General features: G+C 38.4%; 1 protein-coding gene across 4 annotated transcripts; it reads right to left on the reverse strand.

Annotated features, from left to right (window-relative positions):
• Positions 1–137759: 137759 nt before the first annotated feature.
• LOC136288510 (transducin-like enhancer protein 4) lies at positions 137760–236896 on the reverse strand. Of its 4 annotated transcripts, none has more exons than XM_066181779.1 (20): positions 235949–236896; positions 235435–235532; positions 234235–234298; positions 232799–232843; positions 204986–205048; positions 196960–197034; positions 180923–181124; positions 180514–180530; positions 150781–150900; positions 150183–150236; positions 149448–149600; positions 148102–148234; positions 147627–147820; positions 147361–147437; positions 144004–144253; positions 142691–142938; positions 141660–141807; positions 140878–141028; positions 140474–140550; positions 137760–138821 (listed from the first exon to the last, which is right to left on the reverse strand). In XM_066181779.1, the coding sequence occupies exons 1-20, from the start codon at positions 235991–235993 to the stop codon at positions 138714–138716; spliced, it is 2322 nt and encodes a 773-aa protein (XP_066037876.1). In that variant the 5' UTR covers positions 235994–236896; the 3' UTR covers positions 137760–138713. The 4 variants fall into 4 exon arrangements, with proteins under 4 accessions (XP_066037876.1, XP_066037875.1, XP_066037877.1 ...); XM_066181778.1 differs by having other exon boundaries at positions 180923–181127; XM_066181780.1 differs by lacking the exon at positions 196960–197034 and having other exon boundaries at positions 180923–181127.
• Between the last annotated feature and the right edge of the window lie 51462 nt (positions 236897–288358).

Genomic DNA, 288358 nt, shown 5'->3' on the forward strand with positions numbered 1-288358 from the left:
TAAAAGCAAGCCCAGACACCAGCTGGAATTTACAAAGATAATAAATGCTTTAAATTCAAAGAACATGTTATGCAAAATCACTTTCAAATTTCAATGTGCTTTATTTCTTACAAAAAAAACCCCACCAATAAACAATCAAAATCCAACCAAAGTTAATTTTTATTCCACTTTATTTTCATTGCACTTGGTAGTTTACAAAAACAGATAATTCAATGCATACAGCTAGTTATAAGAAAACATGTACTATAAAAACCTCAAACCAAAAACAAAAAGTGATTCTGAGAAAAACGAAATATTTCTCCCACATTTAGCTGACACTGCAGCATACTGCTTAACAGTTTGAGAACTTACAATGTCAGAACATATTTGCTGAGGGATAGAAGCTATCTGAGAATGAGTATTTGATGGTCTGGGTTTTTTTAATATTTCCTTCTGCCTGTAGTCAAAAGCAAGCCATTTCTCCATATGTACTCAGGAACGTGTTCATATGGAAAAAAGAAAGAGTATAAATAAGACTGCCATTTTTATTTTCGAGCACTTCTCAGACTGTGACTGATTTTTCTTGTTCTAACCTAAGCATAATCTTCATCATCACCATCCTTACCATCATCACTAGGAGAGGCGAGAGGAAGGAACTCTAAGTATAAAAAGCCATTAGAACATGAGAATCAGCATACTAATCATCATAACTAACTGTATGAAGAAATTCCCATGTTTCTCTCTCTATAATGATATATTATTATGTAAATACAGAATGACATGATGACAAGAACTTCTTCTGGAGTTTTGGAAATATTCCCCATATCCCAGGCATTTTCTTAATTTGAAACAGTTAAAAACAAAATTTATGTTCTCCATTCTGCGATTAGAACTTCATAAAAATGTGGCAAGCTGTAAGGACACAGATTGCAGCTGTCCACTGCCATTAACAAGAGAAAAGTGTGTTGTAGCCAGACCCTTTCATTAAAAGTTTCTCCATCTCTCTATGCGTGCAGAGGTTAGTGCTCTTCTGCAGCACTTATTGGCAATGAAATGGCTGTTTGGAATATGGATTTGAAACACTGTTGTCTTCCTAAAAGACAGCAGTTCAGTGGAAGGCTCTGGTCTTCTTCATCAGCTTCCTAAATGCATTTGGGGTCAGCTTAGTGTCAGTTATGATTCATCTTGTAAAGCTTTATCAGTTTACGCTTGGAACAACAAAACCGTGCACCTGATCACAGTGACACACTAAGCTTAGTGACACCTTTCAGTCAGGTCTTTGTAAAAGAGGTGAACAAATTAAAAGTTTTTCCCTATCCTCTTCTTGTCTCAGTTTGAAGTTCTTCTGGTCACTGTCAGAAATTATTTCTGCACTTTGTTTTCACTGCAGTTCTGGGACATTTTTCAATGCCGTTTGTGGGGCCTTAGTCTTTTAACAGGAAATTTGTTTCTAATGACATAACTAAGCACAGAGATATATTTTGTCTTTGTAACAGTTCAATGAAAGTTGAGGCTTCTTTTTTCTTTATTCTTTGTCTTTATTTCTTTTGTGAAAGCACTTGTGTGAAGAAGAAGCAATAAAGCAAAACAACAGCACTAAAAGGTATACAGTTTGTGGGAGACATGAAACAAAGCTTACAGCTACATTAGACAAAAAATATAATCTGCAAAAAAATCCCCCCAAAAAACCCCTTTTGATAAAATGTGTTTATCACATTTTATTGAAGTGACTAGCTTCAATAAAATACTACTGTGCCCAAAAATCAGGGTAATATAATCATTGTCAATGTAATCACCTACTACTTATTTCACTCTCTCAGACTATGCTGATGTTTTACTTTGTTTAAATTGCATCTCTGTTTAGCCAAAGCATTTGCCTTATTATTTGTTTTTCCTGTACCTATAAAATAGTTCACATCTGCTAAAAATTTTGGGTCTATTTTGGGGAAGTTTATAATTAATCAATTCATTATTGTATCAATTGTAAAAAATACCCATACTAAGGAAATTGTGTCTTTAAAAGGAAAGGATTAGACAAGTTTAATACTCACCTCACATAGATGACATCACCATAATTCCACAGGAAATGTAGAAATGAATGGATAAAAATATTTCTATGTAAAAAGTACAACAGCCAAGGCACAGTCATAATTTTGAACAATTTGTATTATAGGTAGACAAATAAGTAGATACAGCAAGCTCTAAGTGCAATTAGGTTTAGTGTGCAAATCTATTTCATGCACAATATTCTGAAAAATACCCCTATTTCTTTAAGTTATATTGATCTAGTATAACAACGTCTGTGTGATTCAGTTGGGAAACTTACTGCTTCTCTTGTTTACAGTCATCATGTATCCACGACACTTCAGCTTTAGTTCGGGTTATTCAGTCTTTCCATTAAAATATTTAGTTAGTAAGCTGGTTTTAAATTATGAGAAATAAAGCACTGAAAATAATGTTTCTGAGACAGAAACACAAATTGTAAAGAAATCAAAATTAAATAAGAAGTCCAAATTTGAATTCCCAACTCTAGATATGCAGCACTTCTTTTCCTTTAGGCATAATGGGCTACCAACCCTCTACAATGACTTTAAAATATAAAGGTATTGTTTTGCCCCCCCAGAGGGAACCCGTAATATTTCATGAATGAAAAAGGAACACAATGAAAAATGCAAATGAAAAAAATAATGAATTTTATAGGTACAGTAAATAAATGTAGACGTGTGTATATTTACACATTTGCCATGTGTTGCATAGCTTGCCTGAGATCCTAATGCTGAAGCCAGACCATCAGGAATATGTTAGACAGGAAGTGCATTTCCCTGAAACAACACCAGGGACAGATATGAACAACTAAATTTTAGAATCACAGAGTATTACTAACCTTCAGAATCACAGAATATTCTGGGTTGGAAGGGATGCACAGTGATCATAGAAGCTCAACTGTTGGACCTGCACAGAACCACTCCAAGAAATACACAATGTGCCTTCATCTTTAGAGGAAGAGGAGAGAGTGGTGTTCTGTTGAACAGAATAAAGACCAATTTGACTTCTATTTAATATCAATGTAGACTATAAATAAAATAATGTATGTATTAGAAGTTACTGAAAGAAAAGAGGAGTTGACTTTGATTTTGAACTTCCATAAAGGTGTTAGGGTCTCAGCTAAATTCCAGACTAGTTTGTTTTCTGAAAAGGTGCTACATTAATCATGTATCTGTCACTCACTTTTTCTTTCACATGAAAGACAGACAGTCCTAGAAAACTAGGACTGAGACTTGTATGTTCATAGGCAGTATCTAGTGGAGATGCGACCTCCTTACAGACAAGGTGAAACAAGAGTTTCAGTTATTTCTTACCACTCCTGTAATGTGGCAACCAAAGGCCTGAGTCAGGGGCAAAGCTAAGAAATGTTGATTGTGACACAGTGATGAATACTGACTGAGAAATCTTAATCTAATCAGTTATTCCTAATGATGTCACCATCAAAACCTATCCTTCCTCCCAAAACATTTTCTTGTCCTTGTCTGTGCCTAATATTTTCCTTACCAATGTTTTTGTATGCAGAGTAGACTAAGCAGAATTTACTCATATAAACTGGGACTAGTTTCAGATTTCTGCTTTTAGACATGCAGAGAAAAATGCTGCAATTAGTGTGATTTAGCTATTTCCAAGTACAACATTTATTTTTTTGTAATAAGAAAGTAAGATAAAAATGTTCTAGGCCTTTTATTACTTCTTAAACAGAAATTCCAACAGTTTTAAATGCCCAGCAATTTTTTATGAACACACCATCAGCACTTTGTAAAACTGACACTACTGAATTTTTTTAAAAAGATAGATTAAATGTTGTATTAACTAAAGGTTCTGATCACTGTGAAACACAGTCTTCTGCTTTTTAAATAATTAGATGTTACTATCAAATAAACACTCAGAAGATGTATTCTACAACATTTCACCACAAGATTTAAATAACACTTCTTATTCAAAAATTATTCTTATTATAACATTTTGTGATAATGGTTTGTTATGGTAACAAATTTCAGGCTTTTCATGATGCCAGCACTGCTTCTAGGCAGCATTAGATATTGTGCATTAGATATTGTTCTAATCATCAAGCTAGTACTAAACAAAGATGAAGGAGGTGTGTCTCTCAGCTTGTAAAACCTTCAAATCCAGACCCACATACAAAGTCTCCCTGTAGCTGTACTCAACTCCAATTTGTTTATCATTAAATCACTCATTTAATTTAGTAAAGCTCTAGTTAAAAACCATCATGCATCCCCTTCTTGGGCCTTGAATAATTGCCCATGTTTACTACTTCTTAATGAGCATCTCTTGCCCTTAGTATATTAAAAGGATGTCAAGATGTTTTGTACCCAAGAGCTTAATGTTTTAAAAGGCTTAAATAATGACAAATGTTTAGATAGCAGAAAATAAACAGATACTTCTTTTCTCTCTGTCAGACTGGTGACTCAAGCACCAAAATTAAAAATGGAAACTTGACATCTTGAGGATGGATGGCAAAAACTGTCTTACATGCCGCAGTGCTGAGCATCACAAAATTTCATGTGATGTGGATGGCTCCCAGACTGGATCTAATCTAATTGACTCACACCTAGACATTCCAGTTTGGTAGCTTAAAATAGGATTCATAATAGCCAGCACACTGACCTTATTATAGGGATCTCTGCTTATCATGGCAATAGGATATGCCTGGAGAGTGCTCACACTGAGACCTGATAGGAGTCATCCAGAGAAATAACTATTTCTCAGTAATGATTTGTTTTAGGTTGTTCAGTCTGTCAACAGAGAAGCAGCTCTGGATATCTAGAAAATGTATTTTTCTACATATTTTTCCAGGTAGTGGGTTATTTCTACAGAGGAAGGAAGTTTTTGAAACAAAATCTGTGCATCTGAAAGAGCACATGCAAGACCATAAATTGCCCATAAGTATCAAGTTCTACTGAAGCATAGGCTTAAATATTTAATTCTATGTTGTTCCTTTTTTTCTTTCTTTCAGGAAGGAGGGAGTTTGACATACAGACTAAAGAAAGACCAATTTGGGGTTTAGCAACTTACTTAACAATGCAAGTTCTTGCCCCACAAGGAGTTTTGGAAAGTTTTACCTAGACCAAAAAATCCATTTTACATACAGTTTTGTTCCTGAGAAAGTCTTATATAATACTTACTCTCCATTTCTGAAATGGAGTTCATTATTTGTGCATGTGTTTAGAATCATTATCCCAAAGAAACTACCTCTTTTTTTAGAGCCACATTATGATCAATTCTTGAAACCTCTGCAAGAGAAATACTCACTGAACACCAACATTTATGCCTGGGGAATATTCATTGAAATTCTGCTTACCTTCACATCAGCTATCAGCAAAAGGCTAGTCCACAGCAGGAGCAGACTGCTTTTCTAAAGGTCCCAGATAGGGAGCAGGACAAAGATCCCTGCTCTTGAGTAAGCTCCTTAATCTGGTGGGAGGTCTGAAAGGATCAAGATAGCTTGTTTGTATGAGCCATTTTGTAAACTATAGTAAATATTGCAGCTCATTTCTGTCAGTATTGTGCAAGTGGAATAGTGATCTTGGCAAACTGGTGTTTTCATCTAAAGAGCCATTTTTCTTGACACTGTCATTTGTTATCAAAGCAAGAGAAACTGCACAATAATTCTTTTGTTTAGTTGGATTTTTTTGCACACAAAGTGAAAAAGACAGAATTACTATATTGCTAGAATAAGATGCCAAGATGTGACCCATGGATATTTCATAGGTCTTCTCATAAAGCTTCACGGTTTCATCTTTGCTCAGGTACTCTACATCACACACAATAGCAGTGCTTTGTGGATTTAGAACTAGTAAATATTTTATATATTGCAGAGAGAGATACTTGCTGTAGGTAGTGGAGCACAACACTAAGATGATAGTGAAGTAGTAGCTTTGCAAAAACTCCAGGCAGCCTCATAAGCAATAGAGCCATCTCTTTGGATCACCTCAGCTGAAACTACAATTTGGGAACAAAAAACAAAATGCATCTTGAAGCCTGTTAAATTATTCTATCCCTGGACAGTGAGTCTTTTTCCAGTCTTGAGTACCTTCTTTTTCCTGTCGCAGCAGGAAAAGGCAGAGACAATTCAAGCACTCTTTGAGCTGTTGCAAAAGTGGCAAAGGGTGTCTGGCTTACATATTACATTTGCAATTCAAGAAAACTCCTGGCAAGTCTTTCTGTAAAACTTTTTAAAAAGACGAGCTTCTGGATCACATGGACCACAAGGGATGGCCCTCCAAAGAATATATGACTGCCTAAATGCTGTTAAAGAAGAGTACTAAAGAACCAACACTCACTATAGGGGACTACTACTACTAGTCCCTCACAGAGATTTTTTCTAGGACCCGTGATCAGAAATGATGAGGAAATAACAATTTGAAAAATGAATTGATAACGATGTACAGCAGTTGACGTGAAGAAATGTAAAATTACTAAGGTTTGCATAAGAATTTCCTAATAGAAAGTGACAGAGGAAACCTGATTAAATTAGGTGGTGCTAAATAAAATATAGGGAATAAAGAGAAATTGTGTGGTCTAAATTAAAATTTACTGAAAGGAAAATGGATTTCAGACCTAACATGGACAACTCTCTCAGAAATAAAAAAATAAAACCAGAATGCAAACAACCATTAGCCATAAAATAGGAATTAAAACAAATATATATAAAAGCTTATAACAACAGTTTAAGTTGTGATACCCCATCTTAAAATATATGAAACAGAACTCAAATACACAGGAAGATCACTGAAGAAGAAAGAAAAAGAATTGTTGAAGTTGTGGGACCAGAGTAGCCTATGGGAAAGACAGGGGTGGAGAAGATATTTTCCTGCAACCCACTGAGGACTTCATGGCAGAGCAGGGAACAAAGTGAGGAGGAAGGAGTGGCAGATGTAAACTCTTATGAACTGACTGCAATACCCCTTAATCCATCTCCTATTTTACTCCTAGGGCTGTGGAGTCAAAAGGGAAAGGAGTTAGGAATAAACAGAGTGAAGCTGAGACTGGAAATAAGGATGAGAAAGGTGTTTCAGGTTTTGTCCTTGTTTCACACTATGTATCTCTATTTCAATTTGTAATAAATTAAAATACTTTTCCCCAAGTTTGAGGCTGTTTTGTTCATGCCAGTAACTGGTAAGTAATCTGCCTGTCTTTGTCCTACTTGGGGTTATTTTCTTCTACTCCTCCACCTGGCTGAGGAGGAAAGGAGAGTGATGGAGTGGCTGGATTGGTGCCCTGTGACAGGACAAAGTCAACCAATCAAAAGGATCTATCAAGGTCTTTTAAAAAACACAGACTATATGCAATATTCAGCTCAAAAAGTGTCCACAGAATGCAGATTTCCAGCAAGTGGAAAGGTTAGAAGAATTAATCTTCTAAAGATTCAGAGTAATCTATGTTTCTCTGGTTCTTTTCCTTTGTCTGGAAGCAGTAAGTTTTTGTCCTGTCAGTGAGGAATGGGAAAATGGGCTAACTGAACCTCAGGTGTGACTCAGTGAGAAAATTTTTAGGCAAAGACCTCATACCTCCGCCTCACATTAGAAATGTAAAATTTACCATGCTATTTTATGAAACATAAACAGTCAAATATCTGCACGATATTGCCACAGAGAGCTTGTCCACAGACGTAACATGGATCTGAGATTTCAGAGGGGGCAGCCAGGGGACTGGCAAGCAAATCATCATGGTGGAGTACATAGACACTTTCTCCCCACTCTTAGTAAAATGTATAAGTATTAAGTCACCCTACAGTCATATATAATTCTTCCAGAACTCAAACTCATGTACTTCCAAATAAAGGAGAAAATAAATCAGTAAGGAAACAGATTTCAATGTCAAGCATTAAAGGGATAATTATAAACAATAGAAAGAACTTTTTTAATTATGAAAAATACAGTGACAGGATGCTTTTAAATTATATATAATGGAAAACAAGGTGAGTCACATAATCATACACCTTTTGACACATAACAATCCTCATCAGTGATCTTCATCCTGCCCCCATGTCAAGCCTGTATAAAGGGGACAGGCTTCCTGAAATATGTGAACATGCATCTAATCTGGCACATTGAAAATGGTTTTGCACTCACAAGAATTGCATTTTTTGAAACCACTCAACTTAGTGTAGAACAACTACTTGTTAAGATATAAAATATTCATTGAATATCTCTTGATTTTTTAAAAAAAAAAAAGCATACAAGATTGAAGACATCACAGATAGAATATTTATGATACAACCTAAAACCCCTACAGAATTTGAAAAATGTAAGACAGAGAACTGGTGTTCAGCATGGTGGTGTTCTGATTAGTTTTATACTTCGTAAAGGAAGACAAAATAGGAAGGAAGATCACTGGGGCTGAAGCCAAAATATTAACTTTCGGTTTAGCAATATTTTTTTGTTGTTGCTTGTTTGTCTGTTTTATTATTGTTACATAGTACAAATTCCATAAGGCCTCCCACACCTAAGTCCGTAATAAAGGAGTGGACTTGGTGTCTTTTTTCTTTTTAAGTTTTCTTTAGTTTTTAGATTTTCCTGATAAACCTGCGGCATAGCCCAATGTCTCAAATCTAGAAATGGAATTCACTGAAAAGCATTACTCCAAAGCAAACATATATAAAATAAATAACCACTACTTCCTTTCAAGGTACAGAGGATCTTGGCAGAACATAGCAGAAGAGCAAATGGAAATAGGTTGCTTTATATTTCTCAGAAACATTATTTATCATATAAAATAAGGAGTATAACAACATTTATCAGGCTACAACCCAGATGTCACTATTTCCTTTTTCTGACACCTAAGAATTACGTGACATATATTTTTGTAGATTATTGTCCTGTGAAAAAGTGACCAGTTCCATTTCCCTACCAACATTCCACCTGAGCAACTGAGAAAAATGAGAAAAACTCTTACTTGCTCTTTAGGCCTCTGGGCAGTAATTTTACCTATTTCGGATAAGACTTCATGTCATAGTTTCATAAAGGTAGAACTTGTGAGGAGCACAGGTGCCATGGAGAAAACCTTACATCACTGCATGCTTAGAACTTCTGTTACCATATGCCTTAATGGAGAGACAGATAAAATTAATGATTAACAACATGAATGGAATTTTTATTCTTTTCCATTTTTTCCAATAGCTTTCCATGCCTTTCTGAATCACTTGTGATTTAATTAGATTGCCAAAATTTGTTCTGAAATGTAAAATATATCATATCGGATAATGTTTGCTGCTGGTAAATGAATAATGTTTAGAGAACTGGATGGACCCAGAAAATTACAGGCACTTCATAAAAGGTTCATGTGATCAGTGATAAAAGCAGCAGAGAGCAGTTTCTTCACAAATGAGGAAAAAATTTGTCTGAGAAAAAATATGACCTGCCTCCATGAAGTATAACTTTTGGATCTTGAAAAACTGAATTTAAAGAAATATTTTCTTAAAAAGGTCACATATCTGTCAGTGTCTTCTCTTTTTTTTTCTCTTTTTTTTTCTTTTTTTTTTCTTTATTTTCTTTTTTTTTTTAAGTGTAAAATTTTATTCAACTTTTTTATCCCCTCTTTTCTGTGAGTCCGTTTTACAAACATTGTCCTCACCTTCCCTCTTCATTCTTCCCCTGCCTGCTCTAACTATGGTGGAATTTCAAACACAGCAATCAAACTCCCAGATTAGTCAGATTTGCTTATTGTATTGTACTCATATATGTAAAACAAATTATGTCATCTCTGTTCGCATTGATTATTAATGCTACGAGGTCCTACTTAGAATTCTGCACTTTACTCTTTTTCTCTGACTGTCAGAGAGGGCTTTGGGGGTTTTTGTTTTTTCTTTTTGTTTTCCTCCTACTAAACATTCTAAACACCAAGAGATAATGATTTCTCACCCTGTAGTTGTTTACTGTACTTTACCACTGTCTGTACTTTACCACTTATGTTTTCCTTTTTGATAAGAAAATATAAAGCCATCTTCTGACCACAAGCAATTCTGAGAATTACCAAGTGGTATTTCTAGGGTAAAATCATGCTGTCTAATATTGGAAACAAATTATTCCTATGCCTTTGTGTCAATTTTACTATTATAGTTTTATATATTAAATCAACATAGCTTTTACAGCATCTAAATTGCTTCAGCTCATAAATCTTACTTTTACAATTATTTTGAGGATAGGCTTACAAAGAAATTTAGGCATTGCAACAGGGATTAATTCAGAGTATTTCTATTAATACAAAAATCACAGAACATACATGTTTGTTTCATTTTCTTAATGTGAGTGAGTGAGATATACACAAACTTATGAAAAATTGTATGGATATTCAGGGTGTAGAATTAAATATGTGAAATCTAAAAGACTATGCTTTGATTTCAATGGATATAGTGTGCTGAAATATGTTCCGCTTTCAAAATTGTACAGTTCTGAAAGTTTCAAAGTGAGGAGAATAGTTCATTTTGGCAGATATGGAATAATTTTTATGAATATCTGTCCCAATCTTTTCAGCCAGATGTGCTTTTGTGCCCTCCATAATGCAGTTCTAGTACCTCCCAAAATGTTTGGCTGCAGTGATAATTAGAATTCTGAGCATTTATATTGTTCTATAACTTTTTGCAGAGATGTGGTTGCTCCAACTGTGGATGGAATTTTTCAAGGCCAGTTTGGGTGGAGAGATGAACAACATGGTTAAGTGGGTGGCATCCCACTCCATAGTGGAGAGATTGGAACTGGGGAATCTTTAAGGTCCCTTCCAACCTAATCCATTTTACGATTCTGTGAGGTTCCAAGCCGTTCCAAGAATTACACAAAATTATTGACTGAAAGGATGTTGTGTGGGATCCTGCATTCACAAATATGGATTGATGTTTCTAACTGACAGTTTTTGCTCTTTTTGAATGATCTCTTGCTCTTGAGCTTTGCAATAGGGAAAAAGGATTTTCTTTGCTATTTCTTCCATAACATTTACTATTTTTTTCAATTTTTATCCTGTTTCTTCTTCTTCATTTCCTTTCTAAGATTAAAAAATCCTTTTTCAGTCTCTCTAAAGTGTTTTTCGACTCCCTTAACAGGCTTCTCTTCATAATAATTTCCTTCATCTTTCACTGAACATTTTCAACTTCTTCAATATCCTTTTCAAGATAGGGAGACTTATATTGCCAGAAAATTGAAAATTTTAGTTGAGGGCCATACTGCTATTTTCTCCACAGTGATAACATACAATATGTATCATTACCTTTATGGGATTTAAAAGTTTTTAAAGACAAAAAGCTGAGTAACATGAGAAGTTTTTCCTTCCTAACAGCTGACTTTACTTAGCGCAATCAGATGGCTTTGAAGTTTCTCACAGACCCTTGAAACACGCAAGTAATTCCTATGGCTTGATACAGTGCTGTTTCATAAATCATGTTCAGTTTTATTTATGTGCTTAAAACATTTTATAGGACCTCAATATGGAATCCCAACAGGCTCTGCTACCTACCCTTACAGTGACCAAAAGATGTTCAGAGAGGACTCCAGTGAGTCATTCTAGTTTGTGAATCAAAGAAGCAGAACCATAAGGGTCGTAAAAGACTTCTAAGATCACCCAATACAACCAACAACCTAGCAGCAACACCATGTTTACCACTAAACCAAGCACCGTATCCAAGGTTTTTTTAACATGTCTAGGGATGGTGACTCCACCACCTCTTTTGGCAGCATGTTCCAGTGCTTCATAATCCTTTTTGTGGCATGTCCAGGAGAAAAAGTGGAAAAACCCCTCCATGCGTAAGGGACAGTCCAAAGATCCTTCATCTGCCTCACGACCATCGTCAAGGACAGAGACTGAAACCCCTAAAAGGGACTCTAAAATCTCAACACGGGAGTTTTGGCCTGGCTGTGGTGGGATTTTGGCCAAGTGCTGCCTGCAGGTGCATTCAATGGAAAAATCCAGCACGCATATCGGAACATCAGAACCTGAGCAGAAACAATGGGAAAGTCACGGTGAAGTGACTGCGCCTGCTGACTTGTACTGGTTGACACTGTACCTGCTGATGGCCGACCTGTTCTGAGTTCTCTAAATGAACACACTGCAATGATTTCCCCCACCTTTTTGGCCAACTGCCTGTCGCTTCGAAGAGGACTATAAGGACCCCTGAGTTAACCACAGATTTTGTGATCACCCCACTGGAGAAGATCTCATCTATGGGCATCTTCATGCCTTGAGGACTCGTCCCTCCACGTTGGTAGCTATAATCCCCTTCCCCTCTTTCTTTCTCTTTCTCACTATTCTTTATTTCTCTCCCCACTATCGCATTTGTTGGCACTAAATAAAGGTGCGTTTTTGATTGAGTAAACTGAGTTGCGCCCCGCTGTGTCTTTTGCACTCTGAGATCCCTAAAACGAACCATCACGAACCCCGCTTGTGTGAGCGGATCGTGACACCATGTTATACCACAACTTTCCTGCAGAACTACCTTTTCATTTACTATGCATAGTTAATAAAAATACTACTTCAGGATCTGAAAGCAGACAAGGCTGTGTGCAGGTATCCCAAGCACACAGGTATCCCAGAGTCATTTTACTATGTGAAGAATGATGATGATAATAATTAATAATTATTCATTTCCATTGGAGATTTCCACTAAGTGGTAATCTCCTGTTTTGAAAGTCCTAATATTTTGTTTCTGCATGCTGCTAACTACCAAGTAGGATGCTAATGGAAAGGTGGATGACCGATACTTTAATAATCATAATTGTAATCACATAGACTCTTATAAAGCTAACCCTTAATTACATTAGTTGATGCAGAAAACTGCTTTCAGTCAAAAATATAAATTTTGGTGGGAATTAATTTTCAGTCTAAAACCTGAGCATCCAACATTTTGAAAGGCATAGGCATAAGCAATTTTATCTTGAGCAAGTATTAACATCTTTGGGATTTTGAGAAGGATGGTGTTGTACTAATGTAAGATGTAGGGCTAATAGTGAATGAGTAACAGAGGAAGTAAATTATTGTATTTAGAGAAGTAAAGAATTCAGCAATCAAGTAAACAGCTTATTTTACAGATTAATTTAAATAGCAATGGTTAAATCAAATAGGAGCTTCCAAAAATTTTACTGAAGTAATTTAGTAAGTCAAGAATTGGAATATTAAAAAGCAAAAGTACCAGTGACCTTACAATTGAAATTTAGGCCATAAGATAAAACTGACTAGATATATGGATTAAAGTATTGCAAAGAGTGGCATCTCCACAAAAGAGCAATTAGTATAAGTCACTGAAAGACATGTGTGAGGTTTTAATGTTCTTGCTCTCCTCACTCATAGTGTCACATTTTGAGGCAGCTCTTTACTTTTACTCTCAAGATCATGCTGGAATAAACTGCCAAACATCTCTTACACCTCCATGCCATCTAATTATAGCCTGTAACACTCGAGAATGCTGACAGTGCTGAGCTATTGACTCTTGACACTCTCTAAAGCACTTAATTATCTTTTCACACAAGCCCCTTTGAGACCTGTCAACTTCTTTGTATTGTTTATAAAAAAGTTGCATATTAAGATTTCAAGATTGTGCACCTGAAGTCAAACTTGCACATACACATGGGCTATTAAAAGGAGAACTTAATAAATGACGGGAGGAGAAATAAAAGAATTTGACTTGGTAAGACTTCTCAATTAAGTAAAAGAAGAAAATGAAATGGCCCTTTACAAATATTCCTGGAAACAAATGGAAAGAATTTGAGGATTTGGATTAATTTTACCAAAGACTAAAGGAAAGCCTTTACACTAATAATAAAAAATATTTACATCAATATGTAAATAGGTTTTATTATTTGTTCTTGTTCCATGACATTAGAATTGAGAATCAAAACTTAGTCACTTTCCAATGAAAAATGCATTTAGGCATCCCAGGTAAAAAAGAAAAAAGAAACTACATTATCAAAATCTTCCATGTTCCCTAGAACTCTATGAAATACTACTAAAATGTAAAGAAAATTTTCTTAGTTGAAGGAAATATTGTAGTCAGCATAATCTGAATTTTAAAAGATATATAAGTGATTTTTAAGCATTTTGGAAGTTTTTCAATGTAAAGATGTTGAGGTTATCCCTGAACTATTGGAAAATAGGATGTCATTCATGATGTCTAAAGTCATGAAACACTAGCTGTCCCCATAAATTGGGTTATACAGTATTACAACCTTCAGCTACAACAGCTTGATAACAGGATGCATGGAACACAAGTCTTACTACATTTAGATTTTCTATCAAAATTGAAGATTTTAACTCTTTCATGTAATTTGGCACAATACTTTCTACATAACATAAAGTGTGTATTGCTTTTGCATAATATGTAGTCTTGAAAATAGTTATAACCATTGTTACATATACTCACCAAGATAGTGATTTAATTAATCTAGTAGTGACAGAATTCTGAGTCTGAACTTGAAATATACCTACCATAAGTCTTAACTATCACTTTTTGTCTTATAGTAAGATAATTTTAAATAGTCAGCATACTTGGAAAAAAAGTAACTAGCTCCCAAGCATTTTCCAAATGACAAAATCAACAACCTTCCTAAACAATCCTATTTCTAAACACATTAAGCTTTTCTGGAACATAAGCATTAATAATTAATAAATCCCCTATACTTTTAAGTTTAAAAAGAAGAACCCTTCTTTTGAACAGTTTCTGTAAGACATATTAGGTTTTCTCTGTATAAACACAAAATCAACCTACTGGAAATAGAACAAATTTCAGACACTGCAGCATATTATACCATGCACATATCAGCTTCCTTTCTTTATCACAAAGACTCAATAATCATGCCAATTATGTATGTGTGAAATATTGTATTATGCCTTAATTTGGAGCACTTAAAAGTTGTCATTGTGATGATTAACAGAAATACCAGCTGCATACATTACATTTATGAGGTGTCAGGGCAGCTAGGTTATCATGTGGCACCAAAGTGACTAAATATCTGTGCAGAAAACCAAATAATCATGTTCATTAAGATTTTTGCTACATGGCACAAAATAGTGCATTCTATAGAAGAAGAGGTGGAGGACATTAGATAAAGAGATTTTGTTTGGGCTTTTTACAACAACTTAAATTTTGAGTGTGTCAAACAATCTCTTCTACTAAGTAAATTTGGAAACCAAGCTACATGAAAACAAACTAAGTTCTTTACTTAAAATTTGGATTTCCAGGACGGGGGAAACTGATCAACTGGAAATCTCAGTACAGTTATTTCTAAGCCAAATTCTTCTCTGTGTCTTTCATACTCCTTAGTCTATTTGCACTAAACAAGAGTCAAAAAGACAGATAAGAATATAAGAAGTAGTTTTATTAGCACATTCTAATTATAAAACAAAATAGAATATGGCACCAATAGCACCATCAATAACTATAATTTCTTCTCTTAAACTATTTCAGCTGTGGTTTGATGTCATGACTTAATGGAATCACAAGTCTGTCATAAAATTTGGTCCATCTCTACATCGCAGATGCTTAGTTCTCGATTATGAGCTGTCACAGAAGATTTAAATCTTTCCAATCTATTTTACCCTTGCATTTTCTGCAATCACTCTCAAACTGCTTGGGTGAGTCATAGGGCTGCTCCTCTTACTGCTCTTTTGCACTGTTTAAGAAATTCACTTTACTGCTCCAGTGACTTTTTTTTCTCCCTAGCATCACTACTGTGATTTTACATTTATCTCCAGCAGCAGCAATTGCTTGAAACGTGCAATAGAACACCTCTAAACTATGAATTTTGTTTTATGTGTCTTTTCACACAAAAGTGAAAAGTGAGTGATATGTTGTCAATCAGAGGACCTCAATTTCTGGATATTCCATGTTATAGCAAGCAGCACCCTATAAAGAGCAAGGATGTTCATATTATATGGAATGGATGAGCTAATTCCTTTCTTCAGACCTTTATCTCACCCACCTGAACCTTTTTCCTGCCAAAGTAGACATAGAATTAGGAGGAAGAGAAAGGTTTGGGTAGATCTCAGACAGGGTACCAGGAGAGGTTTTTCTTTGCAAAAGTTTCACAGTAGTACAATTATATAGCTCCTAGAGTTCCTTATAATTAAATAGCAAGATGTCTTCTACTTTTAGTCAAGCTAGGGATGGAAAAAAAGGAAAAGCTTTATGGTTCTCCAAACATTCACTAGTCTTTATTCATAATTCAGTTATAAACAAGAACCATGGAAATGCATATCACAGATATTTATTTTAGAAGGTTATACATTCTGCATAAATATTTGCTGTGGGTCAGGCTTCTAACAGTCTGTGTAATTATTTTTCTTCAGTAATTGCCACTTAAACTCATCCTGAATGTGAGCACTAGGGGGGAAAAAGAAGATGGTTACCTGTCTTCCAGTATTTAGAAAAGATATTTAAGATATCTTCCTTCCATAATTAAATTATCCACATTAACTTTTCCATACTCTGTACATCCTAATCCTATTCGTGGAACAAGCTGAAAGAACAGTTAGTAACAACATTCCTCCTCCTTGAGAGAGAAGCACATCACATTTGAATTTATTCTGTTTTACAGTAGCCAAAATTGGACTTCACAATTTTTTTCAAAAGAACAAAAAATCTCCTTCCAACAGAATTCCACGTAAAATTTATTTAGTTAGTTCTTGTGGTTGCTTGAAAACAAAAACTAAGAGTTCTGTATGTGTTACCCAAGCCTGAAATAATTGCTACTGTATTACAGCTATCGCAGTAAGATTCTTACTATGCATTCGGTAAAATGAAGACCGAAGACACAAATTCTCATCAGCATTTCTAATGTTAATTCATAAAGAGAAATACATCCTAAGGGACATAAATTCTATCCTGTATTGAATAGCAGAAAAGAAGCAGAAGAGAAAGAATAAGGAACAATAATTGTGTACACTGTGTGTTGTATAAATGTAAAGGCATAATTATATTAGAGCAGCAACAACAAATCAGATTTATCCAGTTTTTCTCAAACTTGAAACACTACCTCATGTTCCTTTCTGGAAGTAGAGAGTCTCAACCTCATAGTCCAAATAAACAGAAAGAAAGAGGACATCCTTCCCTTATATTCAACTGAGATTTAACCAAAGTCAGAGCAAGGAAACACCTGTCTCTGCTACCATGGTCAACCCACAACAGGCACTCTATCCTACACCATGATTGCCTCAATATTGTCTGTATGTCAGGAGATATTTAGCTTCATTGTATATTTGCAGACCAGCCTGTTTTTTACTATCAGTCATCCTCTGGTAACATATTGAGCAGTTCATTCACACCACTCCCACCAAACGAGAAGAGAAGAGAAGAGAAGAGAAGAGGAGAGGAGGGGAGGGGAGGGGAGGGGAGGGGAGGGGAGGGGAGGGGAGGGGAGGGGAGGGGAGGGGAGGGGAGGGGAGGGGAGGGGAGGGGAGGGGAGGGGAGGGGAGGGGAGGGGAGGGGAGGGGAGGGGAGGGGAGGGGAGGGGAGGGGAGGGGAGGGGAGGGGAGGGGAGGGGAGGGGAGGGAAGGGAAGGGAAGGGAAGGGAAGGGAAGGGAAGGGAAGGGAAGGGAAGGGAAGGGAAGGGAAGGGAAGGGAAGGGAAGGGAAGGGAAGGGAAGGGAAGGGAAGGGAAGGGAAGGGAAGGGAAGGGAAGGGAAGGGAAGGGAAGGGAAGGGAAGGGAAGGGAAGGGAAGGGAAGGGAAGGGAAGGGAAGGGAAGGGAAGGGAAGGGAAGGGAAGGGAAGGGAAGGGAAGGGAAGGGAAGGGAAGGGAAGGGAAGGGAAGGGAAGGGAAGGGAAGGGAAGGGAAGGGAAGGGAAGGGAAGGGAAGGGAAGGGAAGGGAAGGGAAGGGAAGGGAAGAAAAGAAAAGAAAAGAAAAGAAAAGAAAAGAAAAGAAAAGAAAAGAAAAGAAAAGAAAAGAAAAGAAAAGAAAAGAAAAGAAAAGAAAAGAAAAGAAAAGAAAAGAAAAGAAAAGAAAAGAAAAGAAAAAACCAACCAAAAAAAAACCCACAAAAAACACAACAATTATTTCTTGGCAAGGTGGAAACAATTAAAAGAAATACCAGAAAGAGATGAATCTTGCAGTATCTGTCTAATGGCAAAAGACAAGAGAAGCTCAATCAACTTCACTTCAATACAAGCTGAAGTTACAATTCAACTCCGAGTAAACAAGGAGACAAAGAAAATAATTGTCAGAGGAATAGTAGGAAATGGTAACTGGGAGCTGAAAGTACTAGAGAGATATAATTTCTATAGTGGAGGTAATTAAACAGCAGAAACTTTTATGATATTTGTCACCTGATATCTTTATGTTAATTCTTGATGCTTCTTCTAAGACCCATGCTCTAGTCCAACCAGAAACTACACATTTGAAACAGAAACCAACTGAGAAAATTTTGCATTTTATCATTGTCAATATCTGGCCCTGAAATCTGTTACTTGCCATTAATTTTCCTTATCTATATTTTGTTCTGTTCTTGGGTTGGCTGAACAATACATGTTAGGAAAACATAATACTAACAATTTATCACACGCATTACACATATTTTCATATGACCACAGGAAAAATTACTTTCCTCATGGGCTTGTGAAAATCTTGAACACATATTTCATAGAGCATAAACAAGGTCCTTTCAGGTGTATAGTGGTGTGTGTGCAGTCTGACTGCACATTGAAGTTTAGCAGTGATGACAGAAGACATATCTAGAGGTTCTCAAGGTCTGTATTTAGACCACGCAGTACTTTGCATAGTTAACACACATGACCTGCAGTTTCTTCAATACCTCTATCCCACAAATAAAAAGCATGGGAAACTTCAGGTTTCCTAAACTAGTCTTTCTTTGACCACTGACAATGAGGACCTATTTTCACAGAAATTATAGAAAAGAAAATACAAATCCCTTAACATCTCTGCATGAAAAGTAACTCAACATGTCTTTTTAACATATTTATAGCATTTTTCTTCCTTGTACATTTTTTCTTTGATTCACTAAAGCACTCAAAACAGCCCAATAAAAACAAATGAAAATAAATGAATGAAAGAAGATGAAAAGCAGCCTTTAAACATAGCCTTGGTTTACAGTTTAATGACCTTATGAAGAGAGTAATTATCTATTTCATCTGGGGCCTGCTGCTTTTGTATTATATTAAATTAATATGGAAACATTGGTACTAGGCACAATTGTGACTTTCCTAAAACAAAGCTTAATAGAAACACAACCCTACTTCTCCCTCCACCATGTTTACTGAATCAGAGGAAATCACTTCTGCTCTGAAAAAACTCAGTTATGTCACCTCAAGTAATATGTAATGGGTATAGAATAGCTCTAGGTCCTGGACATGCTCCTCCTGTAATGAAAAAGGATGGTGTGAACATGTATGGCTCTATAAAGCTTTATTCTCCTCAATTTTTGTCTAATAAATCTCTTTTGTTTTGAGGGGAATTTGCATAAGGAGTGGCTGAGGTATTCATAGACTATTTTTTTATTAAAAATGTACATAGTGCAATTATGATGAAATACATTCAACAAAAATGAGATTTTTTTTTTTTTGGAGCAATGTTCTTTTAATTACATTTATTGGAGGAGTATTCAATAATTTACAACACTACAAGAATTTGTTTCACTCTTTCCTAATTGGATAATTATACATGCAAGTGCTATGGAATAAAATGGGAGAACATCATTTAATGGAAAAGTTTGCCACAAATTAGTATTACCTTTAAGAAAGCATGATTCTTATTTATGGTGTTAGCAATTAGTCTTTCACAATTTCACATTAAAACATATACATACAAAACCAATGTAAGCAAGCCTCTTCAGGAAATTTGACATAAATTTCTACAATTTCACTGTCCTGAATTAGTTACATAATATAGAGCATCCCTTGCAGACCCATCCTTTTTCAAAATGTGAAACTGAAATATTTGCACCTTTCACTTTACCATCTTGCATGCTAAGATGATAAAGACTTTCCTGCTTTTTATTACATGATGACTATCCACGGCTTATGCCAATTTTGACTTGTGCATTTACAATTATGTAATTTCTGTGGTCAACCAAACACTCTTTTTTAAAAAGATTTGCCCTGTAACTTCATGACTGTTTTACTCAGTTGTGCATCCTATTATCTTCAAAAGCCATATCCTCTCTGGTTTCTAAGACCCTGTTGCATTTAAAGCACAAACAAAGGGGCACAAAAGGTCCTGGCACTGTTACTTCCCCATATAAGATCTGTGGCTAAATACTGTTACTATGATACATTTTCTGCCTTATTTCAAAGTGTATGTAATGTTAAAAGACATGTAATACGAAATAAACAGCTCTTGGAAATTGTGATTCATAAACGAAACAATACAGTAGGGTGAATTTTGATAAATAATTTATGCCAGCTTATTCCAAATAATCTTTGTAACTCAATCATTCTATCACTTGTGAATTGTGAAGACATTAAAGCTTATGTAAATAAGACATTTTATAAGATACTGGACTTAACTGGAAACACTGGATTTAAATACAAAGGACAGGTACAAATTTCACCACTTCTATTGGCCATTAATTTCTTTGATCATAACTTTTTGCAAGGGAAATTTTTAAATTTCAGAAAACAGTTTCACACCCTGCCCATTTACTCAGGATTTTAGAAATTGAAACCTATCAACATGTATATGCTAAGATGTGTACAGAAATGTTCTCATGTCAATGTGAATTTACCATGAGTGTGTGTCATGTTAGCATATATCTTTAATTTGCATGTCTTTAAAGCAATGATTAATTTTAATTATAAATCAAAATTCAGTAAAATGTGTCAGAAAGAAGCAGAAAGTTATCCCTTAAAACAGGTCATTAATTGATTCTGCTTTGATCTTTGACAGAAAATAAAAAGAGAAAAAAAAAAAAAGAGAAAAAACCTCTCCAGAAGTCTTATATCTGTAAGTGACAAAAGTCTTTTGCTCTATAAAGTCAAGTGTAGTATCATTTAAAGCATTTTTCTATACAAAATCACATATTGAGTCATATAACTAGAAGGAAAAGTTTGAAAGGCATCCATCTACATGGAATTCTTTGAAAATATTTGTGGAAGAAGCCATGGATATATTTAATAATTTAAAGAATCACAAAAGTTGGAAAAGAAAGCAACAAAGAAAGAAATCTCATGGAAAATAGTTCTCTGGGAATTTGTTTTCTTCTTTGCAAGAGTTGGTCTTTTTGAGTGAATACAGGAAAGGAAAAGTATCCTGTTTTCTCTGGAGAATTTCAGAATGATTTTGCAGCAAGAAAAACTTACTGTCTTAATCTCCTTTGGCAGGGGAAATGTGGTTTACTGTATCTGGAAAAAAGATCCACTTCTTCCAAGACTTAATTTTTTTTAAAAAAGTAAATATGTAATAGATTAATACTTAATTAAATTAATACTTAAATTAATTTATACTTAAATAATAATCTTTATAATTTATACTTAAATTATAATTAATAATTAAGCTAATTCTGCTTTTAAAATAGTTTGTCCCCAAACATTTTTTGCCAAATAATGTCATTTAAAAACTGTGAGAAAAAATTATTTTCCAGTGCAACTCTTCCACAAAATAATTAAAGAAAGTGAAATTTCTGGAGGCTTCTCAGACTTTTTAGCAAGGCACAGGTACTATATTCTTTAAAAAGTACAGAAGTATTCAGGACAATTTCAAGATTGTTATAATAGAAAGTTAGAAAAAGATAACTTCACTGCTATAGCTCCAATTTTATTTGGTAAGCATGAGAAAATATTTTCAGTGGAAAGAAGTCCAAATGGCTCTATAATTAATTTAATCACTGTGTCTTTGCTTAAACCACCCAGATATGCCAAATAAATGGCATGGACTTAGCAGAGTAGTTAGTTCATTCCTGTACAGTTAGAGACACATTCTTGTGATCCCACTCTTGGTTTTGATTAAAAGAAAATCATATCTGAAAAATCGAAAATAAAACCAGCTTTGCTTCAAACCTCCTCAAATTTAATGCTTTCTTATTTGACCAGGAGAAAACAAGTGTTCAGTTTTGATGAATCACTGAAGTTTAAATGTATTTTGAGAACACTGCCTGAGAAGTGAACTTGATGGCACTTATTTCCTGTCCATCATAGAAATTTGGTACATATTATTTTTTCAGCTTTGTAGCTATCACTAAATACTTGGTCAGCTTGCTGTTCATGAAAAACAACAGTTATATTAGCTGCAAAAGGGTAAAGTTCCCTGGTCATTTTTTTCCTACTTGAGCCAGTCTGAGGAATTATAAGAGCTGCCTTAATAAGAGAATAGCAGTGATTATGCAGACCTGATGTGTGGAAGCAGTTCCATGTGACCTATACCACATGGAAAGCAGGTTTTGGTTTAATGAGAAAGCAATAGAGCTGAGTTAGTTCAAACTGCAGAATGCAATTTTTTACAGAACAAAATATATAGGAGTGATATCTTTCAGAGCAGCTTATACTGATCATATAATATTCTTTTTTGCCATGATCTGATGACCAACTCCTAATTCATCATCAAGTGCTCAGATTTGAAAAGCCAGGTAGAAGTAGTTAGTTGGGACTACCATGAAGCGGTCACTTGAGATTATAATGTATGAGGAACAGTCAGTTCCCAAGGAACAGAAGGGCAGAATGGGTGCTGGTTTTATGTCATTAAGAAAAAACTTTTGCTAAATGCACAAATCTAGGCTGTGATATTATAGGTAAGAGGAAAACAGGTATTTTTAAATGCTTATTCAATTAATCTGTTTAATCTTTCAAGTGTGAAAGCCTCTGAAAGATCACTGATGAATGCTGGCAATAGACAGAGTGGGAAAAAAGAAAAAAACTAAACAATGTTAATTAAGCCTTAGATCATCTTGAAACTGTCATGTTTAAATATTTTCTTCTTTTTTAAAGTATTTTATCGTTGTTTAAATAGATAAATAATACTGTATCATAAATACATACAACATAATTTATATAATTAAAAATATATGAGAGCCTGCTTACCAAGATTTTCCCATCTCTCACAGCTTTTTTTATGAGGCCTTTTTTTTGAAACATTGGATAAACCAAATAATTTCAGCACAATATTTACAAATGCCTTTCCTGCAATCATAGTCTAGAGATTTCTTTTAAAAATAATCAGGAATCAATATTTCTGTCTCATAAATTTTCACAAGTATCATTCCTTTACAAAACTTCCATAATTTTCAATAATCCAGTTGAAGGCTTTCAATATTCATGCATGGCAGCCCACAACCTACCAACAGCCCACCAGAGGTTGTAAAGAGTAACTTGATGGTTGCAAAGATTAACTTGATTTGGAGGTGCAGTTAAAAATGTCACACTTCCACATATACCCAGCCAGACCCAGTAGTTTTCCAAGAACCACCAGGCACATTCAGCATGACCATCAGCCTTACAGGTCCATTGTACTTGGAAGTTTCTCAACAGCTACTGTTAAATTAATGTATCATCCATCAGCCATTTGTTCAGTTGAGAAAGTGGATCTACATTCAAGGGATGGAAGGAAGTAAATGAATATATTTACGTGTGCATATTTATTAGTTTATGTTGTGTGAATAAACACAATACGCAGCTATTTTCTGTGAATCCACTTTTCATCCTTAAGTGCTTTTATACTTGTGTGTCTCTTCTTAATTCCAAGGCCAAATCATTCCTGTGATATACTACCCTGCAGAGGAAGACAATTAACAGTAAACATTTAAAAAAAAAAGGAAATGTAAAAAAAAAAAAGGCAGGAATTAAGGATAAAAAACCTGAAAATATTTTTCATATTGACTACATACAGATGCAAGAAAATTCTTCTAATTTATACCAGCTCAAAGATCACCTGTAACTGAGGTTTCAAAAGAACATTGTCTCCATAGTTGTCCTGATTTTATTATGAAAACTGAAAAAAGAAATATTCAAGTGGCCTCAACAGAATTATCTTGGAAGAACTGTATGTTCTAATTGTTTTCACACAATTCACTAAACTGTATAAAAATCTGCAGCAATGAATAGATGAAGATCATAGTCAAGCTTAGAGACAAGACTAAAACTCTTCTTTAATAATAAATTATTCTCAGAAAATACCATTTATTCCAATGACTTGTGACTTAACCTCTAATAATCTACTTTGAGGCATTCACCAATTCTTCAATAAATTCAAAATAATCTAAGATACGGCAGTACATAGGAAAACACATGAGAAGAGAGAAAATGAAAGTCTTTAGCTTGTTTCTCATTTCTAGACTAATATCTGATCTGTGAAAAACTGAAGCAAGTGTGATTAAGTACTGCTTAGTTACGGAACCTCAGTGCTCAGAGACAGCTAAGGCATGCTTAAAAAATAGGGAGAAGTCTAAATTAAGACAATGTACATTCACCTAACTGATTTTGAAAAAATTAGAACTCTGAAGCTGATACATGGGGTAATAAATTTCAAAGAATAAAAAAGAGGTGGAGAAGGAAAGAAATCTTCATGTGTCATGAAATGGAGACAAAACTATGTGATTCTTCCCCTACCATGTAGACCACCATGTGATTAGACCACATAGACGTAGAAATAAGCAATGCGAACCCTTTTGTCAAGAGATAAATGATTCTGCATTTTCAGGCCTGAACAGAACCTCAATTTCAGATACTATGTAACATTTTTGTGAGAAAAAAAATTATACCCTTCTATGGATTTCTATGTGTCTCTGTTCTGTCAATGATATGTCTGTATATGGAGATGCATGCTCATCTCTGCAACAGTTCTTTAATTGCTTCCTAAAAACATTTTCTGTATGTCAGGTTGACATGAAATTAGTTAATATATTGTGAGCTGAAGATTCTAGACCTTGTTGTTTTACACAGTAAAACACAAAATCTCAAAGAAATTTCCATCTTTGATGTAAAGTGGCAAACCAGAGCTGTTTTAAGTGCCTGAAGGAATTTACACTTTCTTCAGGGCAGATATTATGTGCAGAATGCTTGCATGAGTCCTACAGACACATATACTTGGATTGACTAAAATACTGGCTGAGATTTAACTTGCTAGTCAGTTTAGAAATCCAAAGCCGCCATCATGATTCTTAACAAAAATGTGTGCAAAATAATCTCAACTTCAGAGCACCAGTGAACTTCAAGGTGCTTATTTTAACTACTTTTAATGTTTTGATTTATTTATTTGATTTTTAATTGTGTCTTTTCATTTTATAGATTCACCATATATGTGTTTAATGTCTACTTGCTCTTTACTAGATTCCTGGAAAACACATGCACTTTCTTACTCCACTGAACTGCAAGCTCTGAAAGCACAAGTTCACTCAAGTATTTGTCTTCTTTTAGGCCCTGTTTCCAAATCAATTCTGACGTGCAAGTGTAACTAATTCAAGAAGAACTCAGGGGAAAGTGCTGCCAAATAAACTGGAAAGTCATCATCACATTTTCCTTCCTTAACAAGTAGAAAGAGCTGTTAAATTTTTCAGTCATACCAGCACCAGGCAACCTGAGATGACTCATCGCGCTAGAGAAAGACATGTGAGATTAGATTTACTCTTGGAGACCTTAAGTCTACTCATACAGTACTACAATGAATCTTTTCACAAGTCTGACAGCTGAACTTGGCATAGTCTTGTGAAAAAGCACTAGGTCAGGTTTGCTTTGAGGTTTAGTTATCTCTACAGACCACTGGACTTTCAAGAGGAAGGTGGGAGAAAGAGATAGATTCATTCAGTTTCCTCATCTCAGAGTACAAGCTGACATGGATGTTGAAAAAGAGTAAAGAACTCACAAATCTTCAAAAATACTTAGAAATTCCTATGTCACACAAGACAGTCACAGTAGTTCTCAACCCTACACTTCCTTAAGCTGCTGCTGCCCAGCTACTTGTGTTACAGAGGAAAGCAGTCATGCTGAGTCTCACTGGCAGCTGCTGCCTGTGACAAATACCAGACTGGGGTATCAAAAGCCTTTGACACTCTCGCAGGGCCAGCCCAGCACCTTTTCTTGTGTCTGGACAGTACTGCTGGAGAGAGCTCTTTGATTTTAAACCCATTATCAAATGTTGTCTCTGGCACATTTTGATTCTGAGCAATTGGATTACTGAATAAGGCCCAGCTACAGCCTTCACTGCCATACCAATTTATTTAAACAGATTGGAATTGACGTAGGAGGCTATGAAAGAATTTTACAGAATCTCATGTCCTTGGAAGTTATTTCTACCCTCCCTCCTTCCTGTTATTCCTAGAGTCAATGAGACACACACACAGACACAAAAATCAAACTTCCAAAAATCAAGAAAATATAATATTTAAACAAGTCAGACTCTGATCATCAAAGGTAACGGGAACAGCAGAATTTTGGAGCACTTCAGTAAGTTCTGGTACCAGGGCAGAGTAAAAGACCTGAATGTGACCAAAGAATGGCGGGCAATCGATGTAGGTGGCAAAGTCTTTGTCTTTTTCCCTTTGTCAACTGTGCCCAGCCTAAGGCTGGCTGGTCTTCAGGTATACTGGGAAGGAAGGTAATGTTGCAAAGTTCTTCCTTTCCATGGAATATTCTGTGAAACAGCAGTCACCTCTGCTAAGCTAAGTCCAGCAATATCCTCACTGTAGGCAAGTCTGAGGCAGGAGGTGTGAAGCATCTCTGATCACGATGGACTTCTAGACAATCTGCCTTTTGGCTTAAGTTTGCTTTTTTAACATTTCTTTGTCCATTTTGAAAGCTGATGGAAAACTGTCCAAGGATAGGCAAGTATATGAAGAAGTGCTGGTGTGCAACCTACTGCCACTCAACTCAAAATGGTGCTGCAAATGAGATAGTCTAAGTCTTGTTTATCTAAAATCATTAAGAGAAATTAAAATCTGCCACAATTATTACGACTACCTACAACTTCTGCCTTTTCAGATGATCTGCAGGAAATATCTAGTCAAATAAAAAGCTGAATATGGTGTACAAAATGGGAAAGTAAGGAAGAAAATCATAAATTAAAGAAGTAAGATACTGTAATTTTGTATTTTAACATATCTGGGATCAAATGTTGAAGTCATAAAGTAGCGCCTATCTTCAGAATGCTCTTCAGAGGAGAGAAAACAAGACATTCAGGATGTCTTCTAATTTTTTTTTAAGTAATATCGTGTAATATATGGGAAATTCTGCCTGATTTTGAAGATTTCAACCACCCTCCACTTGCAACACGTAAAAGGTTTCTGAGAAAGCTTTCGCATTGGAAATATATTGAAGGGTTGGGAAGGGGGCATTTCCGAACTGCAAAAGTTCCTGTGGACCAAATAATTTAGATTAATTATGCTAAGTATTTACAGACTGAAAGAAGTACCTATGAAGTTTCATCTTTCCAGACCTAGACATATCTTTAAAAAGTTATCTGTCCTCTACTTATTGTGAAAATTTGTTTGTAGATTTTCCTATGTGTTTTTCCCCCCCTGACTTACACTTATTTAAAAATAAGCTGTTACATATCATAATATTAAGAGATTTCTACATTTCTTTCATTAAAGTAGATCACTCATTAACATCTCTCAAGATAATGGAATTAAATATGTTAATGAAATGTCTGGGTTGCTTTTAATTTTTTACTTTTCAATATATTATTTCTGTTAGCTTTCATGGTTGAATATCATGAGATCAAGTTATGATATGATTAAACTAGGAAGAGGAAAAAAAAAGTTATAGTGCTCTTACATACTCAACTATGACATTTGAGGAAGACTGTGATACAAATCTTCTAATAGCGACCCTCAGTTTATTCTGTAAATATTCTCATTATTGTCCAAAAAGTATACTTCATAACTCTCGTCAATACCTAGATCTCTTTCTGTATTTTAATGTTCACAATTATTCTTTAGAAAAAATGATTCTTTAATGTATTTTGCTATTCATGCATCACATACGGAACAACCAGAGGATCATACCCAGCAGCATGGGTTAATGAAAGGCAGGTCCTGCTTCACCAACCTGATCTCAATCTGTGACCAGGTGATCCACTCACTGCATGAGGGGAAAGGCTATGGATTTTGTCTGTCTGGACTTTGGTAAAGGCTTTGACACTGTTGCCCACAGAATGCTCCTGGACAAACTGGCTACTCATGGTGCGGACAGGTGCAATGCTGGCTGTCTTAAAGACTGGCTGGATGGTCAGGCCCAGGGAGTGTTGATGAACGGAGTGACACCCAACTGGTGTCCAGTTGGCTGTCGTTCCATTCTCTGACACTAGTGGCCTTCCCCAAGGCTCTGTTCAATGGTCTAGATGAGCAAATCACAAGTGCATCATTGGTTGGTTTGCACGAGATACTAAGTTGGGTAAGTGTGCTGATCTCTTGGAGATTAGGAAGGCTCTAGGGAAGGGCCTGGACAGGCTGGATCAATGGTCCAAGCCCATCAGTGTGAAGTTCAAGAAGGTGAAGTTCCAGGTCCTGCCCTTGGGTCACAACCACCCCATTCACTGCTACAGGCTGTGGACAGAATGGCTGGAAAGCTGCCTGGGGAACAAGACCTGGGGGGGATGCTAAAAGCAGCTGAACATGAGCCAACTGTACCCAGGCGGCCAAAAAGGCCGAGGGCATCCTCGCTATTAAAAATAGTGTGGCCAGCAAGACCAGGGAAGGGATCATCCCCTTGTTTCTTGCCCCTGGTGAGGCTTCACCTTGAATCCTGTGTTCAGTTCCAGGCCCCTCACAACAAGAAAGACACTGAGATGCTGGATTGTGTCTAGAAAAGGCAGTAGAGTGGGCAAAAAATGTCTGCAGTATAAGTCCATTAGGAGAAGCTAGGGATTTTTAGCCAGGAGAAAAGGATACTCAGGGGAGATTTAACACTCTGTACATTCACCTGAAAGGACCAATTACAAGGATATCATTGAAGCAAGGTGGAGGCTGGTCTCTTCTCCCAAGTAATAAGCAATATTGATATCAAAACTGGTTGAACTTTCTAATAGAGTTTTGAGTATTAGAGAGCAGGCATTCTTTATTGTAGTTCACTGGTCACTCGGAGGATCCTTCCTCTAGTTGTGTGCACCACGCATCAGGTGAACAGAAATTTATTATGCATGTATTACATAATACATGATTATATATTCATTAGCTATCCCTGCTTACTTGATATTATTACTGAAAAAGGAATAATATTTCTTTTAATTTGCAGATAAAAATAACAGAATAAAAGTACATATATGTATTCCTTTATTTTGCATATTTGCACCTCTTACTGGAAATTGTTAATGGTCTTTTAGGGGTCTTCTTTAGTGGTCTTCAGCATCCGCTGTTGTAATATTTTAGGTGGTCATTCCTTGACCCCAGCTCTTGAGTAAGCACAATACTGGGTTTTTTGCATGACTTCTGCTTTGTCAGCCTTGCAGAGCATAGCTGCATCCTGTTTGCCTAGGTTCTATCCCTAATCTACTTCTCTCAAGCTGTTTTCTTCTGCTGTTCTGTTCTACTACCCTTGCCAATAGAAAAATAGGAAACATCATCTAGGTGTCCCAGAAGAGATTTAGATTTTATGTCAGGAAAAATCTCTTCTCTGAGAAAGGGTTTTCAAGGGTTTTCAAGGGTTTTCAATGTTTTCCCAATAATAGTTGATTACCAAAATTGTTTTGAGAAAAACTTTCTTGAGAAACTTTTCCTTAGGAGAATATTAGCAGCTGCTAAGCATGCTAAAATTCTTTCGGGCCCTCAGTCAAGCACTGGAAGAGGACATGATTAAAACACCATCCCTAGCAGTATTTAAAAGACAGGTAAGCTTGGTGCTTAAGGACATTGTTTGGTGGTGGTCTTGGCAGTACTGGATTTCCAATTGGCACTTAAATGTCTTTAGGACTTTAGAAGATCTTAAATGAAAAATATCCATATTCTATTTATTCAATTTGGTTTTGCCTTGTATTTTACTTTTCAAAATTCTCTTCTGGCATGAAATGGTTACTACATTCTTTGGTAGGTAATTACCTAGACTGTTAAAACAAAATTTGGGATGTGCTCATAATTCAAAGCAATGCAATAATCCAAGCATTTAAAAATGTTTTCTCTTTAGGGAAAAATTAAAAGCCCTGTCCATTCAGTCTTGCACAACAATTAAAACAAAACTGTTTCAAGTGAACTGGTGAGTCTAATAAATTCTAAAGAATAATTATACACTAGGATCTGAATTTGCAGTAAATCTCTGTTGTTCTCTTTCTTAATTACATGAAAAAGAATTTTTTTCTCAAAATTTTCCACATTTTTTGTGCATGAATTAATATACCCAGATTATTTTTTCTATGGCAATTCAAACCTAAACCAAAGAAGGTAGACAGAAAAATTACAGGGTCAAAGTTTCTAGATAAGAACCCTTGGATCAAAGCTCCACCTAGCCTATCATTCCATCAGTTGTCAAGCAGGAGCTGTCACAGAGGGAAAAATAAAACAAATAAAGCAATATCTTCATGGGTTTTGGTGATGACAGTATAGACTTCAACAGTTCCTGTGTTTAATGCCTGTCATGGACTTACACTCTATCAATTTCTCTGATCTTTTTTGACATGTATGTATGTTCTTAGTCACTAACAGTGTCTGGAGCATTGAATTCCACAGAATATTCCTTTTCTCCATGTTTCTAATAATTATTTAACTAAAATTTTCCAAGTTGTATTTCATTTATTTTATGTATTAATTTTATTATATTTTATTTATTTATTTATTTATTTTTATTAGTCAGAGTAGATTAAAATATTTTACATGTGTTCTTTTATGTTATTACTTTGCCATAAAATTGGTCTCCAAATACTACTCCTTCTTCCCACAAGTTTTTTATTTCATTGTACATATTTCTGGGACAAAGTTAAGGACAGACACAATATTTGGATGGAGAGACCAGTATGGAGTTTTCTTTTTTAACAATGTCAGGACTTTTCACTTGGGCTTGTCTTGACTGTCCCAATCCTTAGTTTATTACTGCAAAATACTGTCATTCCAAGTACTGGATGACTATCTTGTTCTAAAAGAGACTTTTTATCCACAATTACACAGAGGCATTGCTACTACTAACCTGTAGCCATTATTTTCTTTCAACCAAAAGGTAGGGTCATCACAGCATTTTGAGAACTCTTAGCAATCTGTAGTATCTACTGCTTGAAGTTAGATTGCACTAAGATTAATTGAGCAATAAACTATGAGACAAATGGGGTTGCTGGCCTCACTTGAAACTGCCTTAAATTTAAAATATATATTTAGCAATGTACATGAGTCATAATTAAGATTTTTTTAAGGGATAAAAGGGAAAGACTGTTCCAAAAAGTGTATTTAATAAATTGTTATCTCTTCCTGTTAAGAATTATTAACAGCTACCAAATGAATGCAGTTTAAGAGATGTTATTTTGTCTGGAAACTTTCCAAGAAATATAAGAAGAAACACCACACCTTTAGAACCACAGAAATACAATGTCTAAAAACATGTTATTACTACTTTTGAGCAATATCTCCAGACACCTTTCAGACTGCTGAATAATTAATTGTATAGGCACTGCAAAGAATCCATTTTAATATTTTTCCAAATGTCCGTAACAATGCTTACTAAGATATTTCAGCTTATTGGGTCAAGGCTTGTACTGAGAGACTTTAGCTTATGGATCAGTGATTAGGCTGACTGTAATAGCTTCAGCCTGATAAGTCAAAGTCAATGTATCATACCTTTTTATATCCACCTCCAGGAAAAAAAAATTAAAATAAAAATCCCAACAAAATACCACTATGCCCAAGAACAGACACATTGATTTTCTCTGTCTGTGTCTTTCAAGTATTTAAGCCATATTCCAGGCTGAAATTATATTGTTTTAATTCATTAGGACATGGGTAACCAGTAAGGTGTCATATAAAAGGAAAAGTCAAATATGGAATTACAGTGCCATTCTATGTACTTGCAGTGGCCATTACAAGGAGAATGACCTATTTATAGAAACTAAGCTAAACAAATATGTTGTATTTAAAATAATAGATACAAGGCTCTGCTTACTTAAAGTCACACAAATTTTCTTGTTTATTTCATTACTTACTGATGTAAGCAATATAAGTAGCCTTATAAATGACTTGGTGATAAATTACATAATTATCAGGTCTGCATCTCCATTCTCTGCTTAGACATGGTATTCCCATTTGCCAAATACAACAGTAATACAGCCAATCTTCTAGGATCATGGCAAATATTTACCCATTTAGACCGTTTGTCGTGCTATACCAGGACAGTTACCTAATGTAGATAGCAGTTATGAAACCTTTATACAACTTTCTCTTCCCTCTCTCTTAGGGTGTCACAAACTATTTGGTACAAAACTCTCTTTATAAAAAAAATTCTGATCCTTTCTGTCCATCAAATGTGGCCAACAGAGAATCACCTTTTGCAGGTTGCAGCCTTGCTCCTCAGTCCTTCAAATACCAGGATAGCGTTCATCTCGTTGTTAAACATTTTATAAATGAACTGGCCCATTATATATTTGTCCTCTAAGCACAAATATGCACGAAACAGGATGTTCTGTGAATTCCAGTGCTTTGAATTTAAGAAACGATGCCTGTATTTCTTTCCAATTTCCCTACCTATATGAGATCATTTCTCAAAATCAGTGTGTATTTAAAGAAAAAAAAATTAGCATCATAAATCATTCAGCAAACATCCCAACTCTATTCATAGCCATACATATGTTGCCAGTAATACAGATAAATATAGACTCATAGAAATACACACACAGACTTTGAGAAAATATGCCTCTAGACAGAAACATATTGTGCATATGCAAATAACTGTCTGGCACTGAAGCTTTGCCCTTTAGCATTCACTTAACTGTATCTCTTTCCTATGCCTGCTCGCTCTCGTTTTTCCATCTGTTTATTTTTTCAAAGCTTCATTTAAGAATATGGTACAACTTCTCAAAAATCAAGAAATATGGTCCTGCAAATATAACTGCCAGGTATAACATAAAATATTGCTTGAGAGAAGTAAAAAAAAAAAGATATAGAGAGGAGGCTACACTTAAGTTTTCCTACAAATGTTACAAGAAATGGGTTTTATCCATTCTGTCCCGATGATGTTCATTCCTGGTTAGTTTTCAGGTCTAGTTGCTATATTTTAAAGAAGCTGTACAATCCAGGCTTGTGATCAGCTTCCTTAATTTATTTCTCTTGAAATGACAGGGCTGGCAAAGGCAGGCTAGCTCCTCAGATGTCTAGATTACACTGTAGCTATGGAAACAGGTGTTAAAATGCTATGAATTTCAAGTTACACTGATATTCTGCACATCATTTTCTATGCTGATGACAGGCTATTTTACATGCTGACCAATACAACAGCATCAATCTTACTGATTTACATAAGACTGTCAGGTCAGAGAGTCTCCATTATGAACTTGAGGATCTTTCTTGGGTTTTTATTCTCAATGTGCACACACAGTTGAACATGTGCATATGCAGGGACAGTACCTGCTACGACCCCATTCCTGAAGTTTTAAGGACATGAAGTGCAAGTGCCAGAAGTCAAATTATAATAACTTTTCCAGCATAAGAAGTATTTATCATTTTTCTTCATTGAAGAAATTACCTCCATGTCCATACTTATCAAATTAACTGACTCAGATCTGAAGACCTGCAGTGGTTTCCTTGGTTTTGCATAAGGCTGTAGAGAAAAATCCCAAAACCTTGAATGGATGAGGGGAAATGTAACAAAATAAATATATTTTTCTTTGGTACAAAATTGTCTGATTGCTATCCCTGCCACCCACTGTGACTTCTGTAGAGGCTACAGCAGTATGAGGGTCCAGGTAGGGAGCCAGACCACATCTCATTGTCCTGTGGAGAATTCATCTCAAAATAGTGCAGCACATTGCACTACTAACCTTCCTCATCACCAACAGTGAAGTTAGAAAATACTTTTTGTATGATTTTGCAGATTTTCCAGATGAACGAGCTACAGAAATCACAGGTTTTCAAAGAAGCATTCCTGCTCTCCCCAAGACTTGCTCTCACTGTCTTTTACTTTGATACACCCACATTATCTACTCCCGCACAGTCCTGATGTTTGGGTGAGAGATTTATGTTGCTCATGTATATGGGCATTCCCCAAGCAGCTCAACATCTGCTTCCTCCTCTGTGCCCCACAGTCAGTCTAATCGTTCCTGAACATGCCTCTTCTATCAACAGGGCCTTTTCTAGTTTTCTGATATTCATTATGTTTTTGTTGCCTCTTATTCAGAGCAATTCAAACAGTGATGAATTTCAATTTGGTGTCAAACTGTATTTTTATTTCTCACAGTTGTGTAAACTGAAAAGCTTTTCCTTCCTGAAGAAACTGGAAAACCTTTTTTAAACTATGTTGAAAATGTACACTATATTTGACAAAAAATTTTATTTTGCCAAAGCTTAGACTTAAATTATTTTCTAAAGCATGATAAGCCAATAATCACCCTGAATAATTTAAAAACATGTGAAGGCTTTTCTATGCAATTATAAAATTCCTATATGATAATATCAGTGGGAAAATTTAAGATAAATTGGTCCAAGAGAAATAAAACACAATAGAAATAAGGTAGTAAAATATGTAAACTACATTACAAGTGATATGGATAATACAAGCTGGGGTCTGAAATCCCCTATCCACAGTCAGGGCTGCTGTGAATGTCCACACTGCTTCATAGCAGTTCCAAGAGTTTATTCTGCTTTCAGGCAACCCCTGCACAGCTCAGTTATCTACTTTATATAAACGTGCATGAAACAGCACAAAGATAGTTTGCTTTGTATGTTGAGAACCTCCTCACAGAAATTTGAGATAGAGCCAAAGATTTTTTTTGAGGCATAGCATCACTGTTATATAAAACATGTCCAGGAAATTGTGGATTTGAACTAATTCTGCAGTAGAATAAAACATCTCTGCACACCAATGGAGAACTTCAGAGTTATTTTGTTTTCTGAATAAAATATTCTATAAATGAAAATCCAAAAGGATTATTTCTAAAATTTTGAAATACATATGCTGGAAAGTCAAAGTTAAGATGAGGATAGTCATCATACTTCCCCTCTAGTTTCAAGGTGGTTAAGGTATGAGCTAAAAGCCGAATGAGGAAAAAGAGCTTAGTCCCTCTTGCTCATGTAGGTAACATCAGTCAAGCAAATTAAGAAAATAATTACTGAATTTCAACCCTGTTTATGTTCACATTTGCATGACTGCATGAAAGATGTTTTAAGGCCTTTCTTGCTTTAACCTCCCTTTCAAACTCCCTCTGTTTTTACACTGAAGCATTCACTTTAATATAACAGAAGTGTCATGGGTTTTGTAAGAAGCATATTATTCTATTCCATCTGGGTGGAGCAGAATTGCTTATCTTTGCCCAAATGGGTCAGTGTCACTTATCAGATGGTGGAATGCTACTTATCTCTCTTCATTGTTTCACTACTTCCATGGGAATGTCTTCTGCTAATGGACCATTAAGAGCTCATCAAAGACATTACACATTACACTGCACTATTGTAAGCTGCTCCACACAGGGAGGAGGAGCCAAACCATCTTAACGTAGATAAAAAGGAGCCACAGTCCCACTAGGTATCCAGGGTTTTTTTCCGCCGGATCCCTGGAGGAAGACCAGACCCATCCCACCATTATTGGACCCTTTTTTTGTTTTCAACAGGACCATCTCTACTCCAACAGAACCACATCTGCCACTCCAGGAGGACTTACTTTGGACTGCTTCCAACACCCTGACCAACAGGGTGTCAGGTTGTATTTCTGACTCTGTCAGGGCTTTTTTTTTTTTCCCTAGGATTTCTTGTTTGTTTGTTTGTTTGTTTGCTTATTCTTCTGTACTACAACATCTGTATTTTTATATCCCTAGTAAAGAACTGCTATACCTATTCCCAAAATCTTTGCCTAACAGCCTTTTAATTGCAAATTTATGATAATTTGGAAACGGAGGGGAGTGGCTTACATTTTAAAGGAGACTCCAACTCTCCCTGGCAAATATCTGTCTATCTAAACAAAGACAAGAAGTTGTATGCAACCCTTCCTTACTATATTAACTAAAAATGCACTGCTGAAACACAAGTTTTCAATAGTCACAGCCTTATCTGGTGACACCTGTAAACTCTAAAGTAAAAATACAACTTCTTCTCAGATATTCAAATTTCAAAAAGCATTACCCACTTGACATAGCAGAGTCTTCTTTGACTGACAGCAGCAGCATGAATTTAAAGGCCAATTCAGTTTTCAGATTCTTTTCCCTATCCAAGGCCTTAAGAGCTGATGTTTCAAAAGATTTCACTGGGCAGACAACGGATTTTTGACCCACAGCCTCTGTGGCAACTGAAGTCTTAAAAAGATTCATTTTTTCTAATCATAATTCTTATGAATTACACTTTTTGCACTATTATGTCAAGTCCCTCCCTAAGGAAAACCTGATTCTGTTATGTCCAGTCAAAATAATTACACCACAAAACACAGTTTGCTCCAATAATTCCCCATTAATCAGCCTGCATTGGTTTTAGGCATGGGTCCCAGAGGTTAATGAATGGATCATTAAATCTACTGTGCAATCAGTCCCCCAGAGTATGCCCATTTTTTCCACATCAGTTGTTTAAGCAAGCATTCTACTTAATAGAAAAGACAGAAATGATAAACTCAGAAGCAGATGATGCAAATTATACACTTTTTAAAAAAATCTTCCCTGCAAGTATTTGGCAACAAGATGAGAAGGGTGAAACTAAAGTCAGGGGAGAATGATTTTGAAAACTGTATCATAAAGAGGTTTAACTTAAAGGGAGAACAAACCCCACGAACTAACAAACAACAAAAAAAACCCTCCTCATGGAGTTATTTGATCTCCTTCAAACACTCACACCCATTCCCTGTAGGAAACTAGAGATGCCTGTTTGGGATGTGAGAGATCTAACACACACATGAAGTGTTAAGTATCACTGGCTCCTGCACAGAAAATGTCATCCTTCCCACCTCCCAATTGGTATCTTTAAATAGCTCACATTATTTATGGCATACATAGTGTTAATGTCCTTCAGTTGTTCTATTTTCAGTGATGGAAAAGCAGTTGCTAAGCATTTCTAAATGACAGCCGCAGGGTTCATTAAAAATATGGCAAACATTTGCTAAGCTCATTAAGTGCAATTTTTGTGCATGTGTGTATCAGATTCCTCCTCTGCATGTTATGCGTGACCAAACATCTATTAACCCTAATCCCATTGATGAGTCTGATACATTCAAACTAGCAATTAGACAAAACAAAAGGGATATTTACTGAGACTCCTAAATGGGCTTTCATATTGGTCTAAGCTGTTGCAAAATGACAGTTTAATTCCCTTCTGTTAATCCCCACCTACTAGAGTACACCCTTTGTTTGATTATAGGTTGTCAGATTTAGGGATTCTGATTGAATCAAAATTTTAAGTAAACCAGAAATACACAATAATTACACTTGCTAGGCACTGCTGCCTACTGTACAAGCAAAGTAAATGCAACAAAAAATTAAATGAAATTCAAATAAATAAAAAAGGATTTCAGGAATCACCTATTTATAAAACTAAATGTATGTATTTCCTCCATCTAAATGCAGAAAAAAAAATCATTTCTGTTTGTCTGTACAATAACATGTTTTGATACTATTACCTACAAAATACAATTCCTCTAGAACCAAGAGGATTTCTCCAGAGCCGCAGAGGAGACATGACACTTTTCTTAAACAGAATGACCTTTCTAGACAGCAGTCATGCCCTTCTCACACATCTTTTAAAACACTGTGAAGCACAGACATTATTAGGAATTCTGCAAAATATTTGCTACATAAATTGTCAGATAGAGAGTCCTGAATGGAAAAACTCAGAAACATTTGTTAGGAAAATATCTGCCTGCTTGTAAAGTAGTGCTTACAACACCATTGTAAGTCCTGTCAGTAACATTTAATGGTGCAAGGGTTGGTTCTGATCTATAAAGTGTGAACTGGGCTGCTGTGTGTTGGTAAGGAGGAAGCATTATTTTTGCTGCAGAAAACGAATATTATTAAGTTTTCACAGCACAATTACAGTGCTTTGCAGGTGAAAACTTCTAACATTTACATAGATTAAAGCAAACTAACAAACAAAACCCAGGAACACTCATTCAGTAGATTTTCCTCAAATTTTCTCTTAAGAAAATTTTGTTATCTACTGAAGGGATTTTTTGTTTCATACAAAAATATTATGTCCAACTTTCATGCCTACAAAAGGATCATTAACAACATGAAGTAATTTTTAACTGATAACTTCTGGTTTTCCAGGAATTCCACTTCTTACTAAACAAAGACTTCTAAAAAGTGATCATGCAGAAAACCTTCAGAAGAAATATTCAAACACAATAAAGGTTTTCAATTAATTACTATTATAAGTCATATATAATCAGGAGAAAAGCAGCTCCTCATTTCAGAACTGTAATAATTATATTCAGAGAAAATACTTGTGTACGTGTATGAATACACAAATTCTATCAGTCATTTTAAATTGTAGTTTAAATAAGACATTTCCCTAAAAAGTCTCCAATGAAAAGGATGATGCTGCTGCTTTCTTAAGATTTAATGCTATGAATTCATCCTTTCAGTCTACTAGTGTGTACTACTGACCTAAATCTTCTATTTAGTTATTCAAGAGATGTCTAACAGAAAAACACTCCCTGAAATTTCTGTCATATTCATAGATTTATTCCCTCTGTGATGGTGATATTTCTGTGATTCCAACAAATCACCAGTACAGGGACACATTCCACATAAGTTTTCAGCTTCTCTTTCCCTCAATACAAACCGTATATCACTGTTTCATCAGCATATTTTAAATAAATATGACAAAATTTTACTAAACAACAAAGGTAGTGGAAAGGTCCAGAGTGCAAAGGGACTCTCTGTGCTGAAGTGCATATGCTTGGACATATTTCAGCTTTAAAAAAATTCTAGCTTCAGATTGATCCACTTCATAACTCAACAGGAAGGAAAACACATCATCATGGATTTTTAATAACCTAAAATCTATAAGATGCAATGAGCAACTACCCCACTAAACAGTACTTTTGGCAAAAGAGGATATCTGTGTATATATACAGCCTGAAGTAGAAACATTGATAAGTAAATGGCTCATTAAAATCAAAATCAACAAACTTTTAAATCCTACATTTTTAAAACATAACATTATATTTTCCCTTAATTATGCATTTTTATTATTAATTTTCTCTCTATTTCTTGCATAAGGAATAACTGTTTAAAAACAGTTGTGTGTGCTCTGTCTTAACAGATGCTGAGTTGTATTCAAACATACTATACATTTTATAAAATGGAGAGAAAACCTGAAGATATTTGTATCTGAAAATAATGCAGTTGATCCATTGTTTTTCTGTTCCTGCATTGGTGTGTGTTACTGCTCCAAACCCATTAGTCAGAATTTTGTCTTTGACATAACTCACAGAAGAAGAGACTTATACCACTATGGAGACAGAGGTGCCAAGGTGGCCATTAAATTAATTTTCCTGGTATTTCTGCTTTTATTCCTCTTGAATTTTAAAACAACACTGGAACCAGAAACTTCACTGTATGAGCTTTACCATTCTTTACCAATTCTTGATGCTGTGTTTTACCTTATTTCAAACCAACATAAGTCATTTACTAAGTGGATTGTTGCAAAGTAATAGAAACATGTACAAGTAAGGTCATATTAGGAACACTGGAACAGTAAGCCTAAATGCAATTAATAGATTGTAAAAATTACCCTCTGCCCGCCTCCGGGGGGCTTGAGCTAACTCAGTTATTAGGAAGCTTTGGAGGGAATTTTACTGAGGACAAGATAAAGATATCAGAAGAGGCCCTTATCCCAGGACCTTTGTCCCAGGCATTTATTCTTCGAAATTCCAGGGGGAAAAGAGTGAGAACAAGGAAGGGCAAGGCATTATATAGCCCCCCGCTCAGGGAAAAGATAGTTGGACCATAGGCCAATAGGGTCAGAGAAGGAAGGAAGGGTCATTCTATGTGGTAAGGAAACTCCAGGGGTTCAGAAGGGAGAAACCATTCCCCTAGAGAATTACAATAGATCAGATTAAATATCTTCTATTTGCAAGCTTAACTAGTCTTACATACCTCTCCTTTTTGTTTTTCCACCCTGCAGTTTTGTCTTTTTGTGACTGAATGAAAGCAGGCAAAAATGAAAGAAGCCCTCAGTTATATAAAATCATTTAAGCACAAAGTATAAATCACATAGCAGCATCTGCATATGTTTAAACAGGTATATTTTATAATTGGTTACCTGTACAAGGAAGTTTTCAGTTAGTAGGCACCAAGAGGCAAACAAAGTTTCCAAATGCTACACTACTCCAGCAGTCAGCAAAGGACTTATGAGATTTTAAATGCAGAAAGAAAAGAATGCAGACAGTTGTTTAGTGCAGAACTTTCTTTTCGATTTACTCTTTGCACAGGAGCAAAATGTTCTGGTAAAAAACCTGAAAAGCAGATTCTGTGTCCATTTTTAACTTGACACATCTTACAATGTCAGTTGTCTGTCCTGCAAAAAGCATACAGAACACATAGCCAATGTAGAAAATAACTATCACACTTTATGAATGTAGTAAATAATGAATTGCCCTGAATTAATTTACCACAAGATTATCCCACAAGGAGATTATATATATAATCAAATACAATGTCAAAAAAAATTAAAATGCTTTTCATAATTTTCACTTCTTCCTAATATATACCCTTAAAATAAACTGGTAAAGATGTGAAAACACTTGATGACACTGTTGTTTTCTTCTGAAATCCAGAAAATATTCTAACATATAATCTTAAGCAAACTTATTTACAGCCACACTCACTTTCAGTTATAATATTTTAACAGGTAAAATATTTTTTGGTTGCTTTCAAAGTCAAAGTTGGTTGGAAGTCTCTCATGTCTCACTTTTTCTGGGTTTTGTTTTGGTTTTTTCTTTGTTTTTTTCTTTGCTTTACAGTATTCTTGTGAAGTATTTGCCATGGACATTGCTCACATTAGACACATTGGACATTCCTTTCCACTGAGGCTGTCCTTAGACCCTTTTTCAAGTAGTTGACACACATGGGCACTGTCAAAACACAAAGCATGAGGTTGTAACACTGCACACGAGATGGTCCAACTGGGACCAAGTGAGATTTCTGCACTGGAAGTCTGGTTTGGGAGTGTAAGTCTGGTTTAGAAGGATAGGGGAAGTATACTCATAGACATGCATAACTCACCTGTTCAGCAAGTATCAAATTTTCAGCTCTCGCTCCTACTTCCTTCTATTCCCATTTCCCCAACACAGAACAAACAAAAAAAACCCCAAACAAACAAAAAACCCAATTTCACTAGTTTACAAAAATTTCTGAAACATTCTGAGTGTGTCTGACTTTAATAATATTATAATATTTATTTTTTTGCTCCTTTTTTTTTTTATTTAAGAAAAGCATTTTAGTGGAGGAAAAAAAAGGAGAAAAAGTCTCATGAAAAATTCAGATTTAAATGTTAAATCCAAAGATAAGCAAAGCAGTTTTTCAAGAGCTAAAGTGTAACTGGAAATCCATCTTTTCATACATGATAAATTAAATAAAATCAACAAGTAAACTAAAAACCTAAACCTGACAAACCAAAAAAGCAACCAAGCAAACAAAAACCCATCAGTGCTGAGACAGATGTCCTTCAAGAAATGTTTTTTAAGTCCAAAGTTTGGAAATATCCGTCTGAAATCGCAACGGTGGAAATAGCATGTTAGAATGGAAGGAAATCTAACAGGCTTTATTTTTGTTTTACTGCAAGTGGTGTAGTAGAAACAAAATATCCACATTAAATACGCGGTGTTCTTTTTCAGCCTGTATCCTGCCTCTAAGCCCTTCAGGCCCAGCCATGCAGGCAGAGTTTTCAGATTTTCCACTGGATTACAGAAAATGATGCCAACATGAGTATCCTTTAGCTCACAGAGCTCTAATTTAAATGTATATCCTATTACAATGGCACAGCAAGTTTCTGGATCTCAACTGTGTTGGCATTTGCTCCAGAGAAAGATAGAACAAAATGGTCCACAAAGGTCCCATTCATATTAAACTGGCTCCTGCTAAAACCCTGAGTGGCTGTTTAGTCACTGAGTTATGCAGCAAGATATGTTACGTAGGCAGTCAATGAGCTTAGGCTGCACCAGCGTGTGTCAGGACCACAGCCATGAACCTTTCACCAGGTACTCTAGTAGCTGTTGGTGTTTAGCCAGAGATGTAACATTTCAGACCTACCTGTTCCAGGTAAAACTTTTCTCAAAAGCAGGCACATGGAAGGTTACACATTAACAATCAGTCCCAGTTACTCCCAATGGGATTTGCGTGTGCTGCCTTGAAAACGTAGCCCTTAAGGCCCATCTACAGTTAATATAACAAGTAGCTGCTACAAATGACCAGGAAGACTGAATATTCAATTTAATAGCTGTGTTTTCTGAATCAATATGAACTGATTGAAAAGTAAACACTTGAGCTTAATCTATTACTGTCATATAAAATTGGCCTTCCTCCTAAGTGGCTTTAAGAAATTTGGCCTGACCTTTTATGTCTATATGGAGTAGTGTCTTTGAAAGAAGGAAAAATCTGCAAAGTCTCTGTCATCCAGAGCAGAATAAAAACAGAAAATGCATCATTTGACTGAATTCAGGTCTGCATTTCTAAGTATACTGTATTCATTTGTGGACTTCAATCAACTGTGAGCTACAACACTGCTTCGCCAAAAACAGTATATCATGTCTACGAGTTCATCAGGCCCAAATCCCTCTGTGTCTGAAATTCATACAGCTCAAACATTATGCATTTGATGTCCTACATCTATAGAAACAAGATGATGACCTACCCTACAGAAACAACACGCATGCAACTATTGTCACTATAATTTTGCTTTAAATAAGAGCAATTCCACATAGTGAGGGAAAAGAGCGTCCTAGATTCACTTAAATAGAGAGCAGATTCTTGTTGAAAAAAGGAGTAGATTTGTGCTCTTAATTAAGTTCTACATTCAAAGCACAACAAAAATGAGTCATATCTTTGAGAGTGCAACAGGGACAGGGAATTAAACATATCTTCTTTCCTCAAGACTTACAAAAAAACCCCCAACTTTACTTGCACTATACACCCAAGTAACTTTCTTTTATCCATGTACAAAAGTTGAAAGGTGAAATGATAGTTACTAGATAGTCCCTAGCTTGGGTGCAATAGTAGATATCAACATCCACAAAAAAAATTCTGAAGTATAAACAATTTGAGGACAGTAAAATAATACCCACAAAGCTAAAACTTGAATCAGAGAAAAGTCCAAGACACACTAGCTTTTGGAATATGTCTAAGACTCATGGGCAAACCAGTACTAATTAGGAATTCCTTTAGCTGATAATTGTGGGCTTTTTCATGGACATATAACCTAAGGAAAGAAATGTTTTCAGACAGTGTCTGGTGACCCCAAGCCCAGCCAGAGTTCTCGTAATGGTTTACAAGAAGTACTCTGCCTCCTAAAAATTTTCTCCCTCCTATTGTCACAGGTCAGCCACTCAAAAAAAAAAAAAAAAAAAAAAAAGACTGCAAATCCGCCTTCTACGACCCATTGTACCTATGAGGCAAAAAATTTTCTTTGTGGCATAACTTGCAGAGACTTCTCCCACTTAGTCAATGAGATTTCACAAGCAGTGTAAAACAACTGCTGAATGGAATCCATGAAGTTAAAGAAAGCAAAAATTACACTGTGATTACATTTTTTATATTTCTATAAAAGCATTCCAGTGTTTTAAGCTGTTCTTAATTTGGGTGCCAGAACCTTAGGATTTCACTCCTTGAGGTTTACTAACAGAGAATTCCATTCTTATTTATTCTTTACAGAAAGGAGATCCTACAGCAAAAAATTAATGCTCAACATAATTTGTAGAACTAAACAGAACTCTTACTTACTCATCCAGTCCAGTGTTTCTGTTTAAATGAAACAAAAACATTGTTGAGACTCAAGCCTGCCTGTAACACAAAGTCTTAAATACTTCAAAGCCTGTGTAACTGGGTTGTCTGTTTTGCAACTGGATAGGAGATTCAAGCACAGCAATGACCTATAATGTTTGCTGTGCTTTACCTTTGCATGGCAGGACTTAATGTCTTTCTACATCAGCTCTTTAACTTCACAAACTTATATCTACAAAGGGAGTTTTAGAAAACAACAAATATGTATTAACATATTAACTGTATGCATACAGTTTTTATATAATATATGATTTTGGATGAATGGTTAAAATTTATAGCAATAGGAAATTTACCTACAGATAAAAGAAGAAGTTGTTTTTTAGATCTCACAATGAGATTTTCATATATTCATATATATATATTCATATACATAGGGGGGAAGAAAAGGCAGGTCATCTTAAGCCTGTAATTGAGCAAATTTCATTTTTTTGTTAAGCATCAGGCTTGAGTATCATTTTCTCTAAACTGTCCTCAACAATAACTACTTAAGGGCCATTGACAAGTTTTGCCCATATAAAGTGAGCAGGGAAAAGTACCAGCATGCATTGAAAGAAATATGACTGATGAAATTCCTGCAAACTCTTTCAGTTCTTCATAAACAAAGCTCCTGCAGTCCTTCTTCAGGCAAACTTCCATTGAAGGCCATTTTTATTTCTATCTGTAGCAGCTTGCTACAGACAGAAGCTGCTACAGACAGAAATACAATGTCCTATCCTACCAGATAGGAACTTTACCCCTAGTATAATCTTTAACACCGGTCTGTCTGATACTAGGAGGATGTAGAAGGAGTTTCTGTTCCAACTCTCCACATTGTATCTCAGACTAACTGGGAACTTGACTGCAGGAATTTGTGACTACTTTCTTTTTTTTCCAAAGTTCATAAAATTGAAGTATGCCAAGATCACATGTAATTTACTACAGATGACATTCACATCTAAAGAAATTTTTGTTGGTTAATAGAAAATGTAGAAAAGTAGTATTTCAAATAGTAGAGCAGATGTGTGAAGAAACAGCTATATTACCACTCATATGTGTGTGAATGTAAAGGAATACTTGCAAAGGTCACAGTCAGACCAGAAATTCAATGATGTAATCTCACAAAGCACATTAATTCTAAGGAACAGTAGGCCTGACTGTACTTTTGGTAGGTGAGAGAAGGCTTCAGAACAGTTCCTTGGAGCAAGGTCAAGACTTGGGACTTAGAGCAGCACTTCAGTGGTTCTTGTATAAATATGATATTGATGCCTTAAGTTTTAGCTTTCATGTTTTTCAGGCTCTGTGCTGCCTAGGGCTGTAGTTCTGAGCCTCATATTAAGTGCTAATAAGCTCTCTTCACAGAGTAGGCAGACAAAACAAATCCTTTTCCTGCTGAAGACCAAGGACAGCTTTCAGGCCAAAAAGCATAAACAGTGGACTGAAGAGAGAAACAAGAAGGATGAGAACTCACAACCTGAAGCTGCAACTGGACAATTAAACCCCAATTTGCAAACGGACCAAAACTTATGAAAGTGTAAGACCTCATGACCAGCAGTCCATTTGATTTTTTGTGACCATTTTAAGTCCACCTTGGGTGTAGCCCTGGTCAGGCTCTTGTCTTGCCCAAGGTGTATCCTAAAGGCCTTTCAATTACGCTCTAGCTCTGTCCAGTCACTGTTTCATGTCAGCCTTCCCAAGGCATTAATATTTCACAGTCATCTGCTTTGTGTCCCCGTTTGAATCAGATGCAGTGTTCTTGCCAAATGCCCTCTTCACTTTCCAAACTCTGATGCTTTGTGTTTGCCTCTCATAGAGAGTATTCCTCTGCACCCACTTCTAAACATGACAGAGTCCTCATTGTCAGGAACTTAACTGTATGTATAAATATTAATGCAAGCACAGAATAAAATATATAGGCAATGTTAAAATGGCTGCCATACCAGATAGATATTAGTATCACAGTTTTAAAAGATAAGTATTCTGAGAAGAAATTCTCTAATGTTGAAGTGACAGCAATGTGCCAGACTGTACATTCCATTTCTCTGATAGTCACCATGGGTACATAAGTAGTCTAACAGAGAGCTTATCATTAAAAAATGGGTTGAAAAATCTTTTTTGAGAATCTTAGATTTCTCCATTAGACTTCTCCCCATCTCTTCTGTCTTATTTTCCAAGAGGAAGGTACATTTCCTTCAATCTTTTTTTTTTTCTGGCCTACATACTTGTAAAACAGAATCACAGACTGGATCAGTTTGGAAGATACCATAATAGGTCATCTGATCTAACCTCCTTGCTCAAGTAGGCTTATCCCAGAGCACATGGCACAGGATTGTATCCAGATAGTTCTTGAATACCTCCAGTGAGGAAGATTCCAAAACCTCTCTGGGTGACCTGTGCAAGTGCTCAGTCACCCACACAATAAAGAAGCTGTTCCTTATGTTCAAGTGGAGCTTCATCTGCATGAGTGTGCCTATTGCCTTTTGTTCTATTGCTTGGCATCACTGAGCAGAGCCTGGCTCCACCCTCTTGACATCCTCCCTTCAGATACTCACAGACATTGATCAGGTCCCCTCTCAGTCATCTTATCTCAAGGCTGAACAGGCCCAGCTGTCTCAGCCTTTCATTAAAAGACACATTCTCCAGTCCCTTAATCATCTTTGTTATCCTCACCTAGACCTGCTCCAGGGCATCCATGTCTTTCTTGTCCTGAGGAGCCCAGAACTGGGCACAGTTCTCCACACATGGCCTCACCAGGGCAGGACAGAGTAGAGTAGAGGTGCAGCATCACCCCCCTTGTCCTGCTGGCAATGCTTTTACTGATGCACCCCAGGGCACTGCTGACCTTTTTGGCCATAAGGCCACACTGCCGGCTCATGGGCAGCTTGCTGTCCACCAAGACCCTCAGGTGCTTCTCCACAGAGCTGCTTCCCAGCAGGTCAGCCCCAGCCTCTGCTGGTGCCTGGGTTGTTCCTCCCATGTGCATGACCCCATATTTGGTCTTGCTCAAAATCAGAAGGCTCCTCTCTGCCCATCTCTCCACCCTGTCAAGGTCCATCTGAAGGTCTGCACATTTCTCTGGTTACCACTCCTCCCAGCTGTGAGGGAGTCTAAGATGATATTGTGAGTAACAGAGTCAAAAGCCTTGCTGAAGTCTAGGTAGACAATATCCATTGCTCTCCCTTTGTCCATCCAGGTGGCGGTTTTGATGCCAAACTGGTTTCTGCTTTTATGTATTCTTCATATGTATTTGTAGCTCAGTAGTTTATTATTATATAACTATACAAATTCGTAGCTAGACAGAAAGAAAAAACAGGTACCTAAGGCCCTATCCTAATCCTGCTTCTTCTGAGAATGAAGGTTGAGCCACCTTCCCAAGACACTTTCTGCCATAAAGAGCTAACATGGAAGGGGGGCTTCAGAAGAGGGTTGAACCAAGAGGGGGAATGACCTCATCACCTGTGTTTCTAATTGGGGATTCTTGTCAATTATGCAAATTTGTTAAACATATAAAACAGTACTTGCCCTATGTTACGTGTACATCTTTTTACACATTTTCAGTGTGTATTCCAGAGTGTTGTGCACCTGAAGGTATATTCATTAAAGGTAGTTGCATTTTATTACCTAATCTTTTTAGGCTCTTGGTTTTAGAGCTCAAATAGGCAATAGTTTCATCATAGAAGGTGGTTGGCCAAACATGATTTACCACTGATTAATCCACTACTCATGATCATTTTCTTGTCTTCCACGGGGATAGAAACAGCCTCCAAAATGAGGTGTTCTATCACCTTTCCAGGGATTGAGGTGAGACTGACCAGCTGATAGTTCCCTGGATCCTCTTTCTTGCCCTTTTCAGAGAGCAGGGTGATATTTTGCTTTCTTCCAGCCTTCAGACAACTTTTCTGATTCAAAGATGCTCATGAGAAGCCTGGCCATGGTGTCTGCCAGCTCTCTCAGCACTCATGTATGCATCTCATCAGGGCCCATAGACTGGTGGATGTCAAGGTTGTCTCAGCTGGATGTTCTGTAACCCAATCCTCCATGAAGGAATGAAAGCCTTCTTTCCAACATTCCTTTACCCTGGTCTCGTGTGTCAGAGATTCCTGAGGGTTGGTCCTGTCAGTGCAGACCAGCGCAAAGAAAGTGTTCAAGTAATTCATGTCTTCTTTGCTTTCTTTGTTACCAGTGTTACCTCTCCCTTCAGTAGCAGTCTCACAATATAATTTATTTCCCTTCAGTTAGTGATGTATTCAAAAAGCCCTTCGTACTGTCCTTGACACTATTGGCCAGATTCAATTCAAGATAGGCCTTGGGCTTCCTTGTCTCATTTCTCCTTACTCTGTGATTTCTTTGTATTTATTCCAGGTGCTCTGACCCTACTTCCATCTCCTGTGTGCTTTCTGCTTATACCTGAGGAATGACAGGAGTTCTTCATTCATCCATGGATGTCTCTTGCCCACAGAGCCTAACTTCTTGCTTATTGGGATGTGTTATCCTTGAGCCAGGAGGAAGCGACCCTAGAATATCAACCCTTCTTCCCTGCAGAGCCTGTTCCCAGAGAATTCCTCCAACAAAATTTCCTAAAGTGGCTAAAGTTCTCTTTCCTGAAGTCCACGTGGTTACAATCCTACTTGCTGCATTGTTCACTCCTCCCCCAATACAGAACTCCACAATGTCATGATCACTACCCAGCCAAGGCTGCCCCCAACCTTCACAGCCCCCATAAGGCCTTCCCTGCTTGTTAGTGTGAGGCCAGGCAGCACAACATTACTTGTGGGATCCCTATCCCTGACAAGAAGCTGTGATCAATGCTTTTCAGGAACCTGCTGGGCTGTTTGTGTTTCACATGATGGTTCTGCAGCAGATGTCAGGGTAGTGAAAGTCCCCCAACAGAACCAGTGTCGTTGTTTCTGAGGCTGCTTTGTGCTGTGTACAGAAGGTCTCATCCACTTCCCTCTCCTGCTTGGACGGCCTGTAGCAAACACCCAGGAAACCTCATTATTATTATATTGTTGCTGATGCTATTTATTATTATTACCATTATAATTATGATTATCATTGTTTTATTATTGTCATCACAATTTTCTAATCCCCATATTCAGGCACTCTCCCTATATTCTTTCCAGGATATTTCTATCATTGCTTCCACAGCACTGCCTGTGCATTTCCTTCTTACGCTTTCATTTGTCTAGGAGGTCCTTACTGACCAATGCTGGTCTCCTTGCTCATGCTTAAAGAACAATGTCCTTAAAGAGCTTACAGTTCCATTCATTTCCTATGTTTCTGAAAGCGGATTCCCAGGGTGCCCTGTCCACTAATTTCGTGTAAAAATGAAAGTTGTCTCTCCTACAATTTAGCACTCTGGCTGCACTCCTCCCCGACCCATTTCCCTCAAGACTGTGAATTCATCAGTATTCAATCACTGAAGTTGAGGCTATCACCAGTCTTGTTCTTTCATGTTGGTAAGAACCAGTCCAATATTGCTTCTCCTCTGATCAGACTGTGGTGAAGTCTTCAAATTTGAGGCATTCATTACTACAAATGGGAAGAAAGCACTAAAGGCATGATTTTAGACAGATTTCAAAAGAGACATGTTTTATAATGGAGGCTTTGTAACATGGAGCAGAGAAGGGCAGATTGTGCTCTTTTTGGCAAAAAATATATGTACAAATTCACTCGCAAAAGAGTTTACTGAGTCAACTACATTTTAAAGTAAATAGATTAATATTTTAATTAAAATATTCAAGTTAATGGAAATATTTAATCTAATTTTTTCAAGTTAATGGAAATCATTATTTTAAATTTTAGTATTGCAGCTTCCCCTAATCTTATAGCAGCTATTATTCATGGAAATCACAGGCCTTTTGTGCTGGCTGCCATCTGACTCTTAGAGTTACAGGGCCTTTTCCAAGAGTCTTGCTGCTGCAGAGAGCCCTCCTGGAAAGTATGGCCCCAGGACATGTACCCTAGATGTTTCACTCCCGTAAATGTTGGAAATACTACCACCTTCAAATTAACAACCTTCTGGCAATAAATCACAATAAAGGCAGACATTTCGTTCCAACAGGATTTTTTTCTGGTGGCAGTGTAACTGTTTTCATGAAAAATAAAGGTACAAAATGAAGTTCATTCAGCTTAGAAAAATAAAATATTTTAAAGTTGTGCTATGATTTTTTTATTTTTGTTACCTACAAGACTCACTTGCTGCAAAGCTGTGGTTTATGAGATTCCCTATATGTGAGAATTGGTATTGCAGGGACAGAAAGACAGAACTGTGACTGCAGAAATTATAAGAAGGGAACAGCTACAAAACAGGCTCTTGAGACAACTCCTTCTATAAGGAACATCTTTCACAAATGTTTGAAGTCCCACCTACAGGGATCACAAAGCCACTGAACTAGTACTAGTTCCTACTTATTTCGGCAGAATCCCTGGGTGACAAAAGAGTGCCAAGAGAGATGAAGACTTAGGCTAAAGGTATTAAAATTTGCTCCCTTTTGCAGTGTTTATCTTTTTCTTGTCTTAAAAAAAATCTTGATTTCATTCAGCTTGTTTTCTTCTGCAGTAAATATCCAGACACATGCTTGTCAGACATTATGAGCATATGTGTTTGGATTGAAATAAGATCAAGAGGATAAGCAAAAATATATAAAATAGAGGAGATATTTCAAGGTCTACATAATTATGTTTGCCAGTTTCCCAAGTCTGGGAGAGCTTCCCATTTCTCTGTCCCCTGGATATTGTCCAAAGAAGAGACTTCAGCATGTACTTATTTGAGAGCAGCAAGTCATTCAAAATTAGGATTATAGTAAGTCTGAAAATCACATGTATGCTGAGTCCATTAAAAAATACATCCAGAATCACTTAGTTTCCAAATGTGTTTCTCACTTCAACTCGTTTCTAGGAAAACCAATTGTAGAAACCATTGCTGTGAATCAGATGTCCTTCCTCTCTGGCTTTCTCTCCTGGTGCCATTGAGAGGTTCACTTATAGCTCTGTGCAAAGGGCAGAGAGCAGCTGCAGCTGTGGAGCAGATGTGACAGAGGGTGCTCTGCACACCTGGGACAGATGACAGCAAAAACCCTTTTAGGGAAGATCAAGAAGTTTGTGGTTCCCACTGTTGCTGTCTCTGCCTTCCTGAGATACACAGCAACTGCCAGTTTTTATGGAATAGGCAAAGGGACTTGATCACATCTCTAGAGATCAGGGTTGCCCATGTCAGTCTGAGAGAACTTTACCTTCCAAGGCAGTGGGAAAGCGCAATGTCTGCCCATGCTCACTGGTGCAGGAGGTGATGGGGAGCCAAAAAACTCATTCTGGGAAATCTGCACATTTCCTTCTTGGTCACATCACACGCAACAGTTTTCTTGGATATAATTTTTGCATGTATCCAGTTATTCTTTTTTCAGTAGGAGAAATCAGCTGTAATTTGCATCGATCCTTTAGACAAACAGAATTTATATTGAATTTTGGCCTCAGTTTAAGTAGCTTCAGAAAAAAAAAACCAAAGAAAAACTCCCTGAAGATACTGTGTTTTAGATCACCATTATTATATTTTCAAAGCAAAATGCTTTCATTTCTTAAATTTGAAACCATTTTTCAAAGTCAGATAAGGTTTATTTTTAGAAGCATTAAAATTTCAGAAACGCAAGTCCTTGATTTATTTCAGATTAAATAAAACATTCCTGTTGGGTGATTAAATTTCTCATAGAGCTTGTTTGTTTGTTTATATTTGATTCACTTCACAGCACAAATAAATACATAAATAGTTGAATTTTCATGGATGTTGAATTCACAATGACTAATATGATTGGAAAAATAACTATTTCGCAATTTTCTTGGTGAGTAGGTACACTGAATGCCACAAATTCACACACACTGCTTGTGTCTGATTTAAGAAAATATGCGTAGCATTGAATAATAGTAAAAGAACTTGTTATAGCTGCGCTGGTCTAAGTATTAAAAAAAAAGAGGAAGGGTTTATGGTGTTAATGCCATATGTTCTGGAAAAGTGGGCACAGCCCTCCTTCCTTCCTTCTCCCTTCACAGGCCAAGAAGCCCCTGGCACCGGGGTCTTGTTCCAGGAGACACAGCCGCTGGAGTGCCCTGGAGATCAGTACCCAGAGCTGGGAGGCGGGGCAGACCCCGGCCGGATGACCTGGACTCTCGGCTGAGCCGGCAGTCTGGCCCAGCCCTGCTTGAGGATCAATCCAGAGTGCACAGCCTCACCAGCACACCTTCGGCTTCAAAGTCCCCAGTACTACCAGCCCCCTACCAAGATTCTCTCATTGCAATTTTAAGTTCAGCAATAAATCTGTTTTTCATTAATGAGAGAATTAACAAGAGAGACAATCTCATTTCAGACCTATTAAAAACAAAATTAGGTATATTAAACAAGGTACATAAAGTGCTATGGGAAACTTTTTTCACCAATAATCATGACTGCAGCCGGAGTAATCCAATCTAAATTGCTATTGAAAAATTGCATCCCACAGTTTTCCTATTTCTGAAGGTCACCAGCTCCCCCAGACTAGCCACACCTTAATTTCACTTGAATTAGTTTTACAACAGCACAAGTGAAAGGCCTTTGAGAAAGTTACTTGGTTTTGTCAACTCATTTTAATAAAATCAGGATCCGGTTAAGTAGGTTTAATCACACAGATACAGTTCTGGTCTCATTAAATCTAGAAGGTTCGGGTGTAAAGCAATCCAAGAAAAATCAGAATCAGCACCTGTGGTGGAAAAGCATGTCTGAGTATGCTGAAAGCTTGTAACTTAGGTAGAAAATGCTAGATTAAGAGCAGAATATTATGTCTAAACATGACAAATAATTCATTGCACTTTCCTATATTTCGCTGACATCTATTGTCATTTCTTTCTTTTTTCCTAGTTACAACAACGAATGAAGATGTGGTAAAAGTCAAAAGGTTGAATTTTAAAGTCACAGTTCTTATGCAGATGTGCTCATTTGTTAAAGCTTAGCATTTAACCACAGGCCATGACTAGAATTTATTAACTCACTAAAAAATGATAGTATTAGGTCCTCGGACATTGTGTAGTGACTGCTTGCTTAATTATCCATATCTAAAGAGTTAAAATGGTGGCTTTTGCTGATTTAATATTCTTCCAGCTTTCTGCTGGTGTGCAGTGTACTGTCCATTAACAACACAGGTCACTGAGTATCCACTGAAAGCTTACTCTGGAAATACCTGAAGGACACATTGAACTCTTCAGAAATCAGTGTCATAATATTTCATGTGTTAACAGAATACAAGGCATAGTGATGCATAGCAAAGGATCAGCCCAGGGTGGGCATCTGAAGTGTTCTCTCTTGTCACTGAATGCTAGAGTGAAGCATTGTAATTTTATTCCAATTATACTTTTAGTGCCATGATGTCACAGCATAAATTTGTACTTTTGCATGCAGCTCATGCTGGTGTGATGACAGCTCTTAAAATATTGAGCGATTGTACACCCGTCAGCATAAAATTATTCTAACACGGTGCCTTTATTAGGGCTTCAATAAATGCCTTTCTTCTTGTGTTCCAAGGTGGCATTTGCAAATGAGCTAATTTCTCAGCAGTACAATAATTGTGTTGCATTTATTTTGTGAGGTGGGGGTGGAGGAGGGAGAAGAAAAATGCTGTTACATAAAAGGGGTTCTTTTTGCCATCAAAACTACATTCACTATCGCTAGGTAAGTTTTAAAAAGAACACATTAACTAAATGACTATACAATTATTTAAATGAACTTGGTGCTTTTTAAAGCCATGGAGGAGTATAAACACTTTTCCAAGCCATATAACAAAAGATGTGACAGCCCGCTCACAAGAAACACTTCCTGAAAGTCAAGCGCAAACTATTTTTGCTAATTGGTGACAGATATTTTGGGGTTCAGAATGCATCTGCTTCAACAAACTAAATCCAAAGCTGATGTCAGCTAACCTAATTCACAGGGCAAAATGCATAAGAATAAAGCTTAAGGAGGAAGCAGGTTTTAAAATGTACATGTTTTCTTTTGATGTCTTTGTTATCTAGAAAATAGACAAAATGATGCAAAGAAAATGATGCATAAATGGAATTCTGAAATCATAGCTAACTTAAAAGACTTGAATTCACTGTTTCCTTGATACACACATCCAACAGTCTATCTGAGAAGATTTTGTGTCATGCTGTGCTTCTCATTTCTTGTGTTACTTAGACTCAAAACAACAACTGACTTTTCAAAGTAGTGTTTAGTATGCATCATTCAATGTTCACAAATATGAAATCTGTTCAGTCACTGAAAGCATTTAATTTTAGGGATATTGCTTTAAAAATATATTTTTAAATCAATTATTCCATGAGCCAAGCTTCAGCTGTTATCAATGCCACATGTTCCTCATCCTTCCTTCCTCTATTCCCTACTATAAATAAAGATGTTATTAAACTTAAAATTTATTCAAAGTCAACAACATGTTCTACTAAATAAAAAGTAAAATGTTTTGGAAATCTTTTTTTTGCCAGAAAGAGACTCTTATCCAGCCTCTGAGATTTAAATATTTAATAAAATCTGTACAGCTGTCGTATGGGTCTGAATTTAAAGGAACTTAGTGTTTTTAAAACAAAACTACTCAGTAATATCTGCAGTTAAGGCACAAAAAGTACAAAGAGAAGTCATCATATAGAAAGAACTTAATTAAAGCACAGTGAAGTAAGTTCAGCAATTGAGATGATCTGTTTTTCTCTCAATTATGCTTAAGATCTGTGTCTTAAACCATCAGATCTTTAATGAGGTTGAATTTAACCAGAGCATTCAACAGTACATTTTGCTTAGTGAGAGTCAGTTGTGTTTAGACAGAATCAAGCACATGCATAAAAAGCAGAAAATTAAAAGGAAAAACAAACTTGCATAATCCCAAAACTGCCACAGGTATTTTGTGATAGAGCAGAGAAATCAGCTACCACATTTTAAGTTCATTTTTTAACTGCCTACCCTATCTAGCTACAGCTAGGTAAGAGAATTATTTGCAGCTTGTAAATGTCTGAATTCTGTAAATATAAAGGCAAACTGATGAGGAAATTACTGTTTAATTAAGTTGCAAAGATTTTGCTACTAAACCTGCAATAAGAGAGGATGAGAATGAAATTTTTATGAAAAATTGAGCTGTCCAGTGACTGTATCTGTTTCATAAATTAAGTATTTGCCATATACATTATATACACATAAATATCTATCTATATCTGTTTATCTATCTACACACATAGAGTAATTTTGGTTGCTAGCAACAGTAAGCTAAATGCCTATGCAGGCTGCAACAGGCCATGAATCAGTCTCACAAAACTGTTTACTTGTGACTGATGAGGCCCTAGAAAACTTTTAGAGTCTTATCTACCAGTAGCAGAAATATCAATGAAGAGTGACCTTTTCTAATATAATGAATGAAGATACATAGGTAACAGTCAGTCAGTCCAAATAAATTTATCAGAGTTGCTATAGCTAGCATTGATAAAATTCTTTAGGTAAAAAGGGTAAATCTTACTGATAGAAATGTAAGAAAATGATATTTTAGAGCTGGACTTTCATACAGGTATTTCACTATTGACATGGGTAGATTATCTATCTAGCAAGTTAATTGCATTTTCATTACCCAGTGAAAAAAAATGGAGTAGGTAGTGTTTTCTTCCATAGCCAAGGAGAAAGGAGGAACTGGAACACAGGGAGGAATTAAGAAAAGAGCATCTCTCGGAGTCACTGGGATTATGATAGAAAAACTCCTAATCACTTTATGCTGAAAACTGCTGAAAAACAAGCAAAAGATCATTAAGGTCACCAAAGAAAGATAGGGAACAACTTCAGTCAGTGGCAAATAGGGAACAAAAGGAAGAAAACAAATGCATGAAGAAAACAATTACATTATTGTCAAGGTGGAAGTATAAAAGATTAACAAAAAAAAGATCGCATGTTCTGGAAATGCAGTCATACAAAACTTAAGTGTAGTGCATAATGATGCTGCATATGACTGTATTTTCAATTAAAAATAAAAATTATCAAATTTTGTGAAGCTCAAATGAAAATGTGAAAAAATATTCTTCAGATGAGGCTATATTTTAATCAACCCATAAAGAAAGATCTCATGTAGGTTTGCTTTTTAAGTTTCCTATTCACCATTAATTTCTTTCCAAATTCTGTTTGAAAAACGATGAAGTTTTTTATTCCATAAATGCCAAAGAGAGATTTTCTGACCTTTTCAAAAGAAATTCAAGGCAATCAAATCTATTTATGCTGATTAATATACTTCTGTGAACATATTTTTGGTGCAGTTGTGTCCATGGTTTTTGGTAAATAAGTTGTCCTGCTGAAAATGTTAGTAAGATTTAGTACATAGAAAAATAAAGCTGCAGAATACATGCAAGACTGAGAGCTGGGTCTGCTCAGCCTGGGGAAGAGAAGTTTCACGGGGAATTATCAATGTGCATAGGTATCTGAACGGGGCATGTAAAGAAAACAGGCTCTTTCCTGTGAAAGAGCACAGTGGCAGAACAAGAGGCAACATGCACAGGAGGTTCTTTCCAAATGTCAGGAAACACATTTTTCCCCTGTGAAGGTGACTGCAGATCGCAGAGAGCAGTCGTGAAATCTCTGTTCCATACAGACATTATCCTGGGCAAACTCATTAAGGTTGCCCTGCATGAGCAGGGAGGTTGAATTGGTTGAATGAACACCAGATGTCCCTTACAACCTACTTCAGCCATCCTGTTGTTCTGTGTTTACATGGATTTAGGGAAAGGGAGTCCACTCCAAATCAACCAATGATGATCTTTACCAGGAAAGATTTCTGTTCCATTAACTTTTCAAATGAATACACATGGTTATGGCTTTCAAATGTTAAGATCCAAGTATGAGTGTTCCTGCAATTATAGATTATCTTCAAGCCCCAGGGTTGAAGTTTTCCTTAAGAAATTAGATGGAACTAAAGAGTCCACCCATGTACCTCTCACAGAAATCTCATGCTTTGAGAATTTCCCTTGCTTTGAAAGATGGAAGTTTCTTACTATTAAAAGAAGAGATGCTCCAACATGAGAGAAGTAAGAGGACCACCAGATACCTTAGAGATGTAATGGCGACCCTCTGAGGCTGGGTCGGCAAGCAGGCCTCCAGGAAGTAGAGGAGAGCTACAGCTATTCCTAAAAACACCAGAGAAATAGCAGGAGAGTCCTTCGGGAAAATACTGCACATGATGGAAGGCTGAAGGCCAAGCTGTTGATCTTCAGAAATGGGGGATTCCTTGTTGGGGTTTGCAACTGACTTACTACATACTAGGAATAGAGTGACTTAGCAATGCCAGTTTGTAAAAGAAATAAAATCTTCAGCTCCACAGGTGACAGTTCAAAACCAGCTGGGAGACTGGTCATAGGACACACAGCCCCAGGTTCCTTGATGTTAGTGCAAGGGTCACAGAGAGGTCCACTTTGATGACAGTGTGATAATCTCAAGATACATTTTACTCTAGTGAATATTGTGGGCCTACTTTTTTAGTAAACTATAAATTAAAATATCTCAGTAATACAGTTGGTAGGAGGACAGCAGGAAAATGATTCTCGATCATATTCTTAATTTCATCTTCCCATCTAAACTTCTTACGAATTCCCAAGCTATTACTTGTATTTAATCCTTAAGTCCCTTTTCATTTAAATGTTACTTCTTCCCTGCTAGTACAGTTATGGGGAACTGTCTTCATAGAACAATTGTGTATTTCTAACTTTTTCATCTAGCCAACAGGAAACATCTACGTTTTACAGGTAGAATATGAGGATGTCTGCCTCTTTCCTTCATGCTACAAAACCACCCACCTTTGTCTGAGCACATAAACAGAGACACCTGAATGCTGGCATCTCCTAATATTTTCCGAGAGTTTCCTTTCTACTCTTCTCCCTAGAAAAACAAATCCATTCTCCCTAAACTCACAGGGAAAGAAATACTCATAGAAGCCACTGAAGAAGATCAGATCAAACCTCCTTCTAGCCTAGTAACATGTCTCTGACAACAACCAGTACTGGAAGTTCAAGGAGAAGTATAAGAATGGAGCAAATATATCTCATCACAGTAATTCCCCAGTTCCCACTGATTGACAATCTCAAGACATCATGAACCAATGGTGTTGCCTTATTCTTTAATAACTCACATTGTATATTTTCATGTAGCTATGCAAAAGTACTCGTGGATGTACTCTATTTACCACACCAACCAAATTGATAAGGTACAGACCTCAAGATAAAACATCACCATCACAAAAACCACAAATCACCACCAAAAAGAAAATACACAAAACAAACAAGAAAAAGCCATCAAAACCAAAGGAAAAACAAAACAAAACAAAACAAAACATAAAAAAAAAAAAAACAAAAACAAAAAAAAAAAAAAAACCACCAAAAAAAATCTCCAGAAAAACCAAACCAGGAGTAAGGAGTCACAAAGAAAAATGTAATTAAGATATGTAGTTTGTTTTGTTTTTGGTAGCTGACTGCTTATTCTAACTATGAATGATAGTTATGATGACCCTTTTGGCAGACAAACAAAACAAAAAATTGTGGCATTTGAAATACAATATGGTATCTCTTCAAGGTTTGATTTTCAAAATGTGAAATGCCCATTAATGCTAACCTAAGTAGTATGAACTACAGGTGTCAGTAATTTACAGAATAAAGTGGTGAGTACCAGTCACTGATTTTACCAGTCTTTCAAACCAGATGTTAAAAAACAAGCAGACACTATGCTGACAGCAGCGTGCAGAGGCACATCTCACGAAGTGAGGATTATCAGCAGGGAGAGGAACCTGGTTATTAATTCACTAATGAAAGCTTTTGATGTGCTATCTTAGAATCCTTCCAGTCTTGTGTCTGGAGTAATTTTCATTTTCTTAGCTACCAGGTGCCCTCTGTCTTCTTTTTCAGATTTCTCATAACATGCAACTCTTTGTGCAGTCCTTTCTCCCTAATTTAAATCATGAATAATAATCCTTACCCACTGCCTTTCCTGAACTGTTGTCCTGTATTTTGCTGTGAATTTCTTCTATCTCATTTAGACCATAAGCTTTTTTGATAGGGAATGCATCTTGTAAATGTATAATGTTGCAAGTGTGTTTAATGCTAATAATGTGCAGTGACAGGGCAGGGCAGATTCATAAGCAATGCCCTGAAAAAGAGGCAGCTATTGAATTCATAATCTGACACTTCATATTCACAAGAGAGAAAAAAGGTGTCATCTCAGCATCAGGGATCTGCTATAAAAGGAATGGGTTTTTTCACTAATGGTTATCAAGAATTCATACATTCCACTTCATTATCAATTCCATATATTAGCGACAATTTCCTAATGTTACTTGTATCATATAGCTGTTGCTTAAGTCCATTTGATCACTCATATTTGCTAAAAGAAAGGTTTCACAAATAAGAAGCAAATTAGACCCAAGGTATATGAGCAAAACACCCACACACTCCTGCCCATCAAACTTCATAATGCAGGGAACAAAACAACTTCGTATGTAAAATAAGGTAGAAAGTTCCTCAGTGATACTTAAGGAACAACATCTGAGTCATAGAAGGAGGGAGAAAGGAAGCACAGTGCTGGGTGGTTTAAACAAGGGAAATGTTTGGGAGCTATAATTTCTGCTTTGGGACCTGTAGTTTCAGAAGATGAAAGACTTCATCAAACACTTGTACGAAAAGTTATTTCTTTACAAAATTGTTGGGGGTCAAAATATTATTTTTGAAGAGCCCACTTAATTACAGCTCCGATAGAGTAAACTGAGTGCTCCTGGAAAAGAACTCACATTCTTGCTCATTTTTCATCAACACCAACATTTTGGCAGCACCAGGTGACTGCCTGTTCTAAGCACATTCTAAGAATTTACTTCAGAGTAGTCGAATGACTTACTGTGTGTGCTCAGATGCTCCTTAAAAGCCATAACTAAAGGTAGCACAAAAATGAATGATTCCCAGGGAAAAAAAAATTATATATATATATATAAAATAAAATAAAATAAAATAAAATAAAATAAAATAAAATAAAATAAAATAAAATAAAATAAAATAAAATAAAATAAAATAAAATAAAATAAAATAAAATAAAATAAAATAAAATATGAAGGAAAGAGGAAAAGAGGTCTGCATTGATCCAGGATAGCTTAATCCAGAAGGAGAATATTTCTTGAGATTTCATGGCATGGAACTTGAAATTTGGCATGAAACATATCCTCAGCTACTCTGTATTTCTTGCTTCTTCAGGAGTGCCTGTAAGCCTGCTTGCTTTCACCCAGGAGGCAGAACATATAGTGATACCCACATCTGGCAGCTTGATCACCCACTTGTGAGCCCACAGGAAACCTTCCTCCAGCATCTCCACTTCTACTACCCTTACAAGCTGCTTCTTAAAGGAGGAGAAACCTGTAGGAGGTCTTCACAGACCACACTTTCCCAGCCCTTCCCCTTAATCACAGCACAACCGTGACTGAGTTTGACAGTAGACAAAGCTGTGGTATTGCACTGGACATCACATCCGCAACATTAAAATCTTTTTTTTTTTTCATTTCTTTTGATTTCTCTCCACTCTACTAACAGCTAGTCCTCTGGATCATTCAAGCCAATTGAAATTTTTGTGCTATGGGACCATGCAAACTTAGAGAAATAACTATCTTTTTTTCTTTCTTTCTTGGTAGGAGGGGTGGAGGGAGGGATGGAGGGAGTGAGGGACATGGGAAGGAGCCTCCAGCTATAAATCTAACCAAGTAAAAGCACTTCTGGAAATCACAATCAAGGTTTATTTGTTACCCCAGAACAAACTAATAATCAGAATGCTTAAAGAAGGTAAGAACAGTAACTCGAAAATGTGACAAGGTTTTTGCCTGCACCAACCTATCTAGATTAAACTGTACCTTATAGGTACCATTTTTATTCCATAGCATACCATATGTTTTATAAGAAAAAAAATGTATAAAATACAAAAAACAGCAACAGGGGAAAAGGGTATGAAAATAAGTAAGATACAGTAACAAAATAAGATACAAAATCGGGTTTAAAAGTACTGATTGCAGAAGTTGTAGAGTTAATATTCTTACTTCTCCCAATAGTTTCACCCAGCCAAAAATATCCATCAGGCTTTCTGCTGTGACTCCATTCATCAAATATCCACAGTTAAATACATAAACTATCTGTCTGTCTGTGTCTGTGTTCGGTACAAGGTGGCTCTTCTTTTTTGGCTCTTGGTTGGCTGTCATGTTAATGAATATAATAAATATTTGAGGTAGGTGAGTAGTTTGTCACCATTTATGATATATTCTTCAGAAAATATATGAAGTAAATAACTGACTGCCAGTGATATAACATGACATGATATAGAATTTAGTTTCAAATACCTTTTCAAGAGGCAGGCTCCACAATTAAACTTTAAAGAAAATAGTTTTCTAGTCCCACCTTTATGGATCAAATGCAGCATCCTACATTGGGCCTCCAAAAGTGTCTTTCTATATCCCATGGAAACATTTTCATAAATAGCAAAAATTGCAGATGCTGACCAGGTCAAAAAAAAAAAATATATATATATATATAAAAATAATAATAATAATAATAATAACCTGGGGTTTTTTTCCCCTGAACTAAGGAGTCCTTAAAAATACTTATCACAGAAGCAGAGAATTTAAATCTAAAACAAAGCTTATTAGATGGCAAAGAACCGGTTTTGTTAATACAGTCTCTAATCGAAGTTAACAAATATTTTTATGCTGAAGAATATACCTGCATGAACCAAGACTAAAAACATCTTAACAAGATTTTTTAAGTAATACTTTCTCACCAGCTAAGTTAATATTCTCATATATACACTTCTGAAGGAAATAGGGATGGAAATATTCTGCAAAAGGAATAACTCTGCCATCATCAATTTTGCACTCCTTCCTGAGTTTAAATTGTGTTATACCCTAATATTCCACTTGCTACAGTCTACCATCTTTTTGCCAATTAAGACAGAAACTATGTTTGAGAATACTCAAAGGAAAAGATTTTTATATGCAGAAGTCTAAAAATGAAGGGTTGTGCCCACACAGGACATAATCTCTTGCTGATCCAACTGTGACGCAACCAAAGCAATGCCAAGGACTAGCTTAGCCTTCATGCTGTGCTATCAACAGCTCTTGTCTTCCAGTTCAGCATAGTCAGCCTGTACTCTTGAGAATAACAGGAGCTAATTGAAAATCCAACATAAGCATAGCCAAAGAATGAAATAAAAAGAAGCAAGTCTGTTCAAGAGAAGAAAAATCATAAAAGATACTTACTTCAGAATGAACAACCAATCTTTCCTTGGCTGGGAAGGAGTTTAGAGTGGGCCAATGAAGTGCTTTGTGAGCATTAAAAATACAACAGGCAGTGGATAGAGCCTTGGACAAACCCCAGCTTGTAAGATGTGTCTCTTTAAAAGGGGGAAAGCCTAAAGACAGAGTGTGCTTAGGTACAGCACTAGGCTAAGACTGCAGCATCAGTCCGAAATATAAATCAAGTAGAAAACTCTTAGTATCCTAACTCCCTTCTTTGGAAGAATAAACGGTGATAAAATGGCTGAGGTTTAGTATATGTGACAACAACTGTAGGCATTTTTACTGCTGAAAATTCCATATGAAACTTTTATGACCCTATTCACACTGAGGGAGGGGGTTTAGGCAGTGAATAAGAAATTAGCCATGCATTTTATTAATATCAGTGGCAGCTGAGAAGTTGCTAGGAGTTTCAGCTAGTTCTCAATAAGAATCCTTCTGTAGGAGCTCCTTCCATCTGCAGAAGGTCAGAGAATAAACTAGTTCCTCCTAAACTGCAATGGAGCAGGAAGTGCTGATTTATTTTTTCCCTTCTTTTCATGGAAGGGATTTCTCACAGAAAGTTAAAAGAAAAGTGAATCTTTGTAGTGCCTTGTCCCTCTCAGTTAAGACTTGCATGTTACATAGCCTCAAAAAAACACTATTTCAGAAATATTTCTAAAAATCTAATCCAGCCCAATGCAGATTTCAGCAACAGAAAGTCTTCTTAGCAACACAAACTTAGGACAGGGAGTCGAGACCAAACCCTCTGCTGCAGCTTACCAACATGGTACAGTCTGTGCCACTCCTTCTTCCTGTCTCAGCCACCTCTTAGTGCCATTGCAACTTCCTGAGGTACTTTCCATACGGAACAGCTTTTCCAAGCTCTCCTTTTTTTGAGAAGTAGCCTTTCACTGTGACACTCTTCCCCTCCACCCTCAATGCTTCCCTCACAGAAATGTACCTCATACTTTGTTTTAAACACCGTGATAGTATAATCTAAGATCAATGCAGATACAGAAATGTTATGGACCCACTTCACTGTGACCACAATGGTCAAGTAGGAACTCACAACAGATCAATAAACAAGGCTTTCAAAAAAACCCCAAAGAAATAATAAAACAATAAAAAAGATCTCCTCCTTGCAAAAGAAATAGACAGCAAGTACAGTCAAACTGTATGGTTCTGCCATTCAGAAATGCTTGTGATATGTAAGAGCACTATATCACATTCTTTCACAGAGATACACAGATATGCAGTGTCATCACTGCCATTAGAAAATTCATGTGTGTGCTGTCAGGCTGTCCTTTTGCTGAAAACCACTTCTGGCGACTGTCCATATAGTTACAATGTTGTGCCTGAGTTTTTTGATATCTTTTTAATTTTAACCAGGTTTTCCTTTTGAGTGAGGGAAGCAGCTAAGAAATCAATGTGCAAAAATAAAATGTGTCTTTGATAGCTTTTCATTTCTCTTCTGATAGAGAAAAAATACCTGTAATGCTGCAAAATATAGTGCTTATAGTAAGCAATTGACCTAGTCAGTTTTTTCTAAACAAAATGAGAATGAATACATGCTTATAAATATATCTTAAAAAATGCAAGGAAACAGCTGAAATATTTTCTTATTCTCTGAACAAGTCTTTTTTTAGCACCATGTGAAAAAATTTGGTGTGTGCTGACCTTTTTTGCTTCAGAGTTATTTTCATGGATGATGAAATTAAAATTCTCCTTATAATGTACAGATTAGAGGTCACAATTTCACTAATTTCTCTTCCTATTAATTGCACTAAATGAACCACAGCATATGAATTTAGGGCATTACAACATAGTCTAGCATCAGGCATAGTGAAACTTTAACTATCTTTCAGGTTCAGGGGTGTTCTTTACTGGTTGGAAGTACTCTTCAAAAAATTAAAAATTTACTTTTAAACATGGTGAAAGGTAAGTATATAGTAGGTAAATCTGAGGTAGAGTGGGATGAGAAAGTGCCACTGCACTCAACAAAATAAGGATGCGCTCATATAAATATAAGCAATCAAGTAATAACATTTTCAAGAAGTTACTATCCCTTAGCAGAGATAAAGTAAATTGTTTGAGATTCTGTTATAAAAAACAGTGATGATTTAGGGTGGATGATTTTACTTTGCAGCCTCAGTAGATTAGAGGCACACATACTCATTTAATAGGTAACAGTGTAAGGGAACAAAGTTCCTAATGTAGGTGAAGAAATTATAAGATATGAACTTTGTCATTTACAACTGTATGACTCTTAATGCCCTCATAGGAGGATGAGAACCTCTACCAGTATGAGTAGAGTAGGTTAACAATGTTGTTTGTATTACTTTTCTTTCCGAGTACTTTTAGTATTTAATTTCTTTTCTGTGTAGCCCTAACTGCATCTATTTTAACCTAAGATATGCATCCCTGAGCTCATTTTTGGAATCAGATTGCACAGTTATAAATATTTGGGAATCAGCATGACTTACAAAGCTCATATTAGCAGTTATTTGAAAGCAATGTTGAATAAGTTCTAAATTTTTCTCTGTAGCCCTGACTACATCATTCCCACATGTCCCACAGGAAGTGGTAAAATATTTCTCATCTCACTAGTTTCATGTCATGCAGATTCTTCAAACTCCCAAATGCTGGTTTACTAACTTGATGATGAAGATGAACAGTGTAACAAAGGCAGTTATACTGCATCAGTTAAAGAGATGTCATTCAGTAAACTTTTGCCTGAAGGCAAGTGTGTAATTCACAAATTCTGTGCTGTCAATGAGCCTGACCCAGTGATGCTCTGCTACACAGCACAGTAAAGCTTGAGACACAGATTGTGGGTATAATCTTCAGATCATCCCTAACAAAGATCCTATTAGTTGTCAGCACAGCAAGATGGTGATTGTTACAAGAGGACTTCGTGCTGCCTTGCTGCCACTGAACGATGGGGAAAAAAAAATATTCCTTGTACAATTACCTGGAAATAAGCCTGTTTCCAGCATGGCTGAGTGGGTTGCACCCGGGATTACATCTCCACTGAAATAGTCAGAGTCAAGCTTTGACAAAGAAAAGCCTCTATTCCGTGATTTTTTACCAGCCCTTTTTTAATTCTGTGTGGCTGGAGGGGTTTGTATTGAAATGAATCTTCTCCTAATATTATCAGCTCACTGCTGGAGTTTTTCATTTAACTATTTTAATTGCTTAAAACTTGTATTTCAATTTCTCATAAATACTGCCTAAAATCAATTCAGTGTCAGACATCTGCAACATTCACTGCAACTAGTTCCCAGAAAAATAGTTAATTCTTAAAAATTTTAAGAGCTTCAGACTTCAATTGAATGATTTAATAATCAAAATTTTAACTTACTCCCCCTTCCTCTCTTCAAAAAGTTTTAAGACAGGTTAACCTGTCAAGAGCAGCATTACTACCAATCTAGCTGAGGCAGAGAACGAGGTTGTATATCCTCATTATTACCATAATTGGCATCTGGAATCTGTTCAAAAATTCTGATTTACTTTGTAGCAGAGGATTGTGGCTGAATGTGGAATACTTTGTGGTCTACAGAGGCTTGTGAAATTCAAATATATAAACTGTCAGTTAAACATTTCATGAAAAGCCCTACCTTCTACTAATCCAAAGAAACATGAACAAGTGCTTGAGGGGATGAAAATCCACAATATGTTTTGGGAGCTAACCACTTACAGAAACATTAACATTCTTGGGCAGGTTTGCCCTCTGAGCTTCTGAAGTAACTTTGGAGCCAGCAGGATTCAGTTTCTAGCAGATTTCCAATATCCTGAAAAAAAAAAATTCAGTCAGAAGCCTCTAGTATTTATGAATTATTAATGCTTTCTTTCTCTACTTTTTTACTTAGTTTTGCTTTTGTGTACCTGTTCAGCTAAGTAATTCAATAGACTGATAGAGACATGAATAGATATGCTAATTAACACCAAGGCTAACCTTTAAAGTTCCTTAAAGCTGTCAGCTTTCAATGAAATATTTTCATTTTTCTTTTTCTGAACTGGAATACAAACATTATTGTATACTTGGTGCCAGCAGGGATGCCCCCCAGGAATCACCTTTAAGATTTTTTTCTTTGTGGAAAGCAGTTTAAGAAAGGTGTCAATTTTACAATCCTCATTTATAGTCCCTGTCATGGGAACATGTTCATGTTGTGCCAGAAGCTTCCCTCACTCCTCATTAAAATTGCCATTTAACAAGTTATGGATATTTGAATACCTTCCATATTGTCCTTATGAAGTAGAAAAATCTGAAGTAAGTGAAAAAGAGAGCGAGAAAGTGAGACTTGGAGACCCAAGATGCTACACTAATATGTGTATTAAATATAGAAGGAAAATTTCTTACTTTGAAACAATTCAAAAACATTTTTGATAAACTGAATAAAGGGCAAACTCATTTTACAATCCCCACTTAACTTTTCTGATAAGTTGTTCTTTCCAAAGATTTTAATGCATGAGAAAAAGAAAAGCAATCCAGCAGTGACTATGTTATATCCTTTCTGGCCATTGCTAAACTAAAAATATAGATAGCCATAATAGCAAAGAATTTGATAAGAGAAACTAAGGAAAACCCAGTATTGTTCCTATTCGTCTGAGTCAGACCCCAAATTACAACAAGTAGAAACAATCAGAGCTTAAATTCCAGTTTCTGCTGAAAGATAACTGAACTCTTTATCTCTCTTCTATTTTTCTCCTTTCTTCTTTTTTTCACGACTGAGTAATAATAATCACCGCACCTCACCCAAGTTCAACACTGTGATTTCTTGCATTACTGTTCAAATGAATAGGTACTCTGAAGCTAAATTCACAACCTGGTTTTGAGATTTGAAGCCACTCAGTCCTGTGGCTAACTCAGGCAGAGCTGTTTTGAAAATATCAATGTTTTTAGGTATATTTCAAGTTGCAATTACAAAACTTGGATGAAAGCCTGAACTTTTGTCATAAATAAACACTTTGGTTCATGTTCACAAATATTTTTCCTAAAGCAGCTACAACTTGGATCTGTTTTACTTGATTTGGGTATAAAAATTTGATCTTTGAAATACAGAGGTTTTGCACGCAATCATTGTGATAAAAACCGTGGCTTTTTTTTTCTTTTTAAATATAAATTAATATAATCCCAACAGAGTAACTACACCAAAAAACTGATTCACTACTTCAAATGAAATAGGTATATTTTCAAAGTATACCTTAACTGAGTTTGATCATCGTTAGGCACAGCAACTAAGCTTCCTACAGCCAGGTGCTGTAAAGGCTTTTCATACCAACACATTTGCCAAGGGCTAAGGTAAAGGCCTGAAGCAGCAAGCAAATAGACTGACTGGAAAACTGTAAGGTAACAGTAAGCATTCCCTGACCCCACTACAAACTATGGGGAGTTTTTCTTCTGCAGATATTTTTATGTTGGCTTCTAAGAAAATTATTCAAAATTGAATCCAGTCCTGGCTCTCCTGTAATTTGATAAGCAATCAGCAGATTTTGCAGAAATGAAAAACCTGCTTTTACACCCTGTGTGTGACACAATGATCTCATTCAATCCATGAACTGTGCTATAACGTGAAAATGCAAAATATACACACTATATTACAAAAAGAATAAAAAATCTCAGGAATAAAATGCTTGTCATATCAGCCATTCTAAAGATAGCTTTCAAGTTCTATTTCTTCTGTACATAGGAAGATTCAGTGAGACAGACCTCAAAGAAATTAAAGGTCTTCTCATGTAATAAATTGATGTCACCTTCACTGCTATTCATAGCAGACTTACTATTGCTGTGAAATGAAGGTTTGAAAACAAAAGCTTTATAATATCCACTTAGCTTCTCTCCCACCATTATTTACAACACAGAGACTCCTCTATCTGTGCAATTTGCACTGTATCTACTGCTCAGGTCAAGTTTGTTGACTAATTTTCTCTTGACCATTCCTTCAAAATAATGAGGAAATGTTCTTTCTTAGTCAAGTATGATGTTTTGCCATGTGCTTGGCAGCTACTTCCAATGAATGACTTGTTTGTAAACAATTCCCTGTCCTTCAGCTTGCTCAACTTTATTGTAGTTTGTTGAAAAATCTGGAAAAGATACCTATCTTTCCATAAGTGATGTCCAGTAAACAGCTTATCTGTATGAATGTATGATCAGTTAGTTCAGTAGAAAGTTTTCCTCTTTGTCCTGCATATTTCCTCTACTTCAGTATGACCAGCTCAGTCCAAAACAGTAAATCCCAACCTATTTTGACTGCCAGTGACGCAGGCACCTTTTAGGAGCTAAGTCTGGGTTGCAATATCCAGTCTTTCTGGAGATACTGAGGTGTTGTGTGATCCTTTCTTAATGTTTTTTGTAATGAATATAACTTAATCCAACTTTCTGCCTTGAGTGATAATCAAAAATTTTGTAAAATATTGGATTAGGTAACTGATTAATAATATTTTCTAGGAACTTATCTCCTATTGTCTTATTTTGTATATAGAAAAGGAAATTTTTAAAAAGGCAACAAAACTAGACAGTACTTTTCAAGAAAGCAAACATAAATGTTGCCATTATTATAATATTCTTCTGAGCATCTAAGGGTTGTGGCCAATTTTGTCTCTCAACTTTATTTAATATTAACGTTACCAATAAATGACATTTTGCATTATGCTCTTTCATCTAAAGCGTCACACAGGGCTGAAAGAAAGATATTACTCTTTGAAAGATGAGAGAATCTTCAACAAATCCCACATAGTGACAAAGATTGAACGAGGTCATTAAAACACCTTCATTACCCTGGTCATAGAGAAGGAGAAGAATAAGGTTAGAACTAAAGGGACTGACCAAGGGTTTATCATAGTGCAGCTTACATTATTGCATCAGAGGAACACGAGCACATTTGAAAATAAAAGCCACACTTTTTTTTTGTTCTAATCCATACACAATATTAGAACAGACTGACAAAACTCATAAGACAAGTACAAGTTTTCTACAAAGAAAACTTGTGCAGAGACAGAAAAATCGTTTAACAAGACCACACAATAGCTAATTGGAGAGCCAGGAACATGTTGAACAGCCTTGAAAAACAAACTTCCATATTGTGACCGTTTTGAATCACTACATCAAACAGTCAGAAATAAAATACAGGACATTCATTTAAAACTCCCACACTGCTCTTCCCAATGGAAAGTGTAAAAGACTATGATTCTCCTTTACAAAACATAAGTGTAACTTTTTAATGTAAAATTATAAATTTCCAAAGTTAGAAAGCACAAACTGCTATTTTTCTAAGTTGAGTAAGACCAACACTACATCACATCCCCATTTATTATTTTAGTTTAGTTAACTACTGTGGCTTTTATGCTTATGGTTTTTATGGCAATGATCACATATGCCCCTACTTTATTTTAGAGAAAGGGTCCCACACCTATAGTCACTATAGTCAGCCAGACATTTGAAGTCACTGATAATTCTCTAATGGGACTTTAACTCTTGGCTCTCCGGAAACCAACCAAAGCTATATGAAGTAGGAAGTGGGTAATGGTGAGATGAATAAGAGTCATAAATTAATAAAATCCAGTGCTGTTGTGGAATGTTGCAAAATTACATAGAGAAAGAGAGGATTCAAGTATTCTTTCTCCCATTCTGCTGCATTTCTGCAAGTCTCTTGACTCTGGTAGTTACCAAAGATATAATGCTAAAGGACAGCAGCCCCTTGTTCATTTCTAGCCCAACAGAGAATTACTTCCTCTGTTCTATAGAATTTACACAAGACATTATCTCAGGAAAAAGAATGAATTGAGAACCAACTTGTCAAGACTGAATTACCTCATCCTACTTTCCTTTTTTCAACCCTTCCACATCTGCTCATATCTGTGAGGCTACACCACTTGTTTTGGATTTTGGGTTGCTCACCTTCTAGGGAAGCACTGAGCTTTGGGAGTTTGCTCTTCTGGCTAGAAAGAAATATTATTGAAAGAAAATTAAAGAGTCCACCTCTTTAATTTGTGAACAGGAATTTGGGTTCAATCTGAATACTTTGAAATAGAAATTACTGGTTTACTATACATAGTTATGATCAGCAATTTTCAGGCCCCACAGTAATCTTCTCTTACAAGTTCCAGATGGGCACACAGTATTGAAATAGTATGGCTCTAATAAAGAATTCACCAGGTTTGTAAATCATCATAAAACCCTACACATATTTAGTTCTATGAAAATATACTACATTGGGGGTGGCAATGTATAAATAAATATATTGCACTTAAAGTCCATCACAGCTGTGCAACTTCATATAGCAGATCACAAGAATAAGCAGAAATATTTGATTGATGAATGCTGCTGGCGTTTGAGATATTCAAGAAATTGCCCATTCACTTAATTCTCTTGTTAACTTTGACCTTCCAAATGTTCATTTCAAATCAAATTGTGTTATTCTGATCATGTTATCAACATTGACATTTCCATTAAAAGGAAAACTCATTTATTTGACAAAAATCTCAGCATTAAGATATCCAGTCCCACATGCTTTTTACCCCTCTAGTGTGTTAAATGATATGATTTGTTATCACTCACAAGATACATAAGAGTTATACTTTTGCAATTGATATGTTCATGATTGCAACAGTCAAGAAAGATGAGATTAAATGATGAAAGTGTTCAGTACCAGTAACTGAAAAAAAGTCACATTAGAAGAAACTGTACTTTCTTTTTTTTTCTCTTCCTTAAACCTACTGAGTCATCATCCTTTCCTTAATAGGACTTTGTGCCTTAGTGGACAGTCACAGAATAAGACGGAGCAAGTGTAGGAAGAGAGGAATAGGCTACCAATTAAGAAAAATTCTGATTTTTCTAAGAAGGGCTGTATTGGCAAGAAGAGTGATTTTGTACTTGTTTCTTAAATGAAAAACCTAAAGAATATTTCTGAGCATGGACCAAGAAGAAGCCAAATTTCCAGGAAACCCTGGGGGGGGGGGGGGGGGGGGGGGGAAACAAACAAAAAAAAAAAACAAACAAAAAAAAAAAAAAAAAAAAAAAAAAAAAAAAAAAAAGCAAACCACATAAGTTAGAGAAAGATATCATCAAACCAGCAAAATCTCATTGAATGAAAATCAGTGCTGAGCAGCTGAACTCTCTGTAATGAAAGGAACAACCTATGTCATTGAGGACAGGAGGACTTTCCACCTGAAATAAGCTGTGGAATTTGGGTCAAGGTCACATGTGGAGGGTTGACTTTGACTGGATGCCAGGCACCCACCAAGCCACTGTACTGCTCTCCTTCCAAGCTGGACAGGGAGAGAAAATCAGATGGAAAACAACTCATAGGTTGAGATAAGGCAGTTTGCTAAAGCAAATGAGAAGTTTGCACATGCATAATCAAAGAGAAAAAAAAATTATTGTCTATGTTCTATCAGCAAGTGATGTTCAGGATTCAGCCACTTCCTAGGAAGCAGCGCTCCAGCATGAGTAGAGGCTTCTACAGAAGGCAGACATTGTAAAAAGGAAGTGTCCCTCTTCCTCCTCCTTCCCTTCATTTTATATCTGAGTGACATTACATGGTATGGAGAGTCCCTTTGGTCAGTTTGGGTCAGCTGGCCTAGTTTTATCCCCTTCCAGGACCATCCCCAGCTTACTGATGGGGCAAAATGCTGGGAGACATGGCTGATGCTGTGCCAGTGCTGCTCAGCAGTATCCAAAACTGCTGTGTTATCAACACCTTTCCAGTCACCAATGCCATCCCAACTGTGAGGACTGCTGTGGGAAGATTAATTCCAGCTCAGCCAGAACTAACACATCACATGACATCATATCAACAACTCTGTATTTTGGTCTTCTGATGATATTTGCATTGTAGGCAGATAAATTCCAATCTGAATGATTATGTTATGAAAAAGATCTTTCTAAAAATCCTCAGATTATAGCTTCAATTAAGTATGGTAGCAATCTTCCTGCCTTGTATCCAAGAGTCGAATATGATGGTGAACAGCTACTCTGTCCAACCTAAGGAATGGTTGCATTTCACTTATCAGAAAAGTGAATTGTTAGTGATCCTTATTTTTTCCAGAATAATTTTCTAGAAGTTAGGTTGGTCTTCTAAATCACTTTAAAATTCTACCAACAAAACACACAGCTTCAATTTACAGCAATACAAAGATGTACTGGGTAAATATACAAGTAAGAACAAAAATATAATAGATGACTGTACAGATACTTTTACCTAGAAGGGTATTACACTGCATACGAAACATATTATTCAGCTTCAAATTTCTAGATGTAAAGAACAAAACCCCAACTTACTTGAGGAAAATTACATATAAACAACTTAATTGATTAAAGTTACGTATCAAATTATCCTAGTGGATATAAGTATAGAAATGTCTCAGAAGACTACTAAACTGTAACAAAATAGTACCTAACCCAAACAGCATAATTTATACATAATTCAGTTCCTATAATACCTTATCACATTCCTTTTGCATAGAGCAGCAAGAAACCTAATATACAGAGGTTAATTTAGGTAAAATTACCACAATTCACAATTACATTAGCACCTATTAAGAAAAATTTTTCATGGAAATTTTAATTATACATTCCAGAGTGAATAAAAACAGAAGATGATTAGGAATAAAATTGTTTCCATGTATGCTGACAGGATTGCTGAGCATAATTATACATTTCTAGGGCAACCTGCTTGGAGTTTACTCCTTAATTTTATGTAAATTTTGAATTACTTCATTTTTTCAGGTTAAATGCTAATATGTTATTTCATTGCTCAGCTGAGTTGAAGGAGTACTAATGGACACAGATTGCAATTGATGGAACAGGCATCAGGTAAAAGTCTAGAAGCATTTCAGAATTACAAACTTTTAATTCATTGTTTTCTACTGCCACGTTCTTGTTCCTGAACAAGTTGCCAAATTTTTCAATCAGTTACTAGACATTATCTGTATTATATTTATTGAGAGCAAAAATCCATTCCAAGGAAAATATTCTTTTGGGAAAAGTATTTTATTTTTCTTCTCCTTTTCCGCATTTATTCACTTCATGATGCAGGCTTAACTCAGCTTATACAGCTTCATGTAATACACTTTCAGTAATCTGTACAACATAAAAAGACAAGGCAACAAAAAGAAAAATCAAATACTCTGAATACAAATATGTGGGATCAGGGCTGTTGAAAAACCTGCCTGTTTAGATTTGCCTAGGTTTCAGTGAAATATACCACGGAAATCTTGTGAAAGCCAGTTGATTCTTTATTAGGTTCAAACTGGAAGACAAAATAAAGCAAACTTCAAGAAGCCTGCAGGTTATGTACATGAAAACAAAATTAAAAGAAAAAGGAAGGCAGGAAGGCAGTGTCCTGGGTTGTAGTATAGGATGTGCACAAAGTATTCTATCACCATCTTCGTGAACTGTTGAATCCAGGTGGGGCAGTGTTTTCCCAGACCCCCTCCCTCTGGGCCATTATCTTCTCTTAATGGTCCATCAGATGCCTTGCCCATGACTCATAGATAACTCCCTCCAGGACCTATCTCTGTTTAATGGGCCATCAAGGACCCCCTGCATGACTCATCATCCCATTGTGAGATGCCCCACCCAGGGGGAGGAACCAAGCATTCTCACCTGGATATAATCTGGGGTTTGGGACAGTGCATGCAGCCTTTACCCACTGGATTCGCAGAGGACTAGAGCTACCAGACCTTTCTACAGGATCACTGCTTCAGGAAGACCACCTCATCTGAACTGCTTCCATCACCCTGCTCAGGTTGTATTCTGACTCAGTCAGTGGTCTTTTGTATTATTGCATCTATTTTATTTTACTTTCTTTCCTTTCTTCCTGTTAAATTGTATCTGACTTGGAGCGTCTCATTTGTTTTGCTTTCAAACCACTACAGGCAGGAAGGCAGGCAGGTGTTAAGGCAGGAAGGCAGGCAGGAAGGTAGACAGGAAGGTAGGCAGGCAGGCAGGAAGGTAGGCAGGAAGGAAGGAGCCACTTTTCATCTTTTTTCTCCAGCTCTTTTTAATTATAAATTTAATTATATAATTATAAATTAATTAGGTATTTAATTATAAATTGTAAGTCATGACTTTTTCTTCAAACTCCTCCATCCTCTATACTGGCATTAGTTCTGTTCAAACTGAGAATGGACCACCACAATCCACAGCCTGACAGGAAGTTTTCACTCTCAGATTCCACTAGAAGAGATATGTAAGCTTTTTAAAATGATAGACATCATTCTCCTTTCTCCGTTTCTGCTTTGTTTTACTTGCCTTCTACAGTTGCTCTCAGGGATGCAGAGAGAAAGAAGAACCCGCAGCAGCAGACATGAATTTCTCCATTATTATTTGATAATAAGTTGCTCCAGACCAAGAACAACCGTATTGCTTAGATCCCTATAACCTGAATATTTTGTTGGACCTTATGAACTGACACATAAGCCTTTCAGCAACATAAATTTGATTACCATGAACAAGCTTAAGAGGTCTGAGTTACACCTTAACAAAAAGCTACTGTGAGGAAAATAAGACTTTAAGAACTGTGAAATACTAGACTACAAGAAGACACTGTGTGAAGCTTCCTGGGCAGATGCTGGGAGAAAAGATCAGTCAGATGTTCTTTAGACCTTTTTGAAGAAAGGTTTGATCAAAGCCACTGGACAAGAAGGTTTTTAGGAAGTGTCCTTGTGCTGAAATACGGATTTCTTGACTTTGCCTTACAAGCTGCATGCTTCTGATCTTTCCCAATTATGGGCTTATCTTTCTTTCCTTTCTTGCTACAAATGAATCGAAGAATCTTATCTGTCCCTGTAGCAAACAAGTGAGATTGTGGGGTTTAAAGGCTCTCTAGGTTGAATTATCTGTATTACTGGAAGAGAGATGAAATGAAGCTAGTTTGATAAATTTTAACAGTGAACAGGTAATCAAGTCTATAAGTGTAACTGTGATACCTTCTACAAAATAATCCATTTTCTCTTAGCAAATAAATTTTAAAATAAAAAAATCAGCAGCTTAGTCATTAATGGTGATAACTGGTCAATAAACAGAGAAGTGGCTTTGTTTCCCAAAATCATATTTTGTATCTTGTGGCATAGGGTGGATCTGTAGCTAAAGCTCCACATTGAAATCTAGCTTTCTCCAGAAATCAGTTTCAACAATTGTGCCACTCAAATGATCCTGGAATTTATCATCATGAGTGCACAACATGGCTAAGAGAGGGTATCTGAAAATGGAAAAAGAAAAGAAATAAGAAGAAAAATTTCTGTTCTAGCTCCTTTTTTTTTCATGTTTAATATCTGATCCTAAATTAAGGAAACTACTGTTTATATACAAAGCCTCTTTTGATGGAATTAATTTCAATTTAATCATGTTCAGTTCTGAATAATTTCCCATTAGAAAAGTTGTGTCTTCTGATATCACAACAGTCCCGTAACAGGAATTTCTACTTAAACTTCCTGCCTTTACTTCTTACTGGTATTCACATGCATCTATCCCCTTTCTTTAATACTGTCTCTACTGTACTTCACAGACTACTTTATTCTAAGCAGTAAAGAATATTTTACATTTAGTCACAAACATGGCAGCTTTATTACTATGGCAGTTATCATGGACCTTATAGATAATCAATTATTGGTGAAACTTGTTGTGGAACTGATCAAACAAAAAAGCCTCTTTACAAACAAGTAGGCAGATGATTGATTGGTTTGAGTGAAAACACATGCCAGAAGAAGATAATGTTCCTAGGACCTTAAAATCCACAAATGACATTTTGAATTATTTCACTATACTCAGTCACAGCATGGAAAAAAAAAGCCAAATACTAATTTTGTACTCTAAATTGCACATCACAAGCCTGTCAAGCATTTATTTGGGATTGGTGTAATCTATGTTGAGAGAAACTGATGTCTGTGGTTAATTTCTATATAATATGCTTATCCCCTTTTTTTCCTTTTCCTCCTCATTCCTGAATCTTTATCACAATACAAATTAAAATAAAGTTCTTGGTTACATTTTAAATTCATAAATCATTCCTCCGTATTTGCCTTTTTGCACCTTGTGTGTTTTTCAGGCAGAGAGTCACCCAACAAATAGCATGCAGATCCAAAAGATCTTCTAGTCCATCTTACTTTAGTGTCATGGAATCAACTATGCTGGTGATATCCAGATGAGAGAGATGGTCTTTAATCTATTCAACAATAATCAGAAAAACTTCACAGCTTCTACAGTATATTGGGTCTTTATGACATCCAATCTGAACTTTCCTCAGTCCAATGCTAATCTCCTCTTCCCTAGTCTGTCCTTCGTTCACTTTTGGAAGAGAACTCATCCTTAGGAGTATGAAGACCATTATCATACCTTCCCTCAGCCTTCTCTTCTTGTGAGCTTAACAATGTGCTCCAATGTCTGATCACATATAGTGGTTTGAAAGCAAAACAAGTGAGAGGCTCCAAGTCAAAAATACAATTCAATAAGAAGAAAGGAAAAAAAAAAATAAAGTAAAATAAAATAAAATAAAATAAAATAAAATAAAATAAAATAAAATAAAATAAAATAAAATAAAATAAAATAAAATAAAATAAAATAAAATAAAATAAAATAAAATAAAATAAAATAAAATAAAAGCAATAATACAAAAGACCACTGACAGAGTCAGAATACAACCTGAGCAGGGTGATGGAAGCAGTTCAGATGAGGTGGTCTTCCTGAAGCAGTGATCCTGTAGAAAGGTCTGGTAGCTCTAGTCCTCTGCGAATCCAGTGGGTAAGGGCTGCTTGCACTGTCCCAAACCCCAGATTATATCCAGGTGAGAATGCTTGGTTCCTCCCCCTGGGCAGAGCATCTCACAATGGGATGATGAGTCATGCAGGGGGTCCTTGATGGCCCATTAAACAGAGATAGGTCCTGGAGGGAGTTATCTATGAGTCATGGGCAAGGCATCTAATGGGCCATTAACAGAAGATAGCCCTGAAGGAGGGGGCCTGGGAAGAGCACTGCCCCACCTGGATTCAACAGTTCACGAAGATGGTGATAGAATACTTTGTGCACATCCTCTATTACAACCCAGGATATCACACAACAAAAACCCCACAAACTTAATCTTAAATAGAATTAGTTCTATTCAACTTTTACTTCTTGTGTGGTGTCCTCCCACTGAGCACCACTGAGAAGACCCTTGCTCCATCTTCTTTAAATGTTTCCATCAGATATTTATGCACTCTGTTAAGATTCAACTAAATTTTTATCTCCCGGCTGAAGTCACAGGTCTCTTGACTTCTCAATAGTCAGTTACTCCAAAGCTTTCACATTTGTGACCATTTACTGGATTCACTGCTGGATGTCCATATTTGGGATTGTCCATCTTGTACTTAGGAGCCAAGATCTGGACACAGCACTCAAGTGTGTCTCACCAGAAATGAGGGATTATCTCCCTCTACCTGCTGGTAAGGTTCATCCTAATGGAGCCCAGGAAGTTGTTGGCCTTCTTTGCCAAAAGGGTGCAGTGCTGGGTCACGGTCCACTTCTTGTTCACCAAGATTCTAGCGTTTTTCTCTGTTAGTTCCTTACAATTTAAGTAGCCCCTTACCATTTAAGTAGCACTCTTGTATTTGTGGATGGATTTATCTTTATGCAGGGTCAGGACTTTATATTTCCTCTCGCTGAATTTCATGAGGTTCATATCAACCCATTTTTTGAGCCTGTTGGCATCCCCCTGGATGGCAGCACAACCGGTTGTTTTATCAGCCACTTGTAGTTGTGTATCGTCTGCAGACTTTCTGAGGGTGAACTCTACAATAGCATCCAACTCCTTGTCCTGGTTTAGGGCAAAATTAGGGAGGTAACTTCCAAAGTGGACCCTCCCCCAGCTGGTTTGGGAAAAGATTTCCTTGGAGAAAAGTGGAAAAAACCTGTTTATTTACCAAGCTAAGTATTCATAAGCATAAAAAATAAATAATACTAAACAATAAAACCTCTCACTGAAGAGATGACTCATTCAAAAATTCCTGTCATGAGGGGTAGTTCAGCTTTTTCAGTCTCTTATCAGTCCCTCTAGTGCTGGAAAATGCTGTATCCTGGGCCCCAGTGGGCCAGAGGTGTGAGCTCCCCGTGTTCTGGATTTTCAGTCCAGAGCAGGGTTGGTCAGTTCTGTGAAAAAGAAAAAAATACAGTCCAGGGAATTTCTCTGCCTCAGCTAGCTAAAAACTCACTAAAAGAAAGGAGAGCTCTGTCCCACTCTCTGTGCTGCAGACAACACAGTCCAGGAGCAGAATGCAGAGGAGCGAGTAGAATTTCTGAAAACAAACTCCGCGCTTCTTTCCCCCCTTTGCTCTTGGAACCAGTCTTAAAGGTGTAGAACTTAATATCCAGCATAAAGAAAACAGACAGCTGGGGATATAAGCATGCTAAAGTCACCCCAGGAATATTCATTAATAAAAATAAGCAGTACTTTTTCCAGTATTGACAGGTATGACACAGTACGAGGGATAAGGGTTCTGATTTGTGGCCTGCAGCTGAACTTTGGACCACTGATCAGAACTCTTAGAGCCCCACAGTTCATCCACTTTTCAGTGGACCTCAAGATCCACTTACCTAGTTGATATTTCCTCAGTTTCATAACTCTCGCTGTTATGAGACAGTCTTAAATTTAAATGCCTTAATTTCCATTTGTGATTAGCTATATCTAACTGATATCCTAATCTTTCTTGTATTTAATAATTGAATTCTCCAGCTTTTCCCATCTTTTATGTGTGCAGTTGATCATTCCTGCCCACTGATTTTCACCTTACATTTTCTAGCTGTTCTTCCATGCTGCCAGAGGTGTATTGGTTTCAGGCCAACATCACAGGATAAGCTTGCCCTTCAGCTGCGATACAGCCACGAAAAAAAAAAAAAAAAGAAACTGAAACAAAAAGCCAAAGAAAACAAAAGAAAGAAACAAACAAAAAACCCAACATGCAAGAAACCTCAGAAATTTTCAGATACACTATAATAAAACCTCTACTCACAAGTGCTGTAAATCAAATAAGTACAGCTACAGCCACTGTCATTGCTGTCATTTTGAACCTGTCAGCATTTCTGCTTCCTCTGAACAGCTTGGAAGGCCCACATCTCCAGAGCTCAAATGTGACACACAAATTGCCCACCACAGCACTATTTTCTTTTAAAAGCTCCAATGGATTTGTTATAATGGACTTACCCAGGGGAAAGCTCTGTTCCCATTTCAGTAAAATGAGAGTTAAAAAGTGTTCACTCATGGATACATTTTAGGAATAAACCTCCTACCAGGCAAAACATTATGAAGGAAGACAGAGTGACAGAGGATTTCAGTGACAGAAATCTGCATGTAGAACCTCAGCATCTCCTGTGCACATTTTTGCCTTTTCTGGTGGTGTGACCCTGGCTGGATGCCAGTTGCCCACCAAAGCCTCTCTATTACTCTTCTTCTCAACTGGACAGGGGAGACAAAATATAAAAAAGCTTCATGAGCTGTGGTAAGGATGGGGAACATTCACTCACTGACTACCATCACAAGCAAAACAGACCTCACTTGAAAATATTAATTCAATAAAAACTAGAGTAGGATAATGAAAAGTAAAACAAATCTTAAAAACACCTTCCCCTCACCTCTCCCTTCTTCCTGGGCTTAACTTCATTCCTGATTCTCTACTGGAATCCCCTGCAGCAGTCTAGGAAGATAGGAAATAAGAGTTATGATAAGTTAATTACATGTTGCTTCTGTCGCTGCTTTGTCTTAAGTGAGGGAAGTCCTTCCCTTACTTCAGTGTAGGGTTCCTCAGACAGGGAACTTCCCTGACAGAAGAGAGCCCTCCACAAACTTCTCCAAAATATGTCCTATCCACAGTTCTTCTTTAACTGCTCCAGCATGGGTTCCTTTCCACAGGGTACAGTCCTCCAGGAACAGGCTGCTCCTGTGATGTCACAAGTTCTGCCAGCAAACCTGATCCAGTATGGGTTTTTTCATGGAGGCACAGGTTCTTCCAGGAGCCTGCTGTGGCATGGACTTCCCATGGGAGAACAGTCTCCCTCAGGCATCCACCTGCTCTGTCATGGTCCTCTTCCATAACTTCACCACAAGGTGCAGGGGAATCTCTGCTCCAAAACATGCACATCTCCTCCCTTTCCTTGTCCACTGACCTTTATGTCTGCAGAGCTACTTCTCTCACATATTCTCACTTCTCTCTTCTCTGGCTGCACTACTTCTGTATAATAATTTTTTCCCCCCTTAAATATATTATCATAGGGGAATTACTATGACAGCTGATATCTCAGCTTTGGCCAAAGTAGATTTGTCTTGGAGCCATTGACATTGGCATTAGCTCTGCTGAACCTGGGGGAGGCTTATAGCAGCTTCCCAGAGAAGCCAACCCTGTAGCCCAATATGAGACAAGGTTCTAGAGACAGAGGGAAGATCCATCCACAAGTATATGGCTATCATACATACCATAAAATTAGCTGATTCACAAATCAGGCTCACTTCAATACTTCCCAGAGAACAAGGGAGGAAAATTTCTCTCAAGTGTATTTTTTTGGTTTCTCAACAGAAAAAACACCACCAAATCCTTGAATTTCTTGGTTAAGTCCGTATGATAATCTGAGCAGTGAGGGAAGGTGCAGTATTTTTTCTATGGTACTTAAAGAATACATCCCTGAACACAGATCTGTTAAAAGGACTGAATAACTGTTTAATGGTGATGCCATTTATGGTAGAGGAGCAATATTCTGAATGTATTTCAGTGTATTCAGACCCACATAGCTGCAACACATCTGTGTTGTGGCTGTGTGGAAATTTCACCAAAACTAAGCCTCCAGTGGTTTAAAGTATTCCTATTGGGGGGCTTCCTCTCCTGTCTAAGTTAACCATATACACCTGAAGACTTCTGAGCAGATACTGCTGCATCTGTGATGTGAAGATAGACATTTTTCACTTTTCCCAACAAGTCTTATAATATGTCTCTGTGTTAACAGTCAGTAGACTGCCTCTGGACCAAAACTGTTGATTCTGAAAAATAACATTTCGCAGCCAGTTAGGTTGCAAAGTAAAGCAGACACCTTCTAGTTTTACAGTGCATATTTTAATAATCAATTCCTTTGCAATGGAACCGTACATAGAAACTGGTGTTTCGCAAATGTAATGCACATAAATCTGAGAGGGCTTGCAGGTCATGGCAGATACTCTATCTTCTATTAACAGTCATGTTAGTTATTTCTAGTAACTATGGAAAGAAAACCCTCCAAGACCTAAGTACTCGCCATCCAGTACTGACCGTTCATCTCATTTTTCAAAGAGGCTGAAACAATAACCCTCAAACACAAACTCCCAAGCCTGTTTCACCAAGCCTTAACACAAATATTATCTCAAGTCATCTGTGCTAACTATTCACCTATTTAAATCATGATAGTGAAAAGGGCAGTATTATCCCTTTCCCTGTCATTTATGGAAAAACTGCAATAGACTGGTTGTAGAAAAGCGTAGGATGATATAAATTATGCTGAGTACATCCTGAATGATGAGCAGTGGACTAGCAGGGTGCAATAGAAGAAAAACTTCACTTTTTATCAGCTTGAAAAGGCTAGAAATCAACTTTCAAACCTTGGGAAATATTAAAGATATAAATGAGCTAAGACCTCCTGCTGAGAGAGGACTGCATATCACCAGCGGATGTGACACTGCAGCCTGCGCTGCCACCCACAGCCTGGTAGCTAGCAGCTCCTGGTACTCAAGACAACATTTCAGGGACTTACTCTCTCATGAGTTTCTTTGTGGGAGGTGATTCAACTCCTGGCCCTTGAAGCAGAGCAACTAAGGGAGTTTAATGAAAACTGCAAACAACTGTTTAGCAGCTTGGGGATTCGAATTTTTCAGAGTGTGGAAACACTGACTGAACCACTATTTCCCTGTGAGATTTGCTGGGGGTTTTGGCAGGAATCTGGTGACATTTTCATTTCATTCTAATTCACATTCCTTGGTGACTGGGCCTTGTAAAAGCCCAAGAACTTTCAGCTTGTTCACACTGGAGGTTAGGGTGCCTAGGAAGAAAGTAAAGGCTAAGTTGGGTTACTGTAGTATGTAAATAGCCAAGGACCAGCCTCTGCCTACTGTACCCTGTGTCACTTAAGCTTTTACTTAAGAAAACATTCCTGGGAGAAATTAGGGAAATGTTAGTTCTCAGTCTTTGCAACTTTGATATTAGTCCTGAGCCTGAACAGTTCTTTTTTGGCCCATTTGGCTTGATACTGAAAGTCTTCCTTGCCTCACTCTTCAAGAGAAAGACCTGTTATCCTCAGGACAACTGGTCCCCTGAGCTGACAGAGAGAGACAGGAGCCAGATTAGGTCCCCTGTAATCCAGGAGGAAGTAATTAGTGACTTGCTCTGCCACTGAGACTCTTAAAAGTCTATAGGGCCAGATAGGGCTCACCCAAGGGTACTTACAGAGCTGGCAGAGTGGCTCACCAAGGCTCTGTCCATTATTTATCACCATTCCTGGTTATCTGGTGAGTCCCAGACAACTGGAGATGTGTCAATATAATGCCCATCTACAAGAAAGGTCAGAAGGAGGATCCAGAGAACTATGGGCCTGTCAGCCTGACCTCAGTGCCAGGGAGGTTTGTGGAACAGATCATCTTGAGTGTAATTACATAGCATGTAAACAGCAACCAGGGAATCAGGCCCAACCAGCAGAGGTTTAGGAAAGGCACATCCTGCCTGGCCAACCCGATCTCCTTTTATGACCAAGTGACCTGCCCAGTGGCTGAGGGGAGGCTGTGGATGCTGTAAAGTATATTAGTAAATTCTTTGATATTTTAATAATGTCTTCCACAGCAAACTCCAGGAAAAACAGGCAATCCAGGCAGGGCATGATTCGAAGAAGTGCTGTCTTTGCTGGGTTAAAAACTGGCTGGGATAGCTGGGGCCAGGGAGTGTTGGTGAGTGGAACTACACCCAGTTGGTCACTAGAGAGTTCTTCCAAAACTCAGGACTGGGTCTGGTTGTTAAAAGCCTTTATTAATGACCTGGATGAGGGCCTCAAGTGCATCCTCAGAATTCTGATAGATGACTGTAAGCTGGGTAGGAATACTTGTCTGCTGGGTGGGTAGGAAGGCCCCACACAGGGACCTAGACCATCTGGAGCAATGGACCAAGGCCAGCAGTGTGAGATTCAACAAGATAAAGTACCAGGTCCTGCACTTTGGCGTAAACTACCCCATGCATCCCTACAGCCTGGGGGCAGAGTGGCTGGAAGGGGGTTCAGCAGAAAAGAACCTGAGGATGCTGAAAATGAGGCACCGTGTACCCAGGTGGCCATGAAGATCAGCATCCTGGCTTCTATCAGAAATAGTGTGGCCAGTAGGACCAGGGCAGTGATTGCCCTCATGTCAAGTCAGAACTGTGTTCAGTTCTGGGCCCATCACTGCCGTAAAAAGACATTGAGTGAGGTGCTAGAGTGAGCACCCAGAGAAGGGAATAGAACTGCTGATAGGTCTGGAGTACATGTCCTTTGAGCAGTGACACCTGTGAGGTGAAAAAGAAAAGCAGGAACAGGGGAGACCCTATTGCTCTCTACAAGCACCTGAAAGGAGGGTGTTGTATTGAGGTGGGGGTCAGCCACATCTTACAAACAACCAGCAACAGGACACGAGGCAATGGCCTCAAGCTGCACCAGGGGAGTTTCAGGTTGGACATCAGGAAAAATTTTGTCACTGAAAAGGTGGGCAAATGTAAAAACAGGTTGCTCAGGGAGGTGGAGGAGTCATCACCCCAGAAGTGTTCAAGAACTATTGCACATGGCATTTAACAGTCTTGCTTAGTTGGTGTGATGGTGTCTAGTCAAAAGTCAGACTTGGGCGTCTTGGAGATTTTTTTTCACCTTGATAGGTCTGTGACTCCATGATTCTATGATTCTGTGATTTCCCATATTGTTTTCTTTACAGACAGACAAAAGGGAAAGGGCTATCCTGTGCAAAAACCAAGGGAGAATATCTCACTCCCTTTACCCTTTACCAGCATGCACAAACACTTGGCAATACAAAACTAAAAATAATAATTTAAAAAAAAAATAAAAAAAAAAAATTAGGGAGGAAAAAAAAAAAAAGTGTGACCAAATTTCTTTACCAGTTCAGGGAGGTCACATGCCTTAACACTGACTGTGGTACAGGGGTGTGATAGAAAGGACTAGCCTGACAGAGAACAGTGAAACTTTTGCTGTAGATTGTATGAGTTGTCAGAAGTTGACCACTCTTCTAGCAACAGAAAAAGGAGGAAGTGGCGTATCAGATTTCCCTTCTACGGCCTCCTTTATAAACAGCATGTCCCTGGGCAGTCAACAAGCAGTAAACATCCACTTTCTCTTCATCGTAAAGATCCTTATTATGTTAAAATGATTTAAGCAGAGAATTCAAGGAGTTTGGTTTGGTGTGGTTTGGTTTGGTTTGGTTTGAAGAAAAATGTTAAGGATTATGTTACTTTTATCCTAACCTTATACCGATGAAAAGTAAAACAATCATCCTCTTCATACAGAACTCATATACATGTGAGGAAATTTTCTATGAGAAAATTTTCTTGCGGTTAGACAGAATTCACCATTAAAAATAAATAAATAAATAATTTAAATAAATAGACATGGATGTTGTGACTTTTTTCTTGGAGATTATTCACAGAAGCAGAAAATAAACTGTTACTTACACAAGGAAAGTAAAAAACCCTCACAAAACAGATAAAGCAGAAATAGGAAACTATTATTTGAATACATCTGTATGCCTCTACAATTACCTGACCTCACTTTTGCTGTGCTTCCCTTTTCCATATTAAATCTTGTGGTTTTATTAACAATATGTTATACACAAAATATTACATGCAGTATAATTTGAGCTTCTAAATGTGTGCTTGGGTAGGATGACTGTGTCTATTGAGACTCCTAGATAACTCCTATTAGGGAGTGAATGTCATGCTATTTGTCATCCAAAAGGTAATTTTCTCTAGACTTCTATTAAGGTTTCATATTTTATGATAACCTCTATATTATGATGATCTGGGCATTTTTCATGAACCCATTCATCAGACAGGTATCTCCAGCAATACCTGCAGCCCTGCAACATTTTACTTGTTTTCAAGATGAATAAGATCTTTTGGTTTCTTTCAGCTGCATCAGTTATGCCAAAGGGGCATTTGAGTCCCTGTGATCTTGCCAGTAAAATTCCAGGACAAGCTTTGCACATATTAATAAGTATATATGTAGGAGTTAATGTATTGATTTTAGAAAATATTCTATCAGAAGGGAATCATATTTATCCTGAAGTAAATGTTATTCTCTGGCGGCTGTCTTGTAACCACCAATCTCTGTCTGGCCCAGAATCCAACACCAATACATCCAACTGGTTAAGAGGCACAGTGTCTATAATTTCTGATGCAGTTGAATATGAGGCATTTACGTGTGTGAATGGCAATTGTGTGTGAAGGGATGACCATGTCTGAATTAACTGCAAATTCTGCTTTACACCTGACACAGCATGAGGAGGAAAAGCTCTTAAAAAGAAGAGTTTGCTTGATCTAATTATAAGCATTAAAACAATTTGCAAGATGTCAGATACTGCTTAGAAATTGTACCAAAGCTTCACAGGATAAGGGTCAGGGACTGGCTCCAAGGATGGCTTACTCCGTGATAATTAACCTTTTGGATTCCTCTTAGATTTCAAAGCAACTTGTGATCTTAATTGAAATTAAATTGAGGGAGGCAGAGAGAGATGGCTCTTGCCAAACCATAAACTGCAATAAAACGCAGCAGATATAGCCATGCACGCTAATTTCTTCTTGCAGAGCACTCTGATGAGCTGATCCAGACACTAAATCAAATCCACAGGTTTATCTGACTAGGTGAGGCCTCAGCACTCCAGTCAAGAAGCAAAACAGATGCAGATCCTTTTGCCAACAGAATGCATTTCCCATGGATTAAGAGAGCAATTTCCTATTCCCTCAGGTGCTGCTCTATGCTAGTATTCAGTGAGCCTAACAAAAAATCCCAGCTGCTCTCACCTCAGATGAAGAAAACACAAACAACTCTAAAAAAATCAATCAAACATTTCCTATAGTCTCTAATGTGGAGCAGTCAATTCCTTTCTGCCTCCTCCCCCTTTTTACATAATAAAAATCTACCATCCCTGTCATCCCCAATATGTCGTAAGCCAGCAAGTGTAAATGCAGCCATTCATATAATTTGAATGATAATTGAAAATAAGCGGAAAAGGAGGATAAATTTATCAAACTTGTGAGAATATTCTAGGAAAAAAGGAATTTCCTGAGGTAACTGTCCTTGACCTGGCTCTTTAATCGAGTGAAATTTCATCACTTTATCTAATATCATGCTTCATGCTTCAGGCTCCCAGCAATTCTATTTTTGTGTGGTCTAATGGGCAGCTGACACATCCACTCAGCACCAGACTGCATAATATGTGCTGACACACTGTGTGGTGAGCACCCTATTGAGAGCTGTTTATTTGTGCCTGGCAAGGAAAAATTTCATCCAGTAAAGTTTCTTCATAACAATTTTAGTCTCAGTTTTCAGGACCTCCACAGGCTCCACATTTCGAGAGGTTCAGAAGCACTTGCAAGGCAATTCAGTCGCTTATTTAGGTGGCTGTATGTTATCTGACTTCAGGTGAGAGGTTGTGAAAGCACTGGTTATGGCTGTCTGAAACCTGAATCTAGATAGTGTAATGAATAGTGTCATTCTAACTGCTTTGGAGCCAGCTCTCCTCAGAAACCCTGATTCAATTTTATATTCTGAGGTTAACGCACTGTATTGGGACTGAAAATAGGAATGCACAAAAAAACCTTTTATACTTATTCAGTTCAGTAAGCGTGGCAAACTCATCAACAGCTATTTGTAAACTGTAGAATGGTGGGACTTATTTTGATGTACTGATTTATGCTTGCTGTTTTTTCTACAGCATTACTTTAGAGTAGAAATGGACTAAAAGAAAAAAGCAGACAACTTGCTCTCAATAATAGCAAATGACATTATCGTAAACAAAGCAACATGAGAAAATAAAGGAATGACATAATTACAGAGATTCTGGCCTCTTAACCTCATGTTGAAATGAAATCTGCTATATAGAGACCAAGGAATACATTTCCTATGCATAGATAAAGAGCTAAGCTATTAAGATAATTGTTTTATTTATTAGTTATGGAGAAATAAGTTGTCTGTAAAGCAAGTTATATATACACACAGATAAGAAAAAAAATTAAGGGCCCAAAAATACGATTGATAAAAATCAATAATTCATCAACCCATCCACACTGAAAGGTATACCCAAATTATATCTAGATATAAAATTACTGATCAGCTAAGTACTTGGAATGGAAACCAAATTTATTTCAAAAACATAGTGAGAAAATTATTCTCTAAGTCTATGAAAACCATTTCAGAACTTTCATCTAACCTCACCATAGGTATTACATAACACATGTATCTTCTACAAGGAACTACATGACATGGCAACATAGAGAATGCACATGTATTATTCACAAGCCTATCTTGCAGGAAAGGTGCTTTGACCTTGATAGTGTTAGAAAAGTAAATTCAGATTTTTCTCTTTAGAAAATTTGATGTCAGAATATTTATTAATTGGGAAAAATCACTAGAAAATTCTGCAAATAGAAAAAAAAATCAAATAATAACTTTACAAACACCAATTATATTCACTTCCAATATACATTTCTAGAATAAGAAATATATATTTTTGGATTTAAAGGTTACTTTACTAGAGAGTGTCTAGACCCTTAGTGAAGAACATATGCACTTAACACTTTAGAACTGCAGCTAGGAAGGACTTAGCTTAGGATAGGACTTTAGGAAGGACTTTACTTAGGAAGGGTAAAGGGTAAATGCTGTTTCGTTTCTTTTTTACTTTTTTAAGGAAATGAAATTCTGAGGGGCCAAAGCCAATTTTTAGTGCTTCAGATTTTGCAAATTCATGTTCGTTATTATCTGTGTCTAATTTTGTTTCTGTGTTTTGCGTAACTGATCATTTTCTTGAAAAACTTTGCCTTAAATTCTTCTTTTACTCCAAATAGAAATCAGACACCAAGAAAATGTGTACTAACAAAGTGCTTGTCTCAGTTAGCACTATCTCCCATGTTCCTACATTATTGCCATATAAGAAAAGATTCCATAACTAAAGACTGATTTTTTATTAAGACAATAGTTTATAAAAGTTTCTACCAATACAGTTAATATGTCCATGCAGTGAATATATGCTTATTTGCCTGTATTCACATATGCAGGCATGCATTTATCTTTGCACCTCTATGCAAATAGGCTAGTACATTATACAAGCATGGAAATCTCTATCGTGAAAATGTAAAATTAATGTAAAGGTAAAGTAAAATAAGAAAATATTGTAAGTGCTACAGCTTCAGTCCTTACAGGAGCATTAATTTAGCCATCTTGCACAGATGGCTAAATACATACTGGAAGCTGTATTTTCAGTGCATATACAATACTTGCCAATCTTTATCACAAAACAGAGAGAGTGCAGCGTGATCTAAATAATTTTCTCAAGAGGGACCTCAGTCACATAATTTCTTGACTTTTATTTCACCCATGCAAGTTTCTTTGCAAATTAATATAATTTCTTTTCAGTGTGATCTCTGGTTATAGAGAGGATCCTTCCGGGGGGCTGGGAGAAGGAAGACCTCTAGTTAAGAATGATGTCATAGCCATGATGTCTGTAGCAGTTTTTCAGTTTGTGCTTTGTACATGAGCCACCTCTCTTGCCACAGTCTTTGGTCTCAGTGCTGCCTCATAGTTGCTATGCACATAAAAGTGCAACATCAGTGTGGCAGTTGGTATGTGGCTGAGAAAATAGGTCAAGTAGAGAAAAAAATTAAAACTACCACCCAAAAAGAGAATGTTTCTGGGTCATTTCTGAGAACTGTCCCTTATTCCATGCAAACATCTCCTTATCTGTATAATATAGAGATGGCTTAGCTCAGCGTATGGGGTCAGATCATCCTTTCACGTTAGGGGTAACTCTCTTCCAATACATCAAATTCAGGACAGCAGCTTGGGATTTCACACACTCAAGCAGGTGTCACTTTCCAGAGACTATTCCCAAACAGTGGGATAAATGTCAGAAGCACGAGAAGCAGAGAATAAAAGTGAAGATGTAGCAGCTTAACACAGGGCAGTTATACACAGGTTTGGTGTCAAACAAGGAGATTGATATTGAGCTCTTTAAGTGGAGCCATATAGACACTGATGTTGGCTATGACCACCTAAAAGAAACAAAATACAAGAATCTGGTACTTAAGCGCAGATCACCTGCGCCAAGTAGCCAACACTAATATCAAACAAGTATCTCAACAGGTAAATTTTGCTTTTCCACCTGGTCTTGTCCAGGAGCAGTCTTATGCACTCTACTTCAGGTTCCCTGGAGTCACGAGCTACACAGGAACTATTTTTTATCTCTGAAGTGAACATTTCACGACTTTTCAGACTTTACATGAATTGAGCAAATCCTGCCAGGAGACACACAGAAAGTTTCAGATGATTCCTCAATAGCTTTCTACTAGAAGAAGGGTACATTTGTTTCAGATTTTTTCATCTGTGAAGGTGAGTCACAGCATGCTTCAGCCTTCAGATATTGTATTGATCTTTCCCATCCAGCCAGAGTTAAGTATTTAGCAGTAAATTTGAGTTTTAAGGCAGGGAACAGTAATTGGACACATATGTCGTGATCTTTGGAGAACAAGATAAAGTGGAGAGGTTTTTTAACGAGCTTGGAGAAGGAAAGAGGAACTCAGAGAAAATGAGGTTGTTACTACAGTTCAACAGTAAACCCTATTCATGCTCAGAATCCTAATAAAACCTGCATGTCATTTATCCAAATGAAAGACAAAGAAACAAGTAAACTGTGGAAAGAGGAGGGCCAAACCAACAAAACAGTTTTTAACCTTGTATGTATATTTCTACATAAGTCAGCATCCAAAAACTAACAAAGAAGAAAAATCAGAAAATTCTCTCATTCTGAGACAGGAAATTCCAAGAGTATCTTCTCGTGAAATTATATGTGAGAAAAAGTGGAAATGCTGCCTAGTATTAATATACTTAGGAGAACCAGGAAGGCTTGCATAGAAATCTGTTTTGATATATGCAAATATGTGTGTGCATATATGTTTGTCTATATTTACATATGTATAAACATATACACTTGCATTTAATTTGTTGGGCAGACCTTTTCTTAATTTTGAATTTTACCTAAATCTAGTAATTTTTTTTTTTTTTTTACATGTGGCAATTTTGGATACCTGTTAAACCTTGAAATTATATATATATATATATTTTCCCCTTTCTGGAAGTTGTAACTAGGATATAGTTTGGTCTGCATTCCTTGAATTAAAATCCTTAATAGACACAGGAGTTTTTTGCAAAACTACATCTATTTTCTCCAAGAAAATCAAACAAAGAAAAATCCTTGAATAATGCAAGACAGACCCTCCTAAAGAAGCTTAAACAAGCTTATTTAGAATATTAAACAAGGGTCAGTGAAAAATTCATTTATTTAGCATTGAAAGCATGTTTCATAGCAACCCACGCATATTTTATTGCTTCTGCTTTATGGCTAACTAATTCCATAAATAATGAATTTAAGTTAAACAATTAATTTACAAGGACTAGGGTTCAATGTGGGATCAATAACATTCTTTCCTCTGTAATGTTTTAGGTTAACATTTAATATAAATTTTCATAAGGGACTTATTGTGTATATACCAAATTATTAAATGCTTTTACAGAACAGGAGATAAACTATATAACAAATGAAACAGTTGTTAAGCTGATCCTAATTCTAATATCATTTCAAGGTATTATACTTGTTTTACAGGAATTGTATTAATATATTTTACTTTGTATGTAATTTTTAAAAATTACTGGTTTCTATTTGCATTGTGTGAGAAAGAAATGTTTTTGTGGATTTCTTTCACTTTCCCTGAAGTATCTGATACCCATTTTCCAACGTATAGCACAGGGTAGGATGGAAACAATAATCTTGCTACATATGGGCATTTTTTCTCTGCTAATTGAAATTATCTTCTAATTAAAATTCATTTCAATCCTTTACCTCTGTCTGCACACAATTTTTTCTCACCTTTACTGAAAAGTTCAATAAAGGCTAGTGCTAGATATAGAAATCTTTGTAGCATTTTGGGTAAACAAATTACTAGCAAGAATATTTCTAGCAATCTAGACTGTTATCTAACTTTGTAGAGTAGGGAGATGTATCTCATTCTTAATGTATTTTCATTTGTGGGACATAAAATCTTGATCTAGCTGAATCCAGTGTATTTCACCACTTACTTCATCACAAAATACATTTAAGATTTACCCAGGGGAAACAAACATGTACTTAGGATATAAAAGTAAGGCCATGGCAGACACACAAATGGTGGACTATTATACAAAGTCCCAGTCCAATGCCTGGAATGGCAAGGACTTATTTACTAGGGCAGCTGCTCCCTGGCTCTGGGTGAAGTCCTGGTGCTTTAGCTTCCCTCTTCTTTATCCTGAACCATCAAGATACACATAGCTTTCAAAGGCTTGATGGACTTAATTAATGGGTGCTTATAAAACACCTCAAATATCTTTGAAGGAAGACATTGGAGTAGCATGAAGAATACTGTTTCCCACGCACATTTTTGTAGAAATTGACATTTTCACACATGTACTGAATTGCTGAAAAAATATAGACAACCCAATTTCATTGTATTAAATATTTAGTAGGGATTCCCTTCCAAACCCCCCCCCCCCCACACACACACACAAATTCAGTAGACACAAGAGAACATCAGCTTCTACAAAAGCATTTCTATTGATTTCTGACAGATGCTTATCCTAATAAAAGACAATGGAAAGGGTCAAAGTTCAAGGAAAAAATTATCTCTAAGATAAGCTCTGTTATCTGTAATATTCTAATACTAAAAGGAGTTGCAATCTTTAGTGAGGCTTAGGAGTTCATCCCTATGTTACACACTGACAGGGTTTTATGAAAAACACATCTCAAATCTAAATTTAGCCACCCAAATCCTATGGGAATAAGGACTTGCAACGGTTGCGCCTTCAAATCTGTTTGCACCTATTTGCCAGTATAACAGTAAAGGCATATAAATGGTCTATAAGTTACTTCATAACATGCAAGTGCTCTTAAGACCTTTGTCTGTACTCAGATATATTGTTACTGTTTTTTTCATGCGAAATTCTGTCTTAGCCTATGGTTAACATTTGCTATATGGAAAATTTTATTTAAGTATAACTCCAGTGGGGACCTGGGGAGAGGATGGGATGAGGGTCACTGGAGTGTCTCTGATATTGAGTTCTGCTTCTAGCATGCTCTTTTTTATTCACAACATAAGTTTTCTTTGCTTTATTTTTATATTTTTATTAGATTTTTTCTCCATTCACATCTTCAGAGCAACCATGCAAATGCTACACCCTTTACACTCATGTAAAGTAACTGGGAAAAATAACTTCTTTGTACATTGTCCTTCACTGTAAGGTTTTACTTTTTGCCAGTGTTCTCAGTTACAGTCAAATACAGAGTATATACCATGAAGACATCTCAAAGCTATAAGCCGGCACAAATTTTACACTGTGGGTTGTGGGTGTTTCTTCTTCCTCTTCAGGGAGCACTTCATTTTAAGTTGTTTTCACCTTTAGCATATTTTGAGGGTTTTACTTTGGGGATGCATCTGTGTCATGAAATTACCTATGATATATCCCACAATATTAATATATATTTTATATATAGAGTAGGTAAAAAATACAGGTTAAAATCCCTTATCCCTTAGAAAATTTATATGTCCAAAATAACATTCATTGAAAGGGCAGTAGGCATCAGAAATATCTCTGGTGACATGGCTCCATTTGCATCAAATTCAGTATGGTGAGCAGAAACATTTGTGACTCAGTGGATGCTTGCTACCTTCAGGTATCATGATGCTTGAGTTTTTGTGGATATGCTATATTTTAGATGAAGGTACATAAACACCAGCAAGTTAAAAAGTTGAGTTAGGGCAATGTCCTGGGAAAAGGTAGGTAGCCAAAATATGCTTCTCTTGTCGGTTCAAAAGTTGCTGTCATCTCTTCATTCTTATTTAAATGTCCAACTTCATCTGTTTGCTAATAATGTGGGGACATCTAAGCGATCTTCTTTTTTCTTTCAACTTGGAGTATAAAAAAAAAGGGCTCTGCTAACTTTATCATACCTACAGAACCCTTCCTTAGCCACCCTCACAGTGGTTATTAAGTGTGGTTGAGAAGTTAGAGCTAATTGTAAAGGATCTGACACCCAAAAAGAGGCATGCAGAGGTGAGGGTGTGGCCACAAAGAAACCTAACTACAACAACAGCTTTCAATACTTTTGTATTCTATGGTTCTTTTACTGACTGCCTTGACAATCTGGCATGTAAAATGTAAGATATATAAATTTATTTCTTAAATAGGATAAATTTCATTCACCTAAAATTTTCTTATCCCAAATGTTTTGAAACTTCTCTTTCCAAAAAAGTGAAGCTCCACAGGCTGAGCTGGTGTTAAATCTTGGCTCATCCAGAACATCCTAACTTGTGATATGGAGAAAGATAACGTAACCTAAAAAAAAAAAAAAAAAAAAAAAAAAAAAAAAAAAAATCAAGAAAATGTGTGAAGCTTTAGAAAGTATGTTTGTGCAGAAAAGGAAGAAGAAAGTTGATGCCAAGAAATAAAAACGTGTAAATTTTTTAACATGATGAGGACAGATGTGGAGAAGACTCATGAAAGAGAATTCAAGCTTTTCTCACATGGTCACTTTAAAAAAATTTTAATAGAGGACCCAAGAGGTCACACGATGAAGACACAAGAGCTCAGCAGAAGTTTGAGAATCATTTAAAAAATTCTTGAAAATGTCATGGTATTTTAAACCACTAAATTCACCATAGGTGAGAATCTGAAATCTTTAAATCAGACAAATTACAAAGCCACCAAAGAGACCTATAATGTCCAGCAGGATGAATAAAGCAAAAGTAAGGTTCTGCTCACTACACATAAGGGACAGGATTTGATAGATACACTGTATTCCTATTATATTATTTTCTCTCATCAAAATACTTCAAGGCTCATCATAGCTCTTTTCTTGCTAAAATAATAACAATAAACAAAAAAGCATGATCAGCCGCAGTGGCATTTCACACCATCCATCACTTACAGAGCTCGAAACAAGAAGCACCGTTTTCCAAATTGAAAATGTTTGAATGGGCTGTCAAAAACCCTCTCAGTAAATGTGTTCCATCCAACAGAAACAAGCCCTCTGCAAACAAATCAAGTAGTGCAGAAATCCTTTGCACAAGATGATAGGCGAGCCCTCCATGCTGACACTGTATGCAAGCCAAGTTTTCATGAACTTTGATGGCTGACCTCCAACTCCTGACATATTCATTATATTCCAGCATGTTGGGCACAGATTGCATTGAAGTGATGACAGCTACAAGACAGGCAACAAGGAATATGGGCATTCTAGCAACAGGTGGCCTTTCATTTGTACCAGGAAAGTTAATCTAGTTTATCATCAAAGTATATTATGTTCAAGGATTGTCATGTTTTGAGAAATATAGTGACAGATCAAACAGAGGAAGCAGTCTTCCATAGACTGTGACATTTTTCGTAGACCAAACCTTTCAAGCTGCTCTATTGTTTATGCTTGATTTAGGTCAGTTAAAAATTATTCCTTTGTCTCAGGGTTTACACTGCTGGCTCCAAATTATACTTTCTGCCCTATGTCAAAGTCTGATGGAGGTATGCCAGAAAGTATGCAGCCCTGGGACCACCATCAGCCACACACTGGGGAATACTTGATTACCTTGAAAAAGGTGGTTTTAGGACGATGTTACTTCTGAAGGAAAAATATCAGATAGAAATACTTCTGGGAATGTGCGTATCTTTAGCTGTGACAACCACATTTGCTGCAAATTCAGTCCTGAAAATTCTTACTCCTTGCCCAGTTTGCTTATCTTTTTCAACAGACTGAGGAAAAATTGTGTAAAATTGAAATCATGTCAGAGTCTCATAACTCAAGTGGTTGATGTGAACTCCTTGTTTAATTTCACTCCTGCTTTTGAAGGTAGTTTAGAAAAATACTGTGGCACAGTTAAAGTAAACCGCTGATTTTTACATGTGAGAATATAGGCACAGAGATGACACCATTTTTTTTGTTGAAACTTTTTTGTGGTAACAAAATATTTTTTTAATTAAACAGATTTTTAGAAATAAATCCACTTGCTGTGGAAATGAAAATAAACATACTCAAGAGATATAAATGAGCAGAAAATACCCAAACCTTTAAAATTTAAAACTGGAAATGGATATTGGGAAATCCTGGTGCAGGCCCCAAATATTGCAGCATTAATAACGTAAATAATTTTTCTTCTTTTGTGACCACTCACTGGAATATAGACATAGTTGATGATGTTGGAAGTAAAACAGGACACTTCAAGAAAAATGTGATCTAACCAGGGAAATAAAGTCACCAACAGAACCAGCAGAATAGCAAGGCTCAGACTACAGCCTATATAGGATACCATGGCACTTCTCCAAATCAAAATATCAGGAATTCAAATGACATACTTTTGTATGAATTTCTATCAAAAAGAGATTAATAGAAAATGTAGACAAGTGGCTTCACCTCATAAAATAGAAATTGCCAAATAAAGGGACAAACAACCCCCATCTTTTTCTAGCATTTGTTACTTATGGTATAGTTAATATTAAACTGTTACTGAAGGAAGATCCAAATATATTTTGACAGAAGAGTGGTCTGAAAACTCCAGGTATGTATGTCAATATAATTTTTGTAGAGGTGAATATTGACAATCTCATAAGAATATTTGCCTTTTGTATCAATTGAACATAATATTTTTAAAATGTTGAGCTATACAGATGCATTGATGCTTTAGCAGGTGAAAAATGTATTCCCTGAAGCCCTCTTGCACCATGGCTTTCATCACAGAGTTGCCTTTGAGCACATGAACCAAATTAATTCAAGATGCAAGATAATGAAAAAAATGTCTTCCAGAAGAGCACAGGTCAATTACATCCTTTAGTCCCTTCAACCAGACCAGATTTAAACAAAAGACATTTGCAAACGGCTTCTAGCTTTCCAAGAAAAAAATTACTTTTTTATTCTTTTATTTGAAAGATGCCAAGGAGGTAATTTCTCAGGTAACAGTACATTTAAGACATCTCAAAAACGTCTAGAAACTGTGGCAAAAGTATGTAATATTTCTGACACGACCAGTAAGAAATCTAAATCATCTTCTCATACAACATTCATGCACGTACTTAAGAAAATTAAATATTACAGGATGAGTCCTGAGAAAATATTGGAGTTTAAAGAACAGAGTCCTCTTTCATTTTGGGAAAAGCAGAAACACATCATCATGAAAAATGAAGCCAGATAAGACAAAAAATAGAGTGGGAAAAAAATTACACAAGTTTTTAAAATGTGACAGATGAAACAGAGCTCTCAGCATTATCTAATAAGGAAAAGCAGATAAACAAACAAGTATATTGCTTTTCATGGATGAATATGCCCAGATCCCCACCTCCCACTGCTACAAAGGCCATTGACTCCCATTAATTGACAGCTGTGCGTACCTTCACTTCTCTAAGTCCTTTCCTGAACAGTTGCTCCTGGTTCATCATTTGTTTGCCCTAACCTGTCCAGTGGATTTACAACTTTGGATTATGATCTTCTTTATAACGTTGTGCAGTTAATTAAGATATATGAGCATTCTACTCCATGTGTGACTGAGAGCACAATTATACCCACAGGCTCTAATTTCTTTCACATTACAAAAAAACATGTTTCTATTGTTTTTCAGCAGAGATGCCTATGTTTGCCTCATGTGATTTTACAAATGACTTTTAATTAAAAATGATATTATGCCATTCCTTATGCTGCAGTCTTATCTTTTCCCCATGATCTTAGCTGTCAGAGGCAGAATGCTTTGGAATTTTAATTTAATTTTTCTGCAAAGTTCTTCCCAATGTTGTCCTTAATTCCTGAAGCCAGCATTCCTTAAGTAGCTGGAAGCTGAAAATCACATATTATTTGGATAACCAGGCAATTTTGCAAGTTTTCTGCAAAAAAAAGAACACGTGGCAGAATTACGCCATGTAGTGTTGACCAAGCTAAAAGTTAAATAATAGCCATTTGAACTAATTTTTACCTGCTGCAGTATGAAGAAACCTTCTCTTTTCAGCTCTTAAGGTGTTGCAGTTAGCCTGTGAAATCAGATTTATGGAAGATAGGCTTTGTAATGGCATCCTCACTCCAGAGTGGGTTCAGCTAGTAACTTTTAATGTCTGAAGCCCAGAGTGACACACTTCTGCTAAAGGAAAAAGATAGAAATAAACTTAATTTGAATCATTCCTTCAGATGAAATGGGGTTTGACCCAAAGTATTTTAAGAAACAACTTAAATGCTAAATTTGCTTCCTTCTTCATGGCCACTATTCATCTGAATCCCTGGATGCCAAGTGCGAGGTGAGAGAAAATTACACCAAGAAAGTTTAAACTCTTGCAAAATCTAGGAGCAGTGCTGCATGGCTTTCAGTGTTGCATATACAAGCACGTTAGCTTCCTGTGCACACCTTAGCTCTGCAGAGTACTTATTTTTGCAGGGTGTTTAGCCAGCAGAAACAAGGCTGAGAAAACCACATTTTGGTATACACATCACACAATTTTATGATTTCTAATGCTTTTATACATGGTCTAGCAGTACGGGGTTCTAATCCGCAAAGGAGGTTTATTGACACTGTTCTAATAAAACTAGTAAGCAATAGCATTAAAAGGCAGACAGACAAAATAATCAAGAAGATCTCAAGAGAAAAGAGACTCAGTATTGTTACTGTTTCTCCCACATTTGAGTGAAAACCTCTAATTTTCACTCCCATTTATAATTGCCTTAGCTTAATTCATCATTAAAATCTTTTTTCCTTAATTACAATTTCTAATAATAATTGTTAAACATGCAATAGATCAGTGCTACTCACTCAGAATACCTACAGACTGAGATAGCCTTGTAACGAGGACAGAGAGGTGTCATGGTTTTACTTATGGCAAATAACATTTAGACATGGGTTTCTAGTAAAACCTCTCAGAACTGGGAATTAGGTTCCTCAGTGGTCTTTTTTCTTTTTTTATTTTAAGAACAATTCTTGCATTTTCTTTAAAGTCACTTTTGCAGCAAACATTTCAACAAGCAATTCTTCAGAGGAAGAATTTGTAAAAGAAAACACTAAGCAAACACTAAGACTTTTTCTGTACTGACTAAAAGCTATTGGTTTTCTCTAATGAGATTTCAAAAACCGACAGTGTCATTCATTTCACTCAAAAATTCTAGCAGCAGACAAAGTATGTTCACTGTTTCTTATGAAGTATCCAGGTAAGGTCAAATCTGTACCATACCCCCGTAACTCACTTAATTTGATTGACCTTGTGCTAACTCTGGAAGTGCTCTCTTTATACTGCAGTTTTGTCTCAGTTATCAGCATATAAAACACTTCCTTTCCATGTAAGAAAAACAGAGAAAAAAGAACTTATACAACTCTTCCACTTATGAGTGCTATCAGACTGCTCCAAAAGCAAATACTGTTAGACAATTCTACTTGTCTCTCTCATTTTGCTGTTGCCATACCAATGGTGTCAACAGAACTGTAACTATTGTTGCAAGACTGTACACTGAATAAGTAAATACAAACTCCTCTGACTACACTGTACACTGACTTCAGTATGGGGAAAGGGTCCAAAGTGAATAGCCTTTCCCAGTCACGCAGACACACACAATGTGAATTACGAAGAAATTTTATGTTTCCCCTGCAGAAATTTGCAATATTTGGCTGGCAGCACCACTGATTTACATCTCACACTGCTAAACTTCCTGTCCTGCATTTGGCCTGATAGATATTCATTCTGTAGAAGAGTGTTTCCTATCCTTATGCATCTGTAGCATACATCATGAAAACTTACATGGCAGTCTTCTGCTGATGCTGTCACACATTGAAATAGTCAAGATGTTGAAGACATTAACAAAAAAATTATCATAAAATTAAAATGCATTATAGATATTGTATTTTATAGAAAAATGGTTCAGAAAAAGAAAACCAATGTTTTTTCACCCAAAGGTTTATGTAGATACTGTTTATACAAAGCAATGAAAGTATCAAAACGCATGCAAATGTGTCAAACATCTGCAGTAATTTCATGGCATGAGTTTCCAATGACCTTCTGGGACACTGCCACTAATTTTTCTTGTTAAGAAAAATTATTTCCACATTCCATCATGCTAGTTTCTGGAGGTATGCAATAAGGAAATAGTGTAGAGTAAGTCAAATTAGATACAGCATATCTCTGCTTAATTTACTTCATGCTGTTAATTACCCATCTAGAGAGATTTTAATGATGCCACATTTAATAATCTGGATCTCTCTACATATAAGCACATGTTTAAACTGAGTGGAACTTATTTTATTTGGGTGTATGGCTGGCAACCTGGCAATTTCATGCAAAAGCATGTTGAGTAAGATGATTTTTACTAGTCCTCCTGCCAATTACAGGTTGATAGTCTAGAAAGCTTCCCTAAAAGGCAATTTTCCTGACGAGACACTTCTGCGGAGAGCAAAGTCATTTAATCCCTTCCTCCTCTTTGTTTGCATTCAGAACAAAGGACCCAGCCACATAGGGTCATAGATTTAATATGTATTCTGCAAAGAGCTGTGCTGAGGAGGCAAATCCTCCACTTTTCTCATAGCCCACCCTTGACTGTAGTGGTCATAGATGTCCTTTCCTGGAAAACAACATTGACTGATCAGAATAAAATGTACCTCCTTGCAAAGAAGTACTTGTAAGTTACAAGGTATTTGGCTGTGGTGTGAATCTCTCTAAACACCAGATCAGAAATTTCAAATTTCTAACGTTTTCAAACTTTGTTTTGATGGGTTGATGAGTTTTAAGTGGACTGTTCCTTTGGATCAAGTTAAATATGTATTTTGGTACTTGCTGAATTTGAGGAATGTGCCTAGACTGTCTATAAGCTATCTCACAAATTCCCATTTTTGACAATTCAATTCATTTTTATTGTATTTATCTATACCTGGTGTTCTACTGCCAGTAATGTGGGTGCAACAAGGATTCCTGCTTCAGTCTATGCTCTCCATGCCCAAGTACTGTAGCTCATGGTCTGTGGCCCTCCAAAATTGTCCTGTAAACCAGAGACACTTGGTGAAGTAATCATCCCTGCTGCTTTCAGGAATTGCAAATGGTCACATCGCAAAACTTCAACCTATAGGGCTATTTTTAAAGAGATAAACTTTGTATCATATTTAAATGCAGAAGATATGCACCTGTGCTTTTAGAGATTTAGTCTGATGAAGGCAGAACACTTGATCTCCTTTAGAAAGTCTCGTAAGTCATGAACATGAAGTTGAAGACTGTGCAGAGAGCAGTATTTTAACTACTGTATAAGGAAGTGTGGTTAGTTTCTTATTTAAATGTAAATAAGCAAGCAGTATGCAGTAAATAAGCAAGCTTGCAAATGATTTTACAAATTTCACAAATAATACTGTTAATCTATCCCATTTCCTTCTTGTCATAGCCTTTGCTTCTTTTGAATGTTTTGAAATCCATAGGGTTAGCAAAATGCTTAAGAATGAAAAAAGGAAAAAAAAAGTTTAGAACTTTAGGATAAAATGATGCCAAAATACAAGAGGGTTGTGCAAAATACCAAGAAATCGTTGACATTTCTTTATCCTGAGTATTGACATTGCAAACACCACATAGTATAAAATGCGCACTTATTGGAATTTACTTTCAAGCTCTTATTAACTATAATGAACTGACCACAGTAATGGCGTCTCAAAAGGGATCCAACCATTTACTTAATAACATCTTACAATACTTGAAAAAAAGGATCACAGTCTTATAAGTCTCATGAACAATTACCTTTCTCAGATCCTTTACATATATGCTAGGGAAAACTGTGCCTGTATTATTAAGTAATATTCAACAGCTTTGATTTTTATTTCTAAGGTAACAATTCAACTTAAATTAGTCTGAAGGCTTTCAATTTTTCCTTTTACATGATACTTTCCACTTACTCTATTATAACCTTTTTTGTCATATGAGAACATACATATTTTTCATCGTATACTTCATCTTCTGAAAGAATTACTGTCTTCAAGTTTCTTACCTGTGAACACTCTGTAACATGTTTTTGGCAACTTGTCTCAGTCTCACATGTACCAGTAGAGTATTGCTTTGCTCTTGACCTTGCCTACTGAAATGTCACCTAAAGGTGCAAATAAAATTTAACTAGACAGAGAATAAGATTCTGTTCTGTCATTCATATTCTTTTTTAACTTAGGTTTAAATTAGGTACTCATTCCAGGACCCCTTTGGCCAGCACATTCACAAATTCTGCTTTTTCAGTTGTTCACTTGCATTTGATCAATTAGGAAGTTCTCTTATAACCTCTCTGGAGGTTAGTCAAAGTTCATTGTCTCTCATCAGTGTTTAGATGACTTTTTTTTTTTTTTTTTTTTTTTTAATCAAATGTAGACAAAAAAACCAAAGCACTATTTAGGAAATTATGTGCCAATTTTTAGACTTGGAAAAGATTAAACTGTGGGTCTTGATATTTTATAATTAGGCTTCTGCAGAGTACTGATAGAAAGTGAAGTTCCTGGAAAGACTGAAATATATCCAAACATTTCCATAATTTAATTTACAAACCAAAAATATCAAATTGTGTTTCTAATCCTTCCAGTAGCTTGCTGTTATGATTTCTTCTTAAGTACAAAGATAGGACTCAGGGATATTACAGAGTTGTAAAGATAGTGAACAGATCCAAAGTTTATTGATGTGACAGTGATGGACATATCACTTCATTCTTAAATTCATTACATTTTATTATTCACCCAAAACCACTTCTGTATCATTATTCCAGCTGGGAAACCTACTTCAGAATCTCATTCTCTGGTAAACAATTCAAATAGAGCAATCAGGGAGGGATGTTTGGTCTAAATATTTCTTCAGGAGTATCTTACACATTATTTTTTTTAACACTGTTAAGCACAACTTAGTCAAAGTTTCCTTTAAATTTGGTATGGGCACATTTTCACATAAAAGGACCACCTACAAAAAACACCTAATCCTTGCAATTGTTTGTTTTATATGCAGACTACACTTAACTAATGGGAGCAAGGCTTTCACCATGTCTCTGAAATTGTCACAGTTTTAAATGTTTATACTTCACCATCCAAAGGACTTGACTGAGACATAAACGTTCTAGACATCATGCAAAAGCATGTTTAAAGAGTCCCTGTCAAAAAGAACTTAGCCTTGTTCATTATACTTATAAAAGATCCTGCAACTTTGTATATTCTGGGATTTGTACAACCTTCAAATAAACATTTCTGATTCTGTGTGGACTATAGACCCAATGGGTTGAAGATGCCTCTGTCAAGCTGTCAGGAAATAATTTATTCTGATAAATACAGAAACATTTTCTTTTTAAGTCTTCAAGGCTATACTGCTATCAGGACATTTGCCTTTGATCCAATATAAATGAAGATACTTGTTCTGAGGAGTAGCATAGTTTCATTATTCCATTCTTCCTCGTCCCCACTAAAGGATGCTTAACAAAATATGGGATTAAAAAATACATTAAATGTAATGAGTCTTTTTGAAAAAGGGTTTACTTACTTTGAATATGGTGAAACATCATTCATGGCTCTTCTGAAAGCATTCATCTTATGAGAAAGGCAGACTGTCGCAATGAGAACCCACACCAGTAAAAATTGATAGACCACCCTGAATCATGGGAGGCTCTGAACATCTGGCAGTTTCAGGACATATGAGAAACACTTCAGAAAGGTGTCTGTGCCTAAATAAGTTGTTTGTCACAGTAGAAGAGAAAGAAAGGTGGACCAGTTCCAGCCCTGGCAATATGAGGAAGAGATCACTTCCACTTTTCTGTACTTCCTTTCACATTCTGTTCAGCTGACAGACACCACCAAACTGAGTGGTACTGATACAAAGACCAACAAAGACCAATATTTTCTAAACCATAAGTGCTTAAGAGTGAAGTTTGGTGCTTCCTCACGTAATACTTGCTATTGCATGAATTAGGGTTAGAATCCAAGCCCAAGAGTCATCAAATAAAGATTTCATCAAATGAAAGTTTCCTTGAACAGATGTTTCTCTTCTAGGCACTTGTAGTGTTTTTCTGTCAACACGGTGAGAGATTTTGACCTACTGAGTTTCTTTAACCCTTACAAAACAAACAAAAAATTCTCTCATAAAAACAAAGGTTCATTATCAAGAGATGAAACTTTTGTATTTCTATTTTTTATCCTTCCAGGTGGGGGTGGGGTTGAGTGTAAAGAATGGTATACAAAAGAACAATCTTAAAGAGACTGGTTCACAGCACACAGGAGAAACATGAAAATTACTGTGTTTCTAGCTTATTGCAAGCTCCCCAGTTGTTTCATATACAAAAGCATCTACAATGACCCATCATTTAATGCTGACATTGTAGAGATACAGCAGTTTTCTGTGAATGGGAGATGAAATGCAGCACTGGCAGATCTGGCATTCAACACTGAAGAAATCAAAGACAATGTTAGCACCAATTTTTGGGTCACAAAGCTTCTGACTTATGCCCAGTCTGATTTAAAGTCCATTACTTCTTTCATGTCAACTCCACTTACAGTTTCGATTCACCCCTGCTGTCACAGAGAATATGTCATTCACACATCTTTCCTTTTCAGTCAGATATTTGAAACAGCATGCAAAATGGGTTTTGAAAATTGATGTTATCTTTCAGTTCCAGCAGTAATCCCAGACCAGGTCACTGATTTTTACAAAATAAACAAAAATACCCCATTAGTTTTCTGGTTAGTAGAGTTGGGAATGGACATCTCAGCTGAACAAGTAAAGCAGACTGAGTGGTATTGGAGAACACAAAGAAGGTTGCTTTCCTCCCTGACTTCAAGATCACCTACCCCATTGTGTTGGTTTTGCATGGCATGATTTTTGGTGAGGCAGGAATAGGCCAGCCATGGGAGTGATTTTCTGTCAAGAGCTGCTACCAGCTTCCTCCATGCCTGGCAAAACCAATGGCTGGCTCTGAGAATAGGCATGGTGCTGAGCCAATTAGAGAAGTTGGTAACATCTCTGTGACAACATTTAAGAATGAATAAAACCCATGAGAAGCTCTCCTTCCTTCTGCTCTCTGAGGGATTGGGAGGGGGCCACCAGGCCCCATCCCAGTGTAGCTGCTGGGGTCATGCTGCCAGGAGCCATCCCAACGCTGTAAGCAGCCACACGGCTGGGACCATGTGGCCTGGACTCATATGGCCAGAAGCGGCCACATGGCCAGGATCAGTGCAGTCGGGACCTCACCATGAAGCTGCTGCTATCTCGGAATGGCTCACAATCAACTTTATTTGCTTAGCAGCTTTTAGCCAGCCATGCTGAGAGCAGAAGGGTAGAAGTGATGACAGAAGTGTCTCCTTTTCAGTGCCCCACATGAGGAGAGGCTCTCAGTGCCGCCAGAGGCCGGTGTGGCTTGCACAGTGCAGGCTGGAACCACATGACCAGCAGTGAGAGGCATGGCAAGCAATTTCCTGATGCAGAGCCTGGACAGAATCAACTTCTCAGCGCTGTGGAACTCCATAAAAATTTTCAGTAGACAGAACTTGAGGACAAAAAACCTGTGGACATCAAGTCTCTCCCGAGTCAGAGAAAAAGGAAAAGGTGAAGACACGTGAGGAGAACAATATGGCGACACTAAGGTCAATGCAAAAGAGGGGTGTTTTGGTTTACATAGACAGGTATCTGCCAGGGAAGATTGGAGTCCCCCTTGGAATGTAAGCCCTTCCCTCCCTTTCCAAATTATTATAAATTTGCAATTAAAAGGTTGTCAGGCAGAGATTTTGGGAATAGGTCTAGCAGTTCTTTACTAGGGATATAAAAATACAAATGGTGTAGTACAGAAGAATAAGCAAGCAAACAAACAAACAAGAAATCCTAGAAAAAACTCTGACAGAGTCAGAAATACAACCTGACACCCTGTTGGTCAGGGTGTTGGAAGCAGTTCAAAGTAAACCCTCCTGGAGTGGCAGATGTGGTTTTGTTGGAGTAGAGATGGTCCTGTAGAAAAAGGGTCCAGTAATGGTGAGATGGGTCCAGTCTTCCTCCAGGAATCCGGTGGAAAACTGGATGACTGGTGACACTTGTGGCTCCTTTTATCTAGCTGAAGATGGTTTGGCTCCTCCTCCCTGGGTAGAGCATCTTACAATTGTATGATGTAATGTGTCATGTCATTGGTGAGCTTTAATGGTCTATTAACAGAAGATATCCCCATGGGGGTAGTGGAATAATGAATGGAGATGAGCAACACTGCTCCATCTGATAAGCAACACTGACCCATTTGAGCAACACTGCTACACCCGGTTTTCAATAGATGTAATAGAATAAACATTTTTTTCGGTTACAAAACCCAAGACAAGGGGGAAGAGGAGCTGCTCTGAGCATCAGAACTGAGATTCTTCTGCAAGCTGTGGTGAGGACTAAATATAATACAACTGCTTCCCTGTAATTCATGAAGTACATGGGGGGATGCAAAATTCACCCACAGCCCATGAAAAAACGGTGCTCACACTGGAGTATGTGGATGCTGAGAAGCTATGATCTGGTGAGAGGCTTGAAAAAAGAGAGGGAGAACTCTTGCTTCCAGAGGTACAGGAAGAAGACCCTTGCTTTTATACTAGAATAGGTCATCCTTTAAAAACTGCACCTCATGACTTAGTGGCCCATGAAAAAGCAGTTGTGGGAAGACTGCTTTGCCCTGGGAGGGATCCACCTTGTAGCAGGTTTGGGCAGGACTGCTGCATAGAAAAATGAGGCAAAAATGTTGTTGAGCACCTCAGCCCTCTCTTCATCCATAGTTATCAATTTTCCAGCATTGTTTATCAGGGTGGTACACCTTCTTTGACCTTCCTCTTCTGGTTAGAAGCCTGTAGAAGCCCTTCCCCTTATTCTTAGCGTTGTTAGACTGAGTTCAGTTTGAAACACTCTTCTTATGATGACTCTATAAAAATCTTAAACACTTAGAAGAGGAATGATGACAAATGGGTTGTCATTTCTTTAAAGAACTCTCTAATACACTTCCTTAAACTATTTCTACAGTTTCAACAGTGCCATGCTTATTAAAAATCAACTGCAGTGTTTTGTTACTTGCAACATACACTAGGAAAAACCCTATTGTTAGTTTTTTTGGTCAGGCACAGATTGTTAAACCTGTATTTCAGCACAGCATTTTAACAGCAAGGTAGTTGTTTGTCATTCTTGCCATTTTACTTATCACTTCTTTCAAATTATTTGAATAAAAGGATGTATGATTTTTGAAGACATTTTGCAGACTTTCCCTATGTCCTTGGATCTAAAACCATCATAAATTTAGAATAGAGAATTTTATATAATTATAAATAAATTCAACAGCCTGATGAACAGGCAGGATACTGTGATTTTAAATCAAGACCCCTCTCTGGAATCCATGAAGTGTAAAGAAGCCCAACCCCTCTTTCATCATACTTAATTATAAGGAATAACTGCCTTATGTTGTAAGACCTTGTACTGAAATGTGTCTTTGCTCTCTTTTCAGTCATCTATCCCTTTGTATTCTGGAACACTCTCTGTAAGTCTACACTCTTGGAAGTTGACTTTTCTGAAAGAAAATGCAACATGCTGCTTCCCTGCATCATGGGAGAGGTTCTTCATGGCTGGGATTTGATAGATTTTTTACTCGATTAATTCCTCGACCTGGTGGTAAGCATTAAGTCTGAATATTACCATTTCTGTCAGCTCTGAGGCCTTCATTGTCAAGGCACAGACCTGTTGGAGTGATTTCAGAGAAGGGCCACCAAGATGATCAGAGGACTGAAGAACCTCTCCTGTGAGGAAAGGCTGAGAGAATTGGAACTGTTCAGCCTGAAGAAAAGAAGCTTTTGGGGTGACACAATTGCAGCCTTTCAGTACCTGAAGGATGCCTACAAGAAAGATGGAGAGAGATTGCTTACAAGAGCATGTAGTGACAGAACAAGGGGCAATGGCTTCACACTGAAAGAAAGCAGGTTTAGGTTAGGCGTTAGGAAAAGAATCTATGATATGATGGTGGTGAGGCTCTGGGGCAGGTTGCCCAGAGAAGCTGTGGATGCCCCATCCCTGGAGGTTTTTAAGGCCAGGCTGGATGGAGTTCTGAACAACCTTGTCTAGTGAAAGGTGTCCCTGTCCACAGCAGATAGGTTAATAGATGAACTTTAAGGTTCCTTCCAACCCAAACCATTCTTTGATTCTATGACTCTGACACATTTTATTAAACATCTGATAATATATAATCTTCATTATTGTTAATGCTTTCCTTTCTTTTATATAAGTATGTAACATAAAAATATTTTTTTATTTATAGGTGTAAATCACAAACACATACGCTGATGTTTCAAGATTGTTTTACACTTTTCAGTAACAAATATTTACCTTCTAAAATGAAATGACACTTTTTCAATATCAATAAGAAGGAAATTATGTTTGCAGTACTCCAATCAGGAAATCCAGATGTTAAGCTCATTTTCCTGGAAATATAGTTCTTATTTTGTTTTGTGAGAAGAAATTATAATATATATTTTTTAAAAATTAATAGATGAATATGTTTTCCCTGTGTAGTACTAGCATTTACAGCAAAATTACACAAGCCCATATTTTTCTTGATTTCTGCCTCTTCTTACAGTCTAGAAGAGATTACCTGAAAGCTTAGAAATAAAATAACTTCCACACAAACATAGAAATTATAGTGGAAAGCTAGGCAGCATGTAAAAGTACTTCATTCATACCTGAATTAAATCCAAGATTAATATTTTGATCTGATGTATAGTAATAACTCAGTTTCCTAGAAAACCCTAAAGTTTTGCTACAGAGATGGCAAATACAACCTTTGGAAGTTGTACAGGAAGTGGACAGTGTTGCCTGTTTGAGAGGCTTTGGGGGATGTATGAACAGCAGTGGGATAAGCAGTCAAAAAAGAGGAACTGCAGAGTGTACTGCTCCAGGCACACCGTGGCATCTTCAGGTGGCTCCATTAGCAGTGTTACATTGACTACCCATCTCTGAGGCCAGCTCTGGTGCAGTCATCCAGCCTCTTTCTTGCCCACTTCCCTGCACCCCTGATGGAGACCAGTGCCTTTGAACAGCAGAGTTGTGGCTGCCCTCATTCTCTCTCCACATCAGGATGCCCTGTTTGGATAGACCTGGAGAGACCATGGTCAGCACCAGGCAATGTATAGCTAGTTCTGTTTGCAGTCACAGACTGCAGTTCTGTCCGGGTTCTACAGCCCATACAACAGTGGTCCTCCCAGCCCAGCCACCTACCCTACTTCTGGTGCACAGGACCAGAAAGTAGACTTGGGTCTTACACCCCTATGAAGTCTGTAGACCGCTACTTTCAGGAGAGCCTCTAAGGATTTGTGTGTGATGAGAATTTCTGTACAAATAATATCATATAGATGAAATGCATATTCCCATGGCTGATAGAGTATTGACAACCTGATAGAAAATGGGTGTTATATATACCTGTTTAAAATTAGGATTTTTAATTCCAAAACAGAATAATATTTATCTTGCAGCAGTTTGCCTATTGAGTACAAAATCATGCAATTAGTTGTGATGTTTAAATTTATGCCTTATCTTTTGCTTTAGGGTCACCTTTATACCTAATTTATCCATAAATCCGCTTTTACTGGATGTGAATTAAAATAAAAAGATTGAAAATCTGGCAACGTTGCAAATGCTCAAAAAATCTGCTGACACTGAAACCAAATTCTTACAGCTCACAATATGAGAAAAGTCTCTAATCTTCCTGAACCAGAGGAAAAAACTCAAGCGCTTAATAGAGGGAACCAAAATGAAGGAGACTCAGTGAGCTACAGAATGCAAAACACACATTAAAAATGATTATTCATTAAATAAAGGTACTTATGGGTGTGTATTATGAACCAGATTCAATAAACACTAGGGCACACATTCAAATTTAAGCAGTGACTGCAATGTCTTAGGTGGATGCTTAGGTGCTATGCTGAACAGAGATTTTGCAAGGAAAGTTATGTTTATTTGCTTCACTGACATACAACCTGCTAAGTTTTCTATGAAGAACATCTTACTAATGCTTTAAACTGAGATAGCTTTCTCATTGAAGTCATTTCTTTTTAATATTGAAAATGAATCATTATAAAGAAAACATTCCTGAGATATTTAAAATATTGGGCCCATGCATCCCTTAAAATCATCCTCTCATGCTGTTTGGAAAAAAAATGGGGACAGTAACACTACACAGCTCTTCAATGATTAACAGGGCTAAAGGGATTAACATTGAGTAATTTTTTTATAAGGAACACAATGGTATTTTGAAAGATCACATAGAAAAATCACTTGCAAAAAATCTGGATTTTTTACAAATCTAGGTTTCTGTTAGAACTGTTTGTCATTGCAGAGCATATGGCTGCTGGCAACCATTGGAAAATGACATCATCTTTGACCCCAGAAATACGACTGATAAGAGGATTATAAACCTTTTTCCATAATGCTTTAATACTACTTCCTAGCATGTCAGAAATGACTGCCTTAGAAGTAAAGTAGTAAATATTTAAAGTCTTCGTTGTTGGCAGATTTAGCTTGTTAACTGTGAAGGCAACATTAGCATAAATATCTTCTAAATAGTACCATTATCTCTCTCTGGCTGTTCATATGACCAGACCAGAGTTGAACTGAGCTCATCACCACCCACCACTTTCAAAGGGCTTACTGTACCTTTTGGAAACTACTTCTTTTCCCTGGCCATGGCTTAGCCTTGCAGCTTCTCTTTTCTCTAGGATTCCACTCCCAGCCCTGTGTATACAAAGTTCCACAGCTATGATGCAGTTACGCTGTATGTTGTAACCAAGAACGGGCTGCTTTTCCTCTGAGGGCCATGCCCTTCCTGCCCCTGGAGGCATGATTCCATCACAGTTACCCTTTGCACACATCAGCTCGCTGGTGCGCAGGGTTTTAGATCCACAGGTAACAAGTGTTAGGGAACAGCTGAACATCTCCATAGTCTGTTTCAGAGCGTTTCAAGGGGGTAGATATTGGGTTTTATACCGTGTCCAGAATGACTTTTTGCTGACTTCCTACAAGCTGCAGTGTGCAAACACCAAGAGCACTAGAAAATAGCAGTTGTCTGTCACAGTTTGATTTTATTAGTGTATGGCAATAATATCATCACATGTACTAGTACGCTGAACTGTCTGTCAGATAGAAACTGTCAGATAGAAACACCGCAAACCATGGTTTAAAAGGCAGAAAACTTAACAGTCTATTTTTATTTAATATATTTCATATATACATATATATATATATATACATATATATATAAATGTAAAGTGTATATGCGATGTAAAGTATATATATATAGAGTGAGGTATAAAATATATGAATTAACTATGATTTTGTAATTTTCTTTTTCATAGACTGATAGAATTAAAATCAGAGATATTTTAGAAATTTAGCAGCAGGGTATTTACATTAAGGCACATTTTCTGCTGGAGAAAAGGAAAAAATATGCTAATACTTTTTTTTTTTTTCTCATGTAAACTGACTTGTTTATCTATTCTTAAATCTTATATATTTCACATATCTGATCAAGCAAGCTGGTTTCTGGTATCACACAGTGTTGAGGACTTAAAATTTCAAGTTCATAACATTTTGTGCTGCAGTCCTGCGTGCAACAGAATGACTGTAGATGAAACCTAAGGCTTCTTTACTGGTTTTGGCTACTGTATATTTCACTAGATATATGGCTGCACTAAGAAAGATATAGGGAATATGATTGAAACCAGGATATCTGTTACACATTCCAAGTATGGAGACCTAAAAATACTTACTGTTACAAGGAGCCCTTACTCATTTTTAAGGGGGCCTATAACAAAGATGAAGAGAAACTTTTTAGCAGGACCTCTCGCAATAGGAAAAGGGTTATTTCTTTTCAACTGAAGGAGGCTCAGTTTAGATTAGATGTAGGAAGAACTTGTTCAGCAGTGAGGGTGGTGAATCACTTGGTGAGGGACAAGTTGCCTCAAGGGATGGTGGAAGCCCTATGCCAGGAAAGATTCCAGGTCAGGTTGGATGAGGATCTGAACAACCTGGTCTAGTTGAAATTGTCCTTTCTCGTTGCAGCGTGGTTGGCCTAGATGATTTTTAAAGGCCTATCTGGCCCAAACTGTTCAGTGATTCTACAATGTTATGATTTGGAGCTTGAAAAAGGACTTACAGCATTGCACTACTGATATGAAAGTCACAGCAGGATCAAACTTCATATCAGGTGTGCACTTGCTCAGGCAAGCACACAGTGCCCCTCAATTCAAAACTAAAATATGACATATAAAACACTTTGGAGAACTGGAGTTGCATGCAGTGAATTCTTTCCAAACTAAAAACCTCTGTGCTGTGTCTGTTCCTGTTTAAGAATAACTCACAGAAGTTAAGGGTTCTGTTATGGGTTCACACAAGGCTGAATAGTCATAAACCCAAGAAAAATGGTACTTACCTGCACTCTACAGGAGAAGTTGAGGACCAGTGGCACCTCTGCACTCCTACCAATTCAGCTTCATATAAAAACTCACTAGCAGTAAAGGCAACTTGCCTCCACAAAGATTAATTTTAAATAGAAAACATACTGCTCAAAATTCAATTTAAGGTGAATGCAATCTGAAAGAATTAATTTTCTTACATTTCCTGCTTAAAACTGATAAGGTATTGCAGTTTTTCACTGAATTACTTTAAATAGTTGATTGTTTACCAGTGTCAGCTTACCCTTTGATGTTTGTCATATTACTTCTCTTTTAGAAAGCACTTACAGCTGCATAGTAGGATTATTTCATCATCAGTCAACTGATGTATCATAGATTATTGCTAATACAGAGCTCCAATCCTGATTTTACCAGATCACCAGGAAATATCACATTAAATTCAATAACATTGTGACGGATATTTTCATCTTCTTTCAACATCCAGCCAGAATGCATACAGGATACCTACATCCACATGTGCATAGTCCATGGAAAATCAAACATTGCATTATGACTCAAACAATTAACCATATGTCCTCCTACATGTTAAAGGGAAAAGAAATCTCACAGGGACAGAACCACCATTATAATAGAATATAAATATTATTCTATTATTTATACCTATATCAAAAGAACAGGCAACTCAGATGTCAAGTTGTTATACAACCAATTGCTTCATGCTTTCACCTTTTCTACCAAAGGAGTATGGATTAGAAACTACTTTGATAAGCAGGGGGATTTTGTGTTATTTTTTATTTTTACTTGATTTTTATGTTAACATATCTTAAACACCAGTTTCTAGTTAAAACCTCACCTTATATTAAAAAAAAAAGTAATACTTTTATGTGGGACAAGAATGTAATAAAAATTTAATAAAAATGTAATGTATAAAAAATGTATAATGTATAAAAAAATGTAATGTAATAAAAAACACAACTACTGCAATATAGAAACCAGAAAAGAAACAAAAATAAGTCATTATCAATTACTCAGCATTTAGCACATGATGTTTTGAGGTCTAGCTTATTTTATTAATCATTGAGAAAAGCAACGCACTATTTTTTATCTAAATGAAGTTCTAAATGCCTTTTTTTTTTTGTTGCCTTAATTTTAGAGAACTTTGGACTCTACCAAAGTGATAAAGAATAATTCTCCTTGGATTATGTAGTCTTTTCTTAGAAGAGAAATGATGAAATTATAGACAGGGTCCAAAACCCACTCATGCAGAAGAAGTCTCCATGCTCACCTCCCCCTGGCTGGTCATCTCTTTCTCCTACCAAAAGTTAGCATGCTTTCAAATTTACCATCTGAGCTTCCTAACATTTCATTTCCAAATTAATCAAACTAGGTCCTTTTAAGCTACTCTTTGTACTTTTTTAGCTAACCTGAAGCATTTGGATCCAAATAGTTTACAGAATATTCACATAAACAGTTTTTCTAACAGTATGGGAGACTAGAAAAACCCCAGATAGAGGGTTAAGGAAGATGCCACCCTAAGTACAGGCAAGAGGGCAACTGTGTCTCTTACTCTTAGAACTGCATATAAAGCCCTCACATTTGTCTTCCCGTGTATTTCATTCTTATTGTACTCTATGTACAATCTTTCAGAGAAATAAAATTCCGTTCTTTTTTTTTTTTTTTTTTTTTTTTTTTTTTTGGAATACCATTTCTATAAATATTAAATATAGTAAAACATTAAATTATAAGTATTTTATTTCAAGGGTCTGAAATAATATGTGGGTGAAATTAATTTGCATTGGTACCTGTCAAGTTAGTTACTAATCAGGAAAATATATACAGATACGATCCTTTAGATAACTGAAAATGATTAATTACTATTGATTCAACTATTTGAGCTGGAACAGGTCCATCTCCAGATCTGTCTGTGATGTACACAGTTCAAGACTTGAGTACACGTGAGTACATGTTTGCATCTCCATGATCAGCCACTGGGATATGAAGAATCTGCTGACTAGAGTAGGTGGGAACCAACCAGATGAAGAGAAATAGCTAAGGGACCTGAAATTTGCCTGTGGTACCCTCACAAGGTTTGGGATCTTCAAAAAGAACAACAAATGATGCAAAATATAATACACACTTGAAGAAATTAAAATAAAAATTTATTCCCTGAAAGTTAAGAAAGGCAGTGTGCATATATGTTTCAACATCAGCGTTGGGTGTAAGAAAGCCAAAAATTTTGAAAGGGAGTAAGCTACTACCAAGATCAGTTGACAAATTAATCTCAACAAAACCAAACCCCAACAGCAAAAAGTGTATTGAGACAAGTGGGAAAGATCTGATGCAGCTGTCTGATCTAAACCAAAAAACTCAACTGAAAATGTACATCAGCTATGCCTTGTCAACATTAAAACAAGGTATGGAGTAAAATGCAGAGATAATTAGAGACTTTCAATACCTGCTGCCTAAAGATGATTTTAAATTGTCAATACCAAAAATGTTGTGGTGATAGTCAACCAGGCTATGTATAGATCACCATCTGGAATGCTAAGGCTGGTGGAAAACTTGAGAGCAGATGACTAAGCTCAGATCTTACATAGTAACTTTATAAGCAAGAAGCAAGAACATTACAGACATTGTCTATTATAAGAAATCCTCAAAGCAATTCCTGCAAAGGAATGAGGGGGAGAATGAGATGGCAGACATAATGAATTAAAGAAGCCAAGAGCATAATTTTTGTTGCCCACACCTTCTAGAAATCTATCACTTAGTTTAATTTCCCATTTCAAAGGCTAATGATACAAGTAAGAATGTAAATGGAGATCTACATGAAGAGCAGATCCTAAATCCGAGCATAACTAAACAAGAACTGGTTTTATGTTGGTATCCCACATGCTGCATTCAGCTTTCTCAACTTTTGAAAATGTAATTGTGCAACCTTATGCTGCTCCCAAATATCTTTTCTGTATTAATTACATTTTTTAAATGTTGAAATAGAAAGTTAGTAAGACTGAAAATGCAGTATTACTGACTTGGCAAATGGTTTTGCAGCTTCAGTGGTGAAAATAAAATTCTAGCATTTCTGACTTTTTGCAGGGGTTCAGTTTGTTTTGATTGACTGACAAATAAATTCATATAACTTCTAAGTAGAAAATTATATGTATGCTTTTGAGCTACAAAATATTCTTGCTAAATGTTCAAAAATGGCAGGCATTCTGCTGAAGTTTCAGTTGCCTAAGTATAATCTGCACGTTAAACAAACAAACAAAAGAACCTCATCTAAATGTACGGGAAAAAATAAAAATTTCATAAATGCAACAAAAAAGGTAAGACTATTTCACTCACCTAATGACAGACTAAACATTCGAAAAGAAAGTATGACAGACATTCCTGTAGTTGTGCTATTTGCAGATCTTTTTACAAATAGCTGCACTGTGTGTGCCAAGAAATCTCAGGGAGAAGTCACGACTGCTAGAGAGCTGGTGATGAGAGTTGATAGCTTGAGCGAATTCACCTGGCAGAAATGCATTATGAAGAGGGTGTATTTCTACAGAAAAAAAATACTTGTTTTGGGAAGCTGACAATGCAAGTGCACGATGTACAAAATGAGGGATCCAAAAGGGTTGGTATTTTTCCTCAGTTTTTTAGATGAGAACTTAAGTAACAGTGGAATTTTTCTCTGTTCCATGAAACACATCTTGCAATCAGTGGGACATAAATCTGTGCTCAAACCTTTTGCCAAAATGTGACCTGAAAAATCTGGTTGAGGTCATTCCTGGCATCAGTAATAGTTGATGCTGTGTCCCAAATCTCAGTCAAGTCTCTTACTAGAAACACAGACTTCCACTCACCAAAGTAGTAGGTGAGCATGATACAAAATGTCTGTTAATTTGACTATGCATACTCAGATCCTGTTACCTACTAACAAGTCCAATACTGAACTTTATAATTCTTTAGAAATGTTGACATCCTTTAGAAATACTTATAACTGATCCACACTTGGAAAAACTAGAGGCCTATTTATTTTGGGAAAAGCATTGCAGTATTTATTACAGGATACTTCTCTCCCCTCTTCCTCAGCATCCACTTCTGGAATGGCAAAGGTTTATTTACCCTTATTCTGGAAATACTATGATTTTCACAAAACAGGAATACACTTGCCACAGGAGGAGCTATGTTCCAAAAGCTACTCTAGTACTCAGTATTTTGAGGGCAGGTTAACTGACAAGGAATATGCTTATCTGTATCTGTACTTGTCCTGGGTTGTAGTATAGGATGTGCACAAAGTATTCTATCATCATCTTCATGAACTGTTGATTCCAGGTGGGGCAGTGTTTTCCCAGACCCCCTCCCTCTGGGCCATTATCTTCTGTTAATGGCCCATCAGATGCCTTGCCCATGACTCATAGATAACTCCCTCCAGGACCTATCTCTGTTTAATGGGCCATCAAGGACCCACTGCATGACTCATCATCCCATTGTGAGATGCTCTGCCCAGGGGGAGGAACCAAGCATTCTCACCTGGATATAATCTGGGGTTTGGGGCAGTACAGGGGGCCCTTACCCACTGGATTCCCAGAGGAACAGAGCTACCAGACCTTTCTACAGGATCACTGCTTCAGGAAGACCACCTCATCTGGACTGCTTCCATCACTCTGCTCAGGTTGTATTCTGACTCAGTCAGTGGTCTTTTGTATTATTGCATCTATTTTATTTTACTTTCTTTCCTTTCTTCCTATTAAATTGTATCTCTGACTTGGAGCTTCTCATTTGTTTTGCTTTCAAACCACTACAGTACTAAGAATTACAAAGTCCGTTTATTTACCTATGTATTTTTAAGTATTTTGCCAAGATCCAATTCACAGCCTTTCCATTCAGAAACACTGCATTATCTGTGGGAATGAGACAGAGATGAATAGCCAATTCCTGGCCTGGCATGTTAAAGTGATACCTGTTTCATGCCTTAACTTCTCATTTTTATTTTAACTGTTGTGAACACTTATGAAAATGAAAAAGAACGGAGCTTCAGTTCCAATAATCTAAGATTTCTGATCTCTGAAAAGGCACTTATAATTATTCACCAAATCAGAAGAGAATTGATTTAGTTCATGAGATGTCACACCCAGTACAAGCACTATACAAAGTTTTCAGCAGTTCTGCTGATTCAGTTGCTTTTGAGTTTTGCAATCCCAAGAACACCAGAGATGGCAAGCATTGAGAACCACAAAGTTCAATCACCTCTGATGTCTGTGCCCCATAAATACTCCCAAAATGTTGAAAACCAAGAAGTCTTCATAGTAAGAAAACCAACAACAGTAATTTGATGATATCTTGAGAGTAGAGCACCTTTGGGAAATAAATCTACTCCTGAATACATCTTCACTTCATACTCACACTGTGGAATATCATAAATTAATAGATTTCCAAATACAAAGGAACTGAGAACAATCTTTCTTTTCAGTTTCAGGGGATTATTTACATCTCATGTTCTCCTACTTTGAGAAAGAAATTACATAAATATTTACATGGAGTATGCAAGTGCTAAAATACACTAACAAGAAACAAATACAAATGCCATGCAAATAAAGTGTTATATAAAAGGATGAGTTCTCTAGACAATATAAAACCATCCTTCACATATAAATACAGATTTTCCCTGGACAGAAACCAAAGGTAAAAAAAAGATGGGAAAAAAAACCAAGACAAATTCTAAAATTTTTCAATATAAAGAAATTTCCTCTGTCCTTTATCCAAGATAACACAAAAATTCTGATACTCTGAAAATTCTCTTTAAGATCAGACTTTGGTTTTAAGAGCTGTAATCACTTCAGACTCACTTTTAGTGCCACTGTATTTCAGGACTTAAGATATCTAAGAAACAATGCTCAAACAGATGTGACCGAAGAGTGCACCAGAGAATGAGGCAAAAGTCCTAGGAAATCTGCAAGTTTTCAAAGACACACACAAATACACAGGTTTGCATGCACAAGCGAAAACACACTCTTTCAGTCAGAAACACTAGCTAAACTGCCTCATACAAACAATAGCAAGGAAAACAATAGCAAAATGAAAAGGGAAAGCAATACATTTGCTGAATAAAACTAACACAGACTAGATATCTGCCAGTCTAGAATGCATCCTGTAGCGGACCACTTTAGGCAACTAAAGGTTTCAGGTGGTAGCTAGATTGGAAACTGCAGTCTGAATGCGAGGGAAAAACAGAAATCCATCACAGTTCCATCTCCATCTTCACAAGGCTCCAGTTTACCTGCTGTAATAAAGATTAATCTAAGTCTCAAACTTGAATCAGACTTCTTTTATATAGTGCTTACAAAATTCATCTACCATCACCATTCCTAGTTCTATCTAAGAAACATAACCAGTTTGAATATCAGATGTTATGAGCTATTGAAAACATTCATCAAGGAGTCAGGAGTAATCTGAAGTTATTTCACTGCTACATTAGACTCATAGAATGGTTTGGGTTAGAAGGAACCTTAAAGTTCATCTATTAACCTATCTGCTGTGGACAGGGACACCTTTCACTAGACAAGGTTATTCAGAGCTCCATCCAGCCTGGCCTTAAAAACCTCCAGGGATGGGGCATCCACAGCTTCTCTGGGCAACCTGCCCCAGAGCCTCACCACCCACATACCATAGATTCTTTTCCTAACGCCTAACCTAAACCTGCTTTCTTTCAGTGTGAAGCCATTGCCCCTTGTTCTGTCACTACATGCTCTTGTAAGCAATCTCTCTCCATCTTTCTTGTAGGCATCCTTCAGGTACTGGAAGGCTGCAATTGTGTCACCCCAAAAGCTTCTTTTCTTCAGGCTGAACAGTTCCAATTCTCTCAGCCTTTCCTCACAGGAGAGGTTCTTCAGTCCTCTGATCATCTTGGTGGCCCTTCTCTGAAATCACTCCAACAGGTCTGTGCCTTGACAATGAGGGCCTCAGAGCTGGACACAGAACTCCAGGCGGGGTCTCACCAGAGCAGAGCAGAGGGGCAGAATCCCCTCCCTGGCCCTGCTGCCCACGGTGCTCTGGATGCAGCCCAGGACATGTTTGGCTGTCTGGGCTGTGAGCGCACATTGCTGGGTCATGTCCAGCCTCTCATCCACCAGCACCCACAAGTTCTTCTCTCCAGGACTGCTCTGATCTGTTCATTTTACAGCCTTTATTGATGCAAAAAGTTGCCCCACTTCAGGTGCAGCACCATGCATTTGGTCTTGTTAAACCTTGTGAAATTTCCATGGGCCCAGTTCTTGAGGTTGTCCTGATCCCTCTGGATAGCATCCTGCCCTTCAGGTGTGGCTAGTGCATCACCCATCTTGGTGTCATCAGCAAATTCATTGAAGGAGTACTTGGTTCCTTTATCTGTGTCATTAATGAAGATATTAAATAACACTGGTCTGAATGCAGACCCGTGAGAGACACCACTTGTCACTGATGTCTTTCAGGACTCTGAGCCATTGACCACTACCCTTTGGATGTAACTGCCTTATGCATTTAAGTCTACATAACAGTTCTGTCTTTTCCAGTTTAAAGAGAAGGATGTTGTAGGGGACTAACTGTGTTAAAGACTTAACAGAAGTCTAGATATTCTCTACTCAGTCATGCCAGTCTCTTGCCTTTCTTGCATGATTTCTTGCTTCTGGGGATTGCTAACTCTTGTTCAATCTATCAGGTCCCACTCTCATCCCACAGGGCAGTCTGTCAGGGGATACCACTGACTATTTCCCTGAAGATCTGGAAGCTTTCTGAACTTTCTTGAAGTTCAGACGCCTATGTTTAGGCCCTTCTTACCTGACCCATACCCCTCAGGAGTTCAAACTCCACCAATGCAGGGTCACTGCAGCCTGGGCTGCCTCTAGTGTCCAATGAGCTCACCTGTGTCAATGACCAACAGATCCAGTATCACATTCCTCTGATAGAGCTGTCAATTACCTGCATCCTGAATCATCAGATCATAGAATCTTCAAGGTTGGAAGAGACCTTCAGGATCATTGAGTACAACTATCCACCCAGTATTACCACAGCAACCCCTTAACCACTAAACCACATCACCCAGCAACAGATCCAGATTTCTCTTGAGCACCTCCAGGGATGGTGACTTCACCACCTCCCTGGGCAACCTATTCCAATGCAAGACAAACCTATCAATAAAAAATGTTTTCTAATATCTAATCTGAATCTCACCTTAGTTTCAGCCTAAGGCCATTTCCTCTGATCCTCTCACTGCAGGCACAGTAGAGGAGACCAGCCCCCACCTCACTGCACCCTCCTTTCAGGGAGTTGTGGAGAGCGATGAGGTCACCCCTGAGCCTCCTCCTCTCCAGACTAAACAAACCCAGATCCTTCAGCCATTCCTCATATGACATACTTTCTAGTCCTTTCACAAGCCTTGTTCCCCTTCTCTGGACACTCTCCAGCACCTCAAAGCCCTGTTCAAATTGAGGGGCCCAGAACTGAACACAGGATACTCATCAGTTCTGAGTAGAGAAGAATGACTTCCCTTCCTGATACACACCAGGATGCCATTGGCCTTCTTGGGTACATGGGAACACAGCTGGCCTGTGTTCGGTCTGCTGTCAAACTGTACCCCCAGGTACGCACAATAGAATTGCTCACCACCTGCTCAATGATGTCAGACCTGGGTAACTTCTCAGAGTTACTGGGCATGATGCTCTGTGGTGTCGAATAACCCTTTGGTCAGTTCACACGGTTCTCATTCAAAACACAGCTGTTGAGAAGAAATTAACTCCACCCTAAAAGAAACTAGGACAATGTCCTAGAGGAGCACCCCTCAGTTCCTTTCATGTATTTTCCTGGTGTTTTTCTGTTGGCTTCTCTTCCCTCAGGAGTCCCTGGTCCATCTCCATAAGACTGAAGGTCTGCAGCAATGTGGCCTGTTCAGCTCAGAGTCACCAGCTGAGGGCCCTTGCCAGCAGCCTGTTCCTCCAACCTTTGCCTCTTATCCCAGAGCTGGGATAAGAGGCAAAGCAGACAAGCCTTTCCCCCATCTCATCTAATTTAAAGGTCTGCCAGTGAGCCCCACTAGCTCCCAGCAGACTCTCCTCCTTTGCTGAGAACGGTGGGTCCCATCTGACACCAGCACACCAAGCGCTGCCTAGGCCTTTCCGTTGTCAAAACACCACAGATTTTGGCAGTCACACCTGCCACAGAGCCTTAAAGTCTCAGAAGATTCAAAAGGAGAAATGGGATGGAGGGGGATAAATAGGCAGTCGTTTCATAAACACAGCATATGGCTCGCATGGTAAAGAGATCTCACAAGGCAACAAAACTATACCAATTGCATACACAAGCTGGGCGAACAAGATCAAGATGGTAGAGATGATTCACATTAGCAAATTCATGTCTTTAAAAAACCTTTGATGACTTTTACAAATGGCTGAAAAAACCACAAAGCAGCCATTAGAAAGATTGAAAAAAAATATGTAATCTGAAAGAAAAAAAAAATAGAATCTAAATCTTTTAGTCAATCACAGCAAACTGGGGATATGCCGGGCATGAGGTGCCCCCAAAACACACTCATCCTTCTATGGTGTGAGAAGTCCATGCTATTTAAACTGGAGTATCACAGCCATGAAGGATAGCAGACAGCTGTATTTATCTACATACAGCCTGTATCTGTAATACATCCAGTTTGACAGCCCTGCTAAACATTTAAAAACACTTACAAACTTTTAATGAAAACAAAGTTTCAGATTACACAACTAGCCTGGTGCAGTTCAGCTTTCCAAAGAAAAAAATGTCAGTGTCTCTCAATTTCATGCAAATGTCTAATAATCCTCTTCTAAACTGCAAGAAAATTTCAACAATGTTAAAAACAGTAATGCAGCAATGCAGCATACAGCTCTGGGAAAAACAAACAAACAAACAAACAAACCCACCAAACAACCACCAAAACAAATCCCAACCTTACTCAATACAGAAATCTATTCCCTGAACAGAGACAACCCCTTAAGGCACACTGGAAGTCTGTCCGTCCTAGGTTGTTTCAGTTCTTTAAAGCCCAAAAGGTTTGACATGCTCAAGCTAAGCCATCCATTCTGTCGCTTTTACTCTGGTATGGAAAAGGAACAAGGGAGAGGATCTCACAGTATAATTTAGCAAGCTAAAATCTATCTGCCAAATTTTTCATTTTAAGCAGATGAAACTGAGGAGGCTGGGTGTTTTGAAAGTATCCCCTCTAATTTCTTTCTTTCGATTTAATCTTATAGTGAGTAATATTTTTTATATCTTATAAGTGATTACTACTCATAATTAAGCTCTTAATTATCTAAGCTCAGGTAAAGGACTGCTTTCTTTATTTCACTTTCAGAGAATATTGTAAATAATTTTACCCAATGTGAAGTGCATAAAATAGTATGTGACATACACTAAGTCCGAAGAATCTCATTATTTCATACTAGCAAAAATAAAGTTTCTACACTTTGAAATGCTGTTAATGTAATCCATGCAAATAAAATAAAATAAAGCAAAACACTAAAAGGATTCAATGACTGTATTTAATTAGTTTTCCACAAATCAGGATATATTTTCAGAGGCAGGTCTTTCTTGTGGCAACAGACTTTCTTTTGTGGATCCTTTTCATGAGCTGCCAAAAATATTTGTCCCTTGGCAGACAGCCAGCACTGATTTTAAGCCCATAGCAGGAGCTATTCTCTAACATGGTTGCTTTCACTGAGAGGAGCTTTCTCAGCGTTGTTCTGGTGGTTTCTGCAACAGTCAGCGCATTCTTGGAAACATGCTCTAGCTCTAAATTAGGGATGAAATGCAGTAATACATTGCTCTAAATTTTGCACACCTGTCAGCAGCAGCGTTTGAAGCTTCAAAGTGCTGCAAGATGATCCTCCTTCTCCAATGCGTTCCTACAATTCAAGGTCTCCTTGAAATCAGCAGCAAATGGTATGAGGGTTAGGTACTGACTCACCCAGTCCATCTTCTTGGTGGAATGACTCTTTCTGCTCTCACGCTGAATTTTCCCTAACAGTCTCTACAGGCAGGAATACCGGGAGAGATTTTCTCAAACACATTAAGAAATAGACTTCAGTTTTTTTTTTTTTTTTAATGGAGAAAACATGTAGCATATGAGCTGGGTAAAAGATTCTTTTGCTGGTGATTAAGAGCAATTTGAGGTAGAAAACAGATTTTGCATATTTTTATTACTCTTACCATGGGCAGATTTCTGCTACAACACATAACTCAGTGCTTGGTAGCATCTGGTGAGAGTCATAACTTGAGGTTTTGAGAAGAGAGATTCCCAGGATTCCAAATAATTTCTTAATAGAAAGTTTAGTTTGGATTTTTGTTTAGTTTGGGATTTTTGATGGTTCACATTGGAATTCAAAGAAGGCACTTTTCAAAAGCATTTTCATACCTGAGGTACTAGTTGCAAAGACATATAAACAAAGTTTTTAAAAGGTGCAATTACAAAGCCTAACTGTATACCCTACCCCAAGTTCTAAACATGAGGCTTTCTCCCAAAGCAAATAGACATAGAAGTAAAAGGTAATTTGCCTCAGTGAGACTAGATGAAAATCAAAAGACTGTCCCTTCAAGAAAAATATATCATCCTTTATCACTCTGAATGGTTGCATTATTCCTCTGCTGTTTTTGTGCTTCAGTTGAGCAAGTTAAGGTATTAAACAGAATTGCACATCACAATAGGATATCAAATGAATTGTATCATAATGGGTGAACACATCTACTGTATTCTTATGCACAGTCACCTTTTATATATTATGTAAAAGATTCCAACTTGAGAGATCTAGCTAATTTCTCATTTTAAAAATGTGTTATAGAGAATAGTTGTAGTGTCAGTTACTTCAGTATTAAATACCAGATCTTTTGAAAACTGGGGATTTTCAAAGGTGGGGAAAGGCCAAGCAGATTTAAGTATAGTCATATATGTATATACATAGATAGATAGATAGATAGATAGATAGATAGATAGATAGATATAGATATATCAGTCACTAGGATAGCACTGATCTTACCATTTCAGCAATGAAAAGCAGCAAGAACAAATTTCAATCTTGTTTTGCTATTCAGCACATAAATGCTCTGCTTGGGATAAATCTCAGGCACATGGTGGAACTCTTGGGGGTGTACTGTGCAGGGCCAGGAGCTGGACTCAATGATCTTCATGGGTCCCTTCCAACTCAGCTTATTCTGGGATTCTGTGATTGTGTAAAATGACAGCGCAATGTCAGGACACTGACAGGCTACACAGAGGTCCTAATAGTGTCTTGGGCAGACCTTCACAGTTATGCCCACCATCCTATTTTACAGGTAGCTGCCTATACTGCTGAGTGATTTTATTCAGTAAAACTAATGCCCTGTGGAAAATTAAGAAAAATAAAGTGGAACAAAAAACATTCCTTTTCAGGAGAAGTACATTCCCAGCAGTAGATTGCAAAAATAAAGTTCCCTGCAGCAAAGAGAGAGGCAGGTAAAAATTGATTGCATCTTTAAAAAGATATGACCATTTTCAGGGTTTTATTGCTTCTTCTCAGAACAAAGGAGCATCATATCTTTGGCTGTGGGACACATCCTCAAGCTAATGACTAAGCCACACATATACATTCTTGAACCAGCTTGATTCCAAATTTTGATGTCTATCAAAACTTCAGATGCTTATACAGAAGAAAATATTTTACCTTAATCACTTGAATGGCAATGTCTTATGACCTAGTGATGCTTCTGCTACCAAAAAAAAAAAAAAAAAAGCCATAAAAAAGCCATCAGAAGAATGTAACAAAAAATGGAACCTGTATATGATATATGGTATTTCCAAGTAAAACTGATAGCTTTTGTCTTGTTTAAGATAAAATATTTGGCTAATGCATACCATTCTCTTGTAGCTTATCTGTATGTGACCAAAAGGACCATTGGATAGGTGAAACACTTAAACAGGCTAACCACTTTTATACAGCTCATAGTGGTTTACCAACTTCAAGAAACACAATTCTCTTCAGAGGAATAATCTTTTATCTACTGAGAGCTAAAAAGATTTTTAAAAAACTTATAAATATTTTTTTATCTTACCATGATAAAGAGGTTTACTCTAAACAATAACATACCTAGTCACCACACATTATTTATAACAGAAGAGGAAGAGTTTTAAATGCTTTTATATAAACAATCTTAGGTTTTCCTAAAAGGCTGTTTGAAACTCTTTAATAATAGGGGACTTTGGAAAAAACACTGTTTCTAGCAAATCTCCATGTTTTCCTTTAGTTTTTGCACAATATTTACCCTGATGACACCATTTTTGTCTCAAATCCTTATAAAAACAATGTCTGTAATAAAAGCAAATATATTTTTATCAGTCTCATGTAAAGTAGACCTTGAAATAGAAATGCAAAGATACTAGTGTAAAGTAATGGAAGCATCTTATCAAATAACTTCAAGAATCTCCACTCACATAAAATGCCACATTTATCATAACTGACAGAACAGAAAATATACAGGATTCCAAATATTAAACAACCAGACTTCCATAACTACTACCACCTGTTGTTATAACTGATGAGCAACGATGGACTCAAAAGGGAGACACAGTTACACACTTGCTCTGTGCCCCTTATTTACATAACAATGCCTGGAGAAGGCTTTCAACTGCAATGCAGTCTTTTGTCAAAGTTCACCCATCCAGAATCTGGGCTCAGGAAAGGAGAAATGAGACTTCAGTTGTGATAATCTATTCATTAGCAAGATATTTAGAGGCTCAGAGTAAGCTTACTGCTTTGAAATTCTGGTCTGTCTGGGAAAACACTACAACCAACCCCCACCCCTCAACACGAAGTCCTCATAAGGGACTCATAAGAGCAACATCACAGTGCTCAGCAAACACCAACTGGCAGTCATTACGATATCCCTCAGGAGGTACCTCATTTTATACATGATTCTGCATAATGAGACACAACACGCAAGCATTCTGGGTTTTTGAATATCTACAGGTGTGTCAGGTTTTCACACTAGACTGTGTTTTGATCTCAAATTTCCTGAAGCAGCATGTTAAAAATATGTTTCTGTCCTTTATGTAATCTTTCATGGAATAAATATTAAGTAGGTTATAAATGAATCCCTAAGTAAAACATACTAGTTACACTCCCACTTCTAATCCACAGATAACAAAATATCTCCCAGAGAAGCATGCTTATCAGCTACGTTTTACAGGCGATAAAAGCTAAGTTAGAGCAGCATCATGCAGTAATTTCCATGGATATCAACGGAGTACACTATCAAAATATTGGACTAGGAGCCACTGTGAAAAAATAGATCTGCTACTCATTATAGAAAAGAAGAAACATGATTTACATCTGAGTCTAATATCCGAAATGATGTTTTCTGTTACTTTATGGATGCCTACAACACTGACTCAAAATGGAGTCAGTGTTGTAGGCATCCATAAAGTAACAGAAAACAACAGCAAACAGCTTTTCAGCTTGGTCAGAAAAGGATTTTAGGAGTTATTATACCTCCTAACCCCAAAGACCGCAAAAAAAGAATCCGAGACTCACCACAATGAATTGATGTTTATTAAAAATATTAACTGCTAAACAGATTAAAAATTGGCAATTTGTTCAGAGAAACCTTTGGGCCCACAGTTCAGCCTACATCCCTAGAACCAGCAACAAGGACACAACTTAATTTGTGTTTCAGAAGTGCACAAAGATCTCAGAGAGGCTCAGTCACTGTACACACAAAAGAGAAGGCAATCCTGTATCCAAATAGGCTGCAACCAAGGAAACAAGATAGGAGACACAGACACACAGCTATGCATCCAATGGCTAGGGTGAATAGCCTGCAATATTGGCAACAGCCAACACACAAGCATTTCCACTGAGTCCGGAAGAGCAGGGGACTGAACATGAGCTCCCCACTTCACCTGTAGCTATGCCCAGGGTGTTCTCATGCATGAAGGGAGCTCATCATTTTGGCAGAACCAGAGTTCTAAGTCATGAGAGAGCTTCCAGATAAAAAGTAATCTGAAATGTAAATCTCAACTTGAAAAGTTAATTAGTATCAATTATCTTAGACTTTTCATGAAAGAACGTATTTTTTATTAACTTTTGGGTTGTTTGGAGGCTTTCTTTTTTTATTTGACTTTTTTTTTAGATTTTTAACAGTCTGTAATTCATAATAAGAGAATCTCATGGGTTGGAAGGAACCTGTGGGGTTCTCCAAGTTCAATTCTTGACTCCTCATAAGACAACATAAAAGTTAAACCTTGTATCTAAGAGTGTTGTCCAAAAACTTCATGAACACTTACAGGCTTGGGCAAATGACAACTTCCCTAGGGAGCTTGCTCTCAGTGCTCAACCACCCTCTCAGTGAAAAACTGTTTCCTAATATCCAATCTGAACTTCACTTGATTAGATTTAAGCCATTCCCTTGCATCCTGTCAACAAACAACAGGGGGAGATCAGTCCCTACCACTCTACTTCCCGAGAAGAAGGAGAAGTTGTGAGAGCATTGAGGACATTCCTCAGTATCCTTTCCTAGTATCCTCAGCCACTCCTCCTAAGGCATGCCCTTTCACCCTCTTGGATACTCTCCTTTGGACACAAAACCTCCCGTTAATCAAGGAAGGGTTGCAAAATGAAGCAAAAGACCAACAGAAAAGCAATGATTTATGCAGTCAGGCTAGTAAATGGGACTATACAGCATACACAGTGGGACTGAGCAAGTCAAATAGCTAATCTGGAACAAAAATGCTTTTTCTTTTCCTAAGAAATATCTTGCCACAAATCAACACTGAGCACCAAGCAGAGATGCAGAGTAAAAGGCAGAAAAATTAAATTTTTTCCTTTAGCTTCAAACTCATATTTTTTGAACAAATTCAGTAACATTCTTAAGGAAATTAACTGTCTAATACTTTGCTGTTTAATTATACCACAGAAAGAAAAAAACAATAATGAAGGATTTCAACCTTTTACTGAGCTTTAAGTACAGGAAAACCAGAAATTGTAAATCTGCAAGGAGAACTTTGCACAGAACAGAGAGAGTTGCCCCAAGAAGATGAAGAGCCTACATCACACATTTTTTGTGGTTTTTTTTTTCATAGGAAAATGATTGTCAAGAAGCACTGTAAAAGACAAAATTCTTTTCTGAAAGATTCATTGAGACTCATAAAAATTGTCAATTGTCATTGACTCATAAAATCATAGAATGCTTTGGGTTGGAGCAGATCTTGAAGATCATCCAGTTCAAACTCCCTTCCCCTAGATACCTTCCCCTAGAGCTGCTCCATCCAGCCTGGCCTCAGACTGAAATGTTAATGACTCAAAAAAACCCCAGCCATTTGCAAAAGCACCAGGTGCTCTGTTGAGGCCACTTTTGTGACCCCAGCTGAAGGGGAGAAGGAGTTTTTGGGTGTGTGGGGGTGAAATCTCTGGTCTACAACAGAACAGACCCAGTGCAGAAGGTGCACACCCACCACCAGCGGATGAGCAGGACAAACTGAACTCTGTTTATCAGTAAGCTGGGGTTTGAGTCAGATAGGGAAGAAAGCCGGTGAGAAGCAGATCCTGCAAGATGAGATAGTACTTTTATCATGCTAATTTCTTTCTTTACACAATTGGCTCACGTGTAAAAATCTCCAGGGTGTCAGGTCATTCACATTCACACACAGGCCTGAGGGTATTCATCCCTTCTGAGGGGCACAATGGCTTAACTATGAGGCAGAGACAGCAGTAATGTCTTAGGAGGGGGTCACTGGCCACCAAGGACCCCAGAAGCATTCCCAGAGTAGTTCATGCGGCCTTTGACCAGAGGACTGCTCATGATGAACAGTGTAACATCAGAGAGTGTACCTGTCTGGCCTCAGGAGGTGGTACCAGGATGTTCCCACCTGAACCTAGTACCTGAACCTGGTATATAACCCATCACACACATGATCTTCCCCCACCCCCAACAGATCTACACTGTGACCATCACTTTGACCAGTCTAATTTGCAACAATCAAGTCTCATCCTTGGGCCCACAGGTGCTGATATCTTTCCTCCCTGTGACCTACTCTTAGCCTTTCATTTTTTCTTTTCCTTATAAATTTTCTTAAGTGATATGTTTCTACTTTTTTTGTTATTTCACTTCTATGGATAATAACCAAAAAGGATACATACCTCCTTTCACTGGCAACCAAATTGTTCTAAAATAAACATGCCATGTATAATTCCCTCTCTCTCACTCTATCTCTCTCTCTAAAAGCAATAGTTACTCAGTGTTTTCTCATGCTACTCTGCCCCAAAAGATCTATTAACAAGAACCTCAGTTATCCTAGCATTTGTGGAGGACTGTAATGTGGACACTCTTCCAAGGCTTAAACATTTCCAGAGGTGGGACATCCACAGCTTCTCTGGGCAATCTGTGTCAGTGCATGCATCAGCACCCTCATGATAAAGGATTTTTTCCAAGTATCTAAAACTACCCTCTTTCAGTTTGAGACCACTGCTCCTTTTCCTGACACCACATGCTCTTCTAAAGAGTCTCTCTCCATCTTTCTTGCAAGCTGCCTTCAGGTACTGAGAGGCTGCTATATGATCTCCCCAGTCTTCTTTCAAGGCTGAATAAACTTTATTCTCCTAGTCATCAGAGGAGAGTTGTTCAATTGCTCTAATCATTTTGGTGGCCTCCTCTGGAGTTGCTCCAACAGGTTGATGTCCTCCCTTGCTGAGGACCCCAGAGCTGGATACAGCATTACAGCTCAGAGAAAGGGCACATATTTAGATGATGTGGAGGTGTCTGAGAAAAAACCGTTGCAAGGACTCAAAATTGCTCCCATTTAACAACCTACTCAGGATATTTTAGATTCTTAAGGGTGAAGATAGATTTTCTTGCTTCTCATGCCATTACCACAGTCATGGGAATGCCTCTTTAAATCATAAAACTACAGGAGAGATGCAGTGAGAATAGATAATCAGATTATATGAAAACCATAGTTATGTCCTGTAGTTACAGTTCCTCTGTACCCAGACAGTTAGGACTGCCCGCCAGGAAAGAAGTATGCTCCATAAGTCTCAAATATTTAAATGCCACAAAGTGGCTCAGTATTTCAGTAAGAGATAACAAGAGAACCTAAAATGCTCCATGATAATTTCATGTGTTTTCTTCTCAAGAAATCTTACTTCCACAATGTGAACAAGGGGCTTGGGAAATAGACTACAATCATGATTAATTCAAAGTGTAGGAAAACAGAAGATTATCTTTTGAATTGCTGAGGGATTGTTTGGGGTTTTTTTAATGTGACAGGTAAACTCAGCCTTTTCAGAGTTTTCTACAGACAAAATTCAGCCAGTCATTTGTTGCATTCCTTCTGCATGTTCCTTTACCAACCTGCTACAATCCAGCTGGGTACCATTTTGGGTACCTAACTTTAATTGCATCAGACTTTTTTCCTTCCTGCTTGAAACTGACATGAAGCCAGGGAAAACTAAGTTCACAATCTCTTCACATTGTTAAAATTGCATGTTGATACTTGAAACAAGTTCTTAGAAAAGGTGTGCAGGATGGTCAACAACGATTTCTCTGATGGACTGAAATCCAGCTTCAGAAAATACAACATTTGAGAAGAGGAAAGAAGTGGAAAAAAATTAAAAGAAAGTAAGGTAGTTGATACGAAATAACTCTCACGGTGGTCCATCAAGCCTGTACATCCATGTTCACATTCTTCCAGCTGCAGACATACCCAGGATGAAATATACAAACACTTGTTTCAGGATCAGAAATTTTCCTTTTACTAGGCATTGAGAAAAGAAATGCCTGGTCTAGAGGCCAAGGCTAGTAAAATCCAGCCTGATGAGAGAAGGCTGCCCATGTCTCACGCAGAACAATTTAGTTTTTGATACCATTTCCCCCATGCTTCCTGACAGGTAAGTGAAGGAACCCTCAGCAATCCTTGTCCTCAAGCCACATCTCTCACAGCAGTGCACAGTAGCAGTCAGTACAACTGAATACACAGAGCTGTAATTATCTTGCCTCCCTCCTGTGTAGCCAAGATCATCTTCCCTCTCTTCCCCTTGAGGTTATTCTGAGCAGCTTACAGCTATCAGTCTGCACAGCTGCAGTCTGGAACACTCCACTGAACCCAAGTGCTATGGACATGACCAGCAACAGACAGGCAGGAAAAGCACCTGCTGAATCTCCAAGCTCAAAATCCCAACACTTTCGACTTATAAGAAAAAGCAGATCATCTGTCTGGGCTGATGGAGTACAGACCAGTGAGTCTAAGTAGGCCACAGCACACTGCATTGTTATGCTTGCATTATGTGCAGTTCTCTTTTCTACTATTGTTTTCAGAGAAGCAGTGTCATAATAAATAGACCTAGGGAGAACTGTGCATTTTTCAGCTGCACGTAAACACTCCGAAGAGCTTGTTTTCTGTTTGACAGCCCTTCTCTTCAGCTCTCTTCACTCATCAAGCTTCTTTCCAAAAGAAACCCCCCTTCATTCCATTACGATAATACATTATTTTTATACGCAGATCAAGCATGTAAGGAGGACTGGGAGAGACTCATGAGCTATGGACACCAATATCCTCCAGTCACACACACATCTTCATAAATGTATCATTCTCTGTCTTAAAAGCAGTCTGCTTTTTCCTGGTCATCTTTTCTATTGGAAAGCCATTGTAGTCTCCTTTTAACAGACCCTCTTTAATTCTATGTTACGCTGTTTTCTTCACTTGTTTGGTTTTTGGTTTTTTGGGGTTTTTTTTTTGGGGGGGGGGGGTTGTTGGGGTTTTTTCTTGTTTTTGTTTGTTTGTTTGTTTGTTGGATTTTTTGGTGGATTTTGGGGGGGGGTTTTTTGTTTGTTTGTTTTTTGGTTTTTGTGCTAGATTTATCTTTCAGTGGTAATACCATCACCCTTGATGAACAGACATTTGAGGTATTTTTAGATGCCATTTATATCTGCTCTTAGTCTGCCACCCTGAAAGATTAAAAGGACATAGGCTTTCCTTACATGACACGTTCTCCATCCTCTTGTTTTTCCAGTCTGCCTGGTAAAGTACACTCTTCTCCCTATCAGTCCCATATTCAATTAAGATCTTTGAACACTGGTGACCAGGTTTGTACTCACTATTCTAGGCAAGGTCTCACCAGTGCCTTGTATAATGAATGGCAGCAATACTTCCTTGTTTCTGCAACAAATGCCTCTCCAGACACATCCTATATAACATTTGTCTTTTTCATGGCTGTCTCCCACTGGCACATTGAGCCTACGTAGAACTCCTAGCTGCTTCTCCTCCTCTGTCATTTCCAGATGATGAGCACCTGTGAAAGAACTTGGTAAAGCAAAAGGGTCAGCTGCACAGAGGATTGCTCTTACTGCATCTCTTTATTTAAGACTGCTCAGAGAAAGGAGGAGGCATAAGTGAGTCTGTAACAGCTGCCACAGCAGTTGTTACAGTCAGCAAAATCCTGTGAATGCTTCCCATTCCCATTCACAGAGTAACCCCTGAGAGCAAGACCAAGCCACAGGCAAGAGCATCTTTGGAGCACTGAACGCCGGCTTCAGGAAGGTTCTCAACAGGGGAGGAAAAAGTGAGAAAATATCATTGGAGTCACACACAACCTGCAAGAAACCCTAAAACTGATATGATGTAGAAATACTATTCTAATTATTCTTAAAAGCTTGGATGAAATAAGGTAATTTGCAATGGAGGTGGGAATTTTTTTATTCAGGCAAAGACATGTGCATAGGTAAATGGGAGAATAGCATAAACACTACTTTAAAAATATATTTTCATTGAAATATTAACATCGCTGCTCACATGAGGTTATAAAATGCACAGATTTTTTTTCAGTAATATTACTTCATGTGCTGGAGACGAGAAAGCTGGTAACCTCATTCTTTCAGCCACTGTTTTTTTATTAGGTGGCCAGACAAACCATCATTAATATCACAAGAGGATTCATGCTTATTTATTCTAAAATGAGTGCAAATTGGACTTCACACCTAATACCATAAAGCCATGCTGAAACACAAGACAGGCTATTATCTTTGTATCATATATTTTAGGGGTTTTTTGACCCCACTCTAGCAGAAGACTGACAGTTTATAACACAGCAGTGTGACTGCCTCATTTGCACATTTACAGTGCTTGATAAGGAGTTGAAATGCTTGATTCCCCAGAGGCCCTCCTTGTTCTTTTCCCAACAGAAAATGTCTCCCTATATTTCAATACAGCTGTGATAAATTTTTCAAAATAATGGATAGCTAGCCTTTAGATAATGCCTTTCGTGAAGAAGAACATAAAAACACTTTACACAGGGCTCATGCAAATCATTTCACTAGGTGTCAGGCAGCACAGAGCATAGGCTGGAATCAGAAGCAGAGCAACCCATTCCACATACCACCTCTTGCCCATAGTCCTGGGACGAGTTGTCCTTAATTACTGTTTTTTCATCAAATGTGTCCTAAATTACAATAAAAAAAATCAAGACAGACTTGCTGAAACCCCTTTAAGTTGAACCCCCAAGCCATACTGGACAGACAGCACATTAAAACATGCAGCTAAAATTCCATATTGCTTTTGCTCGGAAATGAGGCAACACCTTCGTCCAGCAAATCAAACTGTTTTCCCCCATTCACTAAATCCAAACCAATAGCAGCTGTATCACCTATTCTCATTTATAGCATTACTGTGGACTGTACTACAGGACATTTGTTATAAAATTCTTCAAGTATAATGACAATAAACCCAAGAAAATGACTTCTTCAAGCACTAGCATTGGGTATTTTTTAGACAGATAAAATGAAAGGTAAAGATTAGCTCAAAATTCTTCCACCCCTTCTTTTATTTGAATATGAAGAGAAAGTGGAATACAGATGCTTACCTTGATACGACAATAAAAGACTTTTTGGGTCAATATAATTACTGTAGAACAGCAGCATTTTATTTTTTTTTTAATCCTTAAATACTTGTACTTACTGATTTTAACCTCCAGATGCATTTTAGCATTCTGGGGTAATCACCTAGGTCCAAATCACAGACACGAAGTAACTACTAGGCAGTTCCTCCCCTTAATTTGCACACTGTGCATATGATATCACCGGTTAATCTCTCCCAAAACAAGGATAAATTTATTTCTGCAATGTTTTAGAACATAACCATGTGAATCAAAGTGACCCCACAGAAGAGCTTCTTTGCACTCCATGGCAGGTTTATGGACATGTTGTAAATGTCAGACTACACCATTTTAATAAAAGAAGACACTATAATACTGTTTCCTTGTAACTGGGACAGAAAATCATTTGGTAAGAGTAAGAACATTTATTGGTTTTGACATAAAAATTTCTTGCTGTGCAGTGGAAATGCTGTAGTCCAAATACTGGAAGAAATGTGAAATCTCAAAGGCTATGTTCAGTAACTCTTGGTTCAAAAGCAGATGTGGCAGGTGCATTATTTAAGAGCTTGTCAGAGATGATCTTCTACAGCACACCACTCCACGATTCATCTCCTGGTATGTCTGGGAAGGGGATTCTCATGTAAGTGTATGGCAGAACTGGCTGGCTACACATCAAACCCAAACTGCTCAACCCTCATCAACACCACTGTGGTCACTGCAAAACGTTAGTATCAGAAAAGCTCTCCAGTACTGAAGGCAACTACCCTCCTACACACCATGTGAGAACAGCTCTTTAGATGAGCTATTCAGAGTGCATTTGCCCTGAAAAATTCAAAGTGGCATTTTTCTCACTAGCCACACTTGATATTCTAAAGTGTTTTCGTATTGCTGTATGCAGTGTAAATTTGGTGCCACAAATACACAGTATATTCAACATAAATGAAAAACAGTGCAGCACAAGTTCTGCTTTGAATTTGACTTCCGCACATACAGAAACTGTAATTAATTTAATTTTATTCTATTGTATTATATTTTATACTTTTATTTTATTTTGCTTTAATTTTCTTTCACAACACAAGTCCTTGAGTAGAAGCTATCACATCAGGATTTCAGTTGGCATGATCAGAAATAAATAGGGTAGTAACAGAAGAAGCATTTATTTGTGCCAAGGACATGTTTTTGAAGAATACAGTCCAGGAATACATAGACCTGCATAGCTACTTTCCTGTTTCTCACACACACACCGATCAACATTTCAGGAAGAAGAAATTTTATATTTTCTTCACGTGCCAGAGTTCAATGCAATACACAAAATCCAATTTGAACTATCCCAGTACAGACTTAAAATCCCTCACACATGAAAATCATGGCTAGTAAAGTAAATCTTATTTTCTTTTTATGTAATGGAGGTTCTTAAGAAACAGAGAGAGAAATCACTTTTGGCTAAAATCAGAGAAATATAATTAAAAATTGCGGATCTTTAGAAAACACTAGTTTGATAGGCAGTGTTCCCTTCAAATGTCCCTATACTGGCCAGTCAGAAAAGATAAAAAAATAAAAAGAAATGTCTTTTTTAATCAATCACTGTACTAAATAAGATTTGAGAAGGAAAGAATACAGAGAAAGAGATGGTTGCACCTTGAATTTGGGGTATGTTTGCCACACGTTTGTGTGGCAAACACATCATCATCAAAACACTTTAAAAAAAATAGTGCTGTGCAGTTGCAAACAAAACTAATGAATGAAAAAGGATGTATGCATAACTGAAAAACATAAAGTAGCTTTGTACAATCTCTCACTTGCACTCAGCCCTGACGGGGAAAAAATCAGGATGACTACACATTTAACTGCAGTAATCCTGGATTAAAACATTTGATTCCTACAGTGCTTACAAGCCATCAATACAAACATTAATGAGCAGATATATGGCAGGCTGCTTCAGAAGTATATTACCTTGCTGTCAAAACTAGCTCTGTTACAAAATTCAGCTGTATGCAACATTTTATTCTTTTTCAAGGAATGCTTTATAACAGATGTTTTAAGTAATCTCATGCCTGAACTACTATATAAAAATACAACATCCTCTACAAGTGCTAAGCAGGTGGTTTCTCTTTTTTTTAGCAAATGGTGTACACTGTAGCCTTTTATATTTTTTAATGGCTTTGAAAAGATAAGGTTTCTCCAGTATGTTTTAATCAGTAAATTCTATTTCTTCAGACAAGAATAAATATTAACACAAGGTATCTGTACCATGTTTACTTTTATGGAGCATTATTGTATTAAGCAGCACAGAACCTTAGTACAAGTGAAACCTTACATTATTCTGGGGGACATCTGGAAAGCTCTTCACTATTAACTCTAAGGAACTGATAGCTCTGAGAGAAACATGCCTCTACACTCTCCTTCATCAAGCATCAACAATCACTCAGAGTACAAGTGAATGACTTCAACTTATGCCTTGTTTTGACATTTCAAGAAAACCCAAAATATTTCTAAGTTTGGGTTCATGTACCAGCAGTCACCACAGGCTGCCATATCATGACAGACTTGCATGGTCGGGGTGGGGATTTCCACAGCATCATTTCAGAAATGGGTTACAGAACAACAAAATTCAAATTTTCCCTTGGATTTTTTTCATTTCCTTTTTTCTCTATTACAGACAGCATAACTCCTCCCTCTGCCACCCTTCCCAGCAGTGCATTAATTAATTTTCCCTAGCTTACTGTAACTGGTGTGCCTTAACTTCATGGAAGCTGGGCTAAATCCTCTATCTAAACGCAAACGTCAGTGAGAGATGTCTGCTTGTGAGTGCAAACAGACTTTAGGCCCGGATGAGGAACCCTGGTGTAATGCTGCAGTGCAATAGCCCTCCCAAATCCTGCTGAGCTCTACATACTCACTAGGTATGTAAGCAGTAATGGTCCTCAACTTCACTCTCTTCCAAGGTATGGGATAACCCAGGTATGTCAGATGAGAAACCACAAAACTGGGAAGTGGCAAACTCTTAGGTGACAGGCAGTATGATGCCTCCACGTGTTCAGAATCAGTGCAGTCAGGTAACTTGAGAAACTATAAATTCATAGGTTCCACTATCTCATCTGAAACTCTACATATTATGTTTCAGTGGCAAAAACACAAGTATCTGTAGTGGTAAGTTCCGTGACTGAACAGCTGCACATGTGACTGAGATTATCGCACGCAATGAGGGACAGGGAAAAAAAAAAGAAAAATGCATCTTAGAAGTTACTTATGTTTAATGCTTAAAAGTCTGAATGAACAAACAATAATCTACCATTATAGAAGTACTGGTGGTCAATACAATGCATTAGAACTATGTACAATGACACAGTTTAGTATCAAAATCTTTCTACAATGTAGAGTATTACGAAACTGTTAATGACATCAAACACTAAGCACTTAAGACACCATTTTTTGCTACCACATTTGGAACTTCAATAAACAGTCCATTTTAACTTGCAGCATCAATCCATTTCTAGTATGAAATTAAGTAATTTTCTACTTATACAATAAGATTTATCTACACGGGTCTCTTGATTTTCATCCATAGCAGCAAAGGCACTGTACATCAGCAGATCCACAGACTTAAAGTTTTTGTTTAAAGCATTCAAAAAAAAAAAAAGTCACAGATCATAGTTTAACAGCAACAACAACAACATAAAAAGATAACACGTTGTCTCTGGCACAATGGCTCAGTCTGCGTCCGTTTTAGGGACGTCCAATCAAGACTTGGATTGAACTGCTGGCGAACAAAGCAAGTCCTTATCCCAGTGAGAATCCATTCCTTTTCGTATGTCGGAATGAGTATTCTTGTAAATCCTACCTCAGAGGTCATTGCTTTTGTAGTTTGTATATTGGTAGGCATCCATTCTTATTTCAGTGCAGTTTCCAAAGAACATATCAAATATTTTTCATAATCTTTTGTAATTGAAAAATTGCCCAAAGACACATATCCCCATTTTCAAGGAAACATTGCAAAAGTTTCCAGAAGTAACAAAGGTGATTCTTTGAGGCAACTTATTGTACTCTCTACAATATAACAAAGAGAGGTGTTTATATTAAAAAACCTAGCTTGACACCTAAAATGCTTTATGTTTATCAACAGAAAAGCATTGAGAACAAATCTGTTCACAAGATGCTATATTAACATTGCAAATATATAAATTAGCACATTCTTACTTAAAGTGAATTTAATTTAGATGTGAACTGAATTTGCCATTCATCACAGGCATGTAGATCACTGGCTACAGTTTGCAATTTCCTAAGTTTCCAAGACTGTCTAAAATAGTTAAGATACAGCATCTTCCCACCAAATAATTATACTGTAATAACACTTAGAGGTCTCATCCAAGAACAGGACTAAAAAATATAACAAAGTTTATTTTTTTAATAGAAACTACAAGTCAATTTAGTGTAATTTTAACTATCTCCTGAACATCCTTCTCCAAGATCCCCAATTTATCCACCTGCAAAAACACAAGTATATGATGAAACTTTCAAACTAATGCCGGGCCAGACAGCTTTATTTAGTCAGTTCATTGTTAGAAAGCCTTCTTTAAACAAAAATAAATACATTACAGCTATAATACATAATTAAAGAGTCAAGGTCGCCATTAAGTTTGCTTATTCTATCTTCTTCCAAGTAGATATCTGACAATTTGGTATCATAAGTTCTTAATGAACATTCACAAATCAAAAGGTAAAAATAAATCCTACAACTGTGATGAGCATTTAACTTTTCAGTTTAGAACGAAAAGAGAAGGAAAAAAAGGAATATACAGCAAAGTGCTAGGAGAAGGAGTTCTGTCTGCATTCAGATTTGTCTCTAATAAATAACTTCATAGACTGTAGCTTTCTTGTCCCCAGAGCCAGTGACAATGTATTTGTCATCCACAGAGATATCACAGCTAAGCACAGATGAGGATTCTTTGGACTACAAGAAAAAAGAAAAGGAAAGAGAAAATTACATCTTTCCAATCCTTCAATCCTGAAGGGCTTGAAAATTAATTGGAAGAATTTATAGATAGGGAATACATGGAAAGCTCATTATAGTATCAGTACCATAGCGGCAACTTTTTTTAAAAATACTTTTGTTCCACAGAAAGATCTATTGTAAAATAAAGCAGTGGTAGAAAGGGAAGTGCATATTATGGACCTAGAGGTAATCTATCAATCTAACAAACAGAAGTAGTCCTTTCTATATACTTTACAAGGAATGAGCATTTATTAATGTTTTCTGCATTTGATTTGCATAAAAATGAATAAAAAGCCATCTTCTTCCCACTTCTTTTGTTGTAAACAAAAAATTCACACAGGGAAACACTTCAAAGCCCTACCTAACCACAGGTATGAAACAAAGAGACTCCACTGAAATAACTGTATCTCATCTCACTACTTCCCCAACAAAAGACAAAAGCTTTGCACAAAGGAATTTACATTATCACAGAGGATGCAAGCAGGAAAAGACACCTTGGTGGAGCACGGGAACAGGATAACCAACAAGTGCGTAGGGGCTGGATGAGACACAGGATACAGCAGGTTGAAGTAGCTCTGTCTCTTCTGGTTTTGCTGCCTGTTCTAAGATGAAGTGTATGCACTGTCACACTTACCTTGCTGTTTCAGCACATATTTTCTTTATATAATATATGTCCACATAATTTTCTGCCTGTTACTACAAGAGCTAAACACTTCCCAGTCACGCTGTGTTTTGGCAAAGACATCTCTATTCACTGCACTAGAAATTTCCTTATCTACCCCTCCATAAGAAAACTGAACTGGAGTTTTAAACATCACTTTTAAGGGGGATCTGCTCCTGTCAGGATGATTTGGGCTTTCTGTGGGGGTTGGCTCTAGAAATAATAGTCTCTACTAGGAAAACTTAGACCCTACCTTTCTCAAGGTAATATATCCCTACCATATCAAGGTAAACTGCACTGTCTCCAAGAGTGGAGACATGGCAGGCATCAGTACACATGAGACTGGTAATTTAAACTAGAGCCAGTTAAACAGTTTAATTTAATTAAAAAATTCCCTATCTAGAGGTGCCTGCAGGTGAAAGAACAGAAAGACATGCCAAAAATCTGACTCTTCTATAGTGGAACCAAATGCCATTAAAACTGGGCACAGAGGGACTATAGATAGGTTACAGCTTCCAGTTACACTTCAGTGGGCCCCTCCATATGGCCTCAGTTCTCAGCTCAGGAGCGTGCTGGTCCAATCCCTCAATACATCTCATCCAAGAAAAATATACATGTTGAATATGACTTTCACTGGTTTAACTACATTTTGGAACTTCAGTGACTGACATGACTTGGGTATTGTATTTCACCAATATGCAGAAGGTTAGAAAGAAGGGTATTAAGAACAACCTTGGAGTAAAGGGCTACTTTACTGTTAGAGCTAAATTATTGAAATAGTAGAAAGGACTAAAGCATTTCTTTCTCTAATTACAGACAAACTCTTTAAGGACTACAGTAATTAGCTGCATTTCCACCTGAAAACTCCTTAGGCTACTGACAGACCCTAAGATGTGCAGCTCTACTGCACTGTAATGTATGTGGAAAATAGCTTTTAGGAGATTATTACCTGGAATATACTGGCTCCATAAGGTGTTCTCCAAGCATTAAGAAGATTATCTTTTCCAGTGCTTACAAACCATTTGCCTGAAACAGATTGTTTAAATGTTATTGCTCCATTTTGTTTTCAAGGAGGAATTCACCTCAAGAAACAGATGATCATAACAACAAAACATTCACACATATCCAAAGAACAGTAACATTTTCATCCAGTTGCACTATGATGTTCCACCACAAAATAAGCAGTAGACAGAAAAAATGCAGTCAGGTTTTAAATAACCTTAATACTTAAATTTAATACCTAATATTTAACTATACTTCTGTAGTTTAATAACTACATTGCATTTCCATTTAAAGGTAACCTTAAAAGAATTTTTTGTGAAGGAAAACACTGATACAGAAAGATTTGCTTACCACAGTGAGCAAACTTGAGTGACAACACACAGCTCTCATGAAGATGCAGCTGATACTTGTCTGGTTTAGTAACATGCAGCACCTCGACATTGCTGTTCTCCATTCCTACTGCCAACCACTCACCAGTTGGACAATAGCCCAGTGAGAAGATCTGTAATTAGCACAGCACATGCTTCAATCAGTAAAGGAATGAGCTCGAGATATTGAAAACTGACCCTTGCTACACTGTTAGCACTATGCAAACTCACATTTTTGGTCTACTGCAGTTTTAAAAACATGATAATCCAATTACTACAGTAATCAAGATAAATTAGTTCATGCAAACACAGCTGCAAAACCATGCTATTAAATGCTATTAAAACTTCAATAGTGAAGTACTGAATCAAACTATAAAAGTTAATGCCCAAGCTTATCTGACAGCATTTAAAAATATTTTCATAAAATATTTTTGAACTTGAATCTACAGAAATGGGAACAGATTGCAGAGAGGAACATTTTAATCTGGCACTTGTTTTATAAAACAAATTCTCCCGTATCACATGGGAGAGGTACAAATCTGTCAAACAGTCATAATCCAGATAGACATTTAGCTGCCACAAGAGAAAAAAAAAACAAAACAAAAACAAAAATGAGAGTATGGAAGAGGAGACTAAGTGAGGAATTCTTTGGAGTTCTCTTTGAGACTGCTCTTTTTGCTTCTAAAGGAGAAAAAAAATTAAAAGTGCTTTTCTAAAAAACTGTAAGAAAATTTTGTTAGCATGCCAAAGGTTTTGAGATTGAACCTGTGATGTGAAGTCATGTTGCTGTAGCTGTCTCCCTTCTCTGAGATCCCAGGATCTGACTGTATTGTCCAGACCTCCTGTCCATAATTTGGTGCCATCATTAGAAATATCAATACAGCTTGCTCCATCTGTGTGGCCCTGAAATTGCCTGAAAATATTAAAAGAAGATCAGCACATTGTGAGCAAAAATACAAAGTAACTTCTTTCAGGCCCTGAGTTGTAACTTAGATTCTAACAGCAACCCCAGATTAACACACACTCTGGGACAATCATTTGAATTTTGTGATGAATGGATGATGCAATCAGGACAGGCAGCTAATTTGATTTCAAAAAGAACACTTTATGAGTCAGGCACTCTGGAAATCTTTGCTACTGGCTATGTGATACCCACTACTCAACTTAAAATAGTAATTTCCCCCTGAAGACTGTACCATGATAAGCAAAATTACCTTCGTTTAAGAAAAATGTGCAGGTCACTGAAGTTAAAAAAAAAAAAAAAAAAGTCTAAATGGTAACATCAGGTAGTAAATGCTTTACTTTACATGCAACATTGATATCATACGTAACAACATATACACAGTGCAGTGCACAGAGAAGCTCTGTGTGACCACCTCTTAACTTACTGTATATCAGTGTTGAGCATACTCATGAAAGCTTAAGTCTGCAATGCAATAATTTACACATATCTTTACCCAAGACATATTTGCTGGCTCTCTGATTAAAGAGATTAGAGTGAGAGCAGTGTATTGCATGGAAACAAAGAAAAGCATCTGTTCAAGGAATCTACACCAGTACTGACATCAGCTGATATTTAGGGAACTATAGCTATGGGCTGATCAAAAGGCCTGGAACTTTGAAACTCTCAAAAACTATAAAAATACCTTTTGTCAAGGTATTACCATGGCTATGCTGAATAACAAAATACTAGAAGCTTCTATATGTAGAGAAAATAGAATATATATGCAAAAGGACATTTATGGTTGTCCCTAAATAATTCTTCACTACCGGATGATCCAATTTGGTCAACCTACCTTACTAAAGTCTGGTTATGCAGATCCCACACTGCAATGTTGCCATCGCTACAGCAAGAGAAGCAGACCTTGGAATCAGGGCTGATAGCTAGGGCATAGCAAGCTGGAGCAGAAGATGTCAGCTCTGCCTTGATGCGAGGAGTTGGAGCTGCCAGGTCCCAAATGGATAATGTGCTGGCTTCCCCACCAACAATCAGGGTGCGGCCGTCAGGGAGCAATCTGCAGGAACGGATGTAGTTGTCTCTGTTCTGTGGAGACAGAAGCCATCAAGAGATTAGTCATGAGGAAAGAAAACAGCATTAACATGAGTGCAGAAATCCATAAAAGTATTGTATTCCCTCCTGGTTTTAATGAGCCATTTATACATATGACAATGATAAAGTGTATTAATGCCAGAAAATTACATGACATTAGGGAAGTACTTCAACTTGATCTACAAAATTCAGTAGTGAGAGATATTTAATCTTAATTAGCATCAAAACACAAAGACCTGAACCCAGCCCAAAACAATTCAAGATGGTTGAATTTGACAGCTGGTGTAGAAAGTTGTATTTTCATACTCTGTTTATTTCAGCACATTACCCTCTCAGCAGGGGAGGAGTACCAATTTCCCTGCACACTTTCCCCCTTCCCATTCCAGTGAGACTTGCTGCCACCATCTAGGAGATGTCAGAGGAAAATATTTGGGAAATTTCCCTCATTTGTGTAGCAACTTGTGCAGCAATTCATTATAGTCTACACGTGTTGCACAGCTCTCATTTTACTGCCTCTGTAACAAGCAGCAACATCTCAACAAGAACTGGTAAATGACAAGAGAAAAGCTGCTAACAATAGTTCATCTTGTTAGCACATTCAAATAATTTGTGAATAACACTCAGGGATATTTTTAATTGCCACATTAAGACAGGTCAGTGCATTCATACACATACACAGACACAAAATACGTGACACAATCCCCAAACATTCTCAGAGAATACAGCCTCAAGACAGCAATCTTTAGCATGATAGGGTATCAACAAGCTGTAAAATTGCCAGCAAATGTCAAAGTTTATAAACAATATTTGCTGTGCTGTCTTTGATCTTTCCTCCTACCACAATCTAAGGATATTAAAAACGTTTTGACTCATTGTGGGGGAAAAAACCCAGAAGTACCGTGAGGAACATACTTAAACCTCAGTTCTAATAGAAACAACAAAATTACAAATGCAATACCAACCTGTGATACCACACCAGAAATCAAATACCTGCTTGCCCTTTACACCTTAGTGGAATCACTGCAATCTTAACACAACATCCTATCTTCTTTCACCTACCAGGCAGTCCAGCTGAGAGACAGGGCTCTTGTTGCCAGGGTGGCTAATGTCCCAGACCTTGACACAGCCCTTCCCACCCGTGTACACGTGTCTCGTGGGGTTGCTGATGGTAACAGCACACACAACTTCCCCATGGTTCAGGGTGTTGATCTGACGGGCATGGCGAGGGATTCCTGGACCAATGAGGGCATCCGGTGGGAAAGGAACTGGCTGCATCTGACCATCTGCACTTACATGAAATGAGTAAGCTCTGAGGGGAAAGAAATTAAGAGGGTGATTTAAAGAGTTTTACTTCAAGCCTGTTTAGAAAAACAGAATCAAAGATGTGCTTCCACTGTAGGCATTCAGGTTGTACCCTCAGCTCAATTTTTTCACAGATATTTCACAGAATATTCTGAGCTGGAAGGGACCCTCAAGGATCGTAGGGTCTGACCCTTAAATGAATGGCCATATGGGGACTGAACACATGACCTTGGTATTATTGGCACCATGCTCTACTCAATTGAGCTAATATCAGGTATTTTAATCACATAAGGAAACAATATTTATTTATCTATAGCATGGTCCTCAAAGCACAAACATGCTCAGCTTTTAATGTGAAAAGTCAAGCACCAATCAGATGAGCTTTTACAACCCACATTATGATGATTACTGGCATGAGTGAGGCTATATGACACCACCCTTAATTTTGGATGGGGATATCACTGCATGAAGAGAAGGGAAAGAAGGTTGGGTCAGGGCCTTCTGGAAGGCAGAAATCTTTGGCTGGTGGCTGCCAGAGTTTGGTGGGTAGCTATGTGCCAGGGGACATTTGGCTGCTCGCTTTACTGACTCTTATGTCCAGCTTCAGCTGGACTGTTGCCAGTCTGTCCCAAGTGTGCTGTGGGTCCCAGGCCCCTTGAGCAAAACTGCTCCGCACTGTATCTATGGATGCAGTGAAACTTCCACCAACACTGAGGAGTTAAATCCTCAAGGCACAGTTTTTGACAGCTGACATGACAGACCAGCAAAAATGCACTGCAATGGAATTTTTTTGTTTCATGGGTTGTTTTGGGTTTGATTTTTTTTTTTTTAATTTATTTTTTTTTTTGTGGACTTGACACAACTGCTACAGATCCCAATTTCTCTTGCCAAAAGCAGGCCTCTCACTGAGAAGGAATCTGTTCTGTGATTGCCACTTATGCCACCTGTGAATAACCTATCAACAGCTTTATCTCAAAGTATTTTCCAGGGAGAACAGTTAGGTTGTAAAATTGCCTTGTTCTGAGATGCTACCTGATACATCACATCTATTACAAGAGCACAACATTTTTAAGAGAGTTTACCTATACATACCAAGGTATGCTTAATGGAAGGCTTTAATTTTCTTAGACCTAAAAAATCATCATAGTGCTCACGAAAAATCCATTGTCACAATGGTGGGATGAGAAGAGCTCACAATAAAATTGTTTCATGAGAATACTTTATAAGTTCACTTCCTTAACTGATACTTTGAAGTGACTAAAGAAAGAAATCACAATTAAACTACTGAATTTGTCATTTAAGATTCATAATGCATTAACACTGGATCAGTAATTTTCAGTGGGACAAAATGCATTAGCTATCTTTCCTATTTATATACCATCTTTCAGTATCTATATATTGTACAATACTCAAGAGTTGATACAATACCAAAGTGAAAAGAGAGTTATTAGGGGCCAGATCCTGAATGTACCACATGCTGCCCACTGCATTTCAGGACACTCAATAGTGCTGAGAATTTACACAAATTTCCCGCTAAGATAAAAAAAAGGAGCATATGAGAAAATAACAATCCTGGAAGATATAACAAGTATCACACTCAAGACAAAGTCATTATAATCATGCAAAAAGAACTACAGATTTTAAAAGTTTTAAGCCCTCTGGTAGACAAACAACAATTCTATTTAAATGTTTAAAACAGACATCAACAGAGCAACAATATTTTAAAATCTTGGAAATATACCGGAATTGAAGTGATTGGATTGCAGTCTGCCTCATGTTTTATTCCTCTGAATTTTAACGGAAGTAAGATGTGAGTAGGGAAGCCTCTGAATCCCCGCAATTGCTATTTTTCTCACCACAGCAAGCAAAGCCTAGTAGACCCAGAGAGACTTCTTTCCAGGTGACTGACTCCATCAGGGATGAACTTAAATCCAATGAGCATTTAAATATTACATCAAGACATTTCTCAGAGCCCACTGTATATAATGGATGAAGATCTGTGCCACACAGAGTTTTTAATGCAAGCAGCTGGTCTACAAGCTGCTGTACATCAATTTCCATACCTGCCTTATGCATTCACCTAACAGGGTGGCACAACTAGCAGAAAAGTAAATTCAGGTGGTTACCAGCGTGCAACACCTGAGAGATCTGGACCTGGCTCATGATCTGTGTGACGTGTGTACATGAGAAGTTACAGACACTAGGCCTGATTCCTTGTCACCATATGTTATTAATCCTGTGTGTCTGCAAGCTCACTGGCAGGTAAGCGTATGCATTTACTCACACAAATCCAAATGCGTGACTAACCCAAACAACCCAAACAACTCCTACACAAACATGTTCACACATAAAAGAGCTTGAGAAGGACTGACACAAACACCTCTTGACCGTCAAACTCTCCAGTATGAACTGGTCACAATCTCCCGGAAGTGTCACAAGGAAGCGGAATTGGATGAACCTTAAAGAAAATCTGGATCAATATGGTTTGTACAGTTGCTTTAGTTTTTCTCCTCTCTACCTCAAGAGGAATGTGAGCAGAGAATTCTTCATCTCTGTAACTCTTCCAAGGCTCACAACATGAAAAGCCTGGTAAAGCAGGTCACATTATACAGGTCAGTTCCATCAAGGATGAATCTGAATATTACCATAAAATAATTCTTTCCAGTATTTTCAATCAAACAAAACATTTCAGTATTCGTTTTTCTGCACAGAGCTGCTAAGCTTGCAAATAATTGCAAGGCTTTTGTGAACAAAGAAATAATTTTTTTAAACTGAGAGGCAGAGTACAGTGGAGACGAAGAGCTGAGATCCCATTCCAGCGTGTATTTCCATAAACAACTAAGTTCATCTCCTTTTGAAGTTCATCTCCTTTTTCCATTTATTTCCGTCTCCTTTACTTCATATCACCCAGTCCATGTCAACTGCTATTAGTCTTCGAAACAAATTTACAAGTGCAACTTTAAGATTACACAGTGATTCTCCTGCTCTTGCTGAATATCTATACTTATTTCTATTCACACCATAGTTTTCAGTAGCTAAGGGGAATTCCAACCAGCAAGGGAACATGACTTCCAACAGATGATTGACTTTTAAAGCTGAATGTTCGATACTCACGGTTTTCCTCCTGGGATGCCTGTGAGATTGGGTGGGATGCCTGGGACTCGCATGTGATGATGTGGATCAAAACCAACCTATAGTTTTCCCCAAGCAAAATAAAACGCGTATTAAATTAAGAGTTAGGCAAAGGAAGACTGTTTAACGCACGTTCTCCACAGCATACTCCCCAAACCACAAAGTGAGTGAACTAGAGTTAACCCCACAGGCCTTATATTTAATATAAACAGCTCTCAAAACTAAATGTACAAATGGCAAACACTTACCACTGGAGATCGCCCATAAGCTGCTGCTGCCGCTGCTGCTGCAGCTGCTGCACTCATCTGAGGGGAAATATTGTGCAGACCAGCATAGGCGGCTCCAGGGCTGGTCAGCTCCCCGTTCATACCAGCATGGGGCACGATACCAAATGGAGTAGGGTAAGGACATGGTACTGCCATAGGTGTCCTTAAACCTGAAGCTATAAGAAGATGGGGGGAAAGTGATTAGTCACAGGGGTATTCTAGAGCTATCAGATGAAACATGACTTTGGAAAACTGCAAAAAACCCCACAAATAGTCCAAACCAACCAGCCAGCCAGGCATGGAAAGCCACACAACACTGTACTACAGTGTTGAAAAAACAGCTCAGCACCCAGTTTAAGCATCTGTAACGTACTGACTTGTCATTACAGACTTAAAGGGAGCCTGACAAGAGACAAACACTCACTGTTTCACACCACCAAAATATATGGACACTAACCTATTGGATCCACACCTGGGGGTTTGCCGGGCACTGGCCTCAATCCGGGAGTGGAGTTGCTGCCTGGAGTTGGGGCATCAGTCCGTGGAGTTGGGGTATTTGATTTAGACACAGGCGTGGTAGATTTCTCATTCTAATTACCAAGAAGTAAAAAGATAAAGATAAAAGACTATTTTATTTTAAAGATAAAAAAAAATTATCTTTATAACTAGGGATTAGTGATATTAGTGATATTTAGCTTCTAGGTTTGCATTTCAACAGTCCCTGGCAATGAAGAGAAGATGCAAAGACACCGAAAAACATAGAATGGCTTTGGTAATTAACTACAGCCTTCACAGCTTTTCTCATCAGGAGAATTTGTATGATTCAGAATGAGGTAAACGACTGAAAATCATTGCCATCTGACAACTGGTAGCATATGTGAAATCTGTCAGTGGTCTCACTATGCTCATGGACCTGCTCCCATTATAATTTTCTGTGATGGATGGACAAGAACAGCAGAAAAAAAATCCCCAAACTACTCATACCCAAGTGTGATGCTAGGAACTCAGGATGAAGACAGTGACAGGTATAGAGTCAGGAACTGTGCAGTGCTGCTCTTGTGACAGGCTTGCTCATCAGACACACCACAGATTCCCAGGTCTGAACCCATCATTACATCACCTTTCCTGAGCACTACATTCACTTTAAGCTTTCTTTTTGTTTATTTTATTTCTTTAAATAATTGCATACCCTACCCTGTAAAGAATCGAGAGGGGAATTACTGTGCAGCACAGGTAGGTGATTAACTGTGGCCACAAACAGGAAAGTAAAGAACACCCCTTGCAGGCAGCTCTTTTCTTTTGCATTATGATTTACGATGCAAGTCAAGGAAGGCTCTTGTAAATGACAGATTACTTTTTAGATAGAAAATAAAAATTATTGTTGTTGTATATAGCCTGGTAATTCAAACAAAGCTAACAACCAAATCACATCCAAGCAGGGAACTGAATTTGCTATAAACCACAACACAGGAAAACAGCTCAAGAAACCTCAGTGTACTTTTATTTATTCTCAGAATAACAGTTCTTCATATGGGGGAGGAGAAAAATATCTCTCAGAACACCACATCTATCATCTACTCACACCACCAGTGAAAATAACCTCTTCCTATCCCAAAAAAAGACTGTGGACTTTCTACTATTCGATTAGACTCCCTTGAAAAGATAAATTAAACTAATATTAAATTAAATGCTTTACAATGCTTTATTGACAGCTGTGGAAATACAAATTGTGTCCAGACAGAAACTCCATAAGCATGTATTTCAGCCTATGATTAGGGGTCAGAAGCATTTTGTAGCACTTACAAGGCTAAGTTCTTTGGATTTGGAGGAAGGAGTACTGCTAGAAGATGCAATAGATGCGGGACTAATTGGTGCATCTTTTTTCAGCAGTCGAGTCTTGTCCAAGCCATTTTCCCGTGGAGAGTGTGCTGGGCTCCCACGGGGAGAAGAAGGATCCTAAATATCAGGAATATGGGTTAGCATAAAAACTTCATACTAGCCACTAGTCCTTGTCTTGAGCAGTCCTCAATTTGGAATTAAACTCTGTCATAGCAGGTGACATATTCCTTCCATTTTTAATTGATTTAGCTGATACAATTGTAAAATTGAGAGGGATAGTGACGGACAACTTGTTTTTCTTTTTAAACTCTTAAAATTTGATGCCATTAAACTATGAAAAATAATGCCAAAAAAAATAGGGATATTGAAATAGGCAAGGTTCACACATCAAGTCATGGTCAAAGTGAAAGAAAAGACAAACACTCTTACAAACTGCACCCCCTCTGTTGTGCTGGGCTGGCTTCAAATATCTCAAGAGAACTTTTTGTTCATAGGAGAAACAAGAAGTACTTTGTAGAAGTAAGTGTTTCAGATCTGATTTGCATTCTAAAGAAAGAGGACATGACCGGACTCCCTCAGGCATTTCAAGTTCCTTTTTGAAGGCAAATGCCATAATCTTATTCATAAAATCAATATGCACAGAAACCACTGAAGATGCCCTCACTACCATTTCTGTAGAAAAAACACCATTGTGTATACCTCATTGGAAACATCAACTACCAAGTTGTCATCACTCTTTTCACCATCACTGTCCTGCAATGACAAATCGCAATGTGTTAAAAAATGTCTATTTAATATCCCAATGTCTCTTAATAACTATGAAAACAGCGGAAAGCTGCTCACAAATTTGCAGTGTACCATTCACTTTTACCAAACTTTATGGGGTAATACAATAAAGTCTTTCGGCCACCTACAGGGCTTCCGCTTAGCAGGTTGCCACAACTATAGCATTTTTCCCAGTTTTCACACCAGTGGAGGAGGATATGGGATGAAAATCTTCATCTGAAGTGGCATTGTACTATGAAGAAGAGTCAAAATAGACTTCACTAACAAATCCCAGCCTAACTAAAACTCAGCACTGTAATCACACGACTTCCAGGTGCTTTGCATTTATATTGTTAAAAACAGTATCAATCACATGCACCAAAACATTTGCTCCAGCAGAGACACTAGAGGTAGGCAGCAAAAACCAGCAAAATTTGACCCTCATTTTAAAATTAGTTATGCAGCAGAAATCAGGTGAAATTACAGAGGAACACCGAAGTTCAACAATGCACAAGGCAGACAATCTACTCACGTAACGAGCTGCTATTTCCTTCTCTTCTGTTTTCTGTTTTTTACTATCTGAAGAATAATCTGTTGAATTTCTGTGCTTTTCTGCAGTTCTGAAACTGGCTGAGGGAGATACAGAAGAGCTCTGTAGTCCAAAAAGAGAAGAAAGCATCATCAGGCCCTCATTCACAACAGTGGTTCATTTGTCACTACACCCCAACACATCTTATGCTGATGGTGATCTGGAGCTGTTCCCACAGACAGCACGTTGAGTTTTAACCAGTGACAGCTACCCAGCAAGCGTCTCATATTAAAAACTGCACTATGTATTGCAAGAGAAAGAAACAGGTGATCAACTGACAGATCATAGGGGCTATCTGCACTACCAATGGGATGAATTCTATGAATACTGTGCACTGGTCTTGTTTTGGTTTGTTTCCTCTACCAATATGCAGGTTAAGTCAATAGTCCCAGAAGAGGGGTGTGTGTTTGCCTGTGTAAATTAAAAGGAACAAAGAGGCTCAAGGCAAGTCACACTTCAGCAAACATTTGAATGAAGATTTCTACCAAACAAAGAAGTAAGCTTCTAAACACTTTTGAAGCAGGCAAGAACAGGAGAAAACACCTAAACTCATTTTATTTTGCTGCCTTTTACAATTACAGGCTATGCCTGCAGCAGACAGAAACAATACACAGACTTGCTCAGTGATTCCCTTTATATTCTACAGTTCTCACCTAGTAATGATTGCTAACGAGCACACCAATGGACAGGAGAGAAAGTAAGATAATGTGTACTTTATACACTATCATCCAACAACTCCACTCTACTCCTTTAAACAAGGCAGGCAACATTTATCAAGTTCTACCATATTTCCAAAGTTTTGTGGAGCCGGTATCTTTGTATACAAAAAAGGGAAGCAATGAAAGATACAATGTTCCCTCTGGGACCAATTTTAGTAGCAGCAGCAGCTTTTGGCCCTAGTTCAAGAAAGCATTTAAGCATGCACTAAACTTTATCTCACTCTGAAGTCAGAAGTTGAATGTACATAAGTCGGGATGTGTTCAGGCTTTTTGCAGAATTGAAAATGACAGCAATGGAGACAAAAATAATTGTCAGTTGAAATCCTGCTGACTGTTTCCATGTCTGTCCTTTTTTACTGAGGTGGTGAGGAACAACCACAGAATTCCTGACTGATGGATTTTAGTTCCTCCTGTTCCTCCAGAAAAACTTGTTTGAGGTTTTTTCCTCCATGCATGATGGACAAGTTAAGTTCCACATAAAACTGTACAACGTAGCAATTTGGTTTTGGGGTTTTCAGTGAAGCTATTAACACTAATACAAACCAAGAAATTAGCATTTATGCTGAGTAACTTCTGTTCCATCACTATTACAGAATTTCTTCTTTTCCTTATTATATTCACTAGCTTCTGGTAAGGATTAACAACACTTAACCACAGAAATTAAGCTGTGGTTATTATCCAAGTCACATAAGAGAATATTATTTTCTACTGGGACACAGGTCCTCCTCTCCTATTTGCTAAAATTTCCAGTTCTGAGAATAGCAGCTCAGATTAATGAGTAGTAGAATTTGCAAATATTTTCCATATTTTTGACTGGTAATTGTTAATTACCCTCTAAGAACACTGAGTGGAAATAAAAATTTTAGAACAAAGCTGGTGTTGAAGGCACAGCCTGTGCCTTTCCTATACTGTGCAAATACATCCTAAAATACTAATTTAGTTTTAAAGTAGGTCATTAATCAACGATTATAGCAAATAATGCAAACTAACAAAGTTATTTTTTGCTCTGAAGCAACAACACATGTTAAGACATTTGGAGACAGCAGTGCCAGGGTACAGAAGCCCTTAAAATAAAGGCCAAGTAGAAACACAACATTAAATAAACTGATGACTTGAAAAATGTATTTGTTTCTGCAATGATATAGCATAGCCTTTTGCAAAAGATTTTTATACTAAGCTCCTACTACATTTATATTCATTTACAATTTGGAAAGCAGTAGCTTGTAATGTGAATTCAATTCATTATTTCTCAACTTCACCCTACAGAAAGCAATTTGCTTTAAAACGAAGAAAAATAATCACCAATAAACTACAAATTAAAATGGTGTCTAAGGAATTAAACTACTGCACTTATTTAAATAGAAGTATTTATTTTCATAAATTTGAAACCATACGGTTCCATTTTTCACAATCTGGTTAGCTATGTGCTATAGATACTGTTTTAATCTTTGATTTCACTACTTAATAAAGTAATAAATTGAAGGTCCCTACTAGAAAGATAAAGTAGCTAATTATCACTAGCACATTAAAGGATGAGCACCACATTGGGCATTGAGGCAATGCACACGGCTTAATGCTCTTACTGCATGATGGATCTGACCTTATACCAATATGAAAAGATCCTCCTGCAGTATTCTCACCTGACATTAGCAGAAAAAATGGAGACAACTCACCTACTGACAGCAGGCAGAATCTTATTTCCCAATCTGAAATTAGGCCAGTGTACTAGGACTGACATTATTTTGCCTCACGAGTCAATTATTACAGAACAAATCTAAACACTCCCACTTTCAACTGTCACATCCATTTCCTTGCACGGAGCCAGCCTACCAATACCCCTGCAGAACTGCCTTCTTTTCCCTTCAACTTGAAATGCACCTGCCACATAAAGATCAGTGACTTCATGGGATGGATCTCTGGTATTTTGCTGACAGATCTAAATTTATCTCTTATGCTAAGTAACATAGATATGTCGCATATAAAAACAATGAGCTATGGTCTAGATCTTCCTATGGACCTAATGCCCACTATGTTCACTGTGTGAGAGACTATACTATTACTCATACTGAGTTCCCTCTATTGCTTGTAACAGCTTTTCAGTCTATAAACACTGGTAAGGACCTACCCTCATTGAGAAATACTGGGGTGTAACAATGTCCTCATGGTTTCCACTGACTTCAGATTCCCGCAAATAATCCTGTACCCACCCAAACCTTGGTTCCTGAGAGTGCAAGCCCACAAACTTACATTTGCAGACTGTGAAAGAAAAGCCATTAAAACACACTGTTCAGCTGACAGACCGCCCTGTTCCTTGATTAAAACATCAGTGCTCTCCTAACAGCTGCCTTTAAGAAGTTGGAATAGGATAATTACTCAGAGAAATTAAGTGATTCAGCACCATGACTTGGCAGGCCGTAACTTAATGGGCTAGAGTCCTTGTTTCACCGACTATTAAAATTTATAGAGATATAAAGTCTTTTTACACTGCTATTTTCTTCAATAAAATGCATTAATCTACTAGAAGAGAAGCATTTTCGTGCTGCACAATGCTGAGTTTGTTCACATTTAATAATTGTATCAGACATGGGAAAAAATACTCTTTGGTGAAAGTAGGTTTTACTTCATTTGTGTTTGAGCAAAACATACCAGTTTTTCATTTTCTGCTTTGGTAGAACATTGTTATTCATGGCAAATACATCACAAAATGCTGACAAAAACAATAAACATACACATTTATAGAAAGGCTGAGCACATTGCCATGTTCACAAAATTGGCTTAAGAAGTGGAACAGTGTATTTCTCGTGCTGGACCCACAGTAATTTTCGCACTAGGCTACAGAGCATAGCATGCTATGATTCAGTCTCTGTTTTGGGCAGTGCTGAACACAGTGCTATCTGAAATGGTCTTCCACCAGAAGAACCATGCCATCTTCTCTCCAACATCATCAGGGTACTACTCCTGGTAGAGTATCAGTGCCAAACAGGAGCAAATTAAATCAGTATCAAGAGAGACATGCAAGCCTCCCATGCAGCCATAAAACTCTCACCAGCATACTCACTGTCTATTTAAGATAATTAATAGTTCCAATTTCTACGGGGGGGGGGTGGGGGGTGTGTGGAAAAAAAGCACACTGTTTTACCCCCACCTTCCATTGAAATTTAGCTGTATCAACATAGCTGACATTGTAACGTGGCAGAAATCAGTGTGGAAATCATAAATCAAATTTTACAGCTATCCAGCTGTGGGCCCCAGCTCCCCATATGCTGACTTCTCCAGATAAGAACTGGCCTGAGCACAATAAGTGATAATTAAATGAAATCAGTGTTAAAGGTAATGACTAGAGATGACAAGACGAAAAGCCTTCCTACATGCTGAAACTGATAACTCTTTAAAGGGTTCACAAGTATGACCATTCCCCAGTGTACCCTTACTACTATGCCAAAATGATGTATTTGGAGTGGAATAATTAAAACAGTAATTCCCAACAAAGTGGGAATTACAAGGTAATTGACCATACTGAAGTATTAAGCAAACTGCAGTAAAAACCAAGGATGCTCAACACTAAGGTCAATTACAGTATAATTATCTGAATTACATTATTGCATTATAAAGACTGTTGAAAGTATAAAAGAAACTATAAAAATGGATAAGCCTGCAACGCAGGAAACAACCAGGCAGTAATGCTGCTTTGTTGGCTGCAGCACTGAGCATGGACTCGGGCACTGCCCTAGGTTTGGGCTTGGAGAACTAAGCTGCCTAATACTGTAAACTTAAATCAGAAATGGGAAAAAAAAAATAGGGTTAAGTAGCATTAAGACTTCTGACACCGTAAGGATGAGATGACAACTGCTCTTGCATGAGGTGGGAAGATGTCCCACCAGACAGGTGAGAGGCCAGGGCAGAAGAAAAAGAGGCAGCGCAAAAACAGCTCAGAGAGCATGTGTTCAGGGAGGAAACTGCAGCCAAGGGCTCCCACAAAGCAAGCCTAAGGGCTCCAAGGTAATACCAATCTACCTGTCAAAAAAATTAATTCACTTACATATATCTGTATGCACAGATACATTATATTGATAAAACTCAGGAAGATGGCATGAAATGCTGTGGGTTGATCTACAGATACCATAATGGAGCACTGGCATAGAGACTCTGCCTCCTGAAGTCACCCACGCTCACATGGCCTTTTTGTTGCTGGCATTTTATTATTATTATTATTATTAAATTACTATTATTGTTATTACTGCATCTCAGTATCTGCATGCATGGACATGGATTTTGTCCTCTTTGCTTTAATTATTCAACACACACTCTTTGCAGCCCTTAGGCAAGCAGATTTTCTTCACCATGCCCTTACCTTAAGGTTTACACAGTAGATCATCAACACTCTTTGCAGCCCTTAGGCAAGCAGATTTTCTTCACCATGCCCTTACCTTAAGGTTTACACAGTAGATCATCATCAGGCTGACACAGTCAGGCACTACAACCTGAACCACAGCTCTTCCAAAACGGTTCATCAGAGGAGGCTGGTAGTCAAGTGTTAATCCCACAGGTATCACTCACTGGGCATGGTGGACTTCTTTAACATTTTCATGATCCCCTTTTCCAACTTGTTTCTCTATTCACCCAAACTAAAACCCAACTTCCACTCAACCATACCACGATTTTTTTTTGTCTTATTCACTGCCTTTTCCCTATTTTCAGACACCTGGAAAAACCTCAGTAACTGTCAGTGGAGAACGCAACTAACTAGTTAGGAAAGACACAGAACAAAGCCAGTTTTAATACCACATGACCCAGTGTGAGCTAACTGCACTGAGTTTTGTAATCAAGCGTGTGATAATTATTTCAAATACAAACTATGATTAAAATGCAAACTTTGAAGTTTTATATAGCATTTTTAACCACTAATTAACTTCACTAATTGCAAAATTAATGAAGTTAATTAGAGGATAAGAGTGCTATAAAAAACTTCAAAGTCTAGACGTGCAGTGCTGCCTGCAAGAGCAACGAGAAGGCCATAAAAAAAGTCCAGAATAAAGAGAATATGTAGAGTCAGCAGTCTTCAAAAAATCCAAGTGTTCTTGTGTTATGTCAAGAGAAGTACAGATATATGTGTATACTATGTATATCTTTGTGTAACTTCATAAAAAATGTCCATGTAACTGCTTACACTTGTGATCTGTTTGCCATTGGTGGTACCACTGGAGTATTTAATCTGAGCTAAGTAAAAGCATCAAAGTCTAGATGCTATGAAATGGGTGATAAAACAAAGCAATAAACTATACGATTGCACATATTAATTCCAGTTGTATTTCAACATATACTTATCAATTTGCTGGAAAAGCTGAGAGGGCCACACAGTAACAGCTGAAGACACCTAGCAATTTTGATGTATGATCCTATCAGTGTGTGATGATCCTTCTCTGGCTCCTCCTGGTGTACAGGTTCATGTTGGTGACAAGAAAAGTAGATGTTTAAAGCAATGGTGAGCTCTGCTGGCTAGTCTTTCGCAGACGGATTTTTGCAATAAACCCTTTTAAAATACAGCCCCTGCACTAATCACTGGCTGAAGGACATAACACACATAAGGCCTAATCACTACTTGACACTGTGAGGGTCAAAGGATGAGGAGAACTAACACAGCTTTGGGACAAACAGTGGAGCAGTAGAAGAACACAGATGAAAATGAAAAAAAGGAAGGCCAGGTTTAGGCTAAAGTATATCCTAGCACAGGCACATGAAGAAAGCGAATCAAATGTGCCAAGAGTAACAAGCACCCTTTGGTAAAGCAGAATCTGGTTTCAGCAGGGAACAAAAGAAAAAGAAACAGATGGCAGGAAAAGGAGTTAAACTTTTCTGATAGGTTTACAGAAGCCTCAAAGTTCACATATTACATTTACTAGGAAGTCTGTTCTCACCCACATTTTGCTACTTGTTAACATTGAATTTAATTGACAGTATGACAACCCGGGCACTGTCAAACATCCTCTGCCATTCAATCTATAGAGCATTTCACTTGATCCATTCTCTTCATTCACCATCCTGTGATTCTATCTCCTCCCTTGATCAGAGCCCAAAATAAGAAAACATGCTTCAGAACACAGCAGATTAGGTAATTTGGATGAAGTGAAAAGATCTGCAAGAAGGTGTTAAGGCACAAATTGCAACTGGAATACACAATAGCGCAAGTGAGGCCCAGGGCGTATGCAGGCTGCAAAGGAATATCAACCCTAATGATCCCAGAAAGGAGAAGTCTTCCAACACCACAAGCCTCGAGATGCTACCAGAGAAAAATGTCCTGCTGGCATTTTAGAAAGTAAGTGTGAGAATCCAAGATACACCTGCATGTTGGTTATCAAAGACTGCAAGCCTCTAAATGTTAAAGCCAAAATCAGAGTCACTTAAAGGGAAGGGTCAAAGGTCATCAAGTTACAGAAATTCATAAGAATTCAGGGTAAATATCTTTGGAAACCCAAGGAACTGAGCAGTGCCAAGGAAATAGGAAACTATATGTTGTGGGTTTTATCTAAACCAAGACACTATAGTCCTCCTCTCCTCAAATATTTATTTGGGGTTCCAGTTACTGATCTTTCATGTTATTTCCTTCAGCAGAGACTTGAAACAATTTGAGCAGTTCTAACAAAACAGAAACACAAACACAGACTAGAGAGCATGGGCAGTTAACTAGGGAGAAAGAGCAAGGGAAAGCATGTACTCAGAGAGTAAGAAAAAAAGCTCAACTAGCTGGAGCATTCAACACAGCAATTTAATTGTGAGCTCACCACCACGAAAGAGAAGAATAGCCACCAGCCTGCATTGCAGGTTTTGAGTCACTGACATGCCATGAGGCAAGGAAAAGCAGTAGTACCCCATGAGTGTTCTTCAAAAGCCAATGGTGGACATGCATAAATATTCCAAACATCCAACATAGCTCCAGAATATCAATACTAATTATGTTTTCACAACAACTGCATTTAAACAGAATACACAAGGATGCTTGGTTAGTTTTCAGAATTCTAAAGAAACACTACAGAGGGAATGTTTCATGATAGCCATTAAAGGCTTCTGTCAGTATGCTTTATTTATGTGTCTGTTCCTGCAAGAATCAGGAAATCCCTCTGAAGAATAACCGGGTTTTGCTCAGAGTTCTCTTTTCAGACCAAGCACTGTAGTAGAACTGTTATCCTTCCACTTCGCAAAGTGATTAAAATGGACTGTAAGGCACAGAGCCAAGCTGAATGCAAACACTTTTCTGTAGCGTCTCAAGGCACAAGGGTTATAAAACTCCCTTCAGTACTGGCAATTGAATTTAGGAGGTAAAAAATACACACATCTACACCCTCTAGATTTTCCATGTTCAAGCAGCAATGATCAGGCTTTAAATGTTGCCTTCTCCAGGGATATTTAAGTGGATTCAGTTTTCATGTGACAGGTCCTAACAACTTTCTCCTGGGATTTACATTCCCTGTCTATTCTACATTTTGACCAGAAGGATCTAACTTAGTGCTAATGAGCCTTTTTTGTTGTTGTCGTTGCGTTAAAATCACAGAGACCACATCTGAAGACAGTCCCAAAAGACACCCAATTTAGCTTCCCTCCATCAGGTACTGTGCCCTAGTATCCTACATTTCCAGTTTTGGTTATATCTAACAAAGGCTATATTTATGGCAAAGGCATAAGTTTTGAGTTTTCACATTTCTGCTCCCTTCCAATATATCCATATGTATCAACCCTCCAGGGAAAAACACTTCCATTTTCTTCCCTTCTGTTTGTCTCTAAAGGATTCTAGTTGTTTTGCTGCGGAGACGACATAGGAGATGATAAGAAGACAAAGCAAATTATTGTTTTAACTGAATAATTCACAAAAAGAGCTGATGATCTCTTTCAACACGTTCTGACTAGTTATCTCCCTTACCTCTATTATTAATCTTATTTGTTTCTGACTTGATCAGTAGAAAACTGATGGAAAAAATAACAGCCTTCAAAATGCCACCATGATTACAAAAAGCCCTCTAAAATTCAATAGAAATACTCACTCCACATCCTGACTGTTTCTGTCAGCAGAAACATGTTCACATGTTTTTCTCAGGTATTAAGCAAATATTAATTAAGGAATTGGACCACCAATTTGGTCGTCTCTTCTCCATTAGATTTTTTGTGGTTTCTGAAGACTTTTTTAGTACCCTACATAATTTAGGAAGCCACAGCCACTGGTAAGCATCCACTGAAAACAGAATTTTATTATCCAACCAAATTCTTAACTGGGCAGGTGAATAAAACATAACTGAGTGCTATTAAATGTTTGTACATTGCCGGTCATGCTGATTCTGAAACCAAACATTCTCTTAACTATCTATTAAAAATATCTTCCTTAAAAAATCTTTGAGAGCTACTATTCTTCTCTCTGCCCAAATAATATCCCAGCCCATTAAATCTCCCTCACTTCATCTACCCCCACTTACTTGTGTTCCCAAGACCCTTGTTCAGGAAATTATTGCATTTCCTATTCAGGAAAGCACTTGAGCAGATGCCAGATTTGAGGCACACACTTTGATCTTACGGAAGTCACAAAGCAGAAAAAGAAATCAGAGGTATGTACGTATGTGTTGAACTTTAGATACCTACTGTGCACTACTCTGAATCTGGACCTCAGCCTGCTGCAAAAATAATGGTCCCCAGTTTCATTCTTCAAATCACTGACTCTGCCAAGTGGAATGGATGGAGGAGCGGTGGGAACACAGATTCTGCAGACAGCCTTAAAGCAGTTACATCAGTATATAATAGCACATCACAAGCATAACACCTACTTTGAGGACTGAAAAAAATGAAACACATGGTCCTTTCTGTCAGATTTTTAGATGCATTACAGCTCCTCAACATTGTAGAGCTTTGCCAAGAGAAGCAGCAGTAGCTTTTACTTCTCTGAGCCTTCCATTATTTATATTAGATAGGTCACACTGTTAATGTTTGAAATGTTAAAAGCAGAAACAAATAGTCACTTCAGGCTAGCTGGAAATGTTTTTCTGTTAGCAATGAGTAGCCAATACATTTTTAATTCAGGTTAGAGAAAAGAAAAAGCAAGAATCTGCCTCTTGTACTCCCCCTGCACTCTGCCAAGTAGTTAAAAGTGATTAACTTGGCATGCACGCACATGACCTTCTATTCTTTTCAAATTAGTTATTTTAGGCAATTTCTGAAGACTCTTGTCTCTCATTGAAGTATTTTATAATATGATTCATCTTTCCACTTGCTTTTAAGGGAAGACTACAGTAATATCCCTAAAACAGCATTCTGGAAAATGCTACTGAATTATGTAATTCGCTAGGTTCAACTCTACTGTTAGAATCATTTTCAAGCAAGAGATATAATAAATTATTATTACATCTACACAATCCTGAGTTGAATTTTCCTTTGCTGAATTACTAACACTCTAATGCTGAAATTGATAATGTTTTAAAAACTTCACATGAAAGGTTTTTTAAATACCATACATGCTCAGGCTCTTTATTTTAAATAGTTTGGAAATGAGCTGCTGGAAACGAGGGACTAAAAAAAAGTCTTATGTTCTCTAATCCAACCTTAAGTACATGTTAAAGGACATCAAACATGTTTCCAAGCAATACCTATGATGTGGATTTAGATCTGCAAAGACCTTGTATTTCATCTAGGTTCCAGGAAACTATTTTAAAAATTTATTTATAAAATAAAATGAAAGATGTTTATTTCCATGTGGAATGCCTCTAGAGAAGCTGGCAAGCAACAAGTTTATTAAAATGACAAGTTCAAGGTACTTTTCTTGTTAACTGTAAATAATCTCCCTGTGAGCCAATTAAGGGTGTGGAGATCAAAGGCCCAAGAAGCACTATAAAAGCTGGAATTACAGGGTTAAGGGAAAGCCTCCACAGGCTTCTTCAATACATATAATTTCCTCTAGGCATTCACTGACTGGGTGAAACAGTGGAGACAAGCATTTTTTTACTTGCTTTGGAGTACACCAAAACCAACACCCATACTTTAGAGGACACCTAAATAGGCAGCTTGATCTTATGCACAGCCAGGAATGAATTTAGTTGTAAAGACTGATCCAGGTGAAAAGGCTAAAAGGTAGTTGGGAAGAATGCACAGGACGACTTATAGAATGGGCTTCTCTGTTGGGCAGTTATTAAATCTCAAATTACAACAGTTTGTCAGTGCATTTCTTCTCTGTAACAGCTTGCCAAGATCGCTCCTTTTCAAAGCACTAGTCAGAATAGCTAGCAAAGTGTTTCCTAATGCAAGGCTTGACTACAATGATGATCTCTGCACACACCACCTTCAAATCTGAAGAGTGAGTGGGGCTTTACATTGAGTACACAGAGCACTGCCAGCATGTCTTTAGCCAGAACTTCAGAGGTTGAGTTGGAAGTCACACCATCATCTACTGTCCAGCATCTGGGTTGCCTGAGTTTCCATGCGCTGCTACCTTGCTTACTCTCAGTAATGAGCTAAGTCCTGTTTTAAGATAGAAAATCTTGAATTTTAAAGTGGGTCTTCACTGCTGTTTCCTGCTAACATGGGGACAGATTCTGAACCTGTCCAGTCTGTCCCCCCTTAACTCACTGCCTTTCCTTGCCTCTTTTATATTACAGGGCTTGAGGGCAGGACAAGCTTTCATTATTTGTTGTGACAGATAAGACCACCAGAATGCTCACTGTGCATAGCCTTTAGTTCTGACATTAAATGAAAATTTTCATTTAAAGACACCTAGAGCACCAGATAGAGCCCTTACAGTAAAAAAGTGTAACAAATTCTTTCACAGCAGGTACGATTGTACCCAAAGCTCCAGCCCACATATGGAAATCCTTCTTCCCTGCCCGCATATACTCCCCACTGGGAACTTTCACTACCAGCAAAAATCACATTCCCACATCCACTGCAAGGGCTGACCCCCCATAGCAGCCTTGCAGAAAGTCTGGAAGAGTCCTCCAGCTGTGCAGCAGCCCTTGCTGGGTACCTGGCTAACAGTCAGTGGAGCACTGTGCCCAAAATCCTTATCTGTGGCTGAACAATCTTGCTTCACGTATAGGAAGTGGCAGAGCCTTGCCTGTGCAGCCCTGGGCCGGAAGTTACACAATGAAGAACAGCTGAGGCACAGTGCTGGGATCTGTAGAGTCACTGCTGCTGGTGGGTGGCGTGGTCCTAAGGTGGGCTAACATCAACCCCGGGGCTTCACCATTGTGCTTTGTGGCACAGTGTATTTATTTATGTTGTGTGACAGCTAGTTAGCTCAGGATAAGCAACACAATCAAACACAAAATCCCCTTGCCATGACTCTCCCAAAGGTGCTGTGGCTTCCACTGATTCTGCTACATATCACAGAATCACAGAATATGCTGAGCTGGAAGGAACCCACAAGGATCACTGGGTCCAACTCCTGGCCCTGCACAGGACATCCGCAAGAGTCACCCCGTGTGCCTGAGAGCATTGTCTGAATGCTTCTTGAACTCTGTCAGACTGGTGCTGTGGCTTTTGTGGAAAGTTGTTCCAGCACCCAACTGGAACAGCTCCCACTGGGAGAAGAACCTCTTTCTAACAGCCAACATAAATCTCTCTCGTCACAGCTGCAGGCCATTCCCTCAGGTTCTGTCACTGGTCAGTCCCTGGCCCTCCTCTTCCTCTCATGAGGAAGTTGTAACTGCAATGAGGTCTCCCCTCAGTCTCCTCCAGGCTGAACAGACTGAGTGACCTCAGTCATTTCTCATACAGCTTCCCCTCAAGGCCCTTCACCATCCTCATTGGCCTCCTTTAAATGCTCTCTTAACAGTTTCATGTCTTTCTCATATTGTGGCTCGCAAAACTGCCCCCAGCACTCGAGGTGAGGCTGTCCCAGCTCAGAGCAGAGCAGGACAATCCCCTCCCTTGCCTGGCTGGTGATGCTGTGCCTGATGCCCCCCAGGACGGGGTTGGCCCTCCTGGCTGCCAGGGCACTGCTGCCTCATGTTCAGCTTGCCAGGACTACCAGGTGCCTTTCCACAACACCACTTACAGCAATCTCATTCCCTGGTCTGTCCATACATCCAGGGTTGCCCCATCCCAGATGCAGGATCTGGCACTTGCCCTTGTTGAACTTCATATGGTTGGTGATTGCCCAGTCCTCTGGTTTGTCGAGGTCTCTCTGCAGGGTCTCCCTGCCCTTGGGGGAGTCAACAGCTCCTCCCAGTTTTGTATCAACTGCAAACATGCTTAGTACCCCTTTTGGTCCTGTGTCCAACAACCTGGTGTGGAAGGAGCCACAGAAACACAAGAGCAATGAATTGAGCCTGAAGGAAGGATGAAAATTCAACCAAAGCTTGTCACCTGCAAAGACATGCAGAGATTAGTCAAATGAAACTGGAATTAGCTCAAAAGGACTGAGTGGTCAAACTAAAAGCATGCATGCACTTGTCAAGCACAGGACTCAAAACCACTGTGAGGTTTCAAAAGGAGGAATTAGATACAGAAGGATCACAAGGTAACTTTGATGCTTGAGCTAAAAACTAGAAGTGGGGAGATTGGAAAACTGTATGTATTTTGGAAATGTAGGTTTAGTAGTCTGCACTTTTGCCTGATCACATGAAGTCAATTGAGCCTCTTCATGCCTTCAGTTCAATATCTATAAAAGCAGGATAATTTCAGAAGTATAGAGTGTTTCTTTCCCTTACAGGGTCGTTGTGAGGATTCATGGATTGAAGATTTGGAGGTACTCCGGTATCACCAAAATGGATCTATTACATAAGCTAGACTGAAATTTAAAAATGAGGAAGAAATAATCAGTATTCCTTGTATCATTAAAAACACAACTAGAAAATTAGAACAATCCAATTACTGTAACAGAATACCTGCACTAAACTCCAGAAACTACACAAACATAGAACTTTAGCCAATTCTCAGTTTGTATAAATCTGTACAACACAGACATGAGAAATGTAAAAGAGGAAACATTTCTGCATTGTATGTAACACCCATCAGCCAAACTATGAGAACCTAAAGCCACTACATCTGAGATACAACTAAATACTCTGAACACAGTTCCAGGAAGAACAAGCTACGGGTGGTTAACGCTGTTGTTTTTTGAATTACCCATGGGTAACAGAATTAATCAGGAAATGTGCTATCTGCAAGTCTGTCTTTGAAATTATTTTTTTCTCAAATTAACCTTATGTATTCAAGACGTATACAAAGCCAAGCCTGAAGCTACCTAATAAACTCAAACCTGTACTTCAGAATGAGTAAGACCTTCTCAAAGACAGTCAGATGTCAGATGAACCTCCATGATTTCTGCAGAAATGCAGAGCCAGTCTTTCCGTCATCACTTCTTTTACTATAACCCACCAGGTACAATGTCCTTTATTGCTTTTTGCTATGCACTGTTTGCACTTAAAGCACTACATAAGTATGAAAAACAAACACGGTCTGTGCTTATCTGAATAAAATCCAATATAAATTATATGCAATATAGGTGCAGCCCACTGGTTCATGGCAAGCTTGCCAGTAAAGACCTTCTGTGGCTGAAGGAAGTGCACCACTGATTTAGGGCTTCATCTATCTGCTATTACTGTTACTTCTGTCTTATTTTACTATTTCATATTACTGAATGTTCTTTCCCATATCCACTCTTCTTCCTAACTGGCCAGCTTAGAACTCCAGTTGCATACTGACACCAGACAGCACAAAAAAAATGTTGCCCCACAATGCACAATCACTTTGTGACTTCAGTGAGTCCAATTCAATCTCAGCCTACGTAGTACACCAGTTCTCTCCCTCCTTGCTTCATTCAAAAGTACTGTTACTTCAATGCAAATTCATTTCAGAAGCACTTTCTTGCTTCCTGGTCTCAGCTCTCTGAAACTCCAGGTAAAGCAAAAAAGCCTCCAGGTGCAGCCCTTCTGCAGGCAAAGGAGATTACCCTAAGGAGCTCTGTGCAGCTAAGTACATGGAAAAGTACATTTCACATGAAAACACAAAACTATCCAAGCCCGTCTAAAAAGTAAGGCAATGCCACAGAACATTCGCAAGTTAGTTTTTCTGAATTCTCACACAATTTAGATGATCCAAAACTGGGTTTCCCAAATGCTGTTCAAACATGATTACAGAATACATTTGTTTTGATTGTGCTTTAAGTCCCTGCATTTCAAAAAGTTCTCACTTTACCTTCAATCAAGGTTGAAATTTGCTATCATAATACCTTCAGCTCCCTTTAGAATTGTTATGCATATTTCCCAAAGAGAAAAGAATTGGGGATTCATCATGCACAAACTGATAAGTACAGTAACACCACTCCTAGCACATTTACTAGAACTAGCTTGGTACTTTGTCTTGGTTTAGGAAGACAGGTATCTGCTAGGTAAAATTACAATCAGAGGCTCTTTGGCAAAGATTTGGGAAATAGGAATAGCAGTTCTTTACTAGTATGTAATACAAAGCAAACAAACACAAAAAAACCTCCCCCCCCACCAAACAACTACAGCATTAATGACAAACGACAACAGTACCAAGAACCTTGAGGGCTTTGTTTCACAAAACCCAGGGCAGTTTGGTTTCGGTGTCCCTGCAGGATCCTCAGAGCACCAAGCTGGAACAGTGGAAAAGTCCCGGGCTGGTAGCTGGGATGGCAGGGTGTCCCGGCAGGCAGGGGCAGGATGTCCCGGCAGCGCAGGGGGTGCAGGGTCACGCTGCAGCAAGAGGAGCAGCGCCGAAGAAGCTCGAAGGCGAGGCAGAAAAGCGGCCCAGCTTCTGCTCGGCGTGCTTTGCGGCGGCTGAGATCCTCAAGGAGCGGCCGACACGCGTCTCCCGAACGCCGGAAGCAGAAAAGCACGCAGCTGCCTCAAGCTGTGTCTTTTACCTGCGTTATCTTCCCCTTCCACCTTTTGTCCATCTCTTTGTTTCAGCCAAGCACTCTCAAGTATCCAACACCCGGTCCCCTTGGCAACCCGTGGGGAAAAAATTCCCCAGAGAAAGAAGGAACAAACCCAACCCCCAACATACTTCCACCCTTTCTTTGATATTTGTAGGATTAACCACAAATTCAGGCCTGATCTCACAGTATTTAACATCTGGGCAAAACACTAGCTGATGTCAACAAGGCTATGGTTTGACACAACCAACATCCTGCATGTTACAAGAAACTTCAGCAGTGACAGCAGTAAAAGGCAATTTCTTATCTCTTTTTGTGCTTCCCTTCTTTTCTTATCATGATAAGAGCAGGAACAATATGGCAACCATAACAAAGGGGAATAATGAAAACATTCACAGATGATTACTCAAAATGGGTCTATAAATACCACCATTACCTGGGGTTTGATTTCAGGACAACCTGAAGATCCATAAAGGCAGGGGTATATCACAACTTCGGTATGCCAAAACCCCGTGGCAATCTCAGATACCAGCAGGTGCACAAGTTACAGCAGAGGCAAGGAATACCTTTGCATGCCTTCCAACAGCAATACTGAACAGCACCTTCTTCTTTCACTGCAGTGGTGTCTTCACCACTGTGAACTTTATTTGCCACTTTCCAGCTGACCTGCACAACACCCTGAAGTTGATTGCTTCAAGAACACTACAGTCAGAATAACAAACACAAAGCACCTCTTCTGCCAAGCAGCAAGACCTTCCAGATCATATGCTAACTTCCTCCAAAACCAGCCAGCATAACCATATTTCACAACACATTAGATACATTACAGGTCCCAAGCAAACAAGACTCAGGCACAGAACTCAAGTGCCAGAGATGACTGGAGTAAACTTGCAGCTCCTCCAGGGCCAAAACTGCTTTTTCAGTGAAGATATCCTAATCTGATGGTATTCTTCTGCATCTATTCTCTACCATCCCTCAAGACAGACTTGAAAAGAAGGACAGCCAGAAAACTATGAGTCAGAGAGAGGTAGAAAGATTACTCCCTGGGACCTGGAAACCACAAGGATAGGTATCTCAGTCATGTTTTTTAAATGCTTTCTTTCTGTCTCCTTCTTCTCTTCCTGAAGGACTAAATGTAAAATGAAATCGTCTTACAGAAGGACAGCTGCTTCCCCCCTGTGCTCAATCATTCCAGTCACACTATGTTGTCCAGTAACCTGCATTGATAATTCCTCATGAATAAAATGCCAACATTATCATCCACAGCTATGCTGTTGACATGCGTTTGCTATTTCACTAAAAATACCATTAATTTTCTGGCTTCACAACAGCTGAGCGACTTCCCAATTTGAATATACAGAAGAGTATTTTGTTTAAACCAAATTAAAAGCGTTCCAGTAAATGACTTCAATTTTGCTGGCTATACTACTTAGTGTATACCGTCCTATTTAAGCCTCTCTTTTCTCATCTCTAGCCCTTCTACACCCCTGTCCTTTTCTCTCTGTTTGTTTTTTTCTCCCCTTCCCTTTATATACCTAATCCTTTCATTTCAGGAACTGGATTTGCCCAGCAAGACATCCACAGTCACAGAGAGCTTCAAAAACGTAGTGCCAAGGAGTTAAGGCAATAGCAAAATTGCCTCTGCTCTCTTTTTATTCACCGGTTTGCCAAAACATATTTAGCAGTAAGGAAAGAAAGTTAAAGGGGAGGGAAAAGCACATACATGCTGAATACACCTTCCCTTACCCATCCAGACAAGTGCCGACATTGCCCATTTAAGCAGGAATGAAAACCACCATTTCTGCCAAGCCCTCCTGGCATCTCACCACTTTATTTGTTCCTATTTGTATCTAATGCTTCCGTCAACAGTTCAAAGTCAAAGCAAACAACCCACTACAAACACTGAGGGTAACAGCAACAAGCACGAATCCTTCACAATTATCCAGCCCAGCTGCTCAATGCCTGTCCAGACTGCTTTCATTTACAACAGTGTCAACAAAAGGCTGAAACCCAATAACTAGGTGGGTCAATACTAGCCCTGTAAAGCCTCCAGAGAAGAAAATGCTGTTCTGCTGCTTAACTGCTTCAGCAAACATGCAGAATAATTCAGTTAGAGAGACAAGTGCTTGCCTAATCATTTCTTGTGTGAATTATTCAAGGCTTTCCCTTCAAACTGCTAAATGAAGGCTCTTCAAATATTTCCAAGGATCCACCAGATGTCCTACAGGAAAAGACGGAACATAAGGCACATTCTGATGTAAGAGGGCAATGGTAACCTGTGATCTTGAAAAACATTAATGTTTGGAGGATTAATGCCTTCTTACACCTTGCTTCTGATGTAAAGAACACACACCTTTTAACATGAATGTGTTGGGCACACATTCAATTTACTAGCTGCGTCATCTCTATACAGCATAATCAAGGCTGTTGCATACAATTTTTCTTCCTTTTTTTATGTGAATTGTTAAAGAGTTCTCTCCAGAGAATATGTGAAGTGTAGGTAAAAATAAGCACAGTAGTTGGTCAGGTGGATGTAGACAGGAAACATGCATTTATTCCCACATATCTTTCTCTTCCTCCACTGGTCCCCATGTATATTTGACACAAGCCAAATGTTCACTCGTCTTACTCCAGAGCTTTCACACAGGTTCGTGTTTAGTTTCAAAGAGCAGGACAATGTAGTCTTACTGCACAGAACCCAGTGCTAAGCATTACACATTTTACTTCAACTGCCATTTTAGTATGGGAAACAGCCACCTCCAGATGTCTGCTTCCCTGATTTTGTTGGCTTTTGTCACAATCACTCCACTACATTAACATATTATTTCTAAACTTTTAGCAAACTTAAAGAAAGTGGGCAAATTAGGTAACAAATGGTGCTTGTTTTGATTTAATCACATTACTGGCAAGAACACCCCTGGATATGAACAAATGTTTTTCCTAGGACCGGTTTACATATACATCACAGTGCAGTGTTGGACCGATATGTATCTTGAGCCAGAATACAATATCAAACACACTTATGAATATTTTATTTTTTGACATCTAAAGTAACAGTTGCACACGCTGAGTAACTAGTATTCCAGAGAGGATTCCTGGCAGTTTTAAGACTTAGAGAAGGAGTAAGAGAAATTCTCTCTGTATGTCAAATTAAAGAACATATTTTTGTTTTTATAATTAGAACCTGCAACATATTTTGTTTGTAAAACATTCAGCTTTGCAGCGATTGCACTGTAGCAATCTCTGGTGTTGTGTGTTGTCAACGTGAGAGACTTCTATCAAATAAAGTTTTCATCCTCCTTCTGTCCAAAACGATCATGAAACATTTGTCTACTAGACAGCAGCAGCTCCATCACGCTGTGATCACTGCAGCTGTTAGTATCCACTACAGCCCTACACTACTTGGTGGGAAACTTCTGTGAGATTAACTATTAAAAATCAGGTTATTGCTATTAGCAACACTAAGTTTGTTTATTAGTATTAGCAGGATTTTTATAGTCATTAGCAGGACTTGTAAAATCACTTAAGGTCCATGGAGAGCAAAGACACAACAGAGGTACTGTACAACAGAAAACATCTGGTATCAAGAGTTGCAACTTGCGCTGACTAAATGGGAAAAACCTCTGATGCTAGATATACTAGAAGCAGTCTGATGATAGATACTCTTGAAAGAATATGGAAGAGAGATATCATCAAAATTTTTGATGGTGTCTCCTCTTCATCATCCATCAGAACAGGAAGAAGCGCCAAAAAATGGTACCCCCAGCCTTTGCCACAGCTGAAGGTAACACTGTTAACCAGAAAACCTTCATAAAGCACATCAGAGTCCTACAGGTCTGCTAAATTACTGCTTTCAAACACCTTCAGTGTGATACAAAGCTTTTAGGCTACCTAGATGGTGAGCACACATTGCTTTTTCTGAGGGCAACAAACCGATCCTGGAGAGATGCCTTTATGCTTAAGGTGGGGTACCTTTGCTACTCTCATGTCAATTATGCATACTGACATGGCACTCAGAAAAACACTATACTGCAAGGGAATGGCAAAAAAAAAGGTTTTTCTAACCCCACAAGGTTTACTGTAATTGATTTTAAAGCGATTATTTCTAAATTATTCAGACCCTGAATTCTTCTCATAAATTGCAGTATGGGACAGTAAGGCTCATTACAAAATAGTAGTTAGAGGTCATGGCACAAAGCTTCTCAAAGCAGGAAAGGAAAGCAAAACATAATTTCTTCCAGGGCTAAAATAAATTGCGGTTTGATATTTTTAAAAGAGATGGAGAGGTGAGACAGAACTATAACATCAACAGATATGGCTCCAACAAATATATATCACGGAAAGGAGAAATAGAAACACACAGGTACAATTGCTACAAGCTAGATACAATGATTTCCTAAATGCCTGGTACTGGAAGATCATAAGGAAAAGGTTTATGTTATTTAGGTCAGCACTGGCTTTTCAACTCAACGCAACCAGTGATTTCTATACAGTCTGTCCACTTTGTTAATATAATAAAAAGAGCAAAGGACTCAAAAATACATTGCCACAGCTGAAGAACTTTATGCTGTGTGTGGTCTGTGCCAAACACAAACAAACACAAACACAACTGCAAAAAACCCTTCTGGGGTCACTGTAATTGGGAGACACCTCTCCTGGCCTTTTTCTATATTCCCGCACTGCACCTCTGCAGAACATGCCAGTCTGACAAAGCAGGACCCTGCCAGCAAAATCAGTGTTATTGTTTATTTTGATCTGTCAAGATTAATATAGCAAAGAAAATACAGTATGCGCTCTTTCAAACAATATAGAGGCTTGAAATATGCCAGCTCCTCTATATGGAGAATATATGATAGACAGCTCAGCCAGTTAATGGAAAAAGGAACAAACCATGTTGAATCTTTTCCTTCACCCACCCCTCCACCTCACTTACTCATAAGAACACTCCCACAGCTGCATTCACTACCTCTTGAGTGGCAGAAAAACAGAGGTGCAGCTGTGCCTGCTAATATTCGTATGCAAACAAGTAGCACTGGACTGGCTGCTGTACCTCACTTAAAAGCTCCTCAGTACTCTTTGATAAGTTTGCAGATCAAAAAGAAATTATACAAAGTAATCTGCTGTCCTTTTAATGCAATTAGCAGATTAAAGTGGCATTTCACTTCCAATACTTCATTAAAACACTGATAGTATCCAGCAATTGCTGATGATACAACATTCATAGTGTTCCCCCTACAGTCCTCCCTGAGACTTGGTGGAGAGTTGGGGCAAGCTCTGAGCTGGCAGCCGGCAGTCAGAGCCAGCAGCCAGTACAGCCAGACATGAAACCTGTACCCTGGTGCACTGCATCAGGAGTGAGGGTGGCAGAAGGCAAGGGAAGAGAGGCACCTTCCAGGGAACTGACAGGAAGTAAAAAAACCCCTGCACTAGTGGTCTCCATAATTCCTTCAGGAGGCAATGGAAAATACCATCCGTACGATTTGCATCTCTTATGTGTGGTTGTGGCTGGGCCTCTTGCTGGGTCTGCTGTCACAACGCTGATTTTTTCTACACATCTCGATTTTATGATTTGTGTGAGACTTTCTACCCCCTCAAGTTCTGTTCCTTCTACAGTCTTGTGAGAGTGAAGCATGTGAGCAGTGAAGTCCAGTAAAAATGCCACGTGGACATAAGAGCTTATTTAAATTTTCCTCTTAGATTATTTTTTCATGTAAAAGTGACAAGCCAAATGATACGTCAGCTTAGGAAAATATTTTTCAAATTTCTTCCCCCCACGCACCCAAAAGCAAGTTAAAAGCATCCCAGCAAAAGTGTCATCAAGCTAAATTCCTTCAACCCCTTCACTGTGGGAAGCACTGCAGGGGAAGGACCTGGCTTCACCCTCTCTGCCAGAAGCTTGGGGTATCCCTGGGGTACCCTCCAGCTCTGGCCCTGTTGCTACCAGCCAGCACAGCTCCACTGGTGCCAAAGAAAGAACAAACTAAAAAAGATTAATTCGCAGATGTTCATGCATTTCACACACAGGGTGCCCTGTAGTCCGTTGCCAGGGTAACGGGAGACCACCAGCGCGCGCTTTATTGGCTTTATGAAGTGCGTCTCGGGGGCTATAGTCCAAGAAATGCTGCATGATAATCTTCAGGCTTTTCAGAAGCCTTGTTTTGTGTTTATCCATATTTAACCCTCGGAGTGTTATTAAGAGCACCACTATGTCTGGCATGACAAGGAATGTAGAGACAAGACATGAGGAAACAAACACATCGTCTCTGTTTCCAGCCTAGAGACTCTGGAAAGCTCATCCTCAGCACCTGCTCCCACTTGCCCTGCACTGAAGTTTTCACCCACAGCCTGCAGGCTAGCTGTTGTAGGGCAGACCTCAGCACAGCCATGTCTGGGAACAAAACCGACATCAGAAAGTGCAAACGCAACAAAAGTGTCACACTAGACTAATAGATGAGCGATGGCAAGCACATTTTCTCAGCAACTTCAAAAGAAGATTAAAAATAATCAAGAGCATTCTATCAACTTTTTAGACACATGATGCAAAAAACCACACTTTTATATGGAACTGCAACACCAGCAAACCGGCATGCCAAAACCTTTACCAAAATTTGTAAATTCACACAGAGAACTTCCCTTTCTCTCCTCACACCAGGCCAGTGTCAGGCGTCTCCCCTAGCTTTCCTCTCACCAGCCAAGGCAGGGCTGCAGATGGGGGGCAGGAGGGAACAAGGGTTAAAATCATAAATGACACAACATCCCAAGCAGCAGCAGCAGCCGCCACTGACATCACGCACTAATCCAGCAGGAGAAGAGAGGGAGAAAGCAAGTGTGGCAGAAGGGATCAGTAGAAGAAATGGCTTGCATTCAGACTTGCAGGAAAAAGAGCATGTAGAGACAATAATTTCCTGGGAAAAGCTAAAGCCTAATGAGAATTTACTCTGCTTCCTTTATTCAGACAACCAACCCCTTTGTGGCAGGGGCTTCCTGACTGACAGGAACCCAGGGCTCTTTAATAGGATTTCCATTTTATTTCCAACACCTGCCTATAAGTTATTTGTTTATATTGAAGAAGGCAAGATTCGTAAATCACGCATCTGCTTCTGGTTCAGGCATATTTTAGGAAATGATCTAGGAAGAAGCTTTGTTGCTATGGAGACATTTTTATTTTCTTCCCTTAGCTGGATGAAAAACATTAACATTTCCAATTTTTGTTCTTCAAAAGGCCAAATGTCGCTTAAGAAAAGACAGAAGTTTTCAAATTGCTATGCAGAATAGGCTAATTGAGCTTTAGATAAATAATTAATTATTCAACTCAATTAGAGCTGAATCAAGGAGAGGCAGGAAATAGTGCAACTTTACTGCAAACGTCCCTCAATGGCCAATTCCTGCTGGCTAGTCTAATTGCTTCTTCCCTCAAAGCACAGCTAAAACTTTATAATTCATGTTGCACTCAATAATCTTGTGTAACAACTTGCATATATGTCAACTATCCATTTCCCTAAACTTATTCTAAATCAACCTAATCATCTTGGACTAGGAATGTGATCCTTTCCCACTGACAGAAAAGAAACAAGAAGAGCAATACTAATACAAATATACTATTAGCAATCAGTTACTTTACCGACATGACAGAAACTTCCAATGCATGTCATACATGCTGCTGAATCCAGAAAGTGCACCTCTTCCCTGCCTTTAGCAGATAATCTGCATGCCCAAGGAATCCCTTGATTCATGTAAAAATAAGGGATGTTTCAGGTTACTTTGGACCTAAGAGTTTTAAAGGCAAAATCAAAATATTACATGTTCAAAAAAAAAAAAAATATCACAGTGTCAAGAACAAAAACCTAGCCTGTGTCCCTCTTCTGACAAAAATTGAACCGTGTTATTTTCTCCCATTACACTGACAAACATCTATGTAATTTGACCTGCAAATGTGTTCTTCATTCCAATTCATCCACCATGTGTAAACTAGAGTAAGACATGAATTCCAGCAGCTAAAGTATGACTTTAATTGCATGCTTACATCGAGGAGAACTTGAAGAGATAGAACAAACAATTAATTTCCTCCCTTTACTTCTTTTCCCCCAGCTATTATATTGTCAAAGCCTTTGCACTGGAGACCTTTCCACCCACCTCCTCATTCCAGCAAACTTCCTCTTCCTACTCTATGATGTGAAATCATAATCCTGTGTTATCAACATCACAGTCTGTTGCCATGGAAATAATTAGACATGACTGCTCAGGTTAGAAATTACAGCCCATGTATGTATTTGCCTTCTGGGTGAAGGGAGCATCTGGAGAGAGAATATTTGAGTTACCCTAAATCACCAAGTGGCAATATAAAAGTTTGACAGTGGGACTCACTATGATATTTGACCAAATGTGAGCACACCACTGAGTAAGAATCACCCTGGGGTAAAGTGCAAAAAGATGTAAGATAAGAGGACAGTGTGCCATTAATAGACAGAAGTGGGTACAAAGCCACTGGGTAAAAGAGGTAAAGCCATCAAATCCGGCAGAAGCAGCTAATTCTTTGATAGCAGAGTATACTGTTACTTTTGAGTATGAGTACTCTACACTCAATTAAACTTCCCAGATGACCTCCTGAAAAAGACTAACATTGTGATACTGCATGAATGAAAGAAATTTAAAACTCAGTTTGGGTGGGGGGAGAAAGAAAAAACACAGCAGGGAGATATACACCTGAAGTTTAGTTTCATGTTCCGGAAGTTTTTTTAAAAACCACAACGAATGACATACTACAAGTTCAGACATGAAAAGGTTATTAAATAAAAAAAGCAGTGCCAAAAAATCAGCTCTATAAGATAGACTGAGACAACAAACAGGACCTTGCTAATTAGTATTTGCTCTGCTTCAGCAGACAGTTACTGGACGAGACTGTAACAAACAAGCATGTCTCACCCGATCACATCAATAATCCACTCACGTTCACCACCTGAGGACCAGCTATACCCCACAGATATTTATTCATCTGTTCCACAAACAAACAATTACAACACATTTTCTGGAATTAGGGCACCTGTTACATTCGGCACAGCTTACACGCCCAGAGGCAGACATCAATTAATACTGAAAAAATTACTGTATCAGAAGCCAACAGAAGTTACTCATTATTATTTGGTAATGCTACTCCCAGAACACCCATGAAGATCAAAAACACAGCTCTGGTAGAGCAGTGGTTCAGATCCGCTCTTTTTAAAACTACCGCTTCGTCATAATCAAAAGTAAAATACATGCAGTGTATTGAATGGCAAAATGTACAAACTGGATCCACGACATGAGCCTGAAATGTCTGGATTTTAAGAAGCCTGTGAAGTGCTTTTTAGCTGAATGGTGATTAATTGGCCAAGTAACAAAATGATCAGGAAACAAACTTTGCAAATTTCCTTAAGTTTGTAACAGGTAACCAATTTTTTTTTTAGTTGTTTAATACACAGTGAATGCAGAGACATTTGGCAAGACACTCACACCTCTAGAGGAAGTCCCTTTTAAAAGGAACCTGACAATAAGAACAAAGTCCACAGAATACATAGCAGCAGCTTATGTGGTGTGCCTCTATCATCAGAAGAGCTAAGCTGGCAACAAAATTCCATCTGGTAATATCCAGAAGTCTTACATGTTGGGGCATTTTTATTTTAAAGTATCTTGTACCCTCTAGAAGAGCATTCACACAACTTCTCCAAGCATCAAGTTACTCACAGATTTGGGAGTAAGCAGCCTACTCTTACTTACAATTAAATGAAAAGTGGCCTAAATACTTAATAGTGGCTAACAGCTTGAGAAGCACCAGAGCACTTGCTACCACAAATGTAAATGGAAAGTGGGAATTGCATCCATCCTCTTTCCCTGTATCGCCCACATGTGTAACTATTAGCTTTCATATAGATTAAGGCAAAAGAAATTTTATTTCTAAATTCACCTCAATTTGCCCTGACAGACTTCTCCCAGTTCACCAGCATGTTGGCCGAAAATTCACCCTAAAGCTGAACTTGATGCATTATTTCAGATCTTTTCTTTTAAAATTCTTTTTTCCCCCAGAGGTATCTCAAACCAGCTGTTTTATTCCTGTCACAAGACTCTAATTTTCAATTATTGGCACCTGTTGCTGCTGAAATACATCAAAATTAAAAAAGGTTTCATCATCTTGGCAAGCCTTACTATAGGCACAGTCTCTGCCCCAAATAATTTAAAAATCAGACGAAGGAAAAAACCCCAACAACCAAAAAAGAATCCAAAGAAACAAACTAACCAACCCCAAAAGAAAGGCAATGCAAAACAGGCACATGAAGAACAAGAGATCTATATTAGAAGTGATAAAAAGTTACACATGTTGGATCCTGTGCTTGAATTCACATGTTTCAGAAGCCTCTGAGGTTCTTGAACAATCTGCTCAGGGATATCCAGGCTACCTCTGGCAGGCCCAGCCAGCATCTGGGAGCTCCTTCCTTCCATTTGCTGCACTGAGAGTCATGGGAAGAGAGTGCTAGCACTACACTACTTTCCATCAGGTGGAGCTTTTTTACACAAGATGTTCCCATAGCTTCTCCAAATGGAATGCATTAGAAAAGGAACATTGTTAGGCACGAGAGAAACTTTTGCCACATTCGTCCCAGAGATGATACCAGGGCTGGAAAGAAGGACATGCCTTCCTGCACCAAGAGTTCTCACAGGTGATGGAAAAAATCTTGTGCATGGAATTAGCAAGGAAGAATCCACTTAAAATAATTATCCTTTTTCTTTTTTTCCTCTTTAAAAAAAAAAAAAAAAGTTTTACAGCTTAGAAAACAAGACACACCAAGTCCTCTGTGAAAAGCCGTTCAGCTAACTGCACAGCTGTTTGTCTTTCTGTCTAAATACATTATTTTCCCTCAGAGCCCTTAAGCCAGGGCTGCACTCTGAGCACAGCCCTGGCGCATGCCACCCTTCCCTTCCTTTTGTCCGCTCTACAGCCTTGCGACTGCACAAAAAGCACTCCCATAACCCAGTTTACTGCATTTACAATTTTCCCACACTTCAAACTTTTCAAAGAATTTGGATGACTGGATTCAAGAAGAAATCAAAGAGCTCCCAAAGCTGCCCTTCTCCACAGAGCTTGCCGTGTTAATGCTGATCTATTATTTAGGAATAGATCCTGGACAATCTCATGTTACCTGAAGGTGACTACTCAGTTTCAGCAATGAACTACTCACTCCAGGGAGGTGCTGGGGAGGATCAGGCATAATACATCATGTTTGGTAGAGTGATGCAAACTGCCTTTCCCCTGGCCAGAACTAAGAGAAGAGTAAGGACCAGTACAGCTAGAGACAGCAAGTTTCAGTAAGAAAACTGCCCAGCAAATCCAAAGCGCTGTAAGTAGTGGCAAGAAATGGGTCATTTCAGCCAAATTCGTTTCTTTGTAGAAAAGGGTACTGTACCTTTGTTATCTGAATTGCAGACTAAAGCGTAAATTTACACTTCATGAGCTATTTTAAAATCCACTCTGCTTAGTAATCTGTATCAGCAAGAAAACATTTTAAAGTGTCTCTCACAATTAAACACAGGCACAACCTTATATAAATCAAAATTTTGCTACCATATCAAAACGTTACACTGGGGCTGTATAACATCGCCCATATCCTCATTACATGCTACACTAATTACTACCAGCAGATTCAGAATTTTCTGCACATTAGAGGCTTTTAGAGGAGCTATAAAAAATTTCAGGCATCATTAATTTAAATTTGTATTGAAATTTCCTTTTGACAGATGGCCAATAATTACTTACTGTTTAGAGTACCAGAGTCTGCCTGTTTGCACATTGGAAGAGGAAAGGGAAAAAATAAAAGGAAGAAGGAAATTTATGTCACGTTCATTACCTGTTAAATGTTAAGGAGCATTATCTTGCATGAATAAATTATTTCATACAAGCACACAGAATCCAGCTAGTTCTGACTGACAAAAACTGTCTCAAGTGACACAGCAGACAATCATAAAAAGCCTCTCTTAACCAGGAACCACTTAAGGGAGGAGGGATCGATTGAACAAGCGACTAACTGCTACTCTGGGCATCACTGAAAACATTTAAGGAAATTAGCAAACTATTTCACCTTGCAAAGCTGTTAGTAAGTCCCATAACCCTGACACATAAGCCAATTCACAACCTGGGGACCGTGCAAGACACACAACCACTTATCTTTTCAAAGTAAACTGCACAAAGTAGATGCCCTTCTTTCCTTCTGGAAGCTTTATGAGTAACAGCACTTTTGAATCAATCCCAGACAAAATCAGCCTTTTCAGTACAAATGCTCCCCCCCTAACACCCATGCAAGCAGAAACACCCCAACACCTCACAAATGTTACAGGAACATGACTAGCATACATTGTTTAGAAACAGTGAAGGGTATATATTAGCAGTTCTCCTCAGTCACTTTCTTGAATGAAATCATCGTGGTTCCAACTGTATAGGTAAGCATACTCAAGAAACCACGTGGGTTTGTGCTCTCACAGTTAGGTATCTGCCCCACTTGCATTTGTTAGTTTGAGTGCAGGAAAAAGGAAAACAGACTAAACTTACCTCTTCACAGTGAAGAGTGGGTGTTCTAGGGAAATTGTCATTAATCTGCGCTACCACCTTGTCACGTAAAGCAGTTATAGCAGTTTCCAGACCTCATGACAAAGACGCTGAAGTGAAGTCCAACACGCTGTTGTCTTATGTCAGCAGATAGACAGCTTCAGTGCCTTTGCTGCTCACAGTGAAAACTGACAGTTCCTGTCAGCTCCTGGTTGTTATGCAGAGCCATGTGTGTAACAGCAAAACTGACAACTATTGGCTCAGTTGTGCTTGGCTGGGACATGTCAGGAGTGCCAGTGGCAGAATGGATGTGCTGGGATAGGCTGTGGGACATGCCCCCACCCATAGCTGCCAAAGAACCAAGGTGTCAGCCCTCGTGTCAGCCCTGGATGGGCAGGTCTCTGGCGGGGGCAAAGCTCGTGCCCAGAATCATGCTTCTCCCAACACCATCAAGAGCACACTAGTAATATCTGCCTGACACGTTCCTGCTAATCTTGTCTAATGCACACCAGACTCATGCTGTGAACATCTCTTCCTTCACTTCCCCAATCCCAAGAATGTATTATATTTTCATAAAAAATGCATCACTAAAAACCTGACAAACTGTTTCTAAGTGCTCAGTAAGGTTGGTAAAGGTCTTGCCATTTCTAAGATAAGTGTATCTCTTTTTCACACTCAGAAGAACCTAATAGGGCTTGATCTTGTGTTTCTGAAAACCACGTAAACTAGGAGAGCAGACCCACCAAGGAAGAGGACAGGGCTAACACACATCACTCCATCTGCAGTACTAAAACCCCAGGAGTCTCTAAGAGACTCTGGTGGCTATCAGTATGGAAAAGCATGGAAAAGCACCACATGTCACTGAATCATACTTGTATCTATTACTGAATGCTCAAAATTATACAAGCTGCAAGGTATGTTATTACAGCTACTTATGAATACCACCTTACACATGATACAGGTATGCTGCAGAGTCACTTAGAACCTGAAAATTAATTTTTGGAATAGGAAGGCAGAATCCTTAGTGCAAGCTTCAGTACCACATTTATCAGGGTAGAGGGAAGGGCAGCCCACTCCTCTCCACCTACAGGACAGTAGGCAGTATCCCTCATCTCCCCCTGAGAGCAACAGAGCACTTCTTTCTCAACTTCATTATAAGGAAATATCAGAATTACAATTTACAGCCTCCAAATTCCTCAAGACTACTGGCTTATTCTTTCTGTCTCAAAAGCTTGGAGAGAGACCCTGGGCAGACCCTTTCTTTCCATCCAAGAACAGCTTCAGTGCTGTTCCAGTAAACTCACTGACTGGCATGTTGCTTGCAATCCTAGCTGCCCCACTACCAGCCATCACCTAAATGTGACACAGGCTATGCAGGGTGCTGCCAACCAACAGAAGCATTACAACCCAGTTCCATTCTGTGACTTTTTCTACCACTCTGTGCCACACCTCAGATAAATGCAGCCTTCACACAGCTCTATCGAGCTACCCTTTACACCCACGAAATGGAATCCTACCTTGATGGAGTCTCTGTCTGCATGTAGAGCAGCCCCCATGCATAAGGAGGGGGAAATATGGTATCAGGGAATGGGCATGTGGAGGAAGAGAGAAAGAGAAAAGTACTAGTTAGTTTACATTAAATTATACATTTATCATGCTCTGAAGAAAGAATCCTGATGTCTGTTAAATAATAAATTGCACAGATGTTAACTTTTCTGTACAGTTAATTATTAATGCTCTAGAGCCAGATTTATAAAACTGGATTTCTAGCATTTGAACACAATTTCTGGCCACTGCTAGATAACAAACACTAAAGTAATTAGCTAGGAACCCTTCTGAAAACTCCTCCCCCTTGCTTGCTTTAAACAGGAGGATTTAAAAGAAAAGAAGGGAAATGAAGCCACACACTCCTCTGGCAGCACCTACCTCTTTGGTGATCATTATCATGGTGCTTCTTCTCATCTTTAATTGGGAGGTGGGACTGCCCCCCCAGGGCACTGGAAAGTGCCAGGAGACCAGCACTGCTGCCAATGGGAGGGATGGATGGAGGCTGCAAGCCCGAGGGGTGAGGAGTGAGTGGCACAGGGAGACCATGTCCGTGTGACAAGTGCTGGGCCTGGAGTTGTTGCTGCTGTGAAAAACAAAACACAGATATTGAATTTGTTCAGGGAGCTGGGGGTTGTCTGATTGACCACCTATGTCAACCATGACTGATCAGATCAATCAATGCATCTGATCGATCCAAGATATCAATGCTCACAAATATCCCGGTGCCTTAAAAATGTCCAGATGTTTGGACACAACATATTTGGTAAAACTCAGACTAAGCTGGAAAACAGCAATGACAAAAATTAAAAAATAAAATAAGAAAGCAAACGAATGTTACCATTTTGGGTGATTTTTTTGTTTTTTGACAGAGGAATTATGCTTTTCTCTTTCTAGTAAAAACGCACCATGTACACATCTAATCAAAACATATGTAACTGTAAAAGCAGTTATATAATGAAAAGAAAAAGCTGAAAATTGAGAAAATTAGTGTTAAACAGTTCTCCCAGCGCTACTGCACAGCATGCAGTGAAAGTTAATTTGAAAGAGAAAACCTGAATTAACAGTCCAGAAAAGGAAACTGGTTGCAGCCACCGTTTTAAGCCCTTTAAGTGTCCTCAGCGGTACTTGAGCAAATTACTAAAGAAAATCTAATGTAGCAAGGCTTGGATCCTCCTGTAGGCTTGCTCAATAATGCTGAAATAATTGGGCACTCTGTGCACGTTTAGTGATGCTCGAATGAAAAGCTAGAGGCCTGCCCTTGTACTCTTCTCTAGCTGCTGACTCTGTGTTGTGACAGGTTTATTTGAGTGGGACTGTGATGCATGCACCAGTAACTGCACTGACAAGAGTTTAAAGTCATTTTTACCAGTACACTGGCAACACATAGAGAAAGCCCTTGAGAGGTTCGAATTGGAGTGCTTGACCTCAACCAGGGCTGCATCAAGCTCTGTGCTATATTAACCACTGTGGGTTAGATAGACTGTTGATATTCATTGGGAAGGCAGGGGGAAAAGCCCTGACAAATCAACAACAAAAACCAAACAGGAGAAAAAGTTTAGTTAAATATATCACAAAAGAGATCTGGTCAGGCATAAGGCTTACACACTAACTAACCAGCCAACTAATTTCTGTTCACAGAATAACCAAATTACCCCTGAAATGTTCTCATTTTCAAGCAGCTCAGGATAAGTCAAACCCTCAGCCCTCTAGGATTGTTCCCTCCAACCTGCCTATCTGTACACAGGACTTAGAAGAAATAAAAATTTAACTTGCTTTGCATGAAACCATTTCACTTTAAACTTCCAAGATTTAAGACCTTAGTTACATAAGGGTGAACTGAAAGTAAAAGGCTGCAAGTCACAACACAATAGATAACCCTTGCAGCATACTGCACACATACCTCCCTTGACACCCTACCCTGAAAGTACAGACCCTTCTCTTCTGCTTGGAAAAAAAGCTCATGCAGTGGAATCAGACTGGCCGAGGCATGCACACATCATCTAATCCAGATCAGTGCCAGGGAAAGGAGGACAAGGATCTACAAGAAAGTTATGGGGGAATGAAAGTACAAAAGAGGGCGGGGGGCAGACACCAAAACCGAAAGCAACCAAACAAAAACCCAGAAAGAACATTCCTCCAAGAGGAAGAACGAAAGGCTAAATCCTTTTCCTGCTTGCAAACCCAGCAGGTGTTCCTTCTTGTAGAACGTATAAAACCCATTTTGCTTGCTTGATGCTCTTATGGCAGTATGCTTCATTCTTCAGAATATTAAATTAACTACAATGAAACAAAGCAAGAGAAAATAGTGTATTGTTTAGCTTCAGGGTTTGAACAGGGCTGCCTTTCAACAATCTGCCATGCCTGACTTGCAGAGGGACGAGAAGAATGAGCAAAGGAAAAGGGATGAACAAAATATTCTGTGTTCTGCTGCCTGGTTTTGAACAAGGAATTTCCTATTCCTATTTGAGAATGTGCTATAAACCACTGCATGATGATCTCTGTCTGAATCTGCCAGTGGCTTAAAACAAAGACTTTGAGAAGAGCTGAGAATATCAAGAGTGAGCTTTCCCCTTGTTAACTATTACACTGTCAACCGAAGAGCAATATCATTACACACTACTGTACACTCCAAACAGATCTGCCTACTGACCTATCCAATTTGCATTATATGACCTCCTCTATTGATATAAGATGGTTTCCAAAGAGCTGGAAGAAAACTGCACTGTGAATGTAATACCCTTTTTTATTGCTCTTTGTTGGGAATCTCTGTACATAGCTCAGCAAGACAACATCAAAGACTGAAGCCTGGATGTACAGAACATCATTAATGACTCTCAGACATAATATGGTCTTTAAGAGCAGTAGCCTAGCAGCTTGAGATCACCCTGAACAGCTGGGCTGCCCAGTCCCTCCTGGCCAAGAATCGATGTGTTTTCACTGCAAGTTGAATTGCAGAGAGCTCTGAAAGTAACTGCAGAGAGTGGGGAGCTACAAAATCAAACCCAGAGCCTTCCTGCCATACAGAACTTTTCTGAAGAGAAAGTTCTTCCACTAAAAGTAATGGGAACCTAAAATACGGTAAAAACATGGCCTCAGAAGTGACAAAGTGTCATTCACTGATGCAGCAGAATTTTGGTGCCATTAAGTCACCTTGTAATAGCAGAAAGAAAATGCTTTGGTATGAAAACTAGACTGTTAAATAAAGCTAACACCCAAAAGTCCAGCATATCCCCACATGCCTGTGCCACACAAGGATAATATTGTTGCATGCTGTCGGATGGGGTGGGAGTAAAATTTCAACACCAGAAGGAGGGTCGTGGATTAGGACTGCATTGGTATGGGAAAGACTATGACCTCCTTCCAATACAAGGAGAAATGCTGAACACCAAAAATGAGGCACTGGTCCAAAACCAGAAAGGAAGCAAATGCAAGTGAAACACTGGGTAGACTTTTGCTTTCAAAATATAGAAGCAGAAAAGGAAATTAAAGGATATAATCACATAATTAGTGCTAGTTGCTAAAGTAGGCTTAGTCAAGAAGGTAAAGACAAAGTGACATCTCTGACAGCCATTTCCAAACTTTTCAAAATTATTACTCTATTCAATACCCACACAATGACAGCTTGACTTTGTTTTTCCATTTCTTATGGGCATCACTGGTGGCCTACATGCAGCTATTTCTTTCAATGGAAAGTTCTATAAAAATGGGCAATTCCAGAGCCCACTGGGCATCAGAGTAGTGCAACAAAGTGGTAAAAAAGGTAATCTCCTCTAGTCATCAAAACGCCAAAGTTATGGAGGAGTTAGAGAACTGATACACAACTCTCCACACAAAGAAATATTCCAATACAGAAGAAAGTTCACACTTGTTTCTGCAATCTGACACAATTTAAAAACTTGTAAGGAAAGCCTGAAAATGAGCCAACTGAGCAACCACATAATTTTTTTGAAGTTGCTGTAATGTCTTCTTTTTCCCTTCTTCATCTTCTCTTTAATTTGTTATCTTTGGACATGTTATTTATGAACTCTTAGCATGTGTAGCATGTAGTTGACTTCAGACAATCGCATCACAGTTGACTACAGTATACGTAAAGTCAAGCATACATCTTCAGCATTAATGCATAATAGGTGAAAACTTGGAAAGGCAGACTTTATGGTGCTGTAAATTTTCCAGAATTACTCGAAAATAAAACCAGCAACAGTTAGGCTACTGAGAAATACACCCGATGGAATTACAAAATAGACTGCAATGTTTTTAAGGGGCATTCAACACACACAAAATATAAGAGCACAGGGTAAACACAGCAATCAGAAAGAAGCCAAAAAATAAGACTGCATTCTTTTCAGTAGTAAGTTTAGGAAGATGATAATTTAAATCAGCTGAGTAGTAAAAACTGAAGTAAAGTTTTCAAAACACACTAACACATGTCAAATAAAGATAACATCTGGCTGCTACTAATGGTATCTTTCTTTTCTGTATATTCTTCTAGGCTGTCTAGAGTAAGGAATAAAATAATTCCAAAGTCACATCTACACAAATAGGTAGAAAGGATTTGCTGAACATTTTTATCTGAGTAACACTAATTTTTAGAACCACCATTCTAAATGTTGATGCTTAGCTTAATTCTTTTCCCAACACATCTTAAGAGATCAACTTTTAAGTAAAATGTGATAACAAACCCACTAACAAATTAGCTTTGAATGCTCTCTTATTATAGTCAGCACATTCAAAGCCTATTTTCCTGGAAGAGGTTCAAGTTTTTACTGGAAACTTTCCAAGTAGCTCTGTGTTGCAGCAATCTACCACTTTCCTTCTTACAGACCCTGAAAAATGAGAGCCATTACTCAAAAAACCTGAACATACTACTCTAACCTGACGACATCTCTAACGTCAACAAACTAATGTCCCAAAAAGATATTTTCTCTTTTACATTTTTACACATGTTCACTACACATACCTGCAACAATGCTGGGAAAGGACTTCAAAAAATCTCAACCAAATAGCTTCACTATCTGTTTGAAATGAGTTAAGTGATGTGGTTGGTTGCACAGAGTGAATCATTAGTAAGATAGCTACAGACAAAACAGAACCCAAGATGAAGAGGAAAGAAAGACATAAAAACAATGGCTCAAGAGTAAACAATATCAATGTCAGTGGTTTGAAAACCTGCAAAGGCAATTCTCTGGCACACACAGTTATAAGTGTACTTAAGATGATATGAATTTTTATCTATCATGCCTGTTCACACCCTTGATGTGATCTGCACTGTTTGTACTTCCTTTGTACTGTTCTCTCTCTGCTGATACATATTAAAAAAAAAGTTTTTTTGATGTTATGATATAAGACAGCGAAACAGCCTACAGAGAGAGTCATATAAGAGTTCCTCCAGCGAAATGTTTCTGGAGCTATATGGATATATACCATTTAATAGAGTTGCGTAAAGAAACAGTAGTACTGATGTAGAGCAGAACAAAATACTACTCTACTACTACTCTTCCAGGGGAGAGTGAGCATTTTGAAAATTATTACAGTGCTCAGAGTAAAAGGAAATATCCAGGTGGGAGTCTCACTATAGACCACCAAGATGAAGAGGCAGATCAAATATTCTATAAGCAGCTCATAGTATTTTCACAGTCACAGGCCCTTTCTCTCATAAGGGATTTTAACTTACAAGATGTCTGCTGGAAATAAAACACAGGAGAGAAGTAATAGTCCAGAAAGTTCCTGGAGGACAAATACCTGACACAGTAGGTATGATGGAGACAATAAGGGCTGGCGCCCCACTGGACCTGCTGTTTGGGAACAGACAAGGATTAGTGAGAGAGGTGGTGGTGGTCAGAGGCCATCTTGGCCCAGCCAGTATGGGTTTATGAAAGGCATATCCTCCACATCCTGTGGATGTCGTCTACCTGGACTTCAGCAAAGCTTTTGACACTTTTTATCATAGCATTCTCTTGGAGAAACTGATTTCCCATGGTATGGGTAAGTGCATTCTTTACTGGATATAAACTGACTGGATGGTTGGGCCTGCAGTGTTGGTGAATAGAGTTACACCAGCTGGCAGCCCAGGGCTCAGTGTTGAAGACAGCTCTACTGAACATCGTTATTGACAGTCTGGACACGGCGATTGAGTGTCCCCATAGTCAGCTTGCAGATGTTGGATAGGAGGGCAGGAAGGCTCTACTGAGGGCTCTTGACCAGATCAATGAGCCAAGGCTAACAGTATAAGGTTCAACAAGACCAAGTCACAACAGCCCCATAAAGACTGGAGGCAGAGTGGCTAAGAGCTGACTGGTGGAAAAAGACCTGGGAGTGCTGGTTGACAGCAGTTGAACATGACCTAGCATGTGCCCAGGTGGCCAGAAAGGCCAATGGCATCCTGGCCTGTATCAGCAATAGTGTGACCAGTAGGAGCAGGGCAGTGATCATTGCCCTGTAATCCCACTGGCGAGGCCATGCCTGGCATGCTGTGCTCAGTTCTGGGCCCCTCAGTTCAGGAAAGACATTGAGGTGCTGGGGCATGTCCACTGAAGGGCAAAAAGAGCAGGTGAAGGATCTGGAACACAAGTCCAGTGAGGAGTGGCTAAGGCAGCTGGGGCTGTTTGGACTGGAGAAAAGGAGGCCCAGGAGACGTTATCACTGTCTACAACAGCCTGAGAGGAGGTTCTAGTGCAGTGGGAGTCAGTCTCTTCTCCCAGGCAACCAGCTATTAGATGAGAGGAAATGGCCTCAAGTTGTGCCAGGGGAGGTTTAGATTGGGTATTAGGAAAAACCTCTTCACTGAAACACAGTCAAGCATTGGAACAGGCTGCTCAGGGAGGTGGTGGAACCACCATACCTGGAAGCACTTAGAAAAACTTCTGGATGTGGCACCTGGGAACATGGTTTAATTGTGAACACAGTGGTGCTGGTTGGATTCAATGAGCTTAGAAGTCTTCCAACACAAAAAAATCCTGTGATTCTATGAAATGTACCAGCAATTTGTGGGAACTCTAAATGCTCAGATGCAACTGATCTGGTACTAGAAAATTTGGATGTGTCTGTCCACAAAGGTAAATGAATACAGACCTTAAAAATCTAGGAATAAGAATGAAAATGGATGAAAAAGGAGAGAGAACAAGGAGCAGACTAGTGATGATAATAATAATGATTACAATACTGCCTTTTCTTTTTTTTTTTAGGAATCAAATGCCACACCACTTACTCTCTAAGATTCAGCAATTTCTGTCTGTGAGGATGCTGATTCCACAGAAGGAAAGCAAGCTCTACTGAGTAAACTATGTGGGGAAGGAAAAAAATCAATAGCTGTCATTAATCAGAAGAGAAGCATTTAGAGCTCCTACATAAATAACAAAGAAACCATCAGAATCATATCTCTACAAATTGCTTCAAAGATCTTTTAAGTGATCTAGAAACAAAAAGTCATCTCCCAAATCATATTGTGGGATGAAAGGCAACATATGCAGAGCACATTTCCGTTCTTAATCATACATATGGGAACATCTGTCAGGATACATGTTTCACCATTTGTCCTCCCTTCCACTCTTACGACTATTTTTCATTCAGTGAAACAGCATAGACAAATTAATACAACTTACTAACAAATAAAAGATTCATGGCCAAAAATTGGACAGAATCTTAAAAAGGGAAAAAACAAGTGCTCTACAAAAGGCTAAGTTCACTTTCCCAGAGAATATTAAGAGTTCAGAAGTTCCTCCTTCTGATTGCAGGACTTCCTCCATTTCACGCTGGAAGTGGAGGGAAAAAGAATTAAACTCTTCAGAATCACTTTTGATTATCATTTAATAAAGGGCAGAATTTCCTACATAAATCATGCAACTTAAAACACTTTTCTTCCTTCTCCCCCACCAATTTCTATCTAAGGTAAAGAAAATCCCCATCTGCCAGAGAAGGCAGAAAGCACAAAGGCAGTAAGCTAAAGGTCTTGCCATGAGGAGTGCCAGTGGTGTGATGTGTGCCTTGACATACCAAACCTCTACTTCAAAATATTTTCACACAGACCAGTGCAAAAAGTAACAATGGCAGCAAATGGGTCTTTTCTGCTACATATAAACAGATGGCAAAATTAATCTCTGGCAAAGTAGGTGCACACTGGTTCAGGTACCTTGTTTACCAAATGCTCCATTTATTTCCCACCCATAGACACTGGGAAGAGATTTTTTTTTTCTCCTTTGGATTAACAGTAAAAAGACAGCTCCTCTGTTAGGACCTTGTAAATTTTGATCCTTTCCTTTAGAAATGAGAGTAATGTCTGTGCTTCTCCCAGCAGAGTTCTAAATAATCTTCTAGGATCACCAGAGTAAGAAGTTTCTGAAACCCTTGGCTAAAAAGTGAAAAAGTTACCATCTGAGATGTATCACAAATCAAACAATAAAAACTAGAAGTTAAGCAATGGCTCTGGTCACAGAGAGATTCAAGAGGCTAAATCTATAAGCAATTCTATTACCAGAGCTTTTAAATGTGGCAACTATAATTCACTTCTAAGATTCCTCATACGGTATGGTTTTAAAGCCATGTAATACCAGCATAAAATAGATGCATGTTATGCATCTCACAGATCTATTTCTCTAATGCATCTTATCAAGTCAATCCTTAACAAGCCAATTTTCTACACAGCAATTACTGAGAAGCAGAGGTTCCTTAACTCATGGCTAACACCCTATTTCATCATGCATACAGTACACAAGTACACACTGTGTTGGTTTTCAGCAAGTTGTCTTTCCTTGGGACAAAAATCTGGGCTGCACATACTGATTCATTCTTTCCAACCCATCCTGTGTCCTTAAAAATGGTGCAGCTGTGGTCCATTGCAAAGGACTGCAGTATCTGCTCTTCTCAGAGGCAAGTAGACTCTTCCCACAAGTGTTAGGACACATGGACACCAAGCAGATTTCACTGTGAGATGTGGTGTTCTGTCTCTTTAACGCAGTGCCCCATTAGCCAGGTAACTGAAACTTAAAGTGAATTCTTTTGCTTTCGTGCAAAGCCCAGTTACAGCAACTTTGATAAAGGAAGGTCTTGACAAGGATCAAATCTCCTGGATTTAAGTTGCAGCCCCAAGACTGTGGAAGGACCACCTGTTCTTTTTGCCTGAGCCTCTTTAAAAACTGTAATAGGGAAAGCAGTACTCCCCTGTTCCACAAACACTCCTTGAGTTAGTTCATTAGTGTTTGTGATGCATTCATGTAACAAAGGACATGACTGAAGAATTCATCAAGAATTCACCAAGCAATAAGCAAGTAACTGTCTTGCTAACAAAAATCAAACATTCTTGAAATATCAGACAATGTAAGAATTTAAGACCTCCTAAATTCCTTCTTCATTAATGGATTTAGTATGTCAAAATAGTCTACTTAAGCAGTACTTTAGTGTCCATCCCAGTTAAGCACTAGAGCCCTTGCTCTGGTCCTACATTTAAGACTGAAGACATGAAAAGTACTATCCACCCACCTGAAGCAATGCAAACACTTAAGTGATCCACTCTATAATACACTCCTGGTCCTCATTCATTGCTGTAGCTAGCAGCCTACAAAGTGTGGCTGGGTAGAAGGCAAATATATGACCTTGTTTAGAGGTGGTATCAGGACACTTGTAGTATGAAAGCATGATAAAATAGCACCTGTCTTTAGGCCATACAGTACAGGTAAGGTTAAGGGTAGGTACAGTACACAGGAACAGTAAGGGTACCCATTTAAATAGACAACATTGTCACTGAGTACATAAACATTGCTGATTTTACAGTCAAGAGGGTTTGGAAAATCCTGGCCTTCACAATACTTTAAAACCAAACAGACAGACCTTTTTTTTTTTTTTTTTTTTTTTTTTTTTTTTTTTTTTTTTTTTTTTTTTCCTCCAGAGAACTGGTATAAGGCTATCACTGAAGGCAATATACAGCATATAATAGACCAAGATGTATTTGGTTATCAACAGCTTCCACTTACTGGAGTACAGACTCCGCTGGCAACAGAATTATCTGCTTTCTACAGTATGTGAAATGAAACCATACAAATGTAAGCCATAAATAAAATGTTGCATATATTCATGCTACAGAATATCACAAAAATTCTCCACAGGAGTCTTCATATCTGTGCTGATTAACCCTAATTTAAAAAACAAAGAAGATACAGTGGTCACATAGCTTTGATACCAGGGTGTAAGAGACGGTCTGAAGATCCCTCATCTGCCTCACGACCATCGTCAAGGACAGAGACTGAAACCCCTAAAAGGGACTTCAAAATCTCAATGCAGGAGTTATGGCCTGGCTGAGGTGGGATGTTGGCCAAGTGCTGCCTGCAGGTGTGTGTGATGGAAAAACCCAGCACCCGTATTGGAACATCAGAACCTGAGCAGAAACAAAGAGTAAGTCACGGCGAAGTGACTGCGCCTGCTGACTTGTACTGGTTGACACTGCACCTGCTGACGACCTACTTGTTCTGAGTTCTCTAAATGAACACACTGCAATGGTTTCCCCCACCTGTTTGGCCAACTGCCTGTCGCTTCGGAGAGGACTATAAGGACCCCTGAGTTAACCACAGACTTTGTGATCACCCCACTGGAGAAACTCGCGTCTATAGGCATCTTCAAAAGCCTTGAGGACTCGATCCTCCATGTTGGTAGCTATAATCCCCTTCCCCTCTTTTTCCGTCTTTCTTACTATTCTCTTTTCTCTCCCCACTATCGCATTTGTTGGCACTAAATAAATGTGCATTTGTGATTGAATAAATTGAGTTTGTCTCCCGCTGTGTCTTTTGCACTCTGAGATCCCTAAAACGAACCATCACGAACCCCGCTTGTGTGAGCAGATCGTGACACAGCGTTAGTAAAACCTTGAGGAATATGGAAGCCAAAGTCAGCTCTTCTGTCTGATGAGATCAAGTGTGCGAGCCACAACATTCATGTCATATGCATTTACTTAAGCATAACAAGCAAAGGCCTCTGGCACCAGCATATTGGCAGTGAAATGCCCTAAGTGGTCAGCACTTCACACTGCAACACTACTGACTGCTCATACAGTGATAGACCAATATAAATTCAAGTAGCTACTACAGCTACTGAAAATAGGATAAAGCAGAAGACAGTGGCAGCCCACTCCAAGTGTAGCAACAGTATTTAAAATCCATCCTCGGAAATATGGAACCTGGAAATTATTTACATTCCAATTATTTCCCTCAAAAAATCCCTAAAAAGATTATTTTCAATTTCTTTAAATGAAGACACAGCATACAGAAGAGATTTATTTAAACTAGACCTCACCTTCAAGGTCCTCTCTGAGGCTGGTACATGGGAATAAGGGAACATGATGAAAAATTCCTCAAAAACAGCTCTTTGCAACCAAAAAACAGGGTGTCTTTAACTTAGCCAGACGTCAGGTGAATAATTCAAAACCAAAAGTGCTCATCCAAAAGCCTTCTCCAAATCCATTTCAGGCACTGGACAAGACCAAAATATTTGCAGGACCATTATTACCACTCAATAAAAAAATCAGCAAAAAACAGTAATTAAATGGGGAGCAGTGAATTTCAGTGTTTCTTCAGGGTACACAAAAAAATATAACTCGAAGCACCTCTAAGTCAACCTCTGCCATCCCACTTTAACGACCTTTGTACAATACACAGCAGACCACCAATTTGTTTTACAGAACCTAAGCTTCAACCACTGCTTAACACACCTTGAATGAGCAGTACAGGAGGGCTGGAGTAACAAGTGACTGTTGTCCCCATGCTACAACACACTTGCTCTAACTGCCCTTGCCCATCCTGCCTGACATCACCATTTCTGAAACCACACACATGAGCAGGAACTTTTCCATCCAAACTGAGTGTACTGGTTCAAGTAGAAAACCCTCACTCCTCACAAGCACCCACACAGAGGAGCCAGAAACAAGCCACCATCTGAGAGGAGCACAGGAGATGCCTCTGCATGTTAAGCAGCATTTGTCATCTGCAACCCTGGACAAGGCACCATAGCCATGATAGCAGGCACTGAGGCCAACTCTTCATTTCAAGTTGTGTGTACTTATCTGCACCACACTGCTTTCAAAGGCTTCCGTGCCTATTTTCTAAACAGCTGTGTCCTCCACAGCTGTATAACAACCATGCTCTTGAAGGCAAACAAAAATTACGGACCTTTGGAGTCGGGTCAAACGAGAACCTTGGCCTCAAACACAGGGTAGAAATTGTGACAAACAGTGCATTTAAGAAGAAACATCTTAACATAGTAATTACATGTGACAAGACAGAAGGAATCCTTTCTTCCAGCAACTGCCATCTGCTTATTTTTTAAGAAGATAATAAAAGTGGCATAAGAAAACAAAATGCTAAAAAATTAAACCAAAGCCATTCTTTTTTCACTCAGATGCATAGAATGGTAAAGAAAAAGAATTATTTCAATCATTTCCTTAGTAATACATGTAATATTTAAATATATTCAATAGTGCTGCTCCAAACCAATGAATTATGAGTTTAAAACCTATTAAAATGTAATGTTTTTTTCTTTAGCTGAGGGGAGAGAGATTTAAATTCACTGAATTTTAATATTTCAGCTTGAGCTGCAGGAGGTAGAGAAAGTCCAAATGAACTATTCCATCAGCACCATTCAAGCATGAACATTTTAATCAGTTTTACTTCCTTGGAGTTCTCCAACACAGTTTACGCTGTCATTCTGAAAGCACTTAACACAGAGGGTGTGAAAAACCACCAAGGCTTGTTATTGCCTTCACAATTGATGGCAAATAATTTTGCAGACTTCCTATCATTAAAATGTCACTGCTAAAAATTGAGGTTCAGCATTTCTTGTGCTAAACTGCATTTTCCTTGAACACCATCACATACCTGTTTTTAAGTTTTTGGTACATTTATCTCTCTCCATGTGATAAGCAGGCACATAAGTCTTCATTTCTGCCTTACTGCAGTTGAAAAATGACTATTTTAAACAGATAAAATTCTTTAAAAGTTACAAGTTAATTCCCTGGTTCCTTTATTAAAATGTAACCACACTCGCATGTTCCATTTGTATAGTATACTGGACTAAAGAAAACAAACCCCAACACTTTAAGAAACTTAGACTACTCAATTTACTAATACAGGAAATGAAAACACCATTCCCAATTAGATTATATTACTGATTTAAGGCTACGATTTGTGTGCCATTCCAACAGTGAAATCTTGCAGGTTCTAATCTAAAACTACAGCAGCACGACACATAGCAAAATCAACTGAATATATCACACCGCTCAGCCCGGAAAGTTGCTCTGGATGTGAACTACAGACTGCCCTGAGCAAGAATGTTGCACCACACTGCCCATGACAAACACCAGAAGTAGACTCTGGCTGCCTGCAGATTTATAGTCCTCCTGCAGCATCCTTATGATATACCCAGTTTTGGTTTAGTTTATCTCACTGCATCTCCCCAGAAGATGACAGATGATATTTAACTTGTTTGAGCCCATCAACAGTTTTAAACTGAACATGACCTGTGAAAGAAGTCATTATAACTGTTTCATTCCATTAAACATAACTAGTTTATTGTCAGTAGAACAGGCATTCTGTCTGGGTTCCGGGCTCACTTCAGTATTTTGCATTTAAACTGCACGGATCAGTGATTTGGTTCATTTACCAATGAAGAGAGAATAATATTGCAAAGTTAAAAGGTGCTTCATCAGATTCCATTAAATCAGAGCACATTCATACAAAAATACATACATGTGAAACACAAAGAGAGAGATGATCGGTGCACCTTCAGTTCTTTTCTTGTGCCACAGTCCATTCTGGTAGCACGCACTTTTAACTCAAAGCCAGAGTTACTCTGCTCAAACCAAGGGAGTTTAGCATGAGTGAGGTGAACCAAATACGATGCCCACAAAACAAAGAGACTTATGCTACAATTTTATTTCAAAAACACAAATACTGCTTCTGTTTTTGTCTGATACACAGTTCAATGGGTTAAACAAACATTGGAAGTTTTTAAAATACCACAGGATTAAAAGAACACAAACCCTGTCAGATTTACTAGACAGAAATATAACGCAGGACAACATAATCAGATACATTAAAAAGCCATGATTTCCAATTATGTTCTTTATTTTTCACTTTACAAAGTATGACTGGCCTTTTCCTGCCCCATGTTACATTTTCAGACTTTAAATCTCTCTAAGTGCGGACCTAACACTGTTGTGGGATTCTTGCAACATAATCTTAAGCTTATTAGATGACTTGCATTCCTGTTTATTCCATTTAAAAAAAATAATCTCTAAAAGACTGCATGAGATTACTTCTCTTTAAACCTAATGAGTACTCAATTTCAGTCTGTATTGCTCCTGTTTTTCTAAAATTAAAAAGGAATACACAGTATTTCCTAAGTCAACATAAAGCAGCTGAGTGAAGGCAAGAGCAAGGTAAAAATCAGGCTTGTGAGGGAGGCAAGGACTGGCCAGCTTCAATGCACAAACCCGAAGTCTGACAGTTTAGAGAAGTTTGAGACAAGAGAATTTCAGTTCACATGAAAAGACAAACTCAGACAGGAAGAGAAAAGAAAATTTACTTCTGTCTGGTGGGGGGAAGACCAACAGAATTTCTGCCAGGCTCCCAGACAAGTGTCTCATCTGTTTTTTTAATTCAGTGTGGTTTAGTGGTTGATGAAAGCAGGATAAATTTAAATAACTAGCACAATGGCCAGTTTCTGTAGCCTCACACACTTTACACTTGCTTCCTTTGCTAGAAATCAAATTCCTTTGGTAGTCTCTCTAATGCAAACAAAGGTGAATGGAAAAAATGTGCACAGGCAGAAAAATATACAAAACCACACATGCATGTACACATACACGCCACAAATGCACATGCAGCACACATGAATAAAAGCTTTAACAAAGAAGCCAACCTTTAGCTACTTTCTTTATGCAAAGAATGTTAATAAAAGGCAGTATTTTTGGTTAGGTAATGAAAACTAATTGGGAAATTATTCATTTCCCACTCTCCCCACTGGAGCGTAAAAGATATACAACAAATGTTATTCATGATTCTACAGGATGCGCTCTGATTCACCCCCTTCCTTCTAACAGGCACTTCAGAGGAAATATGGGTTACTCTTTTCCATTTATAATTTCTAATTGCCTACCAGTGCTTTCTTGTGGTCAGAGGTATACAAAATAGAGTTAGAAACAGCCTATTAAAAACAAGCTACAATCAGACTGCTGCTCTAAACTACTGTCAGCAATGATCAGAAAGTCCTGATTTCCTTATTAAAAGACAGAGCCATAATTGAAGCAATATCTTCACTCCAGATTGATTATTCGGCGACCCTTATCCACATCTTCATTCAGCAATTTGAATTTTAATGAAAGTAAATGGAATAATTAGCATTTCAAAGTGTGTTTGATACACTGAATAAAAAAAGAAAAATACTTTTATGTATAATCTATACACAAAAGAAATAGCATTTGGGAGGATGCAGAAGATACGAAGTACAGTTTTAGTGTCTTCATTAAAATAACTAAAACAACTGCTTGCTTCAGCTGCACAATTATACAAGAGAATAATGTATTATTAAGCTATGACTTCTCACCTTTATTTTATGTAGTGTGAACAGCCAGGGCTTTCACTGTTACGTCTATCTCCTCCAGTTATAAAATATAAACACTGTGGCTGCCCACACCTATAAAATCTCTGTACAGGGCTAATACCACGGCCAGTAAAGGTTTTACAAGAGGGGCTCCACACACCTGTATTTATAGGTGACTAAGAGCAGGACAGCTACAAGCACAGTGGGGATGAGTTTTTCTGCTGTCGATTTTGGTTGTATGTTTGGGTATTTTGGTATCAGAGGGCACGTTTTGGTTCATTGGTTCTGCGGTGGGTGGTTTTTTGTTGTTTTGTTTTGTTTTTTTTTTTTTTTACAGCAACAACTATTTTTTAATGTAAAAATAAGAAGTGTGGTTAATATTGAATTTAAGAGTCTTGAACCAACATGCAGAAAAAGATGTGGGCAGCAGGGATGGGAAAGGAAGTCCATCATATCAAGGGTGCCTGTTACCATGACTGCAGAAGCAGACTGGCAGGTGGTATGCAAAGGAAACAATGTCAATTAAATAGAAAAACAAAACAAAACCAAACCAAAACAAAAAAAAAAACACACAAACAAAAAAAAACCCCACAAACCAAATACTGAGCCTGCTTTGGGGAATAGATACAACACAGACATTAATTACCCCATTAGTCTTCTTGGTACAGTGCAAGCAAAAGTCTTCAGGTAGTAACCAGCTTTTATGATGATCAAGCTACTGAACTTCACCACTGCCCACAACTTTTGCCCACCTGATGGAAATGAGTTCATACAAGACAGAAAGAAAAAGAAAAGCTATTTACAAACACTATCAGAGCTAAAATGGAAAGACCACATACCCCAATGATTGCGTTCAGTTCTGCCATGGTCACTTGTTTGGCACGCTCCACAGCCTGCACCACTTGTTGCTGGTGCTATAAATGAAGATCAGAAACAGAACAAAATTACTTGTTTTCTAAATTATTAAGCACAGATTCTTACTTTTACTGTTTTCACTTGTTTTTATTAGACATGCAGGATCTGAAATAACTACTCTCTAATAAACAGTCACATTGCGTGTTGATAAGCAAGAATATATAGGCAAGGGGAGGATTTTTGTTTTTATGCCATTTCATGCTGGGAATTATACCTTTGCTTCCCAAAGAGCTCTTTCACGACCTGGCTAAATGGGAAACTGTCTTCCTTTTGTTCATCAGCACAGTGTGCTTTTGAATTTAAATGCCATCTTCAAATGTAAACCTCTTTCCTTACAGCCATGGAAACTTTATGAATAAACCCCACCCAGTATTCTGAAAAGAAGGGTATGTATTTTCAACAAGCACATGGCAAACACATCACTGAAGAATACACATATTCTCCTCCTAGCAAAGGAGCTCAACCATAAGAAAAAAATTTAAAATGACATTCACAAATCTGTCAAACATGTGAAAAAGAACTAATTATTTCAATCCTCAACAAGTAAATTTTAATAGCTTTATAATGTCCATCAAAAACACATGGTCTAATTAACAGCACAGTTTACAAGCTTCAGTGGTTGTATCAGTTTGAGTAATACTGTATTCCTGCAGTAAATTCAAAATTGCTGTATTTGAAAGCTGACTGGTATTTATCTGAACACATGAACTACAAACGTAATAAGGTTCTCATCTTGCAACCAGATCCATGCCTATTCAGACGTCCACCAGTGGCAAATTAATCTCCACAGGCAGCCTCCCAGAATCAGCATGACACAGAACAAAGGGGTGCAAGGAGGAGTCATGGAGAACTTCGAGTAGGTTGTGTGATCTGCACTGAGACATTGTTGATTTGCAGCTACAGGTTGAACAGAAAAAGGAGTCCCTTGAGTACCTGGAGAGGTGCAAAAACCGTAACAATGAAACATCAGTTTTGCATAAAAATCAACATCCAGATGTTTTCTGGCAAAAAAGTTTAAGGGAAAGGTTGAGAAGGTCCCTTTAAAGAGTCAAGTTTGCCTTTCCATAGCTGTGTATATGGGCAGAGTCAAGCAAAGATACAGACCATCTTGTACAGCAACTCCTCCTGTGCATCCTTAGCAGAAGCAAGAAGTTGCATAAAATAAAATGAGGACCCAAATCCTGAAGACCACCTCCAACACAGAAGTTAGTTGAAAGGAATCTGGACTCCCCTGGGAGAACCCTAAGCCCCACTCCAGGAAGGGCTTAAAAGAGAGGGGCTGTAAAAAAGGATGCTGCTATTTCAGGGGCTTGGCAGGCTCAGATTTCACAATTCTCAGTGCAACACACAAACAAAAAAGGCATTTTCACTGACAAGCTCTTTTGGGTAAAAGTTCTCAGGGCAAAGAAAAACAAACCTAAAAATCCACTCATAATCCACTCCCGGTTTTGGCCTGTACAGAGTTAATTTTTATGCAGCAGCCATGAGATTTGTGTGCGTCTGGGCTGTTCTACACCACCCCACCTCATTACTTCAGGGCAAAAACAAGGGATTCTTGGACTTCCAGAAGAAATGGCTTTTGGCCCAGGAAAGCATAGCAGCTAGAAGATCTGTCTTTCCTTGGCTTTTGGTCCTGGGTTTGGTGAACAATTTTGCTTGAACATCAGCCTCTCTCCACACATTTTTGTTACTAGCATTGTTGCTATTACTGTCTGTTTCCTTACCTCATAGCTGTTTCCAGTAATTTGTTCTTATCTCAACCCATAATCTGACTTTTTTCTCCCATGGAAGAAGGTGGTGGGGGAAGAGGCTGCATGGTTCTCTTTTTAGTGGGAACACTAAACTGGGGAGTGCCATTCCTAACCTAAGAAATTCCGATCCCAACTAATAAAAAGAGATAAATGAAAGTAATGAAGGTCACAATATAGAAACACTCCCAGAAGGAAGAAAACGGTTTTAGAGTTTGTTTGCTTTTGAGCAAAGAATTACATGAAGGAAATGACTGGAAACCACCTAGAATAGTGCTACTTTGTGGCTGTAAACAGAATCACAGCAGTCCCATTCGAAATTTTGTAGAACTACAGCGCCAATATAAACCAATCTGCCACTTATAAGACGACAATGTAAAGACTAAAAAGCAGGCTGAACATCAGTAAACATGTTCTTGGTAGTCAAGAAAAAAAACCCACCTAAAATTCAAAGTCCAGTGTATCCCTGCCACAGATACCAGAAAAAAAGGAAATCATGGTATGGAAGCACCAAGTTCCTGATAATATGTTATCAGCTCCAGGTTGTCACTTGTTAAAGATAGGTACAGCTTTCATAGGATATATAGCTGAAAGCCTAGAGACACACAACTTTATGTCAACAGGGTGATTATAAAAATTACACCACTATTTTCTGGTAGAAGTCATTCACATCATGGAAATTTTCATCAAGTCATTAAAAAAAAAACCAAAAGAACAAAGCAGAGTTTTTAAAAATTTTGCTTTTTTAAATAAGAGTATTTACAAAGAAGTTTACAGTCATCTTCTCCTTACCATTTCAAAGGCAATGCTTTTTGCACTGAGGTAAGGAAAGCTCTTATGAATATATGAATGTTCTATTCCAACATCAATTTACTTAAATCCTGCTCCCAGGAGAAGAAAAAATTTCTAAGGCATCTACAAAGCTGGCCCAAACCTATCAAAATTATTGTAGAAATTACTTCAATTTGCATCCAAGGTTTGGAAAATAAGTCAACTCCACAAAAGCTAGAGTGTTTTCTGATCCCTTACAGTAAACACATAAAGAATAGCTCTCAGAAGAATTTGGGAAAATTCATTCTTAGGTCACAGGAAGAGAAGGTGAGGGGATGGACTACCAAAACCCCACTTTCAGATTTTTGCCAGAGCAGCCACACAATCCATCTTTCACTGATTTTAATAGGTTTGGGATCAAGACTTCAAAGAGGAGAAAACCCAAGGGCCTAGTAACATTGAACCTAAATTAGGTACAGGAGAGATGATTAAAACTCTCCTAATGCTAGCTGCTTTTACACTGATTTAATCTTCACTGGCTTTGAATGCAAAAGACTCAGAATAAATGGTCTGTAATTAGCCTTTTCATCACTTCCAGCGCATTACAGCAAGTGAGGAGGCTCCTCCTCAGCTCCCAAAAAACTCATGGAGGCCATGCCTTGAGTGACCCTGGAAGCTACTTCAAGTTACATACAAAACCACACACTTGAGTGAAAAAAGGCACAGGAAAGACATGCAGGGTTTGAAGACCTATCTACTCACAGCCCTTCTGAAGCTGGGGCAGGCTGGGGGTTCCATGTTACCACCCATGGCTCTGGGAACAGGTGGGGATCTTTGCACATAGAGAAGCAGCCCAGATGGGTCTGGGAACCCCTGGAACTCAAAACCATGGTGTGGGGCAGGGAGCCCAGGGGCCTGCTGAGCAGGATGGCAGCTGGCTAGCCCAGCCTGAATTGGTACTCCAGAATGGATGGTTCCAATACCTGCCATGTGCCTGAACACCTCCTGGGCCAGCAGACCAGCAACAAGCAGCACTATGTTAAAACCAAGCAGTACACATCCGCCTGTCCATCCAGTGACCATAGATTTATAGCCAAGTAAAAACTGCTACAACAAAAAAGGGTTACTTTTTCCCCTAACCAAATATAGACACAGTGTTGCAACTTTCATACACATTTAATTCTGGCCTTTCTCTGGGCACACAAGCAAATGAGAGATCTGGGGTTTTTTCAGCTATGGGAAAACAGTATTTTGTAGTGCATTTAACATGCTAGAGCAATGAGCTCAATAACCTGACCCACCTGTCACGGCCGACTAGTTTCTCCTTTCTAACTTCTTTTCTTGCTTCTTCTCCCCTTTATGCATTCTGCAATGAATGTTTGTACTTGCCTCAATTTGGAAAATCACTTCTTGTAAGTCAGTGGGTAGCAACAGCTACAGAGACCACAAGAAGAATCTAGGCTCTTTCACCATCGAATTGGCTCACTACACAATTGTCACCTAGCCCTGGCTTATGCACAGGCACTACAACATGGTGGAAAATTCCCAGGCTTTTTATACCATGTCAAAGCTTTCCACAACTCCCAATGACAGTGGCGCTGTGCTGACAGAAGTGGCCAAAATTCCCCCAGGCACAGACACAATTACACTGGTGTTAAAAACCCCTAATTACAGCCTCTCTTCAGCATCACCACCAACACCCAAAGCAAAACTCACTGAAAAATTTGCTGTGAAGAAGGAAGCAGCCTCTGCTATTCCTCACTTGCGTAATTTTGTTGTTATATGCTTAGAGGAAGTACAGGTCTTGTTTAAGAACTGCAGCACTGCCCTTCTTGGAAGCCCTATCTAGAGACAGCATAATGAGACAAAGCCCTGCCAAAAATTCTAGTGAGAATTGGAAAGCAAATACACATTTACTGTGAAGTACAGCACACACTGTAAAAGCTAGAAGGGACAAGTTGGGTCACTGCATCCAGGCACCATAACTCAGACAAGATATAATAACTACTTCAGAAAAATATAAGAGCATTATTAGCAATATATGCATAAATTGCTAATGAGATGCATTCCTTGGCAGAAGGATTACAGACCTCTCTTGAGAGTCTGTAATACAGTCTCCTTGTATTTACTGTTAAGCTCTAGTCTGGGGCAAGTCTTAAGATGGAGGCAAATAATTGTCTTCTCAACCTCACATCCCAGACCAAAAGCTAGCTTCTCTTGATGAGTATGTAAGAACTCCTGCCCTACTTCTACATAATGGATCTCACACTTCTCATTCAAATTTACCAGACTTTAGAAACACCTCTAGGGAAAGTATGTGCAAAGAAGAGCAAGCATACTATGGCCCACATCAATCTCTTAAAACGAAAACCATCAGCTGACATCAAAATGTCTGAAAAGAGAAGACTCCAAGCAGAATTTCCTTTTGATGTTTGTTTACATATATGCATGCCAGTGCTTGACATTTTATCACACTAGTAAGTATATCTGACCACCTTAACATGCACAGGGAATTGAAGATGCCTGTTAAAAAAAAAAATAATAATCTGGCTTGTTATTAGCTAGCTCACTGGCAGTTACAGCCTCCCTCAGCCTTACAAAATGCTTACACTGAGAGGTGTAAGTTCACAGGGATCAATACTGGCTTATCAAGCAGCTTTTGCAAGTAGTGCTGAGCTCCATGTTGCCACAACTACAGCATTTGCTGTACATCAGCCAGCTTACATGTGTTTCATGAATATGAACACAGACAGTATTTACTCAAGGTAAGTGTGATATCTCCAGACACACTGAAGAAATGCCACTATGCAGTACTTGAGGTCATTCAAAACTTAGCCCACAATGACAGCCAAAGGTTGCAACCAGCCATACACACCACCTTGAGCAGACAGGAACCAGACCCAACTTGAAAGCCACAGCATTGTGAAAGTGCCATACTCTGCTGAAGCTGGTAAATTCAGTTGAGAAGTGTCAACTAGCAGAGGCACTGTCTATGGCTATAGACACAAAATTAATTGCACTGTACTGGCTAGATCATTCAAGCACGGGAACATTGAACTATCTACCAACTGCAGCAGATCAAAACTAAATTAACTGAATGACCACAACCTACACCCTTGCAAGGCACCCCTTTCATCTTATGCAACACAAACTACTTTGAGTACACTGGTATCTCACAATATCACATAGAGGTGGAAAATGACTGTTGCAACACAGGAAGCCCAAAGCCACAGCAGAAATCAAAAAACACATTGCCCCTGAGGTCCATCTCACATTTTTGACCAAAGAATCACTCTCACCTACAAAAATGGGAAGCTTGTATTCCTTTGTGCTGTTTTTTACTGTCTGCCTAAACTGGAATAAATGTAAAAACAAGGTACCAGCTGACTCTGTGTTTAGGCAGGTTAGAAACTTTGTTTTAAATACACGATTAGATGATGTACAGCACAATAAAACTGACTGAGGCCTGGAGAATTTACTGAATACTTTACCGGACTTCCCCCAGAAACAAGCCAGTATTACACAGTAAGCTGATGTATTATAAATGCATCCTTTTCACAAGATCTCTAATGATTTTGCCTGCAATTCCTTACTTCTAAGTGAGTTATCACAAGCCATTGATTCCTTACAAAGTTAACAAGCAATAAGACAAGTTAACCTGGTGCTATTATGAGGCAATAATGTTGCCATCAGTGCATGCAACCACTGCATTTTCTTCATTTTTCCCTCAGGCACAATATAAAGAAGCCTGATCACATTTTTCAGCCACTATTCCACAATTAGACTGTATGTAAAATGCATAAACAGCAAAAGCATGCTGCAATTCAATTCTCTATTAATCTGGATGATGAAATAAAGACTTCCATTAAGACATTAACTTTTTAAAGACATAAATTAGAGAGAAACGAAGACAATCAGTATACTCAAACATGAAGCTCAGTTCTGTTTTGACACATCAGTGTACGCCAATATAGACTGATTTAAATATGTATCCTTGCTAGAAGAGGTCAAACAATCAAGATTTTCCTAAACCCATTACAAAAGCAGTCACTGGCACCTGCACTGTCAAGATACATGAAAAGCTTCCCCTCTCAATCTTTCCCTGCTGTCTATATAATGGTATGCTATCTCTGCACAGCAAATAAAAATGTGTAACTACACCTATAGAGACACTGAAGCAGTCAAAGTACAAAACAGTTACTTGTTTTAGATCTGTGCAGGACTTGAATTCTAGTCCTCCAGCAATGGAGCAAGAACATTACACATCGTTTAGGTTCTACAAATCCATCTTAATAAGCAGAGAGTAGAGCGGCACTCACAAACACTGTAGGTTCTAGTTTTGACAGCATTATTCTTGTTTCAAACACACACAGATACACACATATGTGGCACGCATAAAGCTTATTAGCTGAACAACATGGAGCACACAGCCACTCATTTGCAGTGGGCTGAGCAGCTCTCCTGAAAAGCATTGGCATTCTATGTAACAACTGAAAAGCCAGGAGAAGGTCACATCTTGTTCTCAGGCATGATGTTTTACAGATGCAATACACAAATATACACCTTCCAGTTCTGTCTTCACAGCTACGTATTGTATTGAAATGAAACCACGTGCTAAACTGATGCACATTAACCTGCATCAACAGATCCCAGTCTCCAGTCCCTTTCGTTCAGAGGGGAGGACAAGTGAAATGATTATGCACCCAAGGTTTCCTTTCATGAACCACACTTCCTATTTATTTCACACACTCCAGTTGCTCAGAAGTTTCGTCATTAGCTCCCATCAACTCCCCCAAATTCCAGTGCCTCTTAAATTATCTATGTATCATGTTCGCACAGTAATACTAGCAAATCATAATTTGGAGAAAATTAATGCTTAGAGAAATTAGCTCACAGTGAGTTTCAATTTTCTGTTTATATTCCCCAAATACAAAAAAACATAAAAAGATTTAAGGTAGTAAATAATCGAGGATAGAGAGAGAAAAAAGTCAACATAAAAACTGTGTTTCTATACCTGCTGTGTTGAACATCATTATTCACGTATCAAAACAGAAGTTTCTGCTGAACTTGTATGTTCATTGCCAAGGATGTAGCACAAATTACACCTTTCTAGCATTTTTGCAAGCTGTTTTTGATTTCAGACCCACAAAATCATAATTGCAAGAAAAACTATATTGTACGTTAAAGAAAAATATTTAAACTAAAATTCTGCTTTGATGTTACAACACATTCCATCTCATAAATATATTTAAATGATATTTTAATAGTCTTGAAGAAGATAATAAAAATAAAGTGATAACAGCACAATGGAAAAGTCATCTACAAGCACCAAGAGATTCATAAGGAAACAGTCTCAACACAAAGTCCCACTTTTGTAATAGATAGAATGATGCAATCATTCAGATCAGAAGCAGTACAAATGACTACCTACCTCTTGGGACAGGAAGGGAATGACTTGGGCACATATAGCATTCAGCCTCTTGACAATTTCTGCCTGCAAGTCACAACAAAAAAAGTTCAATTACATTAATTCTCAAATACGACTGTCACCCTTGAACCCTAAAGAGACATTTGTTTGTTTTTTTTTTCAACTCTGGCCATCCTCTGGTCAAGAGATGTTCTCAAAATAATAAAAGTGTTTGCACACAGATCCAAATGTACTTAGGAAGCTAGTAATTTCTGGCTAAAATCTTTTCCTTAAAAAACCACTATTTAGAACTGATACAAAGAGTAGTTTATTTTGATTACACAATCACAGGAATTTAAAGAACAGAATCTTCAGGAGATGTAACAAAAAAGATTTACAAAATTAAGTGTATCAAACTGAACTCTCTCCTACGACACAAAAGGAAGGATCATTTCAAATAATAGCAATACCATTGTAAGCAAAGGGAGCAAATACACCACTTACTTGTAACAGTATCATGAGAACACTAGCACTGTAACATACAGCATATCATGAGAACGTTAGTATTTAATATACAATCATACTGATAATCATTCTACCATGTATTTCAGAAAGGAATACTACAGTCTAATAACACTTCTGCTGTTATCTATTCTCCTGTTTAGTAGTTGTTACTTTCATGTGGCAACTGTAACCATAAATTAATAATACACATTTCATTTTCATACAAAAGATGAATTATTACTCTCTGCATTTAATTTAAATATTTCAGTAGAGACAGAGGAGATCTGTTTAGATAACACAAGAATTACAGCTCCAGAAGCAGAATATCCAAAGCCACACAGACTTTCCTACCATAAACCATAATTTTCTTACAATAAATTCTAACCAGGATCAGTTCCTCATTTTACAATCAGACTGAATGCTCTTCCTCTTGCAAAATTACAAATGACGTGATGAACACGTACTAACATGCCATTTAGCATTCCTTCTTCTAAAAGCAAACCTTCCAGCCTTTTTGCTATGCTCTCTTTTAAATGGAAAACACTTGGAAAAGAATCTATAGATCAGAAAGTCTCACAAAAAAGTAGCAGTAAAAACTGTTATTTTATATTTTCATACAAAATAAATCTGTGTTCTAGGAATATTACAGTTAGAGAGCTATGTAACCAGCAGACATGGTTTGCAAGAGGTAAGAGCACATGTGAAACTAACTCTGCCCCCTTGTGCATATTGTGTGATACACACGAGTTAATACAGGCTATTCTGGAATACTTCCTCCTTTCTCTGAAACCATCTAGATTCCCATATACTATTTATATAGCAATTTCTACGTTAAGCTGTCCTTGTATCTCCCCACTGGTCTTCAATCTTTATGCCAGTTCTCATCTCACTAAATTTATGTGTTTTAGTAATTTTTTTTGTATTTGTCTACTACATCTTTTCTATTTATTCAGCAGCACAGGTACTTTATAGGATATTTATATTATGTTCTGTTCAGCAAAAAATCTAAATTATCCACAAATTTCGAATGCACCTATAATATCAGATATCCCACAAGGCAAAACTTAAATATTCCTTTAAACAGACAGCATTCACTATACTAGTTGACAAGGAAATGTATTAACTGCTTGTTACACAGAGCAGCACAGGAAGCAACAAGCTGTGTGCACCTAAGCTTCAGCCAGGAAGGCTGCATAATCCAATACAGCATTACTTGAATAACAGCATTACTTGACTACGAAAATGTAGACCTTAATACAAGGCACAGCTGTAAAGTGTCTTTTCTTAGTGGTTTGAGCATCACTAATCTAGTAATTTCCAAATTTTGAGTTCCAGCCACACTGCTATTTTTTTTTTTTTTTTGGAGAAACCTCCGAAATGCCCTAAAGCCAGAGAGAAACCACACATTCCGTTCTTCAAGGCTTTTCCACATGAGCAGAAAATTCCCAAGCTGCTCCTGCCTTGGCATAAGCTGAAGCCACTCTGACCTGCCATTTAACACACACATGTGCCTTCATAAAAAATAAGGCATATCATGCTTTCTTCTGCTGCAAAACAACTCCTCATCCTTAAAATGCCTATCACAGCCTTGCCCTGCAACAGCTCCATGGGGGTAGCCTTTGGAAAACCACTCTTCTGCCTCAGCCACATTAGCTAGATACCTTTACTGCACTGCCAGTGAACAAAACCAGCTCCAAGTGCCATGCAGGAGCTCAGCATCTAATTTTAAAAAGCTTGTAGATTCATAGATTTTAAGGCCAGAAGGGACTGTTACAATTGTCTTATCTGACCTCCTGGATAACACAGGCTGTAAAACTTCACTGGCTTCCCCATCAAACCCGTAAATTACCGTTCAGCTAGGATATAGCTTAGTTAACAAAATTATTTTATTCAATTCACTTTAAGGCATTTCTTCTCAATTAAGGTACTCAACCATAGATATTTCAAGTTATTTCATTGTTTAATTTTGATGACTTCTCTCCCCCCTCCCCAGCGGAAATATGTCTCTCTTCTACTGCTCCTCTGGCCAAAATGTGGCTGAAATATATTTGCTTGGTATTTATATAAAAATTCACGTCTGGCAGATTCTGAACCTCGGAAATGAACAACTAAAAAGAGTTTTCTAAAAAGCTGTAAGTAACTGAAAAGAGGTGGCTGAATATGCAAAGTTACATGACTGTAATAAATCTCTTGCAATCAATCCCACTGGAGTGCAGAATGAGTCCTTTCAAGCTGTATGCAGGGAAGCAAGCTGATGGAGACAGCACCCAGCTCAGCCTATGGAGAAGAGCTAAAACATCTTCATGTGATGTCAAAAAATTCCTCAGCAGCATTTTTCTGCTAGGCCGGTCAAAACAAAGCCAAAAAGCCCTTGCTACGTCAAAGTGTTAGCATTTTTTCCTTATTAGAACAGCCTTCACTCCCCCTAACACAGAGCATTCCCAGTTGCTTGGTTGTGCATACAGTTACCTTTTATCATCCTCCAAACTCAGGCAGTAAGGAAATAGCCCAGCTGAGCAGCAGCAGACTGCAGAGACACAGCATGACTGAGACACGGCCTGCCTGCTTTTGGAGACCGCATGCAGTCTGAAGGCATGCAGGAAAACACCATGTACATGCACAAATGATAGGAAGGTACACATTCTGTACCAAGGAAAGTCTCACGCCAGACATTTTCACACGGTAAATATGAAGTACATTCTGTCTCAATACTGCAACTGTTTCGACAATTAACTGCAGGAGATAATGCCACAGCAACAGGCTTGATTGTCTTCCACAAAACATACAAGAGAAAGGAGTTAGCTGCCAGAAGCCAGTTGAGTGAGTTTCTTGAGATCCTGCCCTAAAGCTTGTTGGTGTAGGTACTGATGACATAGATTAGCATCTCAATAGACCTATTCCTAGTACCCCTGGAGGAAACTCATTCTTCTTTGCCTAAGGTACAAATTCTGACACAAGGTAAAGCACAACTCCACATTTCTACTCACACACATATTAAACCCTGCATTGGAACAACAGTTTTGGGGGGGTTTTTTGGTTTTTTGGGGGTTTCTTGGTTGTTTTTTTTCCTGTTAGCCACCAGGTCGATGGGTCTTTCATGATCAGTCTAACTGCCAGGAGAAGGAAAAAGTATGATTTCATAAAACCAGCCATCCAATTCCTCACATGGAAAGTCAAAGTTGCCTCAGAAACACGGCTGCTTCCACAGTCATCTAATTTTACTTCTTTTGTCCCACAGGACCAGGCTTTAGAGAGGCTTCATTTATTTACAGGCCCTTCCACTGGGCTGCAGTTATCAGGCAGCAATGTTATGGACAAACACACTTTCCAATGGCCTATGTTTTGAAACCAAGTCTAATCTGATGGCGCAGTGCCCAAACTCCTTTTCCAGCACAGCCATTAAAGGATGTAGGTTATTGCTGTTGTCACCATTGATATTTGTCATTGTAATGTAATTAGGGCCCTAAAGTGATGCATTACAGCCCTTGGCACAGCTTCTATTAAAATCTTTTCTTCTATCTTTTCGCTCACTGAACTGCGACCTGCTTTCTGATGAATAACAGACAGACAGCTTTAGGGTAAGGAACAGATTCATCAAAGTAGTATTTTTCAGCTCTGGAAATAAAATAAATAAATAAATGAGTAAGAGGGCAACCTAAAAAGAAAAACACGTGGTGGGGTGAGGAGGAAGGAAAGCAAACAGCACACTTGAATTTCATCCGACCACTTGAAATTCTGATTGCATCTAATGAATCTTTCTTAGGACAATATATTCCCAGCCTGTGAATCACATGGTTAATCAGGGCTCTAATCTGCTATCCATCAGCCGATGCCAGCACTGTAAATTCCAATTACATTTATAGGTTATGTGGGTCATGCATTCCTGAACAACTACATTTACGGATATCCCATGCAAACTGGCACATTTTCTGAAATGCTGTTGTTAGTGCTACTGAATGTTATAATACTATTCAAAGCTTTATGAAAGCTCCTGATAAACAACTGCTAAATTATTGCCTGTGGATACAGCGTGACGTTCTGAAAGAGCATTAATGGCCCAATAAAAGGGCGACTGTTCATGCCAAAACATAAAAAAGATAGCTTTTGCTGCCACAGTTTGTCAAATCTGTTAACAAACACAGAGACTTCTATTACTCCTTTCCCTGAACACAAAAGATGCTTGGTTTTGCCTAAAAACACACCAGCATGGAACGAGAAAAGATGAAGGAAAGGCAGAAAGGAAAGGCTAGGGCTTGAATCGCCTTTTTCCTTATGTAATGCAAGCTTGTATTGTTTGCATCCTTTGGGAGACACCTACAAGACACTGTTTTAAAAATTTTGATCTCTTTTCATAGCCACTTACGTGACATCATTTTTTAAAAAGATATTAAACATTTATTAACTGCATGTTTACTTTTTTCTGCATATCAAGAGATGATAATAAAATCACTGTGCCAGAATCTGATTCCAGTAAAGTTATGAAGAATCATTTAAGAGTCCCTTCAGCATTTTGCAGGGATTCAACACAAGAGCAAAAGCTTAGGTTTCTGATTCAGACAATGAAATCTTTTTGACCTGATGTTTAAATGATACTTTATTTCCTAAATACACTCAAAAACCTGACACCTTTAGCTCACAAGTGCCTATAAAGTGTTCTGAAAAATGTTGAAAGATGTCTGTGTACAAGACTATAACTTGGGCCACATGTAGTGACCCAGACTATGAAGGGGGCTCAGTAAACCTGGTTCTTGGACTACAACCATGGCTTCACCACTATCAGTTGTAGGAACAGAGGAGCATGTGGTGGACCATTAGACTCCTAAATCCCTTTCAGGATGGCAACGTAGTGGTTTAATTCAATTTACCCTTGCCACACACAGCTAAAATAGGACAGAAGTACTCGGTTAAATATGTTCAAATGCCTTAATTAGCATTTTAGCTTATGTCCAAATTCTTAGCACTGATGGGGATTAAAAAAGAAGCAAGAGTCATATAAACTCCCGATATTAAAGTATTCAGAAATGTTCTAACAGATAGGGAGTTCAGAATAAATCTGTTGCTCAAAAATATCTATTTGCAGTCCCTTTTTTCTGGGAAAAAATCATAAATGATCGTGTGGAAAAAAAAAAGGGATTTTATTTATAGCACATAAACTTTGGGAAAATATTTCCACTATATTTCACAAAGTTCCACGGTTATTACAATTACAAAAAATTGCTTGCAAAGAATTACCACTGGAGGTTCTAGGTTTGTCAGTGGAATGGAAACAAAACTACTGTATATGTACTGTTGAAATAAACCATAATAATAAAACATTATTGGGAAACCCATTTCAGCAGCCAGTAGGAAGAAGAATATATGCAATTACACGTTCAGAAAAATAATCTGAAACAACTGTTATTTCAGGTTTAATTTCTTCTACACAATGCAGCCTTTGCCAAAAAGATCAATCTAGTTTATTAAGTGCTTACCAAGTACACATGCGCACACCCATAACAAGCATTTCACAAATTAGTGAGAACAAAAAAATATTATTACACTGTATGAAACATATCATGATTTTGAATAAAGCAAGCAAAAAAGCTAATCTTAGTATTTCACAGAAAATTAACTCATCATTCATAAAGAAGAATGTGTTTTGTTTTAATCACAGACTTTTGTCTGGAAGTGCTTACTACAGTTCTACAGAACTGGAGGGAAATACTACAAGCCTTGAATATGAAATTTCTCTTTAGCCCTAAAGGAATGGTGTTTGGAAACCAAGACAAAAAGAGGCTAGCCTTGCAGTTAGAACAAGTGGAGGGAAAAGACCTTATCTTCTCTGGTAAGAAGGACATTAAACAAAAAAGACCTTCTTCACTAAGCCAGTTGCTGATGTTTAGGAGATACAATCTGAGTAATGCACATACAAACTGAATTGTAATCACCAGCACCAGACTGCCAAATAACCACAGGTACCATTCTCCATCTCACTTTCCTACCAACTTTTTTACAAACATCCCAGCAAAGCTTATAAAGTGATTTAACTTTCCCTTCTCAAGTTAATTTAGTGTTTTTAAGTTAATTTAGTGGGCCATTTTGCAAAAAATACTACAAACAGCAGCATAAGCAATAAACAGGAGTGGCAGACTTCTCAAAATCAATTTTCTAATGTACACACACTCCGTAGGCTGCTGAAGTGAATTGATAAGACACAGCTTTTATTTAATGTCTCAAGAATCACATAGAGCAGAACTGAGCAAAAAAAGGATACATCCTGAATCATTCATGATTAGGACAACAAAAAGCAAGTCAAGAAGGGCAACATATAAACATGCATCAAGCCTGTCACCTGATGAAGTCGATGGTTTTTTGTTAATATCAACTTACATCAGCAAGTAGGGGAACAGAAACGCACAGCCTGGAGATTACCAAAGTTCTTCAGTTGCTCAGACAGCCACGATGCTGCATCCTGCCCTGCCCTGACATATGTACCTGCAGAGCATACAGAAAAAAGGCTGCAAGTAGAACTTGAAATGACAATGACTGGCTTCAATTTCAGTTCCTCAAAGGCAGCAGGAAACACTTGCTGAAAAATCAGACAGAAATGAGTAAAAGGACACTGCCAAAAGGAAATGTTGTTTCTGTCAGTAGAGCTTTGAAGTCCTCTTTAAGGTACTATGCCTTCACCTACAAGCAATCCTCAGCATTTCCCAGCAATACTTTTTTTGAAATATGTCTCCATTACATAGGGATGAGAAGTTTCTACCACACTCTACCAATTTTTAAACTGCGACTTCACAGTTTAAAAAAAATACAGGAAAAAAACATTTTAAGCTTATAGACCCATGGCACCACACTAAGCAGCTTCAGCTCGAAGTTCAGTACTTTGCATCTGACCCCCAGCTGCAATTAAGTCAGAATTTCCCATTTTAATCCTTCCCACAACTGCTGAAAGACAGCAGCACATGCACAATCTCTTACTATTCAATTTCTGCCCTCATGCACTCTGCCAAAGAGTGTGACCACAGTTCTGCAGCTGCTGCAAATGGCACAAACCAGTCTGAGCCTGTCCTTGCAGCTATATGCATACATTGGTTTTAGACTCCAGTTTTAATCTAGTTGGGGGAAGAAAAGTCTCTTATGTATTTATTTATGTGACAAGTTTTTTTATACTTTGTTTCACAGGGGTGACAGGAAAACTAGTCAGAAAGGAATACTGCAGATCAGTAGTTTTAATGTTACACCATGAAAAATTAAACAAAGAAAAAAAAGGATTGAGAGAGTAAAAACCTGTTCTCTTAAAATCTGTGTTTAACTTGAGGTGGTGGCCTTAACTGCTCTGAAAAAATATTAAAGGGGCAAGATTTCATAGAAAAGGTGAAAATATCTAGCATTTTCATCTAAAAGAATCCATGCTTTTAAAATTTACATATACTGTGCATACAAAAGAGGGGTCTGATTTAAAAAAAAAAAAAAGAAGTTACCGTAAAATAAACACTGCAATAATTTTCCCACTACAAGATAGAACTGTCAATGTCCGCTTCTGACCCTTGCCAAAACTTCACTTCCGACTGCAAATACATCTAAAGGAAGACTCAGAAATAGCTCTAAGTACCTGTTATCCTACATCCACTCTCTGTATTATAACTACACTGCTTACGCTGGAGCAGCGCGCTTCAAAAGTTATTCACTCAGAAGCTGATGTGCTACCGGAGTTGAGAACTGCAAAGATTGTGACAGATTTCCAGCTACACCTAAGAGGTATACTTTACAGTCTTGATACTTTCAGAAAGCGCTGCAACCAGTGACAACAGACAACAGTCTGCCAAGAAAGAAAATTTAGTTCCTCCAGCAAGTATTGTGCTCTTACAGGTTTTAACGAACTACATAAAACCAAACAACAAACTGATAAAAACAGCAAACAGAAGTCACCCATAAAATCAAGAAATACAATGTGACTGCTGGACTCAAGTTTATTTTCTTTCAAACTCATCGGGAAGTCAGGAATCAATCCTTCTGCATCAGGAACAAGACTGTTTCTCTTCCACCTTTGGTTTCCTTTGTTTAACTGCCTCAGCCCTGCAGGTTATAAAAGGAGGAGCCCATAGTTGGCCTGATTCACTCATAGTCACACTTGATTGTGTTTGCTTCCAGAAAAGAAAATACTAGGAATAAACAGTGATCTATGTGGTGGACTTGTTAATTCCATTTACAAGAATTCCCGAAGTGCTCAGAAACTTTGTTGTGTAGTACCTTCAACCATTCATCTCTTCTTCCTACCCAGGCATTTCACAATACATCACAAACAGCAATCAACTAGCTCAATAAATAAAATACAAAAAGTATTTATTCAAAGGAAACAACCTTTTAACTCATTTTCCATTACCATGAAAATGAGAAATAGTCAGATGTAATTTCTGCAGATTAACACAACAGATTTTAGTATTTGAAACAACAGACAAAAAAATTGCCCCTTTTAAGTCAATACAGAACAGCACGATTTTAACATCCCTGAAAGAGATGAAAAAACAGTGGACTCTGTGGCAATGATATCATCAAGTTTCAATTTTAAATCCTTGCAAAGACAGAAATTCAAATAAAGTCTTTTACTCTCTCACATTTAAAACCAAGTGAAGTATGATACCTGTTAATTCTTTCTCAGGATAAAGAAATATTCCACACTCTATCAAATCCCACTTGCTGGAACAGAGCAATCATCTGAGAAGCAGAGTACATTTAAAACACCTTTCTCCCTTTCTGATCTAAAGAATTTTTTGTTTGTTAAATCAACACGCTACAAGTGAAACTTTACTAAAATACTGGGAGTGTATAAGTAGTACACATTTTCTTTTACTCCAACTTTAAATGCATGTTTCAGCTGCAGGTGTTGGCTCATGGTTTCCACATGGTTGAGATAGCAATGCCACAGACCAATAGAAGCACCAACTGAAAAATTCCAGTACCCTGCAGGTAAGGGCAGCTTGTCCCTAGGAGCTTACACCATGGATGACAGAGCCAGGGAGGATCCCAATTCCTTTTCTCTGGAGCATGTCGCCCTCAAGAGTACAAGGGACAGTGCCATGGAGCCGAGCAGAATATCCAACAGGCAAAGACTGGACATTCCACACTTCACATGTCTCTGCCACCACAGACATGATACTGATTCCTATTTGTACTTTTTAAGAAAAAGACTTGGTACAGCAACCAACTCTACAGGAAGGGATTCCTGATGCGGCAGAATACTGCCTTCCGAATAGGAAGAACAAAAAAGAGAGAGAAAGAAATACTATAGTTCCAAATCCTATTGATCCTATTGAGGAGAAAATATTGATATAAATTGTCATTGCTCATAATTTCAATCATCGTTCATCATAACTACCTCTGTTGAAAATTACTATTCCAATTTCAGCATTTCTGCAATTAGGATTTCTTGCTATTTTTCCTCCTAAGAAAAGGACAATGAAAGAATAGGTAATTTAAGTCTTTAACATGTGAATATCTAAGAAGTGGTAGTTTCACTAGGGAAATACATCTAAAATAATCAGGTAGTTTACAATTCTCTTTTTAGCCTATCCAAGAAGACACATTTGCAAAGCAAATGCCAAGACGTTTGTAAGACATGCATGCTTAATATGTTCACAAAAATTCCCTTGTCCAGGGCAGTTGGATACACTAAGTGTATCTTGATGTTCAATTCATTTGAATGGCATTCCCCCAGTAAAACTCCTACCAGAACAGACAGAATCTGAGCCAAGCAACACCTAATTGCACTTATCTTTAAATTACATCAGCATTATTGAAGTTTTCACACACTCTTCATCTAAAAGGGATTTCAACATAAAACAACTTTTTGTAGAAAAGCAAAGTTTAAGACAATGCCATAAAAAAAGCAGAACAGGAGGAATGGAGCAAGAAGAACTCTCTGGTTAGGAAATGTAGTTTTCATGGAATATTTTCCAGTGTGTAACTTCTGTGGGATCACCCTTTGTGGAGAGGTACTATGAACTGCCTTAATTTCAGACAAATGCTCAAGACACACCATCTGTCAAATGTGCTTTTCATGATACTATACCTACAAGCTCTAATAGGAACATCCAGAACATGGAAAACACATCAAATGTAAGCAAATAGAGAGAGTAAATAACTCTCTAAACAGATTAACCATGCAATCAAAGCAGTTCTCCTTAAACATGCTCTTATCAAAAGAGGCATCAGTCAGAACAAGATTCCTTCACAAAGGAGGGAACAGTTTCACACCCATGATCCTCTACAATAAATATGTCTGGGCCAGAAACGTGGATTACACACTCACCAATTATGATGTACTAGGCACAGAAGAGGCTCCCTCTTTACTGAGCTACTCTTTCTTGCCCCATCCTTCTATTGGTAACATTTTTAGGGCAGGTGATAAACAAAGCTATGAAATTATCCTCATTAAAGCAGAGCCCACTTCCAAATGAAACTATTATTCTTTTGAAATACAAACACCATCCCAAACACAGTTTACCACAGGGTTGACCCAAAAGCAGGATCACCCCTTTCATTACCACTGCCATCTTCTGCCTGCTCAATGTGCACAGAAGCCTCCAGTCCTAGACATACAAAATCGTCACAATGAGACTTTTTCTGAACAGTCCTTCAAGTCAGAAAACAAAAGCACAGTTAAGGGAGTAAACCACACAGCAGCATTTCTGTCAAGCTGTTTATCTTATTAGAGATACCAGTAGTTCTCTGGGTAAGATAAGGCACCCTGTTTCACTTTCTCCATTACACTACCACCAAGTCATATTGGTATCAATCATATCCTAAATTTTCACTTCTCAGGTTAGTACTATGATTGGTTTAGCTTGAAGTTTCAACTAGCCTTTAGAGCCACCTGTTAGATATCTGGTAAATCAAATCACCAATACCCAACATCCCAGTGAATTCAAAACAATCAATAAACATAAACTAGTGCAAATTGTTGGCGTGCATACCAAGTCAGTACTGGTCAAATGAAGAAATTAAATACTGTGGTCAAAACTGTGAGGAAAAAAAACACATTCACAAAACAATGTATTTTTTTTCAGTTATAGCAGACAGAATGATAGAAAGCAAAACCCCATTTCTGTGCCCAGTTTCCTCTGGATTTAATGTATTTCTGGCTTTTTGACATCGAATAATTCTATGGCTTACCAAAATGCAGTCTCTGGGCTTGTTAATTTCATATTTAGCTTGCTAGGTCTGTGATCTTGCTACTCTTTTAAACAAAAAGGTTTCAGGCAAGCATTTACATGAAGAATACTCATTCAAATCCTAATATTTTTACCTACAAAAATACACAGAGGTTGGATATATTCCGGTTTATGAAAATCTGTTTTGCACAAACTATGATAATTATTCCTTTATGTAATAGCAGCTTCCCATGACAATTCGAGACTTGGATGTGCTATTCTGTTTGCATTAGAAATTTGCCAGAAATACAAGAAAGGAAACCTTAAAATTACTGAGCTACCTACCAACGGTTTGCAAAGCTGCTTGTGTAAAATCATTATCTGTTTTCCACATAAGCAGAAAATGCTGGGAGGAGTCGGATGGAAAAGAGGTTTGATGACAAGCAGCTTCCTTTGTGTGAGCTTCAGTGAAGATGAGAAAGTTGGAAAAATAGTATACTTCAATATAAACTGAAATCAGTTTAAAATTACTGATTTATTTATTGAAATATATCCATTTTCACTATTATAACACACCAAGTGTGGGTGAAGGCAAGGGAAAGAGAAATGAGAAAACATTTCTTTTTTTATGTCATCAACAAGGGATACAATTACATTTAATATCACAAGTATAACTTCTGCTCCTGAACACAAAACCAAAGTTGCCTTAAACTAGCTACAAAATAACCCAAGGAGCTGCATAAATAATCAGCACAGTAAAGCCTTGCCAACTCCATTATTAGGACCTGAGCAAGTCAGTTCAACAGCAGTTAAAGCATACCTGTGTGTACTTCAGTCGTACTCTTAAATACCATCCACATGCAACAAACACCACTTTATCTTAACTTGTACCTGTAAACCACATCTTCAAAATAGATGCCATTTTTCTGCAGTCTAAAGCAATAAAAAATTACTCTCAATATCCTCCGCAGAACCCATGTAGGGCTCATGAGATATGCTTGTAAATCAGACTTTCTCCAGCTCTACTAACTAACCTAGACTGTACACAGAGAGACTTTATAGTTTTGTTAAATTCATAGCTGTTCTGCATCCAAAGTTGACTCCCTTCTGAGGGAGGGTAACCACAACAGGTAGAAGCTCAATATATAATGCTCAAATACAGAATGTGACCTGCTTTACCACTTAAAATCTACTGCTTCACCGAAGTGGAAAAGCAGAGCAGCTTTCCACTGGAGAGAACAAGATATCAAACGTTTCTTTTATATTGTGTTGAAGAGAGTCCTTAGACTAGTACTTCTTTTCAAAAGTTCAACTCGCATTTATGCTCCAATTACATTTGCAGCTTCTCTCATGTAAGGTATTCATACACTGAGGAGTGATGATGATCCAGTCAAAGCTGCGATCCTCACTATTGAATATGAAGCTGGTTTGCCTAATCTTTTGACATCTCACATTGTCATTGCCTTCCTTCCTTCAACCTCTGCAACAAATAAATCAAGAGAGAGCCTTGAGAAATTCATTGTCTAGTGGGCAGGTAAAAATACAATCGTGGTTAAAGAGTTTAGGAAACTAGCTATTTGAGGGCTACACCAAGTTCCTGCCTCAGATTGATTCTGCCTGGTTCCACACAAACCACCCAGCACAGAAAAGTGTATCAAAACCCCTATTTTCCCTAACTTTACAATGTAATTGCTTATACCAAAGAACTAAGACCTCACAGTGCTCCAGCCACTGTATGTATAGCTATACATGCACTGTAAGGGTTTGGGCACACAGGTGGCATGAATACTACCGCAAGGTAAGAAATTTTGTTCTGGTTTTCCCCAAAAAATCCCACCCTAAAAAAGCAATATTACCCCACTGCCCAAATGGAGGATGTAGGCTGAGAAGATAGACTACCACAGGCAAACTTCCTCAATACAAATGAAAGCATTGACTGCATTACCACCACTGAAAGGTACATTTCGGGAAGCTGTTAACTGCAGCTGGGATAGGAGACAGCAAAGTTCTTATGGGAAAAAAAAAGGACAAACCTGTACTGGGAAAAAGCAGTCTGCCCCAAACATACTACTCTATTAGACAAACACAGCTACTTCTAAGTGACTCCCATGCAATAACATCTCACCTCCCATTTCTCAACACACTACTCTCCAAAGAATCCCCTGTGGTAAGGGCAATGCTTCAGGAAACAATATTACTTGCACTTCCCAGACAGAGATCTGAAGCCGTGAAAACCACAGGCGAAGTCTCCAGAAGATATGTAATGGGACTTTTAAAAAGTCTTAGCAGACTAGACAGGTAATTCTGCAGAAAGTTAGCAAGAGACAAAAACTCAAGAGGATTTTTTAGAATACCTAAGTACATCGGGCTTCTACCCTTACTTATAGCTATGTAAATGTAGCTTTGCACCCTAAAAACCACAGTACGTTCCTAGAAAAATCCTAAACTATAGTCTTCAGCCCCCAGTCTCTCCACTCAGGCATGACACGGTGATGAAGTCACCAAAAGGGCATACAACTTTCCATCTTCAGCACTGAAGCTACCAACTAACCCTGCTGGAGTCTTTGGCTTGATCAAGTTCTTTTGTCACAGCTCACAACTCAGCCCTGCAAAAACCTTAACCCTGCAACTCCCACAACTCAGTGCTTCTCCAGCCATGCTCCCCAGAGAGCTGAGAATCTCTGCATTATTCACACATAAAATACAGCAGAAACACATTTAAAAAAAGAGACTTCAGACAGACTTCTGTGTAACAGCTTAGTGGTGAAAGAGTTTAGTCAGACCAATATATAATTACTTATATTCTTTCTTTACTTTCCCTGTGTAATAGGTTTCTGTGAAAAGTGGAAATATTCCTAATTCCTCCCCTGGAGAGGGAAAATCTCATTTCCAGAAATTTACATTATAATGTAAATTTCTCATTTACATTAGAACCAATGTAAATGAAAAAACACCACAGGTTAAACCATGTAAATAGGTTTCAGGCAGGGAGTGTAACCAAGTACAACTCATCCAGCTGACCAGAGTCTTTCCACTGGGGACAGCACAGCAGGCAATTCTCCTCTATCAGCTTTGCTGGGCCATTAAGAATCTCACACAAACCAGAGTGTTTTTTGCTGGGTACACCAATCATTTTCCTGGGAGAGATGAAACATGGGTCTTGCTAGTAGAAAAAAAAAAAAACAGCTGAATTAAGATGAACCAAGAGTCCTGCCTTCTGCAGCTTTTTTGTTTAAGAAAAATCCATACTATGCTTATACTTTGATATAAACATCAGGTGCCACTCTTCAAAAAGTGATTCTGAAACTAACTAAACCAAGGCAGTGAGTAGTGACAGGACCAACTTAGGTGACTTCAAGCAATGAGAGATTTCAAACACTCCTGCAACTTCAACATTCCCCTTTGAAGTACCCTCCATATGTGCTACATTTCTCTGGTACCATGCTGAGTCCCTTAACTTACATCACATCCATCCACCATTTGTCTACCCTCGTTCTGCAACCCACTGGTGCAAAAGTGCTCACAGCATTGCACCCATCTTGCTGCAGAGAGCAGTCGAAGTAGTTTATCCAAGGTCTCACAGGAATCCCTTGACAGTATGGTACAGAAACTTGCACTAGCTTCCCTCCAAGCCCCAGATCCTGGCAGCTGCATCTCTCCACTTGAGAGCTTTCTGCCTTGCTTTACGTTAATACAGAGAGGCATTTCCTGTGTCTACAAATTTACAGGCCCTCCAGGACTGTAACAGGCTTAAAAAAACCCCTCTTGACCCTTAATGCAGTGCATACTTACAGCTGCAATTTTCTTTCAGAATGTGTAAACTAAGATTATCCCAGGATTCGTTCACCTACACAAAGAGATGTTAAAAATCAAGGCTCCAGACAAAACACACCTCTGAGTTCCAAGCACAAAGAGAGAGCTAACAGCAACTAAACAAAGGATGAAAGATAATTCCCTACATTCATAAGGCCTTTATGTCCATTTGACTGAAAGAATATTAAAAAAAAAAGAAAAAAAGTTGCATATGCAAAGAAATTAGACATTTATATCTGCAAAGAAAAGTCTTATGTGTTTCCAGGGAAGACGGTTCCTTAGGTTCACCTAAATTGCATTAATAGCAAGGATGCTAATGTTAGTTTTAAAAGCATCTTGTATACATGCTAGAAAACCCGTCCTCAAAGAGAAATCGACAACCTCAGAAAGAAAAAAGCAACCACATGTATGCTCATGGGAGCCCTCTTCTTGTACAGTCTTGTGGTGTTGTTGCTTTTTACATGATCAAACCCAAGAACAAGAACAATTTTCATCCTTGGTAGATTGTGGGTTTAAAAAAAATGTCAGAAAGAAACCATGACCCAGAAATTTCTAGGATGTCACAGGCACACAATTGTAAGACCTTTTCTTATGCTGCCGACAACTGAAAAAGGATGCATTTTTTGGTGTCACTAGTCTGTAAAGATAAACCAGGGAACTTTGTGGGGGTAAGAAAACTAACTGCCTTGTAGACGTCAATGGAAAATGTTCTGTTTATGTTCTTCACATTCAAGACACATTATCAGCTTTGTCTTCCACCTCTACAAAAAAATGAAAACAGAGAGATGCAAAGGAAGCAGGGTATCACTCTTGGAATTAATTAAACCAAGAACTTCTACACAATTTACTTTTCAAGAATAAATACATAAAACATAACTCTGACATAAAAAGTCCTTTGACGTCTGGATGAAGTTGGCAAGGATATTTCTTTAATATAGTAAATAAGCAGGAAAGCCTCATCAATGCTCGATTTTGCTGCTGTTGTAGATACTGTTCAGGACGAACCAAAAAGAAAACATGCATCTTGCCACCAGAAATTAGGATGTACTGATAAAAACTGTAAATAAGCAACATGTTCAAACCGCAACAGCAGTCTGCAATTAGGACAGAAAGTCTACTGGTCAAATTGAGTATAAGAATAGACAATCTATCCTTTGTTAACACACTGACACAAGCACACAGGGACTGTTTTATGCCCTTAGAGTCTTTCAAACCTTGTGTTATTCAAGACTGTGGATGTGCATTTCAAGAAGAGGCACCTACTTTGTATCTAGTCACATGCTCTACAAAATTACAGAAACCTGACATTAGTGTGGTGTTGCAGCTGACTCTCTTTTACACATCAGCACAGTGCTATCTTTCAAAGAGGACACTAAGAAATTGGATGGTTCTCATACGGAGTGAATGGTACTGCAGGAAGGCAGGAGATGTGAGAAGAAAACCAATTAAACAGTTTCCTCCAAATACTCCTTTTTCTTTGCCTTCTCCCTGAAATGGAAAAATGTAAAGTGTTTTGGCCAGGTTTGGCCTTACTCTCTTTTTTTTTCCTTCTCCTTCTTCAAGACCTGGCTCCACTATTTCCAACTTCTATCTCCAAATACAATTAACAGAATAGCAGACAGGAGGACAGCTCAAGTATGAGTGGTGTTATATCTCCTGGTAACCTCTGAAGCATAAGGACAAATGAAACTCCATAGCAGTTATGGCACTGCGGCACCTCGTTACACAGAAAACACGGGTTTAGAAGGAGTCATCTTCCTTCCACAGCAAACACATATTCATTCAATATTCAGTAATTCTCTAGAATCTTTCATTTAATAACGGATATTATCCAGCTAAATCTTACATCATGCCCCATCACGTACATATCACCACCATTACAGCGAGAGACAGAGGCACAGAAATGTTACGAGACTTTTGCAAAGGGCTGCAGAGCTCACAAACTTGCCGTCAGAGAAACCCCAGCCCATAACATGTCACATGCCCTAAATTAAAAATGGCCTCTTCCCCAAATCTGAGACAAGCAAGCCCCTAGATAAACATCAGCAGGTATTTAGAGCATGAAACAGAACAAACAGCAACACTGACTTTTCTCTGCAGATCCACAGTGCTTCATGAAGGTCAAGTACCGAACTTTTGCCTCCTGCAGCCGCCACAAAAATCTAGTGGAGACCCACATCCCTCTTAACCAAAAACACAACACAGTTTGGCTCAGCTGCTGGGCTCAAACGTCTACACAGAGTCCATGCTGCCATGGACTGGAGTCCATACTAGCTTCTTGGCTGCCAAGTAGGAAGATGGTGTCTTGTCCACTTCCAACCCAACACAGGATCTCTCTCTGGGCAGTCATGTGAAAACACATAAACAAGCACTGTCCGTCAAGTGTGCTCCCTACCCCAAGCCTTAGCTATGCTGCACTAGCTATTTTTGCACCTATTAATAGGAAAGTGTATGGAAAACAGTAGTGTGTCTTCAAAAAGAAGTCAAGAATCATTTCACATATAAGGCATGGCTACAAACATCTTGTTTACCCCTGGAAAAGGGCAGAAAAGGAGAAAACTGGCTATCCAAGATAAAAACTTTTTTCAAAGACTTCTCTGTTTTCCCGCTCATTTTAAAAAATAACATTTGAACTGCATGATAAATAGGAGAAATTGGTTTACCAGCACATAAAAGTTACCAAGAAAGAGAGATTAACCAGATTTCCAAATATTTTAATCTGGAAGCCCCACTGTCTAGCTCATTATAAGAAATGTGCAAAAATGAAGATCCACCTCTCCTGCTAAGAAGCAAACAGACTTGAGAAAGAAAAAGTGTGATCAAAATTATTTCTCTTCCTTAACTCCCAGCTAAAAGCTCACTCAAGTTTGCCTTATGAATTATTTTAAACAATACTGTCAAGTTAACATGGTAAACGACAGCTTCAGCCATGGAGCAAATGTCAGTAACATCCTCTAATCCTGACTTTGCCAACTCTGAGATCTGTGCACCATCACTCAAGCATTCTCCCAACCTCTACAAGGATCTCAACACTGTACCAGTTCAATGGGTTTCAGGTTACCTGCTCCTCCCTCATGCCCAGTGGAGCCTGTTGCTGTAATCCCAAGTGTAACCCTGAGTTCTGAGGAAACCTGCCTTGAGGATGCAACAGACCCAGGATATGCCTTTTTGCTGGTTTACCTTTAGTTCCCGATTTTAAAATTGTCAGTGTTAAATTTCAAAGCATTTGCTGTCACTGCCTACAAGAACCACAATACTTTATTAAGTTTTGCAGAGAAACATGTATTAACCCAGCTCTGATTTGTTGATTTAGGGTTCAAAGTCGGAAAAGACAAGGGGCAAAGATCCCATTTGCTCTCTGAAGCACTCTTCTGCTATAGTATACGTGCACACCTGTAACTGAATAATATGGGCTACACCTGCAACTGAAAGGCAGGTGATGTCTCAGCAGCAGCTTTGTCATGCCCTCTCTGTGGTGTTACTCCATCACTGGCTCCTCAGTCCTAGGGCAATCACTTCTTTCTGGGGTAAGCTAGAATGGGGTCAGAGGGGGGTTTTCTCATCTGCAAAGTCTCCAAACAGCCAAGCCACATCTGTAAGCGGACAGAATAACATAAAAGAGGCTTACTATACTTTAGATGGAGGAAAGAACAGCATCTTTAAAAATTAAATGCTCTCAGTAATCATACAGAACATGTGCACAGTATGTAATACATACCAAACAAAATCTAGCAGCAGCAGGGCCTAGTATTATGAAGACTCTTTATAACGTGAAGGGGACAAACTTTTACTTCTGCTCAATTGTGAGTTGTTCCACCAAGAATTTTTAAGCAAACACAAGAAAAAAAAAAAGCACGTGTTCTTACTGCCAATGTTACACATCCCAAACATAAAGTGAAAGTTTTTCTCCTTTGAAGAATTTGAATCTCATGCAGCAAATGTCAAAAACCTCTGGCTGTGTAAGATTCTGCAGAGAAGCTATTTAAATAGACCAAAAGAGAGGCCAACTTACAAGATCACCACTATAAACTATATTCTCTGTTTTCTTCTAACACACGAAGAACTGTCACCACCATATCTCTGCCACCTTATAACATAAAAACTTAACAAGCAGTTCCAGAAAGATTCTTAAATATATCTTCAGTTTGGTACCATTTTTCCTTAGAAGAGTACACCTCACACATTTTATGAGAGCAGGAAATTATGACAAAAATTGTCAGCTGTACCTCATACCCAGCTCCATTGACTTTATCTTGAATCTTGGTATGTTTTACTCCTTGCAAAAAAAAACAATTACAGAAGAAGGAAAAGAGAAATCTAAGCACGAAACACGAACATTCTGGCAGATTAAAATTAGAATGGAAGTAAAAAGAACTCTAAACTTATTTTGTTTATCCCATGATTAATTTTTAGCCAATCTCATGATATTCCAGTGACTGGCACAATGTAACATTTGGAGCTGGCAATAGAGCATGCCATACAACTACGTAACTATAGAGGCCAATTCAAGTTTACTATAGGGACTATAACTTTGAGTTGCCTGACATGCGCACATTTAAGTGTCTTAGCCATAACACCACAGTGTTCAACACCATTATGTACCTGTCCTGGGCTAAGAAAGATGATTTTTATGTCTAAAATCCTACCCACACAGGCAAAAAATAACTATTTAGAGTTCTATTTGTAATTTGTGAAATACTTCAGTTATATTTAAAAGCTATAACTTAAACGAAAGAAATATGGACACATGCTGTTGACATCACGCCACCACCATTTCTGCTACACTGAACTACAGAGTTTGTGTCATCACTAAGATAAACAGTTATCAGGGGAAAATATTCAGAGAAGTACTTAAAGTAGAATCAGAGAACAGACTGGGTTAGAAGAGACCTTTAAGTTCATCTAGTTCCACGTCCCCTGCCATAGAGGCAGAGACATCTTTCACTAGGTACCACTGGAACTGTAAAACTATTACCTTGAGCCAAGACAAAATCTGTAAGAATACAGAAAAACAGAAAGACAAATAGGTATTCTTAAAATCAATCCATATTTTTGCATTTTAAAATAAAGATTATTTTTTAACTTGAGCATTCAATTTCTGACAGAACAGCATTTCTTGACTATAGATAGGTTAGGCTTCCCGATACACTTTTGTCACAAGCTAGTTAATGCAAGTATCAGTTTATATAGTCCACATTTCACATTATCATCTTTGTTCTGCTACCGCTGCACCTTGTGGCTAAACAGGTTTTCTGAAAGGCAGTGACAAGATGTACACAATCTGCAGACCACAAAGGTAACTTTTTTAACAATTATAACTGCACTATTCACAAACAGACCCACATTTTTGATAAGCCAAATTCTCTATTACATTCATAAACAGTACTCTACAATTATCCATAAAAGAAAGAAAGCAAGACCAAATTGATAATTTTGAATTCTCCATGTCTGACAGCCCTGATATTAAATTTTTTTCACCAGTTTTAATGCACCAAGTCTACGATATTCAGTGTGACTGACCGGTGTAAGCACCCCCTTAACATTTTGTAACATAAATCAAAATCAGAATCTTAAGGAGCTTACTTACAATGGCAATTATTTCACACGCCTGAATCCTTATGTTTGAAGTTATTTCCTTAACTGAGACAAGCAGCCAAACGTTTTTAAACCAGCTGTACAATCAGGTTTGCAGTCTCAATTCTACTTTCCTAATGTTATTTTGCGCAATGAAAGAGCTCCTCTAGGAAAACTGGTAATGAGTTCAGCAAGTGTATAACTAAAACCTGCACCACAATGCACATACACAATAGAGCAGGATCAAGTTTACACAAATGCTGTAAAGCCTGGGCATCCCAGCAAAGCAATACTTCACTCTGAAACCTATCTGCTAATTAATGTTTTTTTCCTGTGCTGAATGACCTCAGCACTTCTTTTTTGCCCCCAGGACAGCAAATCTCACTACACAAAATGGTGCAAAAGCTATGTACAAAATGGTGACACAGTTTGTCTCTCTCTTGGTGGATATTAAGTCCTGATTGCTCAGAAGGAGCTTCATGCCTGTGTCATATTTCCAGCCACACTGGACAACCCAAAGAGCAGTGGTGTCAGGCAGGAGGGGAGCTTCTCACTGCAAAAGGTGCACATCACCTTTCTCCCTCCCTCTGTCTGACCTCACCTCCACTAGAGAGGAAACCCCCAAAGGGGCTGGGGGTTCTCACTGGAACAGTCCCCCTTACTGCAAGCTCCTTTCATTTAAAAAAATACATTAAAAAATGCAAGGATTTTTTAGGTTGCTATAATCACAGGGTCACCACTGGCCTCCACTGTAATTGCAAGTCAGCCCATAAACTAATACAGGCAGTGAGGCAGCATCATAGCAATTAGTATCTTTCAAAGACAGAAAAATGCTTTTATGTTTAAGCACTGTGGAGCACAGCCTTTTGCCAGTCAAAACAGAGCATATGTCTTAATTTAAACATTTGCTCAGCATGTTTTGTGCTACTTCCCGTGTCTTAAGCATCTGTCTGAATTTGCCTAAAAAGTGGGAGCAAACAACACTTCACTCATGAAAAGCAAAACCTGGATGATATGGAAGTTCATGTCTTCACACATGCTATTCTGCTCTTGCAAGGGGAAAGGTAATTTCAACAGTAACTCATGGAGCAGCAGCAACAACAAACCTCCCAGTAATTACCAGGACCTCTCCACAGAACAGCTGCCTAACAGCTGTGAGGAAAAGAAAGCAAAGAACCTTGTTACAGAACTTACCAGTTATTACCAAGTAAAAGGTTTCTGGTTTAACTCCAGAATAATAGATTTTCTAACTTTTCATAAGCTTCTAAGCTTTTCTGCTGGCTTCAGAGGCTAAATAACCTAAAACTGGGACAAACAAGCCTCAGCTGTCAAACTGATTTGACAGCCTATTTTTTACATTTTGTGATTTTAATCAAAATGCCACTTGTTTTTCTCTTCCTCCTTAACAGTATTGTGTGAGCTGCAGTCTTCAAACTTTCTCTTCTAATCTCTGTTATTTTGAAGTTTTTCCGTTTAGTTCTGACTACCCACTGCCTGTATCTCTATTAAATCTTTCCCACTGTTTACAATAGAGAACAAATTCAGCCAGTATAATTTTAGTTGGCTTTCCAGCTATTTTTCAAATGCAAGACAATGTACACTCAGCTACTAAATGTGTCAAAAAAAAGGTCCACACATGCATGCGCACGTTTTCATGATAAGCCCAGGTTGTCACCAAAAAACAGAGGAAAAAGAAGAGCGTATTTTTCTGTTGCACAGGTACAGTTTATAAAAACATTTCTCTGTGATGTATGTGTTTTATCACCATAAAGATGAAAAACAGTCAAAATTCTGCCCTAAATTAAACAAATTGATTCCCATCTCTAGCCCTGTAGGAAAATAATTCACTAAGTCTTAAGAAGCAAGTGGAGTAAAGGCTGGGATGTCATAGAACCCATAAATTAACTCAGTCAGCAATAAATCTCCCCTTACTCTCCATACTACTTTCTTATATAGCTCACTATAAAGCCCTAACCTAATTAAAAACAGCTTTCTCTGCAACAGTGGCCTTGATTTCACTTATTTACACATTAACTGCAGTCTCCATTTGGCCAATCCAGTCTATTCCCTGTACCACACAGGGCCTTTTATCTGCCCTGGACAGCATTTTCTCCAGCAGATGAAGTAGATGCCAATTGATTTGCTGTCGAGCATGGTAAATTAATAGCAACAAATTGCTGAGGGCCCCATCTCACTGCTCCACTATGCTTCGGCAGTTTTGCTTTATTTGGTCCATGATGGGCAGCAGTCAGGCCTCTTCAAGTCAATTTCTTCTTAACAACCTGCAATACTTTTCAATGGTGAAAATAGAGCTATTCCTTGTAAGACAGAAATCAATATCCTATTGCCCTTAGAAAATGCTAAACAAGCAGTATTGGCAATCCACTTGGTACTAGAGGGTATCAGATATAATGCAAATCCATACTACTTCCCTCCTCATAGTTATTACAGCTTGCTAAAAGGTTCCTAATGCCATTTATCATCATTTACAATCGACTACTGCAGCTACGATTGTGATATCCTATCAGCTACCAGAACCCTTTCATTTCTATCCAATTAATATTTTAGCAGCACTCAAATGGTTGCTGCCCAAGTCTTGTAATAAAATTTACAAGGATTGGACTGATTTTTTTTCCTGTGATCTTAAAAAGCGATTTCATTTTTTTTAATACCCAAATTCTTAAAAGACCTAATTTTTTGTCCAAAAATGCTGAAATTCAACATCCTAGCACATGAATTAGTTTAAAGATGATGGTCTAGGCAAAAAGTGTGAAAAAGAATTTATGTACTGACACCTCCAAAGAAACATAAAATAAAAAATGAATGCTGTATTTTATTTATACTTTCTATTAGTCCCATTCACAAATCTCTTGTCTATAGCCAAATACAGATACTTATTTTAAGCAATAATTACAATTCTCAATTAAACATTCAGCAAGCGTGTTTGATTACAGCAATTTAAATAAACTGTTTACCGTAACATTAAAACAGTCTAATTTCAGAAATTAAACCAAATGACCACTTCCAAGTACCAACAGTATGTTAGAAACACAGACGAGTGAATTAACTATTCATTTATAAACTATCAACTGAGTCTCTTAAAAATGTTTAAGAAAAGCAACTAAGTAAGAAATGGGCATCTTTAGCCCACACTCAAGCGTATGCTAATAATAAATTTTAAAATTGTAGGGACATATCTGCTTATTATGCAATCCAAAATTCCTAATCCAGTATCTTTTTCTTCTGGAACGTGTCAATTTTGAAGCTGTATTGATCCTAATACAGAATATCAAAAAACAGCTTAGTATATAAGGCTATAACGTCACATGTGACAACACACCCTACACTTGTCTTTTAAAAAAATACAAATGACTAATTCTACCAGTCTAATGCTATTTACTCAGTTACCAAAATTTAAATTAATTATGTTCTCAAACATAATTGTTAAAAATTGGCAACATTATGCAGGCTTAATTAAGATTAAATCCAATTTACTAAATGTACTTTAATTGGTACTAATTACATTAGCTTTCCTTTCAGAATGACAAATTCCCCATAGGTTTCACTTTAATAGTCTTCTATCAAAATCAACACAGGATGACTGATGATGAGCATCACACAAGGGGTGGGAAGAGAGATGCTCTTCCCCCCTCTCTGCCCCCAGCCACATAGGCACACTCACTACCACTGCTTTCTGCACGTTTATCCTTTTATCAATTTGCTAAGTCACAGAGTCATGACTCTATCACACATCATTTTCTGTTCCAGTGAAAAATTTCTCTAAAAATAAATACTCTGTGGCTGGAAGCAGCCAAGAAGAACAGAAGCTTTAACAGAAAAATACACAAAGGTTTCAAATATCAGGGCCACCAATTACTAGGGTACTTCCAAGGACTCTAGGGAGTCTTGCTCTTGAACCCTTTGAGACGCAAATCTAATAACTGAATAAGCCTAACCTGATCTTGAGAACTAGGCCAAATTACGCCGAAGGGCAACTTCACCGCATTATTGCCTGCTTTCCATTACAAGGGCATCCATTGAGTACATCTGGAAAAGAACCTGAGAGGAACCAAGGCTGTCTGCCCAGAAAAACAAATACAGACAGATATGCCTCTGTGCTAAAGTGAAAAAAAGAAAGAAAATATAATAAGTAGGTGGTTTGCAGGGCTGTCTGTATTTCATAATGTGATAAACTGCCCTCAGGATTTTTTATATGATTGAATTTAGAAAGCTGGGGAGGGGGGGCAAGGGAGAAGGAAAATAAAAAAGGGTGAATTGCTCAATTTCAGCCGAGTGAAATTCAAAGATGGGAGAGGAGGAAAAGGGAATTTAAGGTGGTAGACTAAAAAAAGCTTTGCACGCATCGAATGAAGCAAATAGTGCCATCTATACAAATACCAAACTGGACCGTAATACAGTGATCATAATGGAAAATGGCAATATTTTGCAATCGCTGAGGCAAGAGAAAAGAAAAAATACAACACTGTGTCAAGAGAAAGGGAGATATGAAAGACAGGAAATTGATATCAGATTTAAGAATGAGAGTGAAAGAGTTTCTTAGCCGCAACTAATTCGATTCATTGTCTGACAAAATATTTAAGCGTTTTGCATGAGAGTACAATACTCAAAACTTGAATAGACTGAATGCTGATGGAAAAAGGTGTTCAATTAACACCCAGTCCTTTGTAATCCCCACACTCAGTTGTCACTAAGTATTTAATTTCTGCAGAGTATCACTGATGACTCCATCACCATAAATGTATGAAATTTCTGAAGTAAACCATTTAGAAATTAAAAGTTAAAAGTCTTTTGCTGTGGGTTTTTTTTACCTTAATACAATTTCATTACACACTGCACTTGCAAGCTGATTTTGTTGCAAAAAATTTTGTGCAGTCAGTGTAAGTCTAAAGTACTGCTGTAAAAACACGGTATCTAGAAATATAAACAAGTCTGACTGCAATGCTTGCTTTCAAACGTCTGTAAGAATTTGCTATGTAGGTGGCCTGTAAAGACTCTGGTCTTGTGAATTTTTCCCTGTACCTACAGCTTTACTGATTAAGGGTTTGTTTGGTTTTATTTTGGGTTTTGTTTTACTCTAATGGGACCTGAAACAATCTGGATATTCATTTGAGAACAGACCCAACACCTCTTAGAGTCAGTGACCCAATCTTTCCACCAGCACACAAGACAAGGATCAGGTCCAGAGAGTCAGCATGTGCATACAATCTGATCTGCCTTTTCCTGTCAGCCATTTGTTAAATGCATTTGTTGAGTTTTATGGTACCTGCGAAAAGGACCCGTAGGAGAATTAAAAATATCTATGTATGTCTGTAAAATAACTTGTATGTACAAAGTTTTATAAGTTTGGAGTTGTAGATGCAAAATGCTTTGAGGTGGAAAATCCCAGTGTTTCCATATGTATGCCATCTAGCAAAAATGGCCCTAATTGGTCCTGTGGCATTGAGATGCTAATGGAATACAAAACATAATAAATAACATGAAAAAACTTTGGAGTTCTATGACTGCTGTCAACAAGATCTAAAAAATCCTGTTTCCAAACCCAAAGAAGTTCCAAATCCCTAACTTTGAACAGCAGTGCACACAAACCAATTTTCAGGCAATCTTTCTTCTCCTATCCATTACTTTCTTTATTTCTGCAGTTTACACTCCCCAGCAGCGCTGGCAAATTGCTCAACCATTTGCTAAAATGAGTTGTCAGTATTAAACTTCACTACATAAGAAGTTCCCTCACTGGAAAAGAGGTCAGATGTTTAATTCATTCTCTTCTAGATAAGGTTAAAAAATACACATTATCAAATAAGAAAGTCTAATTTACACTAGCACGCTCTAGCTGACTAATCTCTGCTAATCTTAGCCTAAATACTAGAGTTCAAGGCACAGAACCGATAGCAGCCCTCCAGTATCTAGAGGGGGACTATGAGAGAGATGTAAAGGGCCTTTGACAAGAGCATGTAGTGATAGGACAAAAGGAAATGGCCTTAAACTGAAAATGTGGCAGGTTTAGTTTAGATATTACGATAAAATCTTTACTGTGAAGATGGTGAAGCACTGGCACAGGGAGGCTGAGGATGCCCCTTCCCTGGCAATGTTCAAGGCCAGGCTGGATAGGGCTTTGTGTAATCTGGTCAGCTGAAAGGTTCCCTGCCCGTGGCAGGGTGGGGTAGAACCACACAATATTTAAGGTCCCTTCCAACCCAAACCATTTTATGATTCTATGTTTACACCATCACAGAAAGCCCATTTACTCCTTTGTGTTTGAGATGCTAACACATTGGCTCTGGACAGAAGTCCAAGTAAACAGCCTGAGAGAAACATCAACATGGCTGTAACATTAACTGCATTTGTAGCTCCAGCTTCAATCAGCCCAGGTTAACCAAAAAAACCCATTTTTTTCCACACACTCCTTTCCCTAATACACAATCATGATGCAGCTAGCATCCCAAAAAGTAAACCCCAAATGTTTGAGACCAGACAGAAAGGAAGATACAACCCATAAACCCATCCATACTCACAGACACACTCCCTGTGAAGGATAGGAGTGCCTGAATGTGTGAAAATAGCATGTGGAATGTCAAGCGAATAATGCACAATTGACAGACAAGACCGTAACCTACAAAGAGTCTGCGCAACAAACATGAGACAGAAGATTCAGGGCCAGGTGAAGAAAAAAAATTTCTGATGCACTCAAGTGTGCAATTAAGGCAAGTCACACAGAATACACAGAATGTTTTAAGACTGATGGGAGAAATTACACAGACCATTCTTACAACAAAACAAATTATCTACCTACCTGTTTATGCATCTCTATATTCAGCCCATAGGACATCTCGTAATACTAAGAAAAAAAGAAAATTACTCTATTAGACCTTGCAATTGTGAAAACTATTTTGAAATTTACTTTGACTGAAACATCATCTGTACAAAGACATACAGACCTACACACATTTATTTGCCTTGAATAGTCCCTGGAATTGCAAAGAGCACATTTCAGAATGAACTATTTTTTTTTTCGCTTTATCTACATTGTTTCATGTTACATTAACAAAGAACAACTGTAAAACAAGGCAAAAACAGGCAACAAAAAATAATGAAAAATAATCACAAGCAGAGTTAAGGATTAGAAGCAGAAAATTATCAAGATTCTATTCACTAGCACGCATACAACGTGCCAAAAAAACACTCAAAGTGCTTCAAGCGTATAAACATACAAATTAGCAACGACTAACAGACAAACTAGTCAATATTTTAAATTTAAAAAAATGAGAACACCAAAAAAAAATCCTGTAATTAAATTGCAGGAATAAAAAAAAGGGAAAGACCACAGAAATTTAGGGCCAGAGCAGACACACCAATCTAAGTACGTCCTGCTGTGCCCAAGTACTGCAGGGAACTCTGCTCAGTGTTAAATGTTAATACCAAACAATCTCCCAAGAAAGACTCAGGCATATCAGGCATTAAAATGACAACTGCAAGCCTTACAATTTGCTTGTGCTCTTCAAATTTTTTAAAGGTTATTTACTCTTCTTGTGTATACAAAAGTATTACTAGTCATGTGCATATGGAAAACAGCTAATCCTTCAGAGATGTACAACAGAAGAGATAGCAAGAGTTCCTCTAGAGTTATCATGATCTATCACACAATTATCTATTTAGAGATGTATTTCTATGCATATTATTTAACCAGGCGAACCACAACAACTGAGGAAATCCCTTTCACAGCTGAGATCCCTAACAATCTCAATTTAATGAAATAATTACTCAGCTGCTGAAGAGCAATAGTTCTTCTAGGAAGTAGGCTTTGGATTTCCATGTGTTTATGTACAATTTTGTCTTCCTCCCATCATAGAAAAAAATACTATCCCGAACCATTTTACAGAGATATGACCATTGGGACAAGTCAGCAAAAGTGAAGAAAGTGAAAGCATCATCCCCAGGTACACTACGGAAGTTACACACAGCCTGAAAGGGCTAAGTGATTTGCTAGTATTTAGAAGAAACATCGTCAATTGCTTAAAACGTTAAAAAGCCGGTTTCAAACAGATACTGACTGCTGCAAACAAGTTAAAAAACCCCAGAAACTACTGATTTATAATGGAAGCACTGATGCAACCTCAACAACAACAGTGCTACTACAATCTCCCTGTTTGCCTCCAGCAATCTGAATGTATGTCCATCTCAGTACACCAGGCTAATAGACATTTTGAATTTATTATGCAGCTTGCTTACCATGACATAATGTCGCTGCATCTCTGTCTTCTCACTGGCCAGTTTTTCACATTCTAGCTTTAAACTGTTCAAGAGACAAAAATAAAAAAGAATGGGTGCTTCATAACACTAAAGTGACATTCTCCTGAGCACCAGCTGCTCCCCTTTTCAAACATTTCCCCACTACCCAAATGTAAACGTGTATTCCAGCTCTTGCTTGAGAGTTTAGGATGGGGGTTTACACTTCTCCATTTTCAAGGGATACTAAGCAACATACCCACCTCCTAGAAGAACTGCATACACACATGTGATATACACAGAAAATTATTTTTCTGACAAAAAACTAAACACTGACACCAGTTCACAGAAGAAGCACACAGGGGTACACATTTTTAACAGCCAAGCTTGAGAAGCTACTAACAAAAATGCAATTTGGGTTTCAGAGTTTTTATTTAGATGTTTTAGAAACACCTCTTTCTTCTATTCAACCCACATAAGAACCAAAGGCATATTACCACTTCAAGAAGAAAAACTTGTGGATTGGAATTTTTGCTCTTCGCTATAAATGATTATAGAACTGCAAGTAAAATAATGCACGTAATTTAATGAATACCGTGGTAAATACTAACACCTCCAGTGTTTATTTTGTTTTCAGAAGCCCGCTAAACAATCCTGCCAGAAGTCACTTGTCACTTTGAGGACACAGCGCCGTTCCACCTAAGGATAATGAAATAGCTCGCCGCCTCACTTCCAGGTTATCAGCACTTGACATGTCAATGAAAGGCGAGAGGGGGCCGAGCCAAGACAAGATGCCTGTCCTGAGCGGCATTTCGAAGAAAAGCAGAGGACAAGCCCAACCAGACACATATTTTTCTATCAACACCCGCCCTCCCGCACTTCGCACCCAAAAGTAAACAAAAAGACCCAAAAAAAAAAAAAAAAAAAAAAAAAAAGACAACCAAAAAAAAACCAGAACGTGGGGAAGACAAGAAAAGAAAATCCGCTCGCACCGCTAGGCTCGGGCCCCACGGGAGCTCCTCGTCCCCAGGGTCGGGAGCGGAGTAGGATGTGGAGGAGCCGGCGAGGAGCGCCTGTCTGGGGAGGGTCCGCCCCGCTCCCAGGTTCCGCCAGGGGTCCCGCACCTCCACCCCGCCGCCTCCCCGGGCGCGGCACTGGAAAGGGAGAGAGGAAAGACCGCTCGGGGAAAGTAGGCAGTTTTACCTGTGGTACTGAGCCTGCAAAAACTGAAACTCCTCCTTAATCCGATCGCAGGATTCTGAAATGGTGAATTTAAAGGGCTGAGCTGGCTGGTGAGGAGCCTGCAAGCAAGGAACGGCAGCTTTTTAAATCGCCCCCTCTCACCCACTCACCACCTCCCGCCCGCCGCCGTGGCCCTCGCACCCGGGCTCCGCCGAGGCGCAGCCCCCCCAGGTCCCCCATCGTCCTCGGGCGCAGGAGCGATGCCCGAAGCGCCCCGAGATGCTGCCCCGACGTGTCCGCCGGCGGTGCGGGACCGCCACTGTAAGACGGGTCGCCTGCTCGGACCCTCTGCAGCGGCCGTAGCCGCGGGACGTGGGGCTGGCGCCGGGACCGCCGCGCACCGGGCAACTCAAACAAGCTAACCCCGACCTGGGGAGGCGGCGGCAGCGCGGCGGACAACAATAAGAAAATGGCTACAACTCCGCGGTGCCCGCGCCGGAACGCTGCCCGCGGGGCCGCCGCCGCCGCCACTCACCGGGTGCCGGGTCTGCGGGTACATCTTGCTCAGGTCGCGGATCATCCACACCGCTTCGGGGGGCGCTGGCGGCCGGGGCGGCGGGGATCAGGGCTGCAGGCGCGGCGGCGGAGACGGCAGGCAGGGACGCCCCGGCCCCGCCGCCCCGGGGCTGGCGGGGCACCGCCGGCAGCAGCGAGGCGCGACGGCGGCGGCGTCCGCGACGCTCGGGGGCCGCTGGCACATCCCCCGGGGGCGGTCAGCGGGCGACGCCGGCCGGTTCTCCCGATCTTCGCCGCCGCTCCACGGGCTCCGGCGGGCTGCAAGCCCCGTGCGGCGGAGGGCGAGGTGGAGGAGGGCGGGGAAAGCCCCTCCGCCGGCGCCGGCGCGCGCTCCACCGGAGATTCCCCCCGCCGGCAGTTTTCCTCCCCTCCTGAAAACTTTTACTGCTGCTGCCGGCGGCTCTCCCGGCGCCTGGCGGAGCGGGACGCGGAGCCCCGGCGGGGACGGTGGCTGCGGCGGTCGGGCGGCTGCTCCGCTGCCGCGGCGGGGATGCGTACGGTGCGGCGCCCTTTTGTGCGGCGGTCCGGTCCTCGCTGCTACCGCCCGCACCACATCTCTACCGCGAGTGCTGCTCGACCGCCTTTTTTTTTAATTTAAAAAAAATTTGAAAGAGCGAGAAAGATTAAAAAATACGGTACAGTCCGGGCAGCTTTATTTATGTCTTTCTTTCTTTTTTTTTTTTTTCCTCTCTCTTTTTCCCTCCGCGCCTTTCGAAACTCTGAGAAGTGGAGGCGGTGGCAGCGGCGACGCGCAGAGCGCAGCCCAGTACTCGGGTCGTCAGCGCAGCACGGTCGGGCCCAGCCCAGCTGTGTCCTGCCCAGCCCGATCCAGCCCGGCCGCCGCTCCCACAGCACACTCTGCCGAAGTGACTCCTTTGACCAAATTTAGCAGCGGCTCGTCATTAACATTCTGATACATATTCACAGCAGCCGGAAAGCCGCCGCCGCGGGGCACCCTGGGAGTCGCAGTCCTCCCGACGTGGAGACTTCCCGCATGCAACCGCTCCGAGGACTACTTCTCCCATCAAGCATCGCGATGCCGTCAGCCGCTCCCCCCGCTTCTCGTCCATGAAGGGCGGTGGCGACGACCAATGGGCGGCGGGCTGCCATTAATCGCCGCCCGGCACTAATGCTCATCACTTCGCCGCTGACAAATGGGCGCGCGGCCCCGAGCAGAGGGGCGGCCCCGGACTCTCCCCCACGTGGGGTCCTGACGCCCCGCGGGTTCGCAACCAATCAGAAGACTCCCCGCTGCCTCCCCGCCCCTGCTAGCCCGCCGCCCGAGGCGGGTCCCGCAGATCACCGGCGTTCCGCGGCGCCGGCGTTCGAACAGGGGAAACATTTGTTCAGCCGTCAATCAAAGTAACGTGGGGCCGGTGTCGGCTGTCGCCGCCGCTGCCGTCGCTGCTCTCACCGCCTCCTCCTCCTCTGCGCGGGGCGGTGGCGCGGCGGGAGCTGGGGGCGGCAGGGGGCTCCGCCTCGCGCCCCGCCCGCGGGCAGTGCCGGAGACGGGCCCTAATGAGGGGCAACGTCGCCTTAAAAAGGAGGGTGCGGCGAAATCGCTGCTTTCGTGGGTTGGCGGCGGGGACGAGAGGGGGAATTGTCCCTGTGCTGCTTGGTTCGAGGGCGGGGCGCTCCCGCCTGCCCTCAACTCCGCAGGCCGCGTCGTGCCCGGGCCGGGCGCCTGTCCCAGCGCCCGTGCTCACGCGCTTGCACGCGGGAGGCCCCGAGGCGGTACCGCCGAGGCAGCCCTGGCCGCCCGACGGCTCCCCCAGCTCCCGGTGCCGCTGGGTGCCCTGCTACAGTCGCCGAATGCGACGTGATTTAAGTTTTATTGCCTTCTTTTTTTCTTTTTGTTTCGGTTTTTTTTTTTTTCTTTTTCTTTTTTTTTTCTTTTTTTTCCCGCTTTGCTGAAGGAACTCTGCTTTTACTTGAAGAAGCGGTGACAGAGACAGGGTGTTCTCCACTCGGAAGAGGAACGCTTCGAGACCTGGTCGTTAAATGGTGTATTGTCCTAATGCCGCGTTTGTGTTCAACGGGGCGTTTTGTCCCGGCTGCACAGGGCGGCTGTGCCGTCTGCGTACTGCAGGTTTTGGAACGTACAGTAAACACACCTGGAAGCGACCTGTGGGAAGGAAAGGATAGGAACTACGGCTTCCTCTCTCAAGCAGCTAAAGCTGCGGCAGCTGCGTTTTGCAGGCCGGGTAGCAGGCGTCAGAAAGTGTCTTCCCAGGCCTGAGTGTCGTATGCTTTCTCCAGGGTTGTCACTGAAGGGCTGGAACGTGAACACCTGATTCCACACACACTCCCCCAGAAAAAAAAGAAAAAAGAAAAAAGAAAAAAGAAAAAAAAAAAAAAAATTTGCACGTAGTAGTGCTGCGTCCTAAAAAGCCCTCAGAACAATTTTTCTGCAGAGCCCCGCTCTAGACAATGTTGTGCAGTGACGCATACGTGAGGGATAGGCTCATAGATTGGGGTGGGTTTTTTTCTTCTCTGTGTCTGTCATGCTTAGATTTGCCTTCAAGCAGTTTGTATTCCTGATGAGCTGCAGTTTAAACCTGCATGCAAAATAGATGTGGTTTAGTCATGTCATTTTTGATGCCTGTATACCAAATCTATAGTCTCAAAACATACACTCAGCAATTAATACCCTAACAATGGCAGCTAAATTATGTCTGTTTACAGGTTTCTCTTATTTTTTTTACGGTAAGGAGAATTTACAACCAATAAAATTACAACAATCTATTGGTTGTAAATTCTCTTTACTGCCTACAGATCTCTGACTAAGGCCTGCAGCTACTGAGCACCTTGAGGCCTTGACAGGACATGCCACCAAAGTTTTACCATTGAGATTTGCCTTGCTTAAGTGACCTTCAAGGGCTGATCCAGTGGAACAGTCATAGTGGGGATGATGAAGGTGGTGATGACATCCATCTTCTGCCACTCTAGGACTGAGCTGCAAGAGGCACGCAGTAGAAATTCTATCTTTTTCTGGAATTTGTAACCAAAATCTGCTCCCCTATGGTGAGTGCTATGATCACTAGCATCTGGAGCAGTTTGTCACAACAGATTCTTAATCCTTTTGAAGAAAGATTTTGCCTAAAGTGGCAAGTGCAAAATGGGCCAAAATATGTCCATCCCTCTCATCTTCTGTTTTTATATCACCAAAATATCTACATGTTAGGCATTACAGTACTCAGCCCCTAGCCTACTTGCCTGTGTAGTTTCTGCTATAATTTTCATATCTGCCAAGGTTATAATCAGATTTATATAGGGATTTAGACCTCTAAATATCGTTTAAAAATTTCATGACAAAACACCTGCCTAATTATGAAAATGCTGCATCTCATGTGTCTAAATCTTCCAGCACCAAAAGTGCTTTTAAAAAAATCAATCATGAGCACTGCTCACTAGACAGAGGAGCACATCCAACTCCTCTGAAATAGAGGACAATCACTATATGCCTGCACCACATCTTGACATTCAGAAGTATGGCTGCCAAATCTAGAAATGCTTAAGTGGCTGTCACCAAGAGTGTGAAAGCTGTGCAGTAACAGTACAGAACAATTCACTCTGCAGAGCTGCAAGCATCTTTGGAAACTCGATGAGTGTTTACAGTGGGTATCACTATCAAATCCACAAAGTGGAGAAGGATAAGTCCAGTTATGAAATAAACAGTATATCTGAAGAACCTGAATTCTGAAAGCAACAGCAGGATTCATTGTTCCCTGTTGCCCTGCATGAGTTTGGCATTAGGTACAGAGCCCCAGACGTAAAGGTATTCAACACCTTAGAAGGCAAAAGTGTACAGCTTTTTGGTCAAAGCAATCTCCGGTCTTCTTGCACCGGTCAGTTTACTAGCAATGTTCATCAAAGTTGCACCAGTGCTTGGTCTTGCTTGCCCATTGGTCTTAAGTGAATTTGTGTAGCTAAAAGTAAACGAAGAGCTTGGTTTGCAAAGCTTTAGCAAGATGTATATATCCATATATTTAACTCTTTATGTAACTAATCACTGTCTCTTTTTGTATAGTTTTGCAGCATTCTGTCAAGATCCATGAGACTCAGAAGTTTTAGGAGAAAGTGTGTTATAACTTGCCACTTTTAAATTATGTGAATTAAGATCAGAATGTCATTGCCATTATGTTTTCCTATCTTTTGTCACTTCTGACACAGCTTTGATGGATCTTTAAATATGGGCTGTTTTGTATTTAAAGTTCCTTGGTTTTTTTCCTTCTTTTATTAAAAAATCTTTTGTGCTAGGTTATATAACCTGTATTGTTACCTAGGACGTGGAGAAGCTAGATTTTAAATGTTTTACACATATGCTAAAGATTTTTCATAAGTGAATTGACTGCAAGAAATATTTAGGCAGTTTTGTATGCACAGTAAGTGTGCTGAGTTTTGACTGGTGTAGAAAAACCCTTACAAAATATCTCAGAGGACCCAGAGGTTGCAAAGTGTCACATCCATTCTTATGTCAAGAAACGCAACTGGTTATTTCAGTCCTAATAGTTCAGAACTAGCCTGTTTTTGTTTACATTCAAAATTTAGAGTCTAAAGTGAACAGAACAATATGTGCTTAAATATGTACTTTACTGAATAAATGAAAAAAACTCTTTTCCATTCTAAGATTTTCTAACCCACTTTCAGACTCCTGTGATTCCTTTTTTTTTTTTTTTTTTTTTTTTTTTTTTTTTTTTTTAACAGTCACATCATAACCTTAGTACACATTTTGCCAGCACTAAAGGACCTTTAAGAAACGGTCCAATCCTGAGGCTGTTTTATATGTAACCTTACATATTCCCTGTCTGGAATGACTGCAGCTGAAGACCAAGACAGTTGTGCCTCGCACTGCAACTTATTATAGTTTATTTTGGGACCAAGTTACAAGGTCACCATACTTTGTCAGCTGTATACTCACACACACGCAGGCACAGAGACTCACAAAAATAAAGTGTTAAACTGATAATCAGTTCAGAATGCCCCGGAGTAAATCTTGTATCTCCACACATATTTAAGTTCACTGTGTAGCAAGTGCTCTTAGCTTTCAGAAGGATAAACTCAGTGAGGTTGTTAGTTTAATTGAAACTAAGTTTTCTCTGCTTAAAAATTTTAATTATGGTATTAAGTCAGGTTCTACTGGAACAAGAATGTAACAGTATGACACACCATTTATGATCTGGTGTTTTACAAGCACTATGGAATGACCCTGTCTCAGCAAGTTTTTAAAACACTCCCTAGCTACAATTAGTCATTAGTGACCTTAGGGATATATTGTTGCTGGTAAGCACATAAAGAGAATGTATGATACTATGTATACTGCAATGATTTATATGCCAATTTATAAGTAGATCCGTTGCAAAACAGGAATTTTGCGTGTACCAAACTATTTTTCATTGAAGTCTTTACTTTTTTCTTTTCTATTGCCAAAGTCACACTTATTTAGTTATTTTGCAGGCATTGGTGGTTTGGATTTATGGTTTTATTTTAATTCTGCTTGATTCACTACATGCAGAATTCTTGTAATGACACCGTTTTGCTTACAAGAACTGCACTTGGGATGTGGCAGGAAAACCTGTCTTAAAGTACACTGACATTCTTTTCTGCAGAAAGAATAATAGTTTAGTTATCCTGTACTAGAAGCTGGATTTGCAAACTTACATGGTGCAAAATGGCTCAGGCAGATATTTGAAATTAAAGTAATTTTTCCTAGTCAGTGCTTCTTTCTGCATTAAAATCTGTAAACCAGCAGTAACGAATATTTTTGTCCATGGCTGAACCACAACAAATTCTTTGGGAGGAAAACTTCAGCTCTCTTAGAAATCTTGCAAAGTCTTGTGCCATCATTAAGTTGTGTTTAAGCCTTTTTGATAATATTTGATATGTGAGTGCTATGTAGTCAAGCAACAGAAGTCCTGAGGCCCACCTGCAACATTTGCTAAATGCATATAGCTATAAGGCTGCTTATAGCTTATTATTATTTGTGGCAATACTCTTAGTTGCAATAAACATGAAATGAATGCAATTAGGCTTGAACTGAAAAAAACTTAACCTGAACAAAGCATTTTCTTACAGTTATACCTTATAGTCAGATTGCGACTACATCACAAGTTATATCCCTGATAAGATTAGTGTTTCTTACGGCATTTATTCATAGGCAGCACCTTAGTCTCAGTTACTAAAAATCCACCACTTGATTTGCAACATCAAATAGAAAATTTTCCTAGCTTCCGGAAAACTAATCAGATGGTTTCATAGGAAAATATATGGGCCGGGCTGGTCTAAGTGCTAAAATCCAGAGTTATAACGAGGAAGAAGTCAACCACTCACACAACACAGCCTCCCTTGCCTTGACCCGCAGTATAAGAACAAGGATTTTCTTATCAGGAGTGATAACTGTAGTAGAACACATGGCTTATCATTCTACCTCACCTTTCAATCTATCTAACCAGCTTTCAGTGCTTATTGCAATGTTAGGAGTTTGCTAACCACAGAGAAGGTGAGGTGAATGGACTTAGCGTTCCTTCTTGCTACTCAGGATACAGTCTATGGCCTTGAATGTAAAGGAAGTTTTCCCAGCCCTTGTAATACCATTAACAAATGTCACTATTTAGTCTCTGGCACATATTAATTACTAAATAAATCCAGTTCTTTAACTCTTTAACTCATGTTTTCCTAGGTGCAATAAATGGTATTCCACATTTTTCAAAACTTTAGCTTTTGAAAAGTAAATACTAAGTTGAAAAGGGGATTTTTGTCATATAATTTTGATGAAAGAGAACCCACCAGTTTGGAACTTAACATTTTCAAATTATTTATATTTTGACATGCAAGAGAACTTTCAAACCAATTTAATTCTACAAGTTCAAAGTGCTTTAAGTAGGATGAGGAAAGCGTACTTCATACTGAAGGGTAAGAGACCAAAAGAAATAAACATCATTTTAAATGGATATAGTATGTCTTTAGCTTAATGTTCTTTACAGTGGCTCTGTTACCATTAACTTTCGCAAAACTAAGTAAACTGAGCAGCACAAAAATATTATCTAATTCAAAACCTCAAAAAATACTTTTAATTTATTTTCAGTGTGTAAATAAGATTTTGGACTTCTCCTTTTCTCATCATATACTGCAAATTTCCTTGTTGCTCTGAAAAGGTGAAGACAGCATTTCTTTTAATTTTTAATTATATATTGAAATTGAATTGTATGCTGTCATTGTACTGCAGACTTTGTCAGCACAGGAATCAGGAGTTTAGATCTGTGTATTGTAAAGCAGCTTTATTTCCTTCAGACCCTCCTTAGGAGCATCATTCAGAAGATGTACATACCTTTTATAGTAGCTATGGAATTAGTGTATGATAAAGATAAATGTGTTTAGCAGAGACTGAATTCAGCAAATAGTGTCTGTAAATATATTTTTTCTTCTAAACCCCGGAAAACTCTAATTCTATGGCAGTGTGCTTTTATCTGATGAACAACCAGGATTATTTTCTAAAAACACTTTTGCTTCCTAAGGAATGTAAAGAAGAATTTGTCTCCAGTTTTATTCAGAATGGAAATAGTGGAGATGATGTTCTTCAGGTAAGTTTATTAGTTGAAATGTGAGTTTCCTGTCTTACAGTGCAGGCAGTTTGGAATTTTTAGTGTATTTGAGCATTGAAGCTTTTGAACAGTATGTGGATTTTGAGAATCACTCAATGCATTCTGCTTCTTTTTCTGTGTTTAATGGATTAATCTAGAGTGACCCTGTATGGACATGCATTCATGACCTGGACATGGACATATTCACGGAGTCCTTTCTTCAAGAAAATGGTCAACATTAGGCTTTTGTGGCTTGTATGTGTATTTTGCAGTGATGCAGAGAAATATTGCCAAGACATCTGATTATGTCAAAGCCATATATGAGGTTACCTTTCTGTTATTCCTGTTCATACAGGTTTGGAGAGTTGAGAGTTCATGCTCTCCTGTGTTACAGCCTTGTTTTTCCTGACCTTGCACATTTTTCTTTCTTGCCCCCAATAAAAGAGAAGCCCAGTGGGGACTCCACAGTATCTTCTGTGGGATGGAGAGATGTTGTCACTCTCCTGGAGCAGAGAAGAATGGGTTCTGTACGTGTGAGCCTTCATTCTGTCTTCTAGGTATGCTTTATAGCTGGAGTCACAGTCTGGTCTCCATGAAAACTGAACACAAATAATGCTGTTCTCTTCACTGGGTACTGACAAATGGACATTCACAAACCATAACTAAAGAAAGTAACGAGGAAATGATTGTTGTTTGAAGGACTCCTTCTATTTGTATAACTGGGTATGCATGCAGTGATTGTCACTCCTGGTACTCCAGGTATCAACCAGCCCTTTAACCCACACCTGTCTGAAAGGTAAACAATGACATTTTGTTCCTGATAACATATCCTTTCAATAGGCCAATCTCATGAACCTCTGTAAAGTTTACTTAAGGAAATAATTAATGGAGATTTACACCCTACTTGCTTGTAGCTCAAGTGACTCCATCAGGTTAGATAGCACTGCTTTGGATGAACACTGGTATAAAAGAAGAGAAAGAATACAACCCATAGGGTCAAACTGATTTGAGCTAAATTTGAGAGGCAATTAAATTGCTTATTTTGAGAATAACTTGAAAGATATATTGGGTTGAACTTGATATGAGCTGGCTGAAAACAAAACAGGGAGTAATTTACTAAACAAACTTTTTTTTATTACTTATTTTCCCTTAAATTTTATAACAGCACCTGGCATAACAGAGTCCCTATCAGAGAAAGGAGGGATGAAGTTGAAGATAGCAAATTAATACTATCCCATTTAAGAACAGTCAGTCACTTCTTGCAATCAAAACCACACTAACATGTGGCCTGTTCAAATAAAAATTACTGGACTAGAGCCAAACACTAAAAAGTAATTGATAATAGATTTTTTCAGAACCTACTCATCTATCAAATGTGTCCCTCCTCCATAATACTTTATTAGCCCTTTTTGAATGAAAATTAGGAAATCTGGGAGAAAATAAATACTCTTGCTTTCCAGCTGGTCCTCAGAGTTCTGAAGGATTGGGTGCGAATTGGGCATAATTTCTGGTTAGAACTAATTTGGCACTATGAAGTCTGGTCACATTCAATAGGATGTTCCATGACCACAGATTCACAAATAATGTGGTCCACCAATTCAATGCTATAGGTCAGGTCATGTTCGATAAGAACTTGTGCAATCACAGATTCATGAATAGTGCAATGAACTAATGTGACCCTCTAGTCACATTATTCGAGAACCTTCGGAACCATTCTAGTCACATGACCTCTGGTCACATTATTCAAGAACCTTCAGAACGAAGATTTACGAATATTGCAGTTTATTGGAGCAAGGATTTGGAATTGCTGTTGACAAATGTATTAGCTGGCTAGAACTCTAACAATAATAGTAACATTGTGTTAATCTGGGTACTAAGAATTAGAAACTTACCAAGAGGATAAGAAAAAATCAGAAAAAATGGAGGAGAGTAGCCAGTCTTCTGTCTCAAGTCTTTTTTGGGTTTTCCCCCTAAGTAAATTTTCTACCCTTCCTATATACAGTGCAATCTTATTCCTCTCCTCCTGTATATGTAGCAGATACAGGTAGTGAGTTGTGTAAAATAGCCATACATGTCATAGCATGTAATTAATTGAGTTTGTTAACCTATGCAGAGTGTGCATTTTACATTTTAAATAACCCTTAGTCAGGAAAAAGTTAATTTTTCTTTTTTATGGTGTCCTTCAAAGTTCCAGTTGTAGGACTCTGCCATTCTGTGTCATTCTTCAAAGCCAAAATAGGACCATCGTCCTGTCTCCACAGGACTTCCTCCTTCAGTCATTTCATCCCCTCTTGATGTTAACTATGCAGGTCTCCATCTGCAAAGATAACACAGGGAGTACACAGTGTAGGCCCTAGATAAGCCTTAGCCCTTCCCGAGCTCCTTGGTCATCATCCCATTCACCTTCTAAAGAAAGATCTTTAAAATTCATTGTGTGCACTTAAAATGAAGTGTCCCTATCCTGGTTTATAATGATTGTCTTTTAGATTGGATTTGTTTTGTTATTTAATTGCATTCTCTTATGCCATGCATTTTTAGACAGTTGCTGGAAATTTTTGCTGCTCTTAAACAAAGAATATTTTGTGCTATTCTGGCTTGCATTTTCCTTGGATTGTGCTGTGCTGGTGTCTTTTCACTGACTTGAGCAGTGGAGTATTGCAGTCATAGCTTCACTAAGTAGACTCTAACAAACAGATTCTTTGACCCTTTCTCTATCTTGCATCATATCAACTATCTGTGAGAAGTGCTTTTTATGTTGTTAAGGCATATGTGCTAATATAAACAATAAATTAACCTTAACTGGAGGAAGCTTTGAGACTCATAATACAGTAACCCAGCAGAAAACAGAGTTTATAAAAGTTGTGTACCTACCAAATTCCATGGATGTTCTTGTTTAAATGTTCTGCACTTATTTTCTACACCAGCCTTTAATGTTTGGCTTTACTAAATAGATATTATGAAAAATGCTCTGTAATTTCTTAATATGAGATGGCAAGGGAGAGGTAAATGCTGGATTCATTCAAATGCATTGATATATTTCTTTTTTTTTTTCCCCTACAGTTAAAAGAACAACAGCTAACACAATTGTAGAAAGATTATTGCTCCGAATTAGAGGGCAGTGTGTACACACCTATTGTACTAGTTTTATAGGGTCTACTAATGATAACTGTCAAATTATAGCCTGCAGTATAGTTAAGAGGTCAGGTACTGAAGTGCTAATTGATTCACAGAGAAGTGCTTTGGATTCTAATGTTTAGAATGCTATTTCATATAATAAAGTGTTAGAGCTTACAACTTGTATCATGAGAAGAATGCAGATTCTCATGAGAATGCAGGAGTAGCTGCATTTTAAGCAGGAAGAGCTGATGATGGAGGCACAGTTCTGGTAACAGATAGTATCGAGAAGCACACTTGAACAAAGAACATCCACACCCCCCTCCAATAAGATGCGTGATGTCTCTGCACCCTCGAGGGAGAAATATGTACTCACACACTGTCTCTAACACATTCTTTCACTTAGGGAATCCTATAAATTGATACTATGTTTCCAAGTGAAAAAGTTCATGGCCTACTTCCTGTTCTGGAAAATAAAGGCAAAAAAAAAAAAAAAAAAAAAAAAAAAAAAAAAAAAAAAAAAAAAAAAAAAAAACCACACCAACCCCAGAAAGGATTTTAGAGCTACTCCATCTATGGCTAATTAGCTTAAAGCCTCAGCCCGAAGTCTGATTTGTCATACAAGAATGTTTAAATCTTTGAATCAGATAGCAAAGCAAAGTGAGGATCAAATAAATGGGTAGTAAAATCTCGATACCAGCTTTGTCACTCACTCTGTGGCTTTGGACAATTTATTTTCAGTTTGGCTAAGGAAGTGTGAAAATACTTGCTGTAATTGGCATTAGTACAGGGCTGTGGAATCTGTAAATTACTTATATTTCAGAAAGAGGCTCCAAGTTTAGCATATGTAAATTCAGGAACCCCTGCAAAGGCATGCAATTTGTGTGCCCCTTGGCTTTAACAGAGCTTCAGGGATTTTTTGGACATCAACCCTTATTCTAATCTCACAGTAACTACAAATCTGAGAGTGTTTGAAAAGCAACACTGGGAAACACTCATCTGATAGTTAAAACTGAGTCCATAAAATGATTTAAGCATTTGCGTAACTTTGAGCCCATGAGTTGTGCTATAAATTCAGTGGAGTTAATCACTAGGTTACAATTAAGTTTCAAGCTTAAATGCTTTTTTGGACTTTTAGCAGATTGTTAGGTTTATGATTTTGGTATCCTTTTCAAACTTGCTGAGGTCAGATCTCTTGATTTAGGAACTTACTATCCAGCTGAAAATGGTGGACTTAGATTTCTGTGCAAGTCATTTAGGGGCAAGAGATCTCTTAACATTTAGAGATACCATCACTTATCCAGCAACTGAATAATTCCTATATAGTTATCTAAACTTTTCAAATTCTACTGTGTATAACCTATATTCTTGTATCTCATATTTATTCATTTTATTTTCCTCAAGGCTAAAATCTATAGTGCTATAAACCACCATGCCTCAGGCAACTGCAATGAGGCTACTGCATGTTACATTTTTAAAGTTTTCTTTCATGCTCATCACTACTTTTAACACCAGCTTTATCACTTGTAGTACAGTACACAAGAAATGCATGTAAAAATATATGCTGCATCTTCCATATACAGAGCAGTCTCCAATTAATTGCAAGGAGCCTACTGGAGATAGCAGGCATTACTGAATACTGCATATTGCCTTGTAGAGCTGGGCTTACAGTCTGGATTTTAAAGCAGAAAAATAAGACTTTCACTTTAAAGAAGATATTTGGGGTTTTATCTCCATAAAAACAAATCTCTGCATGGCCTTAAAATTTCAAGGTGTAATTTAAAACAATATAAGGTAAGAAGTATCATTTTTGGGGTAAAAACAATCCTCTGGAGTTTTACCTAACACCATTTCAAGCAGTGGTCTGAAATTTACCATCACAGGTCAATATTCAAAAGACGGGTGGTTTATTTGTACTAGAGGTTGCTTTGTTTCCTATTGAATGGGTAAAGCATGAACATCTGTGATACAGGAATATTTTTACTGAAAAGTTGAGGATTCTTTTTATTAACACATTAAAATATTGATCGCTCAGTATGCTGTGGGCCATTTCTCTTTTTTTTTTCTGATTAACTTATGGAAATACATTATTTACATTCAATATGACAGTTTAGTTTTTTAGAAATGTGCGTTATGGCCACAATGAATCTTTCAGTCTTTTGGGATAAAGGATTTTATTATTATCCTAAATAATAGAACAACATTTTTAACAGAATAGATATTTTTCCCCAATAGCAATCTCATTTGAATGTTTTCATTTATCAAAGCATTTCATGTTTACTTAAAAAACACATTTTCTCCTCCCTAGAGAAGTCTATAATGTACTCAGTAAAGGCTGAACATCAGAAAAAATGCACCCAGTGACAGAGTAAAATTCAGGAAAAACTGTTCTCATTTTGTTTTGGTAGAGACACATGTTGTTGAATGTTAGTGATATAAAATTTTTGCCTACAATAACACAATTCCTTTTGTGGTCATCTGAATAACATACCTTTTATTTAATTCAAAAGATACCACTGCTGTGTATTGTAATATTAAAACCTTAGATATTTAAGATGATGAGAAGTAGTAGAACTTTAGAGAACCATGATCCTTTTAACCAGTGAAACTGCCTGAGAAGTTACACATGACTAAGCTGGAATTAGAGCATTTTCTTAATAGTTCCTTTGATAAAATCCAGATAGTTTATGTATGACAAGCTTTGCCTGAGTGGAAAATGGCATCGTTCATTAATGAACAGCAAATGTACACAACATCTCAGGACAGGGTTTGGAAAATTCCATATCTATATGAAATTACAGAAGAAACTCAGAGAGCTAAAATCAAATTATTAGAACTGGAACATTGCCAAGATCCTTGGGTTAACTTCTCTGTTCTTTTCAGAAGCTATATATTAGATCGCATTTTTTGCCTGTCTGTACTGTACATTTTCTCTATTTTTTTTTTAAGTTCTGATTTTTTTTTTTTTAAGAGAATGGTAGTTTGTGTGGCTGTACACATATGTGTAAAGACATGTAGATAGGCTTGGGTCTCCAGTATTCAAGAAACTTGTATTTAAACAGTTGTTCTAGTTTAAAAACACTATCACTGAGAGGTTTTCAGGGCTCTAGTAGGCAAGCTGAAATGAGCAGGTCAAGATTAACGTAGTTTTATATCAGCTGTAAAAACATAGCATGAAGTCCTTCACCCTGTCAGGTCGTCAGTAAAACTCTTGCCGACATTGGTCAGCAAATTATGGTTAAATTTATAAGCACCAACTGTGTCATGCTGAGGATTTCAGCATGATACTTTTGTTGCTTATAATTTTAACACCAACCTTGCAGTACTTGGTATTTTTATTATATTCTCAGCTCCAAGTCTTGTCATGAAACTCTCAACTTTGCTTTTCAAAAGTCTCTGCTAGCACCAAATCTACAAAAAAATAGTGTTGGTCCCAGATCCTGCTGAAAGATTTCATGCCCTGTGATGATGTGTTTGTGAAATATGTTTTTAGAGGTGCACACCTTGTATATTACTCTGCTGTTACTCTGTAAGTAACAGATCTGTTACAGTAAGATCTGTTACTCTGGATCAGTTAGCTGAGCACTCACGCAGCTGAAACCAGAGGTGATTCTGCTCCCAGCTTGCTGTGGCCATGGTACATGCACACACAGACACACACAGACACAGACACACACACACACTTTCTGTCTGCTCATAGTTGCCCCAGATACACTAAGCAGTACCTCTGTAGTGGCAGATCTAGAGAAGCTGACATGCCCATTCCACACAAACCTGAAACTTTCTGAAGTAAAATAGCTGCACATTACTAAAAGAAGTAATATTTAGGACAGTTAGGCATTTGGCAGACACTCTTTTTTTTAAGATAGTTTTGTCATATTAGCTATTGTGAGCATCAGGATGGCCAAAACACATCTCCTCTGTAGGCATAGAAGCAGTCACATTGCCCACTACAACTGGAAATATAAGGACACAAATTATATAAGTACAAATTCAGCTCTGGTAATGCTTTGGAAGAGTGCTGAACTGTGCCAAGTACAGTTACAAGGGGGGGTTGGTATGAAAGCAAGATCTCAAGGCTCATGCTCCCTTCCTTTAACCTTCTCCACATGCTGGAGACTAGGGAACACATTCAGAGCTGTGGATCTGTGAAAGTGACTACAATTTTTTTATGGTGCAGCCTTTGATTCTGTAGTTGCAGAAAAGAAGTTTCCACCCAACGTTCCTTCTCTGAAGGAAAAAACTCATGGGCCATCCAAAAGGAATCTGAATGGTGCATTTAAACAAAGGCTCCAATAAATCCTCATTATTTTAGCACTAGTAGATAACTTTTTAGCCAAAGTAATGATTTTTCAGTGTTTAACATGGAAAGTAGTTACCCCCCATGAGGCTGTCCCTTCTCCCTGAGCTGAAGGTATAGATAACTGGCTATAATGAATATAATCAGAATCCTTAAAAGATCTTCCATCTTAGTACAAACTGTCTTATGAGATTTCTTGGGATCAGGAAAATGTTGGTAGAGTATGTCTGGTGTCTTTATGTTATTGCATGAATCTCTAGTTTTAGCAGTAGTGAGGATGGGGAGATCTTGCACCTTTACTGTAAGTGCTTTAAAAAAATGAAAGTTCCTTTCATCTTGATGCACTTGTGGACCCCAACCAGTAAAACTCAAGTCTATATATAATAATGTTTTCTTCTAGCCAGTAATGAAAACTCAGAGTGTATACAGGAATGCCGTTACAAGCTCAGTTCACTAATCCAAAATAGTTGCTTCCATTTAATCCAGTTATCTGTACATGTATTTTTCCTTTTGTGACAACTGAGGGTATCTCTCTGGAGTGCAGTCAGGTTCCTACCATTGATATGCATATCTGAAAGGTCCGGAAGTTTTTAGTATTCCTCTAGCACTTATTTCACTTTTAATTGATACACATCTTAGGAATGAGAACATTCGTGGTTTCTTGTTTAGAGAACAGACAAAATGAAGGATTGAAAATTAAAGAAAAACAGAAGCACAGATTTCTTTATACCTTATTTGAGTGAATGTGTATGGTTCTTTGATCATATCAAAAGAAAACTGTTGATGACGTGCTGAAAAATAAAACAACATAACATATGGCTGAAAGCATATCAGCATAGTACTTCTGTTTTTACACCAACCTCTACAGAGTTTTTCTAAAGCACATTTGCTAATATTTTAGAAAATATATTGAAATGTTCAAGTTTTTGCTATATGCTGTTATGGCAGCTTTGGTAAAAACTATTTCTTTTAAGAGTCTACCATTGTTATACAAATTTTTTAACTTCTTTGACAATGAACTGCTTGCTGTGTAAATGGCAGAAAGTACTCATTGCAAGCCAAAAATTCATTGCATGAGTTTTAAACAAAGTATATGTCCTATACCATATTCCCAGGAATGGCTGACTACGTAAGCGCAAGACAAATTCAGACACTGTGATATTCCTGCAATCTTGGAAAGGTTTATGTGACAAACACCATATCTTAAGCTGGGTTTTTTCACATTCTTATGCTGGAGGTACTAATTCCTGTGAAAGTATGAAGACTGTTCCCAGTCACTGTGGTTAAGGATGTCTTTACCTGAAGCTGCAAGATATAGCAGGGATCTCTGAACTCTGTGTATAACAAGCCTCTGGTCTATGACTCAATACTATGGGTTTTATAATTTTATATTGTTCTCCCTAGTCTAAAGAACTTAATAAATAATTATGTACTGGGTGAAGTTCACAAACATATTACATTAACAGGCACTTTTTAGAATCTATCACCACACTAGCAGACTTTCAAAGACATGGCAGCCTCCAACAACAGGACTAAATTTAGATGAGAAGTTCATTTTGCATTACTGTCAACTTTAAATAAAGTTATGAAGTAGAAATATTTTATACATTTAATGAGAAGTGCCAATCTAAATAAATTATACATAATCATCTGCATTTAAATTCTTACTAGGAATAATATTTATTATAATGAATTATATTTCAGTAGAAGTATTTTTACAAATTTCAGTCTTGAATTTCAGAATAAGTCTAATTTTTTAAAAAGTAAATCCAATTTTATTTCCTCAGAAGATTTTAAAACATGGATGACTGGTCTTGTTGCTCTGTGCAGAACAGGGAACCAGAAGTGGCCAAACAGAATGATCTGTTTGTGGCAACATGGGGAGCTAATGACATAGCCTGGAAAAGAAACAGAGCATCCCAAAGATCCAGTGTCCCAGTGCAGTCCATGGCTGGAGACATTTTGCCATCTGACTGGAGAGTGTCTCTGGGGTTCAGTGTCTTTGATGTTCCCCTGCTGACTGCCTGTCCCCAGTCAGACACAGACTGGTGGCCAGGCTCCCAGAGACAAGGCTTGTCTCCCCAGAGACAAGGCTTTCCTCCATCTTCTCCTGGCTGCCTCCTGGACATGGCCCATGTGCAATCCCTCCCTCACGTGCTTCTGACAACCATTGTTGAGGCATAACAAAACTCATTGGCCCCTCACAACAAGCCAACAAAAAAACTTGAAACCCAAATCAAATAAAACAAAACAACAAAACAAAACAAAACTAGAAAAACATGGATGAGTATAATTAATCTTTAATTTCTCCATTGAGATGCAATTGCATAACAGCACAAGACAAAATGAGGTAATTGTTAAGCCATTCAGAGCTGCACTGCATGGCCATCCTGCAGTGAAATGAAGCAGAGAACAACCTCAGACAAACCACATGGGGAAGTTTAGGGAGACCTTGATATCCAAGCTACAGTTTAACTTTGACACTGACATTCACAAGCATCTCCATAGAAAGTACCATAGTGTCTTTAGTGACCACATACAGAGATCTATTTTCTCTAAGCTAAAAGACCATGCATCCACAGCAGTTGTTAAGAAGTTGAACAAAGGAGTGGTTTATATGACCAGATACAACATTTCTGTTTCTACTGAGAGCTCCTTAAGTGGTTCTATTTAGCAAGTTGAAAAATATTTACATTATTTCACCTAAAGGAGGTAAATTTTTGTATGTGAACTCATATGATTGCAGAAGAAGAGACATACCACTTATTCTCTGTTATATAGTTGTTGCACACACTCTCAAATATACTGTGGTGATACACAACACATCCAGTTTGGGCATGAAGATGAAGAAAGATTGTGTAATATTCACAGACTGCATGAAACTAAATGCTCATTTATAAATCATTTAGGCGCTTCCTTCATAGTCTTTTCCTCTGTTACTTTTAGTTCATTAATATGATTAGGTCTCTGCCCATGTCTTTTCTTCTCTTCTGAATGTGGTATATTTTCATATGTGCAGTGCCAAAATTGCCTGGTTTTAATGTTCTAATGCAGGATCGCACTTTGCCTCCTGACTTGCCCACTTATCCACTTTGAGCTAATGTTAGTAAACATCCCTTAGAAACAATCGCTTTTAATCTTGTCAGAGATGGCTGTGTTGTGAGGGTGAAAATTAGTTATTAGCTTAGCTTTTCATCCATGCATAATAGGATGTTAAAATCAGAGATGTTTGCTTGGGGCCATGAGAGGCATCTCACTCTGAGCTTACAAGTTTGAATTTATAAAATGCAACATATTTAAAATAAACAAGCAGAAAGCAAATGCCAGTTTAAAATTAGAAAAATCTGTTTTGTGTACTTTTGTCTTTGTTCAAGGCATCTTTTTGATTGCAGAAAAAGAAGAAAAGTAAGCTGTATATTTGCTGGTTTTTATCTCTCTTCCACCTTTGTTATAATAGATAATCTACAGAAAAAAACTATGCCATGTGCTTCTCATAGTGAAGACTTTCCCCCTGAGTGGGCTTCCCATCATCTTGGTTCTTCAGAATTAATCATCCTATGTCCTCATGCTGTATCTTATCAAATTAAGCTCTTAAAAATTAAAAATATCAAGACAAAATCAGACTGAATACCAAAAAAAAAAAAAAAAAAAAAAAAGAAAACCCAAAACAATAATGACAAAATCACTTTTCACCTGTACTGCAAAGTAAAACTGATGTAATTTGTAGATTTCCCCTTCATTCTGCACAGAAGCATCTGTGGCAGCATGGGAACCCAGGATCCCTCTCTGCAAATACCTACAGAGCACTAACTTCTTGTTTCCTTTGTCTCTTATTCCACTTGTGCTAAATCGGAGCAAAGGATGTTGAGCAGGTGATGGTTCCCTTAGGACTATCTATGTTAGAATCATGGTAATTGGCAATGAAAGCAATCAGTAAGTTCAGGCACTTTCAGAGAGACCTCTCAATGTCTCAGTGCTCTCCTTTGTCATCTCCAGCACCTGCATAGCAAAAATGACTACCACAGAAACACAGGTAGGCATCATGGTTCTGAATGGATAAATAATGCAAACTGCAGAGTTGTATACCAGTCTGCTAGATGACAGGCTTGAGTCTTTGGATTGCCTACCAAGTGTTGATGAAAAGCCACACAGATTCTTAATTCAGAAACTCCAATTTTTCCTCTGTTCCTGTGTTCATTTTCTTTATCAGCAGGGGATGGCTTACACTTTCATAACTGATTAACATTTTAAAACTGTGGGACCACTTTGTGTGGCATTTCAAATTATTTAACTCTTTATCTCTTTGCTGAGCACTTCTTTCGTTGGTTGGTTGGTTGGGTTTTGGGAGGTTTCTTTCTGCTTTTTGTTTTGTTTTGTTTTTGGAATACAGGTTGTGCCAGCATGTCAACACTTCCAGAAAGTGTTTTGCATTGTGCAGAAGATATTGGGGATTTCAGTTAGATTAACTAAATTTGGGCGGTACAAACAAGTGGAAGTTTACAAGTTTTCACCTCATTGTCTAACCTCCCCACATAAGTGGAGGAAACAGCCTTGCCATAAGGCTTTGAGAAACCAAATAGATTTCTTAATCCTCTTGATGTCCTGTTTGTCCTCAAAATAACGTTTTCAATTGGCTGTTTGAAATCAACAGGACCTATCCTTTTTCGCTTAATCTTTTTTTTCTTGTTTTGCCTTCCCTCACATGTGATGTATGGGCAAAGTGAGGACTTACTGGTACACAAAGAGCAGTCTTCCAACTCTGATTTTTCTCTCAGCCAATTGAAATTCATCCTAGAGCATGAGGAATACTATTCACTTAAATACGATACTTGAAGGCATTTTTCCATGTCCACAGTCAAACATCTAGCTGCAAGGTACAGAGAATCGTCTGCAGCTGAGGAACATTATTAAACAATGGCTACAGACTTGTATTTAGCCCACTCACAGTGGCTGCCATCTGTAAATTAAAAAGGCCAACATCTGTTGAAGTTCAGTAATTGAATTAATAAGATGGCTAAAGATATATCAAAAGGTATCAGTTCCAAGGTCATTTGAGTAAGGACAATCCCTACTGACCTTGGTGGGACTTGCATTTGAGTCTCGTGACTCCAAGCATGGATGTGGACATTACTCTCCACCACTGTTCTGCCGTGTTCAACTGGATACTCAACACTGTAAATATTAGTTTATTTTTTCTTTTTACTATATTTCAGCAAACAGTAGTCAGTTTATAACAGGACAGTCTAGGACAGTTTTCCTACCTCCTTACAGTTAAGAGTGCACAGACAAAACTATGTTTCTGGTTTTCTACAATATATTGTGATGAAAAGCTGGGCATAGGTATCCTCTTTTCTAGGTTGTCAGTTTTAAGAATTCAGAAAAGATATGAATGGCCCAGTAGTGAAGGACAAGAAAGAAGAAAAGACAAAGATACATTTTGTCTGCATTTGAAGATGGAGTATTCATTTCCAAACCTACCTTTCTTCTAACTTTTACTGCTTTCCCTTTCTAATTCTGCTTTAGGTGAGATTCATTCCCCTATTCCCAGATTTTCCCACAGGATTCCTTGGGTTGGAGATTTCTGTTAGTTCCGTCCCTGCATTCAGTCACAGGAGCATTGATTTTAGAGTGTATTCCTGTGAGTGATTGGTAATGACCTGCTACCACTCTTTGGCACAGGTTAACCAATAGAAATGGTAAAGAGAAATTCTTTACAGTCATGCCAATAGAAAAATTAAAATGGAAAATGCAAAACACTATGGAGAACTAATCAGGAATGTATTTAATGTTCTCAAAGCTCACATGTGCTTCCTGAAACTGTAACTGTTTTGAAATTAGTATTAGAAAGAAATCTCCTTCAATTTTACTCTTTTCCCTGTAGGAAATAGACGACACAGGACATTTCAATCACTTGTCTTTGTGACATTAAATAGCGTCAAGCAAGAGCAAGAGGAAATGGAAAAATTGTGCTAGTAGCATTGGAAAAGCTGGTGCCTTAAAAAGTCTTGCAATATCTGAAAATCATGATTATTTCTGAAAAGACTAGTTGTTCATTATTTTGTCTTATAATTAGTATTCCGAAATATTTTCCTTGCAAAAATTAGTAGCTTTTTTTGACAATGGATTAACAGGTGCAAACAGCACATTTTAAGGTTTGGAGGCAGGTAATTTACAGCTTTTTGTAGGGGAAATGAAACCAGAGGAAAGAAAAGTTGGAATGCTTCATCTACATTTCTTCACCCTTTCTTTGAAGTTTCCTGTTAATATTCAGGAACAATTTCCCTTTTCTAATGTCCTTCCACTAATCGTATTTTATTTATCTTGGTTTCCCATTGTAAATAAAAGGTAAGAAACATGCCAGTTCCCTTTGATCATGGTTCTGTTCTTTTCCCCAACAAAACTTACACACAGAGAGTTTTTGTTTTTTTCTTTCTTTCAGAGGTGAAAAGCATTCCTCATTAGGAAGAGCAGATGCATCCTATCATAAAGAGTTGAGGGTTATAGATTCTTTCAAGTAGTTTCCTTTCGCTCCAGGTAGAAATTGTTTAATCCCCAAGATTTGTCAGTGTTCATGTATTTAGAATATATTGTCACTGGAAGCTTCAGGCAAACCATGTGTAAAAACAGAAAAAGATATTAAAGCATAAAAACTAATGAGGACACAGTGCAAGTATTTCTCATAACCATTGCCCAGAGTACTTACTTCCTCAGGGGAGTCAGACTACAGTAGTTGCACCAGGAAAAGAGGCATGCTACAGGTGGGTTGCAGCAGTCTCCCTTCATCCCTGTATAGAACAGAAACACAAAACCCAACAAAAATTCTTCCTTTACCTTTTTGATAATTCTAATTTGTTTGAAAAAAGATAATAATCCATATTCCATTTCATGCTGATTCATATTTTGAAAGTTTTTTCTAAACTCCTTTAACTTTTCAATTTAAACATATTTTCTGGGGACATATATATCAATTATTTTGAAAGTTTACAAAAACCAACAGTGAAAATATTTCAGGCATTTAATAAACAGAGGACTGAAACAATACACAGAAATTACTTGTCATACAAGATCTTGAAACAAGGGAAGTGTTGTACTCTAGTCAGAAATGTTTTCTTGAAGTCTGCGTATATCCCCTTTCCTTTCCTTGTGAAGTTTTAAAGTTACACACACACATACACTTGCTTGAAGCCCTATGAAACTGAAATGTCAAGTGAGAGTTGCTTTATATCATGTTCTGTCAATCAAAGTAAGCCAGGCTTTATGCATCTGTTGCTAGTATATTGGCACTTTTTGAAGAGTGTTTTGGAAGGAGCGAGAATAAATAAAGATCCTTCAGGCACTTTCTCATTTATGGATGAGGAATCAAAGCAGTCTGAAACTTCATTTTCAGCCTGATACCCTGAAGATTGTTGGCTGATAATTCTGGATGGAACAGCTTATCGGGGAGGATTAGGGAGAACACTGACTTCCTATTACTGCTGGCTTCAGCCTATTCAGCTGGGCAGACTGTCACACATTATCTGTGCCTTTACATATGTCACTAATCTTATCTATATCTTTTCAGCTCCTTCTGTTGGAGCTGTGGTTTCCTGTGACTAAATCTCCCATTTCTTCATTACACCAGCTGTATAGGCATTAGCCTTCTCTAACAGCCTTTCTGCACCATGTCATCCAGTAATGGCTAGTAATGCAAAGGTATGAGAAGGTAATGGCTGTGCTTTATCTCAGATCTTACAGGCCTCACATCAATATATTAACTGCACACCTCCCTTCCCACCAGCATACTCCATTTCCCTCCCAATGTTTTTGACCAAATCCACTTGATAAAATAAAATCACCCCAACAACAGAGTATCTCTGCAATCTTTAAAAATAATGGAAGCAGGTAATTTGGGGGCAGGTTTATATGCTGGAAGGGTCAAAAGTAGTTTGTAACTAGGAGAACCAAAACATCAGCACCTGAACTAATCTGGAGCTTCTGCCATTGCTAAATGATGTTACAAATTTTGTGGTGTTCATCACTAGGACAATATAGCACAAAAGAAAGAAGTCTTGGAGTCTTCTGAGAGTCCCTGTCCTTTTTAAATTTCACAGGGAAGCCCCTTTCCCACGGCAGCTCTAAAATACTTACCTGGCTTCATCTGGCTCCCTACTTGCCAGGTGAGTTCCATCCTTTCTCTGCTATTCTGCTTTTGACTTTCAGCCACACCTCCACTCTGGTGTCCTCTTTCCTTTCTAATCAATTTTCTGCTGTTTCTTCATCTCCCTCGGCCATTTTATACTTCCTCATTCCCCGTTACTGTAATAAAAATGACAATAAATGAATTTTTAAAAGTGAAGAAAATGAAACCACTGAGACACTACTTACTACTTTACCCTTTTATTATCCCACTAACTGTTTTTGACTGTAAGGTCTTTTGGAAAGGGACTGGTCTTGTTATGTGTTTTCCTTATACACATCAGAAGGAAAATGGTAACTCAGTCCTTATCTTAAAGACTTTTTTGGATACCATCAGAACGCAAGCTAGAAAAACACATCATTGACCTCTGACTACCAGCTTTTGCAACAATACTATCTGACACTTTATTTCTAATTAGTAACTCAGCCAGCTTCTTATATAATTAATTTTAATTACATTTAAGTATAATTTAAATTATTTTAAAGCAGTAAAATTTTCCTTCCTGTTTTTGCTGCCCTCACATTTTGTTTTACTTTAAATTGCCAAGTTATTAGGGATCTGTATCTTGTCTGTTCTCCTGAGGTTAGAACAATAAGCTTTATCTGAAACTGACAAACATAATTTCTCCTCTTCATAAATGAATGCCTTCAATGTAATGGTTTCCCCACCCTACCACCACAAGTCCAGTCAAGGCCACGTCACTTAACACAGACACATTTTTTATTCAGTGACAAGCAGAAGCAAGACGAAGTGTAATGTCTATCCCAGAGCTATACAATTATTGCTGAATTATATAGATGAGACTGAGAGTTATGTTAGCTTCAGCATTGATGGCAACTGTAGGAAATGATGTCTTGCAGCAATGGAAGATTTTCTTGACTATTCTCATTCTTTCAGAGATTTAGAAAAATCTCACTGTGGACCCTGCAAGAACTTCTGGTTTTCAGCCTACACAAGGCATTCATGGTCTCTTAAAGATGGAAGTAAGGATTTAATTTCAGATGCGCCCATGGAAGTTGTTTCCACTCTTCTAATCTAGTTGACTTGTTCTTCCCTATAGTCTTGTACACAGCCTTTTTCAACAAACACTAGGATCAACTGAGTATTTTGTGTACAGTTCATTTTGCCCATACAAAATGAACTGTATACCAAATTATGCATTTCACAAATTGGACAAGGCTGTTTCTCAACTCAGAGAATCCAATGTTTTATCAGGTGCACCTGAACCCCTTTATGATACACACAATATGAAGAGATATATAAAGAATCTCTTAAATACTTAATTTATAGTCAGGCCTTGTCTGAGTATGTGTCATCTATGAAAAGACAGCACGGAGCATGCGGACTTGTCATTAGCCCGAGGTAACACAGGTTGTGACTTCTAATTCTGTTCTCAGCCCTGCTACAGAGTTAGTACATGACCTTGCACAAATGACTTAACCTTTATATGACTAATTTTATCCATCTATAAAATGGGGATAGTAAAATTTTTAGCTACACACAGCAGGATGATGAGAATTAATTAATGCTATTGAAAACCCTGAGAAAGAACACTTTATATACAGGGCCTAATTCCACAAGTATTCACTCCATGACTCTGTCTTGAGCAGCTACTTCCCTAAGCAAAATTACTGTAAAAACCTAGCATCTGGATTTATTAGCATTGTTCAGATTCACTGTGCTGAGATATGAAGCTCCCCCAAAACACTCTAGAGAATCAACACAAAAGAAAACTCAAGTGATTCATTACTGATATTAGTTGAACATCCATATACAAAGTGTATAATCAACCATGTTTGTGCATTCAGAATTTCATAGCAGGGGCTCCAAGTGGCAAATGCAAAAATTGACATCTGACTATGAGTGTCTGTCCGTGTTCCTGGAGCTGCAAGCAACAGGCAGGTGAGCAAATGCCCACGTGCGTGTGTGAGAGAAAGTGCACACTGTTCATGTAGCTCTTCAGCTTCCCTTTTTTCATGACTTGACCCTAAAACTTCACTTCTTCTGGATTGTGGATTAATTTTCCAAAAACAAAACCAATGAGATTTTTATTAGAAAACTTAAGTTGGAAATGTTGTTATCATGTCACCTACCAATAACTGGAACTTTATGGGATATGACTATTAAAAAACACAGCAAAAAGAGCTAGCTAGTATCTCTGTCTAGTAGTTGGGATGAGGGGGGAACAATGGAGCACAGGCAACCAACCTCACTTCTCTCTGGCACTAGCATGCTGATTTACACTGGGCAGCCCAAATCAGTTCTAATCCAATTTCAATTCCTACATATTGAGACATAAAGAAATCCTTATATGATATAGAACAACCAGTCTTCCATATTCTGATCTGTTGTTTTACTTAGGCATGCATGGATTTGGTCAAAACAATTACTATATTTCTTTCTACCATTAAGGCAGAATTTTCAAGTTACTATGATTGTTGCAAACTTCATCAGATGAACAATATATTCATATTCAAACCTGGAGATCAGTCCAAAATTACAGAACTGTCAAGAAGGCAAAAAGAACCAATCTTGTCTGTAAGTATCAGTAATACAATTGTCTTATCCTAGACTAGCAACAAACCAAGAGCTTTAAGGTTCAAGTTCATGTGTGGTGTAACCTGAAGTACTCCATGGCAGACCCTAACTCAAGTGCACTTTCAAATTAACCTCAGAAGATTCTTCATCATAAGGAAAAATGAATTCTTTATGCAATGGAAGTGATTAACCTTGAACCTTCAAAGTCAAGATGATCAGAAGGTGTGTGTGGGGGAGGGATTCTGCAATCTCCAAGGTGTTTGGAAACTGATACATTATTGAGAAAATAAACAAAATAAATACAACTCTCTCCTTAGTCTGTTGCTGCAAGACATTCCAGTATATTTTGCTGTAAAAACCTTTTCTCTTTTAAATGATCAAAGCAGCATGTGATCCAATCAGTTAAACAACTGCAACAAGCCAGAACAACACAAATACACTTAAATGTCCTGTTTACTAAAGATGTTCATTGAAGATAATGATTCAGAGGGCCCAGGAGATTTGGAGAAAAATAAGTAAATAGAAATTAAACCCAGCTTAATGATGCCTAGGACAAAGTGTGTAGGGTGGAGGAGAGTGGTGGTAATTGAGGAAAATGCTCAGTGCAGGTAGCTCTGGGTGCAGCTGCAGTAGGACCTCCAGATTGAGCTCTGGTGGGGGAGACCCCTGGGAACTGCTGACTCTTTCCCTAACAAAGGGCTCAGGGACCTGTGGCCTGGCCAAGTGGGTGGACACCAAGATACAGCAGGAGCAGATGAGTCCCAGGTTTTCCTTTCCTTAGGCTGTGAGGGTATAAAAGCCCCAGGGAATCCTTTGTTCAGGGTCTGTTCAGAGGGACCCATCTCAAGCTGTTGTTTTTTAATATAGTTATTGCACCATGATTAAATTATTTTAAGGATCAAGATGTCTGAGACTCTGCCATGGAAGTCTGTGGTCAGGAAACCTCTTTGGGCTACGTGAGTATAGGGGTTGTAGCTGCGAAGGGGCCTCAGCCCCAGATCAGGTAGTATGGGAGTGAGTTCCAGAGTGGTTCCTGCATGGTCGGACAGGGAAGTTTCCGTAAGAGTAGTGACACTTTCATCTTTTGTCTTTTATTAGAGCTAAGAAAAATTTTACACTGCAAAAATAATTTTGCAGTTTACAGATTTAAATTAATATAAGCACAGCAGAAGAATATGACAGAAAGAACCAAACACTGACAAAATAGCTTACCTTTAAGCATACCTTCCCCTGGGTCAGGGAGAAAAAATGTGCTTTTTTGGAAAAATGAAATAATAACAAACTAATAGTAATAATAATGCAACACAGATTATTTCTATAAGAAACAAGTAAAGTTAAGCCATAAATAAATAAATGCAAGGTATTCTTGGGATGTTTTGGCTTTGCATGTTTGTTGGGACAGTTTTTTTGATAAAATAACCAAGGCATATAATTTCATTGACTAATTCCTTCTCTGCCTTCTTTATTTATTGTCTGTCTGGGATTGTTTATTTCCTGTATCCCTTGACCCGTTTCAAGAAAGGACTTAAGGAGGTGTTGATTATTAAGTCAGATGAATTTTTCAATTGACTCACATAAAACATATACAGAAGCTTTTCAGATGTGGGGTCATCTGTAAGGACCTCCCAAGGATGCACTCACCTGCTGGTCTTGCATTAAATTCCACTGTTCCCAGTTTATCATGCCGTAGCCTAGGCTAGTCTTCACGGCCATTCACAGAGTCACTCAACCTCAAAGTGGCTTTTTTTCTGGTAATATCCAGGAGCCATACTGCCACCAAAGAAAACACTGCAGCTCTAGAAATTCCCCCTTTTCCTAAACACACTCTTCAGGAGAGCTGTTCTTCTCTTCTTATCCTTCCATTGCCCAGGTTGGTTTGCAGTCTTACCTCCTGTATAAACCTGACTTTTAAAATGTAGCCTTTAAAGTGTCAGGAAACTCAACAATTTTGTGCATGCTAATAGCACTCAGAAGACTTTTCACATCATGAAGCTTATAACATGGACCTGGCTTGTCTCTCCCTAGGTCAGCTTCATTTTTAAAACTTCATTATTAAAACCTGTAATAATTTTAAAGGGGTTTTCCTGTTCACTTCAGTCCTGATGTAGTCATAGAAGTAAGTCTATTGTAATATGCTGGCATGCAGTTGATGGGAGGATATGTTGTTTTTAATACCCTGAGGTGTATTCTGACATGCTTCCCATGTCACATAGTGAACCAGAGAATACAGGTGTTGCTTAGCCTGTTTTTTTCTTAGAATAACATTTTCTTAAGTTACAGTCAGTCTTAGTGAAAGTTAGTTTATCTGAAGTGATCATTCATATATGTACATGTACCTTGAATTGAAAATTAGTAAGACATATTTCTGTATCATTAGATACCTATTTTCAAATGTCTAATTTTGATAAGTTGGGCTTATTTCTCTTATCATGAGTCAAATAACAGGATTACTGAGGGTGGAACAAGACAAAGATGATTCATCCCACCTGAGGTCTCCTCATGCAGTTTGTAAGCATTTGATTTTTATAGAGGACATTAATTAAATACATGCATCTGAATGAATGAGTGAGTAAGAGACCCTGTGCTCAAGTGCTTGGATATACTATACTGGGAACTAACACTTAACTATGTTGGCTAGGAAAGATGTTTTTTCACACTTAGTGCTTCTGGATGTATCTAGAAATGCGGCCTGCATCTATCCTAGAAAATGCCAACAATGCTGGAGTGATCCCAACTCCAGGATCCTGTTGTCATTGACAGTAAAATATTAGAATATTGTCAACAGACACAAATGACCAATAATAAAGCACTCAACACAACAGATCAATACTTAAAAGCTGCCTTCTAGTATCTCCATCTGGTAACTTACTAACTGGTACCATAGGGTTTGTGTACACACTTTAATCATCTTCCAAAATGTTTAGATAGGCATTTTTTTCCACACTATCTATACATTAAAAAAATAAAGAAAAAAAAAAAAAAAAAAAAAAACAAAAAAGGAAGGTAGAGGACTTTTTCCTGCCTCTTCTTAATTTGTAGATTTCAGAAGTCACATTTCTGAAGACAGGAGGGGGTGTTTGCCTGAAAAAGTCTGTGTATTCACAATTAAATCCTCTAAAAATATGTATTTTCAGATTCAGTATCACATTTTTTTACTACTCACCAATACTGGAGGTAAAGGAGTATAATGTTTTGTATTTTGCAAAAAAGGGTGATGCTATTCTGTTAAATCCATGCTGTATTTCCTATCAGAATGTAACAATGTGCAGGATTTCTTATTAAAAAAGCAATCTTTAAAGTGATCTGCTGGACTTCTTCTCTCAAGAAACCCGTCTAAGAAGGCTATCTATCCCCCAATAAAACCTTTTCTAGCCTACGGGAAAATACAGTCACTTCCTATAAAGAGATCAGGAAATTATGTAGTCAGACTTGTGGTGAAATTTCTATTGTGGAAAACAATCTAATTGAATGACGGTTTAGGTCTGAAAACTTAACAGTTGTATATTCCACTGTTTAGATATTTTTAAAAATTGCCAAAAATATGTATTCTACTCATCATAATGCAGTTAAGGTGCTTGCAATAAGGATTAACTATGCAGGTGTATCTACAAGTCCTAGTACATTGGGAAAAGTTTCACCAGAAGCAAACAGCCCAACACCCTGTATGAGGACATTGCATGCTCTCAAATCAGGGCTCAGTAGAGATAGCAAAACTTCTACATGTGAGTAAATGAATCCTCTAAAATTACAAGGATTATTAAGATAATATTTATATACTACATCCTCCTACTTGCATTTTTTTTACTTAATATCAGGAAGGCTAGACAGTCTCCTCTGTCGTTGGAATCATATGCACAGGGAAGGAATTAAGCTATGTGTTCTAAGGAGCATTAATCTATGCAAAATACTAATATGTCTTTGAAGTAAAGCAATAAAACAGAACACCACAGATATCAATTTGAAATATAGATTTGCTTTAACTGCGGAATAATTGTTAATTCGGGAAATAAACATAAAATATGTAGAATCTTGCAAATTCATGACTATATTTTCATAGGCAGAAATGCCATGACTAAAAAAAAAAAAAAAAAAAGAGAAAAAAAAAAAAGGAAAAAAAAAAAAGAAAGATGCAGTAGGCTTGGTGAATTTTGTTGAGTGTTTGATGAGTTTACAGAACTTTTATCTTAGCACTTACTACAGTTTGACACTGGTGAATAATTTGCAATGAATATTTCATCAGACACATGTTGCCTTCTTTTTGCAAATAGCTCATAGTTTTTCAGATTCATTTGTTATCTGAAATAATTTTTCTGAAGTAACCATATAGATTAATGCAAAACCAATATGCAAGTATTTGACAACTTAGTTAGACTGATTAGTTGTGATGAGCCAGATAAGTCACAAGGTATTCTTTCTATTCAGGCAGTAGAACAACAAGCATATACTTCTGAAAGAAATACTTACACATGGAACTATGACATCTAGTTTTTAGTGAATACCTCTGCATGTGATAGGGAAGCATGTTTCTATGACCATTTGTGCCAGTAAAAGACAATCATACAAATGTCTGTAGAAAGCAAACACAAAAGGGGATTGTCATTATCACATAGCCAACGCCATATACGATCTCATTTTTAGACAGGCAAATGAATTAACAATATGCTGTTGGTACGGCAGATAAGTGACGCTGAGGTCACAAAGACAATCCCAGGGACAGATATTTGCATATTATTTGTCTATGTCCCCTTTTTGTAATTGTTTGATGCTGTTGGGTACCTTTTGTTAAGAGAAAAAATAGCTCCTAAGCAGTAGCAAAGTAGGCTGATGACAGTAGCAACAGCCATTCAATAGTCGTCCTCAAAATTGATTTTGTTCCATGCTGTGCTGTCTAACCATTGTCCTCAGGGTTCCTGGAGGAGGTGAAAATCACTTCTCACTTTGTAATATACTTCTTCTATGACGGCTAAAAGGAGCTGTGTCAGAGGAGCTGTTGTGGGGGCTTTACATAAGTGGAAGATCCTTTTAACCAAGGAAATCTTACATAACAGTGTCCAATTAGTTTATATCATTTTAACCTACTGGATGCAAAATTAAAGTAATTGAGCTTAGAAGCTAGCATCAGTTTTCACAGAACAGTAACCTACTGAATTATCTACAATATTAGTAATTTTTCCCTTCCTGCCACATTTATTAAGCAACAGATGCAAAGTGGACAGTCACCATTGTTCTCTTTACATGGACTGGCCTCTCAGTCAGTCACACCTTATACCTAACAGCCAGTGTGTTTTGCCCATATTGGAAATGGTGAACACCACAGAGTATGCTGTAATGAGCCAGCTGCGCATAAACAGAGATAAGAAATACAGAGATACCATAGTCAGCTGCACCTGAATTTTATCTAGACACTTGCCAAAACTGGTTTTGCTAGTACTGTTTTTCCCCACATTACACTAAAAGCATGTGACTTTCACATGTGTTCAGTCCAGAGAGTAAAAGTATGACAACAGCAGGTGCTAGTATTAATACATTTCAAAAATCCATTGTTGGCAGAAGTACAAGCATCTTGATTTACAGAGGTATTTGAAGTACTGTCATTTGATTTCAGTGGGAATTCAGTACCTGACCTGTTTAGGCATTTAGATAAATCTTACTAAACACCCATCTTCACCTCTGGGCAGCAAAATAGCTCTGTGTGTTTGATTTATAGCATTTAAAAGAGGTTGCTGAGGCTTTAACTCAAATCTGCCAGCACATTAAATACAGATGCTAGGCAGCATAAGACTCTGCAAAATAGTTAGAAAGTATTAGCTAACATATGCTATTACCTTAAATCTTTACCTCCAGGGGTTCTTGGAGGGTAAAAGAATTTTACCTCTCCATGAAAGTGGCAAAACCAAGATTAGGTTGTCCAAGAGAAGGAAACAGAAACCATAAAATCTTTTCTCAGCCATACCAAACCCAGTGGTTCTCTTGCCTGTAACTGAACTCCACTATTAAGCATATGGTTGAATAAATATTAGCCAAACTTGAGCATGTTATGATTATTTGGGGATTTCTCATTAATGACTATTGTGCAGACCACCCAGCCGCATAGACAAAGTGTGTAGATCTGAAAATATCCCTGTGTATAGTGAAATTGTAGTCATTAGGACCACAACAGAATACCATTTCCCTAGCACTGGCTACACACCCAGTAAGTCCCTCATTCCCCTGGTAAGGAGAATGGCTTTCAATTAATTCCTCAAAAAGGGAGAAAAAATAAGAAAATAAAGAAGCAGCTGCAATGTGCACATGGCATAAGCAGTTTACTAAGGCACTACAGTGCAGTGTCATGCAGGCTGTTAAAGGAAATCTGGTACTTCCGTGATAATGTGTATATTCATTCAGTATAAATGACTAAGTTAAAAAAAAAAAAGTACAAGGAATCATGGTTGCAAGGCCGGACTTGCTTTGATTAACTACACTAGTATAATGAAATTCAACAGAGCAATCACTGAAACATTGAGCTCCAAATGTAAATCTTCTCGAACTCTGAAAAAAACATGTTAGGCAATGAGAGGGGGTATAGAATACAGCTATATTTCATGTAATGAAAGTGGAAGCAGTTGGAAAGAAAAGGGAATGTTAAGAAGGTGTTATGCTGTGTTTGGCAAGAATGAGTAATTCTGAATATGTCAGTCATGATAATCCAACAAATTTGTATTCAAAAGGTCAATAGAAGCATTTCCTATAGTAGTACAATAGTTACGTCAAATACAAAATAAACATTTATAAGACATTTTCAAGTATTAATACGGTACCATAATGTGTCTTGGGGAATTAATCTCAAGTTTAAATTAAGGGCATAGGTTGAACAATGTAACAGAATTTTATTTAAAATGTACTGATATAACCCACGGCACTTTCATTTCAGCAAGACTATCATGCTGAATTTCCATATCTCAGGCTTGTCTTAACTACAGAGATGAAAGGTGTCTTTTTTTACTGAGAGGTAGAATGTGCTCTGTCTTTGGAAAACCTACTGTTCCACTACGAGCATGATGATGTCCTCATATGGTTACTGGTCATGCATCTGGACCATCGTGCATACTAAGGTATGTAATTTTTCCAAGGAAGCTTACCTGCCAAGTGCCATTAATGCAAATAAAAGATAACCTACACCAGTGGGAAACTTACACCTGTGGAATTTTTCTCAATAGACAAGTCAAAATGCCACAGATTTTCTAGATGTCAAAATTTCCCTGCTGTTCTCTCCCTTTTGCATGTGCAGTTGATTACAGTCTGAGACAACAGTTTTTTCAGTGATGACTAGAATTTCTGTGAGCATAAAATGTAGAACATGGGCAAATGAACAACAGGAAGGAAGATCTTTTCCTTCTACTGTTGTTTGCCCAGAGAATTTAATGGGGAGAGGCCAGAGGGCAAAAATTTTGGTGAAGAACTCTACAGTCTCTGTGAGAGAGAGTAAGGTTGAAGGTGGCAATGCTGGTTGTTGGGATACTGTCCTCCAGGCTGCATGTGGCCAGGGGTAGGGAGTCCCTGGAGGACATACCACAGAAACACAGCACTGGGGAAGCATCTTGGTCATTTTCTGGTACTTCTTCCTGCATTAAGAGAGGGAGAGAGTTCCTCTATTCCTCTCTTCCAGCCTTTACACCACCAAGTTAAAATATTTGGCTTGCCATGGAAGGAATGTACTCTATTACATACATGTTACTTATAGACTAGAGATTAACTCATGTAAAGAGATTTGATGTTACTGCTATAGGCATGGTCAGATTCAACTTTCTCCAAGTCAGTGAAGCTCTGCCCACACACATTGGATCTAAATAGAACCGACTGCATTCAGCACCCAAGTATTCAAATTAATGTTGAGCTTGGTAGACTGAAAGTGCTCACTTAAAGCAGTCACACAGAACATTACAAAAGTCACTGTAAAATCCATACGGTAAACCTTGGTGTTCCAGACTGCTTTTGTACAATATTACAGCACGTGCTATAAAACAGGACTCGTAACCTACAGATTTCTTCAAAATTATTCTGTTCAAAGAAGTGAAAGACTGAACAAAAATATTCTTTCACCAATAGAATACTGCATTTCATGCAACAAGCCATAGCTCTCACAGCTGTTGTGAAGATTACACATTATTAATTTGGAGGTGTATGTGCATATTTAACTTAGAAGGTTCAATAGCCTTTGTCATGGCTCAAAGGTCTTAGTATCACATCAACAGGAGGCCTCACACAGTGAGTAGAGCGAGAGTTGGGACAGAGTCAGAATTCCTTAATCGAGTTTCAGGGATTAGGAGGTGATGAGACTCTAATGGAAAGGAAGGATGATTCTTTTGGATTATTATTTTCCTAACAATAAATAATCTTTTTACAATGAAATACCATAATCGACTCAAGGGACAAAAATAAAATATTTTAACTTGTTTGGAAATCACAGTGAACCTCCAAGGCCCCGTGTCCTTAGATAGACACTGAAATCCATGTTGGAACACCAACATAAATATCCTGATCAAAGTTACTCATTCACTGTTGCCATCAATTTCTTTAAAAGCACCGTTTAGTAAATGGAAAACACACTGCTTACTCTCCTAAAATGTTTTCTACTATGACTGTAAATTTCTCATTTGTTTTTTCTTCTTACCAATTATCCTAGTCAATAGGGAGCTTGAGACTGAAGAGAACTAAACAACTCTTCTCCCAAACCTCTGCAGACAGAGTTGTACAACTTCACAAATAGGCAGAAAAATGAACTTACTTTGACAGTATCTTTTCCTTAGAAAAATTTGTAATATGGCACTGGCTACAAAATTATCCATATCAATATGCTAATTTCAGTAGCATCACTGATTGCAAAATATTAGAAAAATTAAACACAATTTTGTCTGTTGCACACTTTGAAGGACAGATATTCTATATCACATGGAATTTTAAGAAGGTTGTCCAAAGTTTCCTTGACCACCAAATGTCCTCTGACTTTTGGGACTGCTGTGTGCATGTGTTGCCTTCCCATGAGCTGAAAAACAGTTGGAGAAAATTCCCCAGGACTGGGAAAATAAGACGATCAAGTAATTCTTATACAGACTGAGCGATAGGCAGCTCTCCTCAATGCAATGTTTAAGAATGTGTCTAAGTAAGAGAATAAAGCATGGAGGTAAGTACTTTGCATGGTTTGTAAATACCACAAGGAGGGTAGGAAGACACGGTTCCTTTTGTTTCACTCAAATGTTTCCAGGGGCGTGTGAATGTTATTTATTAGAAATGAAGCAAACCAACAAGACCAGGCTGTTTTAAAACTTGATTAGTCTGCTACTAAACTCTAAAGGATTTCCAAACCTGCCTCTAATTTTTATAAATGGTAGCATGTGATGAAATTGAGCTGCCTACATCCTAACCACAGAGCTGAGTCAGAACGTACATCACGTGCCTTCTGCCAGAGAGGGAGGCTGGGACCACGCACAGGGAGTCTGCCCAGCCCTTACTGCAGTCGTGTGTCCTGCAGAGACCTCTCCTGGCAGAGCTCAGGAAGTCATGCTGGGTTCCTCTCCTTGGCCACCGTGAGCCTCTACAGACTCAAATCTTCTGATTGCTGAAAGACAGACAAGCCTTGGAATTTTGTTGTTGTTGTTGGTTTTTTTTGGTATTGTTTTTGGAGTTTTTGTTTTGTTTTGGGTTTTTGGGTTGGTTTTTTGTTGTTTTTTTGGTGTTTTTTTTTGTTTGTTTGGTTGTTTTTTTTTTTTTGTCTTGTTTAGTTTCTGGTTTGGGTTTTTCGGGGGGGATTTTGGGGGTTTTTTGTTTCGTTTTGTTTTTGTTTTTTGGGTTTTTTTTGGGGGGGGGGTTGTTTGTTTTTTGGGGGTTTTTTTGTTGGTTTTTTTTTGGTCGGGGGGGGGAGGTGACCCGTTTTTCCCAGCTCTCCTATGGAGCTATTTATACAAAATCACAATGGTTGCTTTATTTCTGATGGTAGTTGGTGTTAATGGAAAACTGTATGTTGCAAGCTTCCATAAATCCATCATATGCTGCCCTGTCAGGTAGGTAGATTATGTCTGATACATTCTTTGGCATATACCCCAACCAGTGAAGATTAAAAATGTATCAATATTCCAAAATTTAAAAAATACGTAAGGAAATTTAGATCAGAGGATTGCAACATTATTGAGGTAGAGCACAGCTGAATTAGTGCTTTCCAATTTTATACTCACAGCAGATTTAAAAAGTGGGAAAAAATGTCCCAGAAGAATAAAATACCTGTGATAAAACTTCAAGAGCCCAATGGTGAAATAACCTTACATCAGGCACCAATTTATGGGGTAAATTTTAGAATACATATTAGGGGGAAAAAAATTAGCCTGAGAGATTTAAGTAAGTAACACTGTCTTCTGCCAGTAATACTGCTGTATATGCCACGGTTCCCCTGAGTGATTATGCCAATATCTGTGGCATTGGGATTGGTCACCTATTAATCAGGAGGAGAGAACCTTCACATCTCTTCTGTGAAGAATCATGAACTGGGGAACTAAATGCAGGCAAACAGATTCAATAACTTTATTTTTACAGCAGAGTGACATAAGCAAATATAAATCCCAGTAGTGTTATTATAATGCCTGGTAAGCTAATTGAGAACGTATTCATTTGCTTCAACTAAATAAATTAGTTACAATTATATGACCCCAAGGTCATCTCCTTTAGGAGATGTCTAGCACTTGAATTAACTATTCAACTCTTCACAGTAAGTGGCCTCAGCCAATCAATGCCAAATAAATACTGCTGAAATATGCATTTAATTCTCCTAACACTTTAGCTTCTAAACCCTTTTCTTTGCCAGTGGTATTTTTGTTTGCTAATGTATTCTGGAAGGGTGAGAATTTTTTGAGTCTAGTCTAGTCCGAGCATCATCTTTGTAAACTCTGATCCCAAAAGAGATTACAGCCAACCATTTCAGACAGAACTGGTTACAGAGATTCCTTTGATATGGTGGAGAAAAATTTTTTTATTACAAATTCTTTATCTTGTTGGTTGCAAGAAGAAAACACAGATAATTTTTATGAAGTTTCAAAATCATGAGCCTCCAGTGTGCTTTGCCAGGTTAACTAAGGACAAAATGCCTCTTCTAAATGAAGAATCCATAATTTGCCAAACTCAGAGTTACTACAGATGAATTAAAACTGAAATTTAAAATGTCAGCTGCTTCACTACAGTTTTATTTTTGAAATTATATGGTACAATTTACACATCAACTAAATCCTGCTACAAAAAAAAAATTAGAATGTAAGTTCTTCTGAAAGCTAAACGCTCCTTTCCATCCTCCTGACTTGCTAAAACTAATCCTAATGAATCTTGGGTTTGTAATGCCTAGGCCCATGCCTACAAACCCAGTTTAAGCCCCTTAAATAAGTATTGTGTTGGACTCCTCTACTGGAGCACATCGTCCCTCAAGGAACTCACAGTAAGTTGTTATTTAGGCTTCTCACATGTATTAGTCCCTAGAAATAAGAAAACTCCTGGCCATTTTTCTGTAAAATGGAGTAGAATTATTTGCCATTTATTTGGACTACTGTAAGTAAGAACTCAGCTTGGTCCTGTGTATAGATTAATCCCTGCACAACTAAAAATGACTTGTCTTTTATTCTTGTACACTTTCCTGGATTTCACATGGTTTATCATGTAAATAAGCAAACATATCCAACTGCAGAATAAAAAAACCTCTAATTTTATAATTACATGTAATATACCTTTAATTAATATTAATTATTTTAAAGAGAAGAATAAACAAGATGACATCCTGCAGACTAGTAGACTTCATACCTTCAGAAAAAAAGTTTCATTAATTTTTAAACAAGAGGCATTCATTATTATGCTTTTTGTGGCAAGACTGACTTTTTTGTAAATGATGACCATAATTACGCCCCTTATAATGAACACTGCTATTACTAAACAGTACAATTTATATAATGTCTCTACTCTAGGAGACTTTGCTTTTTTATTGGGGAGAAAAGGCAGCTAATGACAGAGATTATTAGTTTAATACCATTATTTTAAAGGATATTGCAAAAAACATATATAGAGTATATTAATCTTTAATCAAAATTTAATCAGACTGTGTCTGTTTAGCGAGAAAAAGAACTGAATTATTTGTCTTGACTCTAATGCAATGTTGATGTTTCTCCTAGTTCTAGAGAAATGTACAAATTAAGTTATACCCAAGTGATATTTTTACACAGCATAAAACATTTTAGTGTCATTCATGTACTTAATTTAAGCCTGGCAGAACTATGTACAGATAAGAATTACTTGGAACTGCTACTAGCCAAATAAGGAATGACTTCACAATTAATTCTAGTTCTAGGAAGCCTTTTATTCAACTGCAAATACAAACTATTTGCAGCTTTGTCTGGAGATCTTTGGAGATGGCCTTGTCTTGAAGTCAACACAAAATTGTTATCAAGCAAAGGATTTTATCTACATTTGTTCTTGTTTTTCCAAGCAGAGGAAAAGACTAATGTGACATAGGTGACCACTTCCAGAACTAGCATTCTAAACATCAACACGAGACCATGCAAAAAGGGACCTAGAGAATATTTACGATTTGCTTATAGTATTTTCTGAATATTTTCAGCTGAGTTCAGAAGTGCTTCATGACACAAAAAGAGGCAAATTTTGCTGAGTTTAAATACTATTCAGCTAATGGCAACTCCTAGGAAAATGCTGATTTAACCACAGTTCACACGTGGCACATTCTCTTGCTGTTTCCCTGATTAAATATGTGACTGCATATTCCTGTTTGTGTTATAAAATAGTTTGCAAAATTGCACAAATTTAGTTGAGTTTTTTGGTAGTGCCTAAACGACTTTGTACAAAAGTGTTTCTCTTATTGAAGGAATCTATCCTTCTAAGTTTTATTAAGGGTAATTATTTATGAAATCCTGCTGAAATAATTTGTACTGCAGCTCTATGATTTTTTCAAGCACAATTTTAGTGAAAAGCAACATTATTAGAAGAACAAAGCAAAGTGATTTTGAGAGAACATTCTAGAACATGGATTTTATTCAAAGTGGAATTTTAAAGTTACACCCGAGGCTTGCTGAGCTTTTGGTCAAGCTGTGCCGGTCAGATTATGTTTTGTAGCATCAGGAAGTTAGATAGGGCAGAGGAGACGGCTTTCCATCATTTGCAGTCCAAACATATGCCTTATGATGACATTAGACAGAGATTTCAATTCTTAAAAAACTGGAGGTGGATGGATATTTTCTATCTAACTGGACCTTTGCAGGTATTTGTAAACAGGTGCAATAAATATCTGTAGGAAAAAAATAAAACAGTAATTGCCATGGAAGGAAAATATATTGTTTGGTTTTGAATGAGAAAAATTAAAGCAGAATGTTTTGTTTCAGGCCATCTCAGCCAAAATCAAAAAGTCATGATCTGACAAACTGAAAAGAAGCTTTTCATTTCACATCAGTTTGACATTAATCAACATCTGTCTGAAGTGCTGTTACATGCCATGAGATTTGTAGTTCTTTGTGCTGGGGACCTGAAAGCATGTTTCAGCTGTCAAATCCAAGAACATGTCCTAGCCCTGTGCTAATAAACCTGGCGTGTACATCATCCACCTCCCACTTTTTTCCCTTTTCCTTTGCTGTGCTTTCCCTAGGAAGGAAATTGAACTCTCAAAGGGAAACCATGACACATAGGCATCAGTCCTCTTATCTTGCCAGCTGTGGGAACAGGACTGCAGACCTTTCCATGGAGAAAATAGGCTCTTTGGACAGAGCCATAACCTTGCCAGACAAACCCTGCTTTGCTTTGCTTTGCTTTGCTCTCTCTCCATTGAAGAGGAAGATCTGTCTGGGAAACAGGTTTACATTCAACATACCACAATATGGCCTATTGTCCATAAATGATTGTATTCTGATGTTCATTCTTTAACCTGTAAATAATTTTGAAGAAGTTTGTCAGACTGTTGTGGGACAGGAGGTTAATGAATTCTGTAATGTAGGAAGAAGAGGCCTCCCCATCTCCTGATCTCCCTCACGTGTTTTGCATGTTAACTGCTGAATTCATAATACATCTTAGCTATAAATAAAACAATTTTGAAGCCAAATTCCTAATTAAAAAGGGTAGCTTCCTACAAATAAAGAGTAGTTACTGCTGCAAGATTTTTTGGGTATGTGAACAAAAATCTTAAAGACTAACTCTAAAAAGAGATGGACTAACATGCTGGCCAAAAATTTTTGTGAAAGAAACCTATGCTTCCATAAAAATGCACAGACAGCTAAAGTGAAAGATTCTTCTTGAAAAATATTTTCTGAAGTGTTTTACATTTTCTACAACAGGCACAGTCTTACAGCAAGTCGAAGGAAACTATAGATCTGCCGCTGTTAGCCCTAGTTATGGGGCATGCACACCAACTTACTTGAAAGAAAATGAACGTGCAGCCTTATAGCCCCAACCTGCTTGTGGCTGCATTTTTGTACATGTTTCCTGATCAACCTTGATTCAACTTAACATATCTTGCTTGCCTCTTGCAAGCATTTTTGACAAAATAAGTTAAACATCTTTTAACATCACCAAGGCACACCTAAAATATATCTTTCTGTATATTATAAAATTGCGAGAGTGCATGACAGTATTTTAGATTAAAAAAAAAAGATCAGCATGCATTATATATCATACTGAAAACTGGCGGCTTCTTACCAATGAAATATGAGCACATTTTGCAGTAGCTATCCTTTGCTAGGATTTAAAACTGGGCACAGTTACAGCTCAGACAGGCTGTAGACTATTTCCTTCCAGATAGGAAACAAACCTGTGCCACAACAGGGTAGAGCCCTTGCTGGGGGTGGTAGTGTTCATGCAGGCAGGTTAGCTGTAAGTATGGGTCAAAAACACAGCAGGTGCTGGCAGAAAAGCTTTGACTTGGCACTATGTATCTTTGAATAAAGTCATGTATCTATGTGCCCAAGCTTGGTTTTCACAGGAAAGTAGTATACCTTGAGGAATCCTCTTATTCCTCTGTAAACTAGGAATCAGTGAGTGAAAAAGAGCACCCCTGGAGTTATCTTTTACCAGGGGATGGGTCAGGAGAGTTGGCAGAGGGTTCCTACATCAAGTCTAGCAGGCCCAAGGCTGCAAGTGCTCAGTGTCTTGTGCTTACTCCAAACTGAGGACAAACAATAAAACATAGTGTGATTACTATCTGCACTGCCCCTTTTCAGAGCTGATGGCAAAGCCATGGTTTTCCCCTTTGGGTTCTGTAGCACTGTGAATGCTGATTCTGCATAATCATTCCACCAAAAAAACTGAAGGTGGTTCACTTGGAAAGGCAGAGGGCACAATACAAATAAGAATGAATTATCAGGCAAAAAAGAAACCTTTGGCAATGTTTTTTCAATGGGAGATGGGAGGCTTTGTAATTTGCAGAACATGGTGTTCTGGAGGCTGTTCAGATGAGAAAAAAATATTGAAAAATTCATCTCCATTGATTAAAAGCTAAATAAAAAGCTTAGACAGACATGGGAACAGCAAAAGAACAGATTCCTTGTATTCAACCAGAAGTTCTCAGCAACCTTTCTTACGTTGCTGAGAATGAGTCTGTGGTGGTTTAGCTTGAATGCGAAGGCTTTTTTTTTTTTCTTTCTCTTCCTAAGGAAGTTATAGCATAGATTGACAACACAGCTGACAAATAGGAGTGTTGGCTATGCCCCTGGAGAGCGCAGACTTAAATTAAAGGTCCCAGATGACTCGGCCCCTTTTTCCTTTTTCGGTTGCCAAGGAGCTAGCATTCCTTGGTAAGTCAGAAGTTGGTGCTAGGCCCGCGGGGCCAGGCCCAGCCAGGCCTCGGGGGGCGAACGCTGCCAATGAAGAGCTGCCTGGGCAGGCAGTGTCCCCTCTCTCCCCCGGCTCCTCCCATGGGGAGAGGAGGAGGATTGCAGACCGGCAGGGCTGGCCCTGCGCCAGGGGCCGTGGCGGCCGTGTTTTTGGCTTGGCTGCAGAGCCTCTAGTCCGAAGGAGGAGAAAATCATGAGAATCTTTCTCCGGAGCTCCAGGGAGCTGATGCAAGTTCGAGTTGCTTTGGATTTGTTCAGGGGTGGAGGAGGGTCTTCCATCAGCGTTCTTGAACATAATTCCCCCCCCCCCCCGCCCCCGTCACCTGCGGCCTTTAAGTTCCGGGAGTCAGTTGTCGAGGAGGAAGAAAAGACTCTGGGCAAAGACATTAACCTTTTCCCTTCTCCATGGAAGACAGAGTGATTTAAAATGTAGGGAAACAGCATTGAGACAAAGTCAGAAAGCACTGATACGGATTATTGGAAGAAGGCATGGAAGAAGAGAGCATTTCTGACCAGACTTCTTTAGATGTGAATTATGGAGAAATAGACTATTTCTTATAATATCATAATGCTGTTTGGGAGAATGCAAGTTCTAGTCAAAGAGTTGTGTGTACTGATATAAATGAGATCTGATTGAATAGAGTATGTCCATGGCTCCTGGGAAAAAATAAGGAGGTCTCAGCCTTTGAGACGAAGATGATTCCAGAGAGGAAGTGATGCCCCAGCTCCTGGGCTAAAAGGAGGTCTCTATTTCTTTTGAGATAGAGACGTTTTTAGAGATAGAAGAAGAGAATCCTTCTTTTATACTAGAAGAGCTTTCTTAAAATGATACCCCAAACATGTGGAGGCCTATAAGTAGCTTGGGAAACTGTTATATAGGTAGAATTGCATAGAATCTGAAAAAATTCCAGGCGGTTGCAGATTTTTGACATTAAGAGCCACCAGATCTTTTCTTGTGGTGTGTTCTCCATAAACTCTAGAGAGGTTTCTCTCCCATAGTGATGCAAAATTGTGTTTAAATTGTGGCAACTGACTAAAAATCATAGTTGTCTGTATTGAGTGGGAAGTGAACAGTTTGGGGGGGGGGGGGAGGGAAGGTGTTTAAATGTCTCAATTTCTGTTTTCTTTTTTCTTTAGTGTATGTTAATAAAACTTACCTGTTTTATGTTTAAATTAAGCCTGTTTTGCCTTTTTCTTCCAAAATCCTATCAGCTAGCAAACAAAATTCAGTGAACACTGAAACCGCTACATAAATGGTGCGTTGGCTGGGAAACTCTAACCTAAACCACTACAGAGCATCACATTAGCACAGCTAAAGTGAACCAGTTTGAGTAACATTTTTTTCACTCTGAGGGCGGTAAAAAACTGGAGTGGCTTGTTCAGAGAAGCTGTGGACTCCATCCCTGAAATTGTTCCAGGCCAAGCTGGATGGTGCTCTGAGCAACCTGACGTAGTGGAAGATGTCCCTGTTCATGTCAGGAGGGTTGAAAAGAGAATATCTTCATGGTCTCTTCCAACCCAAAGCATTCTGTGATTAAATGAAAACCATTCTTCTACAGTCTCTTACAGATACTAATCTCAAGAACAATGTTAAAGACACACTTGTTGATGTCTTGTAAACCAGAACACATATGCTTGCAACACTCTTTCTCTGTGTTTATAGAGTGAAACTTCTAGTGTCAAACACCTTTTGTTGTATTTTTCTAGTGAGATTGCAACCATTCACTCTCCGGCATTAGCTCTGGGGAAAGGCAGCCATTTCTGAAATTGTAATATTTGGGGGAATACAGAAGATGTTTCCTTGGTCATGGGTTAAAAGTTGTTGTTTACTTGCATGGTAAACCAAGGCAGTTGGGGGAAAACCAATAACACAAATATCACCTACCACTGTTCTGCTATCCTAGTATGAATATATTGTACTAACTCAAAAAACCTGACCGAACCAATTCCAACCAACACTCACTTGAAGATCAATATAGAAATATCACAGAATTATGTTCTACATACAGAATACAAAGGTAAATGGAGGCATCCCAAAATGAATGAAAACACTGGTGGCCAACAGACTGAAAATGCTGTTTGTTATAGCATATGATCTGACTTGAATGACATTATTTTGGAAAAACTTCACAGGCTCAATTGCATTTTACAGCTGAAAATATTGACATTGTTGTGACAGCCCATGCTGAACAGAACAACAAATTGGTTTTAGAAAGCAGAGAGCTCTAGGAGAGAATGCCAAATTTAATGTTCAAACTACTTTTGTATGGAGGAAACACAACATTCTCACTTCATATAAATTGATAAGCGAGGCTTTGCTTTGTGGTATTAATGGTGAGGATGAAAAGTCAATTCCAAACTGTATAAGGTTCTGTAAAAAGATTCCCTTGAAATAGCTCCAAACAATTAATTCCAGGTTTAGAGCATACTGATAAAAACTTACTATCCTCCTTGCCTCCTACTCTTCCTCATTGTTACCCTCAAATCCTTTCACTAAACTTTGTTTGAGGGCACCAACCCAGCCTCAAATATTATGAACCACTTTATTAGTAAAACAGCTTTTCTTAGGAAAAGTGTCCAATACGCACAAGAAGGTTCATCAAAAAGTGCGGTAGTTTCACATGCACTTTCTACCCAAAGCATTGCTTAGATTTGATATAGAATTTCTGATAAAAAAACAAAACAGGGAGCAAGCCATGAATTAATATACTTAATATACAAGTCAAACACAGAAGAATTAATATACTTAATATACAAGTCAAACACAGAACCAGTTTAGAGTTACATCAAGAGTGAGCCTGAGACTTCTGGATATCATCGTCTTGTGTTCATATGGTAACACAGGATATATTTTGTGGCCCAAAATTACGGAAAACTGGGAGATGAGTGTAAATTCAAGGTTTGTGTGTTCAAAAAGTCCTTCCCAACATTGGGATACTTCTTGAAGTAAACAGGTCACTGTCAGAAATGCTAGTTTTACAATGAGAAGGAATAGAAGATACTGCTACAGTCTCAGTAAGATGCACAGGAGGGAAGTTCGTTTCTAGTCTTGTTTATTTGCAAATGTTTTCTGTAGACTGTGAGCCTCCCATTTTCTTAGACACTGAGATTTATCCCTTAGCTACAACATGTGGAGGGGGTTTCTGAAGACATCAGAGGTGAATATCACTAAACAGAAAGATGATAAACACTTTAAAACTAATAGCAAAAGAAGAGCCAAGAAACTTCTAGTAGACAAGCCATAAGCCACACCACTTGACAAAAGTCATTAGAAAATCTAACTTTTTACATCACTAAAAAAAAAAAACAACTGATATGGGTTTATTTTTTCCTCTTTGTTTCTGATGATAAGGTGCAAAATGACAAATCATTAAAATTTACTTTGAATTCTCTACAATACAGAGAGAGGCATGATAGATTTGAAAACCAGTGTGTTGCAAACAATGAGCTTTCATTTCAAATAATCTGTGTTTCTATGCAAGCAACGAAATGTACTTTGTTCAATAGCAGGATTGTTATCTTTTGTCAAGTTGAATGTCCTTCACATAGAGTCCACCCAGTTAAGCTGTGATATCAGAAGATCACAAACAACAGCTAATATACAAAGATAAGATGAAAACTTAGCACAAGACTTTCCAGCTGAGTAAAGGGATTGTTTTGAGAAATGAGAATTGCTGCTAGCCCCAGTGCCTCACTGATGATGCACTTCAGCAGTGTTCAGTTGGTCAAAGAGAAGCAAGTGCCAGAAGAAATGGCCGGTGAGAAACACTTAGGGAATTACAGTGGTGCAAGCCTTGCTGTGAAACAAGCTACCTTCTCTATCTCTTAATCTCTAAATGTTCACCTCTGACTTCTCAGTGATCTTTGTTTTTGTATGGCTCAAAGGTCATTGCAGAGCCTTTCCCTGTCAATTCCCTGTATTTTTCCCCTGCCCTTTACTTCACTTTTCTCACTGAGACTTTCCTTCCTCAAACTCATCCTTCTGCTAATGTAAGGGAAGGAGAAGGGCTGACTGTTCCCATACTGGTGCTCTTCATTTGCCTTGGGTGAAGTTTGGTCACCAATAGCTCCAGGAAAACCCTCTGCCCAGGAAGTGCAGACTATGGATGAAGAAAGGGTAAAGATGATCTAAAATGCACCAGAAAAATAACGTCTTGTCCTCTGACTTCTTCCTTTCACCATTTTGTGCTTTTTCTCTAACCTTTTTTCAATTAGGCACATATGCATTAAATGTGTGTTATGTATTTTTAGCTATGGGAAATGGGAGGTAAGCAGTGTGGGAGTTGGCCCAGTTGAAGCAACTATAAACCTAAAGCCCTGGGAAATCCCTTTTTAGTTGTGGCAAGAAGTAAAGGTTCATGGGAGTTTGTATATTAATGAAATTACTCCAAATAAGGTCATGTTTTTAGGATTGGTCAGTCATGTCTTACAAATAAGGTCATGTTACCAGTTCGTGTTTCTGATTGGACCTTTACACTCAGACCTACCTAAAATATTGTTATATTTTCTCTTTTCCCAGGTTCTTCAGCATTGATCCTATACCTTGTGCAGCTTCCCCTAGTTTGTTATTTGACCATTAAAGTTCTGTTCCAGACGACCTGACTAACCCGTTCCTCTATTTTGCCACACACATTCCCATCTGGACCAGTCTCAAAGTCACACACACCAGCACCACAAGTGGTGTCTGAATCTGGACAGTCACATTGAGGGACCTGTCAGGATTGGTTTAGGTGAGATTGCCAACCAAGAGACTTTCCTCTCCACAGTGGACTATCAAATCATCAGGCCTGATGCATGATTTGGCAAGTTTCGGGTGACACTTGGAGTTACCAGTTGACCCAGTGGGCGGCCTTCAGAGGAGTGACCAGCTGACCCTGCAAGAGACAGGTAAGTGGAGAGGGGATAGTTTAACCCATCACCTTATCCTGACATAGGTTGAGGCATATCCCACCCCATCCAAGTTGGGCTTGTTGCACAATGGGTGCTAAATATCAACGGTAGAGAGGAACGTGTATGAATGTTTAAATTTTATGTTGACAGTCCATGGAAGGAAGGTGGGCAAAAAGGAACTTAAAAGCATCATGAAATGGGTCTGTGCCAACATCCCGAATGCTTTGGAATTTAATATTCTTTCTAAGGTGCTATGGGACTCAGTGAGGATTAAGTTATAAGACTTAAGTACTAAGAGAGATTCGGCAGCACCCCAAATGCTCCCCACTTTTCAAGCTATTCTTGAGACTTTGAAAGCCAAAGAGAAGTGCTGTGGCCCTAATTCCAATGCCATTTCTCCACATGGGACTGTCACTAATCCTGCTAACCCTAGGAGTAGGACACGGGAGAGAACGCATGCTACGCGGATGAGCCATTGTCCATCTGCCCTCCCATGTCCTCCTCCTTCTCACCCCTCAGACTGCCCTGCAGGGAATTACAGGGTTGACAATGCCGTTGTGCTCGGAAGAAGTGATGGTTCACCCTGTTACTCTGCCCTTCTGTGTCTGCCTCTACCTCCTCCACCTAGGGCCCAAGATGGCAAAGGTCCTGCCATCTTAGATCCTTCCCACTCTGCCCCACCCGTTCCCCCGTGCTCCCCTTGTCCCTCCTTCTCCAGCATGCCATCAACTAACCACCATCTTGTCACCAACTGCATTTTGTGACATCTACTAACCCCATCTTGTCTCCACCCACACTGCCACTATACCCCAAGGTTCCACCCCTTACTCTACCCCAAGGTTCCACCCCTGCCATCCCTAACTACGCCCCTTCTATATCAGACCACACCCCTTCCAGGGAAACTGGAACCCAGCCCACCAGGGTTGCAGAAGTTCCACTCCTCAACATGGTGGTGCCCATGTGCAGGCCATGCCAAGGCCTAGGCCGGAGACTGAGCACCTTTACCATTGTTCCACCACCAATAAAGATAAATTAGTGCTTGTGTCTGGTTACTCATCTTCCTCCTCTGAAGAAGATCTCAACGCTCCTGGATCTAGTGACATTGAAGACCCATGGTGGGGTGGCAGGTCCAGAGATCAGTGGTAAAGGAAGGGGACTGGGAGATGGTGTCCAAGTTTATTGTTGCTCCGATATGGTATAGAAAGGGAGGTGCGAATCCTAGATGGGAGCCAATATCATATGGAGAAATCAAAGAGCTATGCAAGGCTGCTAAAGATTATGGGAAAGGTTCACCTTATTTTGGCAATGTAGTCAGGGCTATCTTCACCAACCATGTGTTGACCCCTCCTGACTTAAAACACATAATGACTGTGCTGCTGTCCTCAACAGAATACACCCTGTGGGATGGGAGGTGGAAGAGACTGTTGAATCAATTTTTAACTGATTATGCTGGGGACCAGACATGGGCAGCACTGATGATGGACCATCTTGCAGGTGAAGGGGCTCAAAGTCAACCAGATGATCAAGCAGAAAACCTCCGTAGACCTGTACTTGATATTAAAACTGCATCAGGAAAAGTGCTAGTACAAGTACCTGATGGTAGTACACCACATCTTGATTTTGTAAACAACAGACAAGGACCTAGCAAACCATATATGAAATTTATTGACTGCCTTAAGCAAGTCATCAAAAGACAAATCATAGGGGAGAAGGCTAAGGATGAGTTGATGAAAAAATTAGCGGTGTCGAATGCAAACCCTGAATGCAAGAAAGTGTTATGCATCCTGCCATCTGAGCCTGAGCCAACCATGATACAAATGATTGAGGCCTGTAACTGCCTCAGAATGCCAGAACATTCGGCCACCTGCAAGCTCAGTCTGTCGTCCAAGGAGTGGCAGAGGCTTTGGTGGCAATGCAAATCATACCCAAGGGACCACAACAACAAGGTCTGGGCCCATGCCACCAATGCAGGGAACAAGGACACTTTGGAAAAGACTGCCCCCAGCAAGGAGTGAGGCCCATCTCTAGGACCTGTGGATGCAGAAAAAACTACCAGCAAACTAACAAGTCTTATTTCAAGCAGGAAAGCTACAGTGGACCTCAGTTGGGAAACTCCTGACGGAGCATGAGTGGCCCCGCACTGTGACACAAATGCCTCAGCCAACCATGCCCGTGATCACCTGTGGTGGTGGCTGGAGTAGTTTACCAGCTTGCTCACTGACCAGTCCACATGGAAAGTTTGTATCCTTAGGTTTTGTGGGTCTGAACCTCAGGCTGAAGTGTAGCGAGAGCGTGGAAGAAAGAGTGACTCTCACATGGGTTGAAGCGAGATGTTTATTGTTCCCACAGGGCCACGTCCAGAGAGTGCCTTCTGTGGTTCTCATTTCGGCTTTTGTATGAGGGGTGTGGAAAGGGCAAGGGGGAACCATAACTAATACCAGGTAAGGAGGGAGTGACCAAGACAGAAAGACAATACACAGGACATCTGATACATGATACAGGGTGGAGATACCAAAGGCTTTGCCATTCACTTCAGCCCCTCCCACCCAGAATCTTTCAGGTTTCTGGACCGGGACACAGAATGATTGGCACACCCACCACCAGGGAAAAACCAAAGGGGTTAGTAGGGCAGGGGGTAATTTAGACTGCACCATTGTTAAATGCACCACAACAATCACTGAAGGCCAAGTGGCCCAGAACTTCAGCACACCATCTCGAAGCTCCCACCAACAATGCCCCCAGGTACCGTGTTGGAGCTGGCAAGCTCCAAACCAGTAATGTCAACAGACTTTTCCTCTTACACAATATCTGTAGATCAATTTGGGCCCAAAGATCAGCCCCATGAGTTGCTTATTTTGGGGAGCTGCAGGATGAGCACTGAAGGGTTTTTTGTGCTTCCCTCAGTCTTGTCAGTAACATCCTGCCAAGAGATTACAGTGCTGGCAATGTGCATAGATCCACCATGCTTTATTCCCAAAGGACTGATGATTGTGAAAGCAATCCTCCTTCCAGACTGGACTGACTCTCAAGTAATGTGGACAGAGCTAACTGGCAGGGATCAACTGCAACTGACACGCACCTTAGAGCTTAATATGCAGAAGATTGTCATCACAGGACTTGTGGACACTGGCACAGACATCACAGTCATCTTCTGCTCTAAGTGGCCTCTCAGCTGGGCTCTCTCATCCACCTCTGGAGTACTGACAAGAATTGGAGGTAACAGCGACAGCCTCAGGAGAGCCCAGATAATCAAGATTAAACGACCAGAAGATTGAGTCGCTACCAGAAGACCTTTTGTGATAAGAACCCAAATAGTTCTAGGGGGAAGGGACATACTATCCCAAAGGGGGTTATGCCTAGAGACATTTTTAGTTGGGGGCATTGAACAGCACAACACTTAAGTTATCCTGGAAAAGAGACAAGCCCATAGGGCATCAGTTGCCCCTCCCTGAGAAAAAACTTGTCATGGTGGAGACTCTAGTAAAAAAAACAATTAGAAAAAGGACATATTGTACCAACTATGAGTCCCTGGAACACCCCCATCTTTGTCATCCCAAAATGAGGGAACAATAAGTGGCAACTCCTCCATAACCTAAGGAAGATCAACAAGGTCATAGAGCACATGGGTGCCCTACAACCAGGCCTTCCATCACCCGTGATGATTCCCAGAGACTGGGAATTGACTGTGATTGATCTGAAAGACTGTTTTTTCAATATACTTTTACATCCCGATGATGCTCTGTGATTCAATTGATGGATTCCATATACCAACCGTCAGGCTCCCTTGCAGCAGTACCACTGGACAGTGAATGAAAAACAGTCCCACCATCTGTCAGTGGTACGTGGCCAAAGTATTAAGTCCAATCAAAGAGAAACATCCACAGATAACCATGTATCATTACATGGATGATATACTCCTTGCAGCCGAAAATGATCTGCTTCTAAATAAGGCCCTGACAGCCACCACTGCAGCCATCCAAACAGCCAGTCTTACCAGCACTGAGGAGAAGATTCAAAAAGTGCCTCCATGGAGATCTTTAGGACTCCAAATTTTCTCTCAGACAATACAACCTCAACCACTGCAGTTAAAAGACAATCCACAGATGCTTCTCCACCTGCAGAAATTGCTGGATACCATCAATTGGGTCAGACCCTTTCTAGGGATTCCAAATGGAGATTTAGGCCCTTTGTTTATTAAGAGGAGACTCAACACTAAATTCATCTAGGCAGCTAACCACAGAGGCTAAAGAAGCCTTAGAGGAAGTGTCTGCAGCCATTCAAGATCACCAAGCCAATAGAATGGATCCAGTGTTACCCTTTCTGTTGGCACTTTTGGGAAAGGGACCCCAACCCTATGCTTTGATTTTCAAGTGGGATTTTAAGTTACCTGGCCCTTTGTTAATCTTAGAATGGATTATTTTACCCCATCAGCTGTGGAAAACCATCATTACCCAATCAGAAATGATAGCTCAGCTCATCATGCCAGCATAATTTCATCCTGCCTGATTTCCATTTCAGGGAAAGATTTTTCTACTATGTTCCTGCCCCTAAACATTATGAATTTAGATTGGCTACTCCAACAATCCGAACCCCTACAAATTGCACTTGAAAATTACTCAGGTCAAACCCTGAGTACCCTAAACATAAGTTACTGCATTCTAATTTTAATTTAGTTCCCAGACCATTGATTAGTGATGCACCTTTAGATGCACTCACTGTCTTTACCAACGGATCTGGCAAATCCCACAAATCAGTTTTAGCATGGTAGTATCCCATTACACGATTGGAAATCAGATATTGAAATAGGGGAGGGTTCTCCCCAAATAGTTGAGTTAGCAGCTGTTGTTAGAGCATTTTTAAGATTTACCTGTCCTTTTAATTTAATTCAGTTCTACTATGAGGTCATCCTTGCTGCAGACAGATTTATTAAAAGTGGAAATATGTAGGGGAGCAAGCGGAGGACTGGATTTTGGACTACACCAGACATTGGAAAGAAATGAAAAATAATGTTTTTGGAAAAAAAAACCTGAAAGTTTGAGAGCTAGAATTACTGCTTCATTGCTGTGGGAAGGAGGGAAAGGAAGCAGACATAAAATTTTAGCTCTCTCCTTGACTCTTACAAACAATCTTCCTGGAGGCCAAGAGGAATAGTAGAGAATATTTTGCACTGAATAGCCTCATACACTTCCTTTGTTTTTATCCCTGCAAGAATTAAAAGGTGAAAGACCAAAGGAGCAAGAATCACAGGATGGATATGGTTGGCAGGAGCTGTCAGTGCAGTCATATGGTCCAACCTCCCTGCTCAAGCAGGGTCATCCTAAAGTACATGGCACAGGATTGTGTCCAGACAGTTTTTGTGGATCTCCAGTGAGGGAGACTTCACAACATCTCTGGGCAATCTGTGCCAGTGAACAGTCATCTGCAAAGTAAATAAGTTCTTCCTCATGTTCAAGTGGAATTTTCCTGTGCATCAGTTTGTGTCCATTGCCTCTTGCCCTACTGCTCAGCACCACTCAGGGAGAGGCTTCATCCTCTTGACACCCTCCCTTCAGATACTTGAATATATTGACAAGATCTTCCTTCTAGTTGTCTCAACCTTTCCTCATAACTGAGGCTGCAGTCCTCTAATCATCTTCATATCCCTTGACTAGGCCTGCTCCAGGAGCTCCATGTCTTTCTTGTCTTGGGGAGACCAGAAGCAGACACAGTCCTCCACACACGGCCTGAGCAGGGCAGGACAGAGTAGAATAAAGAGACAGGATCACCTCCCTCAACCTGCTGGCAATGCTCTTGCTGATGTACCACAGGACACCATTGGCCTTCTTGGCCACCAGATCACACTCCTGGGCAGTGTGGTTCATGGGCAGCTTGTTGTCTCCCAGAAACCGGAGGTCCTTCTCAGAACTGCTTTCCAGCAGATCAGATCCCAGCCTGT

This window comes from Chamaea fasciata, unplaced genomic scaffold (assembly GCF_029207755.1).
Source record: "Chamaea fasciata isolate MVZ Bird 193981 ecotype frontalis unplaced genomic scaffold, bChaFas1.0.hap1 SCAF_4, whole genome shotgun sequence".
Lineage (NCBI taxonomy): Eukaryota > Metazoa > Chordata > Aves > Passeriformes > Sylviidae > Chamaea > Chamaea fasciata.

What these genes read in the sequence shown, in the direction of transcription:
- LOC136288510 (XM_066181778.1), bottom strand. Translation starts at nt 235,993, where the DNA reads ATGATCCGCGACCTGAGCAAGATGTACCCGCAGACCCGGCACCCG. An exon ending in CTTATGGGCGATCTCCAGTG is followed by an intron (nt 147,438 to 147,626) that starts GTAAGTGTTTGC and finishes GGAAAACTATAG; the next exon opens with GTTGGTTTTGATCCACATCA. An exon ending in TCTCTCAGCTGGACTGCCTG is followed by an intron (nt 142,939 to 144,003) that starts GTAGGTGAAAGA and finishes CTGTCTCCACAG; the next exon opens with AACAGAGACAACTACATCCG.